This window comes from Trematomus bernacchii, unplaced genomic scaffold, assembly GCF_902827165.1.
Source record: "Trematomus bernacchii unplaced genomic scaffold, fTreBer1.1, whole genome shotgun sequence".
In the NCBI taxonomy this organism is placed as follows: Eukaryota; Metazoa; Chordata; class Actinopteri; order Perciformes; family Nototheniidae; genus Trematomus; species Trematomus bernacchii.
This window is the reverse complement of record NW_022987691.1, coordinates 236681-525038: the sequence shown is the minus strand read 5'-3', so window position 1 is coordinate 525038 and position 288358 is coordinate 236681. Positions and strand designations below refer to the sequence as shown.

Genomic DNA, 288358 nt, shown 5'->3' with positions numbered 1-288358 from the left:
AACAACACATGTTTCAGTACCTCATCATTCAGTCAGTGGTGGAACAACAACATGTTTCAGTACCTCATCATTCAGTCAGTGGAACAACAACATGTTTCAGTACCTTATCATTCAGTCATTGGAACAACAACATGTTTCCGTACCTCATCATTCAGTCAGTGGAACAACAACATGTTTCAGTCTCTTATCATTCAGTCAGTGGTGGAACAACAACATGTTTCAGTACCTCATCATTCATCAGTGGAAACAACAACATGTTTCAGTCTCTTATCATTCAGTCAGTGGTGGAACAACAACATGTTTCAGTCCCTCATCATTCAGTCAGTGGAACAACAACATGTTTCAGTACCTCATCATTCAGTCAGTGGAACAACAACATGTTTCAGTCCCTCATCATTCAGTCAGTGGAACAACAACATGTTTCAGTCTCTTATCATTCAGTCAGTGGAACAACAACATGTTTCAGTACCTTATCATTCAGTCAGTGGTGGAACAACAACATGTTTCAGTACCTTATCATTCAGTCAGTGGTGGAACAACAACATGTTTCAGTAACTCATCATTCAGTCAGTGGTGGAACAACAACATGTTTCAGTACCTTATCATTCAGTCAGTGGTGGAACAACAACATGTCTCAGTCACTCATCATTCAGTCAGTGGAACAACAACATGTTTCAGTACCTTATCATTCAGTCAGTGGTGGAACAACAACATGTTTCAGTCTCTTATCATTCAGTCAGTGGAACAACAACATGTTTCAGTACCTTATCATTCAGTCAGTGGATCAACAACATGTTTCAGTACCTTATCATTCAGTCAGTGGATCAACAACATGTTTCAGTACCTCATCATTCAATCAGTGGAACAACAACATGTTTCAGTACCTCATCATTCAGTCAGTGGTGGAACAACAACATGTTTCAGTACCTCATCATTCAGTCAGTGGTGGAACAACAACATGTTTCAGTACCTTATCATTCAGTCAGTGGAACAACAACATGTTTCAGTACCTCATCATTCAGTCAGTGGAACAACAACATGTTTCAGTACCTCATCATTCAGTCAGTGGTGGAACAACAACATGTTTCCGTACCTTATCATTCAGTCAGTGGAACAACATGTTTCAGTACCTCATCATTCAGTCAGTGGAACAACAACATGTTTCAGTACCTCATCATTCAGTCAGTGGAACAACAACATGTTTCAGTACCTCATCATTCAGTCAGTGGTGGAACAACAACATGTTTCCGTACCTTATCATTCAGTCAGTGGAACAACAACATGTTTCAGTACCTTATCATGTCAGTGGAACAACAACAACATGTTTGCGTACCTTACAGTAGAAGTAAAGGCCGATGGTCACCAGCAGCTGAGTCAGCGGCAGGACGATGGCTCGGATGATATAAGGTTCTGGATCTGATCGAACACATGGACAGAATCACATCCAGAGTCAGCAAACACACAGAGACCTCTGAACCCACTTCAGCATGGAGACTCCTCTCTACAGTTATATTACAATAAACTACATCTTCTTAAGATCTTCATTCAACCCCAACCCTTTTTCCTGTTCATACCAGACAGTAGGACTGTAGGGAGAAGCTGCTAGCTGTATCTGTTAAACACTCAGTACTCATGGCAATACTCCAATGTAAACTACAGCTGACTGGAGAATGTGTGTTCTGGATTCATGTGTTCACGGTTCATTGCACTTATTGTACGTTGCTCTGGAAAGCTACATGTGATGTAAGGGTGTGACTGCTTCAGGGCTCACAGTAAAACACTCAGTCCTCACCAGCGTTCTCCTGGGGAGCATCACGCTCTGTCCTACAGTAAACTCTAACAGCTCACCTGTGACGGTGACGGAGAGCAGACGGCTCTCAGAGGAGAAGTCCTGAGAAAAAGCAGAGACGTGATAAACACAGCTGTAGTTTCCCTGGTGGGCGGGCGCTGCAGCCGGGAACAGGAAGTGGGAAGAGTGATTGACAGCTGGCTGGGTGTAGTTGTTTGCTGAGTTGATGGAGGTGAAGCTGAGCAGGAAGGAGCCTCCTGGGTACTGAGGCTGGATGGAGCAACTGATGCTGAAGGTGGAGCTTCTGAACACCTGGAACCCCTGCTGCTGGGGCCCGGAGACCCCGTACATGGAGGAGGACACAGAAGAGGTTTCTCAATTCTTAAATTTCCCCTCCTCGACTCCTATCCTCGAGACTTAGTCCCGCCCACAGCAGATGCGAGCGGAGGACTGAGGAGGGGAACCTGTTATAGCCTGTTATACTGAGTGATATATATTATACACACTGCTCTGCTTTCTGCACGGACCTCACAGCTGTTCTCACTGGAAACATCGCGTCACGATGAAAGCAGTTACTAAAATAATATCCAGGGGATGCATGCAGAGCTGTCATTGGCTGAGATCAGTTCGGCCGTGCGTAACGCCTCCACCGTTCCCGAAAATGCATCCGCGGAGGAGCTGTGGAGGACCCATCAGTGTATCCTCGGTTATAGCTCCTCCAGAGAGCCTCCTCGACGCTCGATGCTCGGTCCTCGATGTGCATTTAGAGAAATGAGATGTCCTTCAACATGGCGCGCTGAAATTCATTTCCGGGTCACTACCGGAGGACCGAGGAGTCGAGGAGTCGAGGAGGGGAAATTTAAGAATTGAGAAGCCTCTAGAGATGTTGGGCAGAAACAGCTTATCTAAATCTATATCTAAAAACACTCATTTAAAAGCAATGATATAAAATGGCATTTAAAAACAGTCATTTAAAAGCAAAGATACATGAATTACTGTTACAGTGCAGTGTGAGATATACACATCTGAACGAACCCCCCTTTGGAAAATTATAATCTGACCCCATGGTACCTTTTAGTTTTTGCCGAAACTATTCCTCTTTTTTATTTTTAAATGCACATAGTTAAGTTTAAGTAGTCTTTTCTAGGACTTTTTGGGTGTCCTCCGCGAACCAAGGTCTTGAAACCAAAACGCCAAATGTAGGGGACTTTAACCACCTACTGTACTTAAACCCCAATAATGACTTTAACTACCTTTTGGGGGACAAGGCAATTCAAAGTGCTTTACAAAAAGGAAAGACATTAAGAAAATGGCATTAAAAAGCAAAGATAATAAAAGTTACAGTGCAGTTTAAGATATGAATATATCAATTAAAAGCAGCGGCAAAAAGAAAAGTGTTCAGCCTGGATTTAAAAGTAGTAAGAGTTGCAGCGGACCTGCAGGTTTCTGGTAGTTTGTTCCAGATATTTGGAGCATAACAACTGAACGCTGCTTCTCCATGTTTAGTTCTGACTCTGGGGACAGAAAGCTGACCAGTCCCTGAAGACCTGAGAGTTCTGGATGGTTCATAATTTAGCAGTAGGTCAGACATGTATTTTGGGCCTAAACTATTCAAAGCTTTATAAACCAGCAACAATATTTTGAAATCTATTCTTTGACACACAGGAAGCCAGTGTAAGGACTTCAGAACAGGAGTGATGTGATCCACTTTCTTAGTGTTAGTGAGGACTCGAGCAGCGGCGTTCTGAATTAGCTGCAGCTTTCTAATAGATTTTTTAGTGAGACCTGTGAAGACACCATTACAGTAGTCGAGTCTACTGAAGATAAAAGCATGGACAAGTTTTTCCAAGTCCTGCTGTGACATTAGTCTTTTAATCCTAGATATGTTCTTTAGGTGATAGTAGGCTGATTTAGTAACTGTTTTAATGTGACTGTTGAAACTCAGGTCCATGACTACACCTAGATTTCTGGCTTTATCTGTTGTTTTGAACATTGCAGACTGAAGCTCAGCGCTAACTTTTATTCGTTCTGCCTTGGCTCCAAAAACCATTACCTCAGTTTTATCTTTGTTTAGTTGGAGAAAGTTCTGACACATCCAGTCATTGATTTGTTCAATGCACTTACTCAGTGTTTGAATTGGAGCATAATCTCCTGGTGAAATTGTTAACGGAAATGTGTGTGTCATCCGCATAGCTATGGTAACTTCTTTTGTTGTTTTTCATTATCTGAGCCAGTGGTAGCATGTAGATGTTAAAGAGAAGAGGCCCCAAGATGGAGCCTTGAGGTACCCCACATGTCATATTTGTCAACTCAGATGTGTATTTACCTATAGAAACAAAGTTGTGTCTGTCCTTTAATTCAAACCAATTTAGAACTGTTTCCGAAAGTCCCACCCAGTGTTCCAGTCGGTCTAGTAATATGTTGTGGTCAACAGTGTCAAACGCAGCACTGAGATCTAATAATACTAACACTGAAGTTCTGCCAATGTCTGTGTTTAAGTGGATGTCATTGAAGACCTTAACAAGAGCAGTCTCAGTGCTGTGGTTTGGACGAAAGCCTGACTGGAACACATCCAAACAGTTGAGTCAAATCAAATGTTCCCATTGATGTCTAACTCTTCTAAAATGTGTCATTGAAACTGTGGTAAAGGTTTGTGTGCATGTAGTCTTTATGAGATCAGATATTGTTGTAACCTTTAAGATGTGATGTCTTTCAAATGAAATGCATGAATATCTGTGCAGAGAGAGGACTCAGTTTACTGTTGACGGGGGTGAGTGTGTAGTTGAAGAACTGACCCTGGGTCAGCAGAGTTCCTGCAGTGGACATGCTTTAGATGTCCTGCTGATGTGGAGACGCCTCGTACAGGAAAGAGTTTTCATGTTCTCCTTTATAACGCTAATGTAACTCACTGCAGGCTGCTCGCTCTTTAGGAAATGTGTTCTTGTGGAAATGACTTCACTGTTTAACAGCTGTGTTCTCTCGTTAAAAAACAAAAATATGCATTTCCTTACATTTGGTAAATATGGAAATGGAAGAAAAGGTAATTGGCTATGATACAGAAGTGCTGCCACATCACTTTAGAACAAATAAATAGGAGCGGATAAAGGACTTACTAGTTTGTTTTTATAGATCTGTTTTGCCAGATAATGTCTTTATTGGAGACACATCGTTGAAGGGGGGAGATAGAGGGTATAGGAGCCAAAACATTGATTTACTATTTTGATTATTTAATCGTTTAATTATGCATAAAATATTGAATGTTGGTTATGGAATGGAAAAGGTTGTTAATTAATGTAAATTAATTGTGATCCTCACATGCGGTTAAAGGAAACAGCTGATTAACGCTGTGATTGCCTCAGCTGGTACAAAAGATACTCTGGGTTCATTTTGGTTGTGAAGCCATACGGTTTTTAGACCGCTGCACTTCAGAGAAATTATAAGTTGAAGTTGTTTTATTTGATGTGACGTAACTGTCTCCATCATCGTCTGGTAAGACACTTTTATTTGTGTTAAAAGAAGAGAACAGTGAAGAACAGACATGTAAAGGATAATGTGGAAATAAATGTACTGAAACAAACAATATCTCTCTGTGTGATGTGTGAGCGCGTCGGCCAGGCGCAAAACCAAAGGACATGAAGGAGCAAAAGCTAAGTGGGAGAGATTGCTCTTTTAGAGGGGATGGCATCGCCTGAAATGTTCCTCTTGGGAATTGAACAAGCGTCTTTGGCAGCAATTCAGCGTATGGGCAGCCAGCTCTAAACACTGAGCTATCCAGCAGTGAGTCTGTCCTAGTGTCCTACTCTGTCAGTGGAGTACATCAAGAACTTGGGATCTAGTTCAACTGAAATGCATTGAGTCTCAAGAGATATTACAGTTCTGAGGTTTAAGTGCTGCTGGGATTTGAACCCAGGAACTTCTGTTTAATAGAGAGGTGCTTTGACCAGCTAAGCCACAGCGCCTTTTACAAGTTCTGCTCACATCAGGTTAGGTGTAAGTAAAACTGTTTCAGAGACAATCACACTATTAGAAGCCGTTCATGATTCAGGTCTGTGCTTTTTACTAAGAATACAGCTACTGTCAAAAGGTAAAGGCTATTGAATTTCCTTCACTAAAAAGCATCCCTTTGAATGGTCACTTTGTTGCAGTGATGTACAGGAGTACCTGAAGTAGGTACTTCAACTGAAATGCATTGAGTCTCTCCTGTTTACTAGACAGCCGCTTTGACCAGCTAAGCCACAGTGCCTCCTGTGTTCTTGCTGTCATGAATTCACACTTAAATATAACAGCAAGATGCCAAAATATGCTTAATACAGGTCTTTTAAAGAGTCCTATAAGAGAGAGCTGTTTGGTGCTCTGGGATTTGAAGTCAGGATCTCCTGTTTACGAGACAGGCTCTTTAACCACTAAGCAACAGCGCCCGCTTCTTCCACTTTTTAGATTTTCCAATCACCTGTAAAGTGCTCTTTCAAAAAAAACTTTTGCAAACAGTTTTCAACGACGGCTTCTTAGTTTGATGAATAGATTAAGGTAATTTTCCTGTGAAAATGTACTTATTATTATATATGTAGTATTATTATTTTAGATTAGGTATTACTACTTTTACTAAACTGAAATATCTTCTTCCACCACTGAGTAATTATTTCTAGTTACCATTCCACCTCTGGCCAGGATAAGTAAAACATTAGAATCACAATGTGAACGCACACACACAGACGTCACCTCTCAGCAGGGAGTCGATGGGGGGGGTCGGTCGTACGCCAGCCCACAGAGATGGAGAGCGGCCATGTTTGTCTTGGCATCCTGGCGTGGAACGAATGGAGAGTAAGAACCTCCTGTGCTGCCAGGCGGAGGGTTGAATATCAGTGTAAATGTGCAACAGCATATCACCTGATCCTCTGCTGTCTCCAGAGAGCAGACCTGAGGTCAGGCAGTGTGTGAGGATCAACTCATCGTTTGGTTTAAGCTGCTCCAAACCCTGGATCAGTGTAATTCACCTCACTGAGGATCAGCTGTCTGAAAGAAAAACCCTCAAATTTAAATATTTTCAACTTTATATCACTTCTATAACGCCCTCTGTCAAAAATATGAATCTGCTAAATACAAATTATTTAGGTAATAATCCATTTGAGTCCTATCAACAATCCAAAAACTGATTTATATTACCTAACAGAGAAATCAAACCTACATGTCGTCCCTCCTCTTCCTCAGATATGTGTTAAAACGTGCTTTTTTTACCCCTTCAATAATCATATCCATATCATTGGGTTGATAACAAACCTTTTTCATGTTGAGGAGATTCATCAGATGTGTTTCAGACCGCAATATCATGAAATTATTTTTTAGTTTTAGATCTGTATTGAGGACCTATTAGCAAATGACATGAGAAATGACATACTAAGGCATGTGCATTCACTTTTGAGCTTGAAAACAGTAATATAATAATAACAATAATAATCCTAACTCTCTATTCTCTACTATATAATTGACTGCCTCCATCCAGATTAACTAATCCTGAAATCTATAGCCAGACAGACATTAAGTCACATAAAGTAGGTTATGTGCTTTTGAGGGAGAGCTATGGTTGTGCTGTACATGATATGCTGTTATGATGAATGCACCTTCGGTTTAGAAACCCCTGTTTCCATTAATGAGCCAAAACCATTAAGAAAAGCTGTGAACTGGATGACCCCTGCTGCTTTACTGGTGCACTGAACCTCATGCAGCACTAGAGGGCGCCACATGGCAACAGCTCACTGTTCAGGCTTCCTTTGTAATCCCAACAGAGAAATGGAAACACTGCCATAGTCTGATTCTAATATACATTTATATTGGTTTATGAGAACACAAAAGGCATTGAAACATGTATAAAAACAATAAATAGAGGTGATTTAATCATTTATGGATGTTAACGAATGGTTGTTGGCATTTATTTAGACCCAAAAAAGTGTAACTCCAGGTAAGTGTACTTAATGGAATAGTTTGCCTAAAAAAACATAATTTGAACACAATAAGAAAGGCAATTCTAACACCTACAAGAGGATGATTTGTATAATCCTTTTTCATTCTGTTTTACCTTCAATTATCCTGCATGACTCCACTGTGGAAGAACAATATAAAATACGAGACAAGTCGTAATTAATTAAAATAAATGGGGGCCGGGTTAAAAACAGCAAAACTATAACAAAAAATACAAAAACAATCAAGTTACAAACTTTCATACAACTCATAACGTATAATCCAAGTCTCATTAGCCAATTTTTCACAAAAAATCTTAGTATTTTAAACACTTCTAGGATTTTCTTTACCTTTATTCAGAGCTAGGCTAACTGTTTGCAGTCTTTTTGCTAAGCTAGCTAACTGGCTGCTAGCTATAGCTTCATATTCAGCACACAAACATCTAGTGCTATTAATCTTCTCATTTTACACCTCGGCAAGAAAGTGAATCCATTTTGGTTTCTCAGAATGTCAAACTTTTCCTTTAACTACCTTTCATGTAGTCGGACAGTTTTACTATTGCTAACTGTCAAATAAATGCATTAGTAGCATTACACATAGAATTATAAAACATGAGTTGTGTATTTTCCACATAAAACCCTGTCCTTATTTAGGCTGCATCCCTTCGACTGCACTCACTGTGATGTGTGCCTTCCCATAATAAGATTTATGCCGTTAGCCAAAGCTATGCTAACTGTTTCAGTGCTAAGCTAGCTAACCTGCTGCTAGCTGTAACTTCATATTTAGCTCACAAACATTTATCCAGTCATTTGCTCACAACTTTACAAATACATGACTTTTCACAAAAACCTTACTATTAAAAAAAACGTTCAAATAAACGTCTTTGATTTTGTTACCGTTAGCACGAGCAAAGCTAAATGTTTGTAGTCTTTTTCTTAGCACAAACTAAGCTAGCTAACCGGCTGCTAGCTGTAGCTTCTTATTTAGCGCATACACATTTAGTGCCATTCATCTTCTTATTTTATTCGTACAGTATAATCCAAGTCTAATTTATCCAGTGGTATGATCATTACTTCCCAAACATATGACTTTTATCGTACTATATTAAACACTTTCCCATAAACCTTTATTATTTTTGTTAGTTAGCCAAAGCTATTCAAACTGTTTCAGTGCTAAACTAGCTACCCGGCTGCTAGCTGTAACTTCATATTTAACTCACAAACATTTATCCAGTCTTTTGCTCACAGCTTTACAAATAGGCTACATGAATCTTCACTAACACCTTAGTATTATAAAAAACGTTCAAATAAACGTCTTTGATTTTTTTACCGTTAGCACGAGCAAAGCTCTGTTTGTAGTCTGTTTCTTAGCACAAACTAAGCTAGCTAACTGGCTGCTAGCTGTAGCTTCTTATTTAGCGCATAAACATTTAGTGCCCTTAATCTTCTTATCTTATTCCTGGTAAGAAAATTGTTCCAAACTTTTCATTTAACTACTTGTCATGTGGTCGGACAGTTTTACTACTGCTAGCTGTCAAATAAATGCAGTCGTTTATAAAATAGCATTCCCATAAAGAATTATAAAGAATTATGAAACATGAGTTGTGTATTTTCCACATAAAACCCTGTCCTTATTTAGCCTGCATCCCTTTGACTGCACTCACTGTGATGTGTGCCTTCCCCTAATTAAGATTTATGTCAGCCTTTAAGGTAAGAACACAGATTTTTATGCGGGGTTTCCCTTTTCCTCAACAGGCTACATCAGTGGAAAATGTCGGTGAGATTAACTTTGAGAAAGAAAGAAAAACACTTTTAATGGGAGATAGATGGAAGACGTGATGGGAACAAAACAGGGAGGCATATGATTATTCAGCCACATTGGATTCCCCTCCCATTATCTGCTGCTGGCACAAAATCCATCCTGATATTTTCTGTCTATTCAATTTCAGACAGTTAGCACCATCAACTATCAATCTGATGGATGTTTCCGTTAGCGTAGCAGCTTCTGAGGTATTTCCCTGTCTTCATTGGTTTCAGCTTCAACAAGTAACGTTTACTGCTGACACTGCCGATCTATGAGCTGATACTGGTAATGTATAACAGAAACACCATGTCCTTCATTATAAGTCTGCAGGCTTGGACAAATAACGGTTCAATCTCCCATTCAAGGCCAGTGAAATACGAGACAGGCTTTCCTCCAGACTTCAGACTGTCCTGCTGTCCAGAGTCACAGGCATTCCTCTATTTCTACTGTAAAGGCCATCGCAGCACAAGGTATGCATTATATCACCAAGCAGGGAACCGACTCTAGTTTTTACAGCCGTTATTCTTTCTGAGGCGAGGATGTATGGTGGGCCGACGGTTGCAAACACGTTACAACGGCCAAAAACACTAGGAGAAAACACACTGCAGTCTCAAAAACGGTACAAATCTAAAAACACCAATGTTCCACATAACAAGCAACTTGACAACACATTTAGAGAACATTCACTACAATCTCTTCCATCAGGAGAAACACGCCGTAGCTTCAGAAACGATGCGGATATAAAAACCCAAATGTTCCACATGAAGAAACATCTTCAGCAACTTGACAGCACATGCAGCGTTTAGAGAACATTCAGCAACTTGAGGAAACATGCGCAGTGTTTACTAAAAGCTGCAGAAACCAAACGCTGCAAGAAGCTCAGAACACAACGGAGACCAGGGGACACTAAAGAGTGACGCACACAGCTGGGAGACCAGGGGACACTAAAGAGTGACGCACACAGCTGGGATACCAGGGGACACTAAAGAGTGATGCACACAGCTGGAGACCAGGGGACACTAAAGAGTGACGCACACAGCTGGGAGACCAGGGGACACTAAAGAGTGACGCACACAGCTGGGAGACCAGGGGACACTAAAGAGTGACGCACACATCTCGGAGACCAGGGGACACTAAAGAGTGACGCACACAGCTGGGATACCAGGGGACACTAAAGAGTGATGCACACAGCTGGAGACCAGGGGACACTAAAGAGTGACGCACACAGCTGGGAGACCAGGGGACACTAAAGAGTGACGCACACAGCTGGGAGACCAGGGGACACTAAAGAGTGACGCACACATCTCGGAGACCAGGGGACACTAAAAAATGACGCACACAGCTGAGAGACCAGGGGACACTAAAGAGTGACGCACACAGCTGGGATACCAGGGGACACTAAAGAGTGACGCACACAGCTGAGAGACCAGGGGACTCTAAAAAGTGACACACACAGCTGGGACACTTGGTGACGTTCAGGATCATAAAGCTGAATAACTGTCTCTGTCTCAGAGTTAGTCGTCTCATAACTGTCAGTGTGAGTCAGTATATCTGAAATGACTAGGTTAGCTACGTTAGCTAGCTATCTTATGGCGCATTTCCACTACACGGCCTCGCTCGGCCTCGCTCGGTATGGCTAGGCCTCGTTAGGACTGGCTCACTTTATGGCGCATTTCCATTACAGTTTAGGAACTGGGGTAGTATCTATAGTAACGCAGTGTAGGCGGAGCCGTGACGTCATCTTCAATGAGAACCCCAGAAAAACAACACAGCCGTTAGCTGTTAGCACTCAGAGCTCACAGCTCCTCATATCTGTTCAGAAACTAGACAAAAGTGAAACAAGTACAAACCACAGACTGCCTGTGTCATGGCGAATACAGTCGCTGGTTTATTTATGTCTGTATAGGCCGTTGTTGTGAGTGTGGACGGTCGGAGCATATACTGCGTTAGCTTAGCCGATCTCCATTTAGAAAACACGCATTTTAAAAGGTTTTTCGCCTGCCGTCTGTCTGCAGACTTGTCAAAGCATTAATTCATGGTTTTTACTAACCGGTATCAGTATGTTGTTACTTCGGCATCATTTTGAAACGTGTATTACAATTAAATCACGGTAAAATATGTTCATCTTGTTGTAGTTGTAGCCCCCTTGCCAGTGATTCTCTCTCTAGTTTAGCATACTCAGCCCGACTCAGCCTCGTTGTCTCTGGCCCTAGAACCACGATTTTATGAGGCCAGAAAAACTGTGAATTAGGACCCGCCGGCCGGTACTAGGCCAAGTGGAAACACAACCAAAAACGGGCCGCTGACGTCACAGCCCTCTTAAACCGTGCTCCGCGCTGTAGTGGAAACGCGCCATTACAGCAGATCTGCAGTAACATCAGAAGGAGTCATGTGATCACATTGTTAAAATAAGACCATTCAACATTTTAGGTGAGTTTCCAACAACAGAGACAGTTGTCCAGCTTTATAATCCTGAACGTCACCAAGTGCTCCGTCCAGTTACTCAGAGGTCTATATTTATATGTATTAAACATGCCCCGGGGACAGTTGCATGTTGACACTTGTATGTTGAAAAAGCGATGTTTTTTTAGGTTATATATCCTTTAAATTACCACCAAAATAACTGAGCATCTACAGTATGAGTGTCATCACTCTAGCATGCTTCTGATTGGAGGGAGAGTTGTTGCAACCGTCCCCAGTCTCACTTCATGGCGTCACCTTTTTAATCTCTTGGAAATCACCCAATCCTTTTTAAAGTCTGTGATGCTAGAAACCAGCGAGGCCTCACACCTTGCTGCACAGGATTGATTTATTTCCAATCAAGACAATATCCTTGGAAATAAATAGAAAGTGTGGGGCTCTGTAAAGCATTACGTCTTTGCATTAAGTCCCGTACTCCTCGAGGCGAAGTCTAATAAGATTTGCAAAATGAATTAACTCTAAAATGCTGCTTGGAGACAAATTAGGTGTTTGAGTCACTATGTAATTCTCTCGATACAATATTTTTCACGACAGACGTTTAGTCATAGCAGGAAAAAGCACAGGTGAAACACATTACATAAAAAATGGCTCTGCTCCAAAGTGAGAGAGCCTGAAACACACTCCGCTGAATTGAACGCCTGTCGTTATTGATGTAATTGATGTAATTGATTTCACCTGTGCTCTGAGGAGAGAGCAGTGTTACCTGATTGGTGACAGTTTCCACCACATTTTTTTTTAAATGTAGGCCTTGTCCACAACCTCTTTGTCAAATGATATATGTCATTATTTATGAAAATATTTTATGCATGTTAGGTCACTGGGAACAGATCTTCTGTTAAAGACCGAAAAGGTTAAGAACTTTCAGAAACTCCATTTTCAGTGTATACAGTTTTTTCTTCCACAACGTCAGAGTCTGCCCGGTAACGGCACTATTAATAAGTCCATAAAAGATGGACATGTTTATTCAACAAGCCGTGTGTGTGTGTGTGTGTGTGTGTGTGTGTGTGTGTGTGTGTGTGTGTGTGTGTGTGTGTGTGTGTGTGTGTGTGTGTGTTGTGTGTGTGGTGTGTGTGTGTGTGTGTGTGTGTGTGTGTGTGTGTGTGTGTTGTGTGTGTGTTGTGTGTGTGTGTGTGTGTGTGTGGTGTGTGTGTGTGTGTGTGTGTGTGTGTGTGTGTGTGTGTGTGTGTGTGTGTGTGTGTTTGGTTGTAATTAAAATGTTGACCAGCTGATGGAAGTCAAAGTCAACTGTTAATAATTGATTTCAGTCTGGACCCACCGACTGACAGAAACTAAGGTAAACCATCTTTATTGTAACTACATTAAGGATTGGGTTTTTCATTATGGTTTATATTTTGACAGATACAATTTATTCAAAGTTAGCTGTAGGAGCTTCTGGTCATGGTTTAATGAGACGAAAAACCGTATTATCTGGGTTTATAGCGATTTCATCCAATCCATCCATCTAGCCTCCTCAACTCTGCTTTCATTTCAGCGCCAAACTGCTCATTTCTCAACAAAACGTCCAATTATTCCTTCGGTGGTAAGAAAATGGGATTTTAAGTCACATGGAACACAATCTGAATTCTTTAAGGATTTGCGGCTCTATCTCACATTAAGGACCTGTCATCACGCCATAGCGGACGATATTCAAGAGTTTTGCTCAATTTCACTTTTGGGCTATTTCTAAGGCAATAAAATTACCTTTAAATGCTGAAACTGAGACCCTGGATTCCCGTGCATCTTAAAGAACTGGATCAGATTTTTCAAACATCATATGGGAAAGACGTTTACCATAATCCGGTTTGGGAATAAGAGAAATCGGATTTCCACAGACAGATTTCTCCTGGAGGAAACCCATACATTTTGGAGGTCATTGAGTTTCTGATCTTTATACTACCTTGAAACTGATTTTATAAGATCATATTTTTAAATTGAGTAGGCAATGCAGGAAAATCAAGGGAACAATGTTGCTGGAGATTGATATAAACCTTCTTCTTAAAAAGTATTGAAAGAATTGCATTTTCTTTTGCATTACCAGTTAACCCCAAACAATATTCTGTCACTGACTTTAAGTGTTTTCTAGTTGTACTGAGGGTTAGGGTTCTATTTGAACAAAGTGTTTTTTAGATAAAGATGAGAGTACTTTCCCTCTACCTTGTGACCCCGCCCCTTTTTTGGGTGAAAACACTTGCTGTCATTTGACTGCCGGTAAATACAGATATGGAGGTTTTCACTGATCACATCAAAAAATTAAGAATACCGAGCCTTTTTCATATACAAAGTAGCCCAATTGCAATGGTCAGTCGAGCAGAAAATGACACAATGTCATTGATAAGATAAGAGGTATACTGTATTGATCCAAAATTGGGTCATTTTTGAAAGTTTTTAAATTGGAGATCGATGATCGCTGTCGATATATAGTTTAATTAAAAGCTTTAGGGTCGATATCCAGTCAATCAGCCGGTGAACGAGTGACAGACAGCAACTTACACTGAAACTATTATTTCCTTGGCTTGTCAGTGTTTTACATTATAATGCAGCATCTACAGTCACTACTTTGACTTTGAACATTACAAATGCCTCATTAGCATCATAATGTAGCTGTGATGAAGTGTTTTTGAATGTATTGATTGAACGGATCACATTGATTACAATCTCCGTATTTATTTTATTTTACTGCAACATTTACCACAAACAGAATCCCTTTCACCAACCTTGAGTAGAGGAAACACATCTCACACTTAGAAATCTGAGAAAACTGAAAGCAAAAAAGTTGACATGGCTGTTTACCACTTTACATAAGTGAGAAAATATGGGGTTGTTTTATGATTACAAAGAACTGACCCCTTTAAAAATGCAACTTGAAATCTTGAAGCTATTAGAAAATTCCAACTTCCCCCTCAAAAGCCTTGAATACCACATCAGTGGGTCATTCAATCGGACTTCTTTCAACTTGAAGGCAACATACTTTGGCCCAAGAACTCATTCCCACTTTGAGTTCCAGGAAACTAACGCGTTCTTGACGAGAAAATATCCACAGCCAGTCCTCACATCTTTGATAGGAGCTACTTCCATCAGCAGGCTAGAACCACTACTCTTCAAAAGAGCTGCAGAAAAAGTGTTAGAAACATCAAACTGGACAAACAAATCAATCCTGAGGAAAGGATATATGTCATATTAAGCTTAGGAGTATTTTCATTAGCTTCATAGTTCTTGAAATATAGTACAGATTAAATATGAACAACAATCACCTTCACAGAATTTGCTAAAAAATACAAAAACTTCCAGGTTGGCCAATTGTAAGTGAGAAGGGCTTCTGGCAGGAATCATTTCACTACGTTTCATTTAGCTATTTAATAAAAAGCTACTTACAATAACTTCACTGTACAATGATGATACAAATTCATGATAGATGTCAGCCAGACAAGCCGAGTTTCATGAGAACACTTGGGTTTCAGACCAGGGAAAAGAAGGAATCAGATGAGTGTTAATCTACATATCTGTGATAGGAGAAGCAAATGAAAGAACAAAGTTAATTGGCGTAAGGAGAAAAGAGGAAGGGGGCCCAGGTTGGAGCCCTGAGGGACCCCAGGAATGAATTGCAATGAGAGCCCAGTGTTATCAACCTTGCTCAGAGCCGGCTGGGAGATGTTGTAGGACTTACCTTAATGCCACAAACACAATCAGTGATCATGCTATAGAAAAATACAGAAAGGCTTAACAAAGACAGAAGGAACGAGACCAAAATGTTCAAATAAAACTTGAGTGAGACCGATCCTTTTCAAACCCCTTTCAAACAGTTCTTATGATAACCTATGGAAAACTATACCTTGTTTTTTGTGAATTTCCATCAACACATGTCAATTTCCATTGGTTACACAAGCAACATACAATCTTTTCAAAATAAATGCCCGTCCTCACACAAACTACTTGGTTAGGATTAGGGAAAGTTCATGGTATGAGTTAAAGTAACTTCAGGAGTGGCGTTGCTTATATACGGAGGTTACGTGACAAATAAATCTACGTTGACTTCTTGTTTATCATGGGACAAGAACAGCTGTCTCATGGTGAGTCCGTGTTTTGGACCGTCTTATTACATGGACTTTGCTGTTCTATGGACTTCTAAATTTACAATAACCTGGATTAAATACGAATGGATTTCTGGGGATATTAGTTTAGTTTAGTTTATTTGTTTATATTGTCGTGGACAGTCCATTAATCAACTGTCACAAAAAACAGTAAATGGGCAGCTTTAGCCAACATTGCTAAGTTCTAGCTGTTGTCCCCGGTCAGATGATATATATATATATATATATATTAAATAACATTGCATTACTTTTTTTAGGTAAATCTGTACATTGTAAGAAAGCAACCTGTGTTATATGGGAAACTAAAGTTGCTCAAGCTTTGTGGTAAAACATGTTTTAGGCCTATGTGGTTTTGCTTAATTGCGTCAAAATATGCACGATGATTTTAATTGCTAGAATGAAAAACATTTGTGAAAGAAGGGTCAGAAAAGGTTACAGGGAATCTTTTTTTCCATCTTAAGTGTCCTATATAAACAGAGAGAGCTGGAAAAATCCTCCCACTGGAATATCATTCTGACATCAGATTTACGAGCGTTTTCTCAGCAGCTTGTGATTGCAAGTTTATTTAATCAGAGCAAACACACAAAGACTCAAATCATCAGACATGTTGTGAACAAACCGCTGAGAAAAGCCGTGCCCGGACTTGATTTATCATCACAGGGTGCCGAGACGCCTCGGGGTCTTTTTCATGAGCTTTGATTTGGCAGCAACTCGCAGCGTTAACAGTGGTGATGAATAAACGCTGAGAAAATAAAGAATACATTATTTGTGATGCAAAGTGTAACGATAACCCCTAACCTGTTTCAATGTTTGTTTTCATGACAATAATTAAAAAAGAAAGTAATTGGAGGTTGGTGATTTCCAAAGAGGATTACCTTGATGACTGCCTGAAAAACTGCCAAAATAAACTTTACACTTTTACTTCAAATTGGACTAAATGTTAGATTGGCTCCTTATGAATACTTAATAATGTGTACATCTGTGTGTTGTTGCTGGGGTATGAGAGCCTCATTCATAATCAGTTTGACATTTGTAATAACTAAAATCACAAAAACCAATCAAGCCTTGTGAATGTCGCCAATGCAGTTTTTTTTAATTAAACAATATATCATTTTAGGTCAATTTGAATTATGTTTTGTATATTAATACAAATAATTAATACGTTTGAGGTATTATTGATAGTAAGTCAATCATTTATAAAACATATTTATATACCTATACAGCTTTTAAAGAGGCCCTCTTCTGCTTTTTGTGTTTTACCTCTCCTCTAGTGTGTTCTATAGGTTTTAGTGCATGTAAAGGGTCTGCAAAGGCTAAAATCCCTGTGTTCCCTCCAGAGTATCTCTCCCCCTGCCTGAAACGCATTCATTTGACTCCTTTGTTTACTTCAGGAACATAGTGACATCACTATGGAACACTTGCGCTTCTATTGGCTAACCAATCAGAGCACACAGGGCTCTGGTTTCAGACGGAGGGTAAAAAGAGGGGCTGAAAGTTAAATTACATAGCGTTCCTGATGTTAGAGAAACAATGGGATGCATGTTGGCTGTAACGTCAGGACACACTTGATGAAAAAGAGATGCAGAGTGTTTGGGGTTGAATCGCTCATACAGCCGGCTAAATCAACCATTACATCATGCCTGTTAAACAACCATTTTCATTTCCCGTCACACACAGTAAACACTCCATTAGTTACATTTATGGCTGTAATCGTAGGCCTCCTGCTTCCAGCTGGTTGTGTAGGATGAAGTTGTTTTGAGTAAAAGTCACTGTATGCCTTTCGAAACAAGTTATGGTAGCTCGTTGAGAGACAGAAGAAAACTGATGAAAGTTATGATTATGAAAATAGAAAAAGGTTAATGGTATAAGGCAAACCTAGGAGATACTTCACATACTTCACTAACTACATTATTATCATGAGGTATTAAGGCAAGATTTCGACTGAACACTATATGTTTTAATCAAAGTTTTAATAGTAATTATGAGAACATTCCTAAAAAAACGCTTCTAGGTAAGTTTGATATACGAAGTTGGATGGTTGGTTGTTTAGTTAGTTAGTTAGTTAGTTAGTTAGTTAGTTAGTTGGATGGATGAATGATCTTTTGGATGGTTGGTTGGTTGTTTAGTTAGTTAGTTAGTTAGTTAGTTAGTTAGTTAGTTAGTTAGTTGGATGGATGAATGATTTTCTGGATGGTTGGTTGGTTGGTTGGTTGGTTAGTTAGTTAGTTAGTTAGTTAGTTAGTTAGTTAGTTAGTTAGTTAGTTAGTTAGTTAGTTAGGTAGCTGGTTATTTAGTTGGATGGATGAATGATTTGTTGGTTGGTTGGTTGGTTGGTTGGTTAGTTAGTTAGTTAGTTAGGTAGCTGATTATTTAGTTGGATGGATGAATGATTTTCTGGATGGATGGTTGGTTGGTTGGTTGGTTGGTTGGTTAGTTAGTTAGTTAGGTAGCTGGTTAGTTAGTTGGATGGATGAATGCTTTTTTGGATGGTTGGTTGGTTGGTTGTTTAGTTAGTTAGTTAGTTAGTTAGTTAGTTGGATGGATGAATGATCTTTTGGATGGTTGGTTGGTTGTTTAGTTAGTTAGTTAGTTAGTTAGTTGGATGGATGAATGATTTTCTGGATGGTTGGTTGGTTGGTTGGTTGGTTAGTTAGTTAGTTAGTTAGGTAGCTGATTATTTAGTTGGATGGATGAATGATTTTCTGGATGGATGGTTAGTTGGTTGGTTGGTTGGTTAGTTAGTTAGTTAGGTAGCTGGTTATTTAGTTAGTTAGTTAGTTAGTTAGTTGGATGGATGAATGATTTTCTGGATGATTTGTTGGTTGGTTGGTTGGTTGGTTAGTTAGTTAGTTAGTTAGGTAGCTGGTTAGTTAGTTAGTTAGGTAGCTGGTTATTTAGTTGGATGGATGAATGATCTTTTGGATGGTTGGTTGGTTGGTTGGTTAGTTAGTTAGTTAGTTAGGTAGCTGGTTAGTTAGTTAGTTAGGTAGCTGGTTATTTAGTTGGATGGATGAATGATTTGTTGGTTGGTATTTGGTTGTTGTGTTGGATGGATGAATGTTTTGTTGGAACAATTTGACTTACTATTTCCTAATTTCGACTAGGTTTGTCGACTAGATTTCAAATATAATATACAATATCTTTAATATATATAATAATTATAACTTGTAAAGTCACATTTTTGTAACAAAGAAAGGTTAAAAGAGTGATAGTTTGAATGTATCTACTGTGTTTCTTGGGCTTTACATGGAGTTACGTGCGTTGAAGTAAAATCCACATCATGACTCGTGGAACTGATCCAACATACGTAGAGCATCCGAATATTCAATTTAGTTTGAATCATATAATTATTATTGTTGAAGCAAATTAAAGCCCCTCAAAATCTAAATTGTAGGTCTTTATGCAAACAGACACTAGACTAGTCTTTCCTACGTTCACCTGCGGCCATTATCAACCATCATTTACTCAATTATCTGAGCGTCAGCAATCTAACGATCATGATGTCCTTGTCCATTCACATTTTGCAGTAATTGAGGTTTTTACAGGAACGTGCTTGTTGTTGCACAGTTGAACATAAAGGACATACTGTATCTCAATGCTATCATTTAGATATACTAGATGTTGCAATAACACAGGTTTCAAATCATCTGACCTTTTCTGAGTGTAAATTGTTTCACTACCTGGAAGAGTAGATTGGTAATAACAGCTCCTGAATGTGTGCATTCTTTTTAAATACCACCTGTAGCTTCAACATTTTCCATAGGGAAGCATGCCAGGAAAATTAAATATGCAATGTGCGTTCATTTCAGGCGGAAAAACCCCATAAAGCTGTCTTTTTTGCATAAATATACCATGATAACATAATAAGTACAGGCGGCCACGGTTCAAAGCCGCCCACAGGAGAGAGGTAGAACGTTGAGAATAATCACTAATGTGCTGGAGTTACAAAGGACATGATGGAACAAACCTGGGAGAAAGACAGTAGTCAGTGAAAGCTGCTATTATAAATGAGTAACTCCCCTCACATTACCGCTGGCTTCATGGATCTACTGTTCACTTTCCAGCAGGCTGTCTGAAATAATCAAAGATGCTCAGTCAAGGGGAGGCTTGGCTTTTTAATTTTCTCATTGTTGTCAATTTTCGAACAGAAGACACTTGTCTTTCATCCTTTGATTAAAACGCAATCATGTCCTTTTTCCTAGTTTCCCACATTGATTTTATTTTGAGTCGTGCAGACAGCATGACTCGAGGGTTGGCGAGGTCTGACTATCGGTACATCGACGCAACACTTTGCTCCAGACGGAAATATCTCAACAAGTACCAGAAGTTTCACTAATTATCCTGGCTGGACATTAATACATGATGTTGTCTCTACTTTAAAGAGTCCTCTCCTGCTGATGTTCAGGTGTACATCAGTATGTAGTGTCTCTACTTTAAAGAGTCCTCTCCTGCTGATGTTCAGGTGTATATCAGTATGTAGTGTCTCTACTTTAAAGAGTCCTCTCCTGCTGATGTTCAGGTGTATATCAGTATGTAGTGTCTCTACTTTAAAGAGTCCTCTCCTGCTGATGTTCAGGTGTATATCAGTATGTAGTGTCTCTACTTTAAAGAGTCCTCTCCTGCTGATGTTCAGGTGTATATCAGTATGTAGTGTCTCTACTTTAAAGAGTCCTCTCCTGCTGATGTTCAGGTGCATATCAGTATGTAGTGTCTCTACTTTAAAGAGTCCTCTCCTGCTGATGTTCAGGTGTATATCAGTATGTAGTGTCTCTACTTTAAAGAGTCCTCTCCTGCTGATGTTCAGGTGTATATCAGTATGTAGTGTCTCTACTTTAAAGAGTGCTCTCCTGCTGATGTTCAGGTGTATATCAGTATGTAGTGTCTCTACTTTAAAGAGTCCTCTCCTGCTGATGTTCAGGTGTATATCAGTATGTAGTGTCTCTACTTTAAAGAGTGCTCTCCTGCTGATGTTCAGGTGTATATCAGTATGTAGTGTCTCTACTTTAAAGAGTCCTCTCCTGCTGATGTTCAGGTGTATATCAGTATGTAGTGTCTCTACTTTAAAGAGTCCTCTCCTGCTGATGTTCAGGTGTATATCAGTATGTAGTGTCTCTACTAGGACATGTCTCCATGCTTTAATGTTCAAAAAGCTCTTTATTTTTCTCATACTGCCTGTGCTGCAGCACCTCTTTTCACCCTCTGTCTGAAACCAGAGCCCAGTCTGCTCTGATTGGTTAGCTGGCCGGCTCTTTTGTGATTGATCAACCATTTAGAGATGTCCCGCCCCTTAGCCTATCACGTAAAATGTATTTGAGCGCTAGCCAATAGGAGGTGTCTTCCCTCTCCCTATCTAATCAGTTTTACAGACCCTATAGTTTCTGTAAAGTGATCGTACTCCTGTGGTATTTTTGCTGGATTTGAGACTAAACTGTTCATTTTCTTTGTGAGATGATTAAAATCACATGAGGGGTTAAAGCATGACATCAGTTTGTATTACTGTAAACATCATAAGGTAATGAGGATTTCTGATGAATGAGTAAACCCCCGTGTGCAGTAAACTCTGGTGAAAGTGAGTTTAGGTGCGTTTACACTCCCCGACATCCTGGTCTTAACTTCGCTAAGTAACAGATGCTTGTGGTTTTTATTGGGGGAACAATTTATGAATTTCACTTATAGTTTTTGGCTCTGGAAGCAGGAGACACATTATTGAGCAACAACTGAACTTTTAACAGCCTGTCGGGATGGATTTGGCTGATCCTCAAACATCGAATGAAGTCCTGCAAAGCTGACGCAGAGAAACATTTACCGTAAATGTGTTTTATCTGGTTAGAAAATAGCAAACTGATTAAGGACAGAGGTGGGAGAAGTACTCAGATCTTGTACTTGAGTAAACGTAGAAGTACTCAGATCTTGTACTTGAGTAAAAGTAGAAGTACTCAGATCTTGTACTTGAGTAAAAGTAGAAGTACTCAGATCTTGTACTTGAGTAAAAGTAGAAGTACTCAGATCTTGTTCTTGAGTAAAAGTAGAAGTACTCAGATCTTGCACTTGAGTAAAGTAGAAGTACTCAGATCTTGTACTTGAGTAAAAGTAGAAGTACTCAGATCTTGTACTTGAGTAAAAGTAGAAGTACTCAGATCTTGTACTTGAGTAAAAGTAGAAGTACTCAGATCTTGTACTTGAGTAAAAGTAGAAGTACTCAGACCTTGTACTTAAGTAAAAGTAGAAGTACTCAGATCTTGTACTTGAGTAAAAGTAGAAGTACTCAATCTTGTACTTGAGTAAAAGTAGAAGTACTCAGATCTTGTATCTTGAGTAAAAGTAGAAGTACTCAGATCTTGTACTTGAGTAAAAGTAGAAGTACTCAGATCTTGTACTTGAGTAAAAGTAGAAGTACTCAGATCTTGTACTTGAGTAAAAGTAGAAGTACTCAGATCTGTACTTGAGTAAAAGTAGAAGTACTCAGATATTGTACTTGAGTAAAAGTAGAAGTACTCAGATCTTGTACCTTGATCAGATTACTTGAGTAAAAGTAGAAGTACTCAGATCTTGTACTTGAGTAAAGTAGAAGTACTCAGATCTTGTACTTGAGTGAAAGTAGAAGTACTCAGAGCTTGTACTTGAGTAAAAGTAGAAGTACTCAGATCTTGTACTTGAGTAAAAGTAGAAGTACTCAGATCTTGTACTTGAGTAAAAGTAGAAGTACTCAGATCTTGTACTTGAGTAAAAGTACTCAGATCTTGTACTTGAGTAAAAGTAGAAGTACTCAGATCTTGTACTTGAGTAAGAGTAGAAGTACTCAGATCTTGTTCTTGAGTAAAAGTAGAAGTACTCAGGTCTTGTACTTAGTAAAAGTAGAAGTACTCAGGTCTTGTACTTGAGTAAAAGTAGAAGTACTCAGATCTTGTACTTGAATAAAAGTAGAAGTACTCAGATATTGTACTCTAGTAAAAGTAGAAGTACTCAGATCTTGTATTAAAGGTAGAAGTACTCAGATCTTGTACTTGAGTAAAAGTAGAAGTACTCAGGTCTTGTACTTGAGTAAAAGTAGAAGTACTCAGATCTTGTACTTGAGTAAAAGTAGAAGTACTCAGATCATGTACTTGAGTAAAAGTAGAAGTACCAGAGTGTAGGAATACTCTGTTACAGTAAAAGTCCTGCATTCAAAATGTTCCTCAAGTGAAAGTAGAAAAGTATTCTCATCAAAATATAGTGAAAGTACAGTAAAAGTAGTCATTGTGCAGATTGGTCCATTTCAGAATAATATATATGATATGTTTTATAATGATTGATCATGAAAGTGTTCTCAAAGCTGGTAAAGGTGCAGCTAGTTTGAATGACTTTGTATACTGCAGGGTAGCTTGTGGATTTACTCCAGGTGGAACTAAAGTCTGATTTAACACTTGATTATATTTCACATCATTCATCCACATCTGTGAAGTAACTAAAGGTATTAAATACATGTAGTGGAGGAAAAGTACACCATTTACCTCTGAATTGAAGTGGAGTAAAAGTACAAAGTAGCATGAAATGGAAATACTAGTAACAAAAAAAGTAACTTAAGTACAGTACTCGAGTAAATGTACTTAGTTACTTCACGCGTCTCTCTTGTTTTCTGACCGATGGCTAATTCTCCGTAATCTCCCCAGAGTTGACTCAGCTGCCTCCATTACAGAATGACTCTGCGCCCCCCCGCCCCCCCCTCGTGGTTATTCCTGACAGGCCTTCATGGTTGTTTAATGGCCGCTCGTTATTCTCACTTTTTCACCAAATGTTTTTCCAACGTGTGGCTGCTCGCTGCTGATAGCCGGCGAAGGCCATGTTGACTCTGGCATCACACTTCATCCTCAGAAATGTGTTCAAATCCCTCCAAGTCCTTATGCACAGAGGATTTCAAGATGTCAAGGCTTTATCATCATGTGCTCAGCAGCTACAGTGTAGATATGGCAATGCAAAACTTAACCAACAGTACAACATGAATATATATAGGACATAAAACAAATAAAACAGATAAAATAGTGCAGGAGAATGTTTTGAGATGTGCAAGTAAATACAAATGAAAGAGAAATAGTGCAAGAAGAGTCTATATACACTTAATTGGAATATGATATATTAGATAAGTCATTAGCAAGATGCAAATAGATGCATGTTTATGGGTGTTCAGGTGTTTAACAGTCTTACGGCCTGTGGGATGAAACCTCTTAAGAGTCCCTGCAAATGAAATTAGAAGGCTGTTAAAAACAAATAAAACAGATCAAATAGTGCAAGAGATCCGTCTCAACGAAGTAGAAGAAGCTGAAAGCTGTGAGAGATTCAGAAGAGCTTGAACTTTATATTATCAGCAATCCATACTCACTTTCCTGCGTGAGCCAAACGCTTGGTGCACTGCAGGAGTCAGGGATCTGATCCAGGATCTGATCCAGGACAGCAGGAGTATAGTTACTGGAACAGCAACCCTACAATGACATCACCCTATTAAAACTAATGGCTATTATTCAAAAACATATGCCCACGGGCCACATGTGTAGTCCTTCCCCTCCTTCCCCTCCTTCCCCTCCTTCCCCTCCTTCCCCTCCTTCCCCTCCTTCCCCTCCTCCGTCTGCTACTTGTGCAGCGCTAAAGAAAACAATTGTTTCTCTGTTTCCATTTTCCTCTCAGGTTATCCCCTTTCTCCCCCTGGATTTCAGCGGTGTATGTAGTCGTAATCTCACGCTGCGAGAGGCAAACCGCCCGAGGGTTCTGGGCGGCTCACAGCCAGAAGATTGATATGACTAATCCACCAATTTGACTGCGATCCCAGAATTCCTGAGGAACCTGGTTTGAAACGCTGCGACGCTTCGCTCCCCCTGAATCCTGCAGACAAACCAGAGACGTTAAAGGTCCCCTATTGTGCAAAATCCACTTCTATCATGTCTCTTCTTCTTCATCAACATGTGTCCCCTCTTCTTCATGTCTCTTCTACATCAACATGTGTCCCCTCTTCTTCATGTCTCTTCTTCATCAACATGTGTCCCCATCTTCTTCATGTCTCTTCTACATCAACATGTGTCCCCTCTTCTTCATGTCTCTTCTACATCAACATGTGTCCCCTCTTCTTCATGTCTCTTCTTCATCAACATGTGTCCCCTCTTCTTCATGTCTCTTCTACATCAACATGTGTCCCCTCTTCTTCATGTCTCTTCTTCATCAACATGTGTCCCCTCTTCTTCATGTCTCTTCTACATCAACATGTGTCCCCTCTTCTTCATGTCTCTTCTACATCAACATGTGTCCCCTCTTCTTCATGTCTCTTCTACATCAACATGTGTCCCCTCTTCTTCATGTCTCTTCTACATCAACATGTGTCCCCTCTTCTTCATGTCTCTTCTACATCACCATGTGTCCCCTCTTCTTCATGTCTCTTCTACATCAACATGTGTCCCCTCTTCTTCATGTCTCTTCTACATCAACATGTCTCCCCTCTTCTTCATGTCTCTTCTTCATCAACATGTGTCCCCTCTTCTTCATGTCTCTTCTTCATCAACATGTGTCCCCTCTTCTTCATGTCTCTCCTACATCAACATGTGTCCCCTCTTCTTCATGTCTCTTCTACATCAACATGTGTCCCCTCTTCTTCATGTCTCTTCTTCATCAACATGTGTCCCGCTCTTCTTCATGTCTCTTCTACATCAACATGTGTCCCCTCTTCTTCATGTCTCTTCTTCATCAACATGTGTCCCCTCTTCTTCATGTCTCTTCTACATCAACATGTGTCCCCCTCTTCTTCATGTCTCTTCTACATCAACATGTGTCCCCTCTTCTTCATGTCTCTTCTACATCAACATGTGTCCCCTCTTCTTCATGTCTCTTCTACATCAACATGTGTCCCCTCTTCTTCATGTCTCTTCTACATCAACATGTGTCCCCTCTTCTTCATGTCTCTTCTACATCAACATGTGTCCCCCTCTTCTTCATGTCTCTTCTACATCAACATGTGTCCCCTCTTCTTCATGTCTCTTCTACATCAACATGTGTCCCCTCTTCTTCATGTCTCTTCTACATCAACATGTGTCCCCTCTTCTTCATGTCTCTTCTTCATCAACATGTGTCCCCTCTTCTTCATGTCTCTTCTTCATCAACATGTGTCCCCTCTTCTTCATGTCTCTTCTACATCAACATGTGTCCCCTCTTCTTCATGTCTCTTCTTCATCAACATGTGTCCCCTCTGTGGAAAGAGACTCTGAAAGTTTCAGGAACAAAGATTCTCTCTCTTTTTGATCCATTTCTATAAAAACCTGTCTGAAAATGAGCTGATCAGATTTTGGCCACTTGATGATGTCATAATGATGTTTTGTCTTGTGTAACTATTAGCCAATCAGCAACTAAGGTAACCCCCCCCCCACCCCCACCTTATCACCTGAATCTCCTCCTAGAGCACCATTGAGTTCTTTGTAACCAAATCTCTCTCAGAGGGGCGTGGGGAGGGGCTCCTTATTTTCATCTAAAGTAACAGACAGAGAATCAGCACTTTGGAAACAGGGCTGAAACAGAGGGGATTATGGGTAATGCTGCAATGATCTGTTTGGTGTTTCAGCCAATCAGAGACAGGCTCTGAATATATCTGAGACCTGTGATATATTGATGAGAGACAGTATTATAGGGGACCTTTAATGTTTTGCTTTAAAACGGCCAAACATGAATATGGATTATAAAGCTGGACAACTGTCTCTGTTGTTGGAAACTTACCTGAAATGTTTTATGGGCTTATTTTAACCATGTGATCATATGTATTGGAGCTAGTTTACCTCTGGTTATTGGTTATAAGTTGAAGAAAAAATGTGGTGATAAAAGGCGAAAAAAGTTGATGACAAAAAAAAATGTTGGCAACAGAACAGGTAAATGTTGATGACAAAAAAGGGAAATGATGAAAACGACTTTGTTGGCGGAAAAAAGAGACAATGGACAACAAAATGTTGACCCAAAAAATGTTGACCAAAAAAAAAGTTGACCCAAAAAATGTTGACCAAAAAAAAAGTTGACCAAAGAAATTTGTTAAAAATAAATTTGACCAAAGAAGAAATGTAACCCAAAAAAATGTTTACCAAAAGAAAGTTGACCAAATAAAAAAGTTGACAAAATGTGGCTGTCTCAGAGTTATTCTGTCTCATAACTGTAAGTGTTTGTCAGAATATCTGAAATGACTGTTAGCTACGTTAGCTATCTAGCTTACAGCAGAAGGAGTCATGTGATCACGTTGTTAAAATAACACCATAAAAGAACAGAGACAGTCAAATAACAGTTAGGATTATTTTAACATAATATAAAATAATCCTGTTTCGATCCCTGTTGGAAAAATCTGGTTTTATATGAACAACAGGAATATATGATATTTCCCACTCTAAATATTTTTCCGAAATACTTTTTTCTACTATAAGGATCACAGTAACTGTAGTCTGTGATCTACTCGCCTCCGTCTGCGTTTCAAAGACACATCTGGAGGACTTCTCGACACCACTGTCTATTTAAGATGCTGCGCCACTGCCTCACATCACCAGGAGGAAACTATAAAGTGTTCTTAAGACTTAAACAGCCATATTGGCAGCCGGTAATCCATCGTAACACGACTCTGTTTCTTACGTCTCCTCACCAGCTTTAGTTTGATGGATCTCTGAACCACGGCTGAGTCTTGAGGTTTTAAAAAGTGAGTTACTCCTCTGTTCCTAATCCATGTTTGAGCTTTCAAAGCACCACCACTGCTATAAATCTGTCCTTTGTGTTTAACGGTATAGCTGTATTCTCTGTTTTATGGTGCACCACCACCACAAGTAGCCAGGAACTTAAAAGGTTGGGAGGATTTTGTGCTGCCATCAAAAAGCACGACATACAAATCACATTTATGATGTAACGTAAAAGTGATTTCCTGTAGTTAAAATCTGACATGAATCCTCTTTAACACTTGGTTTTGAAACCCTAAAATGCAGCGTTAGCTAGAGTTTCTCTTGAGTGTGAGACTGCATTAAGAAAGTCTTTATAAGGAAACAGAACGGTGCCAACGAGTTTCAGCGTCCAAAAACATGGATTATAAAACTGTCTCTGTTGTTGGAAACTTAAAAAAAAATGTTTCCATTAGCAGAAACAATAGAAATATAGAAACACAAATCTTTCAAAACACATGAAGAAACGTTGCGTCACTCTTTGGTGTCCCCTGGTCTCCCAGCTGTGTGTGTCACTCTTTAGTGTCCCCTGGTCTCCCAGCTGTGTGCGTCACTCTTTAGTGTCCCCTGGTCTACCAGCTGTGTGCGTCACTCTTTAGTGTCCCGTGGTCTCCCAGCTGTGTGTGTCACTCTTTAGTGCCCCCTGGTCTCCCAGCTGTGTGCGTCACTCTTTAGTGTCCCCTGTTCTCTCAGCTGTGTGCGTCACTCTTTAGTGTCCCCTGGTCTCCAGCTGTGTGCGTCACTCTTTAGTGTCGCCTGGTCTCCCAGCTGTGTGCGTCACTCTTTAGTGTCCCCTGGTCTCCCAGCTGTGTGCGTCACTCTTTAGTGTCCCGTGGTCTCCCAGCTGTGTGCGTCACTCTTTAGTGTCCCGTGGTCTCCCAGCTGTGTGTGTCACTCTTTAGTGTCCCCTGGTCTCCAGCTGTGTGCGTCACTCTTTAGTGTCCCCTGGTCTCCAGCTGTGTGTGTCACTCTTTAGTGTCCCCTGGTCTCCAGCTGTGTGCGTCACTCTTTAGTGTCCCCTGTTCTCTCAGCTGTGTGCGTCACTCTTTAGTGTCCCCTGGTCTCCAGCTGTGTGTGTCACTCTTTAGTGTCCCCTGGTCTCCCAGCTGTGTGTGTCACTCTTTAGTGTCCCCTGGTCTCCCAGCTGTGTGCGTCACTCTTTAGTGTCCCCTGGTCTACCAGCTGTGTGCGTCACTCTTTAGTGTCCCGTGGTCTCCCAGCTGTGTGTGTCACTCTTTAGTGCCCCCTGGTCTCCCAGCTGTGTGCGTCACTCTTTAGTGTCCCCTGTTCTCTCAGCTGTGTGCGTCACTCTTTAGTGTCCCCTGGTCTCCAGCTGTGTGCGTCACTCTTTAGTGTCGCCTGGTCTCCCAGCTGTGTGCGTCACTCTTTAGTGTCCCCCTGGTCTCCCAGCTGTGTGCGTCACTCTTTAGTGTCCCGTGGTCTCCCAGCTGTGTGCGTCACTCTTTAGTGTCCCGTGGTCTCCCAGCTGTGCGTGTCACTCTTTAGTGTCCCCTGGTCTCCAGCTGTGTGCGTCACTCTTTAGTGTCCCCTGGTCTCCAGCTGTGTGTGTCACTCTTTAGTGCCCCCTGGTCTCCCAGCTGTGTGCGTCACTCTTTAGTGTCCCCTGTTCTCTCAGCTGTGTGCGTCACTCTTTAGTGTCCCCTGGTCTCCAGCTGTGTGCGTCACTCTTTAGTGTCGCCTGGTCTCCCAGCTGTGTGCGTCACTCTTTAGTGTCCCCTGGTCTCCCAGCTGTGTGCGTCACTCTTTAGTGTCCCGTGGTCTCCCAGCTGTGTGTGTCACTCTTTAGTGCCCCCTGGTCTCCCAGCTGTGTGCGTCACTCTTTAGTGTCCCCTGGTCTCCCAGCTGTGTGCGTCACTCTTTAGTGTCCCCTGGTCTCTGTTGTCTTTTGAGCTTCTTCAGCGTTTGGTTTCTGCAGCTTTTAGTGAACTCTGCTCATGTCTCCTTAAGTTGCTGAATGTTTTCTAAATGCTGAATGTGTTGTCAAGTTGCTGAAGATGTTTCTTGATCCAATCAGACCTGTCAACGTAGCAGCATCTTATGACAAAGACTTGAAGTGTGTTGTAATCATATTGGAGTGATGATCGAATTTGTTCCTGACGTGGAAACAATCAAAAAAGCACTTCATCATCTTTGAGGTTTTCTGTAAACGAAGGAATGCAACAGGATGTTTCTTCATATTTTCTCGTAATAGGACAAATTTGGATCCGGGCCCGGGGTCTTCTGACTCTTCTGAAGGCAGCTGAAGTAACGATTAGAAAGCAAAGTCCACATCTGAGAAATATTTTCCAATTCCAGAGCCGTTACTGGAACCAGATGGGCCGAGACGTTGGTCCGTTTGATACTTCCTGTTTTTTTTAACAAGCCTTTTTATTGACACAATGGTTTCATGTTTTGTTGTTTACGCTTGTTGCACGGACATGATGGATTTCAGCTCGTAAAAATGTTTACATTCAAACATTTATCATCCAGTGACTCGGATCTATGTTTCTGTTGTGTGCGAGGGAAACAAAAAGCTGCTGTTTGTGTTCTGTGCACATTTGCATCTTACCGTTCATGAATCAAATGAAATGCAATGGGAAAGTGACGCCTGCTCAGCATGGAAACCACATCCATCAGCAGACTCTGTGAAAACAAATCTTTCAGGGTCTGACAGTTGATTAGACGACGCTGCCTTTTGGTTAAGAAAGCATTGGAGTTCTCTATCAGCATGAGATCTTAATGAGCTATGTCTCAGGATTAGCATTTAAACACCGCATACCGAGGCACCAACAGCCTGTGAAACCACAGAAACCCTCGCAGACATGAGGGGAATGAAAACAAGAGGGTTCTTCGGTGTGTAGATCTTGCTTTATCTCTCCCAAAAATCGTTAAAATGTAGGTTTGGCAAAGCTACAAAAAGTCCTCTGTTTGACATAACCGTCAAAACACAAGATGGCTGTTTTGGCAGGGATGGTTTAACAAAAATCACACAGCACATACAAAGGCCCACATTATGGTTTAAAGAGGACAAAGAAGAGGATGGAAGGTCTTTGAAATAAAGGCTTGGGAAGCCACAAGTGTATAAGAAACAAACTTAGTTTGAAACAGCTTTTAGGCACAGATTCAATAAGCAAATTATGGCATTTTTTAAATCACGTGTTGTTATTTCCTATAATCTCACATGATTTATCATCAGCTCCATTAGGATTACCAGCAAAAAGCTACGTGACAATTCGAATAAATATACATTTGTTTCAAAACACATCATGTGCTCTGTAAACCTGTCACTCTGGTGTTTGAAAGTCCATTTTGCTAATTAGCACAATAGGTATAGCACACAGATGTTGTCGACTGGAATTCACTCGTTTTTCTAGTATTTTGGCCCAATTACAAACCGACCCCTACCCACTTCCACTCCGTTTGTGCTTTCGATGATAACAACTTCATGGTTACCTTTTTAATTAGGATTATATACCTGTGTGTAGTCTAGAAAACTGTAGACTTGTTCATTTGATTGTAAAGTTTTGTATACTCACAGATATTTTACAGTTGCAAAAACTAAGCAGCTTATAAACATTGATTTTAAATATTAAAAAAACTTCACTTCTAAAAGGGTTACATTAATAATCTTATTTCTCAAAGTAATGATAAACCTGTGAGTTGGATGTAGAAAAGTCAGAATCAATATAGATTTTTTTGTTTTAAAGTAAATTCAGATTGAACAAAACATGTAAATGATAGTGTCCGTCCAAAAAAATACATAACTTATAGTGAAAACCACCCTTGAATGATGGGATGTTAGAATAAAAGCAAAAACAAGTGAAGTTTGACCTTTTTAGAGAGGTTTAGCAAACAAACCCATGCTGGGGTTATTTGGGTGGATTTTCCATATCTCTGGCCCCCCTCAATCGATTTTGATGATTGACACCTCTTTTTAACCGTTAGAGCCAATAGAATCGAGGGGAAGTTCCTAAAATCCATCTAAACATTACCCATTGGTGAATGCATGCCAGCACGCCCAAAACCGGAAGCTGGATTGTATTCCTCACACATTATATGAAATCTCAGTTTTTTAGGGTTTTTGACAAAAATGTTATGATGGATTATCGGTAATCATTTCAAAGTGATACAAACACATTGGGCTATGGGGTTTAACAGGTTAATGGTTATTCAGACTGTGTTGAATAACTTCATGGTTAGGTTTTACTTATGATTGTATACCCGTGTCTAGTCTAGAAAACTGTAGACTTGTTAATTTGACTGTAAAGTTTTGTATATTCACAGATATTTTACAGTTGCAAACGCTAAGCAGCTTATAAACATCAGATTTGAATAAAACTGTGTTATGTTGTTGCCATAACAGTGATAAAAAGTTAATTTAAATAATGCTACGTTTCTTTTAGCAAATGGCAAATAAAAGTCTGGAAATATTGTTTCCTCGCTGCTACAGGTGAAGTCACGTGATCACCTCCATATTGAGGATACACTGTTATTAAGCCACAAATGTCTGTACCACATGTAATTTCAATCCATCCTGTAGTTGGTGAGATATGTTACGGGACAAACCAATCAACCAAAATGGACATAAACACACCCTTTAAAAACAGTTTTAAAACTATAAAAATAAAAAAAGAGACACTTTTTCAGTTTTCCATATTTATGTAAAATTTGTATGTACAAGTAATAGGCAGCAATGCACCGCTGACATTCAAACTGAAACAGAATAGTGCTAAAACAGATTGTGACAATTGAGGAAAAACAAAAAAAACAGAATACAGAAATTGCAATTTTTGCACTTGTTGTACTGATTACTGAAGACTGGATGTAGAGAATAAGAAAAGTGGTACAAAAACAACAAATATCAGGTAACAACGCATAACAGGTATAAAGAAATCTACCATAAAGGCCTCTATGTTATCTCATGACGCAGATTGGTGGTTAGTCAATAATGAAACGAAAAGGAAATGATCAAAATGATTGGTAGTGCATTCTTCAATCAGCTGATGGCAGAACTCTGTCCATAAGTTATTCAACAGTAATCTGGAGTCTAATAACTGGTTTTATGATTTGTTATTAAATGATAAGACTATGTGAAAGAAAAGTTAAACATTTGTCTTGCTGAGAGTTAAGAGGAGAAGATCAACACCACTCTTGAGTCTGTACGCTAAATGTGAAGCTAGCACCACATGGTTAGCTTAGCATAAAGATTTGAGGCAGCTAGCATGGCTTTGTCAAAGACATGTCAACAATAAACTCACTAGTGTACACATATTTCATAGTTTAGTCTGTACCAATAACAAAAAAATGTGTTTTAGCTATTGGACAAACCCAGCTAACTTGTTATCTCTGTTACCTATGCTAGGCTAAGCTAAGCTAGCCACCTTCTGATCCTAGCTTCATATTTAAAGTAGAGATACAAGAGTGGTATCTTCTTATTGAGCTCTCAGAAATAAAATCCACTCTACTTGCAAGCTAAATATGAAGCTAGCACCACATGGTTAGCTTAGCATAAATACTTGAGGCAGCTAGCATTGGTTGGTCCAAAACATGTCTATCAGCACTTTTTAAACTCACTAATTGACACACATTTCATTAGTTTAATCTGTACCAATAACAACAAACGGTATGTGTTTTAGCTATTGGACAAACCCAGCTAACTGTTTACCTCTGCTACTTATGCTAGGCTAGGCTAAATTAGCCACCTTCTGATTCTAGCTTCATATTTAAAGTAGAGATACAAGAGTGGTATCAATCTTCTTATTGAGCGCTTAGTGATAAAATCCACTCAACTTTTAAGCAAGAGTAAGAAAGATACTGTATCTACAAACATAGTGGAAATGATTTCAGTGAGGAAGGGCTTTTACTACAAAGTCCTTTTTCTTAAGACAGATTTTAAAAAAGGAAACCCAGCTTACTGTGGTGTCATCACTCACCACAATCATCTTAAAACTTAACAAAAGGACGTTTCCAAAGTATATCTGTAAATATACAAAGATATATAGATATATAAACAGGACAATAGAAAGCAAAGTTTGGGATTTTGTGCAAGTTCATATGTAGGATGAGATGCGAACGAAGGACGAAGGACGACGGGGGGGCGTATTATTTGAAGACGTTCTCGAAGGCGGGACATTTGTAGGTCTTGAGTTTCTTGATGGCCTTTTTGAACTCTTTGCTGGACTTGTCCCACTTGTGGATCCCAGTGAGGAGGAACTGCTTGTCCACCTTGCGGCCCATAATCAGGTACTGGTTCCCCAGGTTGTCCAGTTGCTGGCAGGGACAATCGGCGCCATTCTTCAAGTACAACACCAGCGACTTCATGTCCTTCTTCTTCAGGTTCCCCGTCTTCAGCATCTTCTTCCTCTTCTGCAGAACCACCTTGCGGTCCATGTTTTCCCGCGTCACCTCCTTGATCTTGGTCTTGAAAGCTGTTGGTGGAAGAAACAAAGGGAACAATCAGTTAATCAGTTTAAAGGTGGATTGCACAAAAGGTCCAGTCTAGTTCATATTTTGTTGGTACAAACATACCAGACATGCACGGTGTCTCAACCTCTGCATTAGCTAATTAAAACACCATACAAAATGTAAGCTAATGTCATCCTGTAAGGGTAAAATGTTGGAGTAAAGGAATCCACTTCCACTGGAATATTGAATGTACCATTTTGTCTTTCCCTACTGTCTTTAAACCGTATGAATGGGTTGTTTTTCGAACTAAAGAAGCCCTTTATTATGGGGTTTTCCCTTTCCTCTAGTGTGTTCTATAGGTTTTAGTGCATGTAAATGGTCTGCAAAGGCTAAAATTCCTGTGTTCCCACCAGAGGGAGTTTCTCTCCCCTGAAAACACCTTTAAACACCATGTTCTCATCAGTTCATTCTAGAAACCGAGTGGATTTTTATGCAAAATTCTAAGAAATTCGCTCAAGGGCTTTTAGAGATTTTTCCAGTCAGGAGGATGGGATGTACATCAGTTCGTTCAACCAGAAAACGTCAACAACGTCTTTCAGAATCAGAATCAGGTTTATTTCCAGGTAGGTTAACACATACGAGGAATTTGACTCGGTGTTGTGGTGCATACATACAAATAAAACATAAATAAAAAACACAGATAGAGAACTATTTGAAGAAAACTATAATAACATTTAAAAAAAAAGTAAAATATAGCAGTATTTACATTGAATATGGTTGAAATCGTACAAATATTATAATCCTACGAATGCAAAACAAACCTAGTAGGATCTATCAGTGTCAAATCAATCCGTAAATCAAGAGAACACGTCATCAGTCTGATAAAAAGTACAGAAGGTCTGTGGAACTGACTCCCATGCTTCTTTTCCAGATTTACCACAATGCTCCTGATCTCTAACTAAACTCTATTTAACCTTTTCTAATCTCTCTGTTTCCTCCCGTTCCCTGAATCAGAGCACGAGTCAGACTCCGGTGGTCCAAATCTCTCCCGGCATTACGTCCTCTCGTTCACCTCTGACACATCGTGACCTTGTGACACGTCAACGTGAGAGGAAAAATCTCCGCGTGCTACTTCCAATCTGCGAGATTGGAGATAAAGTCTTGTGACCTGCAGTGCCTGATTGAACATGAGTTTTTTTCACACTCCAGCAAAGATCTGGATAAAACTTTAGACACCAAATCCCCCTTGAGTCATTCTTTGCACAATCATGCTTGACGTAAAATCCTGATCTGGCACTTCTAAGCGTTTTCATCTCCTCCTTTTCGCCGGTATCTCCCAATCGCTGATTAAAGTGTTCAAGCAGCGCTGTTTTTCCCCAGTCTTAAGAGTGCACATGGTAGGGATTAAGACTCTTATCGTCTGTCTCTGTTCTCTGTGAGCAGGCTTAGTGTTCGCTGAAATCAAAACGGGCAGCATTCATAATTAGCGAGTGGTAAAAAGGGAACCCCTGAAAGGACTTCATCTCGATAAATCCTCCGTAATCCGTTGACGCTATGAACTTTCTTTGCACCTTCTTAGAGTTGAATCTCCTCATACAGTAAGAAGTTCACATTAAATCATTGTTTGGACTTTTATTTCAAAATAGAATTCCGACTTTAGTGGGAATTGTTCAGGCTTTCTCTGAATTCTGACTTTCCTCAGATTTCTGACTCTTTCTCAAGACATATAGAAATAAGAATTCTGTCTATAGACTTTATTGGGAATTTTTCAGACTTAAAATAAAACAACTTTTCTCAGAATTCAGACTTTTTCGGGCTTTTCTCAGAATCCTGTCTTTAATTTATGAGAAAATCCATGTGACCCTAATCCTCTTCAGTACTTTAGGCATTGTCATATTGTCATGTCAGAACGTAGAGTAAAAATAATTATGCCTGAAGACTTTATTGGGACTTTTTCTGAAAAAGATTTTAGAATTCCAACTTTTTCTGACTTTTCTCAGAATCCTGACTTTTAAATGATTTATTATGAATTATGTAGCATTCATAATTAGCGAGTGGTAAAAGGGAAGGACCACCCCTGAAAGGACTTCATCTCGATAAATCCTCCGTAATCCTTTGACGCTATGAACTTTCTTTGCACCTTCTTAGAGTTGAATCTCCTCATACAGTAAGAAGTTCATATTAAATCATAGAAAATAGAATTACAACTTTAGTGGACATTTTTCAGGCTTTCTCTGAATTCTCGTGACTTTTCTCAGATTCCTGTCTTTTTTTCAAAACGTATAGAAAGAAGAATTCTGATTATAGACTTTATTGGGACTTTTTCAGTCTTTAAAAAAAAAAAACCTTCTCAGAATTTCGACTTTTTCTGACTTTTCTCAGAATTCCGACTTTTTCTAACTTTTCTCTGAATCCTGATTTTAATTTCTGAGAAAATCCACAAGTGACCTAATCCTCTTCAGTACTTTAGGCATTGTCATATTGTCATCTCAGAACATATAGTAAGAAGAATTCTGACTAAAGACTTTATTGGGACTTTCTCTGAAAAGAATCGTAATTAGCGAGTGGTAAAAGGGAAGGACCCCCCCTGAAAGGACTTACATCCTCCGTAATCCTTTGACGCTATGAACTTTCTTTGCCCCTTCTTAGAGTTTAATCTCCTCATACAGTAAGAAGTTCACATTAAATCATTTTAAAGAATGCCTTCCTACGCTTATGGCTGCAGAACTAAACATAAATCAGGCTAGTTATCAACTAAAACAGCCTTACATTCACAAACTGCCATTAAAGAAACCCAATTCCTTACAAACTACCTCAAAGTCTATACCAGTTGTACAGTTGTTCATACATACAAGTGTATCTGAATGTTTTTAGTAGAAGAAACAAGCAAAAATCATTGATGACAAAACGGCTTTGTTTCACTGAAACAGCGTTTAAGAGTCTATTTTTAAAGAAAATCTATTCGACCAGAACTTCATTTCCTAGTTTTAAGGTGTCGTACATAAAAGTGTATCTTACAGTATATTTGTGAGAGAACTAAGCACAAATCAGGCTAGTTATCAACATTTCATTGTCTCACTAAAAAAGCCTTAAAATCACAAACTGCCATTAAAGAAACCCAATTCCTTACAAACTACTTCAAATTCTACCGTTTTACAGTTAATGAGAATTACGTTTAAATTAAGTTTAAACGTTGAGAATAGTAGAAATGCCATTTGGAGAGAAGTTGATGTGTTAAGAATAGAGTAGAAATGTAAACGACAAACTCTGTACAAGTGTATCTGAAAGTATTTAGTAGAAGAAAGAAGCAAAACATCATAATTATAAAGATATTTCCACTTTAACATGATTTCAGTAGGTGGTCTTCACCGCTGTTACATCTGCGGGGCGCCTGGTTATGTTTTACAATGGGGGAGCAAACTTTGGATATATAATTGGCGAATGTATGGGGGGGTTTCTGTGATTTAAAAGTCATTTCCTGCATTTATACACCATCAAACCTCCTGCACTAGTCTACATTAGTTATGAAAAAAACAATAAACTCGTAAAAAAGTAAACCATGTGTTGCATTTGAAAAAGTGGGTAAAATACATAACGTTCGCCCCCTCAATGAACAATAGAGATTCATTATATTCATTGCTCACACGCCTTTGCTGCTTTTATTGCTTATGGAGGACAATTCAAACATATAAAGCTCAATAAGAGGCCATTTTTCCAACACAGAGCGATTGTACGGAGAGAATAAAGGTTTTTTATTGAACCAGAAAAAGCTAAAAGTGTGGATAACAAAACACTCAATTCTCTAGTGTCAATAAAACCCATTAAGAAATCAGAATTTTGTAAATAAGATTAAAAGAAAATATATCATGGTATCATTATAAAATTGTAATACTAAATGCCTAGTTGAACCTATTATAAGACTTGATTTGGGCAACTTTAACTCGACATATTATACAAAATAGAATAGTTATATGCAAAAGTCTAACGGTACGTCCACACGGCAGCGTCGCGTTGAAGCTAGCCGGTGGGCATGTCTGGCGTGCGACCAATAACCAATCTCCCGCCCCGGACACACAAGCACGCGGTTTGATTGGCTAGAGCTTGTACTGGCATATGATTTGATTGGCGGGCGCTTCCATCGACGCTTGAGAAGTTGAACTTTTCACAACTTTCGAATCGAGCAACGGAGGCAAGGCGACGGAACGTGACGGAACCACAATGCAGTTCGGCAAAGCGTGACGTCACCCCATTCAAAGTGAATGGGAAGCGTCTCCGTTGAAGCATGCGACGCTGCCATGTACTATGAGAACTAATTTAGTTTTCAAGAATAAAGAATGTAGAGATTGAAGTCCCACTGACAGGAATAACGTTCAATATAACAGAAGAGAAAAGCATTATGTTGAGAATTAAGTTTAAATGTTGAGAAAAGTAGAAATCCCATTTGGTGAGAAGTTGGTGTGTTTGGAATAAAGTAGAAACGACAAACTCTGTTCTCGCGAAAACTGAACAATACTTATTCTGCCTGGCTTTGACGTTACTGCAGTATGGAAGAGGATTAGAGCCACATGTGAACATTTTAATGAAATCTGACCAAAAGTTTTTATTTCTGAGATTCTGTGAGACGGATTCTGACTTTTTTCTCAGAATTCTTAGTAAAAAAATGTGGAATTCTTCTGACTTAAATCTCAAAATTCTTAGAAAATAGAATTCCCACTTTAGACTTTAGTGGGAATGTTCCAGACTTTTCTCTGATTTCTGACTCCATTTCAAAACTTCTAGAAAGACGAATTCTGACTATAGACTTTTATGGGACCTTTTATAAAAAGAATCTTAGAATTCTGACTTTTTCTGACTTTTCTCAGAATTTCGACTTTTTCTGACTTTTCGCAGAATTCTGACTGTAATCTCTGAAAATCCACATGTGAACCCAATCCTCTTCATTATTTGAGACACTGTCCTATGTGTAAAATGTGTAACTTTACTTTGGATAATCCCCAGCGTTGAAGAATCAACTGTTGTTTAGTTTGGGGGGGTTTCCTGACCCTTGACCTGATTTCCTCAGACAGGGGGTGTGGGGGGGGGGGGTCATAAACCCAGCAGGGGGGTGTGTTTGCCCCTATTCACAGTAATGGAAACACAACTGATGAGCTGAGGAGATCTGCCCTGTTGTTGCAAAGGAAAGGAGCAATTTGGCAACGACAACAAAGTGCCGTGTCCGAGGCCGAGAGCTTTAATTGAAGGCTGCGAGAGGTTCAGGGACAACGAGGAACCGTAAAACCTTAAGCATGGAGATAAAGAGCGGCGGGAACAAAGTGTGGAGTGCGACGAGCCGTAAATCTGTTACCAGCTGCAAACAGAACCGGTGTGTGAGGACCGAGAAGTACTCAGATGATTCAGGAGAGGAGCAGAACTACAGTGGAGAATATACTGGAAAAGTCCTGCAGCCAACATTTACTAAAGTCTCTTTACAATGCATCGATACTCAGAAAATACCAGCATTGACATTTTAATTAGGTAAAAGTAGCAATACTACAGTGTGAAAATACTTTTCTAAAAGTAAAAGTCCTGCATGCAAACTATTACTAACTATCTTACTTTTAAAAGCATCAGTATACATTTAAAAAGTAGAAGTACTCAGATCTTGTACTTGAGTCAAAGCAGAAGTACTCATATCTTGTTCTTGAGTAAAAGTAGAAGTACTCAGGTCTTGTTCTTGAGTAAAAGTAGAAGTACTCAGGTCTTGTACTTGAGTAAAAGTAGAAGTACTCAGGTCTTGTACTTGAGTAAAAGTAGAAGTACTCAGGTCTTGTACTTGAGTCAAAGCAGAAGTACTCAGGTCTTGTACTTGAGTAAAAGTAGAAGTACTCAGATCTTGTACTCTAGTAAAAGTAGAAGTACTCAGACCTTGTACTTGAGTAAAAGTAGAAGTACCAGAGTGTAGGAATACTCTGTTTCAGTAAAAGTACTGCATTCAAAATGTTCCTTAAGTAAAAGTATAAAAGTATTCTCATCCAAATATAGTGAAAGTAGAGACAGTAAAAGTAGTGATTGTGCAGATTGGTCCATTTCAGAATAATATATATGATATGTTTTATAATGATTGATCATGAAAGTGTTCTCAAAGCTGGTAAAGGTGCAGCTAGTTTGAATGACTTTGTATACTGCAGGGGAGCTTGTGGATTTACTCCAGGTGGAACTAAAGTCTGATTTAACACTTGATTATATTTCACATCATTCATCCACATCTGTGAAGTAACTAAAGGTAATAAATACATGTAGTGGAGGAAAAGTACACCATGTACCTCTGAACTGTAGTGGAGTAGAAGTACACAGTAGCAGAATATGTACCTCAAAATTGTACTTGAGTTTTTGTTCTCTAGAGAAATGGGCGTTCTGGATTATGAAGCTGCTCCTTGTTACTTGATGTTGAAACACAAGAATCTTTCTCCTCCTGCCAGAACAACCTTGAGTCAGACGCCTTTATCAAGCTGCAGGAAAAAGCTTATCCGCTTGTGCAATTGTTGGGAAGTAATTATGCAACAACAGAAAGTATTATCACGAAAACGACATCACACCTCGACCGAGAACATTTCACAACTTCCAGTAAGAGAGGATTCAGTGGAAGAAACTCTACTTCACTGCCAGAGAGAGGACTCTTTAAAGTAGAGACACTACATACTGATACACACCTGAACATCAGCAGGAGAGGACTCTTTAAAGTAGAGACACTACATACTGATATACACCTGCACATCAGCAGGAGAGGACTCTTTAAAGTAGAGACACTACATACTGATATACACCTGAACATCAGCAGGAGAGGACTCTTTAAAGTAGAGACACTACATACTGATATACACCTGAACATCAGCAGGAGAGGACTCTTTAAAGTAGAGACACTACATACTGATATACACCTGAACATCAGCAGGAGAGGACTCTTTAAAGTAGAGACACTGCATACTGATATACACCTGAACATCAGCAGGAGAGGACTCTTTAAAGTAGAGACACTACATACTGATATACACCTGAACATCAGCAGGAGAGGACTCTTTAAAGTAGAGACACTACATACTGATATACACCTGAACATCAGCAGGAGAGGACTCTTTAAAGTAGAGACACTACATACTGATATACACCTGAACATCAGCAGGAGAGGACTCTTTAAAGTAGAGACACTACATACTGATATACACCTGAACATCAGCAGGAGAGGACTCTTTAAAGTAGAGACACTACATACTGATATACACCTGAACATCAGCAGGAGAGGACTCTTTAAAGTAGAGACACTACATACTGATATACACCTGAACATCAGCAGGAGAGGACTCTTTAAAGTAGAGACACTACATACTGATATACACCTGAACATCAGCTGGAGAGGACTCTTTAAAGTAGAGACACTACATACTGATATACACCTGAACATCAGCAGGAGAGGACTCTTTAAAGTAGAGACGCTACATACTGATATACACCTGAACATCAGCAGGAGAGCACTCTTTAAAGTAGAGACACTACATACTGATATATACCTGAACATCAGCAGGAGAGGACTCTTTAAAGTAGAGACACTACATACTGATATATACCTGAACATCAGCAGGAGAGGACTCTTTAATATTTGTCCTTGTTGATGGAGCTACAGAGCTGCTCTGACTTGAACTGACTGTAAAGTATTATCGTGTATCGTCAGCGTATCGTTTACCCAAATAAAAGCAGCATGACCAAACTAAAAGTCCTGTTGTCAAAATCTTACTTAAGTACAAAAGCATTTGGATGAAGATATACTTAAGAAAGTAAACGTACTTGTTATGCACAATGTAGTAAAAGTGGAATATTGACCAGTGAATGCTGTTGAGTAGAAGTTTAAAGTAGCATATCATTAAAATATTCTTAGGTACAAGTACAAGTATCTCAGAGTAAATGTACTTCTTTACATTCCTCCACTGGATGAAACACATCCTGATTAAAGCGTGGGATATTTTCAGTTTCCTCTCGACAAGACGTTAAATCATAATCTGTCTTCAGCAGCTGTACATTTATAGTTTCTCCTCAGACCAAAGCCAAATTCTTACTGGAAGAAGCAATTAAACACATCCTTCTTTTCGATGCTATCTCTTCATTGAGCATTAGTTGTTTACCGGCTGCGATAAACTCCCGCTGAAATCTCATGTGTGTTGCATACCAAAGAAAGCATTTTCCTCGGCTTGGTTCTGTCTGTGTTTCCTCACATGTCGGCTGGTTAAGGCGCTTATGACATGAAACCAAAACAACATCTGTCTTGCTCTGAGATGAAACAAACCCACAATGTGCCACTCCGGTTTCAGACTGAGTCCCGTCACCGCAGCGTAAACAACGAGGCAGTTCGTTAAACAAATATAACTCTAAACCCTTCCTGAGAAATACATCAGGCTATCTCCAATGTGCATCTAGCATCATGGCTCCTGGAAATGCAGCTCGGTTCATGTTTTTAAATTGTACTCCAGACCTTCGTTTGTACTGGGTTCCTCAAGTTAAAGTCCCACTTAATCAGCTGCCGTCATCAGATAAAGATCGTCCTCATTTCCTGGTTTAGTCATGTTGCTTTCAGAAGCAATCCCTAAATAATGTGTTGTTTATCTGTATGGCGGACAGGTGCTAACGCGATACAACGATCATAATCTCTTCCATTAGTAGAAACATGCTGCCGCTTCAGAAACGATGCAGATATAAAAACCCAAATGTTCCACATGAAGAAACCTCTTCAGCAACTTGACAACACATGCAGCTTTTAGAGAACATTCAGCAACTTGAGGAGAAAGAGTGACGCACACAGCGGGGAGACCAGGGGACACTAAAGAGTGACGCACACAGCGGGGAGACCAGGGGACACTAAAGAGTGACGCACACAGCTGGGAGAACAGGGGACACTAAAGAGTGACGCACACAGCGGGGAGACTAGGGGACACTAAAGAGTGACGCACACAGCTGGGAGACCAGGGGACACTAAAGAGTGACGCACACAGCTGGGAGACCAGGGGACACTAAAGAGTGAGGCACACAGCGGGGAGACCAGGGGACACTAAAGAGTGACGCACACAGCTGGGAGACCAGGGGACACTAAAGAGTGAGGCACACAGCGGGGAGACCAGGGGACACTAAAGAGTGACGCACACAGCTGGGAGACCAGGGGACACTAAAGAGTGACGCACACAGCTGGGAGACCAGGGGACACTAAAGAGTGACGCACACAGCTGGGAGACCAGGGGACACTAAAGAGTGATGCACACAGCGGGGAGACCAGGGGACACTAAAGAGTGACGCACACAGCGGGGAGACCAGGGGACACTAAAGAGTGACGCACACAGCGGGGAGACCAGGGGACACTAAAGAGTGACGCACACAGCTGGGAGAACAGGGGACACTAAAGAGTGACGCACACAGCGGGGAGACTAGGGGACACTAAAGAGTGACGCACACAGCTGGGAGACCAGGGGACACTAAAGAGTGACGCACACAGCTGGGAGACCAGGGGACACTAAAGAGTGAGGCACACAGCGGGGAGACCAGGGGACACTAAAGAGTGACGCACACAGCTGGGAGACCAGGGGACACTAAAGAGTGACGCACACAGCGGGGAGACCAGGGGACACTAAAGAGTGACGCACACAGCTGGGAGACCAGGGGACACTAAAGAGTGACGCACACAGCTGGGAGACCAGGGGACACTAAAGAGTGACGCACACAGCTGGGAGACCAGGGGACACTAAAGAGTGATGCACACAGCTGGGAGACTAGGGGACACTAAAGAGTGACGCACACAGCTGGGAGACCAGGGGACACTAAAGAGTGACGCACACAGCTGGGAGACCAGGGGACACTAAAGAGTGAGGCACACAGCGGGGAGACCAGGGGACACTAAAGAGTGACGCACACAGCTGGGAGACCAGGGGACACTAAAGAGTGAGGCACACAGCGGGGAGACCAGGGGACACTAAAGAGTGACGCACACAGCTGGGAGACCAGGGGACACTAAAGAGTGACGCACACAGCTGGGAGACCAGGGGACACTAAAGAGTGACGCACACAGCTGGGAGACCAGGGGACACTAAAGAGTGATGCACACAGCTGGGAGACCAGGGGACACTAAAGAGTGACGCACACAGCTGGGAGACCAGGGGACACTAAAGAGTGACGCACACAGCTGGAGACCAGGGGACACTAAAGAGTGACACACACAGCTGGGAGACCAGGGGACACTAAAGAGTGACGCACACAGCTGGAGACCAGGGGACACTAAAGAGTGACGCACACAGCTGGGAGACCAGGGGACACCAAAGAGTGACGCACACAGCTGGGAGACCAGGGGACACTAAAGAGTGACGCACACAGCTGGGACAGTGGGGTTGCGTTCGAATACTCCAAAAAAACAGCTCCTAAGTTCTAACCCTATCGTCTATTCCTTGACCTCGGAGTGAAACGTCACGGGGTTAAGGGATAGTGGATAGGAGAATTCAAAAGGATTTAGGAGAAGAGACTGCGGTACTTTAGAGAATCCGACTGCACTTTCACTATCCGACGTGTTTATGATGCGCCAGCAGAGGTCATAAATGTGCGCCTGCTGCTGTGGGGAAACTATGGAAACTACAGTTTTCTATACAGCGGACTACAACATGGATGTTTAATAAGAACGAGGGACTACTGTAAACTCATCTAGAGACTCTGCACCGTGCTCTGATGCTGTTGTTTTATGCTTTATGAACAGGGACAACAGAGAAACATATTCTTCATGACCAAAGTTGGAATTGAAATAAAAAAGGAAAGTGAAACTTATGCTCGTCACCCTCTCCCTCCGGTCCACATTAATACAAATGATCCCAATACGTATGATTGTATGAAAAGATCTTAAAATCAATACAAATGTATTTATTATAAACGTTAGTCCTTAACATCTATCACTGTGTATATCACCATTCAAACATCTTTTAAAAGTTGAACAAACCCCACACAGCTCAGTAAAGACTGTGAAATGTTGACTTTATTTGATCATTTCAGTAAAAACTAACGTTCATATTTCTCTTTTTGATTATAATACTGATGAACGTTCAAAACAAAGCACTTTGGCAACTTACCACATACGTTTTAAAATGCTTAATAAGCACCGTAACTTTCATGATATAATTTCTCGTTCATAATCGGTTGTTTCCGTGAACGGCCGACTGTTGTGTGACGGCAAATGCTGCGGCCGCAAGGCATTGTGGGGCAGCATTTTCTCCTCTCCTTTCGGTTAGGGAGGTCCAGTGGTTCCTAGGCTAAAGGAGGTTATAAAGGAAGTTTGAAACCTCCTTTCCTTTTAATTTAGAGAATTCGAACGGCACTTATCATGGCTGCCACTGAGGGACTTCCGGGTCATTTCACTCCGTTAGGAAGGTTCCTAAGCTAAATGGACTATTCGAATGCAACCTGGGTGTTTCTCAATGTAGAGTACGCTTGCTTGGTAGCACATGTCTGCCGAGCATCTTGCTTCAGAAGCGAGTCAAGAATACTTCCTGTCATTCGGAAAACAAAGAGTGGAACACGCTAGCAAGTGTGCAGGTGTGCGTCATATGAGAGGCCCCGCCTCTTACATCTTCCGCCACAGATTTGGGGAAATTGGTCCGTGCGCAAAGCATTGTGGGGATTTTAAGACCGCGGAGTCTACTCATGTGCAGCCTCGATATTTCTCCAAACGGAGTACGCCGGGCTCGGTAGATTTCCAAGTATGCTGGAGATTGGAACAGTACTTCGGCGGCACTCGATGACGTAGTATGCTCGAAATAGTGGCTCTGAAGCAGCTTTACTCGCGATTGAGAAACACCCAGTATATCTGAAATGACTAGGTTAGCTACGTTAGCTAGCTAGCTTACAGCAGATCTGCAGTATCATCAGAAGGAGTCATGTGATCACATTGTTAAAATAACGCCATGAAGCATTTCAGGTAAGTTTCCAACAACAGAGACAGTTGGCAGAGTTTCGTAACTGTAAGCATATCCTGGTTTCTGGAAAGATACTATTAGTTAAATAGTCCCCCATTATTATTATTATTATTATTAAAAACCGTATTTCATTTTGTCTTAATGTACATATTTAATTTCACATTCTGTTCTTGTACATATCATATTCTATTGGCATGTATATGTATTTTTGTATTTTATTATATATGCTGTATTGTTGGAGGAGCTCGGGTCAGAAGAATACTCTACTCTGAAGCTGCTGAGCATCTGATGATAAAACCTTTGAATCTTGAATCTTTGAATTATTCCCAGAACCTCACCGTTAACCTTTGAGCTTTGGAAATCTGAGCAGAAACAGTAAGAAGTCCAGTGTGTTGGAAACAATGTGGATTCATGTATACTTAGTTCAGGATTTATGGGCTGTTTGAAAGCATGGCGATGAAAGATAGAGACAGATTCATCTCATGCTGTTCCTCTGATTTCACGCTGGGATGCACGTCAGCGCGGAGCACAGTGTGTGTTTTGCACAGTTTTGCACAGTGTGTGTTTTGTACAGTGTGTGTTTTGTACAGTGTGTGTTTTGCACAGTGTGTGTTTTGCACAGTGTGTGTTTTGCACAGTGTGTGTTTTGCACAGTGTGTGTTTTGTACAGTGTGTGTTTTGCACAGTGTGTGTTTTGCACAGTGTGTGTTTTGCACAGTGTGTGTTTTGCACAGTGTGTGTTTTGAGCAGTGTGTGTTTTGCACAGTGTGTGTTTTGCACAGTGTGTGTTTTGTACAGTGTGTGTTTGGCACAGTGTGTGTTGGACTCTTACCAAACTCGCTGGCGCACATATGTTCCAACATGGCGTCCGACTTCATCTCGTTGTCACATGGAGGGCAGATCGAAGAGAAACCTGAGAGGAGACATGAAGGGTGACGGTTACAGTCAGTGGGGAGAAGGCGAGAATAAATCAGTCCTATCGAATGACGCTGGAGTTATTCACATGGACATTTGGATCAGAATCAGAACACTCGATTTATTCTGGATGGGAAATTAGTTGGTTTGACAGTTGCTCTATTTTAGAATTAAATAAATAACAAGATAAAATAAAAGGCAAAGTAAAAATGTGCATGAAAGAAATAATAGAGAATAGAAAATAAATCTATATTAACATAAGAAAGAAAAGTATGAATTTGTAAAATAATATATAATATAAAATACAAATATTAATACAAACACAAGAAGTGAAATAAAAATTGTGAAATAAAGGACGAATACAGCAATTGGTGTAACATATTTATAAATAAAAGAAGTAAGAAATTGCAATAAAAACACTTAAAGTGGACCTATCATGCTATATTATAATAATATAGTGTAGGACCATACCTATATAAGGCATATTTATACTTTTTTTTTTTCAAAATACCAAACAGATCATGCATTTTAGCCATGCCTCATTTCGCTCAATTTGACATTTTTTAGATCTGTTTTAGCAAGGGCAGATTCTGTGAGAACAGCACCATCTACAGGCCTGGCATATGTACTACAGCGTCTCCAGCGCTTTCGAACGGCAATGGCCGTGGCTGTCTCCTCCTGATTGGTGGAGTTGGCCCAATAGCCGTAGTGCCACCGTCCTGACGTCAGGACAGTGTTCAAATCTGGATCAGTTTTTATCAGATCCGTTGCAGCCCCTTTTTTAGAGATTTGGGTATGGAGGAAAATAGAGAGGGTTGTGTTTTCTGACACTTGGTGAGTTCCCTGGAACACCGGGGACACATATTCATGTAGAAAAGACGTACAAAAGTGCATTTTGCATGATAGGTCCCCTTTAAATATATTTCAAGTAAACAGAAAACAGACAATGTGAAATAAAATATTTATATATTTCATTTTCAAGTATTTTCTGGACACCCATGTTTGATTTATTTTGTATTTTGTTATTCGTCCATTCAAGAATATTTAGGGTTTGGGGATTTTATAAGAACGCCAGCTGATACAGATATAGTGGCAGTGGCTCAGTCAGTGGGGGCTTGGACTGTAGCCGTAGGGTCGCCGGTTCAAGTCCCCGAACAGACCTAAATATGGAGTGTGGACTGCTATTTGGAGAGGTCCCAGTTCACCTCCTGGGCCCTGCCGTGGTGCCCTTGAGCAAGGCACTGGACATCCCCCTTCCCCCCCCTCACTCCCATTGCTCCCCAGGCGCTGTACAATAGCTGCCTTAATGTGTGCATGTGTGACCATTAAAGAGGGTTTCATCCCTCCCATTCGATTCGATGTGATTTGAGTATTGCACAAATGTGGACGTTAAATTAAGTGGATTTAAACTCATTTTTTTATGAAAGTGTGTTTCCTGCAGATGTGCAGAGTGACGGTGTCTCGCTCTGATGACATCACTCAGGAATGTCTGAAGTTTTTTATTAACCAGCTGTAACAGAGAGATCCTTTAACACAGCGCTCAGAAAGGACATTTCAATAAAACTTGTATACACCTCACAAAAAGCACTGAACAACGTGCATGGAAATCACATTTAAAGGAATGCTCTGACATTCCCAAATATAACACAAATACATCGTAATATTATTATAACAGACCTCCTGAAGAAAAAGTGTGTTTTTGCCAAAGAGTAATTCACTAGATTATCTGCAGATATTTAACTGACAACATTTTTCAATTTTTAGTAGAAGTAGAAGTCGAAGTAGAAGTAGAAGTAGAAGTAGTAGAAGGGGAGTCTCTCTCTCCGTCACCAGTTGTCCGTTACATGTGTTCAGCGAGAACTCGTGAAAGTCGCGGCTAGGTGTGAAGAGCTAATGAAAACAGAGACTGTTTAAAGTGTTCCTCCGCCTGCTGCTCCTTTAAATCAATTATCACTGTTAGCTGACCTCTATTAACATTCATCATAATCACTGTTAGCTGACCTCTATTAACATTCATCATAATCACTGTTAGCTCTATTAACTATCATTAATGGAGGAAGTACGGATACATAAACGTCAAAGTAATCCATTACAAATAAAAATCCTGCATTCAAATTCTCCCTTAAGTTAAGAATTATCAGCAAAATGTCCGGTAAAAATCTTTATTCTGCCTCCACATTTTTTTAAATTGTTAACGAGGTTGAATCAAGTTCTGATCCACAAATGATTCAAGTTTACGCCTTTTTAAAAAAATATATATATTGGATAATTTTACAATTGTAGACCCTTTTACTGGTTTAATCTTAAGAGACGATGACGTGACTCACACGTTTTTTAATGAGAAATGTTCATCTGAAGTGTAAATATGTGTTATTTCCCGTTTAAATTGGAGTAAATGGACTTAGTTTCACCAACTTTAGTTACCTAAATGGTGCATTTAAAGCTTAAGATTGGGAGTTTCTGGTTTACCACGGCGTTAATCACTTAATGTATGTAGTTTGTGTTATTTGGTGTCTTTGTTTTGTATAGTATAGCGTAGATAACAGCTTCAATACCTGTCCAAAACACGGACTCTTTCGCTGTCTGACAGCCAGGAAAATCTATGAAAATAACCTAAATATAGCGTGCTACGTAGCTGCTAACGTAGGATGCTAATATATGCTTTGCTGCTTTAGCATAGCTTAGCTTCCGCCTGTCAGTTTCTACTGTCATCTACAGGTTTAAAACATTTACTATGGAGAATTACCACATACAAACTAACTTAAAACAGTCAAAACTATCCCTTTTAAGTGATGTTGGAGCTGTCAGACATCCCTTTTTGTCAATTTCTATGCTCTCTTAATAGCCACCAGACTCAATTGACAAAAACCCAACATTTAGACTAGAGTTGCTTGTCTAACGCTGCCTCGATTTGGTTAATTAGTTTGTGTAATTGTCTCATGTTGGTGAATCTAAACTAACCAAAGTCACATAATTACACAAATAAATGTATCATGGAACTTTTTGACTGTTTTTGTAAATGACGTCTGGTGTTCATAATAAAAAACGTAAAAAACACAGACTGTTTAACTGACAGCGAGTTGAATCAGTGATAATATCCTAAATATAGTATACACATTAATTCAGATTCTGTATATTTGTAGGTGCCTGAAATACGTTAATCTGCTGCTAGCTTCTTGCTATTAGTACTGGATCAAAATCGGCGGTTGACACAGATAAGGAATTTTCTTTGGTGTAAAAAGGTGCAAACATAAACACAACAATAGGAATTAATTTACAAAAATGGAACAAGTACAAATACATCATAACATCTATTATAAAAACCTAAGAAATATTTACAAGAAATATAGAAATATTCAGAAAAAAGTGAAGTATGTCACAATTTGAAGGGGTAGGATTATGAAGAAATGTACATTGTAATGTCAAGTTTACAGTATGTTGTATGAACAATGTCTCTCATTTCCTGTACTGTAGGTAAAGCACCCTTACTGTCCCTTTTAAATTGAGATGTTGGAGCTTTATCTCCTCAGATTTGCTCTGTTATTTATCGGCCTGGTGCATCTTGTTTATTCTGTAAGAGCATTTTTCCTTTAGAGGTGTCTGGCTTTGTTTAGAGCCGCTGGCCTCCAGACGGAGATGTTAACGCACGTTATTTGGACGCTGCATGTTTTTCACATTATGTCTTCCCCTCTGTTTCCATCTCTTGATGCATTTGTCAGTGATTGCGCAGTAGAACATGGGAATTAATAGATATTCAGGTATTCACTTTTCACTGCTGGACTTCCTCCCAGCATTGTTCTCAACAAACACCTCGGAAAAAATCACTTCCATCTGCTGAAGCTTTTCCAATATGTTACGGCCAGTCGATAGCAAGCAACTGGAGTTTATACTGAGAACATTTTAACTTTCTTCAGGGACAAAAACAACTGAACATCAGCAGGAGAGGACTCTTTAAAGTAGAGACACTACATACTGATATACACCTGAACATCAGCAGGAGAGGACTCTTTAAAGTAGAGACACTACATACTGATATACACCTGAACATCAGCAGGAGAGGACTCTTTAAAGTAGAGACACTACATACTGATATACACCTGAACATCAGCAGGAGAGGACTCTTTAAAGTAGAGACACTACATACTGATATACACCTGAACATCAGCAGGAGAGGACTCTTTAAAGTAGAGACACTACATACTGATATACACCTGAACAACAGCAGGAGAGGACTCTTTAAAGTAGAGACACTACATACTGATATACACCTGAACATCAGCAGGAGAGGACTCTTTAAAGTAGAGACACTACATACTGATATACACCTGAACATCAGCAGGAGAGGACTCTTTAAAGTAGAGACACTACATACTGATATACACCTGAACATCAGCAGGAGAGGACTCTTTAAAGTAGAGACACTACATACTGATATACACCTGAACATCAGCAGGAGAGGACTCTTTAAAGTAGAGACACTACATACTGATATACACCTGAACATCAGCAGGAGAGGACTCTTTAAAGTAGAGACACTATACTGATATACACCTGAACATCAGCAGGAGAGGACTCTTTAAAGTAGAGACACTACATACTGATATACACCTGAACATCAGCAGGAGAGGACTCTTTAAAGTAGAGACACTACATACTGATATACACCTGAACATCAGCAGGAGAGGACTCTTTAAAGTAGAGACACTACATACTGATATACACCTGAACATCAGCAGGAGAGGACTCTTTAAAGTAGAGGCACTACATACTGATATAGACCTGAACATCAGCAGGAGAGGACTCTTTAAAGTAGAGACACTACATACTGATATACACCTGAACATCAACAGGAGAGGACTCTTTAAAGTAGAGACACTACATACTGATATACACCTGAACATCAGCAGGAGAGGACTCTTTAAAGTAGAGACACTACATACTGATATACACCTGAACATCAGCAGGAGAGGACTCTTTAAAGTAGAGACACTACATACTGATATACAGCTGAACATCAGCAGGAGAGGACTCTTTAAAGTAGAGACACTACATACTGATATACACCTGAACATCAGCAGGAGATGACTCTTTAAAGTAGAGACACTACATACTGATATACACCTGAACATCAGCAGGAGAGGACTCTTTAAGTAGAGACTCCACATACTGATATACACCTGAACATCAGCAGGAGAGGACTCTTTAAAGTAGAGACACTACATACTGATATACACCTGAACATCAGCAGGAGAGGACTCTTTAAAGTAGAGACACTACATACTGATATACACCTGAACATCAGCAGGAGAGGACTCTTTAAAGTAGAGACACTACATACTGATATACACCTGAACATCAGCAGGAGAGGACTCTTTAAAGTAGAGACACTACATACTGATATACACCTGAACATCAGCAGGAGAGGACTCTTTAAAGTAGAGACACTAGAGGGGGGTTTAAATCCTCCGTTTCACAGCTGATTTCCCCCAAAAGGTTGTGTTTGCTTTGCTTGTGTGGGGATCTGCATCTGCAAACACCTTCCTCCCTGAAACAACATTCTCAGGATCATTTGCTGCACAGGTGTCGACTCTAACGCTCCAGAGCTGTTTGTCTTCCCTCTTTCTCTGCTTAATGCCAGGTTTATAAAGAAGTCCCAAATGGCTGCAATCTTTTTTTTTTAAATACGTTTTCAAGCAACAAATGCTCAATGTTCTTTGTTTCCAGATTCTACATGAATAGATCAAGCGTGTCTCAGTTTGAGACGTATGAAAGCATATATTATATTTAAATAAGACCACTTTTACACTCATGGTAAAGTGCCGTCTGCATTTAGACGGACAGGAAAATAACATTTACAGGAAATATTCAGAAGGGTAAGAAAATATATATACTCTTTAGTTTTAATGCATATTCTCAGAAACACTACAGACTTTGAATCAATAGTTTAGCTGTTTGGAAAGGGGTCCGTTTTGCAAAAAAGACAAGCATATGATGTTGGATTTTAAAAAGGACTGTGATGTAAAATGCACATACTGTTCTGATTGCAAAACAAACGTTTAAGAATCAACAAAAGGTGAATATTTGCTGTTTCCATGTGAATTAAATGTGATAATCTGGCGCATTCCTCTGTTTTAGACTTAGAATATACCATTATATATTTACATTTGACTACTTTCGGGCCAGAGCAGATGTTTTAATGTGTTTCTGCAGCTCCACTCTTTGTTTACGGACAAAAACGAAGTGGCTCGCCTTCATCGAAAAACAGATAATGTGCTTTTGAGCCAGGCATCACGCCTCCAGACGTCCACAACAGTGGGTAAAAGTGCATCTTAATCAAATATAAATACATAAAAAGATGGCTTCTCTTGGCAGTAATCAGGTGTTATCAATAGTATATGGATGTATATGTGATATGAGACTGTATTCAAGCCATCAAATCCACATAACACAGAAATGTGGTGAAATGCACCAAATGTACTCAAGTATTGCAGTAAAGACATACTAGTACTTGGATATACTTCTATCCAGTACATTTTGTAGGCAAATATCTCACTTTTATACATTTATTTAACACTTAAAGTGACTTTATACTTTACTACTCGGGGAAAAGCCATTCTGCATAATGAGTACTTTTACTTTTGAGGTATTTGATCAGAAATATTTGATCATTTCTTCCATATAGCCGAGTCCTTTGCACACATTCATCTAACCAGGAAGATTTGACATATCACAACACCGAGATGCTCCTTGAGTAGTATTTTAAGACCATAGTATTTCTACTTTTACTTAAGTATCCGAGTACTTCTTCCACGTCTGTCAACAGTTAACAATATCGAGGTATTTAAAAATATATATATATTCAACTTCATCCAAAGCCCTTTGCACCCTCATGTCTCTTCTCAGTAAAGTACTCGTAAAAAACACAAAACTACACAGAAAGTACATGAAATCGGCACAAATTTGATATTACAACACTGAAATACTCCTTAGGACTTGTACTTGCAAAATAGAGTATTTAAATACTACTATGTCTCTACTTCTACTGTAGTACCTTATAGATATGTCCTGTTCCTCTGCACACGCCGCTCTCTTCTCTTATGGAGTAAACACTGAAAAACTGATCATAAATAACTGTATTTCACATCAAATATCAGGTTCAACTTAACATTATTGCTTCCAACTATAACCTAATACAGTTATGTTAAACGTGCGGATTTAATACATTAAATTAAAGTCAACATTTCAGTGTTTGTCAAATGTAATGAGACGAGTATTTCTACTTTAATATCTGAATATTCCTCGTAACAGTTACAATAACGATATGGAGGTATCAGTGTTCCTCCGTGACAAAGGGTAGTTTGTGTGAGACATGATACTGCGATAAGAGTTAGTTTATCCATATAATGTTTAACAAGTAAGGGACTTCAATATATTTGGTTCGAATGGATTTTTTCTCCAACAAACAACTGATATATTTTAGAGTTGAATCAATGTGTATTCACCTGTAATGCTATATATAGTTTTAAAAAGTCACTTTTATGCACCAGCAATAACATGGTCTTGCCTGTTTGAGGTGAATATATCAGCTCTTAGTTTGAATCATTTTGGTTTGTGGCACTTATTGTAAGTCACTTTGGATGAAAGCGTCAGCTAATGGAGATAACCCTGTTTCTAAACAGCCATTGGATAAAAGACACATTTTAAACGAGTGACTGTCAATCAAATACAGGACATCTTCTCAATGTGTGGGACAAATGAGGACAAAGCAGGACACTTTTACGTTTTAATACCATCACTCTGCTGCTAATTTACAACTATTACTAATACTTTTAAATACTGTTACTGGTATTGGATGTGTATTTTGCAAATGGTGTAATTTGTACTTATACTTATACTTATATATTTAATATCTCATGTGTGCTTTTTAAGTTATATTAGGCTATTTGGTACTTGTGTACTTTTTTCAGACTCTCTTAATAATCCTAACCCAGGATAAATGTTTATTTTGACAACATCGAAATGCTCTTTGCTATTTGAAAGTATTTCAAGACTGTAGTATTTCTACTTTTACTTAAGTCAAGTATCCGAGTACTTCTTGCACACCTGTCAACACAGTTACGCAAATGTTACCTGTGGGGTTAGTGTTACCTGTGGGGTTCATAAAGTTAAAGTTACCTGTGGGGTTGGGGCTCTCGGTCGCGTTGGGCTGCGTCATCGCGATGCACACGTCGTCCTGCGGGAACTTGTCGCACGCGAGCATCTCGGGCCACGGGAACCCAAAAGACTCCATGATGGGGGTGCAGCCATCGCGCACCGCCTCGCACAGCCAGCGGCACGGGAAGATGGGGCGCTCGAGGCACACGGGCGCGAACAGCGAGCACAGGAACACCTGCGTGCCCGGGTGGCAGCTCTTGTGCACGAGCGGCACCCAGCTGCCCGCCTGCTGCTTCACCTCTGCCATGGTCTCGTGCTCCAGCAGGTTGGGCAGAAGCATCTGCTCGTAGCCCACCGCGTGGCACAGCCGCAGGTCCTGCGGGATGTCCACGCACTGCGGGGCCTTCCCGTAGCCGCGCGAGTACGCGTCAGACTTCCAGGAGAGGTACTCGTACTCTGACGCGCTGCACAAGACCGACAGGAGAACCAGGGTGAGCGCGAGCCGCACCGCGAGCCGCTCCATCCTGCAGCGCGACGTCATGGCTTCAGAGAGGACACTGAAGGGAGGAATCAGCGCAGAAAGAAGAAAAAGGAGAAACAAATGCTGGGTTTCCTGCTGTGCGGAAAGTCAGTCTGAAGCAGGAGGGAGTAAATCAACTCAGAGACAAAAGAGTCACAACTTCATGGAGGTGTTTTTCTGCTCTGCGTAAAGTCCACCGGCTCCTTCCCCTGCTCCTGCGCGTCTGACTGCTCCTGCTCTGAGAGGAGGGTGAAGTAGATCCTCTGAGAGTGTGTGTGTGTGTGTGTGTGTGTGTGTGTGTGTGTGTGTGTGTGTGTGTGTGTGTGTGTGTGTGTGTGTGTGTGTGTGTGTGTGTGTGTGTGTGTGTGTGTGTGTGTGTGTGTGTGTGTGTGTGTGTGTGTGTGTGTGTGTGTGTGTGTGTGTGTGTGTGTGTGTGTGTGTGTGTGTGTGTGTGTGCTTGGAAACAAGAGCAGATTGTAAAGCGCGCTCCGGCCAATGGGAACGCGTCTTGCGCCTTTTGGCACCGCGTGCTGTCAGTCAGAGAGAGCTTAATTACACAGTGTGTTAAACTCTGCAAGAGACCGCCCCCCCCCCCCCCCCCCCCCCCACACACACGCACACACACACACACACACACACACACACACACACACCCTTTCACTCCCCAGCGTGCACTTCCTTTGTCAAAACAAAACACAGAATAAAACATGAACACTCATAAACACACACACTGGCGCTGGGAGCAGTTTTTTGGAAGTTAAACAGAGTTAAAATGTATTTTGCATATTTTCTTTTAAAATGAAAGTTCCCAAAGTGTGGCACAGGACACACCATGAGTCCTCCAGGAAGTTCCATTCAGGAAATTGATGCAAATGTAATTAATGTACGATGAGGTATTCCTAAAATACAATAAACACAGAGAGAGGCTGCAGCGCTAAGAGCAAATGATCTTCCAAACATGCAGAGAAAAGCAAAATAAATGACTTTCAGACTTCTGTTCCTGTTCCATGTGAGAGGTTATAATCTCAGGAATATTCTACTTTCTTTTCTTGAGAATCAGTTTAAATCTTTTTAGTAATTTTCTCACTTTTTCCCAAATGTTTTCTTGTAAATGTACGATTTTCCTTAAAAGAAAACGTGTGTTTCCGTCTCTGTGACCCTGGCTTTAATAAACCTTTGGATGATGTTGTGATTTCATTTGGGTTAACCAGCTGCTGTTATTTATGCAAGCACGAGAAATAAACATCAAATACAACTGTTTTTTATGTATTAATTGTCTCCAGAGGAACAGTTCAGCTGAAGAGGGCAGAGGGCCATCGCTATGAGGGTCCGTACAGGCCGTACTTCATACTGGTCCTCTCACACACACATTCTCCTTTTACACACACACATTCTCCTTTTACACACACACACACATTCTCCTCACACACACACATTTTCACTCTCACACACACACATTCTCCTCACACACACACATTCTCCTCACACACACACATTCTCCTTTTACACACACACATTTCACTCTCACACACACACATTCTCCTCACACACACACATTCTCCTCACACACACACATTCTCTTCACACACACACATTCTCCTCACACACACACATTCTCCTCACACACACACATTCTCCTCACACACACACACATTCTCCTCACACACACACATTCTCCTCACACACACACATTCTCCTCACACACACACATTCTCCTTTTACACACACACACACACATTCTCTTCACACACACACATTCTCCTCACACACACACATTCTCCTCACACACACACATTCTCCTCACACACACACATTCTCCTTTTACACACACACACACACATTCTCCTCACACACACACATTCTCTTCACACACACACATTCTCCTCACACACACACATTCTCTTCACACACACACATTCTCCTCACACACACACATTCTCCTCACACACACACATTCTCCTTTTACACACACACACACACATTCTCTTCACACACACACACACACACATTCTCCTTTTACACACACACATTTTCACTCTCACACACACACACATTCTCCTTTTACACACACACATTCTCCTTTTACACACACACATTACACACATACATTTTCACTCTCACACACACACACATTCTCCTCACACACACACATTCTCCTTTTACACACACACATTCTCCTCACACACACACATTCTCCTCACACACACACATTCTCCTTTTACACACACACATTCTCCTCACACACACACATTCTCCTCACACACACACATTCTCCTTTTACACACACACATTCTCCTTTTACATACATACATTTTCACTCTCACACACACACACATTCTCCTTTTACACACACACATTCTCCTTTTACACACACACATTCTCCTTTTACACACACACATTACACACATACATTTTCACTCTCACACACACACATTCTCCTCACACACACACACATTCTCCTCACACACACATTCTCCTCACACACACACATTCTCCTTTTACACACACACATTCTCCTTTTACACACACACATTACACACATACATTTTCACTCTCACACACACACACATTCTCCTCACACACACACACATTCTCCTCACACACACATTCTCCTCACACACACACATTCTCCTCACACACACACACATTCTCCTCACACACACATTCTCCTCACACACACACATTCTCCTCACACACACACATTCTCCTCACACACACACATTCTCCTTTTACACACACACATTACACACATACATTTTCACTCTCACACATATATTTACACTCACACATTCATACATGTTGCTCTCATATTAGCATACTGTATTGCAATGCACACATTCATATATTGTCACTCACATATTTATACATGTTTCACTCACACATGTATATTTTGCTCTCATATTCATATTTGAACGCTCATATTTATACATTTTGCTCTCATGCACATTCATTCAATGTTTGCATTTAATATGATAAATAATATATGCATGTCTGAAGACAATATATGTATGTAGGAGAATGTATGTGTGTGAGAGGACCAGTATGAATGATGGCCTGTGCGGCCCCTCATAGTCGCTCGAGCTAATTGAACTCATATTTCTATATGTTTAACAAAATCTGTAAAGCCACTCATTTCAATTACAAGCTACATATTCATGAGATAAAACATGCCTTTGCAAGTTGTGATTGATGCGTGCTCTCTCGTGCAACACAAGCATGCTTTTGTTTCACATGCATATATCTTGAATAACTTTGAAGTATAGACTAATGTACATTATATTTCTCTACTGTCTGTTAGATCAGGAATAAAGAAGCAGCGAGAGAAAGGTCTTCTTCTTCTGCAGGATCCTGGAAACACTTTGCATAGCCTCTGTTTTTTAAAGGTTGCATGATATTTATTTTTCAGAGAGTCTAATGAGATGCACATACTTGCTTTTATTCCAGTGGTTTATAAGTCTCGCTGCAGGAGAAACAGAGGGGGTATTGAAAGATCCCCTGCAAACAAACACTGTCTTTTTTTTTACTAATGTCAAATTCACTGCAGAGAACTACTGACACCAAGAAGTGAAGACACGTTAGACGAAGGAGAGAAACGAGAGAAAGGTCTTCTTCTTGAAGAGAAGGAGACAAAAGGATTTTTACTAACATCAAATGAACTGCAGTTCACATTTGTCAGAGGTGTTTCTAGAAAGATGTAGATAGTATGAGTGCTGTGTCTCTGATCTTGTTTATCCTCCAGAGACCCACACATTCATTGTTGTCCTCTGTGGAGCACATTGGGTTTTGGTCCATTACTTTGAGGTTATGCATGCCACAGCATTAAGTCCAATTGTACTCCACAGAGGACATCCTGGGCTGTTCAGGCATGTGACATATGTGGGGGTGTGGCTTTGAGAAAGATTCGCTAACTTTTGATTTCCCCCATTGTACAGAACACAAATGGAGTCCACTCTGGGCCACATCTAACACGTAGGCTTCTGTAGGGTTCATGGCCGGTTCAGTGGGAACATCAAGTGTCAGATGTATCTCTGAGTACTACAAATGAGAGCTCAGTATGTGTTGCATTGAGTTGTTGTGCTCTAATGTTGTCTAAATGTACTTGTATGTTCATGTTTTTTGTATACTATGCTTCACATAACTAACACCCGATGTCCCAAAGGTCTTACTGGAAAAAAGCTGCTCCAAAAACAAGTCAATATATAATAAAAACAAGGTGTTTTCTCTTTTCAAAGTCAGCTTTATTGTCAATAATTCTACATGTGTTATACATCCAGAAATATCCAAATATCGTTTCCCACAGTCCTACAGGGTGGCATGTATACATACAACAAAACAAAAAGGGCCTAGATAACCGGGGTATACATTTAAAATGTATATATATATATATATATACATTTAAGTTTTCAAAGTACAGTTTCAGTGCAGTAGCAGCGGAGATGGGCAGAAAGTGACTGGTGCCGGATGAGGGAAGGTTGTGTGTGTGTGTGTGTGTGTGTGTGTGTGTGTGTGTGTGTGTGTGTGTGTGTGTGTGTGGGGGGGGGGGGGGGGGGGGGGTTAGAGTCCAGGACCATTTTGGGGCAGGGGAGAAGGGTGGGAGGCAGGGTGGAGAGTTCAGGGGAGAGATGTCAGAGAGAGGGAGGGAGGGGAGAGAGTTCAGCATCCTGACCGCCTGGTGGAGGAAGCTGTTGCCCAGCCTGGAGGTGCGCGAGCTGAGGCTGAGGAACCTTCTTCCTGAAGGCAGGAGGCTGAAGAGGCTGTTGGAGGGGTGGGTGGAGTCACCCACAATGCTGAGTGCTTTGCGGGTGAGGCGGGTGTTGTATATGTCCTGTAGTGAGGGGAGTGAGGCACCGATGATCCTCTGGGCAGAGTTCACTATGCGCTGCAGGCTCTTGCGGTCGGCGGCGGTGCAGCTTCCGAACCACAGCGTGATGCAGCTGCTGAGGATGCTCTCGGTGGCGCCTCGGTAAAAAGACAGCATGATGGGGGGTGATGCTCCGGCTCGCTTGAGCTTCCGGATGAAGTACAGGCGCTGCTGGGTGAGGTCATCAGTGATGGTCACACCAAGGAATTTGGTGCTGGTCACCTGCGTCACAGCAGCGCCGTTGATGGTCAGGGGGAGAGGGGGTCGACGGTGGGTTCTCCTGAAGTCAACAACTATCTCATTTGTTTTCTCCAGGTTTTCTCGCAGGCTTTTAATAAGTGAACAAACCTGCCAATAGAACAAGAACAAAATGGCTTGGTGAGATTTCTTGAAGTAAAGATGGGATGATTAGATAAATGACATCTTGTGTTTAGCTGGGGAAACTTATTTTGAACTATATGTGACCAGAATCAGGGAATCTGTAACAAAGAAAGCCAGAAATGCTTAGATTCTGTTTCCTGATGTTAGCTGGAGATGTTCCTCTAAAATAAGATGTTTTTAAGAGACTTTGACTTAAAAAGATGCTTAAGATGCCTTGTCTAAAAACAAGACTGAAGTTATTAAGTCTTATATCAAGTGTAACGACATATTCTGATAGAAATTAGACAACTATACTTGGCAAGATTTTACATTTTTGCAGTGTATCAACAACAACATGACGTATGTTGACGTATACAAGGAAGGTTTCTCATTTCTCTCATTTCCCCTCCTCTCTCCTCGGTTCCCCTCCTCGACTCCTCCGCTCGCATCTCCTGTGGGCGGAGGAGGGGAATTAGAGAAATGAGAAGCCTTCAAGATGTCTCCTGACGTAAACAACAACGTGCCGTCTGACGCTCTGTCTGATACTCAGATTTCTGGAGGAATTATACAGTTTTTGAGGAACAGAGATATTGTTTTCTGATCACTTTAACATTTTGAAGGGGAACATCTGCATTTAGTTACCCGGTGCAGACTAAACACTGTCCGCGATATCTAAAGTAACTTCAATATAGACAAAAGTAAAAGTAAACAACATGATATTTCTCACTTCTGTCTGTCATTAGAAAAGACAGAAGCAAAAAGTGAAAAGTGTGTTTTTCTGGAGGTTTTTGGGAATCCATTTTTAAAGATTGCATGACACTTACATTTTAGAGATCTTGGTCTAATGAGAAGCACAAAACTCTTCCTAATTTGAGTTGCAAGCAAAAACAGAAAGGACATTCATTCAATATGCAAAGCTTTATTGTCATGTGCTCAGCAGCTACAGTGGAGATATGTCAATGAAAAACTGAAGTCCTCCTCCAACAGAGCAACATGGATATATATAGGACATAGAACAGATAGAACAGATACAATAGTGCAAGAAGAGTTTATATACAAGTAAATAGAATATGATATATCAGATGAATAATTAGCAAACAGATGAAAGTTCCTGTGTTTAATAGTCTCATGGCCTGTGGGATGAAACCTCTTAAGAGTCCCTGTAAATCAAATTAAAGGGACTATTTGTTCTGACATTAACGGCGAGCTAATAAAGTTTTATCTGACAGTAAACAGATAGCTCAGAACTAAAGTGTTTCTTTATCAGACCTCCTTACTCTGAAGTCAATTAGAGGGTCCATCTCCCCCTGACTGCCCTCAGGTGTGAAACTCCACTATTTAAATTTGGGACAATTTGCATCCCATTGTGTCGCTCAGAGTTCCTGCAGAGCGGCAGAAACAACACCTCATTTACTTTAAAAAGTGTGGATGCAGTCGGGGGGGGGGGGGGGGGGGGATTGATCTGATGCAAGGCAAGTTTACACAGCACCTTTCAACAAGAGGCAATTCAACGTGCTTTACAAACCTGAAAGACATACATTTATATATTCAGTCTAATTTATCTGTCACATACTTATGTAAATATAATACCTTGCTTTACATCTTCTTAAGGCCCCTACACACCAGGCCGATATCGGCCGTCTTGCGTTGTTGGGCGAAAACGGGTTCCTTGTCGCCCAAAGTCAATTGGTGTGTCCCGAACCCTCGGCCGTGACACGCCTTATTTGGCCTTTCACGATCGACACGGCCGGGTGTTGGACACAAGCTATCGGGCCAAGAAACCACTCTGATCAGCTGTTCAGCTAGCAAATGAGAAGCGAAACGGAAGTGAGGGACGTAAACAAACGATTTAAATGTCCTCTCTTACCTCCCACACATAGCAGGGACATCTCTGATATCGGCGGGAGCTGAGAGCTCCGTGATTTGTTTGGTCAAGTCCGGTTTTTCATCTCATCGTAAATTTAGCAAGAAGTGGCCATTACTACATTGCTGACTCTATAAACTACACACCCGCCAGAACACTGCGATCATCAGATGCAGGTCTATTAACTGTGATTTGATAGTATGTCTGCACTTTATGTGCTCATTTCATCATTCATGTATTTTTATATTCTAAAACATGTTTTCGATGGACGAGAGTGAAAATGGAACGCACACGCTATTTGTTTGTTTATATCAGTCTGTTCTTCTTCTCTGTCTTCCGGTTGTTGCCTATTTTGAATGACGAATACACACTACCGCCGCCTGCTGGTAAGGAGAGTTATTGCCAGTCACGCATGCGCAGTCCGTACGTGCTCGGCTGAAGTCTTTGCGGTGATTTCCAGTGCGACACACGGCCAAGACGCAGGAGAACTCGTCGATGGATCTGTCGGTGTCGGATGTCGGCGAGTTCTCTGGTGACTGCCTGGTGTGTCAGGGCCTTAACACTACATACTGATATACACCTGAACATCAGCAGGAGAGGACTCTTTAAAGTAGAGACACTACATACTGATATACACCTGAACATCAGCAGGAGAGGACTCTTTAAAGTAGAGACACTACATACTGATATACACCTGAACATCAGCAGGAGAGGACTCTTTAAAGTAGAGACACTACATACTGATATACACCTGAACATCAGCAGGAGAGGACTCTTTAAAGTAGAGACACTACATACTGATATACACCTGAACATCAGCAGGAGAGGACTCTTTAAAGTAGAGACACTACATACTGATATACACCTGAACATCAGCAGGAGAGGACTCTTTAAAGTAGAGACACTACATACTGATATACACCTGAACATCAGCAGGAGAGGACTCTTTAAAGTAGATACACTACATACTGATATACACCTGAACACCAGCAGGAGAGGACTCTTTAAAGTAGAGACACTACATACTGATATACACCTGAACATCAGCAGGAGAGGACTCTTTAAAGTAGAGACACTACACACTGATATACACCTGAACATCAGCAGGAGAGGACTCTTTAAAGTAGAGACACTACATACTGATATACACCTGAACATCAGCAGGAGAGGACTCTTTAAAGTAGAGACACTACACACTGATATACACCTGAACATCAGCAGGAGAGGACTCTTTAAAGTAGAGACACTACATACTGATATACACCTGAACATCAGCAGGAGAGGACTCTTTAAAGTAGAGACACTACATACTGATATACACCTGAACATCAGCAGGAGAGGACTCTTTAAAGTAGAGACACTACATACTGATATACACCTGAACATCAGCAGGAGAGGACTCTTTAAAGTAGAGACACTACACACTGATATACACCTGAACATCAGCAGGAGAGGACTCTTTAAAGTAGAGACACTACACACTGATATACACCTGAACATCAGCAGGAGAGGACTCTTTAAAGTAGAGACACTACATACTGATATACACCTGAACATCAGCAGGAGAGGACTCTTTAAAGTAGAGACACTACACACTGATATACACCTGAACATCAGCAGGAGAGGACTCTTTAAAGTAGAGACACTACACACTGATATACACCTGAACATCAGCAGGAGAGGACTCTTTAAAGTAGACACACTACATACTGATATACACCTGAACATCAGCAGGAGAGGACTCTTTAAAGTAGAGACACTACATACTGATATACACCTGAACATCAGCAGGAGAGGACTCTTTAAAGTAGAGACACTACATACTGATATACACCTGAACATCAGCAGGAGAGGACTCTTTAAAGTAGAGACACTACATACTGATATACACCTGAACATCAGCAGGAGAGGACTCTTTAAAGTAGAGACACTACATCCTGATATACACCTGAACATCAGCTGGAGAGGACTCTTTAAAGTAGAGACACTACATACTGATATACACCTGAACATCAGCAGGAGAGGACTCTTTAAAGTAGAGACACTACATCCTGATATACACCTGAACATCAGCAGGAGAGGACTCTTTAAAGTAGAGACACTACATACTGATATACACCTGAACATCAGCAGGAGAGGACTCTTTAAAGTAGAGACACTACACACTGATATACACCTGAACATCAGCAGGAGAGGACTCTTTAAAGTAGAGACACTACATACTGATATACACCTGAACATCAGCAGGAGAGGACTCTTTAAAGTAGAGACACTACATACTGATATACACCTGAACATCAGCAGAAGAGGACTCTTTAAAGTAGAGACACTACATACTGATATACACCTGAACATCAGCAGGAGAGGACTCTTTAAAGTAGATACACTACATACTGATATACACCTGAACATCAGCAGGAGAGGACTCTTTAAAGTAGAGACACTACATACTGATATACACCTGAACATCAGCAGGAGAGGACTCTTTAAAGTAGAGACACTACACACTGATATACACCTGAACATCAGCAGGAGAGGACTCTTTAAAGTAGAGACACTACATACTGATATACACCTGAACTTCAGCAGGAGAGGACTCTTTAAAGTAGAGACACTACATACTGATATACACCTGAACATCAGCAGGAGAGGACTCTTTAAAGTAGATGCACTACATACTAATATACACCTGAACATCAGCAGGAGAGGACTCTTTAAAGTAGAGACACTACATACTGATATACACCTGAACATCAGCAGGAGAGGACTCTTTAAAGTAGAGACACTACACACTGATATACACCTGAACATCAGCAGGAGAGGACTCTTTAAAGTAGAGACACTACACACTGATATACACCTGAACATCAGCAGGAGAGGACTCTTTAAAGTAGAGACACTACATACTGATATACACCTGAACATCAGCAGGAGAGGACTCTTTAAAGTAGAGACACTACACACTGATATACACCTGAACATCAGCAGGAGAGGACTCTTTAAAGTAGAGACACTACACACTGATATACACCTGAACATCAGCAGGAGAGGACTCTTTAAAGTAGACACACTACACACTGATATACACCTGAACATCAGCAGGAGAGGACTCTTTAAAGTAGAGACACTACATACTGATATACACCTGAACATCAGCAGGAGAGGACTCTTTAAAGTAGAGACACTACATACTGATATACACCTGAACATCAGCAGGAGAGGACTCTTTAAAGTAGAGACACTACATACTGATATACACCTGAACATCAGCAGGAGAGGACTCTTTAAAGTAGAGACACTACATCCTGATATACACCTGAACATCAGCTGGAGAGGACTCTTTAAAGTAGAGACACTACATACTGATATACACCTGAACATCAGCAGGAGAGGACTCTTTAAAGTAGAGACACTACATACTGATATACACCTGAACATCAGCAGGAGAGGACTCTTTAAAGTAGAGACACTACATACTGATATACACCTGAACATCAGCAGGAGAGGACTCTTTAAAGTAGAGACACTACATACTGATATACACCTGAACATCAGCAGGAGAGGACTCTTTAAAGTAGAGACACTACATCCTGATATACACCTGAACATCAGCTGGAGAGGACTCTTTAAAGTAGAGACACTACATACTGATATACACCTGAACATCAGCAGGAGAGGACTCTTTAAAGTAGAGACACTACATACTGATATACACCTGAACATCAGCAGGAGAGGACTCTTTAAAGTAGAGACACTACATACTGATATACACCTGAACATCAGCAGGAGAGGACTCTTTAAAGTAGATACACTACATACTGATATACACCTGAACATCAGCAGGAGAGGACTCTTTAAAGTAGAGACACTACATACTGATATACACCTGAACATCAGCAGGAGAGGACTCTTTAAAGTAGAGACACTACACACTGATATACACCTGAACATCAGCAGGAGAGGACTCTTTAAAGTAGAGACACTACATACTGATATACACCTGAACATCAGCAGGAGAGGACTCTTTAAAGTAGAGACACTACACACTGATATACACCTGAACATCAGCAGGAGAGGACTCTTTAAAGTAGAGACACTACATACTGATATACACCTGAACATCAGCAGGAGAGGACTCTTTAAAGTAGAGACACTACATACTGATATACACCTGAACATCAGCAGGAGAGGACTCTTTAAAGTAGAGACACTACATACTGATATACACCTGAACATCAGCAGGAGAGGACTCTTTAAAGTAGAGACACTACACACTGATATACACCTGAACATCAGCAGGAGAGGACTCTTTAAAGTAGAGACACTACCAGAGTTCCCGTTAGCCGGTAATTACCGGACAATGACCGGTAAAATATGCTGAAGTCCGGCAAATCTAAATCTCTCCGGTCAAAATGTCCGGTCAAAATAATTTTCCCTTAGCGCAATACCGCATCAGTTGCGCCACTTATGTGACAGACAAGAATAGTATGTGACAGACAAAAGAGTATGTGACAGACAAAAATTGTCAATTCTAATGTCTAACACTTAATGTGGAGAAAGAGATGTCCTGTATGGGTTGATTGTGCGTTGATCTGTTGGTAATGCCTCGGGGTTCCGGTGGGCATGTAAACAAATGCATAATGCTGCGCTATACTTTGTGGCCTCATCCGGTTGCATAGCGACGCTTATTGTTTAGGTGTCTTTTAACAAGCAGGTAGTCATATCATTAGCTAGAACTAGCTAGATCTGATCGATATGGACATAAATGCGAGTAAAGTCTAATCTGACAGGAGAGAGAGATCGGCTGCTGCTGACGAGTCGACACGCAGCTCTGCATGATCCCCTGCAGCGGCGAGCAGAGCAAAACACACTTCAGGTTAGAAAATCACACGTAGCTATTTTAATTACCTCTCAAACTACCTAAACTAGTTATAGATATGTTTAGTTTTACTGTCGGGTCACTCATTACTGGATCCGCGAGCTGCATGATACTGACGGGCTGTCAGGAGAAGGAGAGAGCGCTCCGTTTATTATTCCCGCGTTTTTGTAAATTACTGTACACTTTTGAATAATGTAGTTAATCTACTATAATTAGTTTGTTTAATGTCGAATCATATCAATTTGTTTTAAAGCTCAATAAATAACAAAGAAGACCTTTAACCGGCACTTATCTAATTTTGTCCGGAAGATTTCAACTTTAACGGACATGTTGACCGGCAAAAAAATATTCTAACGGGAACTCTGGACACTACACACTGATATACACCTGAACATCAGCAGGAGAGGACTCTTTAAAGTAGAGACACTACATACTGATATACACCTGAACATCAGCAGGAGAGGACTCTTTAAAGTAGAGACACTACACACTGATATACACCTGAACATCAGCAGGAGAGGACTCTTTAAAGTAGAGACACTACACACTGATATACACCTGAACATCAGCAGGAGAGGACTCTTTAAAGTAGACACACTACATACTGATATACACCTGAACATCAGCAGGAGAGGACTCTTTAAAGTAGAGACACTACATACTGATATACACCTGAACATCAGCAGGAGAGGACTCTTTAAAGTAGAGACACTACATACTGATATACACCTGAACATCAGCAGGAGAGGACTCTTTAAAGTAGAGACACTACATACTGATATACACCTGAACATCAGCAGGAGAGGACTCTTTAAAGTAGAGACACTACATCCTGATATACACCTGAACATCAGCTGGAGAGGACTCTTTAAAGTAGAGACACTACATACTGATATACACCTGAACATCAGCAGGAGAGGACTCTTTAAAGTAGAGACACTACATACTGATATACACCTGAACATCAGCAGGAGAGGACTCTTTAAAGTAGAGACACTACATACTGATATACACCTGAACATCAGCAGGAGAGGACTCTTTAAAGTAGAGACACTACACACTGATATACACCTGAACATCAGCAGGAGAGGACTCTTTAAAGTAGAGACACTACATACTGATATACACCTGAACATCAGCAGGAGAGGACTCTTTAAAGTAGAGACACTACATACTGATATACACCTGAACATCAGCAGAAGAGGACTCTTTAAAGTAGAGACACTACATACTGATATACACCTGAACATCAGCAGGAGAGGACTCTTTAAAGTAGATACACTACATACTGATATACACCTGAACATCAGCAGGAGAGGACTCTTTAAAGTAGAGACACTACATACTGATATACACCTGAACATCAGCAGGAGAGGACTCTTTAAAGTAGAGACACTACACACTGATATACACCTGAACATCAGCAGGAGAGGACTCTTTAAAGTAGAGACACTACATACTGATATACACCTGAACATCAGCAGGAGAGGACTCTTTAAAGTAGAGACACTACATACTGATATACACCTGAACATCAGCAGGAGAGGACTCTTTAAAGTAGATGCACTACATACTAATATACACCTGAACATCAGCAGGAGAGGACTCTTTAAAGTAGAGACACTACATACTGATATACACCTGAACATCAGCAGGAGAGGACTCTTTAAAGTAGAGACACTACACACTGATATACACCTGAACATCAGCAGGAGAGGACTCTTTAAAGTAGAGACACTACACACTGATATACACCTGAACATCAGCAGGAGAGGACTCTTTAAAGTAGAGACACTACATACTGATATACACCTGAACATCAGCAGGAGAGGACTCTTTAAAGTAGAGACACTACACACTGATATACACCTGAACATCAGCAGGAGAGGACTCTTTAAAGTAGAGACACTACACACTGATATACACCTGAACATCAGCAGGAGAGGACTCTTTAAAGTAGACACACTACACACTGATATACACCTGAACATCAGCAGGAGAGGACTCTTTAAAGTAGAGACACTACATACTGATATACACCTGAACATCAGCAGGAGAGGACTCTTTAAAGTAGAGACACTACATACTGATATACACCTGAACATCAGCAGGAGAGGACTCTTTAAAGTAGAGACACTACATACTGATATACACCTGAACATCAGCAGGAGAGGACTCTTTAAAGTAGAGACACTACATCCTGATATACACCTGAACATCAGCTGGAGAGGACTCTTTAAAGTAGAGACACTACATACTGATATACACCTGAACATCAGCAGGAGAGGACTCTTTAAAGTAGAGACACTACATACTGATATACACCTGAACATCAGCAGGAGAGGACTCTTTAAAGTAGAGACACTACATACTGATATACACCTGAACATCAGCAGGAGAGGACTCTTTAAAGTAGAGACACTACATACTGATATACACCTGAACATCAGCAGGAGAGGACTCTTTAAAGTAGAGACACTACATCCTGATATACACCTGAACATCAGCTGCAGAGGACTCTTTAAAGTAGAGACACTACATACTGATATACACCTGAACATCAGCAGGAGAGGACTCTTTAAAGTAGAGACACTACATACTGATATACACCTGAACATCAGCAGGAGAGGACTCTTTAAAGTAGAGACACTACATACTGATATACACCTGAACATCAGCAGGAGAGGACTCTTTAAAGTAGATACACTACATACTGATATACACCTGAACATCAGCAGGAGAGGACTCTTTAAAGTAGAGACACTACATACTGATATACACCTGAACATCAGCAGGAGAGGACTCTTTAAAGTAGAGACACTACACACTGATATACACCTGAACATCAGCAGGAGAGGACTCTTTAAAGTAGAGACACTACATACTGATATACACCTGAACATCAGCAGGAGAGGACTCTTTAAAGTAGAGACACTAACATACTGATATACACCTGAACATCAGCAGGAGAGGACTCTTTAAAGTAGATACACTACATACTGATATACACCTGAACATCAGCAGGAGAGGACTCTTTAAAGTAGAGACACTACATACTGATATACACCTGAACATCAGCAGGAGAGGACTCTTTAAAGTAGATACACTACATACTGATATACACCTGAACATCAGCAGGAGAGGACTCTTTAAAGTAGATGCACTACATACTGATATACACCTGAACATCAGCAGGAGAGGACTCTTTAAAGTAGAGACACTACATACTGATATACACCTGAACATCAGCAGGAGAGGACTCTTTAAAGTAGATACACTACATACTGATATACACCTGAACATCAGCAGGAGAGGACTCTTTAAAGTAGAGACACTACATACTGATATACACCTGAACATCAGCAGGAGAGGACTCTTTAAAGTAGAGACACTACACACTGATATACACCTGAACATCAGCAGGAGAGGACTCTTTAAAGTAGAGACACTACACACTGATATACACCTGAACATCAGCAGGAGAGGACTCTTTAAAGTAGAGACACTACATACTGATATACACCTGAACATCAGCAGGAGAGGACTCTTTAAAGTAGAGACACTACACACTGATATACACCTGAACATCAGCAGGAGAGGACTCTTTAAAGTAGAGACACTACACACTGATATACACCTGAACATCAGCAGGAGAGGACTCTTTAAAGTAGACACACTACATACTGATATACACCTGAACATCAGCAGGAGAGGACTCTTTAAAGTAGAGACACTACATACTGATATACACCTGAACATCAGCAGGAGAGGACTCTTTAAAGTAGAGACACTACATACTGATATACACCTGAACATCAGCAGGAGAGGACTCTTTAAAGTAGAGACACTACATACTGATATACACCTGAACATCAGCAGGAGAGGACTCTTTAAAGTAGAGACACTACATACTGATATACACCTGAACATCAGCAGGAGAGGACTCTTTAAAGTAGAGACACTACATACTGATATACATCTGAACATCAGCAGGAGAGGACTCTTTAAAGTAGAGACACTAAATACTGATATACACCTGAACATCAGCAGGAGAGGACTCTTTAAAGTAGAGACACTACATACTGATATACATCTGAACATCAGCAGGAGAGGACTCTTTAAAGTAGAGACACTACATACTGATATACACCTGAACATCAGCAGGAGAGGACTCTTTAAAGTAGAGACACTACATACTGATATACACCTGAACATCACCAGGAGAGGACTCTTTAAAGTAGAGACACTACATACTGATATACACCTGAACATCAGCAGGAGAGGACTCTTTAAAGTAGATACACTACATACTGATATACACCTGAACATCAGCAGGAGAGGACTCTTTAAAGTAGAGACACTACACACTGATATACACCTGAACATCAGCAGGAGAGGACTCTTTAAAGTAGAGACACTACATACTGATATACACCTGAACATCAGCAGGAGAGGACTCTTTAAAGTAGAGACACTACATACTGATATACACCTGAACATCAGCAGGAGAGGACTCTTTAAAGTAGAGACACCACATACTGATATACACCTGAACATCAGCAGGAGAGGACTCTTTAAAGTAGAGACACCACATACTGATATACACCTGAACATCAGCAGGAGAGGACTCTTTAAAGTAGATACACTACATACTGATATACACCTGAACATCAGCAGGAGAGGACTCTTTAAAGTAGAGACACTACATACTGATATACACCTGAACATCAGCAGGAGAGGACTCTTTAAAGTAGAGACACTACATACTGATATACACCTATACATTTTACACGTATATAATCTGTTCAATATTTAATATTAATATTAATATTCCATATGTCATATATTTATGTATATATATATTTGTATATATAATATCTTGTCAAATCCAACATGTATATTTTCTATTTTATTTTCTTGTTTATTTCTACAACACACACAAATCCCAAATTGGGATCAATAATGTACCATCTTATCTCTTATCTTTTATCTCTTATCTCTTATCTCTTATCTCTTATCTCTTATCTCTTATCTCTTATATTACATGATTGCCTCTGCATTGGATTATTATCGGATTGGGTAATAACTTCATAAATAACTACGTCTGAAAGCAGAAGTCTGGGGCAAATAATTGCAAGTCTCTTCAATGCGCATGTCACAAAATGATTTAAAAAGAAAATTTGAGATGCATTGTGGGACATGTAGTTTATGGTGCTTCTGTAAATCGTCATGTAACCGTGTAATAAACTATTCTTTGCAAGTTCTTGTGGGGCCGTATTAAATGAAGTCACAGGCCGGATTTGGTCCACGGGCCTTGAGTTTGAACCCTCTGCTCTAAACGGACGCTGACAGGCACCATGTGTGCAGAGTGCAATAAAATATACACGTTTATACACGTCTGTGTTTTGTTTTTATGTTAACCTTCATTTCTGCCTGGTGATAACTGCTGGAGCCGGGGACTTCACACACACACACACACACACACACACACACACACACACACACACACACACACACACACACACACATCGATGTGTGTGTGTGTGTGTGTGTGTGTGTGTGTGTGTGTGTGTGTGTGTGTGTGTGTTGATTATCAGCTAATTGATCTGTATATAGGATATTTATCCTCAGTAGGCCTCTGTGTATTTGCATGTGCTAAAGTGGTGATATGTGCTTAGAATAGCTATGCTAATGCTAATCCTGAAGTACTTTAAATACTCTGTTTACATTTCTAATGAACAGAAAGAGTCCTGAGGGGTCTCTGTTTGTGATGTTAGATAAACTGGAGTCAGTTAATGAAGAGAAGTCTGATTCACAGCAGAAATCAGAGGTGGGAAGTAACTAAGTACATTTACTCAAGTACACTTTAGAGTTACTTTTACTTTACTTGAGTATTTCCATGTTATGCTACTATGTACGTCTTCTACTCCTCTACAGTTCAGAGGTACATGGTGTACTTTTCCTCCACTACATGTATTTAATACCTTTAGTTACTTCACAGATGTGGATGAATGATGTGAAATATAATCAAGTGTTAAATCAGACTTTAGTTCCACCTGGAGTAAATCCACAAGCTACCCTGCAGTATACAAAGTCATTCAAACTAGCTGCACCTTTACCAGCTTTGAGAACACTTTCATGATCAATCATTATAAAACATATCATATATATTATTCTGAAATGGACCAATCTGCACAATGACTACTTTTACTGTCGCTACTTTCACTATATTTTGATGAGAATACTTTTATACTTTCACTTGAGGAACATTTTGAATGCAGGACTTTTACTGTAACAGAGTATTCCTACACTCTGGTACTTCTACTTTTACTGAAGTACAAGATCTGAGTACTTCTACTTTTACTGAAATACAAGACCTGAGTACTTCTACTTTTACTGAAGTACAAGACCTGAGTACTTCTACTTTACTCAAGTACAATACCTGAGTACTTCTACTTTAACTCAAGTACAAGATCTGAGTACTTCTACTTTTACTCAAGTACAAGATCTGAGTACTTCTACTTTTACTGAAGTACAAGATCTGAGTACTTCTACTTTTACTCAAGTACAAGATCTGAGTACTTCTACTTTTACTCAAGCACAAGATCTGAGTACTTCTACTTTTACTCAAGAACAAGATCTGAGTACTTCTACTTTTACTCAAGTACAAGATCTGAGTACTTCTACTTTTACTCAAGTACAAGATCTGAGTACTTCTACTTTTACTCAAGTACAAGATCTGAGTACTTCAACTTTTACTCAGGTACAAGATCTGAGTACTTCTACTTTTACTCAAGTACAAGATCTGAGTACTTCTACTTTTACTCAAGTACAAGATCTGAGTACTTCTACTTTGATGACGGATGTTTAATCCCGTTCATGGTGATACATGTTCTCGAGACTTTAAATCAGCGTTTTGGGGAAACTCCGCTCTCTCAGTCCAAATATTTAGTCTCTCGTTGTTCGTCAGCTGGAGTTTGGAAGTGAGCGTGGCGCTGGCAGTCAGCTCTGAAACATCCTCTCTCTACTTTAGTTTGCAGGAGAGTTTTCTCTCTGTGTCTCTGAGGTTCTGACAGGACTCTTCTTCATGAGTTTGAGCAAAGCCAGATCTGCTCCGGAGGAACCAAACTGTCTCCTAAATCTTTCCTTAACAACCGTTTGTGTTCAGGAAGTCTGTGGATCTGCAGCCTCTTATTGAAGCATCAGGTTAGCCTCTGTTGCATTTCACCACTTCAATCAGGAGAGACTACATTTTTAGTTTAAAGAACAATTATTGGCACATGCACCATATGATATAAATGTTCATTTAGATTAGACCCAGATCCTGGTATCGTATATCTTAAAGGTCTCCTATCATACTGTTCTTCATCAATATATCACAGGTCTCAGATATATCCAGAACCTGTCTCTGATTGGCTGAAACACCAAACAGATCATTGCAGCATTACCCATAATCCCCTCTGTTTCAGCCCTGTTTCCAAAGTGCAGTGAAGAAGAGGGGACACATGTTGATGAAGAAGAGACATGAAGAAGAGGAGACACATGTTGATGTAGAAGAGACATGAAGAAGAGGGGACACATGTTGATGTAGAAGAGACATGAAGAAGAGGGGACACATGTTGATGAAGAAGAGACATGAAGAAGAGGGGACACATGTTGATGTAGAAGAGACATGAAGAAGAGGGGACACATGTTGATGAAGAAGAGACATGAAGAAGAGGGGACACATGTTGATGTAGAAGAGACATGAAGAAGAGGGGACACATGTTGATGTAGAAGAGACATGAAGAAGAGGGGACACATGTGATGAAGAAGAGACATGAAGAAGAGGGGACACATGTTGATGTAGAAGAGACATGAAGAAGAGGGGACACATGTTGATGAAGAAGAGACATGAAGAAGAGGGGACACATGTTGATGAAGAAGAGACATGAAGAAGAGGGGACACATGTTGATGTAGAAGAGACATGAAGAAGAGGGGACACATGTTGATGTAGAAGAGACATGAAGAAGAGGGGACACATGTTTTTTACCAATTGGTGTGTCTGTCTCTTCCGGCACCGGCTCAGTCTGTAGGGACTACCAGATACCAGTTACCGGTTCAAGTCCCCAAACAGACCTTTAAATATGGAGTGTGTACTGCTACTTGGAGAGGTCCCAGTTCACCTCCTGAACACTGCCTTAGTGCCATTGAGCAAGGCACCAGACATCTTTATTGTATTTATCCTCTTGCTTATTTTCCCTTCTGTGAATGTCTGCTGATCTATTTGAACTCTAACTTTAATTGAATGTCATATTTGTATGTTACGTTAAAGGCCCTTTAAGCTGCAACCTGTGTATGAAAAGTCCAATAAAAACAAAGCTTTATTATGATAATCCTTATTATTATTCTGCTCAGCTGTGGACTGACGTGGTGTGTTTACATGACGGAGGCTCTGAGGGAAAAAGCTCCATTATATTCCACGCTAACTTGTAGAAATAACAAGCGCCCTGCGTATCGTCAGGTAACACCAGTTTGGCACCAGTTGGGTTTTACTGCCGTCCAGCATGGCATCGTTTTTATTATTATACTCGTTCTGTTTTCTCTGAGGTCTCCGGAGACTCTTCATGATGAAGAGATGTTTTCTTCACTTTCCATGAGCAGCTGTTATGGAAAAATAACATAATTGCTCCATTGTGCGTGACTGGCACCGGACTCGGCTGAAATCGAATGATTCTTCATATTTAAAGAGTCCAGACGCCAACACAGAACTCTGCTTTCACTTTCAGACATTCCTGATGAAGTCATTATGATCTCCTGCCACTCTGCCTTCTCTTTGACCTTTGACCTGATCCACTTCTCCTTAAGGTGCTTTAAAGAGTCCTCTCGTGCTGATGTTCAGGTGTATATCAGTATGTAGTGTCTCTACTTTAAAGAGTCCTCTCCTGCTGATGTTCAGGTGTATATCAGTATGTAGTTTCTCTACTTTAAAGAGTCCTCTCCTGCTGATGTTCAGGTGTATATCAGTATGTAGTGTCTCTACTTTAAAGAGTCTCTCCCTTAAAGGTTCAGTTAAGCTCTCCTGCTGATGTTCAGGTGTATATCAGTATGTAGTGTCTCTACTTTAAAGAGTCCTCTCCTGCTGATGTTCAGGTGTATATCAGTATGTAGTGTCTCTACTTTAAAGAGTCCTCTCCTGCTGAGGTTCAGGTGTATATCAGTATGTAGTGTCTCTACTTTAAAGAGTCCTCTCCTGCTGATGTTCAGGTGTATATCAGTATGTAGTGTCTCTACTTTAAAGAGTCCTCTCCTGCTGATGTTCAGGTGTATATCAGTATGTAGTGTCTCTACTTTAAAGAGTCCTCTCCTGCTGATGTTCAGGTGTATATCAGTATGTAGTGTCTCTACTTTAAAGAGTCCTCTCCTGCTGATGTTCAGGTGTATATCAGTATGTAGTGTCTCTACTTTAAAGAGTCCTCTCCTGCTGATGTTCAGGTGTATATCAGTATGTAGTGTCTCTACTTTAAAGAGTCCTCTCCTGCTGATGTTCAGGTGTATATCAGTATGTAGTGTCTCTACTTTAACTGGAATAATAAACCAGTATTTGTAGCTACGTTAGAGTTAGAGCGATGACCTCAGTGCAGACTGCTTCTTCTCCGTCGACAGTTTATGCTTCAGAAGGTTTGCTGCCCCTCGTTTTTCTGGTGAGTTTTGGGAGGGGGTTTCGCAACACGCTGATCCTGTGATCAACTGCACTCGTCGTGACTAATGCTGGCAATATGTGACATTGGTTTGCAAGAAAAGCGAGAAGAAAACAGGCTGCAGTTACTTTAATGATGCTTCTGTGTGAGGCTGAAATACCTCACACATAACTCATACCGTGGGGAGGGGGGTTAATGATATCTGACCCACAGCGAGCAGAAAGACCTTCTACGAGTCAGCTTATTGTGTTTCAAATGTCCCGATGCTGCACTGATACATCCAGATTCCTTTGATTTGCCTTTAATGGAAACATTACATTATTTGATATTTGTATTTTTGTATTTAATGATATATGTTGCATTGTTGGAGGAGCTCAGGTCAGAATCATTTCATTGCCATTTCTACACTGTAGCTTATGTGAATATGACAATTAAACCTTATATAGCTGAAGAGCCTTTGAAGGAGGTGTGGACTCAGTTACTGACTTCAGATTGGACTTCTCAAACAAAAAAGACTTGCAACTTGACCTAAACGCCAGTAGATCGTACTTTGAAAATACTTCATACCGTCCCCCAAAACGAAGATTAGAATCTAGGAAGGTTAAAAGTGGGCCATCAATCAAATCATTTCCTGGAACAACAAGGTTTTCTTCTCCAGAAAGTCTGTCTACTTTGACAGCATTCAATCAAGTTGAAGTGAACCAGGTAGAACCAGCTGGAACATCCACAAGCTACCCTGCAGTCTACAAAGTCATTCAAACTAGCTGCACCTTTACCAGCTTTGAGAACACTTTCATGATCAATCATTATAAAACATATCATATATATTATTCTGAAATGGACCAATCTGCACAATGACTACTTTTACTGTCACTACTTTCACTATATTTTGATGAGAATACTTTTATACTTTCACTTGAGGAACATTTTGAATGCAGGACTTTTACTGTAACAGAGTATTCCTACACTCTGGTACTTCTACTTTTACTCAAGTACAAGATCTGAGTACTTCTACTTTTACTCAAGTACAAGATCTGAGTACTTCTACTTTTACTCAAGTACAAGATCTGAGTACTTCTACTTTTACTGAAGTACAAGATCTGAATACTTCTACCTTTAATACAAGATCTGAGTACTTCTACTTTTACTAGAGTACAAGATCTGAGTACTTCTACTCTTACTCAAGTACAAGATCTGAGTACTTCTACTTTTACTGAAGTACAAGATCTGAGTACTTCTACTTTACTGAAGTACAAGATCTGAGTACTTCTACTTTTACTCAAGTACAAGATCTGAGTACTTCTACTTTTACTGAAGTACAAGATCTGAGTACTTCTACTTTTACTGAAGTACAATATCTGAGTACTTCTACTTTTACTGAAGTACAAGATCTGAGTACTTCTACTTTTACTGAAGTACAAGATCTGAGTACTTCTACTTTTACTTAAGTACAAGATCTGAGTACTTCTACTTTTACTCAAGTACAAAGATCTGAGTACTTCTACTTTTACTGAAGTACAAGATCTGAGTACTTCTACTTTTACTGAAGTACAATATCTGAGTACTTCTACTTTTACTGAAGTACAAGATCTGAGTACTTCTACTTTTACTGAAGTACAATATCTGAGTACTTCTACTTGTAGTCAAGTACAACCTCTGCAGCTCATCCAGAATGCAGCGGCTCGCCTGGTCTTCAACCTTCCTAAATGTTCCCACACCACCCCGCTCCTCCGCTCCCTTCACTGGCTTCCAGTAACTGCTAGAATCCACTTCAAGACACTGGTGCTAGCGTACCATGCTGTGAATGGATCTGGCCCTTCCTCCATCCAGGACATGGTTAAACCATACACCCCAGCACGTGCACTCCGCTCTGCATCGGCCAAACGGCTCGCTGCACCCTCACTGCGAGGGGGACCCAAGTTCCCATCAGCAGAAACACGTCTGTTTGCTATCCTGGCTCCAAAATGGTGGAATGAGCTCCCCATAGACATCAGGACAGCAGAAAGCTCACACATCTTCCAGAGCAGGCTGAAGACTCATCTCTTTCGACTCCACTTCGAGCGATGGCATTACTAACAAAGCACTTAATAAAGGACTGGCTTATCTAAAGCCAGTTGAGTAGCACTTGAAATGTTTTGTCTCTATGAAACCTGATGTACTTATAGGATTCTGTTTTCTTCAAGTTTGTATCTTCCTGGTCGAATGCACTTATTGTAAGTCTCTTTGGATAAAAGTGTCAGCTAGATGCAATGTAATGTAAAAGATCTAAGTACTCTAACGGGCCGTCTCCACAGCAGCGTTAAAAAAATCTTGGAGGTGGGCGTATCTGAAGCTTGAGGATATTTTGCGAGCAACCAATCACATGAATCTCCCGCCCGCGACATACGAAGCCAAAAAGCCCGAAGTAAACTGGATATAAACTCCCCAAACAGGCGAAAACATACCACTGTCTCTGCCACCTCCCTCCATGCCTGGCTCCTCCGGTTTGTATCCCGGTAGGTAAATAGGGACTGGTCATAAAGCACCGGGTGATTCCCTACCGCTCATTTCTCCTCCATGTTTTGGAATATGAGGAAATGACCTGCGGTATGTCTCTCCCAGCATACACGCCGTTTGATTGGCTAGCGCTTGAACTGTCAGATTTGCGTACACGGGATTTGATTGGCTGACGCTTCCACCTCAGCCTCAAAAGTTGAACATTGTTCAACTTTGAATCCTCAAAATCCTGAGAATCTCCGCTCGCCTGCCCACAATGCATTTCGGCGAAAAGTGAGGGAAAGTGACGTCACCCCATTCAAAGTGAATGGGCAGAAGCGTTTCAAGATTTTTTAACGCTGCTGTGGAGACGGCCCGTAATAGCGTCTGAAAGAGGTTTGGACTCGACTTACTGGACTAATCACCAATGACTCAAGGATTGAAAATACTTGATACCGTCCCCCAGGCCCAAAGATTAAAACATTGGTTATTTAAAAAGTGTGAATCATCCTGAATCATCTAGGGTTAGGTACTCGCTCTTTAATAGATTACATCCAATCAGGTTGAAGGAGAGAACCATGGGGAAACTCCCCTCATGTCACTGAGCGTCTGTAGGGAAATGCTCAGTCACGTACATTTTAAACCACCGATGACCTGTCTCTAATTAGGACCCCAAAGTTACCCCAAAGAAGGCCAGCAGTCTAAAACTAATGCTTTGTTACTGAGCACCAGATGGACACAATAAGAGCATTTATACTTTTGTTTTTAACCCAAAAGGAATGCAAACGAGCGTGTTATTGATGTATGTGTGTCTGTTTAAAGCAAGTAGCAACACTCTTGATTTGGAGGGTATCTGAAAGTAATCGCTGCAAATTTGAAACGGAAAATAGGAGCTTTTCTCCCTCATAGTTGATCAGCAGGATTGTAGACTTCGTGCAGCACTACGAGGAAGATGGTCTAACATGTGCTGCTTCTTTAGAGCTCACCACATACTCACCAGCGTGTCTTCTGTCCGCACGCCAGAGATGAAAGATGGATTTGTGTCAGGGGAGGAAGAAACATGCAGAGAATCACGTCTTTGCATTTAATATGGCGCCCATGTCCACAGCAGTCATGTGCAAATGGCTTCATCATGATTCAATTTGTGCTCTCAAACCTGCCAGCGCAGAACACCAGAAAACCATCTTGAATAATCATTTTGAAAGACGTTGAGTATTAAAAACGGAGACATCACAGTGAAGGAAGGGCTTTGAGACGGAGAGCACGAGGAGGAATCTAGCAACGAAATTATCCATCTGCATAAAATTACTTGGACCTTTATTTCAGATCCAACAATGTTCCATTTATCATCATCATCATCATTATCATCATCATCATCATCATCATTATAATTTGTGGATTTAATCTCCAATTGGGTAATCATCTTCCTCTCCCTCGGTGTGAGCCCTGATCAGAAGGATTCTTTATTCAGACGTTTGAAGTTCGTTGGATCCAAACAGAGAGGAAGCTGCTTCAGGAAGGGATCTCAAATCACATCAGATGTCTCCTCTCATCAACGTCGGCATATTCTTTCTACCAAGGAGGACAAAAGTCTACTGTTGTGTGTCCAACGTCCTCTGGACACACAGCTGGTTTAATGCTATTATGTACGGTGGCCAACAGGTGCTAACGTGCTACAACGGCTCAAACTCTTCCATCAGGAGAAACCCGCTGCAGCTTCAGAAAGGATGCAGATATAGAAACCCAAATGTTCCACATGAAGAAACATCTTCAGCAACTTGACAGCACATGCAGCATTTAGAGAACATTCAGCAACTTGAGGAGACATGGCAGCGTTTACTAAAAGCTGCAGAAACCAAACGCTGCAAAAAGCTCAAAACACAACGGAGACCAGAGGACACTAAAGAGTGACGCACACAGCTGGGAGACCAGGGGACACTAAAGAGTGACGCACACAGCTGGGAGACCAGGGGACACTAAAGAGTGACGCACACAGCTGGGAGACCAGGGGACACTAAAGAGTGACGCACACAGCTGAGAGACCAGGGGACACTAAAGAGTGACGCACACAGCTGGGAGACCAGGGGACACTAAAGAGTGACGCACACAGCTGGGAGACCAGGGGACACTAAAGAGTGACGCACACAGCTGAGAGACCAGGGGACACTAAAGAGTGACGCACACAGCTGGGAGACCAGGGGACACTAAAGAGTGACGCACACAGCTGGGAGACCAGGGGACACTAAAGAGTGACGCACACAGCTGAGAGACCAGGGGACACTAAAGAGTGACGCACACAGCTGGGAGACCAGGGGACACTAAAGAGTGACGCACACAGCTGGGAGACCAGGGGACACTAAAGAGTGACGCACACAGCTGGGAGACCAGGGGACACTAAAGAGTGACGCACACAGCTGAGAGACCAGGGGACACTAAAGAGTGACGCACACAGCTGGGAGACCAGGGGACACTAAAGAGTGACGCACACAGCTGGGAGACCAGGGGACACTAAAGAGTGACGCACACAGCTGGGAGACCAGGGGACACTAAAGAGTGACGAACACAGCTGGGAGACCACGGGACAATAAAAAGTGACGCACACAGCTGGGAGACCAGGGGACACTAAAGAGTGACGCACACAGCTGGGAGACCAGGGGACACTAAAGAGTGACGAACACAGCTGGGAGACCACGGGACAATAAAAAGTGACGCACACAGCTGGGAGACCAGGGGACACTAAAGAGTGACGCACACAGCTGGGAGACCAGGGGACACTAAAGAGTGACGCACACAGCTGGGAGACCAGGGGACACTAAAGGGTGACGCACACAGCTGGGAGACCAGGGGACACTAAAGAGTGACGCACAAGCTGGGAGACCAGGGGACACTAAAGAGTGACGCACACAGCTGGAGACCAGGGGACACTAAAGAGTGACGCACAAAGCTGGGAGAACAGGGGACACTAAAGAGTGACGCACAAGCTGGGAGACCAGGGGACACTAAAGAGTGACGCACACAGCTGGGAGACCAGGGGACACTAAAGGGTGACGCACAAGCTGGGAGACCAGGGGACACTAAAGAGTGACGCACACAGCTGCAGACCAGGGGACACTAAAGAGTGACGCACACAGCTGGGAGACCAGGGGACACCAAAGAGTGATGCACACAGCTGGAGACCAGGGGACGCTAAAGAGTGACGCACACAGCTGGGAGACCAGGGGACACTAAAGAGTGACGCACGCAGCTGGGAGACCAGGGGACACTAAAGAGTGACGCACACAGCTGGGAGACCAGGGGACACTAAAGGGTGACGCACACAGCTGGGAGACCAGGGGACACTAAAGAGTGACGCACACAGCTGGGTTTTGGGGGGATTGTAGAGGTCCACATGAAGGTAGTTGAGTAAAGAGAGCCTGGTTAATATCTGAGTGGAGTTGGAGGAGTTTGGAAAGTCACAGAAATGGTTGAAAACACGCTCCCTAACTCCAACATGATGAAGGTGTTGGGGGAGGGGGTTTCAGAGGCACTAAATGCAGAAAAGAGCAGCAAACTAAAGAAGTAAAAACACTATTTAAAACACACTCTGTTACGCAGCACTGATGGACTCCTCACAGTCACTCAGTGTTTGTGATGAAGGCTTGCAGCGTCATGTTCACATGTTAAATAAAGCTTTAACACTCTGTTTCCATTTCATGGCGTAACAGCGTGTTCCTCGCCGACCTGCCATCTAAACATCGTGACTGAAACTCCAAATCTTGCCCAGTATATTTGTCTAATTTCTAGTCAGAATATGTCGTTACACTTGATAAGACTTAATAACTTAAAGGGGACCTATCATGCAAAATGCACTTTTGTATGTCTTTTCTACATGAATATGTGTCCCCGGTGTTCCAGGGAACTCACCAAGTGTCACGAAACACAACCCTCTCTATTTTCCTCCATACCCAAATCTCTAAAAAAGGGGCTGCAACGGATCTGATCAAAACTGATCCAGATTTGAACACTGTCCTGACGTCAGGACGGTGGTGCTACGGCTATTGGGCCAACTCCACCAATCAGGAGGAGACAGCCACGGCCATTGCCGCTCGAAAGCGTTGGAGACGCTGTAGTACATATGCCAGGCCTGTAAGTGGCGCTGTAGTCTGCCACAAAAGCAGCGAAGAAGACTTCCCGCCCATAGTTACCATGGTTACCCTTCTGTTTATTCTCCGCTGTGGCTTTCTTTCTCCCTCCCCGAGGCAAGCGTTTGCTCCCGCTGCTTTTAATTCAATGCAATCCCTCCCCGTCGAGGCAAGCACTGTAATTCTCTCCGGTTAGTCCACCAGCAGATGACAAACACCCACCTCTCCGCCTCTTCCAAGGAACGAGGGGACCGTGCGGCAGAGTTTCAGTTTCAGTTTCTTTCGCCGGTCAAGATGTCCGTTAAAGTTTAAATCTTCCGGACAAAATTAGAAAAGTGCCGGTCAAAGGTCTTCTTTGTTATTTATTGAGCTTTAAAACAAATGAATAACGACTCTATATAATAAAACACGGAGGACGGAGATCTCTTTTTCTCCCCCTCTTCTGACAGCCCAGCAGCTGATCAGAGCACGTCTCCCCTCTCCTGCAGGGGGGCGTGGTCAGCAGAATCAGACCCGTAGACAGCAAACAGCACATAGAGCGAAATGAGGCATGGCTAAAATGCATGATCTGTTTGGTATTTTGAAAACAGAAACGTATAAATATGCCTTATATAGGTATGGCCCTACAATATATCATTTAAATATAGCATGATAGGTCCACTTTAAGTCTTGTTTTTAGACAAGGCATCTTAAGCATCTTTTTAAGTCAAAGTCTCTTAAAAACATCTTATTTTAGAGGAACATCTCTAACATCAGGAAACAGAAAACGTCTAAGCAATAAGGAAGCTAGCAGGTGAGTAGGGAGGAAATAAGGAAGCTAGCAGGTGAGTAGTGAGCCTAATTCTGGTCAAATATAGTTCAAAATAAGTTTTCCAGCTAAATACAAGATGTGATTTATCTAAATATCCCTTCTTATTTCAAGAAATGTTACCAAGCAAACTTCCACGTGTTCTCTTGGCAGATTGTTGTCCTTATTTCAAGTGAAAACACCTCGGTTTCATTATCGTTGAACTTGTTTCCAGTGCCGGAGAGCATCTGAGATGGAGCTGCTTCACGGAGACTCTCAGAAACGTTCAGAAATGTTCCATCTCTGCAGCGTAGGTGAAGGTTGGAGTGAAAGCAGTGGAGGCGCTCTCCCATGATGCACTCTGTCACCCTGACACAAAGCAGGGCTCACAAGGTGCTCTGGCAAGGAACGTTTATTTACACAGCACTTTTCAACACAAGGCAATTCAGAGTGCTTTACAAAAATGAAAGACATTAAGAGCATTAAGAAACGTAAAAAAGCAAAGTGTGAGATGTGAATAGTTCAATTAAAAGCCAAAAGAAAAGTCTTCAGTCTGGATTTGAAAGTAGTCAGAGTTGCAGCGGACCGGCAGGTTTCTGGGAGTTTGTTCCAGATATTTGACAATATCCCAAACCAAATTCTCACATTCCTCTACCCCAAGTCTTCCCGTGACATTATAGTTCCTTTGCCACTTTTCCAACCTTTTTACATTCCTTTCATCCTTCTCTTTCACCCATCTTTGACCTTTAAACCACTTTAACAGGCGAACATTAGCGTAAACATTACAATTAATGTGACAGCACAAGTGAAATGTTCCTCCCTCCCGATTTACAGCCTTTTCTTTCACGTGATCGATTTACGCCCCGTCCCTCACCTTGAGAGTAACCAGAGAAGTACACACATCCTTTACTCAAGTATAAGTACAGATACTCGTGTTTAAAAATACTCTGATAAAAGAAGTAGAAGTACTGACTAAACTTCTTTACTCAAGTCAAAGTAAAGAGGCTTTGAAATGTACTTCAGTAAAAAGTACCCATAACTAGCAGCTGTTTTAAAGAGTACCTGACCTCCCTTTATATTAATAGAACAATAATGTCATTGTTAGCTAATGAATGTTTCCATGCTGAACAACGGCAACATGACAACGTTTTCATTGGTCCCTCTTCTTTAGAGAAGACCAGGAAATGATGGATACACGGATCGTGTTCAAATCAATAGGCACGCAATGACTCTAAATAATAATGATCACGCCACCAAACACACATTCAAACTAAAGGAACCAGCCTGTTTGGGAAATGTGAGAAGTAGAAAGTACAAGTATTTGTGTTCAACATGTAAGAAGTAGAAAGTACAGGTATTTGAGTTCAAAATGTAAGAAGTAGAAAGTACAGGTATTTGGGTTCAACATGTAAGAAGTAGAAAGTACAGGTATTTGGGTTCAACATGTAAGAAGTAGAAAGTACAGGTATTTGGGTTCAACATGTAAGAAGTAGAAAGTACAGGTATTTGGGTTCAACATGTAAGAAGTAGAAAGTACAGGTATTTGGGTTCAACATGTGAGAAGTAGAAAGTACAGGTATTTGTGTTCAACATGTGAGAAGTAGAAAGTACAGGTATTTGGGTTCAACATGTAAGAAGTAGAAAGTTCAGGTATTTGTGTTCAACATGTAAGAAGTAGAAAGTACAGGTATTTGTGTTCAACATGTAAGAAGGAGAAAGTACAGGTATTTGGGTTCAACATGTAAGAAGTAGAAAGTACAGGTATTTGTGTTCAAAATGTAAGAAGTAGAAAGTACAGGTATTTGTGTTCAACATGTAAGAAGTAGAAAGTACAGGTATTTGTGTTCAACATGTAAGAAGTAGAAAGTACAGGTATTTGTGTTCAAAATGTAAGAAGTAGAAAGTACAGGTATTTGTGTTCAACATGTAAGAAGTAGAAAGTACAGGTATTTGTGTTCAAAATGTGAGAAGTAGAAAGTACAGGTATTTGTGTTCAACATGTGAGAAGTAGAAAGTACAGGTATTTGTGTTCAAAATGTGAGAAGTAGAAAGTAAAAAGTGGTCAGAAAAATAAGTAGTGGAGTAAAGTACTGATAACAGAAAAATGTACTTAAGAAGTATTTGTACTCCACTACTTCCCACCTCTGGAGAACGGTGCAAACTGCAGAGAGAAGACGATAAACAAACCCAGCTGCACGCCCCCTCCTCCCTCACTCACACACACACACACACACACACACACACACACACACACACACACACACACACACACACACACACACACACACACACACCACACACACACACACACACACACACACACACACACACACACACACACACACACACCAAATAGAGCCTGTGTGGGGCCTTTTCTTCTCCTCACTGTGGTCACTAATACCCCTTTCACACCGGCGCTTTTCCAGCTCCTGCTGGGAGCTAGAGCCTGAAAAGCGCCGGTTTTTCCTGTTCACACCGCAGCGGCGGCGCGTCATAGCTCCAGAAAGCGGTTCACTTCCAGCTCCAAAAAATTGTCGGTCCAGAGGCAAGAGCTTCGGAGCTATGACGCGGCGTCGCTTACGTCGAGGCGTGCAGGAAACCTTACTTTGACCATCCGTTCGCTGTTATTGATCATTGTGGAGATACATGGGCTATACAGGTTGTCATGTCCGACTATCAGAAGTAGAATCATAATGAAAAATACGCCGGTAAAATGTGCCTATAGAAAACGGCTTAGCAAGTAGTCAGTTTAGCTTCGGTTGCTATGCTAACATCACCCATGTTATACCAGAGAAACTTTCATAACAGCGTTGTGATGCCAAACAGCGTCAATTCAGACTGACACACATTCACTTAAGGGGAACTGGGGATATGTATCAGCTGCTTGTGTGACAGTCAGACAGTGAATACTTTAGAGCCGTGTGAGCTAACCCGGAGCTAACGGGAGAATAAACTCCCGTGGAAGTGCAGCCACTGCAGCGGTCGGTAAATGCCGCTGAAACACATTAATAAACAATGAACCACGGCACTCTGGAGAAAAGTATAAGGTTGGAGAAGTCGTTATTTAATTTAATCTGGCTTCGTATGATTAAAAGCAACACGACCCGATGCAGTCCCCGGCCCGTTGTTGTTGTGGGAGAAAATCAGCGACGTAAACTTTGACGTCATGACGCAGCAGCGGCAGCTCTGGGCAGTGTGAACAGAGCGGGAGCTGAAAAGGGAAACGGGAGCTGAACCAGAAAAGCTCTCGCGAGGAGCTAGAAAGTGAAAAGCGCCGGTGTGAAAGCCGCATGAGAATAGCTTTTCAAATGCAAAGCTCTGCATCTCTGCAGCTCCAGCAGATGATGCATGTAAAGCAAGAAAAGCCACAAATTGCCATTACAAGCTGCAGATTAAATTAGATAAGAAGTGAAATGATTGGATGGTTTCTGCAGGATTAGAACCAGGAGGAACAGAGAGATAGCTTCTACACTGGAACAAATGCTGCTCTAAAACTAGTTAAACAAAATAATGAAACCAAGTTGTTTTCACCTGGAAAAAGGACAACAATCTGCCAATAGAACAAGTGAACATTAGCTTGGTGAGATTTCTTGAAATAAGAAGGGATATTTAGATAAATCACATCTTGTAATTAGCAGGAGAACTCATTTTGAACTATATTTGACCAGAATCAGGAGATGTTGTTACAAAATAAGCCACAAATGCTCAAAAGTTTTCTGTGTTCTGATGTTAGTTGGTGATTTTCTAATAAATATGTAAAAAAAAGTTTCATCTGAGATACAACTCAAAATAAGATTTTGTGACTTAACAAGATGAGGCATTGTCTAAAAACAAGACCTGATATCTCACTGCAGTGTTACTCCTGAAGTGATTGAGTCTGATATCAGGAGTAGAGACATATTCTGACTAGATAGTAGACTAAGATACTGGGCAAGATTTAGAGTTTCAGTAGTGCAACTGCATTTAATCAGGAGCTGCTGCCCAGAGGTGGGACGTCGTGGAATACAAATACTTTGTTACTGTACTTAAGTACATGTTTCTGGTATCAGTACTTTACTCCACTACTTATTTTTCTGACCACTTTTTACTTTGACTTCTTACATTTTGAACACAAATACCTGTACTTTCTACTTCTTACATGCTGAACACAAATACCTGTACTTTCTACTTCTTACATGTTGAACCCAAATACCTGTACTTTCTACTTCTTACATGTTGAACACAAATACCTGTACTTTCTACTTCTCACATGTTGAACACAAATACCTGTACTTTCTACTTCTTACATGCTGAACACAAATACCTGTACTTTCTACTTCTTACATGTTGAACACAAATACCTGTACTTTCTACTTCTTACATGTTGAACACAAATACCTGTACTTTCTACTTCTTACATGTTGAACCCAAATACCTGTACTTTCTACTTCTTACATGTTGAACACTAATACCTGTACTTTCTACTTCTTACATTTTGAACACAAATACCTGTACTTTCTACTTCTTACATGTTGAACCCAAATACCTGTACTTTCTACTTCTCACATGTTGAACACAAATACCTGTACTTTCTACTTCTTACATGTTGAACACAAATACCTGTACTTTCTACTGTCAGGGAGTCATTTGCCCTGCATGTCCTCCTTCGCCCTCTGACGCAGATGCCCAGCCTTGGACAGCCGCTATCTCCCTTAAGGAGGGGCTGCCCTAGCATTTTGTTGTTGTTACCAGTTTGTGACCGGGCAACTTTCGGTCAGAGATAGTTATTGTTGTGGGACAACCTGGAACACATCCTTCTCGTGGTGTGACCCCGAGCCATAAGCGATAACAAATGTGATTCAGTGTCCTCAGCTGTTTAGTCTATCTCTTGAAGAATGTTGATGATTACACTCTGAACTAGTTAAAACCTCGAGCTACAGGAGGGGTCTTCAGAATTGATTGTGGCATCTCATCCGTGTGGTCAGACTGCGGCCCCGTGACATGTCTTGTGAATTCTCCGGCCGAAGCTCCAAATAAACCGTCAGTGTTTGCCATCAAAGCTCCAGCTCTCCATCGTGTCTCTCTGAGTCCTGACTCCAATTGCTTCAGAAGTTTCCCCCACAACTACTTCTCTCATTTCCCAAACACGCTGGTTCCTTTAGTTTGAATGTGTGTTTGGTGGCGTGATCATTATTATTTAGAGTCATTGCGTGCCTATTGATTTGAACACGATCCGTGTATCCATCATTTCCTGGTCTTCTCTAAAGAAGAGGGACCAATGAAAACGTTGTCATGTTGCCGTTGTTCAGCATGGAAACATTCATTAGCTAACAACGACATTATTGTTCTATTAATATAAAGGGAGGTCAGGTACTCTTTAAAACAGCTGCTAGTTATGGGTACTTTTTACTGAAGTACATTTCAAAGCCTCTTTACTTTTACTTGAGTAAAGAAGTTTAGTCAGTACTTCTACTTTCACCAGAGTATTGCTGCTGGCCAAATGCATCATTCTTGTCTTGGAACAACCGAATGGGAATGCTTCCAGTTATTTCTCCTTCTTTTTTTCTTTCCCAAACCGACCCCAGTGTGGGTTCAACAGAAACCCGCTGCCGTTAATCAGGAAAACATGTTGCCCTGAGTTCAGACATCTCCGCTCCACCCTCTCCCTCATTGCACTGCTGTTGGGAATGTCAAAATTCATAACTCATTTAAATCTTCCTCTCCCTCCATATCCCAAAACTCAATGTTTCATACAGCAACAATGTGTACTGGAGGGCATATGTTGTCTCATATCCAGCGTTTTGATAGCAGTGTGCAATAAAATGCTGTTATACCCTCATCCATGTATACTCAAAGAAAGAAAAACAGAACAAAAGAAACATTGCATTTGTGCAACAAGCTGAAACACTAGTGACTTCTCTGGGCGGAAAATATGACCAGCATCTTAAAGGGGCCCTATATCAGTATGTAGTGTCTCTACTTTAAAGAGTCCTCTCCTGCTGATGTTCAGGTGTATATCAGTATGTAGTGTCTCTACTTTAAAGAGTCCTCTCCTGCTGATGTTCAGGTGTATATCAGTATGTAGTGTCTCTACTTTAAAGAGTCCTCTCCTGCTGATGTTCAGGTGTATATCAGTATGTAGTGTCTCTACTTTAAAGAGTCCTCTCCTGCTGATGTTCAGGTGTATATCAGTATGTAGTGTCTCTACTTTAAAGAGTCCTCTCCTGCTGATGTTCAGGTGTATATCAGTATGTAGTGTCTCTACTTTAAAGAGTCCTCTCCTGCTGATGTTCAGGGTGTATATCAGTATGTAGTGTCTCTACTTTAAAGAGTCCTCTCCTGCTGATGTTCAGGTGTATATCAGTATGTAGTGTCTCTACTTTAAAGAGTCCTCTCCTGCTGATGTTCAGGTGTATATCAGTATGTAGTGTCTCTACTTTAAAGAGTCCTCTCCTGCTGATGTTCAGGTGTATATCAGTATGTAGTGTCTCTACTTTAAAGAGTCCTCTCCTGCTGATGTTCAGGTGTATATCAGTATGTAGTGTCTCTACTTTAAAGAGTCCTCTCCTGCTGATGTTCAGGTGTATATCAGTATGTAGTGTCTCTACTTTAAAGAGTCCTCTCCTGCTGATGTTCAGGTGTATATCAGTATGTAGTGTCTCTACTTTAAAGAGTCCTCTCCTGCTGATGTTCAGGTGTCTATCAGTATGTAGTGTCTCTACTTTAAAGAGTCCTCTCCTGCTGATGTTCAGGTGTATATCAGTATGTAGTGTCTCTACTTTAAAGAGTCCTCTCCTGCTGATGTTCAGGTGTATATCAGTATGTAGTGTCTCTACTTTAAAGAGTCCTCTCCTGCTGATGTTCAGGTGTATATCAGTATGTAGTGTCTCTACTTTAAAGAGTCCTCTCCTGCTGATGTTCAGGTGTATATCAGTATGTAGTGTCTCTACTTTAAAGAGTCCTCTCCTGCTGATGTTCAGGTGTATATCAGTATGTAGTATCTCTACTTTAAAGAGTCCTCTCCTGCTGATGTTCAGGTGTATATCAGTATGTAGTGTCTCTACTTTAAAGAGTCCTCTCCTGCTGATGTTCAGGTGTCTATCAGTATGTAGTGTCTCTACTTTAAAGAGTCCTCTCCTGCTGATGTTCAGGTGTATATCAGTATGTAGTGTCTCTACTTTAAAGAGTCCTCTCCTGCTGATGTTCAGGTGTATATCAGTATGTAGTGTCTCTACTTTAAAGAGTCCTCTCCTGCTGATGTTCAGGTGTATATCAGTATGTAGTGTCTCTACTTTAAAGAGTCCTCTCCTGCTGATGTTCAGGTGTATATCAGTATGTAGTGTCTCTACTTTAAAGAGTCCTCTCCTGCTGATGTTCAGGTGTATATCAGTATGTAGTATCTCTACTTTAAAGAGTCCTCTCCTGCTGATGTTCAGGTGTATATCAGTATGTAGTGTCTCTACTTTAAAGAGTCCTCTCCTGCTGATGTTCAGGTGTATATCAGTATGTAGTGTCTCTACTTTAAAGAGTCCTCTCCTGCTGATGTTCAGGTGTATGTCTACAGCGCTGATCTCCATTCAACATGACGCTGTTATTTTAAGGTAAAGCAGTTACATAATGTTGCTTTAACTCAAACCTCCCTTTGACCTAAGGAGGCCCTTTAAATCCCAGCAGCTCTTCCCAGTATCTTCCAGTTCTCCAGCCCCTCGGCACCCTGGGAAATCCAGCCGAATAAACGTGGGTCAGGTCAACCTTGTCTCCTCGCCTGACTGTCAAAATATCGGTACCTTCCAGAAACTGTCCGTCAGAACGCTGCAGCACAGAGGGGTGGAAAAGCAATTAAATCAAACATGGGTGAGTAGCTGCTGGACAAACGCCTCGTCAGCTAAAAAGCTTTTTCCCCGAGAAAAGAAAGAGTGTTGAGTGTGAGAAAGAAAACCCTAAGAGTCTCGGGGTGAACGAGAGTTGGTGAAAGGGTAAAGAGAGACATTCAGAGCCTCTTTCTTGAGATTAGGGAACAGAAACTAACAAGATTCTCTGTTGAAGATGTCCTGTGCTTTAAAGACATTTGTTGGGACATTTCAGAGAAGCTTTTTCCCCGAGAAAAGAACGAGTATTGAGCAGAGGTTGCGTTAGAGTTTTTCGCTGCCCGTCATTTTGACGGCTAGGATCATAACATTTCCGTCACAATCCATTATTACCCGTCGGTCTGTACCTGGTCTGGCAACACAGTCTCACGGCATTTCGTGTTATAGTCTCGAAATTAATCTATTGATTCGTGTTCACCAACACGATTTCGCCATTTTTTTCGTGTCACACAGAACGATTTTAAAAGCAATGTAAATAATAACAAATTAGAAGGAAAAAGACATTTAAAAAAATACAGATTTCAGTATTCTGACACAGAACGATTTTAGAAGCAATGTATTTATATTGGTAGTATGTTTCGTGCCTGCACCAAATAATAACAAATTAGAAGGAAAAAAAGATGACATAAAATACAGATGTCAGTATTCTGAGGCTCTGAGACATTTCTTTTCCTCACTGACGGCAAACAAACTCAGACATTATACAATTTAAAATAAAAGGGATAGGGTTAGGCTTAGGGTAAGATATTGAGTAAGAACATGTTTTTATGAACCACACAGCTTCTGGTCTTCCAAGACCCGACCGGACAAAAAGACGTGTTGCAGGCACGAAACATACTACCAATAGAAATACATTGCATTTAAAATCGTTCTGTGTGACACGAAAAAAATGTGAAAATCGTGTTGGTGAACACGAATCAATAGATTACATTAATTTCATGACTAATAACACGAAATGCCGTGAGACTGGGTTGGGTCTGTACACAACTTGGGGGGGGAAGAGCACGCTCGTGAACTGTCAACGGGGGGGGGGGAAGGGGGGTGACGCTCGTGAACTGTTAGCACCGGTGTTATGCATGCTCACTGCACCTCGTGGGAGCGCGCCACAGCGTAAAGCAATGATTTGTACGGCAAAGTTCGGTTTGGAAACGATATCATCTCCTTTTTTGCAGGGAAGCTTTGGCGCTGTTCTGAGTTTGTTCTAATCTGTCAAAATAACGGACTGCTTTCAGATTTTTCCGTCATTGTTCAAAATAAATCGGTCATAGACGGAAAATATTCGGTTAACGCGACCTCTGGTATTGAGAGTGAGAAAGAAAACTAAGAGGTAAAGAGAGACATCCAGAGCCTCTTTTTGAGATTGGGGAACAGAAACTAACATTATTTAACTACAAGATTCTCTCTTCATGATGTCCTGTGCTTTAAAGACATTTGTTGGGACATGTATTCGAAAATGGGGATGTGGGTTATTAAGCGGTCAGTTATAACGTTGATGAGATGGACCTTTATTTATCCTCATGGGGAAATTCAAGAGTCTCTGCTTTTTCCCGAGAAAATAAAGAGTAGAGAATGAGAAAGGAAACCCTTAGAGTCTCGGGGTGACGGAGAGTTGGTTAAAGGGTAAAGAGAGACATTCAGAGCCCCTTTCTTCCCCAGAGATGGCCTAAAACTGGGGGTCAGACACACACTCCGACCTCTGACCCCCTGCTCCACGTCTCCTCGTAATTACCTTTGCACATCAACCCCCCAAAGACAATGCAACAATTTGTCTTTTCAATTGTCTGTCAGTCACTCTCTCAGAGGCCCTTTCAGTGGGCGTATATGGTTTCTTTTTCCATTTGTATTTATTTATTTATCTAGCTTGGAGAGGTGGGGGTAGTCTGGCCCCTAAGAAACAGGGAGTCTTTGTTTGGGTTGGTTTCACATGGATATACCCCTCCTCCTCCTCCTCCTCCTCTCAGTCAGACCCCATGGATTTGTTTGGGGGCTGGAGAGTGGCTGATCTCAGGGTCATTGTACATGGCATTTCCATAACCATTCACCAATCAATGAGACTTTTCTCCTGCCCCAGGACCACTGAGGGGCTTTTTAACAGCTGCCTGGAGGTACAAACTGTCTCAGAGTTTCCCTCCTGCAGCTTCACTTCTCTACGCTTTACCTGCACTAAAATCACACTACACTTCACTCACAAGAAGCTTTTCCAAACGTCGTTGATTGATTTCAGCAGAAAAGTCATTATTGTGCCATCTGATTTGTGTTTTATATCCTAGTCAGTTTGTTTTTTTGACTTTCCTAATGCGATCTGCTGATTATATGCTTCTCAATTTGTGTGTTCATGTGTGCTAAAATGTTAATATCTCCATGAAACAGAGCTTATCCTTTGTATACTAACATTCATTATTCACCTGCACTGCAAACACCAAGCTGCCCACAGGACTCAAAGTTCTGTCATCTTGCAATCTATTTATTTATATAAGTAGTTAATATATTATGTATTTATTTCAACAAGGACCATGGCATGCATACAAATACATTAATCTGAAGTGCATTGATCCTTGCTGTATATATTGTATTCAGTGTATTTATTCTTATTTATACATTTTACATCTATTCACCTTTATTTGTATCATTTATTTTGTACAGACTGCTGATAGATGTGTTTATAACTGACTGTTTGCAGTCTGGTTAGACACTCTGCTTGCATTATCTAATGACAATAAAGTAATCTAATCTCAGAAAAGGGAAGAGATGAATGATGCCAGATTTGAGCTGATAGCTCATTTCCATCTGCAGTCCTTAGGCAGGTACACAACAATCAACAAACACTACAAACATGATATCATCTCTATCACACACACAATTATAAAACATGATTTAAAGGGGACCTATCATGCAAAATGCACTTGTGTACGTCTTTTCTACATGAATATGTGTCCCCGGTGTTCCAGGGAACTCACCAAGTGTCAGAAAACACAACCCTCTCTATTTTCCTCCATACCCAAATCTCTAAAAAAGGGGCTGCAACGGATCTGATAAAAACTGATCCAGATTTGAACACTGTCCTGACGTCAGGACGGTGGCGCTACGGCTATTGGGCCAACTCCACCAATCAGGAGGAGACAGCCACGGCCATTGCCGTTCGAAAGCGCTGGAGACGCTGTAGTACATATGCCAGGCCTGTAGGTGGTGCTGTTCTCACTGAATCTGCCCTTGCAAAAACAGAGCTAAAAAATGTCAAATTGAGCGAAATGAGGCATGGCTAAAATGCATGATCTGTTTGGTATTTTGAAAAAAAAAAAGTATAAATATGCCTTATATAGGTATGGTCCTACACTATATTATTATAATATAGCATGATAGGTCCCCTTTAAGTACAGGTCAATAAAATAATACATAGTACAGTTAAAATATAATTAAAAGTTATTGTACATGTCATATTCTATTTACATGTATATAGACTTCTTGCACTATTTATTATATATGTTGCATTGTAGGAGGAGCTCAGGTCAGAAGAATGTCATTGCCATTTCTACACTGAAGCTAATGTGCATATGATGATAACACCTTTGAATTGAATTTGAATTGATTCTGTTACATAACAACTTCAACAAACCAATAGAAAAATGCCTACTCTGCAGAAACTTCAGGCGACAGAAAGGCATAGTTGTTACTCTGACTGAACAGTGGCGTTTTCTCCCGGAGGCCAAGGGAAGCCAGGCTTCCCCTGTTTTTTCGGATTGTAGTTATAATTTAAATAAATAAATAAAAACACTTTGTTTTGTTTCGATAATTCTCCTTTGCTGTGTGTTGCTGCGGGCCCGTCTCTCCCCCACTCTCATTGAGTATTTTACAAAGAGTGAAACAAACAGCGCCCCTCTAGATGTTATGGTGAAACAGTAGATTGCATTCACTGTTGCGAGAGGAGGCCAGCCGGATCGGGCTTCCCTTGGTGAAAACAAATTGAGGGATTGACCAATCAGATGAGGCCCACGTGATGCCCCTGCCAACCTGTGATTGGTCAGGGCCATGCCAAGGGAAGTAGAAAGTACAGGTATTTGTGTTCAACATGTAAGAAGTAGAAAGTACAGGTATTTGTGTTCAACATGTAAGAAGTAGAAAGTACAGGTATTTGTGTTCAACATGTAAGAAGTAGAAAGTACAGGTATTTGGGTTCAACATGTAAGAAGTAGAAAGTACAGGTATTTGTGTTCAACATGTGAGAAGTAGAAAGTACAGGTATTTGTGTTCAACATGTAAGAAGTAGAAAGTACAGGTATTTGTGTTCAACATGAGAGAAGTAGAAAGTACAGGTATTTGTGTTCAACATGTAAGAAGTAGAAAGTACAGGTATTTGTGTTCAACATGTAAGAAGTAGAAAGTACAGGTATTTGGGTTCAACATGTAAGAAGTAGAAAGTACAGGTATTTGTGTTCAACATGTGAGAAGTAGAAAGTACAGGTATTTGTGTTCAACATGTAAGAAGTAGAAAGTACAGGTATTTGTGTTCAACATGTAAGAAGTAGAAAGTACAGGTATTTGTGTTCAACATGTGAGAAGTAGAAAGTACAGGTATTTGTGTTCAACATGAGAGAAGTAGAAAGTACAGGTATTTGTGTTCAACATGTAAGAAGTAGAAAGTACAGGTATTTGTGTTCAACATGTAAGAAGTAGAAAGTACAGGTATTTGTGTTCAACATGTAAGAAGTAGAAAGTACAGGTATTTGTGTTCAACATGTAAGAAGTAGAAAGTTCAGGTATTTGTGTTCAAAATGTAAGAAGTCAAAGTAAAAAGTCTTCAGAAAAATAAGTAGTGGAGTAAAATACTGATACCAGAAACATGTTTAAGTACAGTAACAAAGTATTTGTACTCCACTACTTCCCACCTCTGGAAATAACACATGTAAGTACAGATGTATGTACATTCAGACACATCAGGGTCTTTGTCAGCACCTTATTGTTTGGCAATCACAGCATTAAATGATATAAAACGTACCCCTCCCTCTCACGGGGCATTTCCAAGACGATATAATGAAAGCCAGAGGAGCGGGAAGATGATTTAATCTCGGACCGTATGATGTCAGGCGGTTTCTGAGGGATAAACACGATTGGTCTTCTGGACAGCTTAGTTTGCACAACTCGCTCATTGTGATTGTCTATCATGTTTCTTATGAAGCTCATAATTACGACAGTGTTGGGAGGGAGAGCTGCGGTTAGCTTTGATCAGTTTAATTTGCGGTGCGAGTGGTTGACGTTGGTATGAGTAGAAACAGAGCAGCGAGACGTCCAAACAACACAATGCAATTAATCTCCCGTGGTATTTAAGATTGGGCAACAGGTATTGTTTACTGTTCTCAGTCCGTCACGTTGAAGGGACAGGAATAACAAATGAGTGGTTACAGTTTAGGGGAATTGAGAGTAAACAATGGCCAATAGAAGTCTTACTTCCACAAACAGAGCTACTCTGGCGGCCAAATAATCCCATTAGTTGATTTAGACCCAAACAGCAGACCATGACGACTGGAGACAAAAATTAAGATGTATTTTGGGAGATTTGGGAACAGAAACTTTAATTATTTAACACCAAGAGTCTCTGTTAATGATGTTCTGTGCTTTAAAGACATTTGTTGGGACATTTATCAGAACAAATAGATTAGAAATGGGGATCTGGGTTATTTAGCAGTCAGAAATAACCAGAGGTGGCAAAAGTACACACATCTTTTACTCAAGTAGAAGTACAGGTACTCATGTTTAAAAAGTCGTCAGAAAAATAAGTAGTGGAGTAAAGTACTGATACCAGAAAAATGTACTTAAGTACAGTAACAAAGTATTTGTACTCCACTACTTCACACCTCTGGAAATGACGTTGATAGCTAAACAGCTAGCTAACAACAGCGATCGTCACTTCCTGTGAGGTCACGGCAACCGTAAACAATTCCATACAACGCTACACACTCGAAACTCACTCACTGAAGAAGTGTTAACAGTGTACGACGTGGTGGTGTTTTAAGGGAAGTGTCTGATTTTATACCTAGCATTTCCTGTTAGCCTAGCGCCCTTAAACTGATGACAAGGCATAAAGGTATCCAAAATTAGACTGATCACTTCTCTACAGACGGAAACATCTTAACAACTATTAGATAATGGTCTGACTTCTTTACAAATTCATGTATGACTTTCTCTTCAGACTCAGCTGTTCTTTGTCTTTGGGGCTAACTAGCAAATGTTAGCATGCAAACCTAAGATAGCGAAGATGCAATACCCAGATTCCCTGCCTTTTCTAAACCAAACATGGAAAAGGTAGTGTCGGACATGGACTATCTTCTGTTGTGTGCTACATGCAAGAAAGAGAAACCCCCGAATATGTTCGTATAGACATTACATTAAAGGTGGGGTAGGTAAGTTTGAGAAACCAGCTCAAGTGCGCTAGAATTTGAAAATACACAGCCGGAAAAAATCTGCCACTTCCTTACAAAGCCCCTCCTCCAACACACACGATCGCGCACATGACCAATGAGGGCACGAGATAAGTTTGTGCACAGATGGAAGGCTGACAGGCAGGTAGGCCATCCAGTTATTTTAGCCGGGCCGGCTAAAATGATTGGTCGTGCTTTTTACAGTATTACGGCTTCCACAGATGACATTTTCGAATGGATTTTTTGTCAAAGCACTTAAAGGGGACCTATCATGCAAAATGCACTTTTGTACGTCTTTTATACATGCATATGTGTCCCCGGTGTTCCAGGGAACTCACCAAGTGTCAGAAAACACAACCCTCTCTATTTTCCTCCATACCCAAATCTCTAAAAAAGGGGCTGCAACGGATCTGATAAAAACTGATCCAGATTTGAACACTGTCCTGACGTCAGGACGGTGGCGCTACGGCTATTGGGCCAACTCCACCAATCAGGAGGAGACAGCCACGGCCATTGCCGTTCGAAAGCGCTGGAGACGCTGTAGTACATATGTCAGGCCTGTAGGTGGTGCTGTTCTCACTGAATCTGCCCTTGCTAAAACAGATCTAAAAAATGTCAAATTGAGCAAAATGAGGCATGGCTAAAATGATCTGTTTGGTATTTTGAAAAAAAAAAAGTATAAATATGCCTTATATAGGTATGGCCCTACACTATATTATTATAATATAGCATGATAGGTCCACTTTAAGATATTGATTGCTATCGGGATGTTAAGAGCATTCCATGGAATATAACAACAAGTGTATCTCGAGCCGGTTTCTCAAACTTACCTACCCTACCTTTATACCACTTACTGCACTTTTATCCAAATGCAACTAACCATGAAGATACAAACTCAGAACAGCAAGTGCATTAGCTTTCAGCTGGAGCGTTAGCATCACAAAGGTCAAACTATTAAAAGTACTTGTTAATGGCAAGCGAAAGTGGAATCAGAGGTCTTTCGGGTCTGCTATGGTAGATGTGTAGCCTTTCTGCTGCCCTGATATCAATGGAGAACTTGTTTCACCATTTTGGAGCAAGGATAGCAAAAAATACCCAGAAGAGTAAACAGTGAGAGAACATTCAGTACACACTGGAGCTCAGGACAGTAATGCTGGACTAAAACCAGAAAAGATGTGGGAGGTTTTGTATTTCCAGACTTATTTTTAGTGCCAAATAAAAGCTATTGCCTTTCCTCCAGTTTACTAAACATGCAAAGAAACTCCCACACTTCTGTAAATGAGAATCTGGAAGTCTTGTGACCTGCTGCAGAGAGCGCCAGGACATTTTAACTGAAAGTGGAAGAGACAGAGCAAACACGACATTTGTGCTGCTGATCAAACATTTAGAGAGGGAATTAAGCTTTTCATTAGGGATAGTGGAGTCTGCTTTCAACCAGCAACACATGATTGTTGGTCTCTTCTTTAAAGGACTCTGCCAAGCTTCTCATTTCTGACTTCTCTTAAGTTTCACTACATCTGCTTTAAGAGGATTCCTGCAGCATGTTTGTGTACTCTGTAAACTTCCAATGCAATATTTATATCGTTAGCATGTGATCAAAACAAGTACTCTCTTTCCACATGAATTTAAAGAGTTTGAAGTCGTATAAAGAGTCCTCTCCTGCTGATGTTCAGGTGTATATCAGTATGTAGTGTCTCTACTTTAAAGAGTCCTCTCCTGCTGATGTTCAGGTGTATATCAGTATGTAGTGTCTCTACTTTAAAGAGTCCTCTCCTGCTGATGTTCAGGTGTATATCAGTATGTAGTGTCTCTACTTTAAAGAGTCCTCTCCTGCTGATGTTCAGGTGTATATCAGTATGTAGTGTCTCTACTTTAAAGAGTCCTCTCCTGCTGATGTTCATGTGTATATCAGTATGTAGTGTCTCTACTTTAAAGAGTCCTCTCCTGCTGATGTTCAGGTGTATATCAGTATGTAGTGTCTCTACTTTAAAGAGTCCTCTCCTGCTGATGTTCAGGTGTATATCAGTATGTAGTGTCTCTACTTTAAAGAGTCCTCTCCTGCTGAAGTTCAGGTGTATATCAGTATGTAGTGTCTCTACTTTAAAGAGTCCTCTCCTGCTGATGTTCAGGTGTATATCAGTATGTAGTGTCTCTACTTTAAAGAGTCCTCTCCTGCTGATGTTCAGGTGTATATCAGTATGTAGTGTCTCTACTTTAAATCTGGTTTCCACCACTTTAAAACCAACAACACCATGCAGAGTTGAAATAAAACACCAAAAACGTTATTATTGAAACGTTTTTCGCCTCAGTTTTTGCCTCCTTTAAATGTCAAATATTTCTGCTTGTTAAAGTCGGACATTTGGGTACATAAGTCTCAAACACAACACCATAAAAGTGTCTGTGTTTAAAGCTGTGATTATTGCCTCTCAAGTTGCTGCATGAAATATGAGGTCATGTGACCCCCCGCCCGTCAAAACATGGCCCACTTTAAGGGGAACCCACTTCCTGTCTTGATGAATAGGCAGCTTATTCAAGTCTGCAACGTATTTTCACCACAACATAGGATTAGAATAACTTTGGACTCCAGAAACAAAGTGTATAATATTAATGTTAATTATATATACATTTTTTGTACTTCCTTTATGGCACTTTCTAACTCATCTTCATTCTGTATTTGTGGCTTTCTTTCTCAGTTTCATGCCAACATGTGCCAGATCATTTAAAATCGCTGTGGTTCCTGCAGGCGTCCAATAGAGGTCACTGAAGGGCACAGACACCTCTTTAACATGTAATGCAGTAAAATAAACAGAAACAGCTTCTCGGTCTGATGCTTCTTGTTCTTCTTGGCTGTCGCTGTGTGTTCACAGGAAGCAGCTCAGAGGCCGCAGAGTTCATTAAAGGGGACCTATCATGCAAAATGCACTTGTGTACGTCTTTTCTACATGAATATGTGTCCCCGGTGTTCCAGGGAACTCACCAAGTGTCAGAAAACACAACCCTCTCTATTTTCCTCCATACCCAAATCTCTAAAAAAGGGGCTGCAACGGATCTGATAAAAACTGATCCAGACTTGAACACTGTCCTGACGTCAGGACGGTGGCGCTACGGCTATTGGGCCAACTCCACCAATCAGGAGGAGACAGCCACGGCCATTGCCGCTCGAAAGCGCTGGAGACGCTGTAGTACATATGCCAGGCCTGTAGATGGTGCTGTTCTCACTGAATCTGCCCTTGCACAAACAGAGCTATAAATTGTCAAATTGAGCGAAATGAGGCATGGCTAAAATGCATGATCTGTTTGGTATTTTGAAAAAAAAAAAGTATAAATATGCCTTATATAGGTATGGTCCTACACTATATTATTATAATATAGCATGATAGGTCCACTTTAAAGGATAAAAACTGTTGGGAAAATAGTGAATGTCCTCTTCCAACATGAGAGTAACATGATAACAAAGGTATCCCAACTGTAGCTGTGAACATGACAGGATGTATGATTACCTAGAAGAGCATCAGGACTGTTTGAGGCATATGATAGCTATGTGATTAACATGATGATTCAGCCTCTATGGAGATAGACATATGACAAGCATGATCATTTCTGACGTGAAGCTAATCTGAAGTAAACATTGAATACTGCTTTCTATTCCTCCATCTTGTGACTGTGTAACTCCCTCTCTTGGATATCAGCATGTGAAGGACACTGTTCAGGAACTAGTTGATGCTCTGTATGTGATGACTACTTCCATTCTGGAGAGGATCACACATACATGGATCCTGAGATTGAAGCTCAAGCCGGTGACGAATGATATTTTTCGAACAAAAACATTTCAAATCGTAGATATAACTCTCTGTCAAGGACACGGACATGGCAACGCATCCTGTTCTCAGACCCTGCGTCTTCAGTCTGTTGGCTCTGAATCTCAGTTTGAGAAGAACCAGCCTGTGTCTGGATGAACTGAGTCAACCTCGGCCAAGGAAACAGGGAGTGGATCTCTTCAAAATGAGCATAGGGAAATATTATTTTTCCTTCAGGAATGTTCAGGGGGGTCTTCATCCAACGGTTTCTGTAATAAAGGAAGGAGTGCAGAATACAAATCGATTCTTAGAATGTGTTTATTCGTACATAAATTAGAGTACAATTCCATTACAACATTTAGAGAAATAAGTAACCTTTCTTTCGCAAAATGAAATTTACTCAAGACCCCTGACATCAGCACTTCTGCCTTTAGCTTAGCGGTGGTGACGTGAAGTCATGTGACCGTGCTGTAGTTCCTTTATAGCCCAACATTAGCCGCCTTTAGCTTAGCGGTGGTGACGTGAAGTCATGTGACCGTGCTGTAGTTCCTTTATAGCCCATCATTAGCCACCTTTAGCTTAGCGGTGGTGACGTGAAGTCATGTGACCGTGCTGTAGTTCCTTTATAGCCCAACATTAGCCACCTTTAGCTTAGCGGTGGTGAACGTGAAGTCATGTGACCGTGCTGTAGTTCCTTTATAGCCCAACATTAGCCTCCTTTAGCTTAGCGGTGGTGAACGTGAAGTCATGTGACCGTGCTGTAGTTCCTTTATAGCCCATCATTAGCCACCTTTAGCTTAGCGGTGGTGATGTGAAGTCATGTGACCGTGCTGTAGTTCCTTTATAGCCCAACATTAGCCGCCTTTAGCTTAGCGGTGGTGAACGTGAAGTCATGTGACCGTGCTGTAGTTCCTTTATAGCCCAACATTAGCCACCTTTAGCTTAGCGGTGGTGATGTGAAGTCATGTGACCGTGCTGTAGTTCCTTTATAGCCCAACATTAGCCGCCTTTAGCTTAGCGGTGGTGACGTGAAGTCATGTGACCGTGCTGTAGTTCCTTTATAGCCCATCATTAGCCACCTTTAGCTTAGCGGTGGTGACGTGAAGTCATGTGACCGTGCTGTAGTTCCTTTATAGCCCAACATTAGCCGCCTTTAGCTTAGCGGTGGTGACGTGAAGTCATGTGACCGTGCTGTAGTTCCTTTATAGCCCAACATTAGCCGCCTTTAGCTTAGCGGTGGTGACGTGAAGTCATGTGACCGTGCTGTAGTTCCTTTATAGCCCATCATTAGCCACCTTTAGCTTAGCGGTGGTGACGTGAAGTCATGTGACCGTGCTGTAGTTCCTTTATAGCCCAACATTAGCCACCTTTAGCTTAGCGGTGGTGAACGTGAAGTCATGTGACCGTGCTGTAGTTCCTTTATAGCCCAACATTAGCCTCCTTTAGCTTAGCGGTGGTGAACGTGAAGTCATGTGACCGTGCTGTAGTTCCTTTATAGCCCATCATTAGCCACCTTTAGCTTAGCGGTGGTGATGTGAAGTCATGTGACCGTGCTGTAGTTCCTTTATAGCCCAACATTAGCCGCCTTTAGCTTAGCGGTGGTGAACGTGAAGTCATGTGACCGTGCTGTAGTTCCTTTATAGCCCAACATTAGCCACCTTTAGCTTAGCGGTGGTGATGTGAAGTCATGTGACCGTGCTGTAGTTCCTTTATAGCCCAACATTAGCCGCCTTTAGCTTAGCGGTGGTGAACGTGAAGTCATGTGACCGTGCTGTAGTTCCTTTATAGCCCAACATTAGCCACCTTTAGCTTAGCGGTGGTGACGTGAAGTCATGTGACCGTGCTGTAGTTCCTTCATAGAACAACGTTAGCTTTTTACTTCAGAAATCATAAAGTGGTGTTAATATGTGGAGATTATTCTGATGAACTAAACGTGTAAGAATCATAAACATTTGTTTGACACAGAGATTATTTTCTGCAATAATCCAGAATCACATGGAGACATCCCATTGGACCAGGGAGATGCTGCCTTCAGGGTCCAACACAGAAATAAATCATCCCTTCACCATCATATTGATATGACTATAGCTTCTTAGAGCAACAGTATAACAAAGTGCTCAGAGATTTTCACAGCGCTGAGCGTGAGTAATGCTCTCAGCCAGCATCCCAAGGCTTTCAGGGAGTCATTAGTGAATGTGTTTAAATGCAGAAATCCAAATATCACTGGGTTTCCTTGAGTCCTGGCTTTAAATCCTCTCTCCTCTGAAGGCTGCTGTGGGAGAGACCACTAATGAGCACCATTCGTTTACAACATGCTGCTTTACAGCCCCGGACAATAGTTTAACTAAAGGGCTCTCTAATGGAAACACTAAACGTCCCCCTGAGATCACCATCAGTCTGCTGTCATTACAGAGGTAACTCACTAAATGCCACTCTGACAGGGTCATTATGGGTGGAGGAAGTACTCAGAACCTCTACTGAAGTTAGATAACTTAAAACACACTCTAAAAATACTGTGTTACGAGAAGAAGTCCCACATTAACAGTTTTTTCCCCTGTAGTTCGTTCTATAGGTTTTTGTGCATGTAAATGGTCTGCAAAGGATAACATCCCTGTTTCTATAGTGATATACTGAATTTAAGCAGGGAGAGGACTCTTTAAAGTAGAGACACTACATACTGATATACACTGAACATCAGCAGGAGAGGACTCTTTAAAGTAGAGACACTACATACTGATATACACTGAACATCAGCAGGAGAGGACTCTTTAAAGTAGAGACACTACATACTGATATACACCTGAACATGTGTAGAATATGTCCTCTTAAAGACTGTGTATGTTTTATCTTGGCCCCTTTTCTCAAGCGTCAGAGGGATTATCTTCATTATGTCTCATGATCGTATTGCACTTTTAACCTGTTTGTGAATAAGTGAATTGACATATTTTCTAACTATTTGCACTGTTTTAAGAGCGCTTTAAAGGCTGGCTGACTGTCTTTAAAAACCTCTCATGGAGCTATTAAAGAAACATCATATTTTGTTGTGTGTTCTGTCTTTTCTCAAACTGTTTGTTTCCAGGCCGGGAGTGTTTTTTAAAGATGGATATTTTACTGGAATTGGCAAAAAAAAAAAAAAAATCCTCTTGCACAACCAAGACCAGAAACCTCTCCTGAGAATCAGACATCATTCTGTGGTGGAAACAGAAACAAAAACTGATGTTTTCGCATGCATTTAAAATTAAAATACAACATCTGAGTCTGATAGAGAGGTCGGGTCTTATTAAGAAAGACAGTTGCATGTCATACTGCGAATACTTTGGACCACCACTGCTGTTTTATTTAGTTCCACTTCAACTTAAGTGCACAACAATATTGTTCATAGATCCTCCTTAATGTTTGCTCTCAGAATAAAGAAATAGACAAACTCCAACTGAATCTGTCATCATCTAACAGGTAAATATCTTCATCGAAAATAACAAAAAAGACCATGAAACCCTTACGGCCCGTCCACACGGCAGCGTCACGTGCTTCAACGGAGACGTTTCCCATTCACTTTTCAAGCGTCGACGGAAGCGCCAGCCAATCAAATCATATGCCAGTACAAGCTCTAGCCAATCAAACCGCGTGCTTGTGTGTCCGGGGCGGGAGATTAATGTGATTGGTTGTTGGTCGCACGCCCGACACGCCCACCGGCAAGCTTCAACGCGACGCTGCCGTGTGGACGTACCGTTAATGTTTGCTCTCAGAATAAAGAAATAGACAAACTCCAACTGAATCTGTCATCATCTAACAGGTAAATATCTTCATCTAAGATAACAAAAAAGTCCATGAAACCCTTACATAGAAAGATAACTTTACTATCAGAGTTTTTTCTTAAGTTATGCTCTTTTAGTGTTTAAAAAAAACATATATTATAGATAGATAGATAGATATAATGGGAGGGATGAAACCCTCTCACATGCAGAGCACACAGCACACAGCGACATTTGGGCTCTGCATTTAACCATCCTAGAACCAGGAGTCTAGCACTAGGAGCAGTGGGCAGCTATTGCACAGCGTCCAGGGAGCAATGGGAGTAAGGGGGGAAGGGGGATGTCCGGTGCCTTGCTCAAGGGCACCACAGCAGGGCAGGAGGTGAACTGGGACCTCTCCACGTAGCAGTCCACACTCCATATGTAGGTCTGGTCGGGGACTTGAACCGGCGACCCTACGGCTCACAGACCAAGCCCCTACTGACTGAGACCCTGCCGGCTTTTTATATGGATTTATATTATTTTGTTGCTTTTTATGATTCTGGAGCATTATGCTTAATGTGTTTTGGGACATTCAAAGAGTAAAACAACCTTTCTTCTGTTATGATATTCATAATGAATACCAACAATGATTAGAAAATCTATTTTAAACTTCATGACTCTGTGGGGGCATATCAAATATAAATATTAAAATAAAAATCATTTAAAAAACATAACAATAAAAAAAAAGAAATACAAATAATACTAATAAAGAATATAATGATAATAAAAACATACTATACCATGATAATGATAATACAAATATTTAAAAAATACTGTAAGTAAATAAAATACATTAAAACATTTTTTAAATAAAATAAAAATCATGATATTAATATTAATTAAATAATAATAATTTGTATTTTTACTTTCTTATTGTTCCCGTGTATATTCCATGTGCTATCTGTGTTCATCTCTTATTCTGTTGCTGCTATGACAGCTGAGTTCCCCTACGGGCATCAATAAAGTTCCATCTTATCTTTAATGAATTTGTTATTGTTTGGTTATCTCTACAACCGGAACCTTGGTTATCAAACAAAGGTTCCCCTCCGGAGTGCTTATTTCGCAGCACATGCTAAAAGAGGCTAGCGGAAAACAAACACAACATCAATCGTGTTCATCATGGCAGAGGTAAGATAACGATCATTAATATTATATATTTTAGTTACAACATATGTGTGGGAACTGTTTCTTCCTAACGTGATGTTTCATGAGTGTTTCTGAGTGGTATTACTGGATGAAAAGAGACGGAAAGTGGACTAGTTTGATCAAGCTAACAGGCTAAAGTAGGCCTGTTTATACAAATATGCTGGAAACTAGTTATATATTTTTTATTAAATAGCGACATTGTGTTGTTTCATAAGCTAGGGGTGTAAAGTACCTAGGTACAGTTACTCAAGTACTTAAAATACTATTACTCCACTACAATTCAGAGGTACATGGTGTACTTGTACTCCACTACATGTATTTAATACCTTTAGTTACTTCACAGATGTGGATGAATGATGTGAAATATAATCAAGTGTTAAATCAGACTTTAGTTCCACCTGGAGTAAATCCACAAGCTACCCTGCAGTATACAAAGTCATTCAAACTAGCTGCACCTTTACCAGCTTTGAGAACACTTTCATGATCAATCATTATAAAACATATCATATATATTATTCTGAAATGGACCAATCTGCACAATGACTACTTTTACTGTCGCTACTTTCACTATATTTTGATGATAATACTTTTATACTTTCACTTGAGGAACATTTTGAATGCAGGGCTTCTACTGTAACAGAGTATTCCTACGCTCTGGTTCTTCTATAATGCTTTAATAGACAGATCAAGTCTGCAATTTGACGTCACAGTGGCTCTATTTGTGACAGATATTAAGACACGATACATGGACAACAAACATTTAACATCACAACACGATCACTGAGAGAAACCTGCTAAAATACCCTTTAGTGTGCGTTAGACCTGGGGTTTAAATCTGTATTCACTGTGAGGATTGACTGGTGAAGGAGAGCTTCAGTCTGACTTTATGACATCGTGTGACCCTGTGTCTCCGATTGGATGGACACAGTTCATATTCACTGTTCAGTACGTGGTTTGGGTCAGAGATGGGGGTGTTGGTGGGGGGGCTGTGGCTCAGTGGACTACTGTGTTGATCTTTGGATCAGGGGAGCACTGGTTCAATCCCCACTGCTCTCAGCATGTCACTGTGTCCCCAAAGACACTTCACCCCAAATTTCTCCCCCCATAAACATTGCACACAGGTCAGTGAAAAATGTCAGTTTTTACAACACCAGGGTTTTATCCAAACTGGGTAACAGGAGCGCTGCGCCCTCAAACCAAAATGCAGATTTCCCCCCGCAAAATGTTAAAGTGATGCCAGAAAAACAATATTTCTGTTTCTCAAAAACGGTATAATTACTCCAAAAATATGAGTATGGGGCAATATGTAAGTCGCTTTGGATAAAACCGTCTAACGAGTGACATTGGACATTGTTGGACAGCCTCACTAGGTTATTATGGTATGCTGACTCATAAAGTGTCTCAAAGGGTTTGACTTAACTACTTTTGCTTTAAAAGGCTTATGATTGTGCGTAGTGTGTTATATCAGCATGTGATGGTTTCTAAATGCTGAGTCCTGGTGTGTCCTCAGACTCACAGCCTGCAGGACATGAGGCAGCAGGCGGCCGTCGCTGCCAAAGTCTTCCTCCAGAGAGATTACTCCAACGGCACCGTGTGCCAGTTCCAGAGCAAGTTCCCCTCCGAGCTGGAGACCCGGGTAGGAAACACTTCACTGTCACTCTGAGAGATCTGTTAAACCACAGTGAGGCATTTGCATACAGTATACGGGTATCAAAGTCAACTTTACTGTCAAGAATTCCACGTGTTATAATATTCGCAGTCCCACAGTGTGACATAAAACAAGATACAAAAAGGGCCTAGATAAAAGGGGTATAAAAATGAAGTAATGAGTAGTAATAAGTTCGTATAAGTACTAGGTAATAAATATATTTACAACAAAAAACACAATCAACAGAAGTGTGTGTGTGTGTGTGTGTGTGTGTGTGTGTGTGTGTGTGTGTGTGTGTGTGTGTGGTGTGTGTGTGTGTGTGTGTGTGTGTGTGTGTGTGTGTGTGTGTGTGTGTGTGTGTGTGTGTGTGTGTGTGTGTGTGTGTGTGTGTGTGTGTGTGTGTGTGTGTGTGTGTGTGTGTGTGTGTGTGTGTGTGTGTGTGTGTGTGTGTGTGTGTGTGTGTGTGTGTGTGTGTGTGTGTGTGTGTGTGTGTGTGTGTGTGTGTGTGTGTGTGTGTGTGTGTGTGTGTGTGTGTGTGTGTGTGTGTGTGTGTGTGTGGTGGTGACTCTGAACTTCAAGAAACTGGAGCACGGTTCAGCAAAAGACCTTTCCTCTGTTTCCATCACACCTGCAGAACAGGTGCAGAACATTAGTCATGGTCTCCAGGCAGTGAATACATGCAGCTTGTGCTGATTTCTCCGAATTTCTTTGCCTTTTCACAACCATGCAATTCACGGTTAACATCCGCGAACGAATTACAGGAGGACGTTTGGGTCTAACTGGGTCTTCATTTGCGTAAATTGTTTAAAAACACGTTAATGTTTCCAGATGACTCTCGTGCGAGTTGAAAACCCTAGATAGAATGTACTATAATAGTTAGCTATGCAAGTTATTCATTATACAAGCATGAAAAGTAGTTCCAGCTTTTTTAATTAAAAAGTAGATGCAATGAAGTACAGTGTGAGTACAATATTAAATAAATGAATTAAGGTTATTTAAAGAGACACAGATTGAAGTCAGGTTTAAAAAGTAAAAGAGAAAATATGAAGCTCTCTTATTGGCCTGTAAAACATTCAGTCCACCATCAAAGTTCCTTGATGTTAAGGCCCGGACACACCAAGCCGATTTCGGCCGTCCATAGATGTCTGGCCGTCGATGAGCGTCCTGTCGCCCTACTCAGATTGGTGTGTCCCGCACCGTTGTGTCTTTTCGGCCGTAAAATAAATCACTCTGATTGGCTGTTCAGCTTAGCGAATCAGTGGTTGAGAAGCGAAACGGAAGTGAGGTACCTAAACAAACGATTAGGCACACACAAACGGCTATTATTTTTTTCCTTATCATCTCACCTGGACGCAAGAATTATACGATTATAAGTTAAACAGTCTGTGATGGACGAGAGTGAAAATGGAACGCACACTATTTGTTGTTTTGTATATATCACGCAGTCTGTCTTTCGGTTGCCTCTTTTGAATGACGAATACACACTACCGCCGCCTGCTGGTAAGGAGAGTTATTGCCACTCACGCATGCGCAGTGCGTACGTGCTACTTGGCCGTCGGCTGTAGTCTTTGCGGTGTGTTCCAGTGCGACACATGGCCAAGACGCAGGAGACGTGAGGCGACACAACAGTCGGGTCCGTCGGGACGTGTTCTTCGGTGTCAGCTTGGTGTGTCAGGGCCTTTAAACTATAACCCTAACCTTTTATTTATCTCAGAGGATGTTTGCATAACCTAAAGTTTAAAAAGCCTCATGTGTCTTACGGCGAACATTTTCCCCTGTTTGATTTGCAGAGGTCTGTCACTTCACATTCCTGCAGATAACTATCTTAGGCTGTGGGCCTGTATTATTTTTGGTAGCTTCTTACTGTTTGAATGCTTTTGGAGAATCTCACCAAGGAACTGGAAAAGCGCTCCGTGTTTTAAATGTATTTGGCAGCTAGATTGCCAAACCATGTAAGAGAGTTACAGGGGTTTCTATAAATATATAGTATGAGTTCTGTGTCTCTGATCTTGTTTATAAGATTTATAAATTATCTGGAGAACATTTCGCCCGTATACAAGATGTCTCCTGACGTAAACAACAACGTGACGTCGGAGCTCTGTAAAAACAAAGCTGTCTCTGCCGGCTGACGCTCTGTTTGATACTCAGATTTCTGGAGGAACTATACAGTTTGAGGAACAGAAATATTGTTTTCTGGCATCACTTTAACATTTAGTTATATAAATTGGGAACTGACATTGTTCACTGACCTGTGTGTAATGTGTATTTAATCAGTTCAGTTCAATTACATTTTAATATTTACAATTTTCCTGTATTTACCTTGAGCGTTAAAGGGAAGTACTAACTTGCCGAAACGCTTTGAAACATGTTTTTTATTCCAAAGGTTCAAGTTTTATTTTCAGACAAACTGTTACCCACCATTCGTTGCAATCTACACATATTTCCCCCTTGGATCAATAGAGAGGCGAAGTCCCTCCCTTTCCGGGGGACCTCCATAGGACCTTATTTTGGAAAAAGTATGTATTGATGTCAATGGAGAGAGAAAGATTATCTTCCGATCCCGTTTGAATTGTGCCATGAATTACACATATGATGTTTGTCAATTTAAAAGATAATTTTGCAAGTCAAATTTTAGTAACACTTTTTGTTGTGTGAAACGCTCAATGAACTACATCTCCCGTCTCGCACCACACACCAAGACGGCCGTCACGTTGGCACATTTCACTCCTTTCTTTCAGAATGAGGCGGAAAGTATTAAAAGAGGTGAAAATCACTCCAAGTCTGGGCATGTTGAGAGCTGTGCATACACACAAGGGGAGTTAGTCGGTTCCTAAGAGCCAGCATGCGGGACCGGGACTCTGGGATTTGTAGTCTTTCTAGTTGCATATTTTTCATAGTCTTATATTTCAACAGTTTTACGACAAACTGTGACTTTTTTGACATGGAAATGATTTTTTAAGATTGACAAACATCATATGTGTAATTCATGGCACAATTCAAACGGGATCGAAAGATACGTTTTCTCTCCCCATTGACTTCAATACATCATTCTTCCGAAATAAAGTCCCATGGTGGTCCCCGGAAAGGGAGGGACTTCACCACTCTATATCACATTTATAACGTCTGTTATAGAGAACCGCCAAAACATTATTAGGTCATCATGCTATTACATGGAGACAAACCACCCACTGAAATTAAAACTATATATAAAACAATATACATATTTTTAAATGTTGTTGTAAAACCAATCTATAATTGAACATTTTGCATTAAATGAGAAAATGTTTTCACATAATTTGATTAAATTAATTTATTCACAAATGGTCTCGAATCCTACCAAGGACCGAATGGAGACACACTCAGTTTCTTAAGCTTGAGAATAGAAACACTAAAAAGAAAGTATTACTTCCACACACCTCACACTTACCAAATACCCTAAAACTGATCTAACCCTGAATACTAAATAATACCAAGACTATAATGAACTCTAAATATTGGTTTAAAATAGGTTAGATATAAAACCAATGGTACAATACATTACATGTTACTTGTTAGAGGCTTGTATCCAAAGCGACTAACATACTCAATACTGTGGACAATCCCCACAGGAGCACTTTGGGGTGAAGTGTCTCAGGGACACAACGACATGCTGACTGCAGTGGGGTTTGAACCTGTGTACATCTGATCCCCAGACCAAGGGTCTATCCACTGCGCCACAAGCCGCCTCAATAAAAGTACAAATGAAATGCATTTCAGCGTAGCTTGTTTAGAAGTCCCCAGACATTTAACGTGTTAAGCTTTGATATATTTGGTTAATATCAGGCCATTTTAAAGAGAGATGCAGCCAAATACATTTTTTAAGTTATTGTCATATTAAGTGATTTTAAGACAACTAGCTTTTCCTCACCTGAATTCAGTCTTGTACACTAATCTATAATTCATAATGCTAATAAATCTGCGTCAATGGAAAGACTCTCAGAAGTAGAGCTGTGGTTTGAATCGCAGCCTCTGAATGGGAGATTTAGACGGAGATCAAAGGCTCTCGATGACGGTAATCAAACACGCCTAAAAACCACTGATGTGTTGGAGCTCGCTGCTGCATTCCTCGGGCAAAAGAGAGCAGAACATTGGAGGGTGGAGGACTCTTTAAAGGTCTCCTATCATGCACAATGCACTTTCTGATGTCTTCTCTACATCACCATGTGTCCCCGGTGTGTCCCCGGTGTGTCCCCGGTGTGTCAGGAGACTCACAAAGTGATGTCTTCTCTACATCACCATGTGTCCCCGGTGTGTCCCCCGTGTGTCCCCCGTGTGTCCCCCGTGTGTCCCCCGTGTGTCCCCGGTGTGTCAGGAGACTCACAAAGTGATGTCTTCTCTACATCACCATGTGTCCCCGGTGTGTCCCCGGTGTGTCCCCGGTGTGTCAGGAGACTCACAAAGTGTCAGGAAATAAACCCCTCTCTCTTTTCCTCCGTACCCACATCTCTAAAAACGGGGGAACAACGGAGCTGATCCAGATTTGCTGCGTCATGACCACATTACTAAAATGTGGGCGGGCTTTACACCCACGGGCCAATCAGAAACGTTGCTGTCAGAAACAATGAGACGTGTTCTGGAAGTAATATGGTCTGTGTTTACATTAGCATGCTAACACTCAGAGCTAACCTGTACTGGAGAGAGCATGTGTGAAGAAGCAGGAAATCAAAAGGAAGTCACCTTGTGGTAAACCTGAGAGAGAGAAAGAGTTTGAGCTCCATACTGTTTCAGAGAGAATCCTTCATGTGGTTTGGAACATGATATGGAGTTTCATCACGGCAGCATTTAGCTGAGTTTCTGCTGGGAGAGTTCTCCTGATGAGCTCTCTCTCGGCTCTCGATAGTATAATAGGAGACCTTTAATTCACCCTCAGTGTCAGAGAAATCACAGGTGCTGGTCCAGGATGGATTTAAAGATATATATTTTAAATGGTGTGTTGTCCTATTCACACAAGCTAATGGGTAGTTGTTATATTTGAAGTCCCAGGTCCTCTTATCGGTCATCTAGATGTTTACCTTGAGCTGTCAGATGCTAACGGTAGCCTCCAACTCTATTATCCGCCTGCTATGATCTGTAGCTGCTAGCTCGACCTTGAGCATAGTTTTACCTGTGTTCCTAGACCAACTCTTGCAATGGTCCGATCTACTGTTTTAGTCATTTTTGGATAAAGCGGAGACTGGATACAAAGAGTCAATTCTCCCAAAACATTTCAGCTTTCAGGGAGTGTATCATAGTTGGCAAAATGTCAACATCAGGTGTGTTAGCTTCTACCAGCTGTTGAATAGCATTAGCCGGTTCAGGCAAAGGTGAGGATTTGATGCGTCAGGAAGACATTTTGGGGTGTTTGGTTTTTGTAAAAAACCATGTAAAAAATTCTAAGTATGTGTCCTTTGTTCACTAACAAAAAAATTACAGTACGGTCACATGACTTCACGTCACCACCGCTAAGCTAAAGGCGGCTAATGTTGGGCTATAAAGGAACTACAGCACGGTCACATGACTTCACGTCACCACCGCTAAGCTAAAGGAGGCTAATGTTGGGCTATAAAGGAACTACAGCACGGTCACATGACTTCACGTCACCACCGCTAAGCTAAAGGAGGCTAATGTTGGGCTATAAAGGAACTACAGCACGGTCACATGACTTCACGTCACCACCGCTAAGCTAACGGCGGCTAATGTTGGGCTATAAAGGAACTACAGCACGGTCACATGACTTCACGTCACCACCGCTAAGCTAACGGCGGCTAATGTTGGGCTATAAAGGAACTACAGCACGGTCACATGACTTCACGTCACCACCACTAAGCTAAAGGCGGCTAATGTTGGGCTATAAAGGAACTACAGCACGGTCACATGACTTCACGTCACCACCGCTAAGCTAAAGGTGGCTAATGTTGGGCTATAAAGGAACTACAGCACGGTCACATGACTTCACGTCACCACCGCTAAGCTAAAGGCGGCTAATGTTGGGCTATAAAGGAACTACAGCACGGTCACATGACTTCACGTCACCACCGCTAAGCTAAAGGTGGCTAATGTTGGGCTATAAAGAATCGTCCTTGTTCAGGGTGTTCTTCTGGAAAACATCCAGTCATTGGATAATAAACCGGATGAACTCAGAAGCAGGATCAGGACATTAAGAACTGTAATGGTATGGCCTTCATGGATCTCGCCGACGCCATAACCTCCCAAGGATTCTCCGTTTTTTTGCCAATACCGAAATGTTACCTTGCGTCTGTTTCTATCAGACTACTGTCGACAGCCCCAGTCCAACAGCCTCAGAGTCCAGCAGCTCTCCACCCTCCATCATTCTTCAAACCCCCTTCATTTGAAGAAATTCTTGAGAAAAACACGGTTTTGATTTCCAGCCAGTCTTGGTTACAGTTTGTATCCCAGAAGCTGTCTTCAGGTCAGAGATACGTCTTTATTTTATTCAAGGTGCGCCATTGGAGAAGGAGAATCCATCTAGATTCCTTCCAGGATTTTCACCGTACGTCAGTTATTAAGTGAAAACATTTATTTGGCAAGGCCATCCTAATAATTTCCAATGTGGGAAGGTGGCCCAGAAATCCCTTGATGAATGTAGACTCCAAGAAAATAGAGCCGCTTATTTATCTGGAGATGGAAAGAGAAAACTATCTGGTGCTAGCAGGATGAATTACCAGTCGAATATCCCAACAAAGCTCTCGCACTTATAGCCAAATATGCACTTGGCAATACCTTTTGTATTATCATTTTTAACCTTTTTGATGTTTCTTGATGTATTTCAGATTGACAAACAGCAGTTCGAGGAGACGATGCAGACGCTGAATAACTTGTACGCCGAAGCGGAGAAGTTGGGAAGCCAGTCGTATATTGAAGGCTGTCTGGCCTGCCTCACTGCGTACACCGTCTTCCTGTGTATGGAGACGCACTACGAGAAGGTGAGACACATTTCAACTACAAATATGCATACATTAAGGATTAATAGAGCCAAAGAAAAGTTTATGATACTTACACTTTTAGTTCAGCAAGATAATCTCCACATATTAACACCACTTTATGATTTCTGAAGTAAAAAGCTAATGTTGGGCTATAAAGGAACTACAGCACGGTCACATGACTTCACGTCACCACCGCTAAGCTAAAGGAGGCTAATGTTGGGCTATAAAGGAACTACAGCACGGTCACATGACTTCACGTCACCACCGCTAAGCTAAAGGTGGCTAATGTTGGGCTATAAAGAAACTACAGCATGGTCACATGACTTCACGTCACCACCGCTAAGCTAAAGGAGGCTAATGTTGGGCTATAAAGGAACTACAGCACGGTCACATGACTTCACGTCACCACCGCTAAGCTAAAGGAGGCTAATGTTGGGCTATAAAGAAACTACAGCACGGTCACATGACTTCACGTCACCACCGCTAAGCTAAAGGTGGCTAATGTTGGGCTATAAAGGAACTACAGCACGGTCACATGACTTCACGTCACCACCGCTAAGCTAAAGGAGGCTAATGTTGGGCTATAAAGGAACTACAGCACGGTCACATGACTTCACGTCACCACCGCTAAGCTAAAGGTGGCTAATGTTGGGCTATAAAGGAACTACAGCACGGTCACATGACTTCACGTCACCACCGCTAAGCTAAAGGAGGCTAATGTTGGGCTATAAAGGAACTACAGCACGGTCACATGACTTCACGTCACCACTGCTAAGCTAAAGGCGGCTAATGTTGGGCTATAAAGGAACTACAGCACGGTCACATTACTTCACCTCACCACCGCTAAGCTAAAGGTGGCTAATGTTGGGCTATAAAGGAACTACAGCACGGTCACATTACTTCACCTCACCACCGCTAAGCTAAAGGTGGCTAATGTTGGGCTATAAAGGAACTACAGCACGGTCACATGACTTCACGTCACCACCGCTAAGCTAAAGGTGGCTAATGTTGGGCATGAGGTTTAGTTATCTCACTTTTACAGTTTTAGCATAGACTGTTCCATTTATGCTAAAAGTTTGCATTGGATGTCTAAAATGTATTCATAGTGTTTGTTGATGTTGAGACAATACTTAACAATTGAGAAGTTTAAAGAACTTCTTGGCTTCCTGGCTTTTGTTAAAGTTTTTGTAGATATTTGTAAATGGTACCAAACTTGTATCATATGGGCATTACTACCATTTAAAAATTATATTTAGTCCTAATAATGTGTAGAAATGTACCTTTTTTACAAACCCTGAGTCCTGCTTTGACCGCTGCATGTAGACGTATAAGTGACACATTGACATGTAGATGTTTAAAGCAGGTTAACACTTCAGGAAGTTGTGCTCCTGCTGTGAAACGCTTTAGCCTGGCTGTAAATCCATATTTACGACCTCTGAAAGCCAGCAAATAAATATGATTTGTGTACATCTCAAATCTCTTTTGGCCCAGTTTAAGTACAATGTTGGATTTACTATGCCAATGGTCTTTTCCTCTTACATTTAAATATTTTCTTTTTTAAATGAACTGGGATAAAAAGCATTTGGCTGGGTTTGGGTTTTATGAGCACTCATAAAGTCGTGGATTTTAAATTGACTGGTCGTTACCAAAGAAAAAAGGGGGTCTGTTGCTCAGCTCAAGAATGTGGTGGGTTGGATCCTATGGTTACTCATTGAGCCAGACAGTTTGGGAGTTTGCTAGTTTTATTCTAGGTCTCAACATAACCTTCGACAGAATAAACAGGTCATTACTAAATACTGTAAATGGTCTTTGTGGAGTTGAAATGATCTGTTTATGACTAAGATAGTTATGATGTGAATGTCCTCACTATTTGGTCTTCAAATCCAGATATTTGACACACTAACGTCTGAACTGATGCTCGATCAAATGTGGAGATATCTCTGAAGATAATACAATTAATCCAGAGGGGGAAATGGATGTGTGTAGTACATTTTATGGCAATCCATTTAAGGCATTTCACTCGAAATCACGAATGTCATCATAGTGCACAACCAAAGACTGGAGGCGTTTATAAGCAGTCGATGTAGTCACCGTGATTTCTCCATTGGGTTGTAAAAACGCGGTTTCGAAGCCTCGATTTCGGCATTTTAGTCGTCGCCAGTTTAATCTTTTTGGAAGAGATATGTGAGGATGCAGCTTAGTACAACCGGGGGCTTCAAGAGGCCAAATGTGTACAATCAATTCAAAAAGGCTAACTGTGAAACTGTGTTAAAGTTGTAACACACCGTTGTAGCTTTTTCATCTATTTTATACTCATAGACTTCTAAGCAATCAGACTGCTGAACATTAGAGAAACTTAAATCTTGATTTCACTTTCAGACCCAGAGGTTGGCCCCAAGTTGCTATATAGGAATGTTTGTGAAGAAAATGTCAATAATCCATCTTGAGATTTCTAGTCTTCGAGTCTATATCAAAGTGACTAAGATGGATGATTTAAAATCTAGAGAGATGGTTACAAGGAAATAAAGTAAGTTAACCAAGATAAAGCAATTCTCAAACACTACCAACATTATCTTTTACTGCTTCTGTGCTGCTAGGATTTACCTCATGAAATGCTACATTGCATCCATAAACATATCAATAACTTGGATGCACTGTGTGTCTTATTCACCCTAAACTCTCTGGGATGTATTAAATCAAATCAAATCAAGGTTTATTTATAAAGCACATTTTAAAAGCGATTTTTGGTCGGGCCAAAGTGCTGTACATGTAATAACTACAATCACATAAAATCACATTTCTATAATCACAATAAAAGACAATAAATAAAACACAGGGTTAAAGTCAGGAGTCGTGCTCCGCTCTGACTAGAAGGCCAGAGAGAAGAAGTGTGTTTTAAGAGTAGATTTAAAAACCCCTAGGGTCTGGGCCGACCTCACATGGAGGGGCAGAGTGTTCCAGAGCCTAGGGCCAGCTGCTGCGAAGGCTCGGTGCCCTCTGGTTTTGAGCCTGGTCTTGGGCACTACCAGCAGCAGCTGGTCAGCAGACCTTAAAGCTCTGGCTGGGGTGTAGCGCTGGAGGAGTTCAGCTATATAGGCCGGAGCCGGCCATGTATGGCCAATCTAGAGCAGAACATTTCATGTAAATCATTGATAGGTCTTGCGTCTTGTGCGAACAGTTAGAGATTGAGATTCTTCTTTTAGAAGACAGCTGAGAACATTTCAACAGTTACAATGAAATATACTTGCAGTTACAGGGACTAGTAAACATTTGCAATGAGGGAACAGTACACATTGAAACCCTCCCCTTCTCATTGTCCATGTTTCTTCTGATGTGCATCTTATACAACGTTCATGAACTTTATACAAAAACAGAAGGGATGTTTCAGAGTAGTGTTCATTTCGTTGACTAAGACGAGACGATGACGAGACGGCGCCGACGTCAGTAAACAATAACTGTAACGATATCAACATGCAATATCGTTGACGAAGAAAGACGAAAATGTAGTTTACTAAATAAAAACGTTGCCAAAATCTCTCGTTGACGAAAAAGGAGGAGACGAAATATTATCAAAGATAACGTTACATCTTGCATTGCTTTATCAGAAGGGAAGCAATGTGGCCGTAACACAGCTGGTAAGAACACCACACACCAGGTACTCTCTGCAAAGCTGCTTTCTTAATCATTCAACCTGTGTTCTTCATCAAATAAAGACAAGATATAATCTTATTGTGAAATAAGTTTGACTAAAAGGACAAATTATTGGTTTTCTAGACTAGTTTGACTGAAATGTTCAATATAATCTGATGACTAAAAAAGACTCAAATGTCAACAGTTTTCAAAATAGTTAGTTTTCTTTGAGACTAAAATGCTCAGACTTTTAGTCGACTAAAACTTGACTAAATAAAAACAGGATGAAGGTGACTACATATGACTAAAACTAACAAGGACATTTGACACAGGACTAAGACTAACGGTATGTCCACACGGTTCCGTCGCGTGCTTCAACGGAGACGCTTCCCATTCACTTTAAATGGGATGACGTCAAGCTTTACCGAACTGCATTGTGGTTCCGTCACGTCGCTTTGCCTCCGTTGTGCTCGCTTCGAAAAGTTCAACTTCTCAAGTGTCGACGGAAGCGCCAGCCAATCAAATCGTATGCCAGTACAAGCGCTAGCCAATCGAACCATGTGCTTGTGTGTCCAGAGCGGGAGATTAATGTGATTGGTTGTTGGTCGCGCGCCAGACACGCCCACCGGAAAGCTTCAACGCGACGGAACCGTGTGGACGTACCGTAAGACTAAATTGAAAAATAGCTGCCAAAACTAACACTATTTCAGAGGCATACTGACATCGTGAGGGACAATCCTGCAGGTGTAATAACAGTTAAACAAACACGAAATTACAATATTTTGGTAATTAGACCAAGCAACCTTTTTCTTTAGGTGATAGAACTGGTTATCAGCTCAACAGTAGTTTGTTAATTCTATGAAATGTGGCCGTGAGATTGAGATTCTTGATACATTGACACCAGTTTTTCGATTTATGAGAAATGTTCCTGAAACTGTGATTTTTCGTTCCTTTTTTTTTTTAAGGTTTTGAAGAAGATTGCAAAGTACATTCAGGAGCAGAACGACAAGGTCTACGCCCCGCGAGGCCTCCTGCTCACCGACCCCATCGAGAGAGGCCTGAGAGTCGTATCCTAAACTTTAACCAGGAAACTCTGTTGGTCGTCTTCCATCAAATGCATAAGAAATGTCCCCTTTAAACACACGTTCAAAAGCATTGACTTCCAGACGTTTTCTGAGTCTATAGGACACAGGTTATTAACATTAATTAGTTAAATGTTATGAATGAAGCCTTTTTTCTTGTTAGGGATATTTGGAGGTGGTCCATGACTTTGTTTTATCGGGTTAATTGGTCTTTTGTCTAAAAAAAAGCTTAAGAAAACAATGCCCTAAATAAATTATTTCCAGCTACTTACAGTATCTGACTCTCAGATGGATTAAAAAACACAGCCACAATGCTTTTAAATGGTCTGCATTTAAACAGCCCTAACATAAAAAAAACCTTCTCATTATGCAAGAATGAGTGTGTGCGGGAAAGAGGGATGATGCATCGAGCGTTTTGGGCGACTTTCACTTGTTAAACACAGGCTTTAAGTAGCTTTACCAATGACCTAATACATGTAGTGATTTATAGTTTACAGGAAGTGTGTGTGTGTGTGTGTGTGTGTGTGTGTGTGTGTGTGTGTGTGTGTGTGTGTGTGTGTGTGTGTGTGTGTGTGTGTGTGTGTGTGTGTGTTGTGTGTGTGTGTGTGTGTGTGTGTGTGTGTGTGTGTGTGTGTGTGTGTGTGTGTGTGTGTGTGTGTGTGTGTGTGTGTGTGTGTGTGTGTGTGTGTGTGTGTGTGTGTGTGTGTGTGTGTGTGTGTGTGTGTGTGTGTGTGTGTGTGTGTGTGTGTGTGTGTGTGTGTGTGTGTGTGTGTGTGTGTGTGTGTGTGTGTGTGTGTGTGTGTGTGTGTGTGTGTGTGTGTGTGTGTGTGTGTGTGTGTGTGTGTGTGTGTGTGTGTGTGTGTGTGTGTGTGTGTGTTCCATGGACCTTATTGCTTTAAATGGTTGGAAAATGAAGCCGAACTTTCTTCAAAAAGCTTTTCTTTGACTGCATCCGGTAAAGATTGAGGTGACCATCTTTGAAGACAGAAGCCTGACCAGATAAAAGCTTCCACGGTGAGTCTTAAAGCTCATATTTATCTGTATATACCATGACTTTCTTCTTTCCTAATGGGACATATTTGACACAAGGCCAAATACAAATACATGTTTCTGTTAGGGAGTAATTGGTCCTCCTTCACCCTCTGACACAGCTGCCCTAACCCTTGAGCAGCCGCTATCTCCCTTAAGGAGGGTCTGCCCTAGCAAGTCGTTGTTGTTACCAGTTTGTGACCGGGCTACTCTCGGTCAGAGATAGTTATTGTTGTGGGACACCTGGAACATTTCATGGAATGTTGATTTATTACACTCTGAACTACAGAAGGGTTCTTCAGAATTGATTGTGGCATCTCAACCGTGTGGTCAGACCCCCGGGACATGTCTTGTGAATTCTCCGGGGCCGAAGCTCCAGATAAACCGTCAGTGTTTGCCATCAAAGCTCCAGCTCTCCATCGTGTCTCTCTTTGAGTCCTGACGCTTCAGAAGTTTCCCCCACATTTTCCAATTATGAAGCAGGCATATTTCCCTTGGGTTTTGAGAAGGAGTGCAGAGAAAAGGGGGTCTTTTTTAGAAAGAGCTTTAATGAGAGGGCTCACTGCATACTTAATGTGTGTGTGTACAGAAGATTTAACGCCTCCTCCGCATTCAAAGAGAACCCCCACATCAAAGTGTGAAGCCTCTTCCTCTGTGAGTCATGCTAGTGACTGTTTCATGGAGCATTTAAAGGATTACTCTGCTTGCTTTATGACGTTGAACTGCGGTGTTTGGTCACAGTCTGCTCATGAAGACCTCATGAGAAAGTGATGAAGACTCCTGTCAGCAACATGTCTTTAAGTCATCAAACAATTACCACATGTTTCTTTAAAATGGCACATTTTCTCGTTTGCTTCGCCAAGCTTTACCACAATTATTTCAAATTGCGCTTTTTAATTTTCATTAATTTTTCATTTGTCAGACCGTTTATAGATTTTCACCGTAATCTGTATTTTTGTTCTTACTCTCTAATGCTGGTTTATTTCTATTTTGAGATGTTTCTGTTTTAGAATTGTTTATTTCTACTCTTTTAATTTGCTATTATGTGTATTAATAAAGTACTTCTTATTAGGGCTGTGCAATTAATCGTATTTTAATCTCGATTACGATTTTGGCTTGCAGCGATTACGAAAGCAACGTAATCGAAATAAAACGATTATTATTTTTATTAAAAAAAAAAAATAATTACATTTTTTTTTTTTTTGGTTTTTCAGTTGAATTATACTTAAAGTTCAGGGTAATCAACTGTTAAAAACATACTGTTCACATTTTTGTTTCAATAAATGGATGTTTTCAAAGTAAATGGATAATTGTTTTGTAATAATCGTGATATCAATTATTGACCAAAATAATCGTGATTAGGATTTTTGCCATAATCGCACAGCCCTACTTCTTATCTTATCTTATCCTACAGTGAGATGCTCGTAGTTTCTCCATCAAGATAACACAAACAGCAGCAGATATTTTATAATGCGACTGCGAGATATGAAAGCAGCAGAGAACTGGTATTTAAAATGCCTTCTTCCACAATTATCAATAGATGAAGCTGAAGAACCCTCAACAATACAACTCCAGATCCCATGAGATCAGTTTGCCTACGACTGAGATTTGAACTTACATTTGGGTGGAGGTTTTCATCCGTTACCGCCCTGATAGACCTCAGGAGTTTAATTCAATGTTCATTTTTGTTCTGGTCTTTGGACCGAGTTGGTCCATCATCACGTTTCTTTCAAATGGCCCATTTCCTCGTTTACTTCGCCAAGCTTTACCACAATTATTTCATTTTTCTCATGAGATGCTAGTCGTTTCTCCATAGAGATTAAGATGATATAGGCCCAATCCCAAACCACGCCCTACACCCTAACCCCTACACACTACCCCTCCGTAACGGAGTGAACTCCGTGGAGTGACACTCGCAGCTCAACGAGGCTCCCTCCTGTCAGATGGAGGGAGTAAATACAGCAGCAAGCTTTGGGACAAACTCCCCTCTCTCCGGCAGAAACAGGAAATGCCGTAACTGTATGTAACAACGGTTTCAAATCAGCATCTCTTTGACAAAACATTAAATTAATAACTAAAATAAAACTCCAAACATCTTTCATTGTGTTACTTTTCTGTAAAGCTCTGTTAGTTGTAAACCTGATGTTTATAAGCTTCTTAGTTTTTGCAACAGTCTGTAAATATACACAACTTTATAATAAAATGCACACATTGACCTTTTTCTAGACTAAACACAGGTAGATCCTCAGTTAAAACATATGAGGTTATCATGAGGTTGTTAACATGGCAGTTTATCAGTGGATGTTTGCTGGGACTGTTTGTAAACAGTCTCACATCTGCACAAACAAGTCTGTTCGATTTAACTGTATACAGTTTGACAAGACAAGAGCGACAAGAAAACAGCGGAGAAGTAACGGGGCAGAAACCCTCCTTTTTACGCAGCGGTCCAGACATAGACATCAAACGGCGACACATATTCAGTGTGCAGTTCCTTTGGCATTAGGGCAGGGATATCTAGATCCTTCCCAAGGTTTGACATAATGAGTTGTGCTACTTTTAAAGCAAGCAACGATGTTTTCAAATCTGTAATCAAAAGGCTCCTCAAAAACGCTATCGAAGCAGTTCCTGCCGTTGCTACGTAGTTCAAACAGTAACAACGGACTATTTTTCTTAGCGGATGCATGTCAATTTAAATCAATACATACAACTATTTTTTAAATCAATAAAATCATTTTCTAAATCCGTAAAAGCAATTCAATTAATATTGGGAGTCATCGTTACTTTGTTGAGAATGTGGCCATGTAATACAATTTTTTTGGACCTTTTAAGATTTGTATTTGAGTACCCCTGGTGTAGGGTGTAGGGCGTGGTCCCCTGGTGTAGGGTGTAGGGCGTGGTCCCCTGGTGTAGGGTGTAGGGCGTGGTCCCCTGGTGCAGGGTGTAGGGCGTGGTCCCCTGGTGTAGGGTGTAGGGCGTGGTCCCCTGGTGTAGGGTGTAGGGCGTGGTCCCCTGGTGTAGGGTGTAGGGCAGGGGTGGGCAATTATTTTTTACAAGGGGCCACTTCAGAAACTTGAGCTGTGTTGGGGGGCCGAATCAAAAATAAGTTGAACTTAATTCTGCTCAATATACCAATACTGAAAAGGTGTTTTACAGTATGTTAAAGATAAGAAATGAATCAGCTTTATACAAAAAGAAATGAGTGCTTTTGATTTTTGTTTTTCAGTTCATTTGACTTGTTCAGTGAGAAAAATCCAGTCTGTCTTGGGCTTGAACAAGTGCACGGAAATCTGGTTCAATGTCTGAGGTGGATATGCGAAGGACAGCTGAGAGGTGATCATCAGTGATAGAGGATCTGTATCTGGATTTGTTGAACTTCATCACTGAGAATGTCTGTTCACATATGTAGGTAGATCCAAAGAGGACCATCATCTTCTGAGCACGTCTCCTGATGTGTGGAAAGTTCTCCTCTTTCAGGGAAGAGTAAAACTCAGGCAGTGAGACTGACCTAAAGTGCTCTGACAGAAGTGTGTCAGACTGCAGGTCAATGAGTTCAAGCTGAACATTACTGGGTGCACCATCCACATGGCATGTAAATGGGGAAAAGATCATGTTCATTTCATTCTCAACTGTTTTGAAGTCTTTAAATCGCCTTGAAAACTCACCATGCAGTGCTTCTAACATGGATGAGTACCTCTGGAGGTGATCAGCTGATGGTGTGGCTTCCTTCAGTGTTGGCAAGTGCGTGAGAATGTTGTCCTCCATTTGGCTTGAGAGAAGCTGCAGCTTTCTCATGAAAGCCTTCACTGCACTGTACATGTCATGCACAAAAAGGCCCTTGCCTTGCAGTTTGACATTTAGTTCACTCATTAGTGCAGTCACATCTACAGCAAAACCAAGGTCTGCCATCCAGTCTGCATCTGAAAGCTGTGGGATGTCGTTTCCTTTCTTCACACAGAAGTCTTGAATCTCTTCTCTCACGTCCCATACTCTTTTCAGCACTTTGCCCAGGCTGAGCCACCTGACAGCTGCATGGTAGGGTATGTCACGATGTTCAGTCTCACTTTCCTCCAAAAGTGCAACAAACTGTCTGTGATTCAATGCTCTTGCCCTGATGAAGTTAACTATTTTAGTTACAACATCAACAACATGGTTAATTTTTAACACTGACTTACACAACACTTCCTGATGTATAATACAATGCAAAAATACCTATTTCTGCTCAGGGTTAATTTCTGTCACTTTATCCTGCATTCTCTTCAATAGTCCAACATTTTTCCCTGTCAGATTTGGACAACCATCCGTTGTCACGCCTGCCAGCTTGTCCCATTTCAGTCCCAACTTTTCCACACATGCATTTACCTCCGTGAACAAATCACTCCCTGTTGTTGTCCCTTTCATTGACTGCATGGCTGCCAGCTCCTCCGTGATTTTGAAGTCTGTAGTTATCCCACGTAGGAAGATGAGTAGCTGGGCAGTGTCACGTACATCGCAGCTCTCATCCAAAGCCAAGGAAAAAAAGTCAAAGTTGACCGCTCTGTTCTGCAGCTGAAGCTCCAGATTTCCCGCGATGTCCTCAATTCTCCTCGTAACAGTGCGTCGGGAGAGCGGCACTTTCTCAAATGCCTCCTTTTTCTCCGGGCATATTAGTGTCCAACAAACACTCCTTAATGAACTCTCCGTCCGAAAACGGTTTACTTTTAAGACATAACTCGTCTTGACAGCTGCATCTCTGGATGTGGAATGTTTTGTGAAAATGTGTTGTTGGCTTTGCAGCTTAGCTAGCAAAGCATCCGACCCCTTTGCCCACTCTTCCTCAGACAGGTTCTTGTATTTATCTGCGTGTTTGGTAGCATAGTGGCGACTCAAATTGTACTCCTTGAACACAGCGACCTGCGCACCACAAACTAAACACACAGCTTTACCTTTCACTTCTGTAAATAAATACTTAGCGGTCCATGTCTTGTTGAAAACGCGGCATTCAGTATCGATCTTTCTTTTTTTGCCCTTAGCGGACATTTCGAGGACTAGCCGGCCAGCATCACTCGTAGCTGTTACGGCATGCGCGTTTACGTAAATAAATAAAAAAAACAGCAGCTTCCTTTTCAAAATAAAAGCAACACAGTTAGAAAAGTATTTACGCCATGCAAGCAATACAGCTGTGTTGCTTTTATTTTGAAAAGGTTGCTGTTTTTTTTCATTATGTTATAATTTACCTCACACGGGCCGGCCAAGGCCGGCCAACGGGCCGGATGTGGCCCGCGGGCCGTAAAATGCCCACCCCTGGTGTAGGGCGTGGTCCCCTGGTGTAGGGTGTAGGGCGTGGTCCCCTGGTGCAGGGTGTAGGGCGTGGTCCCCTGGTGCAGGGTGTAGGGCGTGGTCCCCTGGTGTAGGGTGTAGGGCGTGGTCCCCTGGTGTAGGGTGTAGGGCGTGGTCCCCTGGTGTAGGGTGTAGGGCGTGGTCCCCTGGTGCAGGGTGTAGGGCGTGGTCCCCTGGTGCAGGGTGTAGGGCGTGGTCCCCTGGTGTAGGGTGTAGGGCGTGGTCCCCTGGTGTAGGGTGTGGTCCCCTGGTGTAGGGTGTAGGGCGTGGTCCGCTGGTGTAGGGTGTAGGGCGTAGGTTGTAGGGCGTGGTCCCCTGGTGTAGGGTGTAGGGCGTGGTCCCCTGGTGTAGGGTGTAGGATGTAGGGCGTGGTCCCCTGGTGTAGGGCGTAGGGCGTGGTCCCCTGGTGTAGGGTGTAGGTTGTAGGGCGTGGTCCCCTGGTGTAGGGTGTAGGGCGTGGTCCCCTGGTGTAGGGTGTAGGATGTAGGGCGTGGTCCCCTGGTGTAGGGTGTAGGGCGTGGTCCACTGGTGTAGGGCGTAGGGCGTGGTCCCCTGGTGTAGGGTGTAGGGCGTGGTCCCCTGGTGTAGGGTGTAGGGCGTGGTTTGGGATTGGGCCTAAGAGAGGTATCTTGCATACAAATGTGCAAAGATATTCGGAGGGTTGTGCAGAACTGGCAATTTTGAGGGGGTTTAACTTCTGGGTTAATTGTAGTCTTTTGAGGAAAATCTTATAGGCATTCTGAGGTTACATCTGTGGACGTCACTGTTTGTTGCCACGAGATAGAAACTGTACGTTGTCTCTGCTCTGTTTGAACAGAAACTTGTTCTCCTCATCGTTCCAGTTCGTCAACCGTTAGCCGAGTTAGCTTTCCTCTTTACTGAAGAGCGTTAATCAGAGGCTTATTCACTCACTTGTTCGCTAAAATAATGTCTGGGTTTAGCTTTAGAGGAGAATCTGTAACGCTGATAGTGGACCGTGAACATGAATTATGCTACTTACTTAGTCTTTCCAACAGCGACACGAAAGATAGACTCAAAGCTAATGTAAAACTGTTAAACTTAAAGTGGACCTATCATGCTATATGTGAATAATATAGTGTAGGACCATACCTATATAAGGCATATTTATACTTTTTTCTTTTCAAAATACCAAACAGATCATGCATTTTAGCCATGCCTCATTTTGCTCAATTTGACAATTTCTAACTCTGTTTTAGCAAGGGCAGATTCAGTGAGAACAGCACCACCTACTGGCCTGGCATATGTACTACAGCGTCTCCAGCGCTTTCGAACGGCAATGGCCGTGGCTGTCTCCTCCTGATTGGTGGAGTTGGCCCAATAGCCGTAGCGCCACCGTCCTGACGTCAGGACAGTGTTCAAATCTGGATCAGTTTTTATCAGATCCGTTGCAGCCCCTTTTTTAGAGATTTGGGTATGGAGGAAAATAGAGAGGGTTGTGTTTTCTGACACTTGGTGAGTTCCCTGGAACACTGGGGACACATATTCATGTATAAAAGACGTACAAAAGTGCATTTTGCATGATAGGTCCCCTTTAAGATACATGTTTTCTGAGCTTTGGGTACAGGTTTGTACGTTGTCTCTGCTCTGTTTAATAATAATAATAATAATGATAATAATGAACAGAAACTTGTTCTCTTCATCGTCCCAGTTCGTCAAGCGTTAGCACAGTTAGCTTTCCTGCTTAATCAGAGGCTTATTCACACTGAAATAATGTATTGACTCTCTGGGTTTAGCTCTGGAGAAATAGCTCAAACGCTGATAGTGGACTGTCCACATTAATTATGCTACTCACATAGTCTTTCCAATACCAACACGAAAGATAAAGCTAATGTTAAATCAACTTTAAACTCATGTTTTCTGAGCTGCCTGCATGTTCTCCCAGTTCTGCTTCTTGTCTATCTCTCTGTGGATTATGCAAGAATTCAGCCAATAAATCAGTTTCCTCCAAGAATGTTAGATAACATCACGGACCGGCACAACATGTAAGGTATCCCTCGTTTACGTCAAAGGAGTGCAGAAGGTCAAACGGCTAAATCACCATCTGAAAAGGAAATATTTTGGACGATAGAGGAAACAGTTTTACTAGTTAGGAGCTAAGCTACACATGCAGGGCGTTGAATACATTAAAACAGTAGGATAATACGTCCAAGAATAGTCATTGTTGAGTTGTTATTGTGAAGAAAAGGCTGCCAATGAAGTACTTTTACTACACTGGAAATAACGTTTTTTAAGCCTTAGTTGAAGAGAAAACCTCCCAAATTGTTGATATTTTCAGGGAAAGGTTTTTCCAGCTATGAAAATGCTCTCTTCCTGATTCCCCCTGTTGTACATTTAGTTTCTTGGTCAACAGTTATCATTCCTCAGCAGTAATGTACCATCCCAGAGAGACAGTATGACCACAGATGGCTTTTATATCCCTCAGGTTATTGCCTCGAGATCTCATCCCATAAATGATATCAATCTCTGTCACAGTAAATCCCTTTCTTTCCTCGTGTGAACTGAAAAATGCATTTCCTCTGTGTCTTCCTGGGCCCCGATCATACTGGAAACTACTTGAGTACAGACTCTGCAGACTGCACTGTAGCGTGGAAGACAGCCTGTAAATATTTTACCTATAGGGACTGTTGTGTTTGGCAACATTTTGGATTGATGGATAAACCACGGCTGCCATTATCGTACAGAAGCAGACGGGGATTAATCTTCCCGTTTGAAATGCCTGCAGAGAGCCTCCATACACAAACATGTCCCGTTGAGGAATGTAAACCCAAGACGTTTATAAGGAGCTGTTGAGAGAAAAGTGCGTTGGAGCGCTGCCATGCTGGAAGACGGGATGAACCACAGAAAGCAGACCCTGCACACACAGTAAAACATCCATTCCTCCAGAGTTCGAGCCTCTTCATCCTCCAGTCTCCTGCACACTCAATATCTAACCTTCATTAACACGTGGCCATTCATGTCCAATATCGTCTTACAATGCAAGAGTCTTTGCCTTTTTCGTTTACACACAAACGGCATCTTAGGTCACTTAGAAATTGAGCTTTTGCTAAATGAGTGTTGACCCCTCTGATTCGAACATATTAAAACACATGCTATGCTGATATGAGGCACTACTTAACTACTAATCCACCAGCTTGTTGACTACACATCTAGAATTGGCTGCACATTGACAAAATACAACATAAAAAAGCACCTACATCTATTTGTTACTGACAAAACCAGCATAATATAATACTATATAATATAATGTTACTGTGAAAAGAGCTAAATAGTTTATATTGTGACACTTGAAGTAGATGTAGCTGATAATACTTCTGTACTTCTTAATTGGTTTCTCAAATGTAGGACTTTTATTCTTTTAAGACCATCGTTTTTCTACTTTTTCTTAAAGTGGACCTATCATGCTATATTATAATAATATAGTGTAGGACCATACCTATATAAGGCATATTTATACTTTTTTTTTTTCAAAATACCAAACAGATCATGCATTTTAGCCATGCCTCATTTTGCTCAATTTGACCATTTCTAGCTCTGTTTTAGCAAGGGCAGATTCAGTGAGAACAGCACCACCTACTGGCCTGGCATATGTACTACAGCGTCTCCAGCACTTTAGAACGGCAATGTCCGTGGCTGTCTCCTCCTGATTGGTGGAGTTGGCCCAATAGCCGTAGCGCCACCGTCCTGACGTCAGGACAGTGTTCAAATCTGGATCAGTTTTTATCAGATCTGTTGCAGCCCCTTTTTTAGAGATTTGGGTATGGAGGAAAATAGAGAGGGTTGTGTTTTCTGACACTTGGTGAGTTCCCTGGAACACCGGGGACACATATTCATGTAGAAAAGACGTACACAAGTGCATTTTGCATGATAGGTCCCCTTTAAGTATAGGATCTAAGTACTTCTTCCACCTTCTCTGTTGGTCAACATATGTTCACACCTTCTTCATAAATACCTGACTGAACAATACCGGCTTTTGGTTTCAACACCATAAACAAACGCTTGATGCCTCTTCCAACAAGCCGAGCTGAAGACGCAGTGTTTTGCAATGTGTGTGTGTGAGATAGAGATGGCTTAGTTTGAACTGTTGTGTAAGAGTGGTCTGCATGTGGAGAGCCAGCAGACAGATTATCTGATTTAGACCAAATCCTGAATATCTATCAGTGTCAGTCAAGGGCGGAGCAGTTTGTGTTCAGCACAAAGAAAAAATACGCCAAATAAAAAAGGTCCAAAAGCCTCGGCTAACATTTTCGCAATTATTTGAATACAGAATCTAATCCACATTTGTTTTTCTGCTTCTATAACTGAAACCCTGACTAATTCAGATGTACATTTAGGAACACAAGAGTTTGATTTGTCAGTCAAGGTGTTAGCATTCAAAGGATTTAGCGAGTAATTCATTCAGTATTGGCAATATAAATTAAGGTAAAAGTATTGCAGGGGGTTTTCTAGAAAGATATAGCCTAGTATGAGTTCTGTGTCTCTGATCTTATTTATAAGATATCTCAATTATCTGGAGAACATGACGCCCGTATACAAGATGTCTCGTGACGTAAACAACAACGTGACGTAAACAACAACGTGACGTCGGAGCTCCGTAAAAACCAAGCTGTCTCTGCCGTCTGACGCTCTGTTTGATACTCACATTTCTGGAGGAATTATACAGGAACAGAAATATTGTTTTCTGGCATCCCTTTAACATTTTTCAGGGAAATTCTGCATTTTGGTTTGAGGGCGCAGCGCTCCTGTTACCCGGTGCAGACTAAACCCTGATATAAGATACTTTTAAATGTAGGTTGAAGCACTGAATGGGGCTCAAGGTTCTGCTAAAGTGTTGAATTGAGAGAAATGAAGGTATATGTTGAAATGCTGTTTGATAAAAGCAGTTCATGTGGCAGTTGGAGGTTAAAGCTTTTGGTCTAGTTGGGACAGAAAACACTATGAAAATCAGTGTATATCAGTATGTAGTGTCTCTACTTTAAAGAGTCCTCTCCTGCTGATGTTCAGGTGTATATCAGTATGTAGTGTCTCTACTTTAAAGAGTCCTCTCCTGCTGATGTTCAGGTGTATATCAGTATATAGTGTCTCTACTTTAAAGAGTCCTCTCCTGCTCATGTTCAGGTGTATATCAGTATGTAGTGTCTCTACTTTAAAGAGTCCTCTCCTGCTGATGTTCAGGTGTATATCAGTATGTAGTGTCTCTACTTTAAAGAGTCCTCTCCTGCTGATGTTCAGGTGTATATCAGTATATAGTGTCTCTACTTTAAAGAGTCCTCTCCTGCTCATGTTCAGGTGTATATCAGTATGTAGTGTCTCTACTTTAAAGAGTCCTCTCCTGCTGATGTTCAGGTGTATATCAGTATGTAGTGTCTCTACTTTAAAGAGTCCTCTCCTGCTGATGTTCAGGTGTATATCAGTGTGTAGTGTCTCTACTTTAAAGAGTCCTCTCCTGCTGATGTTCAGGTGTATATCAGTATGTAGTGTCTCTACTTTAAAGAGTCCTCTCCTGCTGATGTTCAGGTGTATATCAGTATGTAGTGTCTCTACTTTAAAGAGTCCTCTCCTGCTGATGTTCAGGTGTATATCAGTATGTAGTGTCTCTACTTTAAAGAGTCCTCTCCTGCTGATGTTCAGGTGTATATCAGTATGTAGTGTCTCTACTTTAAAGAGTCCTCTCCTGCTGATGTTCAGGTGTATATCAGTATGTAGTGTCTCTACTTTAAAGAGTCCTCTCCTGCTGATGTTCAGGTGTATATCAGTATGTAGTGTCTCTACTTTAAAGAGTCCTCTCCTGCTGATGTTCAGGTGTATATCAGTATGTAGTGTCTCTACTTTAAAGAGTCCTCTCCTGCTGATGTTCAGGTGTATATCAGTATGTAGTGTCTCTACTTTAAAGAGTCCTCTCCTGCTGATGTTCAGGTGTACATCAGTATGTAGTGTCTCTACTTTAAAGAGTCCTCTCCTGCTGATGTTCAGGTGTATATCAGTATGTAGTGTCTCTACTTTAAAGAGTCCTCTCCTGCTGATGTTCAGGTGTACATCAGTATGTAGTGCCTCAGTGGAATCAGAAGACTGTCACTTTTTAGTTTTCGTGACAAAAGGTAGTTTGGGGACAGCCCTACTCTTTGAAAATACCTCATGACTCCATTACATGACAGGACGGCAGGTTGTGAACTGTGTGTGAATAAAGTTATTGTTATTGATTACACATTTTCTGTCTTATTTAAAGCTCACTCTTGTGTTCATCTTTGTGTTTCTGTAGATATCAAACAGTTCTTCAAGGTCCACATCAGTGCCCCCCCCCCCCAATGAGGACCCCCCCCCCCAAACGACCTAAAAAGCTGCGTCTCTACAATCGACCCGTTCCCATGTAATGTGCGTGAGAATCCTTTATGACCAAGATATCTATATTCCTGACTTCCTTTTACCTTTAAGGGTTACAGTCTGCAATCTGTTTGTAATTTAATGAGACAACTAGCACAATGTAATGAGTAATAATCCTTTAGTTTGGATTCAAAAGCAACATTTAGTATATTTATTTGTGGGACACTCCAAGCCAAAACGTCAGGGTAATTCATGTCTAACGAAGGAACTCATCCAAACCAATGCTGCACTTTATTATCTTATGAAAGCATTTAATCAAGAGGTTTGTTTGCTTTATTCCTTATTTCTTTCAAGGGTGTCTGGTTATTTATCTTTCTGCATGTTTACTTTATAATGTTTGACCTTATAGTTAAAACTGACAACCCTTAAGATCGTCAGCATAAACACATTCCAGTCAAACGTCCAACAAAAATGTGCATCTTGTAAATGTAAGAAAGCCAAAACATGTGGCCGCTCTGTGTTCAGTGTGTTATATATTATCAATGCTTCTTTGTTCTTTCTGTAAACTGTGCTATGCATAGTGTTTGGTGACTACTGTCTGATATATCCATATTTTATTGTGAGATTTGCCTTTGACCGAAGTATTAAAAGTGCTCTTGTTAGTTGACAGTGCCTGTAATGGTTTTGAATGTGTTGAAGTGAACAGGGATGGTCACACCAGGGTTCAAAATGTTTAAAATGTTGCATTTATTTTTGAATTATTCCAATGAAAATGCTGCTAATAGGTATTTGCTCAATGGGGGGGAAAGGTGAATCAGCTCAGATGTTTCACATTAAGTCCAACTTTGGTGAATTTGACTCTTAAATTAGCTTTTTTGAACCAAAAGGAAGCCATCTTGACAAGGCTTTAAAGAAATCAGGAGTTGGAGGGGTGGCTAAAAAGCTGTCGTAGCTAAATAGCTTCCGTAGATAATTAGCTGCTGTTTTGTACCTCAAAGTTTCATCTAAGCTGCTGTCTTTATTCAGACATTTAATGAGTTGAGCTAAACACAGAAGTTGTTGAAAAGCATATTCTAATCTTCACTTCAATCAACAATGTTAAGTCACCCAAAAACATTAAATAAGAAAATAAAATGTCTAAGAACGAATGCACTAAGCGAGCAATTCCCATTGGACCAGGGCCTTCTTTACATCAGTCGTCCAGTTTAAATAATGTTTGTAATGGACAGCAGTCAATCCTACAAGTATGTTCTTTGAATTAACCATGAATTTATTCTCCCGTTAGCTACTGAGCTAAGCTAACAACAGCCCGTTAGCAAGCGTGCTATTACTGAGCGCTTCATTCCCCCTCTTTAATAACTATTTATTTATTTTAAATGGTCTACACTGAGGATTAAAGCACAAGTGGGAGTAAACAGAACTTTAAAGGTAAAATCTGGGTTAGCACCAGAGTTAGCGGTTTGCTAGCGAGAGTTAGCGGTTTGCTAGCCAGAGTTAGCGGTTTGCTAGCCAGAGTTAGCGGTTTGCTAGCCAGAGTTAGAGGTTTGCTAGCCAGAGTTAGCAGCTAGCCAGAGTTAGCAGCTAGCCAGAGTTGAAGGTTTGCTAGCCAGATTTAGCAGCTAGCCAGAGTTAGAGGTTTGCTAGCCAGAGTTAGCAGCTAGCCAGAGTTGGAGGTTTGCTAGCCAGAGTTAGTTGTTTGCTAGCCAGAGTTAGAGGTTTGCTAGCCAGAGTTAGCAGCTAGCCAGAGTTAGAGGTTTGCTAGCCAGAGTTAGCAGCTAGCCAGAGTTAGAGGTTTGCTAGCCTGAGTTAGCAGCTAGCCAGAGTTAGAGGTTTGCTAGCCAGAGTTAGTTGTTTGCTAGCCAGAGTTAGCGGTTTGCTAGCCAGAGTTAGCAGTTTGCTAGCCAGAGTTAGTTGTTTGCTAGCCAGAGTTGGAGGTTTGCTAGCCAGAGTTAGCAGCTAGCCAGAGTTAGAGGTTTGCTAGCCAGATTTAGCAGTTTGCTAGCCAGCGTTAGCAGCTAGCCAGAGTTGGAGGTTTGCTAGCCAGAGTTGGAGGTTTGCCAGGCAGCATTAGCAGCTAGCCAGAGTTGGAGGTTTGCTAGCCAGAGTTGGAGGTTTGCTAGCCAGAGTTAGCAGTTTGCTAGCCAGAGTTGGAGGTTTGCTAGCCAGCATTAGCAGCTAGCCAGAGTTAGAGGTTTGCTAGCCAGAGTTGGAGGTTTGCTAGCCAGCATTAGCAGCTAGCCAGAGTTGGAGGTTTGCTAGCCATAAATAGCGGTTTGCTAGCCAGAGTTAGAGGTTTGCTAGCCCGAGTTAGCGGTTTGCTAGCCAGAGTTAGAGGTTTGCTAGCCAGAGTTAGCAGCTAGCTAGCTACAGCAGTTCCCTGGCTAGCCCTGTGAGACTGTATCCGAGCTTCTAGCACAAAATACTTTGCAGAAAAGCACAAATTAAATTCCCTGCACAACTTCCGGGTGTGACCAGACCTTACCTGTGAAGCTGAAATAATGATGTAATGTTAATAAAATCTTTACAAATGTTGGATAAACTGCTGTATGTAATGTTAGAGTATAAAATGACTACATGTACACGTACAGATTTCTGAATGCCATAGCACAAAAGATCAACCTTTTATCGTGATTTCTAAAGATGTAAATAAAATGTATGATTGTTGGTTTAGTTTATTTATCAGGAGTTCTGTTGACTGGACTTTTCTATGTTTCTTTTTTCAGTTGAAATCCATTGTTTTTGTTGATCTAAAAGGTGTTTGCTGACAAATAAAAAGTGTACAGATTTTAACACGGTGCTGGATCCTGGTTTTATGTGTTGCTTTTTTCACATCTTATGAATCAATCTTGCAAAAAGACTAGTGTTTTTTTTTTTTATTTACAGTCGAGAAGTTAGGATCCAAGAGCTGAACGGACTCCAGGGCTTCGGTTCAACTTGGTCTGCTTTCAAGGGCGATATTTAATAGTCGTAGGGATTTTCAAACATTGGTTTTATTCTCACAGGAGCGGAGAGACGTAGGATCTGAGAACACCACGACGCCTCAGTGGCTCGTCTGTTTTTCCCTGACCGCTGACTTTTGTAGAAAGGAAACCCTCACCAGGATCAGTAAATCATGCATTCTTCTGTGTGGGTTTTTAATAAACACAGAGATATGAAATACATTTTAACTTTAACCCAGAGATGGAAACCACATGCGTGTTTGTAGAAGGAACGAACATGTTAGCCTTTGTAGACCATTTACATGCACTATAACCTACATAAAGCACAATAGGACCCATTTAATAGTGTGACCTGGTGACTACATTACCCACAATGCAAAGCCACTGCTCACAGCATTATACAACTTTTTCCTATCAATAATAATGCCTAATTTACAACCAAGTAAAGCTGCAAATCTTCACATTAAATAAGTACTTATTATTCTTTTTTTTTTAAACGTATTTGTTATTTTATTTATCTTTTTCTGTACCGTACACAGCAATGCATGCTGGGATAGCGAATGAAAGGATCCCAAACATCCGTTAGTGAAACCACTTTCTTCTTCTGCAGAGATAAAAGTGTAGTGTTTGTTTTGAGCCACAAGGGGGCAGTGCTGCTGCGTTAAACTGTTAATACAACTAATCCACCTGTGTATATCTTGTAATATACATGGTATAAATTGTAGTATAATGTGTAAACATTTTTATTCTAGTTATTATTGGAATTATTTTTCATTTTTTTTACTTCTTATCTATGTATACATATTTTATTTTAATTGTATCTTCTATTCGACATTTTTCTTAAACTTCAGATTATTATAGAATAGAATAGGGAGGGATGAAACCCTCTTTAATGGTCACACATGCAGAGCACACAGCACACACAGTGAAATTTGGCCTCTGCTTTTAACCCATCCTAGTACAAGGAGTCTAGTACTAGGAGCAGTGGGCAGCTATTGTACAGCGCCCGGGGAGCAATGGGAGTGGGGGGGAAGGGGGGTGTCCGGTGCCTTGCTCAAGGGCACCACGGCAGGGCAGGAGGTGAACTGGGACCTCTCCAAGTAGAAGTCCACACTCCATATTTAGGTCTGGTCGGGGACTTGAACCAGCGACCCTACGGCTCCCAGTCCAAGCCCCTACTGACTGAGCCACTGACTGACTGAGCCACTGCCGGATTACTATTTTTACCACATTTTATTTTACTGGGAGGCGTGTGGCGCAGTGGAGTAGTGCGTTGGTGTTGGGATCAGGGGAGCACAGGTTCAAACCCCACTGCAGTCAGCATGTCGTTGTGTCCCTGAGACACTTCACCCCAAATTGCTCCTGTGGGGATTGTCCACAGTATTGAGTATGGATAAAAGCATCTAACAAGTAACATGTAATGTATTCACATTTTTCATATTTCTTGGGGGGAAAAAAGAAACTAATGTCCGTTCTGAAAAATAAAATCTCACTGCTGTACGTTGCAGTTAAATTGTTTAACTTATTTAAAGCTAATGTTCCCTACGGTACGTCTTTATCTTCATGGTTGTTGGACATTATTGTAAGTTGCTTTGGATAAAGTGTCTGCAAAAATGTATTGTAATGTAATTCTGATGTTAATCTTCAGTGGAATTTTGTCAAAAAAAGTCACAGAATGGTTTGTCGAGAAAAAGGCATAGTATAGGATGTCTAAATGTATCCACAATAAGTCGTAGTTTGTCTAAATGTATCCACAATAAGTCGTAGTTTGTTGAAATGTATCCCAAATAAGTCACATTTATAGTAAGTCGGAAAAACAAACATAGTAAAGTATGTCAAATGTTTTACTAAAAGAACATAGCACATTATGTCCTTCATCATTTATTTAAAGTCATAGTATAATATGTTAAATATAAGGTCATGAACATGCTTATGTTATACTATTTCAGAAAGAAAATCCTCCCACAGAAGAAGAATGAGTGATGGTGAAGAATAAATGAACGCTGAACATGTGATATTTGGTTGCTCCATAACTCAGACCTTTATTACACTTTTACACACAAAGCAAATGTTTGATACGCTCACTTCAAGTATACTGTTAGTAAACATAATGCAGCTGTTCAACGTGTACCGCACCCTCAGAAAACAGAGGACCGGTTAGATCATAGCACCATTATAAAAAGGACAATAAAATAGCATTAACACACACAGTATTGTACGTACGTTTTTAAGGAGTAAAACAGTAAAAACAACTTCAATTACAGTAAGTCATATCTGCAACTCTGACTGTCTAAAGGGGGGGGGGGGGGGGGGGGGGGGGGGGGACCATTAGTTTCTCAGAGTAGAGTGGCGCAGGGATGTGGTATTTCTCTGTTGGACCCTGAAGGCAGCATCTCCCTCGTCCAATGGGATCTCTCCATGTGATTTTGGATTATTGCCGAGATGTATTTACTGACATATTTGATGTCGTAGAATTTAAATCTCTCCAGCTTGTGTTAACCACAGAGCTTATTTCAGACCAAAAACACCTTCAGAAAACCATTGACCTCCAGACCCGGGGACAAGAAGTGCTAAAATGCAGCTAACAACTAGCGGCTAACAACTAGCTGCTAGTGGTTAGCAACCTGTGGCAGCACCCACCTTCCACTCAAATATACAACCCCATTTATTTAGTGAAACTTAAAGCCTCAATTACATTTAAAAGGGTGAGTTATATAAAAAGTGAAAGGCACTTTAAACAGACTCCTGCTGTTGTTTTTCAATCATTTATTTAAATCCTCTTTGAACAGGAAGGGCTGCAGCGTTTGTAAAGTACCTGGCACTTTCTGACAAGTTCATTTCATCAAAGTCTTCAGAGTGGTTTGTCAAGAAAAAGTCATAGTATAGGATGTTGGAAAGAAATGATAATACAGTATGTCTAAAAAGAATATTAGTATAGTATGTCGGAAAAAGTCATAGTATATAGGGTGTTAAAATGTCTCCATAAAAAGTCATATTTTGTCTTAATGTATCCAAAGAAAGTCATAGTTTGTCGAAATGTATCCAAAATAAGTCATAGTTGTCAGGACTCAGAAATAGCTGTAATCGCTCTGTTTGAACACATTTTGAACACATTTTGGCTTCATGGGAGGAAGAATAGAAGATGCTGCCTCGTGGATGAAGGAGAATATTTAAAGATGCTTTGAAGAGGAGTTTTCGGATGTTGGATGGGGTCCAGGAGTCTTCAGAGTGTCTACCTGTGGGTCACCTTGTTGTTCAGGGGTCTTCAGAGTGTCTACATGTGGGTCACGTGGTTGTTCAGGGGTCTTCAGAGTGTTTACCTGTGGGTCACCTGGTTGTTCAGGGGTCTTCAGAGTGTCTACATGTGGGTCACGTGGTTGTTCAGGTGTTTCTGGTTGTTCAGGGGTCTTCTGAGTGTCTACCTGTGGGTCACCTGGTTGTTCAGGGGTCTTCAGAGTGTCTACCTGTGGGTCACCTGGTTGTTCAGGAGGCCGGGGAACGTCTCCTCCGTCTCAGTGCTTAAAGAACCGCCTGCAGGAACACACACATTATATATATATATCTGTAAATATATAACTCTACACGTCACCTAAAATGAGTAATATGAGGTGGTCTATCTGCATACTTTATACCTGGGGGTGTCCAAACCTTCATAGTATAGTATGTCCTAAAACAAATCATAAAAAATGCACTAGTGTCTCTATAGGCAACTACACATCAGCGTTGACAAATATGACATGTGGGGTTCCTCAAGGCTCTATCTTAGGACCTCTGCTTTTTAATATCTATATGCTACCACTTGCTCAAATTATGAAAAACAACGACCTAAGTTATCATAGCTATGCAGATGACACCCAAATGTATTTAACAATTTCACCAGGAGAATACTCTCCAATTACAACACTGAGTAAGTGCATTGAGCACGTCAATGACTGGATGAGTCAGAACTTTCTCCGATTAAACAAAAACAAAACTTGCCTTGCCTTGCCTAGTATAACATGTAAAAACACATTTTTTAAAGTCATTGGGGTGTCCAAACTACGGCCCGTGGTCCCTTTTTTAATTGGCCCTCAACTAATTCTTCAACTATAATGGAGTATGGCTTACTTCTTAATTATTATATGTTAACAGATATTACACGGGAGTATTCATGTGTTAAATGAGCCCACTCTTCAGATAAATACAGTGAATTCAAGTTGATAAAAAAGCAGTCTAACTGAAGGGAAGGTAGGTCAAGAATAGTTTACCTACATTTGCGAGATAAGTGATTGCCGTCTCTTATTATTCATTTAGACTTTTTCATAAATTCATGTTTTTTCTCAGAATTTCTCTTTTTTTTTACTATACATTTTTACTTTTTTCAAACAGAATTTCAATTTTTAGTCCGAATTTGACTTTTTAGTCCGAATTTGACTTGTTGCAACAATTCAAGTTTTTTTTCAGATTCTTTTCAGATTTTAGATTTGTTTCCAAGAATTTTGACTTTTTTTCATAAATTCATGTTTTCTTCTCAGAATTTCACTGTATTTTCCTTTTTGATTAATTTTGACTTTTTTCAAATATAATTTGATTTTAGTCATAATTAGACTTTTTCCAAAAATGAAAGTTTTTTTTCAGATTTTTGACATTTCTTTCCGAATTTTGATTTTGTTCTCAGAATTTAACTATTTTTTTTCCGAATACATTATTCAACTATTATTAATTTTTACTTTTTTCAAACATAATTTGATTTTTCAAGTTTTTTTCAGATTTTTTACATTTTCCCAGAATTGGACTTTTTCCTCACCGTTATGGCAGCTGTACATCCAGACCCGGTGTCCGTCATACCGACATCTGCACTTCATGATGTTGTTGCTGTAGTCCGACTCCGACACCTCGTAGTTTGGGTTAATCACGATCTGTGAGGGGGAATATCAACATGTCAACATATAGATCATATCACTCTTTACATGGAGGCAAGAAAATATAATACAAATGGAAAATAGGAAGAACTTTGTTGTCTGCCTCATTTATATATAGTGTTATTAATTGGTATTTTTTTAAATGTATTTCTCTTAGGACTTTTATTTCCCCCAATATTACAATATGAATTATTTCCTTTATTTCTCTTTAAATGTTCCTTTAAATACTGTATTTATTTTCTCAGTTGTATGGCTCTTTATGGATTCCTCACCTGGAAGATGTAGTCTCCAGGTTTGATGTCTGTGATGTCGATCCACTGGCAGTCGATGTCGTGTCGGTACGTATCCCAGCAGCCGACTGTGATGCCCTGCTCCCCAAAGTTAGCACATTCATATCTCTTCTCAATACCTGCAGGGAAACGGGACGAAATTAATGAAATATTTGCTGAAAAGTTTTCAAAAAATGTCAAATATACCAAAAATCCAATTTTCTTTCTCCAGACTTTTTTCCTAAATTCGTGTTTTTTTTTCGAATGTTATATTTTCTCCGAATTTTGACTTTTTTCTCAGAAATTCACTTTTTTTCAAGAATACCAATTTTAACTATTATTAATTTTGACTTCTTCACATAATTTCACTTTTTAGTCGTAATTTGACTTTTTAGTCATAATTTCACTTGTTCTAGTAATTCAAGTTTTTTTCAGATTTTTGACTTTTTTTTTAGAATTTAGATAATTTTTTTAAATTTAATTTTTTCTACGAATACATTTTTCAACTACTATTAATTGTGACTTTTTTCAGACATAATTTGACTTCTTGTGTTGTTCCTCACCTTCATCGCACTCCGAGTCCTCCAGACAGAAACTGGCTTTGTGTCCTTCTGCCACTTTAGTCCCATTGAGAGTGAACAGGTCGTAGAGGGTGAACACCTCCATGCTGTGGTAATGCCTGCACACACACACACACACACACTTTTTTTGTGGCCGCTCCACGTATCATACGGTGCATTCATGGTTTAAAATAACGTGGTGTTTCTGACCTGTGACAGTCGTGCCACACCCAGGAGTTTCGCCCCGCTTTGGGCCTGAAGTCGGACTGGCCGTTGTTGTGGATCTGCGAGCTGAAGCGCAGCAGGCGGCGGTACGAGGTGGCCGGCGTGAGGCTGGAGGAGGAGGAGAGGCAGCCCTCCTCCTGGGCGCACTGCATCATGAACATGGGCCGGTCCTCCATGTAGGTGGTCTGCTCCACAGCCTGAGGGTTCAGGACCAGGTCCGGGGCCGCTGGGGGGGGAGGGGAGGTTAGAGAGGATTCAAGGATTCAAGGATTCAAGGCATTTATTGTCATTTGTACAGAGCTACAGTGGAGATATGACAATGAACATCTCAGGTCACAGGCTCCTCCAACAGAGCAACACAATAAAACTGATAAAATAGTTAAAATAGTATAATAAGTAAATACAAATAAAATACAATAGAAATAGTGCAAGGAGAGTCTATATAACTGGAATATGATATATTAGATAAAAAAAGGTGGAGAACATGTAGTTAGAAAGGTGGGGAAATGGTTCTGGAATTTTAGTGGAAGTGTGTGTACTTATATACAGTCTGTGTACTTATATACACTGTTTTTACTTATATACACTGTGTACAGTGTGTGTATTTATATACAGTGTGTGTACAGTGTGTGTACTTATATACAGTGTGCGTACTTATATACAGTCTGTGTACTTATATACAGTCTGTGTACTTATATATAGTGTGTGTACGTATATACCAGTGACGTGCGGTGAGGTTCATGGCTGGTGAGGCACTGACTCACTGAGTCAGATTTACAAATATTATATTTTGACCTTAATCGAAATATTCTGTTATTTTCAAAAGCTTTTTTAGTCTGATGCTTCGATTCATTTCAAACAGACCGATCAACAAAAGGATACCCAAAATCTAAATATTGGATTGTTCTTTCTTAGTAAGATCCCATTTTCATTAGAAATGTGGTCTTACCTTGACTTGAAGATGAAGTCCATGCTATCCTTCTGGACAACAATCTCTATTACTGTTTTGTAAAAGTCCTCCTTATCTTCCTGTAGTTTCAAAAGTCTAGTTTGTTGTTTGCGTCTACCGTCTCTGCGTAGAATAACAGTAGCAACAAGAACCTGTGGGCTCACGTGCGCCCCCTGCAGTGCGGCAGAGGTTATGGCTGCCTCTCCTGGTGCTTTTTCATTGCCGTTGAGACCAGCGAGCTTAAATATCATATATACGTGAAATAAGTTATTTAGAGACTATGGATGGCGAGGATAAATGTAATAAAGGGATCTACAAACATTACATTGGTGACCTACAGTGAGAGGGTAACAGGCATGCGCTTAGGGCCCGCTTTCCAGCCAGTTTCTGTGGGGTGACGCATTCTGAAGTGAGGCAGATCTCATCTGTGCCTCACCTCACCCCACAGTAAATGGCTTGAGCGCGCTCACAAAATAAGTGCCCGCGCTAAATGAGTGCCCGCGCTCCAGCAAGTTACTGTGGGCTTACGTGAGGCAGAGCTCGTCCCTGCCTCACTTCTCATCGCTCCCGTAGCGGAGCTCGGCAAATTTGCTGATTTTGACTATAAAAAGCGATTAGAATCATACAGAAATCACACTTACACAAGATCAGTGGAGACATTTTATTATTATTACTATTTCGTTTTTCTTTAGTTGTTTTTCCGTTACATTGGAGTATGACAGGTGAGGCTCTGCCTCCCCTGCCTCCACTGACTGCACGTCGCTGATATATACAGTGTATAGTGCAGGACACTGAGGGGGAAATGGTTCTACTCACAATACACCTGGCATTAATCATCGGTTTAGTTCTTAGTATTATATTATTATGTTGACTACTAAATAAAATAAAGTGTAGTGATCTTACTCTCTGAGCAGGAGACCCCGGCGGCGTTGCGGCCCCCCCCCCTTGGAGCAGCTGAGGTGGGCCCCGTGGTGCAGGCAGTGGTTCAGAGACATCTCAGTGCCGGAGCATCGGACCCCGCTCATCACCACAGAGTCAGCACTCACATCGCCCGGCCAGTACCACGTCTCCTGAAGGGGGGGGGGGGGAAATACAAATTAAAAAAGAATGTATTGATCTCAATCTGGGACTAATACATTAAATTAAAGAAAATAAACATCAGGGAAAACCAAATGGGGGGGGGGGGAGAACCGGGTCAAACCAACACGTCTGATATCATGAACACAAGTGGAAGCATTTCAAGGCTGTATTGTCATGTGCACAGCAGCTACAGATATGGCAATGTTTAGTGATTTTAAAAAGGTGTCTGTTATCATCTGGCTGAGGACAACAGCTGGAAGTGAGCCATGTTGGCTAAAGCTAATGCCCCATTTACTGTTTGTTGTGATATTGATCAATGGGTCTGTCCACGACACTATAAACAAATCAACTAAATCAATTACATTTTTAATGCTCCATGAATAATTGTGAAGAAAGGTGATTCTGTGCTTTGACCACTAGAGGGCGGACTTTACCTTTTTATACCAGGGTCACCTGAGGCCGGGGCACATGTGTGCAAAACAAGTCATTTCCTAAAGTCAAAGTAATTAGTCAGAAGCTGATCATGGTCGAGATTTGGGAGATTTAGAAATACTACAGAACCGGGTCAAACCGACACGTCTGATATCATGAAGCAAAAACGTTCTCAACCTCAACGAGAGCAAGACTGAGGTCATCTTTTTTGGACCCCAACCTCCAGCCTCTCCGGTTGATATTCTGGGCTCTCTCAAAAAAAACATCCTCCCCTCGGTCATGAACCTTGGAGTGACCTTCACTAGCACTTTTAAATTCGATAAGCAGGTCAGCACTGTAGTCAAATCCTGCTTTTTTTAAAATAAGACTATTGGCCAAAACCAAGTCGTATTTATCTTTTAAAGACTTAGAAAGGGTTATTAACGCCTTTGTAACCTCGAGACTGGACTATTGCAACGCTCTGTATGTGGGTATGGACCAGGCCTCAATTAAACGCCTGCAGCTAGTCCAAAACGCGGCTGCACGTTTGCTGACTGGCCACAAAAAGCGTGACCACATCACCCCTATTCTGGCCTCACTGCACTGGCTTCCAGTTCGGTTCAGAATTGATTTTAAAATCCTTTTATTTGTTTTTAAAGCACTAAATGGGCTGGCTCCGGCCTATATAGCTGAACTCCTCCAGCGCTACACCCCAGCCAGACCTTTAAGGTCTGCTAACCAGCTGCTGCTGGTAGTGCCCAAGACCAGGCTTAAAACCCGAGGGCACCGAGCCTTCTCAGCAGCTGGCCCTAGGCTCTGGAACACTCTGCCCTCCATGTGAGGTCGGCCCAGACCCTAGGGGTTTTTAAATCTACACTAAAAACACACTTCTTCTCTCTGGCCTTCTAGTCAGAGCGGAGCACGACTCCTGACTTTTCCTTGTGTTTTTTTTAATTTGTTTTTTTATATATATCTGTTGTAATTTATTGTCTTTTATTGTGATTGTAGTAATGTGTTTTTATTACATGTACAGCACTTTGGCTCGACCAAAAATCGCTTTTAAATGTGCTTTATAAATAAAACTTGATTTGATTTGATTTGATGAAGACCTGTGGAAGCTTCAAGGAGTCAAAGAGAAACACTGAGGCGACACAAACAGTATTTCTAACACTTCTGTGTGCGTATTTAATTACGGATTTATCTTTTTTTCTTTATCCTGCAACTGGATGGGCTACCTCCGTATAAACTCTGCTTTCTGCCCTCCCGCTTCTACTCATTTCTTTTGTTTCTCAGATGTATAAACTGTCTAATTGTTGAAATAGTAGAATAAATAATAACATTTTAAAAAATGAAACAGAAAGATGCTGCATTCATGTGCTGAAGGGATAATAGGAAATATGAGTTCCGGACTGTGATATTTTAAAGGGGACCTATCATGCAAAATGCACTTGTGTACGTCTTTTCTACATGAATATGTGTCCCCGGTGTTCCAGGGAACTCACCAAGTGTCAGAAAACACAACCCTCTCTATTTTCCTCCATACCCAAATCTCTAAAAAAGGGGCTGCAACGGATCTGATAAAAAACTGATCCAGATTTGAACACTGTCCTGACGTCAGGACGGTGGCGCTACGGCTATTGGGCCAACTCCACCAATCAGGAGGAGACAGCCACGGCCATTGCCGTTCCAAAGCGCTGGAGACGCTGTAGTACATATGCCAGGCCTGTAGGTGGTGCTGTTCTCACTGAATCTGCCCTTGCAGAGCAGAGCTAAAAAAATGTCAAATTGAGCGAAATGAGGCATGGCTAAAATGCATGATCTGTTTGGTATTTTGAAAAGAAAAAAGTATAAATATGCCTTATATAGGTATGGTCCTACACTATATTATTCAAATATAGCATGATAGGTCCACTTTAAGTGATCACCCCCTAAAGTTAGTCTGAAATTGATATTTATTTTACATTTGAAACACTACATGGGGGGGACAGAACCAACACAACACGTCTGATATCATGTTTCTAGTTATTGTACTTTTTTCTCTTATTGTTAATTATTGTTTTATTATTTTACTCCTGTTGTGTTGTTCTATATTGTATGTGTTCCCTGTACAGAACTTTGGTCACCTGAGGTTATTTTAAATGTGATATATAAATAGATAAAGATTCAGATTGATATATCATGAACAGGAAGCATCACGGAGTCAAAGAGAAACCAGCTGAGGCGACTCAAAAAGTATTCTAACTTTGGGGAACAGAAAGATGCTGCATTCGCGTGCTGAAGGAATAATGGGAAATATGAGTTCCTCGAAATTGATATTTATTTTAAATGTTTAAACTGTATATATAGAAGAGCTCTGAGCTTTCCAACACCTAGTCAAGTTTATTTAGTTATCAGATGTGTTACAACAAATATTTTAGGAATTGTATATGAAAGTAAAAGTAAAAATAGAACTCCAATGACTTTGAATTGAAGTAGGGTCATTCAGTGCTTTGACCACTAGAGGGCGCACTTTTCCTTTTTATATCAGGGTCACATGAGGCCGGGGCGACTTGTGTCCAAAACAAATAATGAAGTTATTTCCAATTAACTTCCTAAAGTCAAAGTAATTGTTCAGAAACTGTTGATGGTCGAGATTTGGGAGATTTAGAAATACTACAGAACCGGGTCAAACCAACACGTCTGAAGTCATGAAGACTTCAAGCTTCAAGGAGTCAAAGAGAAACACAATATTTCTTAACTTTGGGAAACAGAAAGATGCTGCATTCGTGTGCTGACGGAATAATGGGAAATATGAGCTCCCGACTGTGAAATGTATATTTATTTTTACATTTTAAACTTCATATAGTAGGGCTCTGAGCTTTCCAACACCTATTCTAGTTTATTTTGTTATCAGATGTGTTACAAAAAAATATTTTAGGAATAGTATTTTATTAACAAATTCACCAATCGAAAAAAATTCATTCATACGTAAAAGTCCTGCAAATATTACAATGTAACTCAAGCTAAATATAGGAGGTAACATGTACTTCCTTGTTATGCAAATCAATCCATTTGAAGCTCGTTTTTTATTACAGAAATTACATTTTTGAAGTGCCATGAATAATTGTGAAGAAAGGCGATTCTCCACTTTGACCACTAGGTGGCGGACTTTACCTTTTGATATCAGGGTCACGTGAGGACTTGTGTGCAAAACAAATTATGAAGTTATTTCCAATTAACTTCCTAAAGTAAATGTAATTAGACAGAAACTGATCATGGTCCAGATTTGGGAGATTTAGAAATACTCATTTGACCTGAAGTGAAATCAAAATGTCTCGAACTGGGACTTCTGTGTTCAAATAGTTCTCTGTCTGTGTTTTTAATTTTACTTTTACTTTTACTGTATGTATGCACCACGACATCAAGTCAAATTCCTCATACGGGTCAACCTACCTTCTGATTTCTTCTGATTGAGATGTGTTATTGATCTTGAGAGAACATGAATCCCCTCCCCTGATTGGTTGTAGTACAAATACATTGTTACTGTACTTAAGTACATGTTTCTGGTATCAGTACTTTACTACACTTCTTATGTTTCTGACCACTTTTTACTTTGACTTCTTACATGTTGAACACAAATACCTGTACTTTCTACTTCTTACATGTTGAACACAAATACCTGTACTTTCTACTTCTTACATGTTGAACACAAATACCTGTACTTTCTACTTCTTACATGTTGAACACAAATACCTGTACTTTCTACTTCTTACATGTTGAACACAAATACCTGAACTTTCTACTTCTTACATGTTGAACACAAATACCTGTACTTTCTACTTCTCACATGTTGAACCCAAATACCTGTACTTTCTACTTCTTACATGTTGAACACAAATACCTGTACTTTCTACTTCTTACATGTTGAACACAAATACCTGTACTTTCTACTTCTTACATGTTGAACACAAATACCTGTACTTTCTACTTCTTACATGTTGAACCCAAATACCTGTACTTTCTACTTCTTACATGTTGAACACAAATACCTGTACTTTCTACTTCTTACATGTTGAACCCAAATACCTGTACTTTCTACTTCTTACATGTTGAACCCAAATACCTGTACTTTCTACTTCTTACATGTTGAACCCAAATACCTGTACTTTCTACTTCTTACATGTTGAACACAAATACCTGTACTTTCTACTTCTTACATGTTGAACACAAATACCTGTACTTTCTACTTCTTACATGTTGAACCCAAATACCTGTACTTTCTACTTCTTACATGTTGAACACTAATACCTGTACTTTCTACTTCTTACATGTTGAACCCAAATACCTGTACTTTCTACTTCTTACATGTTGAACCCAAATACCTGTACTTTCTACTTCTTACATGTTGAACCCAAATACCTGTACTTTCTACTTCTTACATGTTGAACACAAATACCTGTACTTTCTACTTCTTACATTTTGAACACAAATACCTGTACTTTCTACTTCTTACATGTTGAACACAAATACCTGTACTTTCTACTTCTTACATGTTGAACCCAAATACCTGTACTTTCTACTTCTCACATGTTGAACACAAATACCTGTACTTTCTACTTCTTACATGTTGAACACAAATACCTGTACTTTCTACTTCTTACATGTTGAACACAAATACCTGTACTTTCTACTTCTTACATGTTGAACACAAATACCTGTACTTTCTACTTCTTACATTTTGAACACAAATACCTGTACTTTCTACTTCTTACATTTTGAACACAAATACCTATACTTTCTACTTCTTACATGTTGAACTCAAATACCTGTACTTTCTACTTCTTACATGTTGAACCCAAATACCTTTACTTTCTACTTCTTACATGTTGAACACAAATACCTGTACTTTCTACTTCTTACATGTTGAACCCAAATACCTGTACTTTCTACTTCTTACATGTTGAACCCAAATACCTGTACTTTCTACTTCTCACATTTCCCAAACAGGCTGGTTCCTTTAGTTTGAATGTGTGTCTGGTGGCGTGATCATTATTATTTAGAGTCATTGCGTGCCTATTGATTTGAACACGATCCGTGTATCCATCATTTCCTGGTCTTCTCTAAAGAAGAGGGACCAATGAAAACGTTGTCATGTTGCCGTTGTTCAGCATGGAAACATTCATTAGCTAACAATGACATTATTGTTCTATTAATATAAAGGGAGGTCAGGTACTCTTTAAAACAGCTGCTAGTTATGGGTACTTTTTACTGAAGTACATTTCAAAGCCCTCTTTACTTTGACTTGAGTAAAGAAGTTTAGTCAGTACTTCTACTTTCACCAGAGTATTTTTAAACACGAGTATGTGTACTTCTCCTTGAGTAAAGGATGTGTGTACTTGTACTTGAGTAAAGGATGTGTGTACTTGTACTTGAGTAAAGGATGTGTGTACTTGTACTTGAGTAAAGGATGTGTGTACTTGTACTTGAGTAAAGGATGTGTGTACTTGTACTTGAGTAAAGGATGTGTGTACTTGTACTTGAGTAAAGGATGTGTGAGGGTACCTGGAAGGCGTTGCTGGCGAACCCGAGTCCCAGCGTCCTGCAGACCACCATGGCCTCCATGGTGCCCCAGCCCTCGCTGCACACCGTGCCCCAGACCAGGGACCCGTTCCTCTCCATCAGGACCTCCACCCGGCCCTCGAAGGGGTTCCTGCCCCCGCTGAGGCGCAGCTGGGAGAAAACAACACAAAGGTCTCCTATTACACTGTTTTTAGGCAAATATTATAGGTCTCAGATATATAAATATATATAAAAAACATGTCTATGAAGTGCTCAAAATACCTAACAGATCACCCATTCTAGCCTCAAAGCCCTCTATTTTGTTGCATGTGTAAACGTTTGTTATTTTATTTCGAGCAACTCATCAAACTGTGAGTAACACGAATATAAAGGAAAGAAAACAAGTTAAAAATGTCCGTCTAGTGGCTTGATAGAAAACAAGGAACGTTGTACTCAGGCTGACTCTCTATAAGCACTCACTCCTGCCTACAGTCTGTCCATCAAGAGTCTCAACACTCACATGTGATACACTTTTAAATGTTGGCCATGAGGGTTGTGCAACAGGTCGCCTGCATCAGTCTGTGTTCAAACGGTACATATGTGTATGTATTTTAATGTTTATTATGTTTGTATATGTACATGTATGCTGTGGCGTACCGCGGGGCTTTAGACGGGGCCTTCAGTCAACACATTGAAAAGCACATCCAGTACACACACTTTACACGTCTCTGTTCCAGCCAACGCAGCCATGATCAGATAATGCTCACAGTATGCCAAACAGTCTCTGAACAATACAACAGCTGATCAACAATAACAACAGCTGATCAACAATAACAACAGCTGATCAACAATCACAACAGCTGATCAACAATCACAACAGTCTCTCAACAATCACAACAGCTGATCAACAATACAACAGCTGATCAACAATCACAACAGCTGATCAACAATCACAACAGCTGATCAACAATCACAACAGCTGATCAACAATCACAACAGTCTCTCAACAATCACAACAGCTGATCAACAATACAACAGCTGATCAACAATCACAACAGCTGATCAACAATCACAACAGCTGATCAACAATCACAACAGCTGATCAACAATCACAACAGCTGATCAACAATCACAACAGTCTCTCAACAATCACAACAGCTGATCAACAATACAACAGCTGATCAACAATCACAACAGCTGATCAACAATCACAACAGCTGATCAACAATCACAACAGCTGATCAACAATACAACAGCTGGTCAACAATACAACAGCTGATCAACAATCACAACAGCTGATCAACAATACAACAGCTGATCAACAATCACAACAGCTGATCAACAATCACAACAGCTGATCAACAATCACAACAGCTGATCAACAATACAACAGCTGATCAACAATCACAACAGCTGATCAACAATCACAACAGCTGATCAACAACACAACAGCTGATCAACAATCACAACAGCTGATCAACAATTACAACAGCTGGTCAACAATCACAACAGCTGATCAACAATCACAACAGCTGATCAACAATCACAACAGCTGATCAACAATCACAACAGCTGATCAACAATCACAACAGCTGATCAACAACACAACAGCTGATCAACAATCACAACAGCTGATCAACAATTACAACAGCTGGTCAACAATCACAACAGCTGATCAACAATCACAACAGCTGATCAACAATCACAACAGCTGATCAACAATCACAACAGCTGATCAACAATACAACAGCTGATCAACAATCACAACAGCTTATCAACAATCACAACAGCTGATCAACAATCACAACAGCTGATCAACAATACAACAGCTGATCAACAATCACAACAGTCAGCCAGATAAGGGTTAAAAGCAGACGACATGTCCCAACATTGATCAGTGAAGTCATCTATTATTAAACGTGTGTCATCGTGCACTCTCACGTCGCTCTAAAATGACGTGAATAGTAACGTGCTCACTTGTAAATAAAGTCGATGCTACGAAGGAAGTTCATGACAGAAGTTTAGCTCAGGACGCTGTCATTGAACATGAACATCTGATTGGCTGATGAATCTGTCACTGACGGCCCCTACACACGGCGGCGTGCGTTGACGCTTCAACGCTTCTGCCCATTCACTTTGAATAGGGTGACGTCACGATTCGCCGAACTGCATTCTGGGAGCAAAGCGTAGCTTTCCTCGCGGTGCTCGCTGCAAAAGTAGAGCAATGTTCTACTTTTGAAGCTGAGGCGGAGGCGGCAGCCAATCAAATCCCGCGTATGCAAATCTGCCAGTTCAAGCGCTAGCCAATCAAACCGCGTGTATGTTGGGAGAGCCAGGCCGCAGTTCATTTCCTCATATGCCAAAAAATGGAGGAGAAAATAATCGTAGCGGTAGGGAATCACCCGGTGCTTTCAGTCCCTGTTCACCTACTGGGATACAAACCGGAGGAGCCAGGCATGGAGGGAGGTGGCAGAGACAGTGGGTGAAACTGGTAGGTTTTCGCCTGTTTGGGGAGTTTATATCCAGTTTACTTCGTTTGAATGGACAGCAGGCATAGACAGTATATTTAGCCACCATGCAATGTTGCATAAAATAGCACCATAGACATTAATTAAAAATCTCTTTTTAGACATTAATGTCTATGGTGAGATTCATACACGGGAGCCTTTTTAAAGCCTTTTTACCCCGCTGCAAACAGAACCCCCCCCCCCTTCCCATCACAAACTTTACACAGACCCCCCCCTTCCAATTATCAACTCCTGTCTTGTTTCCGCAAACTCTTGTGTCCTGTGCAGCTAAAAGTTTTGCAAGCCCCCGTTCGTTTAGTACCTAAAATAATAGACATCGCTTTTTCCAGCTGACAAACGCGACTTTCTGGTCACTTCTTCAATTTTCCAGCCCTTGGGGAGAGACACGGGAGATTCATGTGATTGGTCGCGTTGCTCGCGTAAACTCCCCAAGCTCAAGACACGCCCACCGCCAAGCAGCAACGCACGCCGCCGTGTGTAGGCTGCGTAATGCTTATTACCAATCAGATGTGTCGTCTTTCAACAAAAGGCTAGCAGCATCTGTTGTTCCCCCCCCCGCCAACTAAAATAACTGTCAGGCGTTCAAGTGACTTTTTTGATGTAGGAGATTCCAGTTCAGCCTCAACAAAACCTTACTTCATTTTGTAATTTTGAGGATAAATATTAATGAAAAACATTTTACACACACTTTATTTGATTGGTTGCAGGGCCAGCAGAGAAGGCCCTGCTGACGGCCCACCACTGCATGTATGCGTAACTGCAGGAAGGAGTCCTTACGGGGACAATAAAGTGTATCGTATTGTATCGTATGGTGTGGTATGGTATGGTGTGGTATCGTATCGTATGCTATTGTATGGTATGGCATGGTGTGGTATGGTGTGGTATGGTGTGGTATGGTATGGAATGGTATGGTATGGTATGGCATGGTGTGGTATGGTGTGGTATGGTGTGGTATGGTATGGAATGGTGTGGTGTGGTATGGTATGGTGTGGTATGGTATGGTATGGTGTGGTATGGTATGGAATGGTATGGTATGGTATGGTATCGTGTCGTACTCACTGACTGCTGGAAGCCCATGGCAGGAACGTTGCAGCGCACGGCGGAGTCTTCTTCGTGGCTGCAGCCCGCAGACTCTTTGTTGAAGAGACACTCTGTGATGGACTTCTCAAAGCCGGAGCACTCCACCTCGTTCATGTGAACCGGACCCATCCCTGAGGAGCACACAGGAAACTGTCTCTGAACAACACTTACCATGGAGACCACTAAGAAACGTCCATGAAGGTCTTGCAGCTGTAGTTTACATTTGGAACAATTGATGCAAGAGTTCATGGTTTTTTATGTTAGCATAAATTACTGCTCGACAAAATCTCAAACCCTTGCCAAGTATATTTGTCTACTTTCCAGGTAGAATATGTCTTTACACTTGGTATAAGACATAATAACTTAAGAAGTAACAATGCAGTGAGACATAGGGTCTTGTTTTTAGACGATGCACCTTAAGTATCTTTTAAGACATCTTATTTTGAGTTGGATTTCAGATGAAAACAATTTGAATAAAACAGAAATCTTTTGAGCATTTCTGGCACAGTTCAAAATAAGTTTTCCTAGCAAATTACAAGATCTCCGTTATCTAAATATCCATCTTATCTCAAGAAATCTTACCAAGCAAATGTTCTCTTGGTCTATAGAGTGGTGCAGGAATGAGTCCTAAAACCAGGAAGTGAGTCAGCATTTCCCCACTTCCTGTTCCCTGGTCTCAGAGTCAACGGGACTTTTGAACTAGTTTCTGGAAAGTATCTGAACTAAGGTCTGTGGTTGAGACACATTGAAGAGACGGATCACGTTTTGTTCTAGGACATTAAATCCATCAGCAGTGACCCCACTGGTGATTTCTGAAGAGTTGACGTGTCTGAAAAACGATGTGGCTGAATAGGACTACAGAAGTCGTGGACGTTGTACGTCATTACGCCGAACACGTAAACACTCCTCTAAGTTAGTTAGCCCTGTTCTGCTTGAAAGCAAGTACCTGCCTCCTGCTAACTGTTCAAACAAACGCTTCAACTCGTTCCATTTAGAATCTGTGTGTTTGAATATGGATCTGAAGTTGGCGTGACGTTGAAGTCGTGCTGCTGGACTCGGCTGGAGTTCCTTTATAGCATCACGTTAGCATTTAGCTTCTGGACATTAGATTTATGATTAGAACATTATAAAAGTAGGGTAGACATGTGGAGATTATCCAGCTGAACAAAACGTGCATTTATCAAACAGGTTCGTTTTCCACAGACCTTATTTTTTACAATATTCCAAAATAAAGAACTGCTTTTTTGTCGAGGGAACCCATGAGCAGTTTATTTCCGGGTCGGCCTACAAAAATACGTCATCCCTGCACCGCTCTGCAGGTGTGTACAGGTGTTTCCAGTGTGGAGACAGAAGTAAGCAACTAGCCTGGCTTTCCCAAAGTGTAAAGAGGTACTTCTACTTCTTGTGGTTTTCCCTCTCCTGTAGTTCTATAGGATTGAGTGCATGTCAACGGTCTGCAGAGGCTGAAATCCCTGTGTGAACGTCTCTCTCCCCTCATGCTTCTCTCTTATCACTATTGACAAGTGAGTTCACTTTTTCCAACTGAGTTTGGTTTTTCGGTTTCAGCTGATGAGAAATCCTGATGGGAAACATTTCCCACATGTTCCTCGTCTCATGTTACAGGAACGTGCAGAACGTGCAGAACGTGCAGAACGTGCAGAACGTGCCTCCTAACCTGAGTTAAAACTGCTGGTGCATTCTGGGAAGAGACTATATTAAGTTGTTTTCACATGTATTGTAATGTACACAGTTTTAAATAATAATACATGTTAGTCAGTGGTGGAAGAAGTACTCAGATCTTGTACTTGAGTAAAAGTAGAAGTACTCAGATCTTGTACTTGAGTAAAAGTAGAAGTACTCAGATCTTGTACTTGAGTAAAAGTAGAAGTACTCAGATCTTGTACTTGAGTAAAAGTAGAAGTACTCAGATCTTGTACTTGAGTAAAAGTAGAAGTACTCAGATCTTGTACTTGAGTAAAAGTAGAAGTACTCAGATCTTGTACTTGAGTAAAAGTAGAAGTACTCAGATCTTGTACTTGAGTAAAAGTAGAAGTACTCAGATCTTGTACTTGAGTAAAAGTATAAGTACTCAGATATTGTACTTGAGTAAAAGTATAAGTACTCAGATCTTGTACTTGAGTAAAAGTAGAAGTACTCAGATCTTGTAGTTGAGTAAAAGTAGAAGTACTCAGATCTTGTTCTTGAGTAAAAGTAGAAGTACTCAGATCTTGTACTTGAGTAAAAGTAGAAGTACTCAGATCTTGTACTAGAGTAAAAGTAGAAGTACTCAGGTCTTGTACTTGAGTAAAAGTACTCAGATCTTGTACTTGAGTAAAAGTAGAAGTACTCAGGTCTTGTACTTGAGTAAAAGTACTCAGATCTTGTACTTAGTAAAAGTAGAAGTACTCAGATCTTGTACTTGAGTAAAAGTAGAAGTACTCAGATCTTGTACTTGAGTAAAAGTAGAAGTACTCAGATCTTGTAGTTGAGTAAAAGTAGAAGTACTCAGATCTTGTTCTTGAGTAAAAGTAGAAGTACTCAGATCTTGTACTTGAGTAAAAGTAGAAGTACTCAGATCTTGTACTAGAGTAAAAGTAGAAGTACTCAGGTCTTGTACTTGAGTAAAAGTACTCAGATCTTGTACTTGAGTAAAAGTAGAAGTACTCAGGTCTTGTACTTGAGTAAAAGTACTCAGATCTTGTACTTAGTAAAAGTAGAAGTACTCAGATCTTGTACTTGAGTAAAAGTAGAAGTACTCAGATCTTGTACTTGAGTAAAAGTAGAAGTACTCAGATCTTGTAGTTGAGTAAAAGTAGAAGTACTCAGATCTTGTTCTTGAGTAAAAGTAGAAGTACTCAGATCTTGTACTTGAGTAAAAGTAGAAGTACTCAGATCTTGTACTAGAGTAAAAGTAGAAGTACTCAGGTCTTGTACTTGAGTAAAAGTACTCAGATCTTGTACTTGAGTAAAAGTAGAAGTACTCAGGTCTTGTACTTGAGTAAAAGTACTCAGATCTTGTACTTAGTAAAGTAGAAGTACTCAGATCTTGTACTTGAGTAAAAGTAGAAGTACTCAGATCTTGTACTTGAGTAAAAGTAGAAGTACTCAGATCTTGTACTTGAGTAAAAGTAGAAGTACTCAGATCTTGTACTTGAGTAAAAGTAGAAGTACTCAGATCTTGTACTTGAGTAAAAGTAGAAGTACTCAGATCTTGTACTTGAGTAAAAGTAGAAGTACCAGAGTGTAGGAATACTCTGTTTCAGTAAAAGTCCTGCATTCAAAATGTTCCTCAAGTAAAAGTATAAAAGTATTCTCATCAAAATATAGTGAAAGTAGAGACAGTAAAAGTAGTGATTGTGCAGATTGGTCCATTTCAGAATAATATATATGATATATTTTATAATGATTGATCATGAAAGTGTTCTCAAAGCTGGTAAAGGTGCAGCTAGTTTGAATGACTTTGTATACTTAGCTAAAAGTATTCTGATTTATTAAAAAAATGTAAAACAATAAAAAAAATGATATAATACATTTTAGCTTAGCGCAATATTATTTATTACCTTTAAATCAAAAATAAATAAACGTTCAATTATAAAATGCTGTGTACCTTGTCCCAGGCGTCACTCATTAGCTAACAATGACATTATTGTTCTATTCATATAAAGGGAGGTCAGGTACTCTTTAAAACATAGTTATGGGTACTTTTTACTGAAGTACATTTCAAAGCCTCTTTACTTTGACTTGAGTAAAGAAGTTTAGTCAGTACTTCTACTTTTACCAGAGTATTTTTAAACACGAGTATCTGTACTTCTGCTTGAGTAAAGGATGTGTGTACTTTTACTTGAGTAAAGGATGTGTGTACTTCTGCCCTCTCTGATTGTATAAAGTAATGCAACTCGTCCTCCTCACAGTATGTGTACCTTGTCCCAGGCGTCCTCCAGACAGCGCCTCTTTGGCCGTGCCCAGGCCCAGCTCCCTGCAGACCACCGTGGCCGCCATCAGGCTCCAATGGTCGTCACAGATGGTTCCCCACTCCCCGTTCTTCAGCACCTCCACCCGGCCCTCGCCCACGATGGCCCCCCCGCGGAGACGCACCAACGGCTGCTGCAGACACACAACACACACCCTGAAACACCCTCGAGTGATGTGGGAGCCAATGGGAGCCGAGTGCCCCCACTGGACTTTAACACCCCACACACACACACTCAAATCCAGCACCTGACACTTTTGTTTACGTAGAGACATATTCTGACTAGATATTAGACACATATACTTGGCAAGATTTTGAGTTATTGTAGTGTAGGATATACATATTTGCATACATATTTTCATATATATTTGTATTTGTATTCGGGATCATGGGATGTTGTACACGCAAACTGGAAGATTGACATTAAAGTTGACTTTGACTTTGACATAAGGAGGGTCTGAGCTCCTATAAAAGCAGTGAAATCATACATCTGTGGGGGTCGCTAATACATTGCCAACAACCATTATTTTACACACAAATAACAAATGTTCAATGTGATGAGTATTATTTACATTAACGAGGTAAATAGGCTAAAAGAAAAACATGTTTTCAAAAGAACTACGCATCGTATTCTCTCTTGAATGACAATATGCCTGCACTTCACCTCCAAGGTGCAATCAAATATTGGACCACGTAATGAGCAGTGAAGTCAGTCTCTCTCTCTCTCTCCTCTCTCTCTCTCCTCTCCTCGCTCTCTCTCTCTCTCTCTCTGTCCTCTCTTCTCTCTCTCTCTCTCTCTCTCTCTCTCTCTCTCTCTCTCTCTCTCTCTCTCTCTCTCTCTCTCTCTCTCTCAAATATCACCCTGCTGTTATTGATATATTTATCTCCGCCCCTAACGTTAGTCTTAAAGACCCCCATGAAGCTCAGATTATAACTCCAACCTTGCTGAAAACACACACTTTTACTTTATCCTGAAGTTCTCCTGAGAGGAAACCCTGAAGGCTTGAAGTGGTTCCTGTTTACAGATCATGCTGCGAACATTAACAAACATTTAGAGATGTATTTTGAAACACAGAAGACGCTGTTTACTGTTGACGTACTGCTGCTGGTATTTAAAGTAGAGACTGGATGTGTAATACACTTGTCCATGCTTTTATCTTCAGTAGACTGGATAATGGTGTCTTTACAGGTCTCACTAAAACAAAAGAGAGTGGATCACATCAGTCCAGTTGTGAGGTCTTTACACCGGCCTCCTGTCTGTCAGAGACTTCATACTGCTGCTGGTTTATAAAGCATTGAATGGTTTATTCTGATCTGCTGCTGCATGATGACCCATCCAGATCTCTCAGGTCCTCTGGTCTGCTTCCTGTCCCCAGAGTCAGAACTAAACATGGACAAGTTCAGTTGTTATGCTCCAAACATCTGGAACTAACTCCCAGAAACCTGCAGGTCCGCTGCAACTCTGACTACTTTTAAATCCAGCCTGAAGACTTTTCTTTTGGCCGCTGCTTTTAACTGAACTATTCACATCTCACACTGCCCTGTAACTTTTATTCATGACTTTTATACCTGTGTTATTCTATATTAGCTTGTTTTATGTATCTTTTATTATCTTTGCGATAACATCTTAAACGTAAAAAGTGACACTTAATCCAGTGGAGAGTAGAAACCACTGTAACATCACACTGGGGTTCAAACCTGTCTGAAAATGAGCTGATCAGATTTTGTCCACTTTATGATGTCATAACGATGTTTTGGCTTGTGTCACCATTAGCCAATCAGCAACCAAGGTAACCCCACCCCCCTCCCCACCATTGTGTTCTTTTTAACCAAATATCTCTCAGAGGGGCAGGAGGGGGGGGTGGCATTGGGATATATACTTTTTTAAATCCTCTGGAGCAAAGAGAGGAGCTGTGGATTATTGTTATTGATTAAGGCATCAGTGTTTCTTAGGGTCAACAACACTAAACTCACAACTTAAAATGAAAGTGTTTAGTTTATTTAATAAAAGAGCACATGTTCAATGTGAAAAGTGACAGTAGATATAGATTAGTTGCAATTTGGTGCTATATATGTATATATATATATTAAAAAGAATTATTAAAAAAAAAAAAAAATTGAATTTATTTATTTTTTAAACACCTTGAATTTCAGGGGGGGTGCGGGGCTCCGTTGGCGCAGCGCCCCTCCAAGACAATGGTAGGGGAAACACTGGGGCTGAAACAGAGGGGATTATGGGATGCTGCAATGATCTGTTTGGTATTTCAGCCAATCAGAGACAGGCTCTGTATATATCTGAGACCTGGGATATATTGATGAAGAACAGTATAATAGGGGACCTTTAATAAAAAGTGCATTTTGCTTGATAGGAGACCTTTAAAATAAGCACCACTGGTTGAGTGTGTGTTTTAGATGAACCTACCTCCTGTCTGAAGGCCTTCCTGAACCCCGTCATGGGGGTGGGGGCGAAGTCTCTTCCCGGTACGCAGCTCACCACCACCGGCAGCCCCCCCCCCACAGGTCACATTGGACTTCAGCGGTGAAACCTGGCCCAGTTTACAGCTGGAGAGGTGCGCCTCGTTCCCAGTGCAGTTCACAGCGTAGTCCCAGTACGAGGGCTTCCTGCGGCGCGCAAACATCCTGCAGACACACAGAAGCAGAATTACTTATCTACCCGGGTTTAAATATCCTAATGCTGGGAATTGAAAAGGAAAGTGGTTTAAAGGTCAAAGAGGGGTTTGGTAACAGTAAAACAGGAACATGTGTTGTCTGGGGATGCAAAATGGATGAAAGGAATATAAAAAGGTTAGAAAACTGTCAAAGGAACTATAATTTCACGGGAAGACTTGGGGTAGAGGAATGTGAGAATGTGGTTAGGGATATTTCCAAATATCTGGAACAAACTCCCAGAAACCTGCCGGTCCGCTGCAACTCTGACTACTTTTAAATCCAGGCTGAGTACTTTTATTTTAGCTTTTAATTGAACTATTCACATCTCACACTGCTCTGTAACTTTTATTCATGTACCTTTGTTATTCATGTGTTATTATCTTTGCTTTTTAATGTTTCTAATGTGTTTTATGCTCTTAATTTCTTTCACTTTAAATTGGCTTGTGTTGAAAAGTGCTATATAAATAAACTTTTAGTGGCAGTAGTTCCATTTGAAAATTAAGTAAAAAATAAATGCAATATATCAAGGGGCTCCATTGATTAGCTTAGCGTGATTTTAGCTTAGCGTGTTGTCACATTAGCTCAATATGACAGACTACAAAATCTTCAATTCCGTATTTAGACATTTTAATTAGAATCCAGTATTCTTAAAGGACTCTGGATGAGCTACAAAGGCTTGATTTCAATTTAATATCGTTAGCTTAGCGTCACGTTAGCGTCACGTGAGCTTAGCGCCACGTTAGCTTACCTTATGAATAGACTTTACATTTTCTTGTCTTCTGTGGAGAGACATTTACATTTAAATTCAGCCTTCCCTAAAGGACTCTGGATGAGCTACACAGGATTGATTTCAATTTCATATCGTTAGCTTAGCGTCACGTGAGCTTAGCGTCACGTTAGCTTACCTTATGAATAGACTTTAAATTGTTCTTGTTTCTGTGGTGAGACATTTAAATTAAAATCCAGCCTTCCTTAAGGGATTCAGGATAAACTACACGGTATTGATTTAAATTACATATCGTTAGCTTAGCGTTACGTTACCTTAGTGTCACGTTAGCTTAGCGTAATGTTTGCTTAGCGCTACATGACAGAGATCAACAACATCTACAATTCCATATTTGGACGTTTTTATTAGAATCCAGTATTCTTAAAGGATTCTGGAAAAACTACATGGGATTGATTTTAGATTTTTTGTTTAGCTAAACGTGATGTTAGCTTAGCGTGACGTTAGCTTAGAGTCACGTTAGCTTAGTGCCACGTTAGCTTACCTTATGTAAAGGCTTTAAATTGTTCCTGTCTTCTGTGGTGAGACATTTCAATTTAAACCCAGCCTTCCCTAAGGGACTCTGGATTAGCTTCACAGGAGCATCAAAAAAAGGAGCAAACAACATTATGAAACTGTGAAGCGACAGCAGAGCGTGGCTCCGTGTCAGCGCTGTTATAAAACACATGTTTCATGGAAGTGTGCTGACAGACACGTAGATGGAAAGTGAGGCAGCTGTGGATAGCTAACGTAAATTGAATGAAGTTAAAAATAATATATCAAGGGGCTCGATTTAGATCTGAGGCTTGATTTCAATGTCTTCTTGTTAGCTTAGCTTAGTTTCACATTAGCTTAGCGCCACGTTACCTTAGCATCATGTTAGCTTAGCACAATAGGACAGGGATCCACATATTCTTCTCTTCCGTAGTAAGACATATTCATTTAAATCCAACTGGGATTCTGGAAAAGCTAAATGGAATTTATTTAATTTTTGTATTGTTAGCTTAGTGTCACGTTAGCTTAGTGTCACGGTAGCTTAGTGTCACGTTAGCTTAGCGCTACATGACAGAGATCAACAACATCTACAATTCAATATTTAGACGTTTTTATTAGAATCCAGTATTCTTAAAGGACTCTGGATAAACTACACAGGATTGATTTAAATGTCATATTGTTAGCTTCGCGTCACGTTAGCTTACCTTATGTAAAGGCTTTACATTTTTCCTTGTTTCTGTGGTGAGACATTTCAATTTAAACCCAGCCTTCCCTAAGGGACTCTGGATTAGCTTCACAGGAGCATCAAAAAAAGGAGCAAACAACATTATGAAACTGTGAAGCTACAGCAGAGCGTGGCTCCGTGTCAGCGCTGTTACAAAACACATGTTTCATGTGCTGACAGACACGTAGATGGAAAGTGAGGCAGCTGTGGTTAGCTAACGCAGAGGAAACTTCCCACCCAGACGCACGCAGTAAACTGAAGGTTAACTCCAGTGTTGGATGTTTTATTGAAGCAGTGATTAACCTGTGGCTCCCCCATGTAAACTCCCCGGGAGTCACTCATACATTACGACATCGCTGAGGAACGCACTGATGTGGAACATGAAGGATTCAGGTTGGGTTTTTAATTTTATTACAGCCTCTGAATCGAAGCATTTGGTCCACACATTGGAAACATGCACGATTCAGGGTAATCCAGGTCATTTTAAGACATTAAAAAACAACTTATTTATCGCGGGTTTAAATTAAAACAAGACTATGTTTGATGTTGTTTAACACTTTTCTCTTGGACACTCCATATGGTCAGGGTACATTTGTATACCTTGCTGTGAATTAAACCAAGATTATTATAATATAAATGTCTTCTTTGTCCAAGATGACCAAAAACTTGGACGATGTAGTTGGCGAGCAGATGGCGGTAAAACGTTAAAGCAATACATTACATACCGTAATAATCTACGCTGACAGAGAAGTTTTATGTTTCGAGTGTCAGCATGAGGTCGGCAAAGTAACTCACCGCACAGTCGAATAATTTCCACACTGTAACTTGACATCTCTCATTACATAACCAACATAAGACCCAAAAGCCCTGGGTTTGTGTAATGGGACCATAAATTAAAACCTAGTCTCAGAGTGTTTTGTTTTAATTGATATCCTGGTGTTGTTTAAACATGGAACATATTCTTGCTTGTAGTGAAACCCCAGAGAATAATCATCCAATGCTTTAGTTCATCTCAGTTCTTTGAAGCCTTTATGTGTCTTTCAGCTCGTTGTTTTGGTTTAATTATGGCCCGATACTTTACTGATTTGATTTACTGTCTCATCCACTTGTATTCCAGGCAAATCAGGCTGTTTTATATAAAAAGGCAGATCCTAAAAACCCACTTTTCAATATTTTCTCAGCTGCAAACAGCAGACGGTAACATAGTGGAGCATTTAGAAACTATAGAGACGTAGGAGGAGACCAAAACAGAGGTAATAGGGTACATATAATTAAATTGAGTGAAGATGGTTAATATTTTTGAAGCAGTATTTTGTGGATAATGTATAAGGAGCTACTTGTAGTGATTAAAGCCCAAAGAATAATCATCCAACGCTTAACCTCTTAAGCCCTGAGCCTGTTTTTCAGGTCTCAAGCTCGAAAATGACATGCCCAGAACAAATGACCATATCTTCCCTTCTAAAAGTGGTAAATTAATAATCTTTTTTCTCAAAGCAATGATAAACCTGTGAGTTGGATGTAGAAAAGTCAGAATCAATATAGATGTTTTTATTTTAAAGTAAATTCAGATTGAACATAGTAAAAAAATGTAAATGATAGTGTCCGTCCAAAGAAAAACATAACTTATAGTGAAAACTACCCTTGGATGATGGGTTAGTAGACTAAAAGCTTTAGGAATCCAAAGTACAACATATAATAAGTACCCTGTATCAAGATTGATGCAAAACAAGTGACATTTGACCTTTTTAGAGAGATTTAGAAAAAATAACCCACTTCTGGGGTCATTTGGGTGGATTTTCCATATGTCTGGCTTCCCTTGGTCGATTTTGATGATTGACACCTCTTTTTAACCGTTAGAGCCAATAGAATCGAGGGGAGGTTCCTAAAATCCACCTAGACGTTCCATTCAGGAGTGAGAGTGATGCGCACGCAGACGAAAGCTATGTTACACTCTGAAAACTGAAAACTAGGTTTATTGCGGATGGATTATCAGAAATCATTTCAAAGTGACGCAGACACGTTGGATTAACCTTCAGCAGCGTTTTTATCGTTTTAATGCAATTGAAGACCACTTTTTATCAGAACAACAGCTAAGGTAAGACATATTGCCGTTTTTGCTCCCAAAAGCTACGTCGTGCGATGTCTGAGTTTGCTTCCCGTGTCGCGAGTTTTGATTGCTCAGTGATGATACTTATGTGGAATCTCACCTTGCTAGCTCATATCTTGTTTGTGCAGATCCGATAAGTAATAAAGTATTTATACCGTGAGTTAGTATGTTAGTATTTTTTTCGCTCAGGGCTCACTCATTTCTTGTGAGACTTGTGTTTTGTTTCGGTAAAAATGGTTCGTATCGTCAGTTAGCTGAGTTTCTTCCCGTTAAGTGGGTATTACACATTAATAGGTTGTTAAATGTTAAAGGGGACCTATCATGCTAAATGCACTTTTGTACGTCTTTTATACATGAATATGTGTCCCCGGTGTTCCAGGGAACTCACCAAGTGTCAGAAAACACAACCCTCTCTATTTTCCTCCATACCCAAATCTAAAAAAAAGGGGCTGCAACGGATCTGATAAAAACTGATCCAGATTTGAACGTTTTCTCTGATGTCAGGACGGAGGAGCTGACCTATCAGGGGAATGAGAGGTTGCCGTGGCATGGTAACAGCATGGTAACAGCATGGTAACAGCATGGTAACACGACGCTCGTAACTCGGCCCCCTCCTTTGCAGGGGGGCGTGGTCAGCTGCAGCGCATGCAAAGACAGGGTGGAGGAGAGCAAAATAGAGCGAAATGAGGCATGGCTAAAATGCATGATCTGTTTGGTATTTTTGAAAATGAAAACGTATAAATATGCCTTATATAGGTATGGCCCTACAATATATCATTCAAATATAGCATGATAGGTCCACTTTAAGAAGCCCTGAGACACAGTTTCGTGAAAAAACCACAAGACATAGATACACTAAACCCACTATACACTACCTGATTACAAAACAGCAGAGAGAAACATAGTGGAGCATTTTGAAGCTAAAGACACTGTGGAGGAGACCAAAACAGAGCTAAAACTCGGGTAAATATACTTCCCGCTGGGGTAGCAAATACATTGACAGGGTTAAACCAATTATAGTTCCACAAATTATGTTTTAAACCCGTACAATAGTGAGAAATGAAAGGGAATCCTGACTAACTTGTGTTGTTTTTTCTAGGGTTTAGCGTGGGAAAGGCAGAAGTTTGATATAGATATTTCTCATAACCATTAAGTAAAGCAAAGTGTTTTGAGGAAAATTACCAATCAGCATTAAGTATATCTCTATAAATAAACTTAAACAACCATATCTTGCTCCTCAGAGTTGACTGGTAAACATGTAAGAGATAAAAACAGATCAGTATTGACCTTCTTTTACCTCCCCAGAGTTATGCAACAAAACAGCCCCTGACTCACAGTATTTAATTGTTGGACCACATCATTGCGAAATACTAAGGCTGTGAAAATGATTCATCGCATTCAATGCCAAAATAGTTTTTTATAGCAGTAAAAAAGTTGTTTTTGAGGCAAAGCGCCAACAAATATGGACTGAAGCAGATTATTTGGTTGGATGAAAACATGTTGTAAACATTAGACATGATTACATCCTTCTTTTATCAAACAAAATTTACTTTTAGACATAACAACAGTTTATTTATTGGGTTGTTACATCTATTGGGAATGTTTGGATCTGTCTGAAAACAATAATGTAGGAGCCATTTTGTTTAATTCAGCTTTTTTGAAACCATGTTTTCTTTGCATATTAACACTCATAAATTGATTTTTGAAGTAAAAAGCTAACGTTATGCTAAAGGTTGGGCTATAAAGGAACTACAGCACGGTCACATGACTTCACGTCACCACCGCTAAGCTAAAGGTGGCTAATGTTGGGCTATAAAGGAACTACAGCACGGTCACATGACTTCACGTCGCCACCGCTAAGCTAAAGGAGGCTAATGTTGGGCTATAAAGGAACTACAGCACGGTCACATGACTTCACGTCACCACCGCTAAGCTAAAGGCGGCTAATGTTGGGCTATAAAGGAACTACAGCACGGTCACATGACTTCACGTCACCACCGCTAAGCTAAAGGAGGCTAATGTTGGGCTATAAAGGAACTACAGCACGGTCACATGACTTCACGTCACCACCGCTAAGCTAAAGGAGGCTAATGTTGGGCTATAAAGGAACTACAGCACGGTCACATGACTTCACGTTCACCACCGCTAAGCTAAAGGTGGCTAATGCTGGGCGTGATGACGTTTAGTCGTCTCATTTAGACACTTGTTAGCGACCACCGTTTTTAAATTCACCAGTGGGGTATTTACTGATGTATTATATGTCGTAGAACAAAAATCTCTTCAGCTTGTGTTAACCACAGACCTCATTTCAGGATAACAACCAAAAACACATTCAGAAACCATTGACTTTCAGACCAGGGAACACAAAGTGCTCAAATGCTACATTTTAGGACTCATTCCTGCAGCTGTCTTACATTAAAGCTTCAATGGTTTGAACTTTTTGGTACAGCTCTACCAAATACGTTACAGTTGTACTCACTTGTAGACCCTGGCATTGTACTTCCTCTCCCCGGGGAAGCCGAACATGCCGCAGATGACTCGGGCGTTCTGCGGAGACCACTCCGTGTTACAGATCTGTTTCCATTTCCCGCCGTCCTTCACCTCCACGTAGCCCTCCGTCATCGGGATCCGCTTCCTATACGAGGACAGGATGGCTCGGATGCGCACATCCTCCACCTGGATATCCATGTTCTGTGGACAGAAACATTGAGAGAGGTGCAAATAAGTCAATCAAATATGTATATATGACAATAAGATGTACTGTATGTACCTACGTTGGACTCGCAAATAGGCATGTATATACTGTATATTGGCATATTTTCATCTATTTATTCAATTTTATTTCATGCAAATCTTTACTTTTAATTATAATATTTACATTTACAATATTTTTTGGATAGTTTTATCGCACATTTTTACATCATCTTCTAATGTCTATACAATTGTGTTACTCTAAAATGGAGCAACGGTCAGAAAACCTAAGTTCCCCCGGGATAAATAAAGTATCCTGATGCTAATTATTTATATATATTGATAACAAATCCTCATTTATTTCTGTATATATCTCTATTATGTATATATTTAGAGTTTTCCAGCATTATTCCTATTTGTTCCTATTCCTTATCTAACCTTCTTTGATCACAGAGAAATACCTGTTTATGCTATCGGCGTATATCATTTATAATACAGTTTATGTGTAATGAATTCCCACTTCAGTTCATTCATAGTGAACAAACTGGATTTCATTTGAGGAATGTATTAGTTGTGTAAGAAAGACTTTCCATGTTCTGCCTCGATGCACTCTGATGTGATGTTAACAGGCCATACGTGCGTCTAGAAACAGTATTTCCTGTGTTACGTAACATGCAAAGACCCCCAGCTTTTGCGTCTGCTTGTAAATCTTTTCCAGATTGCCCAAACATTTCGCCGGCGATTCCTTTTATTAATGCTTAACACCGTGACCCCCTGCTGAAGGTAACACGTGCACAACGTTATAGTGTGTCGCTGGAAAGCATCAGTCAGAAAAAGCACTAAAACAGCATTTTGAGTGCACATGCAGTAGGAGGTAATTAGGAGACTGACATTTATTTCCACCACTACTTCATCTTTAACCACAGACACTGGGACACTAACATACTACTTATACTGAAGTTATTTTGCCCTTAAATGTGTCACTGTTGCACAACATCAATCAACCAAACCCAGATTTACCTGCTGAGTAATTAAAGCTGCACTCGTCAACAGTTTTCTGCATCAGTTAGATGTGTTTAATGTAAGTGGGAGGAGAAGTAAGGACGAATGTACAATTAAGTTTACACAAAACTATAGTTCCCCTTAGTTTATTGGGCGTTTTAGCACCTTTTAGCCCATTATTTTTGCTTTATGGTGTAAACATCTGTTCAATAAATAGACAACAGGATAGGGAATTGGCAGCACCTTGGCCATTACAATCTACATTTGAAAAAACAATAAACTTCTGTATGTACCACTTATAAAGCTGTGCCTTATTAAAAGCTAACATACTATATACCCCATTTCACGGAAAAATGTCATGGTGCTATAAATGAGTCCATATTGCCTTTTTGGCATCTCAAAATGGTAACAAATGGCTCTGTTCAAATTGGCCAAATCATTAAAATACTGTATTTTAAGCAGGCAATATTGTTGCATCCATATATATGTGCTTTTAGTAACTGCCTCGGGCCCCAAAAACACCTATTTTGTACATTTTTTAGAATTTCAAGGGCCAGTGCTGAAATATATGACATCTGCGTGTGCCTTTGAATCATTTCTATCAGTCGTACACCATTATGTCTGTTAACCTACAAAACGTCATGGCTGTAGGAGTGAAGCATCTGAAGATATTTAAACCTGGAAGTGTCTTTTCTGGGGTTTAATATCAAACCTAACCCTTCAACACAAACTAATGTCCACAAATATCAGATGTACATTGGCCAATTCAACAGTTTTCCGTCTTGGTTTGTAACTTTGATGGACCGATAAAGAGTGATAGGTTTATCAATGTAGGAAAAGAAGAGTGAGTGTCTAAGAAAGCTCAGCCAGAGTTTGTTAGTTCACAGTCAGTGTGAGGCCGTCAAAAACCAGCTCGGAGCTTTTCCTCTCAGACTATTTGCAGCGATTAAATAAACATTTTCCTCTCCAGTAGACCAACCCACATTCTTTTAGCTACGTGACTGAGTGGAGGCAGTTCAGTCTGGCTGGTTTAGGGGGGGTTGGATGTTGCTTTGCTCCACAAATGGGACGATACTTCTCTCTCATATACAGCCAAAAACGAACCAACACATCAAATAATGACAAAGCAGTGGTTTCCTAAATTGGCGTTTGCCTCCAAGGAAGGGCAGCGGAGTGAAAGGTACAAACCGTCCGTCTCCTTGCCCTCTGCTATTTCCTCCCAGAGATAAACCACATTACTCAATCCGGTTTGAGGTATCGAGGTCTGGACTGCAGGGGATAAAACTGTAAAAAGGCTGAAATCATGGAACACGATAATGACTGGAAATGTGGTGACGGTGACCTCATCTGGAGTTACTGTATATATATATACAGTACATGACTCGTTGGTAGACGTGAAAAAACACAGGTTTTAGCCGAGCGTTGGCTAGGAAATCCAGACTCAACATTCAACCCAACAGGACAATGGGGTCAAAGATTGCTATGGGCATGCTGGTGTGAAAATGGTTTAAATGTCTGATAATGACAGATAAACAACTACCCTCTCCCTCGAACTGTACAGCATCCATGCCAACCCTTTATCTCTGCATATTTAGTAAGAAAACTTAAAGTGGACCTATCATGCTATATTTGAATAATATAGTGTAGGACCATACCTATATAAGGCATATTTATACTTTATTTTTTTCAAAATACCAAACAGATCATGCATTTTAGCCATGCCTCATTTCGCTCAATTTGAAAAATGTTAGCTCTGTTTTTGCAAGGGCAGATTCAGTGAGAACAGCACCATCTAGAGGCCTGGCATATGTACTACAGCGTCTCCAGCGCTTTCGAACGGCAATGGCTGTGGCTGTCTCCTCCTGATTGGTGGAGTTGGCCCAATAGCCGTAGCGCCACCGTCCTGACGTCAGGACAGTGTTCAAATCTGGATCAGTTTTTATCAGATCCGTTGCAGCCCCTTTTTTAGAGATTTGGGTATGGAGGAAAATAGAGAGGGTTGTGTTTTCTGACACTTGGTGAGTTCCCTGGAACACCGGGGACACATATTCATGTAGAAAAGACGTACAAAAGTGCATTTTGCATGATAGGTCCCCTTTAAGTAAGAGTCTAAAAACAGCACTGTTTCTAAGGTTTTTCAATTTGTCCAATCCTTCCCCCTCCTGTTTAGGGTTCAGATGGTCCTCACATGGACCAGAAATGACCATTTGTCTGCAGAAATTAAGAGATGTATGTGTGTCTTGTTCCGAGTTGCTAGATATACAGTACATGACTCATTGGCAGACATAAAAACAAACACGTTTTAGCCGAACATTGTGGGTTAGCAAGGAAATCCAGACTAAACATTAAGCTGGGGTGATTGAATGTCTGATAAAAACAGAAGCAAAACACTTTTTTTCTGATTTTCCAACCCTTCCCCCTCCTGTTTAGGGTTCAGAGGATGGACTGAAATTGCCATTTGCCTGCAAAAAGACATGTTTTCTAACATGTGTGTCTTGTTTTGGGTTTCTAGGGTCAGATATTTCTGGGTATTCATTCATCATAGCAAAACTTCGCAAAGAAATGGGGGCAAAACCCTATGGGCTATTGGTTCAGAAACCAACAGCCATCTGTGACCACTAGGAGAAGAGTGAACCCAGAATATACCAAAGCACACAGTTCAGTAGTTGGCAGAAAGCAAGTACAATACAGCCAAGACCTCATGGTTCCATGGTGTAATGGTTAGCACTCTGGACTTTGAATCCAGCGATCTGTGTTCAAATCTCGGTGGAACCTGATCATCTGCTGACAGAAACCCCTCATATATACACACACAGCTCCTAATACTAGGATGAGTGCTATTCTAAGTTGGTTCAGTTACCAACTGTGCAAACTCATAGTACAGCTCCTCTTTAAATCGAAGTTGGACAATTTTGTCCTACTTTTCCAATCCCTCCCCTTCATGTTTAGGGTTCAGATGGTCCTCACATGGACAACAAATTGCCATTTGCGTGCAAAAACAAGAGTTTTCTAACATGTGTGTCCTTTGGGTTTCTAGGATCAGATATTTCTGGGTATTCATTCATCATAGCAAAACTTCCCTGAAGAAATGGGGGCAAAACCCTATGGACTATTGGTCCAGAAACCAACAGCCATCTGTGACCACTAGGAGAAGAGTGAACCCAGAATATACCAAAGCACACAGTTCAGTAGTTGGCAGAAAGCAAGTGCAATACAGCCAAGACCTCATGGTTCCATGCTGTAATGGTTAGCACTCTGGACTTTGAATCCAGCGATCGGAGTTCAAATCTCGGTGGAACCTGATCATCTCCTGACAGAAACCCCTCATATATATACACACAGCTCCTAATACTAGGATGAGTACTATTCAGAGTCTAAGTTGGTTCAGTTACAGACTTCCAAAAGCACAAACCCAATACCACACTTCAGATGTATATAAACACAGCTCCTTTTTAGTGGGACATTTTCTCCTACGTTTCTCCTTCCTGTTCAGGTCCTAATATGGACAGAAAATTGCCATTTGCCTGCAGAAAAGAAGAGATTTCTAACATCTTGTTTTGGTTTTCTAGATATACAGTCTCTGACTTGGTGGTAGACATGACCAACATTTAACCAAACAGGACAATGGAGGCAAAGATGGCTGTGGGCATGATGCTGGTGTGAAAGAATCCAGATTGAATGATAAACATAAATCCTTCCTCTTGATATAAACAGCAACCATCCAAAACCTTTTTTCTAATGCTGCGTTCACACCGGACGCGATGCGATGTTTGGGGGCGGCGCGATTACATGTAAAGTCAATGCAGAGACGCGGACAGACGCGAATTCGCTCCGACGGTGCGCATGAAGCGGCGCGAATCACACGATTGAGGCGATTGAACGGTGCCGCGTTAAACGCGAGAGTTCAATTTTTTCAACTCGAGCGTCAAATTCACGTGACGCGTTCTCGCGGAAGCCAATCAGCGTTGAGGATCTCAGCCTGCCGTCACTGACGTTCAACCACACAACATCAACCGTTAGCTGTTAGCAGTTAGCACACAGAGCTCACAGCTCCTCATATCTGTTCAGAAACTGGACAAAAGTGAAACAAGTACAAACCACAGACTGTCTGTGTCATGGCGAATACAGTCGCTGCTTTATTTATGTCTGTATAGGCCGTTGTTATGAGTGTGAATGATATACAACGTTAGCTTAGCCTGGTCGACCCGATCTTCATTCAGAAAACAAGCATTTTAAAAGGTGTTTTGCCTGCCGTCTTGTCTGCAGACTTGTCAAAGCATTAATTCATGGTTGTTACTAACCGGTATCAGTATGTTGTTACTTCGGCATCATTTAGAAACGTGTATTACAATTTAATCACGGTAAAATATGTTCATTTGTTGTAGTTGTAGCTCCCGAGCCAGCGCGTCTTGTTTGAATGATGCGAGTAAACACAGCTGGCAGCCGCGGTGAAACTCCAGCGTTTGAGAGCGATGCGATAGGAGCGATTAGAGGGAAGCGAATAGTCGCATCGCGTCCGGTGTGAACGCAGCATGAGTCTAACTTCCACTTTTCCAATCCTTCCCCCTCCTGTTTAGGGTTCAGAGGATGGACTGAAATTGCCATTTGCCTGCAAAAATACATGTTTTCTAACATGTGTGTCCTTTGGGTTTCTAGGGTCAGATATTTCTGGGTATTCATTCATCATAGCAAAACTTCACAAAGAAATGGGGGCAAAACCCTATGGACTATTGGTTCAGAAACCAACAGCCATCTGTGACCACTAGGAGAAGAGTGAACCCAGAATATACCAAAGCACACCGTTCAATAGTTGGCAGAAAGCAAGTGCAATACAGCCAAGACCTCATGGTTCCGTGGTGTAATGGTTAGCACTCTGGACTTTGAATCCAGCGATCGGAGTTCAAATCTCAGTGGAACCTGATCATCTCCTGACAGAAGCCTCTCATATATATACACACACAGCTCCTAATACTAGGATGAGTACTATTCAGAGTCTAAGTTGGTTCAGTTACCGACTTCCAAAAGCACAAAACCAATACCACACTTCAGATGTATATAAACACAGCTCCTTTTTAGTGGGACATTTTCTCCTACGTTTCTCCTTCCTGTTCAGGTCCTAATATGGACAGAAAATTGCCATTTGCCTGCAGAAAAGAAGAGATTTCTAACATCTTGTTTTGGTTGTATAGATATACAGTCTCTGACTTGGTGGTAGACATGACCAACATTTAACCAAACAGGACAATGGAGGCAAAGATGGTTGTGGGCATGCTGGTGTGAAAGAATCCAGATTGAATGATAAACATAAATCCTTCCTCTTGATATAAACAGCAACCATCCAAAACCTTTTTTCTAAGTCTAACTTCCACTTTTTCAATCCCTCCCCTTCCTGTTTAGGGTTCAGATGGACAAACATTGCCATTTGTCTGCAGAAAATAAGAGATTTCTAACATGTGTGTCTTGTTTCGACACACTCCGGAGAAGGGGGGCCTTTCCTGAATATTTTTCTTGTCCAGGAGGAAAAGTGGCACATGTGGAAAAGCGATTAGCGGCATGAGTTGTAAGGTAGAGGTGAAAGGGGGCCTCAATCTGTCGCAACTCAGCTGTGAGTCCCAGAGGCTGTAATACATGTTTTTATTTGTAGTAACACTTACTGTATGTTCTGCTTCATATGGCTGGACATGACGCCAATGAGAGCGAAAGGTTGAACCTAAACAGCAATTCTCCAGGCTGTAAACCCAACATATATGAGATGAAAGTGTGAAAACACTCCAGAGTTTTATGATAACCCTCCATGTGTGCAGCTTTAACATACCATGTAGTAATTGGATAAACATTTCAAGGAGCTGAAGGCAGTGTGGTAGCATTCACATTAAACCAAGCTATTTGGAAGATAGAGAGAATGACATCATCTGTATTCATTCATACGTTTAACTACTCAGCATTGATCAGGAAATGGAGCTGGAGCCCAATGTCACATTGATGTCATCTACTGAAATAAGTCTGAGCATCAAGAGAGTAATTTAAGACTAAAACAGGATGAAGCAGAACTGATTTATAGCAATGGGTCACCAAAAACAACATCAATTATATAAAGTACACCTCCTTATGCTCCAAGACTAAGAGATTTCTATTGAAAGGAAAGCACAAGCACATCAGACCAAACAGACTTCACTGGTGGTGGAAAGGATTAGGAAAGAAAAGGTGATCAAATGTTATAAACATGATAGTGATGGACTGTTGGTTCAGTTACCAAGCCCTCTGTGACTACTACAAGAAGGGTGAACCCAAAATATGCTGTAGTTATTAGTTGTAGTGGAGGAAAGACTGCATTTGCCACAAAAGAAGTGCAATATATGCCAGATCACATGGTTCCATGGTGTAATGGTTAGCACTCTGGACTTTGAATCCAGTGATCTGAGTTCAAATCTCGGTGGAACCTGATGGTTTGCAGAGTTTCACCACACATGTACAATATATAATCCCCCATTTCCAACGTATTCAAAAGGAAACCATTATGTCAGAACTTCACTGTAAGAGATGGGGACAATACCCAAACAGTTGTCTCGTCCTCTATTGGTTCAGTTACAAACTACTAGAAGTGAGAAACCAAAGTTTAACGTAAATATAGTTGCATCTGCTCGAAAAACAGTGCGCTAAAACTGAGGAAACTCATGGTTCCATGGTGTAATGGTTAGCACTCTGGACTTTGAATCCAGTGATCTGAGTTCAAATCTCAGTGGAACCTGATGATTTACAGAGTTACCCCACACATATTCAATATATAATCCCCCATTTCCAATGTGTTTAAAGGGAACCCATCAGGTCAGAACTTCACTGTAAGAAATGGCAGAAACCTATTCTTCCTCCAGCATTTAGAGTTATCAAATTCAAAGGTAGTCTTTCTAGTACAACATTTTAAAAAGAAAGTAGAAAGAGTCATATTGCCCCGTATTCACTGTCAAAAGGAACTGTTTAGTTGCAAGAACATTCAGCGGGGAAAGTCCCAAAAAACAGAAAACATAGTAAAAAAACTACTCGAAGCGAGAAACCAAAGTTTAACGTAGATTTATTTGCTTGAAAAAAAGTGCCATAAAGTTTAAACCTCAGAACTTTACTGTTAGAGATGGTGACAGAACCCAAACAGATCTTTCCTGATCATTAACGGTAAACCAATTCGTCCTGGTTTCTTTATATATCATTTCTACCAACTGCTCCTAATACTAGTATCTGTAAAACACACTCTAAATATCTCTATGTGTGCTTTGTACATTAGCGACAAGTGGAACTCAAATCCTCTTCTTCCATAATGTTTAAAGGACAGGGTCAGATATATCAGAGCATCCCAGCAGAACTTGATGGCTGCAACACCCAAGATGTTCATTTCTTCATAGCACACATATCGTCCGTTCAATATAGTCTGACAACATGGCTCCATGGTGTAATGGTTAGCACTCTGGACTTTGAATCCAGTGATCCCAGTTCAAATCTCAGTGGAACCTGAAGTTTAACTGAGTTACCCCCAACATATACAGAATATAATCCCCCATTTCCAATGTGTTTGAAGGGAAACCATCAGGTCAGAACTTCACTGTAAGAGATGGGGACCAAACACTTCTCTCTCTCTCTCTCTATTGGTTCAGTTACCAACAACTAGAAGAGAGAAACCAAAGTTTAACCTAGATAGAGTTGCATTTGGACTTTCCTCCATCTCTTACAGAGAAGTTCTGACCTGATGGTTTAAACATATTGGAAATGGGGGATTAAATATCAATTATGTTAGAGATAACTCAGCAACTGATCAGGTTCCACTGAGATTTGAACTCAGATCACTGGATTCAAAGTCCAGAGTGCTAACCATTACACCATGGAACCACGTTTTTTAAACTTTATGGCACTTTTATTTCGAGCAAATGCATGTGTAATAAATGTCTTTATTCCAGAGGAGCTGTGTTTCATAAAACTAAATCCACGGTACATTTTGTAGAATGTTCTTATGACTAAACCTGATAGTTTAGTACCCAGACCCCATAGTTCTGTTATCGAATAACCGCCAAGTCTTGAAGAGTTAAATGCAGAGTCTAAATCTCACTGTGAGAGCTGTGTACATGAGGGACAATTGTCAACACTTCTATAATATAAGGGTAACCCTGTTCGCCTCCTGAGTCTAGTATGGGTTAAATGCTGAGTCTTAATCTCATTGTCTCATTGAAATTAAAATCCTTCATATCCATAATCTTTATAAAACAGGGTCCGATTTTTGAGGTACTTGTTCAAATGTAACATCTTAGCAGAACTTCACTGTAAGAGAAGGGGGCAAAACTCAAACTGTTCTTCCTCAAGCATCCAACTAAATATAAAGACTGCAATTGCCCAGAAAAATAGTGCAATAAAGTAAAAACATATGGTTCCATTGTGTAAAGGTTAGCAAAGCAAATTCACTCCTAAGCTATGGACTATTGGTTCAGTTACCAACACCACTAGAAGAAGGGTGAACCCAGAATAAATCAAAGCTTTTAGTTTCATGGCACACAGTTCAATAGTTGGCAGAAAGAAAGTGCAATACAGCCCAGATCACATGGTTCCATGGTGTAATGGTTAGCACTCTGGACTCTGAAGCCACTGATCCCAGTTCTAATCTCAGTGGAACCTGATCAGTTGGCTAAGACTGAGACACCGCTGTTCTGTAATTACACCAACGTGCAATAATATAAAAAACAAAACCACGACTCCACTGTTATGCAATAACACTTATGTGTGATTTGTAAAGTAGTAGAATCTACTTCGCCTGTAACTTGTACATTTGAATAACTTTTACATTTTTCTTCAGTGACCAGTAGGAGATGGTTGAACCAAGAATATGCCTAAGTATTTAGTTTCATGGCACACAGTTCAATTGATGGCAGAAACAAAATGCAATACACAGCTGATCACATGGTTCCATGGTGTAATGGGTTAGCACTCTGGACTTTGAGTCCAGTGATCAGAGTTCAAATCTCCATGGAACCTGATGAATTACTGACAGAAACACCACACATATACAATATATAATCCCCCATTTCCAATGTGTTTAAAAGGAAACCATCAGGTCAGAACTTCACTGTTAGACATGGTGACAAAACACAAACATCTCCCCTTCCTGTTATTGGTTCATTTACAAACTACTAGAAGTGAGAAACCAAAGTTTAACGTGAATAAAATTGCATCTGCTAGAAAAAAAAGTGCACCAGAACTGAGGAAGTATGTGGTTCCATGGTGTAATGGTTAGCACTCTGGACTTTGAATCCAGTGATCTGAGTTCAAATCTCGGTGGAACCTGAAGATTAACGGTAAACCCACTTTCCATCCTGGTTTCTTTATAAATAATTTCTACCAACTGCTCCTAATACCACAATCTGTAAAACACACTATAAGGCCCAATCCCAAACCGCTCCCTACACCCTACCCCTACACACTACCCCTCCGTTTGCGCGTTCGCGCGGAGGGTCCACCACATTAAGTGCTGTTCTAAACCAACGAGTGTGGAGAGGTGTGGAAGGGGAGTGGGCTATCAAGCCCTCGAACAGCGAGTCTGCAGCGGTGCTGACTGGAGACCGGTCTCTACCTGACCGGAGTCACGCTGTGTGTGTCCGTCAGGAAACACGCTGTTTACAAACAGTTCCAGCAAACATCCACTGATAAACTGCATTGTTAACAACCTCATGATAACCTCATATGTTTTAACTTAGGATCATACCTGTGTTTAGTCTAGAAAAAGGTAAATGTGTGCATTTTATTATAAAGTTGTGTATATTTACAGACTGTTGCAAAAACTAAGAAGCTTATAAACATCAGGTTTCAAACTAAAAGAGCTTTACAGAAAAGTAACACAATGAAAGATGTTTGGAGTTTTATTTTAGTTATTAATTTAATGTTTTGTCTAAGAGATGCTGATTTGAAACCGTTGTTACATACAGTTACGGCATTTCCTGTTTCTGCCGGAGAGAGGGGAGTTTGTCCCAAAGCTTGCTGCTGTCTCCCTCCATCTGACAGGAGGGAGCCTCGTTGAGCTGCGAGTGTCACTCCACGGAGTTCACTCCGTCACGGAGGGGTAGTGTGTAGGGGTAGTGTGTAGGGGTAGGGTGTAGGGCATGGTTTGGGATTGGGCCTCAATATCTCTATGTGTGCTTTGTACATTAGCGACAAGTGGAACTCAAATCCTCTTCTTCCATAATGTTTAAAGGACAGGGTCAGATATATCAGAGCATCCCAGCAGAACTTGATGGCTGCAACACCCAAGATGTTCATTTCTTCATAGCACACATATCGTCCGTTCAATATAGTCTGACAACATGGCTCCATGTTGTAATGGTTAGCACTCTGGACTTTGAATCCAGTGATTCCAGTTCAAATCTCGGTGGAACCTGAAGTTTAACTGAGTTACCCCCAACATATACAGAATATAATCCCCCATTTCCAATGTGTTTGAAGGGAAACCATCAGGTCAGAACTTCACTGTAAGAGATGGGGACCAAACACTTCTCTCTCTCTCTCTATTGGTTCAGTTACCAACAACTAGAAGAGAGAAACCAAAGTTTAACCTAGATAGAGTTGCATTTGGACTTTCCTCCATCTCTTACAGCGAAGTTCAGACCTGATGGTTTAAACATATTGGAAATGGGGGATTAAATATCAATTATGTTAGAGATAACTCAGCAACTGATCAGGTTCCACTGAGATTTGAACTCAGATCACTGGATTCAAAGTCCAGAGTGCTAACCATTACACCATGGAACCACATTATTTAAACTTTATGGCACTTTTATTTCGAGCAAATGCATGTGTAATAAATGTCTTTATTCCAGAGGAGCTGTGTTTCATAAAACTAAATCCACGGTACATTTTGTAGAATGTTCTTATGACTAAACCTGATAGTTTAGTACCCAGACCCCATAGTTCTGTTATCGAATAACCGCCAAGTCTTGAAGAGTTAAATGCAGAGTCTAAATCTCACTGTTAGAGCTGTGTACATGAGGGACAATTGTCAACACTTCTATAATATAAGGGTTACCCTGTTCGCCTCCTGAGTCTAGTATGGGTTAAATGCTGAGTCTTAATCTCATTGTCTCATTGAAATTAAAATCCTTCATATCCATAATCTTTATAAAACAGGGTCCGATTTTTGAGGTACTTGTTCAAATGTAACATCTTAGCAGAACTTCACTGTAAGAGAAGGGGGCAAAACTCAAACTGTTCTTCCTCAAGCATCCAACTAAATATAAAGACTGCAATTGCCCAGAAAAAGAGTGCAATAAAGTAAAAACATATGGTTCCATTGTGTAAAGGTTAGCAAAGCAAATTCTCTCCTAAACTATGGACTATTGGTTCAGTTACCAACACCACTAGAAGAAGGGTGAACCCAGAATAAATCAAAGCTTTTAGTTTCATGGCACACCGTTCAATAGTTGGCAGAAAGAAAGTGCAATACAGCCCAGATCACATGGTTCCATGGTGTAATGGTTAGCACTCTGGACTCTGAAGCCACTGATCCCAGTTCAAATCTCGGTGGAACCTGATCAGTTGGCTAAGACTGAGACACCGCTGTTCTGTAATTACACCAACGTGCAATAATATAAAAAACAAAACCGAGACTCCACTGTTGTGCAATAACACTTATGTGTGATTTGTAAATTCGTAGAATCTACTTCGCCTGTAACTTGTACATTTGAATAACTTTTACATTTTTCTTCAGTGACCAGTAGGAGATGGTTGAACCAAGAATATGCCTAAGTATTTAGTTTCATGGCACACAGTTCAATTGATGGCAGAAACCAAATGCAATACACTTCTGATCTCATGGTTCAATGGTGTAATGGTTAGCACTCTGGACTCTGAAGCCACTGATCCCAGTTCAAATCTCTGTGGAACCTGATGGTTAGGTGATAGAAACCCCACATATATACACAAACAGCTCCTAATACTACATGACTGATCTAGTAAAGTCTAAGTTGGTTCAGTTACAAACTACTTTACACTTGATATATAGTTCAAGTTTCATATAACACAGCTCCTGTTGAGTCTAAAGTCGAATAAATACTACATTAGCTTGAAAAAAAAGTGCAGGAGAGCCCCTAAAGTGTAAACATGGTCAAGTACTCTCAACAGAAACTGTTTTCTGTTGTCCTGCAAAATATCTCAACAATCAAAAGTCCTGCTCATCTCTTTTATACTCCTAACAAGTAAAGTGGGATAAAACTACAGCTCACACCTCAAATAGAGGAAGCAAATGACCCTCCATAGTAATGGACTATTGGTTCTACTACTAGAAGAAAAGGGTGAAGTCACAACGTCTCAGTTTCAAATCACATGCTTTATTTTCCAGAAAAAGCACTCTGGACTTAGAGTCCAGTGATCAGAGTTCAAATCTCGATGGAACCTGATGAATTACTGACAGAAACACCACACATATACAATATATAATCCCCCATTTCCAATGTGTTTAAAAGGAAACCATCAGGTCAGAACTTCACTGTTAGACATGGTGACAAAACACAAACATCTCCCCTTCCTGTTATTGGTTCATTTACAAACTACTAGAAGTGAGAAACCAAAGTTTAACGTGAATAAAATTGCATCTGCTAGAAAAAAAAGTGCACCAGAACTGAGGAAGTATGTGGTTCCATGGTGTAATGGTTAGCACTCTGGACTTTGAATCCAGTGATCTGAGTTCAAATCTCGGTGGAACCTGAAGATTAACGGTAAACCCACATTTCATCCTGGTTTCTTTATAAATAATTTCTACCAACTGCTCCTAATACCACAATCTGTAAAACACACTATAAGGCCCAATCCCAAACCGCTCCCTACACCCTACCCCTACACACTACCCCTCCGTTTGCGCGTTCGCGCGGAGGGTCCACCACATTAAGTGCTGTTCCAAACCAACGAGTGTGGAGAGGTGTGGAAGGGGAGTGGGCTATCAAGCCCTCGAACAGCGAGTCTGCAGCGGTGCTGACTGGAGACCGGTCTCTACCTGACCGGAGTCACGCTGTGTGTGTCCGTCAGGAAACACGCTGTTTACAAACAGTCCCAGCAAACGTCCACTGATAAACTGCGATGTTAACAACCTCATGATAACCTCATATGTTTTAACTTAGGATCGTACCTGTGTTTAGTCTAGAAAAAGGTAAATGTGTGCATTTTATTATAAAGTTGTGTATATTTACAGACTGTTGCAAAAACTAAGAAGCTTATAAACATCAGGTTTCAAACTAAAAGAGCTTTACAGAAAAGTAACACAATGAAAGATGTTTGGAGTTTTATTTTAGTTATTAATTTAATGTTTTGTCAAAGAGATGCTGATTTGAAACCGTTGTTACATACAGTTACGGCATTTCCTGTTTCTGAGGAGAGAGGGGAGTTTGCCCCAAAGCTTGCTGCTGTCTCCCTCCATCTGACAGGAGGGAGCCTCGTTGAGCTGCGAGTGTCACTCCACAGAGTTCACTCTGTCACGGAGGGGTAGTGTGTAGGGGTAGTGTGTAGGGGTAGGGTGTAGGGCGTGGTTTGGGATTGGGCCTCAATATCTTTATGTGTGCTTTGTACATTAGCGACAAGTGGAACTCAAATCCTCTTCTTCCATAATGTTTAAAGGACAGGGTCAGATATATCAGACCATCCCAGCAGAACTTGATGGCTGCAACACCCAAGATGTTCATTTCTTCATAGCACACATATCTTTCGTTCAATATAGTCTAACAATGTGGTTCCATGGTGTAATGGTTAGCACTCTGGACTTTGAATCCAGTGATCCGAGTTCAAATCTCGGTGGAACCTGAAGATTTGCTGAGTGACCCCCAACATATACAGAATATAATCCCCCATTTCCAATGTGTTTGAAGGGAAACCATCAGGTCAGAACTTCACTGTAAGAGATGGTGACCAAACACCTCTCTCTCTCTATTGGTTCAGTTACCAACAACTAGAAGAGAGAAACCAAAGTTTAACCTAGATAGAGTTGCATTTGGACTTTCCTCCATCTCTTACAGCGAAGTTCTGACGAGAGGCCTGTACTACGAAGCTGGTTCAACCTAACCTGGATATGTTTGAGTTAGCCGGTTGGCCCAATCCAAAACATACGCCCTCTCGCTAAACTGTACTACGACGCTGGTTATCAAGTGGATCGCTCAAGCCAGCCGTGTCCTATCTAGTTAGGTGCGCGTTCACATGAAAGGGGTGGTATTTGGAGCATTCGACCAATCACAAACATGGACAAGCGTACTGACAGCGCAGCGTCATACTTCCTGAATGAAAAGTGAACTTTAATATTAGTCAAATATGAAGAAGTTAAACTTTAAACATCCATGACTTAAACACTTTACCCAGGATCAAAGCCACATAGCTGCACCTGCAAGGTGAATACAGCTGGTAACAGAGAAAGTGTTTGAATGCGTTCATTAACAGGTTTATGATATCACTGCCCCGTCCAAGACACGATCTGACTTTAATTACATTTGACTCGAGTGTTTCGTCAACTTAATGTGTTGCTTAAAATAATACTTCTGCATACAGTATGTGACACTGTGAGTGTTGCACGGCCAGATACGGCTCAGCTGACTCAGATAAGGAAATATATGATACATTATGATGTGATATGATATGAATGATAATGGCACACATCGACGTCTGCACTCACAGTGCCGCGGACTGTACGTAATGTTACTCTGATCCGGTTACTTATGTTGTGGCAGATATTTAAGTAAGCTTTCTTAACGCTAATATTATAATAGTCAGATTGCTCTGAAGATGGGAGGGGATATTCTATTAATTTTCACGTTCACACAGTCAGTTGATTTTTGCCGGCCGTCTTTCCTGCAACGGCAGTTTTTCTGTATTTCCTCTATCCTGTAATATGACTTGATCGCTTTAAACTCCGCACACGGAGCTCTGATTGGTCAGCAGGCGGTGCTTTCACTGAGTTGATCTCTTAGCCTGCAACCTAACCTCCTCCCGAGGAGGTTAGCCGCTCAGCATAAGTTACCATGGAGATCTAGCCCGCTAAAAAGAGAACCAGCGTCGTAGGACCGGAAAGCCAGAGTTTTCCCTGAAGTCAGCCGGCTAAGCGAAAATCCGGCTTCGTAGTACAGGCTTCTGATGGTTTAAACATATTGGAAATGGGGGATTAAATATCAATTATGTTAGAGATAACTCAGCAAATGATCAGGTTCCACCGAGATTTGAACTCAGATCACTGGATTCAAAGTCCAGAGTGCTAACCATTACACCATGGAACCACGTTATTTAAACTTTATGGCACTTTTATTTCGAACAAATGCATGTGTAATAAATGTCTTTATTCCAGAGGAGCTGTGTTTCATAAAACTAAATCCACGGTACATTTTGTTGAATGTTCTTGTGACTAAACCTGATAGTTTAGTACCCAGACCCCATAGTTCTGTTATCGAATAACCGCCAAGTCTTGAAGAGTTAAATGCAGAGTCTAAATCTCACTGTTAGAGCTGTGTACATGAGGGACAATTGTCAACACTTCTATAATATAAGGGTTACCCTGTTCGCCTCCTGAGTCTAGTATGGGTTAAATGCTGAGTCTTAATCTCATTGTCTCATTGAAATTAAAATCCTTCATATCCATAATCTTTATAAAACAGGGTCCGATTTTTGAGGTACTTGTTCAAATGTAACATCTTAGCAGAACTTCACTGTAAGAGAAGGGGGCAAAACTCAAACTGTTCTTCCTCAAGCATCCAACTAAATATAAAGACTGCAATTGCCCAGAAAAGGACTGCAATTAAGTAAAAACATATGGTTCCATTGTGTAAAGGTTAGCAAAGCAAATTCACTCCTAAACTATGGACTATTGGTTCAGTTACCAACACCACTAGAAGAAGGGTGAACCCAGAATAAATCAAAGCTTTTAGTTTCATGGCACACAGTTCAATAGTTGGCAGAAAGAAAGTGCAATACAGCCAAGATCACATGGTTCCATGGTGTAATGGTTAGCACTCTGGACTTTGAATCCACTGATCCCAGTTCTAATCTCGGTGGAACCTGATCATTTACGGAGTTAACCCAAACATAACCCGTAACTAATCCCCCATTTCCAATATGTTTAAAAGGAAACCATCACGTCAGAACTTCACTGTAACATATGGAGACAAACTGGAATAGATATTTCTTCCTCAACTTTGTGGGGATTTTTGGATGGGGGGTGCATTTTTGTTCATTTTTTAATGAGTGGGGTTGGGGGGGATGAGTAATATTTAACTCAACATTCCTGTTTTCGGTCTTCAATGAAACAAATAATTGTTCAATCAAATAATTAAAACTTGTTCTGTTCTACTTAAAAAAAATAAAAAAATCTGTTGAAATGTCATGTTTTTTGTTTAATTTTGCATCGAATATTTCCAAAATTCCCCAGCTTAACTTCCCATGGAAACTTTCCGGAAACTTCCGGAAATTTACCGGAAAGTTTCCGCCCCTTTGCAACCCTACTCATAACACAGCTCAATTTATGCCAAAGTAACGATGCAAACACAATAAAACTACGAGTTCAAATCTCGGTGGAACCTGATCAGTTACTGACAGAGACCCCACAGTACTCACTAGTAGCTTAATGTATACTTTCTGCCAATAGGTAAAACACAACATCTCACTGTGTGTGCTTTGTACGTTTGTGGCAATTCACACAAAAACCTCCAATTCCATTAAAGTGTAAAGGACAGAGATAGAAACATTTCAATCGGTTCATTCCTTTGGCATTCATAGTTAGCTAAATCTAATTCAAGGGAAGTCTTTCTGGTACAAAATGAAAAAAGAAAGTAGAAAGAGTCACATTGCCCCGTATTGAATGTCTAAAGGAACGGTTTAGTTGCAAGAATATTCAACGGGGAAAGTCCCAAAAGACCAAAAACCATAAACAATACAAAATAAATAAATACCCTCCATAGGGTCTATCGGTTCAGTTACAAACTACTAGAAGCGAGAAGAAACCATAGGTGGAGTTAGTTGTATTTGCTCGAAAACAAGTGCATTAACGCTCAGGACCTCATGGTTCCATGGTGTAATGGTTAGCACTCTGGACTCTGAATCCAGTGATCCCAGTTCAAATCTCAGTGGAACCTGATGACTTGGTGACCAGACCCCACATATATACACAAACTAGGACTAGTGGGATGAGTAGTGTCGAAGTGGGTTCTGTACCTAACTACCAAAGCACTAACCCAAAATATTACACAGCTCCTCTTTAGTCTAAGGTTGAACTTATTTCCCACTTTTCCAATCCTTCCTGTTTCCCTAGCAGAACTTCACTGTAAGAGAAGGGGGCAAAACTCAAACTGTTCTTCCTCAAGCATCCAACACAATATAAAGACTGCAATTGCCCAGAAAAGGACTGCAATTAAGTAAAAACATATGGTTCCATGATGGTTAGCAAAGCAAATTCACTCCTAAGCTATGGACTATTGGTTCAGTTACCAACGCCACTAGAAGAAGGGTGAACCCAGAATAAATCAAAGCTTTTAGTTTCATGGCACACCGTTCAATAGTTGGCAGAAAGAAAGTGCAATACAGCCAAGATAACATGGTTCCATGGTGTAATGGTTAGCACTCTGGACTCTGAAGCCACTGATCCCAGTTCAAATCTCGGTAGAACCTGATCAGTTGGCTAAGACTAAGACACTGCTGTTCTGTAATTACACCAACGTGCAATAATATAAAAAACAAAACCACGACTCCACTGTTGTGCAATAACACTTATGTGTGATTTGTAAATTCGTAGAATCTACTTCGTCTGTAACTTGTACATTTGAATAACTTTTTCTTCAGTGACCACAAGGAGATGGTTGAACCAAGAATATGCCTAAGTATTTAGTGTCATGGCACAGTTCAATTGATGGCAGAAATACAATGCAATACACAGCTGATCACATGGTTCCATGGTGTAATGGTTAGCACTGTCAGCAAGATATGATCAGGTTCCACCGAGATTTGAACTCTGATCACTGGATTCAAAGTCCAGAGTGCTAACCATTACACCATGGAACCTTGTGTTTAGGGATTTATTGCAGGTTTTTTCTGCACTCTTTACTCTACTTTGGACTACAGAGGAGTTGTGTTCTATGCAAGTAAAAACTAAGGTTTACTTTGGCGTTTCTAGACCAGAGTCTTTTGATTATTTACAGAGTTATCCCAAACATATACAATATATAACAATATATAATCCCCCATTTACAGTGTGTTTAACAGGAAACCATCATGTCAGAACTTCACTCTAAGAGATTGGACAACACCCAAACAGTTAACCTTTCATCTATTGGTTCAGTTACAAACTACTAGAAGCAAGAAACCAAAGCTTAACGTAGATTTAGTTGCATTAGCTGAAAAAAAAGTGCCATGATCTCAGAATCACAAGGTTCCATGGTGTAATGGTTAGCACTCTGGACTTTGAATCCAGTGATCTGAGTTCAAATCTCGGTGGAACCTGATGGTTAGGTGATAGAAACCCCACATATATACACAAACAACTCCTAATACTACATGACTAATCTAATAAAGTCTAAGCTGGTTCAGTTACAAACTACTTTACACTTGATATATAGTTCAAGTTTCATATAACACAGCTCCTGTTGAGTCTAAAGTGGAATAAATACTACATTAGCTTGAAAGAAAAAGTGCAGGAGAGCCCCTAAAGTGTAAACATGGTCAAGTACTCTCAACAGAAACTGTTTTCTGTTGTCCTGCAAAATATCTCAACAATCAAAAGTACACTGGACTCTGAATCCAGTGATCCCAGTTCAAATCTTGGTGGAACCTGATCATTTACAGAGTTAACCCAAACATAACCAGTAACTAATTCCCCATTTCCAATATGTTTAAAAGGAACCCATCACGTCAGAACTTCACTGTAAGATATGAGGACAAACCCAAACAGATATTTCCTCCTCAAGCATTAAGAGTTAGCAAAATCAAAAGATTAGAAGAAGAGTGAACCCAGAATATGCCAATGTTTTTAGTCTCATAACATAGCTTAATTTATGGCAAAGTAACGATGCAAACAAGACACAATCCATGGTTCCATGGTGTAATGGTTAGCACTCTGGACTTTGAATCCAGTGATCCGAGTTCAAATCTCGGTGGAACCTGATGATTTACTAACTTATCCCCCACACATATATATAACATCAACTCACTATTTCCATCATGTTTCAAAGGAAACCATCAAGGCAGAACTTCACATTAACATATGGGGGCAAAACCCAAACTGTTAGGAGAGTTAGCGAAATCAAGTTCCACAGCTAGTCTTACTTTTTTCTGATTAAATGTTTATTTGCAAGAACGTCCGATTTAAACCAGTATTTACCCTTTCTCTCAGTTGGAAGAAGTGGGCAAGTCTCTGAAAAAGTGGAAAGGTAAAAGACCTACGCCCGACTAACAATCAAAAGCCCTTTTCATTTTGTTCAACAAGTTACTTGGGATACAAACCACAGCTCATCGTCTACAATAGAACAAGCAAATGACCCTCCATAGTTATGGACTATCGGTTCAGTTGCTAAGAGTCACTAGAAAGAGGGTGAACACAGAATATCTCATCGTTTTTATTACTCATAACTAGAGATGTCCCGATCCGATCACGTGATCGGGGATCGGAGCCGATCACGTGATTTTCAAAAGATCGGAATCGGGAGAAAAAAATCGGGGATCGGGATTTTTTTTAATTTTTTTTTTTTTTTTATAAAATATTTGTATTATTTTATTTAATGTTACAAATCAAAAATGACCATGTTCACGTCTTAAAGTCATCCTGAGGCCTTAGTTTTGGTTTAAAATTACACAACATCATGTATGTGTTGCTTCTTTTGGGCTTGTTTTCATAGACCTGGTTGCTTATTTCTCTCAAATCTGGCAACAGAGTGGGCGCAGTGTCTAATAGTAGCAGTAAGCTAACGAGAGGCTACGTTCAGCTGGTGCCTCGGGAGTCGGGACAGAGAAAATGTCAGGAGTTTGGAAGTATTATAAAATTGAAAGCGAAGGCAGTGTAACAGCCAGATGCAATGTTTGCAAGGCGGAGGTTCCGCGTGGTGGAAAGAACAGAGCTACGTTCAACACGACCAATCTAATACGCCACCTGAGAAACAAACACCAACAACAACACGACGAGTACACAGCGGCCACTCAGGTATCGGCACTGAAACAACCAACACTTTCAGAGACTTTTAAAAGGAAAGAGAAACTGCCCCAGAACAGTGAAAAGGCCAAAAAAATAACAGCCAAGATAGCTGAATTCATCGCGTTGGATGACCAGCCGTTATCTGTGGTGGAGAACGTGGGGTTTAAGGGACAACTTGAATGCTTTTTTCCTTTTTTTTCTCTTAATGCATTGCATAAAGATCGGATCGGGAAAAATCGGTATCGGCAGATTGTCAAAATCAAATGATCGGAATCGGATCGGGAGCAAAAAAAGGTGATCGGGACATCCCTACTCATAACACAGCTCCATTTCTCACAAAAAGGGTGCAAATACACTCAAAGCTCCTGGTTCCATGGTGTGATGGTTAGCACTCTGGACTCTGAATCCAGTGAGTTCAAATCTCAGTGGAACCTGAAGATTAACTGTAAACCCACAGTTCATCCTAGTTTCTTTATATATACAGTATAATATACCTCAAGGTGATCCATGTCTTCATCATATGGGCAATGAGTTGATGACAGCCTCAACCTTACAGTATGAGATGGAGGAAAGCTCCTATACCTCATTGCTTCAGGATCAAGTCAGGTAATGAAGCAAGGAAAAGGGAAACAATTGCCTTGCCCTTGAATAACTCTTTAACAGGCATGATTGAATCACACCAGCATTCAACAAAGCCCTGTTAATCCACTATTCAGGGTTTCTTTCATGGTTTACAACTTAAAAGACACATTGTCCATTGTTCTCAAAATTGTTAAACCCTTCAGGACAGAAAGGACAGAGATCCATGGTCGATAAACAATCAACCAATCAAAGCATAGCTCAAAGTCCAATAAAGCCGATCCATATGGCTTCATTTTCTCTATTTTTGCCTACAAACCTCTGAACGTTGAACTCAGAATATACCATAGTTTTGGGTTACATAGCACACAGCTTGTCTGCAACCCACAGTGAAGTAAAGACTGCAATTGCCAGACCATATGTTTCCAATAGAGGTCTCATCAAGTCTCTCCGCCAGCAGAAATCACCTTCAAACCAGCGAAATACCAAGAAACTCTTCACATGCCTCCTTCTAGCAATTTGAGTGAGCCGCAGCCACCTCCATTTCCAAGTATTTCTCTCCTTATCAAGTCAAAGGAATACAAAACATGTTAACAAACTCAAAGCAGATGTTCCAGAAAGTTATGAAAAACCACTAAATGGAGCGTAAATTAAAAGGACAATGATTGAATGGAAATAAACTGCTTTTATACGGCATTAAAGCTGAAGTGACATTACATCACAGTGGTTTGATGCTGGCATTGTTGTCTGTTTGCAAAGTAAGAACTTATTGGAGCAGACAAAGTTTACACAGTGACTAAACCACTAAATACACAACAGCTGTTTAGACTTTCAGGAATTCATTTAAACTGCTGTAGTGTTTGTCAGGTTAGATAAACCATATGTGAATGTTATTCTGTTTCTGCATTTCACTCGTCCTATAGCACTAGGGTTTTCATTTGTTAACATTGATGAGAACAATGGAAAATGTGTCTTTTAAGGTGTAAACCAAACAGTTTCGTTGATACTTCATTTACATGAGAAAGAAGTTACCTGATTGATTCTGCTTATTTTAGATCCTGAAGGAATTAAGTATATGGGTTTTCCTTCATATCACACAGTAAGGTTGAGGCTGTCATCAACTCATTGCCAATATGATGAAGACATGGATCGCCTTGAGGTATATTATATATATATATATATAAAAGGTATAAGGGGTTTCTGTCAACAAAAAAATCAGGTTCCACCGAGATTTGAACTCGGATCACTGGATTCAAAGTCCAGAGTGCTAACCATTAGACCATGGAACCACGTTATTTAAACTTTATGGCACTTTTATTTCGAGCAAATGCATGTGTAATAAATGTCTTTATTCCAGAGGAGCTGTGTTTCATAAAACTAAATCCACGGTACATTTTGTTGAATGTTTTTGAAACTAAACAGTTCATCAGGGGCAGCGGGACTATTCACACTTTCTGTTTTCATGTTGTACTAAAGAAAGAATAACTTTGGTTGTTATCCAAGGGGTTTTGCTAACTCTAAATGCTGAATGAAAGAACAGTTTGGGTTTCATCCCCTCGCTTTCAGTGAAGTTCTGCAATATGAATGTTCACTTGTTTCACTTGGCACTGGTGCCCACAGTGAGAGTAACACTCAGCATTTAATTTAGTGGACTAGCAGACATCATATACAGAGTTACCAGGGTTTCTGTCAGCAGATCATCAGGTTCCACCGAGATTTGAACTGGGATCACTGGATTCAAAGTCCAGAGTGCTAACCATTACACCATGGAACCGTGTGTTCAGCCCAGACTCTGGTCTAGAAACGCCAAAGTTAACCTTAGTTTTTACTTGCATAAACACAACTCCTCTGTAGTCCAAAGTAGAGTAAAGAGTGCAGAAACAACGTGCAATAAATCCTTAACTACACGGTTCCATGGTGTAATGGTTAGCACTCTGGACTTTGAATCCAGTGATCCCAGTTCAAATCTCGGTGGAACCTGATCATATCTTGCTGACAGAAACCCCTCAGTGCTGCCTTATTTATGCCAACTCCACCTAAAAGTAAGATAGATGGCATGGAAAAGGCCCAAAGACCACAAACAATACAAAATAAACCTTGAGAAAACATACATACGCTCCATCTATTGGGTCAGTTAACATCATCTAAAAGTGTGAACCATAAATGTACTGTGAATTTAGTATTATAGAACACAGCTCCTCTGTTTGTAGACATTTAATCCACTTGATACATGCATTTGCTCCAAAGAAAGTGCACTAACACTCAGTAACAAATGGCTCCATGGTGTAATGGTTAGCACTCTGGACTTTGAATCCAGTGATCCCAGTTCAAATCTCGGTGGAACCTGAAGATCTGCTGAGTGACCCCCAACATATACAGAATATAATCCCCCATTTCCAATGTGTTTGAACCATCATGCAAGTGGAATACATGTCTATAAACAGAGGAGTTGTGTTCTATAATGTTAATTATAGTTTTTCTAGCAGTTCTTTATTCCTCTATCGGTTCAGTTACAAACTACTAAAAGCGAGAAACCAAAGTTTAACGTATATACTGTAAAGTGCACTAAACTTCTCAACTTCATGGTTCCATGGTGTAATGGTTATCACTCTGGACTTTGAATCCAGTGATCCGAGTTCAAATCTCGGTGGAACCTGATGGTTTAGTGATAGAAACGCCTCAGTGCTGCCTGCTGACTTTATGTCTGCCATAAGGTAGTCTTTCTAGTACAAAAAGAAAGTAGAAAGAGTCCCATTGCCCCGTATTCACTGTCAAAAGAAACACTTTAGTTGCAAGAAAATTCAACCAACCTCTAAAAGTCAGAAACCAAAGTTTAACGTAGATTTGTGTTGCATTTGCTCGAAAACCAGTGCACTAAAACTCACAAACACATGGCTCCATGGTGTAATGGTTAGCACTCTGGACTTTGAATCCAGTGATCCCAGTTCAAATCTCGGTGGAACCTGATGAATTACCGTCAACCCAAACATATACAATATATAATCTCCCATTTCCAATGTATTTGAACGGAAACCATCACGTCGGAACTTCACCGTAAGAGATGGTGACAAACCCGAAACAGTTTTCTCGTCCTCTATTGGTTCAGTAACCAACTACTAAAAGCAAGAAACCAAAGTTTACTGTAGATTAAGTTGCATTTGCTCGAAAAACAGTGCGCTGAATCTCACAAACACATGGTTCCATGGTGTAATGGTTAGCACTCTGGACTTTGAATCCAGTGATCTGAGTTCAAATCTCGGTGGAACCTGATCAGTTGCTGAGTTATCTCTAACATAATTGATATTTAATCCCCCATTTCCAATATGTTTAAACCATCAGGTCAGGACTTCGCTGTAAGAGATGGAGGAAAGTCCAAATGCAACTCTATCTAGGTTAAACTTTGGTTTCTGGCTTCCAGTTGTTGGTAACTGAACCAATAGAGAGAGAGAGAGAAGTGTTTGGTACCCATCTCTCACAGTGAAGTTCTGACCTGATGGTTTCCCTTCAAACACATTGGAAATGGGGGATTATATTCTGTATATGTTGGGGGTCACTCAGTAAATCTTCAGGTTCCACCGAGATTTGAACTGGAATCACTGGATTCAAAGTCCAGCTTGCAACTAAACAGTTCCTTTTGACAGTGAATACGGGGCAATATGACTCTTTCTACTTTCTTTTTTAAATGTTGTACTAGAAAGACTACCTTTGAATCTGATAACAGTAAATGCTGGAGGAAGAATAGGTATCCCCCATCTCTTTGAGTGAAGTTCTGACCTGATGGTTTCCCTTTAAACACATCGGAAATGGGGGATTATATATTTGTGGTGAAACTCTGTAAATATTCAGGTTCCACCGAGAACTGGGATCACTGGATTCAAAGTGCAGAGTGCTAACCATTACACCATGGAACCGTGTATTTAGGGTTTTATTGCACGTTTTTTCTGCACTCTTTACTGTACTTTGGACTACAGAGGAGTTGTGTTCTATGCAAGTAAAAACTAAGGTTTACTTTGGCGTTTATAGACCAGAGTCTTTTGATGATTTGCAGAGTAATCCCAAACATATACAATATATAACAATATATAATCCCCCATTTCCAGTGTGTTTAACAGGAAACCATCATGTCAGAACTTCACTGTAAGAGATGGTGACAAACCCCAAACAGTTGTCTCGTCGTCTATTGGTTCAGTTACGAATGACTAAAAGCAAGAAACCAAAGCTTAACGTAGGTTTAGTTGCATTTGCTTGAAAAAAGGTGCCACAAAATGTAAGCCTCATGGTTCCATGGTGTAATGGTTAGCACTCTGGACTTTGAATCCAGTGATCCGAGTTCAAATCTCGGTGGAACCTGAAGATTTACTGACAGAAACACCACAGTGCTGCCTGGTGACTTTATGTCTGCCATAAGGTAGTCTTTCTAGTAGAAAAAGAAAGTAGAAAGAGTCCCATTGCCCCGTAGTCACTGTCAAAAGAAACTGTTTAGTTGCAAAACTGATCTGCAGGGAAAGTCCAAAAGACCAAAGCAATCAAAACAAATCACAGAAATAAGAAATACCCTCATGATGCCTTATGGTCTATTGGTTGAGTTACAAACTAGAACCGAGAAACCAAAGTTTAACGTAGATTTAGTTCTGGTTAGTGCACTGATAGTAAAGAATACATGGCTCCATGGTGTAATGGTTAGCACTCTGGACTTTGAATCCAGTGATCCGAGTTCAAATCTCGGTGGAACCTGATGAATTAGAGTTACCCCACATATGTTTAGATTTAGGTTTAGGGTTTAAGGGGAAACATTCATGTCAGAACTTCACTGTAAGAGATGGGGACAAAACCCAAACAGTTCTTTCTTCTTCCAGCATTTAGAGTTATCAAATTCAGAGGTAGTTTATCTAGCAGTTCTCTCTTCCTCTATCGGTTCAGTTACAAACTACTAAAAGCGCGAAAACAAAGTTTAACGTAGATTTAGTTCTGGTTAGTGCACTGATCGTAAAGAATATATGGTTCCATGGTGTAATGGTTAGCACTCTGGACTTTGAATCCAGTGATCTGAGTTCAAATCTCAGTGGAACCTGAAGATCTACAGAGATACCTCACACATATTCAATATATAATCTCCCATTTCAAATGTGTTTGAAGGGAAACCATCATGTCAGAACTTTACTGTAAGAGATTGGACAAAACCCGAACAGCTAACATTTCATCTATTGGTTCAGTTACAAACTACTAGAAGCAAGAAACCAAAGTTTAACGTAGGTTTATTTGCATTAGCTGAAAAATAAAGTGCACTAACTCCCTGAACACATGGTTCCATGGTGTAATGGTTAGCACTCTGGACTTTGAATCCAGTGATCAGAGTTCAAATCTCGGTGGAACCTGATGACTTAGAGAGTTACCCCCAACATATACAATATATAATCTCCCATTGTGTTTAAAGGTAAACCATCCTATCAGAACTTGACTTTAAGAGATGGTGACAGAACCCAAACAGATCTTCCTTCTTCTATTGGTTCAGTTACAAACTACTAAAAGCGAGAAACCAATTTACTGACAGTAACTTCTCCTTTGTTTGACAATGTATAATAAACCCTTAACTTTTTGTAGTAGTAGGATGGGTTAAATGCTACATTTCAATGACACAGTGCGCCAGTGCTTTGTACATGTGAACGATTGAAAGTTGACTAGATTTGAGTCCTTCTTTTTAAAATCATTAACCTGTTAACTTTCAGCCCCGAGCCTGTTTTTCATGTTTCAGGCTCGAAAATGACATGCCCAAAACAAATGACTACAACTTAACTTCTAAAAGGGTTATATGAATAATTTCTTTTATCAAAGCAAGGTTACATCTGTGAGTTGGATGTAGAAGTGTCAGAATCAATATAGATGTTTTTTATTTTAAAGAAAATTCAGATTTTACATAGTAAAAAACTGTAAATTATAGTGTCCGTCCAAATATTATTTTTTACAGATAGTGAAAACTACCCTTGTATGATGGGTTAGTAGACTAAAAGCTTTAGGAATCCAAAGTACAACATATAATAAGTACCCTGTATCAAGATTGATGCAAAACAAGTGGCATTTGACCTTTTTAGAGAGGTTTAGCCAAAACCACCCCACCTCTGAGGTGATTTGGGTGAAAATGTTTTTTTTTCTATATCTCTGGCCCCCCTTGCTCGATTTTGATGGTTGACACCTCTTTCTGACCGTTAGAGCCAATAGAATCGAAGGGGGAGGCTCACACACACACACATTGTGAAGAGAAAAGGTGGGGGCTGCACGCATGCAGTTTTGCATCAGAGGGAGCCTGTACTCTAGCTCTGACATCTGGAAACGGAAAAGCAGTTTTATTGCTTATGGATTATCAGAAATAATTTCAAAGAGGACACAGACACATTGGATTAACCTATGGATTAACTGCAGCATCGTTTTTTATCGTTTTAATGCCATTGAAGACCAGTTTTGACCAAGGTAAGCCATGTTAGCGTTTCTAGCTACTTAGCTCCACATGTTATGATGTACGCTTTCGTTTATAGCGTCGCAAATGTTTATCACTGAGTGTTGAGGAGGGCACCACTAGATTCAGTGTCTCCAGGACACCAAAAACGAGTGGTTGGCTGTGCATCTAGGATAAGTAATAAGGGAGTTATTGTGAGTTTAAGTGCCGTTTTAGGTTACATTTTTTCGCTCGTGGTTAATTCAGAGGCTGAGTGTTAGCATTGTGGGGTTTTTTTGGAGAAAAGAAATTAAAAATATCAGTTAGCTGAGTTTCTTCCCGTTACATGGATATAAAACATTCATAGTTTTATTAAATATTAAGATTCCGTAGACGTTGTTTCCTGCAAATGACGCGTTTATCCGCCCGGTACCGGGGGGGCCGTGCGTAACAGGTTAAAGGGAAAGGTTTCGATTTTAGGAGGAATCATTCAAATTCTCTTTATCGACCGTCCTAGCAGAACTTCACTGTAAGAGATGGGGACAAAACCAAAACGGTTCATTCCTTCAGCATTCATAGTTAGCCAAGTCTTATTCCAGGTAGTCTTTCCAGTACAAAATGAAGAAAAGAAAGTAGAAAGAGTCCCATTGTCCCGTAGTCACCGTCAAAGGGAACAGTTTAGTTGCAAAACAAATATGCAGGGAAAGTCCAAAAGACCATAGACCATAAGCAATCAAAACAAATCACAGGAAAAAGAAATACCATCATGATGCCTTATGGTCTTTTGGTTCAGTTACAAACTACTAGAAGCGAGAAACCAAAGCTTAACGTAGATTTAGTCGCATTTGCTCGAAAGAAAAGTGCACTTTTTAGTTTCATAGAACACAGCTCCTCTGTCGTCCAAAGTAGAGTAAAGAGTGCAGAAAGAACGTGCACTGAAACTCACTATCACACGGTTCCATGGTGTAATGGTTAGCACTCTGGACTTTGAATCCAGTGATCCGAGTTCAAATCTCGGTGGAACCTGATGATTTACAGAGTTTCACCACAAATATATAATCCCCCATTTCCAATGTGTTTAAAGGGAACCCATCAGGTCAGAACTTTACTGTAAGAGATGGGGGAAACCTATTCTTCCTCCAGCATTTACAGTTATCAAATTCAAAGGTAGTATTTCTAGTACAACATTTTAAAAATAAAGTAGAAAGAGTCATATTGCCCCGTATTCACTGTCAAAAGGAACTGTTTAGTTGCAAGAACATTCAGCGGGGAAAGTCCCAAAAAACAGAAAACATCATAGAAAAACACTGAATAAATAAATACCCTCATAACCCCTTATGGACTATCGGTTCAGTTACAAACTACTAGAAGCGAGAATCCAAAGTTTAACGTAGATTTAGTTCTGGTTAGTGCACTGATAGTAAAGAATACATGGCTCCATGGTGTAATGGTTAGCACTCTGGACTTTGAATCCAGTGATCCGAGTTCAAATCTCGGTGGAACCTGATGTATTAGAGTTACCCCACACATGTTTAGATTTAGGTGTAGGGTTTAAGGGGAAACATTCATGTCAGAACTTCACTGTAAGAGATGGGGACAAAACCCAAACAGTTCTTTCTTCTTCCAGCATTTAGAGTTATCAAATTCAGAGGTAGTTTATCTAGCAGTTCTCTCTTCCTCTATCGGTTCAGTTACAAACTACTAAAAGCGAGAAACCAAAGTTTAACGTAGATTTAGTTCTGGTTAGTGCACTGATAGTAAAGAATACATGGTTCCATGGTGTAATGGTTAGCACTCTGGACTTTGAATCCAGTGATCTGAGTTCAAATCTCGGTGGAACCTGATGATCTGCTGACTGAAACCCTGGTAACTCTGTATATGATGTTTGCTAGTATATTTGATAATTGCATAAGAACTGGTAAGATAGCAGGGTTTCCCACACATAGACTTTACTCCGGCATAGACGGTTTGTGATCTTTGGGCCTTTTCCATGCCATCTATCTTACTTTTAGGTAGAGTTGGCATAAATAAGGCAGCACTGTGGGGTTTCTGTCACCAAGATATGATCAGGTTCCACCGAGATTTGAACTCGGATCACTGGATTCAAAGTCCAGAGTGCTAACCATTACACCATGGAACCATGTCTTTAGGGATTTATTGCACGTTTTTTCTGCACTCTTTACTCTACTTTGGACCACAGAGGAGTTGTGGACTACAGATGGAGCATCTTATTTCAGACTCCAGCTTACTGCTTCCTGCCTACTACCAGCCAGTTACCTGCCTAAGACCTGCCAAAGACCAGTATCTGGAAACGATCCGATTGTTTTAAACAAAGAGTAGACTCAACATAGGGGGGTGGGGGCTGGTGAACGGTATGGTCAATGTTTGTAAACACTGTGACATTTTGACTTTATTTGATCATTTCAGTTAAAAACTAACATTCATATTTCTCTTTTTGAGAAGAGAAATATGAATATGTTAGTGGCTGACCCAGCCCCATGGTCTGTCACAGTAGTGCGGGAAAGAGAAGTGCACTGTTTTGCCTGGCTGGACCTGTAATTTACAGGAAAGGAGTGCACGCTACTAAAGAGACACGCTACCATGGAAACCAACAATGGTGTTGCTGTATTGAAGTCCGAGTGGAAAACAGTCATATTTGGAGCGTTATGTTAGAATGAAACAGCCAGGTCGTGACTCACAAAAAAAAAGTGTTACTTCACTAACTGTAAGCTTGTCACTCAGAGTAACCTACAGTCAGTGGGCGGCTCCAGAGTATTTGTGTTGGGTAATCTATGGTAGGGATAACCCATACAGTGGTGGGGCTCAAGTCAGTATTTGCAATGTAATTACATACACGCTATATCGCCCCCCTTGACAGTGAAACGCCACGCATGATGTTTAGATTATTTCCCTGTCTCAATCCAAATTGAACTGTTTGAAATTATAAAAAGGCATATTTTGTCTTGTAGTAAATAAAAAGGGTGACCTGGAGCCAATCCTGCAATTTCCCCCACAGGTGAAAGAGTTGACATGCTGAAAACCCAACCCCTGCAGGGGGGGTCTGGGGGGATTCTCCCACAGGAGATTTTTTTAAATACTAACATAAAATACATATTCTGGTACTTTCTTGAGAAGAAAAATAAATAAATCTATTACTACACATTTAAAAAAATGAATGCCATTTTGTTTTGTGTTACTTTGTTCTGAAAGCTGAACCTGCTGCTCCTCACAGAGAGAAGAGGGAAGAGGCTGTGTGAATTACTTTACATTGTGGATAAGGGTGGATAGCCCCCATTGTTCTGTGTGTCAAAATGAAAGACAGCCCACACACCTATCAATCATCAAACCGTGGGGTCTTATTTCATTACGTGTTGATTTCTATCAACACATAATGTTGTATCGATGTAGCCAGATGTACTACAGCAAAAGTATTCTCCGTCGGGGACTTCCTGCAACAACACCACGCCGTTATCGTGATTCTGATTGGCCAGAAGACATTATCAAAGATGTTTATTGAGAAGACGATCACTACGTGACAAAAGTTTTCAAAACCGTTTCTAGTCTTCGGTATTTCCAGACAGTGGCTACTGAAATCAATCTTACTAACTGCTGTCTGTGCAATTTACTCCGCGGCGAGTTGGCGGACTTTATTTCTGACTGTTTAAAAAACGGTAACAACGGACTATTTTTCTTAGCGGATGCATGTCAATTTAAATCAATACATACAACTATTTTTAAATCAATAAAAACATTTCTAAATCCATAAAAGCATTTCAATTAATATTGGGAGTCATGTCGTTACTTTGTTGAGAATGTGGCCATGTAATAAGCGGGATAATTTGCAGCGACTTGGTCATTATGGGGAAAAATAACACCCAGGGATTAAGATCCCTCCGCCAAGCGTCGGGATCTTGATCTGCCTGACAAGGCTCCATTAAAATATAAATATCTTTAGTGAATTACTGAGTTTAGGCACGTTAATAACATTTTAATGAAGTTGAATACAGTATATTCATATTTGTCAGTGATTTCATGTCAATTCGGCGAACATAAACATAAATGATCGTGGTGAAGATGATGATTAAATTAGGATTAAAAATCGAGAGCCGGCTGCATTTCCTCTCGTTCGTTTTTTTCGACTAAACAACATTATTTTGTTAAATAACAAACATGGTGATGTTTTGTAAATGATTACATGTCTTATTTAGCACAGACTATGATCCTATCCGTGACATATGGATCTTAACAAAGATCCGCTATACATTAGTACCAGACATACTGTACATCCAGTTTACTGTATCGAAGTTGATTCACATGAGCTCCAGTGTGGAACCCCACTGCACCCCCCTGGTGGATCAATGATCCATTGCAGCTGGCTTCACAATAATTAAATGTATTTATCACGGGGGCGGTATCAAGTCAGACTGGGGGCCGGCTCTTCATCACGAACCAATCACGGGCCGATCACGGACCAATCACGGACCAATCACGACCCTCGCGTTTCAAACTGTCTGAAATAAGATGCTCCATCTGTATGCAAGTAAAAACTAAGGTTTACTTTGGCGTTTCTAGACCAGAGTCTTTTGATTATTTACAGAGTTATCCCAAACATATACAATATATAACAATATATAATCCCCCATTTCCAGTGTGTTTAACAGGAAACATCATGTCCGAACATCACTGTAAGAGATGGTGACTAACCCCAAACAGTTGTCTCGTCATCTATTGGGTTCAGTTACGAAGCTATAACGTAGATTTAGTTGCATTTGCTTGAAAAAGGTGCCACAAAATGTATGCCTCATGGTTCCATGGTGTAATGGTTAGCACTCTGGACTTTGAAATCCAGTGATCCGAGTTCAAGTCTCGGTGGAACCTGAAGATTTACTGACAGAAACACCACAGTGCTGCCTGGTGACTTTATGTCTGCCATAAGGTAGTCTTTCTAGTAGAAAAAGAAAGTAGAAAGAGTCCCATTGCCCCGTAGTCACTGTCAAAAGAAACTGTTTAGTTGCAAAAACAAATCTGCAGGGAAGTCCAAAAGACCAAAGCAATCAAAACAAATCACAGAATAAAGAAATACCCTCATGATGCCTTATGGTCTATTGGTTCAGTTACAAACTAGAAGCGAGAAACCAAAGTTTAACGTAGATTTAGTCGCATTTGCTCAAAAAACAGTGCACTAAACTCACAATCACATGGTTCCATGGTGTAATGGTTAGCACTCTGGACTTTGAATCCAGTGATCCGAGTTCAAATCTCGGTGGAAACCTGATGATTTACAGAGTTTCACCACAAATATATAATCCCCCATTTCCAATGTGTTTAAAGGGAACCCATCAGGTCAGAACTTTACTGTAAGAGATGGGGGAAACCTATTCTTCCTCCAGCATTTACAGTTATCAAATTCAAAGGTAGTATTTCTAGTACAACATTTTAAAAAGAAGAAAGTAGAAAGAGTCATATTTCCCCGTATTCACTGTCAAAAGGAACTGTTTAGTTGCAAGAACATTCAGCGGGGAAAGTCCCAAAAAACAGAAAAACATCATAGAAAAACACTGAATAAATAAATACCCTCATAACCCCTTATGGACTATTGGTTCAGTTACAAACTACTAGAAGCGAGAAACCAAAGTTTAACGTAGATTTAGTTCTGGTTAGTGCACTGATAGTAAAGAATACATGGCTCCATGGTGTAATGTTAGAACTCTGGACTTTGAATCCAGTGATCCGAGTTCAAATCTCGGTGGAACCTGATGTATTAGAGTTACCCCCACACATGTTTAGATTTAGGTGTAGGGTTTAAGGGAAACATTCATGTCAGAACTTCACTGTAAGAGATTGGGGACAAAACCCAAACAGTTCTTTCTTCTTCCAGCATTTAGAGTTATCAAATTCAGAGGTAGTTTATCCAGCAGTTCTCTCTTCCTCTATCGGTTCAGTTACAAACTACTAAAAGCGAGAAACCAAAGTTTAACGTAGATTTAGTTCTGGTTAGTGCACTGATAGTAAAGAATACATGGTTCCATGGTGTAATGGTTAGCACTCTGGACTTTGAATCCAGTGATCTGAGTTCAAATCTCGGTGGAACCTGATGATCTGCTGACTGAAACCCTGGTAACTCTGTATATGATGTTTGCTAGTATATTTGATAGTTGCATAAGAACTGGTAAGATAGCAGGGTTTCCCACACATAGACTTTACTCCGGCATAGACGGTTTGTGATCTTTGGGTCTTTTCCATGCCATCTATCTTACTTTTAGGTAGAGTTGGCATAAATAAGGCAGCACTGTGGGGTTTCTGTCACCAAGATATGATCAGGTTCCACCGAGATTTGAACTCGGATCACTGGATTCAAAGTCCAGAGTGCTAACCATTACACCATGGAACCATGTCTTTAGGGATTTATTGCACGTTTTTTCTGCACTCTTTACTCTACTTTGGACCACAGAGGAGTTGTGGACTACAGATGGAGCATCTTATTCAGACTCCAGCTTACTGCTTCCTGCCTACTACCACCAGTTACCTGCCTAAGACCTGCCAAAGACCAGTATCTGGAAACATTCCGATGGCCAATTAGTTTTAAACAAAGAGTAGACTCAACATAGGGGGGTGGGGGCTGGTGAACGGTATGGTCAATGTTTGTAAACACTGTGACATTTTGACTTTATTTGATCATTTCAGTTAAAAACTAACATTCATATTTCCTCTTTTTGAGAAGAGAATATGAATATGTTAGTGGCTGACCCAGCCCCATGGTCTGTCACAGTAGTGCGGGAAAGAGAAGTGCACTGTTTTGCCTGGCTGGACCTGTAATTTACAGGAAAGGAGTGCACGCTACTAAAGAGACACGCTACCATGGAAACCAAACAATGGTGTTGCTGTATTGAAGTCCGAGTGGAAACAGTCATATTTGGAGCGTTATGTTAGAATGAAACAGCCAGGTCGTGACTCACAAAAAAAAAGTGTTACTTCACTAACTGTAAGCTTGTCACTCAGAGTAACCTACAGTCAGTGGCGGCTCCAGAGTATTTGTGTTGGGTAATCTATGGTAGGGATAACCCATACAGTGGTGGGGCTCAAGTCAGTATTTGCAATGTAATTACATACACGCTATATCGCCCCCCTTGACAGTGAAACGCCACGCATGAGGTTTAGATTATTTCCCTGTCTCAATCCAAATTGAACTGTTTGAAATTATAAAAAGGCATATTTTGTCTTGTAGTAAATAAAAAGGGTGACCTGGAGCCAATCCTGCAATTTCCCCACAGGTGAAAGAGTTGACATGCTGAAACCCAACCCCTGCAGGGGGGTCTGGGGGGATTCTCCCACAGGAGATTTTTTAAAATACTAACATAAAATACATATTCTGGTACTTTCTTGAGAAGAAAAATAAATAAATCTATTACTACACATTTAAAAAGATGAATGCCATTTTTGTTTTGTGTTACTTTGTTCTGAAAGCTGAACCTGCTGCTCCTCACAGAGAGAAGAGGGAAGAGGCTGTGTGAATTACTTTACATTGTGGATAAGGGTGGATAGCCCCCATTGTTCTGTGTGTCAAAATGAAAGACAGCCCACACACCTATCAATCATCAAACCCTGGGGTCTTATTTCATTACGTGTTGATTTCTATCAACGGCGGACTTTATTTCTGACTGTTTAAAAAACGGTAACAACGGACTATTTTTCTTAGCGGATGCATGTCAATTTAAATCAATACATACAACTATTTTTTAAATCAATAAAAACATTTTCTAAATCCATAAAAGCATTTCAATTATATTGGAGTCATGTCGTTACTTTTGTTGAGAATGTGGCCATGTAATAAGCGGGATAATTTGCAGCGACTTGGTCATTATGGGGAAAAATAACACCCAGGGATTAAGATCCCTCCGCCAAGCGTCGGGATCTTGATCTGCCTGACAAGGCTCCATTAAAATATAAATATCTTTAGTGAATTACTGAGTTTAGGCACGTTAATAACATTTTAATGAAGTTGAATACAGTATATTCATATTTGTCAGTGATTTCATGTCAATTCGGCGAACATAAACATAAATGATCGTGGTGAAGATGATGATTAAATTAGGATTAAAAATCGAGAGCCGGCTGCATTTCCTCTCGTTTGTTTTTTTCGACTAAACAACATTATTTTGTTAAATAACAAACATGGTGATGTTTTGTAAATGATTACATGTCTTATTTAACACAGACTATGATCCTATCCGTGACATATGGATCTTAACAAAGATCCGCTATACATTAGTACCAGACATACTGTACATCCAGTTTACTGTATCGAAGTTGATTTCACATGAGCTCCAGTGTGGAACCCCACTGCACCCCTGGTGGATCAATGATCCATTGCAGCTGGCTTCACAATAATTAAATGTATTTATCACGGGGGCGGTATCAAAGTCAGACTGGGGGGCCGGCTCTTCATCACGAAACCGATCACGGGCCGATCACGGACCAATCACGGTGACCAATCACGACCCTCGCGTTTCAAACTGTCTGAAATAAGATGCTCCATCTGTATGCAAGTAAAACTAAGGTTTACTTTGGCGTTTCTAGACCAGAGTCTTTTGATTATTTACAGAGTTATCCCAAACATATACAATATATAACAATATATAATCCCCCATTTCCAGTGTGTTTAACAGGAAACCATCATGTCCGAACATCACTGTAAGAGATGGTGACTAACCCCAAACAGTTGTCTCGTCATCTATTGGTTCAGTTACGAAGCTTAACGTAGATTTAGTTGCATTTGCTTGAAAAAAGGTGCCACAAAATGTATGCCTCATGGTTCCATGGTGTAATGGTTAGCACTCTGGACTTTGAATCCAGTGATCCGAGTTCAAGTCTCGGTGGAACCTGAAGATTTACTGACAGAAACACCACAGTGCTGCCTGGTGACTTTATGTCTGCCATAAGGTAGTCTTTCTAGTAGAAAAAGAAAGTAGAAGAGTCCCAATTGCCCCGTAGTCACTGTCAAAAGAAACTGTTTAGTTGCAAAAACAAATCTGGCAGGGAAAGTCCAAAAGACCAAAGCAATCAAAACAAATCACAGAATAAAGAAATACCCTCATGATGCCTTATGGTCTATTGGTTCATGTTACAAACTAGAACCGAGAAACCAAAGTTTAACGTAGATTTAGTCGCATTTGCTCAAAAAAACAGTGCACTAAAACTCACAATCACATGGTTCCATGGTGTAATGGTTAGCACTCTGGACTTTGAATCCAGTGATTCCGAGTTCAAATCTCGGTGGAACCTGATGAGTTACAGAGTTTCACCACAAATATATAATCCCCCCATTTCCATGTGTTTAAAGGGAACCCATCAGGGTCAGAACTTTACTGTAAGAGATGGGGGAAACCTATTCTTCCTCCAGCATTTACAGTTATCAAATTCAAAGGTAGTATTTCTAGTACAACATTTTTAAAAGAAAGTAGAAAGAGTCATATTTCCCCATATTCACTGTCAAAAGGAACTGTTTAGTTGCAAGAACATTCAGCGGGGAAAGTCCCAAAAAAACAGAAAACATCATAGAAAAACACTGAATAAATAAATACCCTCATAACCCCTTATGGACTATTTGGTTCAGTTACAAACTACTAGAAGCGAGAAACCAAAGTTTAACGTAGATTTAGTTCTGGTTAGTGCACTGATAGTAAAGAATACATGGCTCCAATGGTGTAATGGTTAGAACTCTGGACTTTTGAATCCAGTGATCCGAGTTCAAATCTCGGTGGAACCTGATGTATTAGAGTTACCCCACACATGTTTAGATTTAGGTGTAGGGTTTAAGGGGGAAACATTCATGTCAGAACTTCACTGTAAGAGATGGGGACAAAACCCAAACAGTTCTTTCTTCTTCCAGCATTTAGAGTTATCAAATTCAGAGGTAGTTTATCTAGCAGTTCTCTCTTCCTCTATCGGTTCAGTTACAAACTACTAAAAGCGAGAGAAACCAAAGTTTAACGTAGATTTAGTTCTGGTAGTGCACTGATAGTAAGAATACATGGTTCCATGGTGTAATGGTTAGCACTCTGGACTTTGAATCCAGTGATCTGAGTTCAAATCTCGGTGGAACCTGATGATCTGCTGACTGAAACCCTGGTAACTCTGTATATGATGTTTGCTAGTATATTTGATAGTTGCATAAGAACTGGTAAGATAGCAGGGTTTCCCACACATAGACTTTACTCCGGCATAGACGGTTTGTGATCTTTGGGCCTTTTCCATGCCATCTATCTTACTTTTAGGTAGAGTTGGCATAAATAAGGCAGCACTGTGGGGTTTCTGTCACCAAGATATGATCAGGTTCCACCGAGATTTGAACTCGGATCACTGGATTCAAAGTCCAGAGTGCTAACCATTACACCATGGAACCATGTCTTTAGGGATTTATTGCACGTTTTTTCTGCACTCTTTACTCTACTTTGGACCACAGAGGAGTTGTGGACTACAGATGGAGCATCTTATTTCAGACTCCAGCTTACTGCTTCCTGCCTACTACCAGCCAGTTACCTGCCTAAGACCTGCCAAAGACCAGTATCTGGAAACATTCCGATGGCCAATTAGTTTTAAACAAAGAGTAGACTCAACATAGGGGGGGTGGGGGCTGGTGAACGGTATGGTCAATGTTTGTAAACACTGTGACATTTTGACTTTATTTGATCATTTCAGTTAAAAACTAACATTCATATTTCTCTTTTTGAGAAGAGAAATATGAATATGTTAGTGGCTGACCCAGCCCCATGGTCTGTCACAGTAGTGCGGGAAAGAGAAGTGCACTGTTTTGCCTGGCTGGACCTGTAATTTACAGGAAAGGAGTGCACGCTACTAAAGAGACACGCTACCATGGAAACCAAACAATGGTGTTGCTGTATTGAAGTCCGAGTGGAAACAGTCATATTTGGAGCGTTATGTTAGAATGAAACAGCCAGGTCGTGACTCACAAAAAAAAAGTGTTACTTCACTAACTGTAAGCTTGTCACTCAGAGTAACCTACAGTCAGTGGCGGCTCCAGAGTATTTGTGTTGGGTAATCTATGGTAGGGATAACCCATACAGTGGTGGGCTCAAGTCAGTATTTGCAATGTAATTACATACACGCTATATCGCCCCCCTTGACAGTGAAACGCCACGCATGAGGTTTAGATTATTTCCCTGTCTCAATCCAAATTGAACTGTTGAAATTATAAAAAGGCATATTTTGTCTTGTAGTAAATAAAAAGGGTGACCTGGAGCCAATCCTGCAATTTCCCCACAGGTGAAGAGTTGACATGCTGAAAACCCAACCCCTGCAGGGGGGTCTGGGGGGATTCTCCCACAGGAGATTTTTTAAAATACTAACATAAAATACATATTCTGGTACTTTCTTGAGAAGAAAAATAAATAAATCTATTACTACACATTTAAAAAGATGAATGCCATTTTTGTTTTGTGTTACTTTGTTCTGAAAGCTGAACCTGCTGCTCCTCACAGAGAGAAGAGGGAAGAGGCTGTGTGAATTACTTTACATTGTGGATAAGGGTGGATAGCCCCCATTGTTCTGTGTGTCAAAATGAAAGACAGCCCACACACCTATCAATCATCAAACCCTGGGGTCTTATTTCATTACGTGTTGATTTCTATCAACGGCGGACTTTATTTCTGACTGTTTAAAAAACGGTAACAACGGACTATTTTTCTTTAGCGGATGCATGTCAATTTAAATCAATACATACAACTATTTTTTAAATCAATAAAAACATTTTCTAAATCCATAAAAGCATTTCAATTAATATTGGGGAGTCATGTCGTTACTTTGTTGAGAATGTGGCCCATGTAATAAGCGGGGATAATTTGCAGCGACTTGGTCATTATGGGGAAAAATAACACCCAGGGATTAAGATCCCTCTCGCCAAGCGTCGGGATCTTGATCTGCCTGACAAGGCTCCATTAAAATATAAATATCTTTAGTGAATTACTGAGTTTAGGCACGTTAATAACATTTTTAATGAAGTTGAATACAGTATATTCATATTTGTCAGGTGATTTCATGTCATTCGGCGAACATAAACCTAATGATCGTGGTGAAGATGATGATTAAATTAGGATTAAAAATCGAGAGCCGGCTGCATTTCCTCTCGTTTGTTTTTTTTCGACTAAACAACATTATTTTGTTAAATAACAAACATGGTGATGTTTTGTAAATGATTACATGTCTTATTTAGCACAGACTATGATCCTATCCGTGACATATGGATCTTAACAAAGATCCGCTATACATTAGTACCAGACATACTGTACATCCAGTTTACTGTATCGAAGTTGATTTCACATGAGCTCCAGTGTGGAACCCCACTGCACCCCCTGGTGGATCAATGATCCATTGCAGCTGGCTTCACAATAATTAAATGTATTTATCACGGGGGCGGTATCAAGTCAGACTGGGGGCCGGCTCTTCATCACGAACCGATCACGGGCCGATCACGGACCAATCACGGACCAATCACGACCCTCGCGTTTCAAACTGTCTGAAATAAGATGCTCCATCTGTATGCAAGTAAAAACTAAGGTTTACTTTGGCGTTTCTAGACCAGAGTCTTTTGATTATTTACAGAGTTATCCCAAACATATACAATATATAACAATATATAATCCCCCATTTCCAGTGTGTTTAACAGGAAACCATCATGTCGGAACATCACTGTAAGAGATGGTGACTAACCCCAAACAGTTGTCTCGTCATCTATTGGTTCAGTTACGAAGCTTAACGTAGATTTAGTTGCATTTGCTTGAAAAAAGGTGCCACAAAATGTATGCCTCATGGTTCCATGGTGTAATGGTTAGCACTCTGGACTTTGAATCCAGTGATCCGAGTTCAAGTCTCGGTGGAACCTGAAGATTTACTGACAGAAACACCACAGTGCTGCCTGGTGACTTTATGTCTGCCATAAGGTAGTCTTTCTAGTAGAAAAAGAAAGTAGAAAGAGTCCCATTGCCCCGTAGTCACTGTCAAAAGAAACTGTTTAGTTGCAAAAACAAATCTGCAGGGAAAGTCCAAAAGACCAAAGCAATCAAAACAAATCACAGAATAAAGAAATACCCTCATGATGCCTTATGGTCTATTGGTTCAGTTACAAACTAGAAGCGAGAAACCAAAGTTTAACGTAGATTTAGTCGCATTTGCTCAAAAAACAGTGCACTAAAACTCACAATCACATGGTTCCATGGTGTAATGGTTAGCACTCTGGACTTTGAATCCAGTGATCCGAGTTCAAATCTCGGTGGAACCTGATGATTTACAGAGTTTCACCACAAATATATAATCCCCCATTTCCAATGTGTTTAAAGGGAACCCATCAGGTCAGAACTTACTGTAAGAGATGGGGGAAACCTATTCTTCCTCCAGCATTTACAGTTATCAAATTCAAAGGTAGTATTTCTAGTACAACATTTTAAAAAGAAAGTAGAAAGAGTCATATTTCCCCATATTCACTGTCAAAAGGAACTGTTTAGTTGCAAGAACATTCAGCGGGGAAAGTCCCAAAAAACAGAAAACATCATAGAAAAACACTGAATAAATAAATACCCTCATAACCCCTTATGGACTATTGGTTCAGTTACAAACTACTAGAAGCGAGAAACCAAAGTTTAACGTAGATTTAGTTCTGGTTAGTGCACTGATAGTAAAGAATACATGGCTCCATGGTGTAATGGTTAGAACTCTGGACTTTGAATCCAGTGATCCGAGTTCAAATCTCGGTGGAACCTGATGTATTAGAGTTACCCCACACATGTTTAGATTTAGGTGTAGGGTTTAAGGGGAAACATTCATGTCAGAACTTCACTGTAAGAGATGGGGACAAAACCCAAACAGTTCTTTCTTCTTCCAGCATTTAGAGTTATCAAATTCAGAGGTAGTTTATCTAGCAGTTCTCTCTTCCTCTATCGGTTCAGTTACAAACTACTAAAAGCGAGAAACCAAAGTTTAACGTAGATTTAGTTCTGGTTAGTGCACTGATAGTAAAGAATACATGGTTCCATGGTGTAATGGTTAGCACTCTGGACTTTGAATCCAGTGATCTGAGTTCAAATCTCGGTGGAACCTGATGATCTGCTGACTGAAACCCTGGTAACTCTGTATATGATGTTTGCTAGTATATTTGATAGTTGCATAAGAACTGGTAAGATAGCAGGGTTTCCCACACATAGACTTTACTCCGGCATAGACGGTTTGTGATCTTTGGGTCTTTTCCATGCCATCTATCTTACTTTTAGGTAGAGTTGGCATAAATAAGGCAAGCACTGTGGGGGTTTCTGTCACCAAGATATGATCAGGTTCCACCGAGATTTGAACTCGGATCACTGGATTCAAAGTCCAGAGTGCTAACCATTACACCATGGAACCATGTCTTTAGGGATTTATTGCACGTTTTTTCTGCACTCTTTACTCTACTTTGGACCACAGAGGAGTTGTGGACTACAGATGGAGCATCTTATTTCAGACTCCAGCTTACTGCTTCCTGCCTACTACCAGCCAGTTACCTGCCTAAGACCTGCCAAAGACCAGTATCTGGAAACATTCGATGGCCAATTAGTTTTAAACAAAGAGTAGACTCAACATAGGGGGGTGGGGGCTGGTGAACGGTATGGTCAATGTTTGTAAACACTGTGACATTTTGACTTTATTTGATCATTTCAGTTAAAAACTAACATTCATATTTCTCTTCTCAAAAAGAGAAATATGAATATGTTAGTGGCTGACCCAGCCCCATGGTCTGTCACAGTAGTGCGGGAAAGAGAAGTGCACTGTTTTGCCTGGCTGGACCTGTAATTTACAGGAAAGGAGTGCACGCTACTAAAGAGACACGCTACCATGGAAACCAAACAATGGTGTTGCTGTATTGAAGTCCGAGTGGAAACAGTCATATTTGGAGCGTTATGTTAGAATGAAACAGCCAGGTCGTGACTCACAAAAAAAAAAGTGTTACTTCACTAACTGTAAGCTTGTCACTCAGAGTAACCTACAGTCAGTGGCGGCTCCAGAGTATTTGTGTTGGGTAATCTATGGTAGGGATAACCCATACAGTGGTGGGGCTCAAGTCAGTATTTGCAATGTAATTACATACACGCTATATCGCCCCCCCTTGACAGTGAAACGCCACGCATGAGGTTTAGATTATTTCCCTGTCTCAATCCAAATTGAACTGTTTGAAATTATAAAAAGGCATATTTTGTCTTGTAGTAAATAAAAAGGGTGACCTGGAGCCAATCCTGCAATTTCCCCACAGGTGAAAGAGTTGACATGCTGAAAACCCAACCCCTGCAGGGGGGTCTGGGGGGATTCTCCCACAGGAGATTTTTTTAAATACTAACATAAAATACATATTCTGGTACTTTCTTGAGAAGAAAAATAAATAAATCTATTACTACACATTTAAAAAAATGAATGCCATTTTTGTTTTGTGTTACTTTGTTCTGAAAGCTGAACCTGCTGCTCCTCACAGAGAGAAGAGGGAAGAGGCTGTGTGAATTACTTTACATTGTGGATAAGGGTGGATAGCCCCCATTGTTCTGTGTGTCAAAATGAAAGACAGCCCACACACCTATCAATCATCAAACCGTGGGGTCTTATTTCATTACGTGTTGATTTCTATCAACACATAATGTTGTATCGATGTAGCCAGATGTACTACAGCAAAAGTATTCTCCGTCGGGACTTCCTGCAACAACACCACGCCGTTATCGTGATTCTGATTGGCCAGAAGGACATTATCAAAGATGTTTATTGAGAAGACGATCACTACGTGACAAAAGTTTTCAAAACCGTTTCTAGTCTTCGGTATTTCCAGACAAGTGGCTACTGAAATCAATCTTACTAACTGCTGTCTGTGCAATTTACTCCGCGCGAGTTGGCGGACTTTATTTCTGACTGTTTAAAAAACGGTAACAAAGGACTATTTTTCTTAGCGGATGCATGTCAATTTAAATCAATACATACAACTATTTTTTAAATCAATAAAAACATTTTCTAAATCCATAAAAGCATTTCAATTAATATTGGGAGTCATGTCGTTACTTTGTTGAGAATGTGGCCATGTAATAAGCGGGATAATTTGCAGCGACTTGGTCATTATGGGGAAAAATAACACCCAGGGATTAAGATCCCTCCGCCATGCGTCGGGATCTTGATCTGCCTGACAAGGCTCCATTAAAATATAAATATTTTTAGTGAATTACTGAGTTTAGGCACGTTAATAACATTTTAATGAAGTTGAATACAGTATATTCATATTTGTCAGTGATTTCATGTCAATTCGGCGAACATAAACATAAATGATCGTGGTGAAGATGATGATTAAATTAGGATTAAAAATCGAGAGCCGGCTGCATTTCCTCTCGTTCGTTTTTTTCGACTAAACAACATTATTTTGTTAAATAACAACATGGTGATGTTTTGTAAATGATTACATGTCTTATTTAGCACAGACTATGATCCTATCCGTGACATATGGATCTTAACAAAGATCCGCTATACATTAGTACCAGACATACTGTACATCCAGTTTACTGTATCGAAGTTGATTTCACATGAGCTCCAGTGTGGAACCCCACTGCACCCCCTGGTGGATCAATGATCCATTGCAGCTGGCTTCACAATAATTAAATGTATTTATCACGGGGGCGGTATCAAGTCAGACTGGGGGGCCGGCTCTTCATCACGAACCGATCACGGGCCGATCACGGACCAATCACGGACCAATCACGACCCTCGCGTTTCAAACTGTCTGAAATAAGATGCTCCATCTGTATGCAAGTAAAAACTAAGGTTTTACTTTGGCGTTTCTAGACCAGAGTCTTTTGATTATTTACAGAGTTATCCCAAACATATACAATATATAACAATATATAATCCCCCATTTCCAGTGTGTTTAACAGGAAACCATCATGTCCGAACATCACTGTAAGAGATGGTGACTAACCCCAAACAGTTGTCTCGTCATCTATTGGTTCAGTTACGAAGCTTAACGTAGATTTAGTTGCATTTGCTTGAAAAAAGGTGCCACAAAATGTAAGCCTCATGGTTCCATGGTGTAATGGTTAGCACTCTGGACTTTGAATCCAGTGATCCGAGTTCAAGTCTCGGTGGAACCTGAAGATTTACTGACAGAAACACCACAGTGCTGCCTGGTGTCTTTATGTCTGCCATAAGGTAGTCTTTCTAGTAGAAAAAGAAAGTAGAAAGAGTCCCATTGCCCCGTAGTCACTGTCAAAAGAAACTGTTTAGTTGCAAAAACAAATCTGCAGGGAAAGTCCAAAAGACCATAAGCAATCAAAACAAATCACAGAATAAAGAAATACCCTCATGATGCCTTATGGTCTATTGGTTCAGTTACAAACTAGAAGCGAGAAACCAAAGTTTAACGTAGAATTAGTCGCATTTGCTCAAAAAACAGTGCACTAAAACTGACAATCACATGGTTCCATGGTGTAATGGTTAGCACTCTGGACTTTGAATCCAGTGATCCGAGTTCAAATCTCGGTGGAACCTGATGATTTACAGAGTTTCACCACAAATATATAATCCCCCATTTCCAATGTGTTTAAAGGGAACCCATCAGGTCAGAACTTTACTGTAAGAGATGGGGGAAACCTATTCTTCCTCCAGCATTTACAGTTATCAAATTCAAAGGTAGTATTTCTAGTACAACATTTTAAAAAGAAAGTAGAAAGAGTCATATTGCCCCGTATTCACTGTCAAAAGGAACTGTTTAGTTGCAAGAACATTCAGCGGGGAAAGTTCCAAAAAACAGAAAACATCATAGAAAAACACTGAATAAATAAATACCCTCATAACCCCTTATGGACTATCGGTTCAGTTACAAACTACTAGAAGCGAGAATCCAAAGTTTAACGTAGATTTAGTTCTAGTTAGTGCACTGATAGTGAAGAATACATGGCTCCATGGTGTAATGGTTAGCACTCTGGACTTTGAATCCAGTGATCTGAGTTCAAATCTCGGTGGAACTTGATGTATTAGAGTTACCCCACACATGTTTAGATTTAGGTGTAGGGTTTAAGGGGAAACATTCATGTCAGAACTTCACTGTAAGAGATGGGGACATAACCCAAACAGTTCTTTCTTCTTCCAGCATTTAGAGTTATCAAATTCAGAGGTAGTTTATCTAGCAGTTCTCTCTTCCTCTATCGGTTCAGTTACAAACTACTAAAAGCGAGAAACCAAAGTTTAACGTAGATTTAGTTCTGGTTAGTGCACTGATAGTAAAGAATACATGGCTCCATGGTGTAATGGTTAGCACTCTGGACTTTGAATCCAGTGATCTGAGTTCAAATCTCGGTGGAACCTGATGATCTGCTGACTGAAACCCTGTTAACTCTGTATATGATGTTTGCTAGTATATTTGATAGTTGCATAAGAACTGGTAAGATAGCAGGGTTTCCCACACATAGACTTTACTCCGGCATAGACGGTTTGTGATCTTTGGGCCTTTTCCATGCCATCTATCTTACTTTTAGGTGGAGTTGGCATAAATAAGGCAGCACTGTGGGGTTTCTGTCATCAAGATATGATCAGGTTCCACCGAGACTTGAACTGGGATCACTGGATTCAAAGTCCAGAGTGCTAACCATTACACCATGGAATAGTGTTTTTAGGGTTTTATTGCACATTTTTTCTGCACTCTTTACTCTACTTTGGACTACAGAGGAGTTGTGTTCTATGCAAGTAAAAACTAAGGTTTACTTTGGCGTTTCTAGACCAGAGTCTTTTGATTATTTACAGAGTAAACCCAAACATATACAATATATAACAATATATAATCCCCCATTTCCAGTGTGTTTAACAGGAAACCATCATGTCAGAACATCACTGTAAGAGATGGTGACAAACCCCAAACAGTTGTCTCGTCATCTATTGGTTCAGTTACGAATGACTAAAAGCAAGAAACCAAAGCTTAACGTAGATTTAGTTGCATTTGCTTGAAAAAAGGTGCCACAAAATGTAAGCCTCATGGTTCCATGGTGTAATGGTTAGCACTCTGGACTTTGAATCCAGTGATCCGAGTTCAAATCTCGGTGGAACCTGAAGATTTACTGACAGAAACACCACAGTGCTGCCTGGTGACTTTATGTCTGCCATAAGGTAGTCTTTCTAGTAGAAAAAGAAAGTAGAAAGAGTCATATTGCCCCGTAATCACTGTCAAAAGAAACTGTTTAGTTGCAAAACTAATCTGCATGGAAAGTCCAAAAGACCAAAGCAATCAAAACAAATCACAGAAATAAGAAATACCCTCATGATGCCTTATGGTCTATTGGTTCAGTTACAAACTAGAAGCGAGAAACCAAAGTTTAACGTAGATTTAGTCGCATTTGCTTGAAAATGGTAATCAATTCAATACACATGGCTCCATGGTGTAATGGTTAGCACTCTGGACTTTGAATCCAGTGATCAGAGTTCAAATCTCGGTGGAACCTGAAGATCTACAGAGATACCTCACACATATTCAATATATAATCTCCCATTTCCAATGTGTTTGAAGGGAGACCATCATGTCAGAACATTACTGTAAGAGATTGGACAAAACCCAAACAGTTAACATTTCATCTATTGGTTCAGTTACAAACTACTAGAAGTGAGAAACCAAAGTTTAACATAGATTTAGTTCTGGTTAGTGCACTGATCGTAAAGAATACATGGCTCCATGGTGTAATGGTTAGCACTCTGGACTTTGAATCCAGTGATCCGAGTTCAAATCTCGGTGGAACCTGAAGAATTAGAGTTACCCCACACATGTTTAGATTTAGGTTTAGGGTTTAAGGGGAAACATTCATGTCAGAACTTCACTGTAAGAGATGGGGACAAAACCCAAATAGTTCTTTCTTCTTCCAGCATTTAGAGTTATCAAATTCAGAGGTAGTTTATCTAGCAGTTCTCTCTTCCTCTATCGGTTCAGTTACAAACTACTAAAAGCGCGAAAACAAAGTTTAACGTAGATTTAGTTCTGGTTAGTGCACTGATAGTAAAGAATACACGGTTCCATGGTGTAATGGTTAGCACTCTGGACTTTGAATCCAGTGATCCCAGTTCAAATCTCAGTGGAACCTGAAGAATTACAGTCAACCCAAACATATTCAATATATAATCTCCCATTTCCAATGTGTTTGAAGGGAAACCATCATGTCAGAACTTTACTGTAAGAGATTGGACAAAACCCGAACAGCTAACATTTCATCTATTGGTTCAGTTACAAACTACTAGAAGCAAGAAACCAAAGTTTAACGTAGGTTTATTTGCATTAGCTGAAAAATAAAGTGCACTAACTCCCTGAACACATGGTTCCATGGTGTAATGGTTAGCACTCTGGACTTTGAATCCAGTGATCAGAGTTCAAATCTCGGTGGAACCTGATGACTTAGAGAGTTACCCCCAACATATACAATATATAATCTCCCATTGTGTTTAAAGGTAAACCATCCTATCAGAACTTGACTTTAAGAGATGGTGACAGAACCCAAACAGATCTTCCTTCTTCTATTGGTTCAGTTACAAACTACTAAAAGCGAGAAACCAATTTACTGACAGTAACTTCTCCTTTGTTTGACAATGTATAATAAACCCTTAACTTTTTGTAGTAGTAGGATGGGTTAAATGCTACATTTCAATGACACAGTGCGCCAGTGCTTTGTACATGTGAACGATTGAAAGTTGACTAGATTTGAGTCCTTCTTTTTAAAATCATTAACCTGTTAACTTTCAGCCCCGAGCCTGTTTTTCATGTTTCAGGCTCGAAAATGACATGCCCAAAACAAATGACTACAACTTAACTTCTAAAAGGGTTATATGAATAATTTCTTTTATCAAAGCAAGGTTACATCTGTGAGTTGGATTTAGAAGTGTCAGAATCAATATAGATGTTTTTTATTTTAAAGAAAATTCAGAATTTACATAGTAAAAAACTGTAAATTATAGTGTCCGTCCAAATATTATTTTTTACAGATAGTGAAAACTACCCTTGTATGATGGGTTAGTAGACTAAAAGCTTTAGGAATCCAAAGTACAACATATAATAAGTACCCTGTATCAAGATTGATGCAAAACAAGTGACATTTGACCTTTTTAGAGAGGTTTAGCCAAAACCACCCCACCTCTGAGGTGATTTGGGTGAAAATGTTTTCTTTTCTATATCTCTGGCCCCCCTTGCTCGATTTTGATGGTTGACACCTCTTTCTGACCGTTAGAGCCAATAGAATCGAAGGGGGAGGCTCACACACACACACATTGTGAAGAGAAAAGGTGGGGGCTGCACGCATGCAGTTTTGCATCAGAGGGAGCCTGTACTCTAGCTCTGACATCTGGAAACGGAAAAGCAGTTTTATTGCTTATGGATTATCAGAAATAATTTCAAAGAGGACACAGACACATTGGATTAACCTATGGATTAACTGCAGCATCGTTTTTTATCGTTTTAATGCCATTGAAGACCAGTTTTGACCAAGGTAAGCCATGTTAGCGTTTCTAGCTACTTAGCTCCACATGTTATGATGTACGCTTTCGTTTATAGCGTCGCAAATGTTTATCACTGAGTGTTGAGGAGGGCACCACTAGATTCAGTGTCTCCAGGACACCAAAAAAGAGTGGTTGGCTGTGCATCTAGGATAAGTAATAAGGGAGTTATTGTGAGTTTAAGTGCCGTTTTAGGTTACATTTTTTCGCTCGTGGTTAATTCAGAGGCTGAGTGCTAGCAATGTGGGTTTTTTTGGAGAAAAAAAATTAAAAAGATCAGTTAGCTGAGTTTCTTCCCGTTACATGGATATAAAACATTCATAGTTTTATTAAATATTAAGATTCCTTAGACGTTGTTTCCTGCAAATGACGCGTTTATCCGCCCGGTACCGGGGGGGCCGTGCGTAACAGGTTAAAGGGAAAGGTTTCGATTTTAGGAGGAATCATTTAAATTCTCTTTATCGACCGTCCTAGCAGAACTTCACTGTAAGAGATGGGGACAAAACCAAAACGGTTCATTCCTTCAGCATTCATAGTTAGCCAAGTCTTATTCCAGGTAGTCTTTCCAGTACAAAATGAAGAAAAGAAAGTAGAAAGAGTCCCATTGTCCCGTAGTCACCGTCAAAGGGAACAGTTTAGTTGCAAAACAAATATGCAGGGAAAGTCCAAAAGACCATAGACCATAAGCAATCAAAACAAATCACAGGAAAAAGAAATACCATCATGATGCCTTATGGTCTTTTGGTTCAGTTACAAACTACTAGAAGCGAGAAACCAAAGCTTAACGTAGATTTAGTCGCATTTGCTCGAAAGAAAAGTGCACTTTTTAGTTTCATAGAACACAGCTCCTCTGTCGTCCAAAGTAGAGTAAAGAGTGCAGAAAGAACGTGCACTGAAACTCACAATCACACGGTTCCATGGTGTAATGGTTAGCACTCTGGACTTTGAATCCAGTGATCCGAGTTCAAATCTCGGTGGAACGTGATGGTTTAGTGACAGAAACACCACAGTGCTGCCTGGTGACTTTATGTCTGCCATAAGGTAGTCTTTCTAGTACAAAAAGAAAGTAGAAAGAGTCCCATTGCCCCGTAATCACTGTCAAAAGAAACTGTTTAGTTGCAAGAACATTCAACCAACCTCTAAAAGTCACAAACCAAAGTTTAACGTAGATATAGTTGCATCTGCTCGAAAAACAGTGCACTAAAACTCACAAACTCATGGTTCCATGGTGTAATGGTTAGCACTCTGGACTCTGAATCCAGTGATCCGAGTTCAAATCTCGGTGGAACCTGATGATCTGCTGACAGAAACCCTGGTAACTCTGTATATGATGTCTGCTAATCCACTAAATTAAATGCTGAGTGTTACTCTCACTGTGGGCACCAGTGCCAATTGAAACAAGTGAACATTCATATTGCAGAACTTCACTGAAAGAGAGTGGATGAAACCCAAACTGTTCTTTCATTCAGCATTTAGAGTTAGCAAAACCCATTGGATAACAACCAAAGTTATTCTTTCTTTAGTACAACATGAAAACAGAAAGTGTGAATAGTCACGCTGCCCCTGATGAACTGTTTAGTTTCAAAAACATTCAACAAAATGTACCCTGGATTTAGTTTTATGAAACACAGCTCCTCTGGAATAAAGACATTGATTACACATGCATTTGCTCGAAATAAAAGTGCCATAAAGTTTAAATAACGTGGTTCCATGGTGTAATGGTTAGCACTCTGGACTTTGAATCCAGTGATCCCAGTTCAAATCTCAGTGGAACCTGATCAGTTGCTGAGTTATCTCTAACATAATTGATATTTAATCCCCCATTTCCAATATGTTTAAACCATCAGGTCAGAACTTCACTGTAAGAGATGGAGGAAAGTCCAAATGCAACTCTATCTCGGTTAAACTTTGGTTTCTCTCTTCTAGTTGTTGGTAACTGAACCAATAGAGAGAGAGAGAGAAGTGTTTGGTCCCCATCTCTCACAGTGAAGTTCTGACCTGATGGTTTCCCTTCAAACACATTGGAAATGGGAGATTATATTTTGTATGTGTTGGGGGTCACTCAGTAAATCTTCAGGTTCCACCGAGATTTGAACTCTGATCACTGGATTCAAAGTCCAGAGTGCTAACCATTACACCATGGAGCCATGTGTTACTGAGTGTTAGTGCACTTTCTTTGGAGCAAATGCATGTATCAAGTGGATTAAATGTCTACAAACAGAGGAGCTGTGTTCTATAATACTAAATTCACAGTACATTTATGGTTCACACTTTTAGACGATGTTAACTGACCCAACAGATGGAGCGTATGTATGTTTTCTAAAGGTTTATTTTGTATTGTTTGTGGTCTTTGGCCTTTTCCATGCCATCTATCTTACTTTTAGGTGGAGTTGGCATAAATCAAGCAGCACTGAGGGGTTTCTGTCACCAAGATATGATCAGGTTCCACCGAGATTTGAACTCGGAACACTGGATTCAAAGTCCAGAGTGCTAACCATTACACCATGGAACCAGGTCTTTAGGGTTTTATTGCACGTTTTTTCTGCACTCTTTACTCTACTTTGGACTACAGAGGAGTTGTGTTCGATGCAAGTAAAAACTAAGGTTTACTTTGGCGTTTCTAGACCAGAGTATTTTGATTATTTACAGAGTTATCCCAAACATATACAATATATAACAATTTATAATCCCCCATTTCCAGTGTGTTTAACAGGAAACCATCATGTCAGAACTTCACTGTAAGAGATGGTGACAAACCCCAAACAGTTGTCTCGTCATCTATTGGTTCAGTTACGAATTACTAGTACCAGACATACTGTACATCCAGTTTACTGTATCGAAGTTGATTTCACATGAGCTCCAGTGTGGAACCCCACTGCACCCCCTGGTGGATCAATGATCCATTGCAGCTGGCTTCACAATAATTAAATGTATTTATCACGGGGGCGGTATCAAGTCAGACTGGGGGCCGGCTCTTCATCACGAACCGATCACGGGCCGATCACGGACCAATCACGGACCAATCACGACCCTCGCGTTTCAAACTGTCTGAAATAAGATGCTCCATCTGTATGCGAGTAAAAAATAAGGTTTACTTTGGCGTTTCTAGACCAGAGTCTTTTGATTATTTACAGAGTTATCCCAAACATATACAATATATAACAATATATAATCCCCCATTTCCAGTGTGTTTAACAGGAAACCATCATGTCCGAACATCACTGTAAGAGATGGTGACTAACCCCAAACAGTTGTCTCGTCATCTATTGGTTCAGTTACGAAGCTTAACGTAGATTTAGTTGCATTTGCTTGAAAAAAGGTGCCACAAAATGTAAGCCTCATGGTTCCATGGTGTAATGGTTAGCACTCTGGACTTTGAATCCAGTGATCCGAGTTCAAGTCTCGGTGGAACCTGATGATTTACAGAGTTTCACCACAAATATATAATCCCCCATTTCCAATGTGTTTAAAGGGAACCCATCAGGTCAGAACTTTACTGTAAGAGATGGGGGAAACCTATTCTTCCTCCAGCATTTACAGTTATCAAATTCAAAGGTAGTATTTCTAGTACAACATTTTAAAAAGAAAGTAGAAAGAGTCATATTTCCCCGTATTCACTGTCAAAAGGAACTGTTTAGTTGCAAGAACATTCAGCGGGGAAAGTCCCAAAAAACAGAAAACATCATAGAAAAACACTGAATAAATAAATACCCTCATAACCCCTTATGGACTATCGGTTCAGTTACAAACTACTAGAAGCGAGAATCCAAAGTTTAACGTAGATTTAGTTCTGGTTAGTGCACTGATAGTGAAGAATACATGGCTCCATGGTGTAATGGTTAGCACTCTGGACTTTGAATCCAGTGATCCGAGTTCAAATCTCGGTGGAACCTGATGTATTAGAGTTACCCCGCACATGTTTAGATTTAGGTGTAGGGTTTAAGGGGAAACATTCATGTCAGAACTTCACTGTAAGAGATGGGGACAAAACCCAAACAGTTCTTTCTTCTTCCAGCATTTAGAGTTATCAAATTCAGAGGTAGTTTATCTAGCAGTTCTCTCTTCCTCTATCGGTTCAGTGACAAACTACTAAAAGCGAGAAACCAAAGTTTAACGTAGATTTAGTTCTGGTTTGTGTACTGATAGTAAAGAATACATGGTTCCATGGTGTAATGGTTAGCACTCTGGACTTTGAATCCAGTGATCTGAGTTCAAATCTCGGTGGAACCTGATGATCTGCTGACTGAAACCCTGGTAACTCTGTATATGATGTTTGCTAGTATATTTGATAGTTGCATAAGAACTGGTAAGATAGCAGGGTTTCCAACACATAGACTTTACTCCGGCATAGACGGTTTGTGATCTTTGGGCCTTTTCCATGCCATCTATCTTACTTTTAGGTAGAGTTGGCATAAATAAGGCAGCACTGTGGGGTTTCTGTCACCAAGATATGATCAGGTTCCACCGAGATTTGAACTCGGATCACTGGATTCAAAGTCCAGAGTGCTAACCATTACACCATGGAACCATGTCTTTAGGGATTTATTGCACGTTTTTTCTGCACTCTTTACTCTACTTTGGACCACAGAGGAGTTGTGGACTACAGATGGAGCATCTTATTTCAGACTCCAGCTTACTGCTTCCTGCCTACTACCAGCCAGTTACCTGCCTAAGACCTGCCAAAGACCAGTATCTGGAAACATTCCGATGGCCAATTAGTTTTAAACAAAGAGTAGACTCAACATAGGGGGGTGGGGGCTGGTGAACGGTATGGTCAATGTTTGTAAACACTGTGACATTTTGACTTTATTTGATCATTTCAGTTAAAAAGTAACATTCATATTTCTCTTTTTGAGAAGAGAAATATGAATATGTTAGTGGCTGACCCAGCCCCATGGTCTGTCACAGTAGTGCGGGAAAGAGAAGTGCACTGTTTTGCCTGGCTGGACATGTAATTTACAGGAAAGGAGTGCACGCTACCAAAGAGACACGCTACCATGGAAACCAAACAATGGTGTTGCTGTATTGAAGTCCGAGTGGAAACAGTCATATTTGGAGCGTTATGTTAGAATGAAACAGCCAGGTCGTGACTCACAAAAAAAAAGTGTTACTTCACTAACTGTAAGCTTGTCACTCAGAGTAACCTACAGTCAGTGGCGGCTCCAGAGTATTTGTGTTGGGTAATCTATGGTAGGGATAACCCATACAGTGGTGGGGCTCAAGTCAGTATTTGCAATGTAATTACATACACGCTATATCGCCCCCCTTGACAGTGAAACGCCACGCATGAGGTTTAGATTATTTCCCTGTCTCAATCCAAATTGAACTGTTTGAAATTATAAAAAGGCATATTTTGTCTTGTAGTAAATAAAAAGGGTGACCTGGAGCCAATCCTGCAATTTCCCCACAGGTGAAAGACTTGACATGCTGAAAACCCAACCCCTGCAGGGGGGTCTGGGGGATTCTCCCCCAGGAGATTTTTTTAAATACTAACATAAAATACATATTCTGGTACTCTCTTGAGAAGAAAAATAAATAAATCTATTACTACACATTTAAAAAAATGAATGCCATTTTTGTTTTGTGTTACTTTGTTCTGAAAGCTGAACCTGCTGCTCCTCACAGAGAGAAGAGGGAAGAGGCTGTGTGAATTACTTTACATTGTGGATAAGGGTGGATAGCCCCCATTGTTCTGTGTGTCAAAATGAAAGACAGCCCACACACCTATCAATCATCAAACCGTGGGGTCTTATTTCATTACGTGTTGATTTCTATCAACACATAATGTTGTATCGATGTAGCCAGATGTACTACAGCAAAAGTATTCTCCGTCGGGACTTCCTGCAACAACACCACGCCGTTATCGTGATTCTGATTGGCCAGAAGACATTATCAAAGATGTTTTATTGAGAAGACGATCACTACGTGACAAAAGTTTTCAAAACCGTTTCTAGTCTTCGGTATTTCCAGACAAGTGGCTACTGAAATCAATCTTACTAACTGCTGTCTGTGCAATTTACTCCGCGCGAGTTGGCGGACTTTATTTCTGACTGTTTAAAAAACGGTAACAACGGACTATTTTTCTTAGCGGATGCATGTCAATTTAAATCAATACATACAACTATTTTTTAAATCAATAAAAACATTTTCTAAATCCATAAAAGCATTTCAATTAATATTGGGAGTCATGTCGTTACTTTGTTGAGAATGTGGCCATGTAATAAGCGGGATAATTTGCAGCGACTTGGTCCTTATGGGGAAAAATAACACCCAGGAATCAAGATCCCTCCGCCATGCGTCGGGATCTTGATCTGCCTGACAAGGCTCCATTAAAATATAAATATTGTTAGTGAATTACTGAGTTTAGGCACGTTAATAACATTTTAATGAAGTTGAATACAGTATATTCATATTTGTCAGTGATTTCATGTCAATTCGGCGAACATAAACATAAATGATCGTGGTGAAGATGATGATTAAATTAGGATTAAAAATCGAGAGCCGGCTGCATTTCCTCTCGTTCGTTTTTTTCGACTAAACAACATTATTTTGTTAAATAACAACATGGTGATGTTTTGTAAATGATTACATGTCTTATTTAGCACAGACTATGATCTTATCCGTGACATATGGATCTTAACAAAGACCCGCTATACATTAGTACCAGACATACTGTCCATCCAGTTTACTGTATCGAAGTTGATTTCACATGAGCTCCAGTGTGGAACCCCACTGCACCCCCTGGTGGATCAATGATCCATTGCAGCTGGCTTCACAATAATTAAATGTATTTATCACGGGGGCGGTATCAAGTCAGACTGGGGGCCGGCTCTTCATCACGAACCGATCACGGGCCGATCACGGACCAATCACGACCCTCGCGTTTCAAACTGTCTGAAATAAGATGCTCCATCTGTATGCAAGTAAAAACTAAGGTTTACTTTGGCGTTTCTAGACCAGAGTCTTTTGATTATTTACAGAGTTATCCCAAACATATACAATATATAACAATATATAATCCCCCATTTCCAGTGTGTTTAACAGGAAACCATCATGTCAGAACATCACTGTAAGAGATGGTGACTAACCCCAAACAGTTGTCTCGTCATCTATTGGTTCAGTTACGAAGCTTAACGTAGATTTAGTTGCATTTGCTTGAAAAAAGGTGCCACAAAATGTAAGCCTCATGGTTCCATGGTGTAATGGTTAGCACTCTGGACTTTGAATCCAGTGATCCGAGTTCAAGTCTCGGTGGAACCTGAAGATTTACTGACAGAAACACCACAGTGCTGCCTGGTGACTTTATGTCTGCCATAAGGTAGTCTTTCTAGTAGAAAAAGAAAGTAGAAAGAGTCCCATTGCCCCGTAGTCACTGTCAAAAGAAACTGTTTAGTTGCAAAATCAAATCTGCAGGGAAAGTCCAAAAGACCAAAGCAATCAAAACAAATCACAGAATAAAGAAATACCCTCATGATGCCTTATGGTCTATTGGTTCAGTTACAAACTAGAAGCGAGAAACCAAAGTTTAACGTAGATTTAGTCGCATTTGCTCAAAAAACAGTGCACTAAAACTCACAATCACATGGTTCCATGGTGTAATGGTTAGCACTCTGGACTTTGAATCCAGTGATCCGAGTTCAAATCTCGGTGGAACCTGATGATTTACAGAGTTTCACCACAAATATATAATCCCCCATTTCCAATGTGTTTAAAGGGAACACATCAGGTCAGAACTTTACTGTAAGAGATGGGGGAAACCTATTCTTCCTCCAGCATTTACAGTTATCAAATTCAAAGGTAGTAATTCTAGTACAACATTTTAAAAAGAAAGTAGAAAGAGTCATATTTCCCCGTATTCACTGTCAAAAGGAACTGTTTAGTTGCAAGAACATTCAGCGGGGAAAGTCCTAAAAAACAGAAAACATCATAGAAAAACACTGAATAAATAAATACCCTCATAACCCCTTATGGACTATCGGTTCAGTTACAAACTACTAGAAGCGAGAAACCAAACTTTAACGTAGATTTAGTTCTGGTTAGTGCACTGATAGTGAAGAATACATGGCTCCATGGTGTAATGCACTCTGGACTTTGAATCCAGTGATCCGAGTTCAAATCTCGGTGGAACCTGATGTATTAGAGTTACCCCACACATGTTTAGATTTAGGTGTAGGGTTTAAGGGGAAACATTCATGTCAGAACTTCACTGTAAGAGATGGGGACAAAACCCAAACAGTTCTTTCTTCTTCCAGCATTTAGAGTTATCAAATTCAGAGGTAGTTTATCTAGCAGTTCTCTCTTCCTCTATCGGTTCAGTTACAAACTACTAAAAGCGAGAAACCAAAGTTTAACGTAGATTTAGTTCTGGTTAGTGCACTGATAGTAAAGAATACATGGTTCCATGGTGTAATGGTTAGCACTCTGGACTTTGAATCCAGTGATCTGAGTTCAAATCTCGGTGGAACCTGATGATCTGCTGACTGAAACCCTGGTAACTCTGTATATGATGTTTGCTAGTATATTTGATAGTTGCATAAGAACTGGTAAGATAGCAGGGTTTCCCACACATAGACTTTACTCCGGCATAGACGGTTTGTGATCTTTGGGCCTTTTCCATGCCATCTATCTTACTTTTAGGTAGAGTTGGCATAAATAAGGCAGCACTGTGGGGTTTCTGTCACCAAGATATGATCAGGTTCCACTGAGATTTGAACTCAGATCACTGGATTCAAAGTCCAGAGTGCTAACCATTACACCATGGAACCATGTCTTTAGGGATTTATTGCACGTTTTTTCTGCACTCTTTACTCTACTTTGGACCACAGAGGAGTTGTGGACTACAGATGGAGCATCTTATTTCAGACTCCAGCTTACTGCTTCCTGCCTACTACCAGCCAGTTACCTGCCTAAGACCTGCCAAAGACCAGTATCTGGAAACATTCCGATGGCCAATTAGTTTTAAACAAAGAGTAGACTCAACATAGGGGGGTGGGGGCTGGTGAACGGTATGGTCAATGTTTGTAAACACTGTGACATTTTGACTTTATTTGATCATTTCAGTTAAAAACTAACATTCATATTTCTCTTTTTGAGAAGAGAAATATGAATATGTTAGTGGCTGACCCAGCCCCATGGTCTGTCACAGTAGTGCGGGAAAGAGAAGTGCACTGTTTTGCCTGGCTGGACCTGTAATTTACAGGAAAGGAGTGCACGCTACTAAAGAGACACGCTACCATGGAAACCAAACAATGGTGTTGCTGTATTGAAGTCCAAGTGGAAACAGTCATATTTGGAGCGTTATGTTAGAATGAAACAGCCAGGTCGTGACTCACAAAAAAAAAGTGTTACTTCACTAACTGTAAGCTTGTCACTCAGAGTAACCTACAGTCAGTGGCGGCTCCAGAGTATTTGTGTTGGGTAATCTATGGTAGGGATAACCCATACAGTGGTGGGGCTCAAGTCAGTATTTGCAATGTAATTACATACACGCTATATCGCCCCCCTTGACAGTGAAACGCCACGCATGAGGTTTAGATTATTTCCCTGTCTCAATCCAAATTGAACTGTTTGAAATTATAAAAAGGCATATTTTGTCTTGTAGTAAATAAAAAGGGTGACCTGGAGCCAATCCTGCAATTTCCCCACAGGTGAAAGAGTTGACATGCTGAAAACCCAACCCCTGCAGGGGGGTCTGGGGGGATTCTCCCACAGGAGATTTTTTTAAATACTAACATAAAATACATATTCTGGTACTTTCTTGAGAAGAAAAATAAATAAATCTATTACTACACATTTAAAAAAATGAATGCCATTTTTGTTTTGTGTTACTTTGTTCTGAAAGCTGAACCTGCTGCTCCTCACAGAGAGAAGAGGGAAGAGGCTGTGTGAATTACTTTACATTGTGGATAAGGGTGGATAGCCCCCATTGTTCTGTGTGTCAAAATGAAAGACAGCCCACACACCTATCAATCATCAAACCGTGGGGTCTTATTTCATTACGTGTTGATTTCTATCAACGGCGGACTTTATTTCTGACTGTTTAAAAAACGGTAACAACGGACTATTTTTCTTAGCGGATGCATGTCAATTTAAATCAATACATACAACTATTTTTTAAATCAATAAAAACATTTTCTAAATCCATAAAAGCATTTCAATTAATATTGGGAGTCATGTTGTTACTTTGTTGAGAATGTGGCCATGTAATAAGCGGGATAATTTGCAGCGACTTGGTCATTATGGGGAAAAATAACACCCAGGGATTAAGATCCCTCCGCCATGCGTCGGGATCTTGATCTGCCTGACAAGGCTCCATTAAAATATAAATATTTTTAGTGAATTACTGAGTTTAGGCACGTTAATAACATTTTAATGAAGTTGAATACAGTATATTCATATTTGTCAGTGATTTCATGTCAATTCGGCGAACATAAACATAAATGATCGTGGTGAAGATGATGATTAAATTAGGATTAAAAATCGAGAGCCGGCTGCATTTCCTCTCGTTCGTTTTTTTTCGACTAAACAACATTATTTTGTTAAATAACAACATGGTGATGTTTTGTAAATGATTACATGTCTTATTTAGCACAGACTATGATCCTATCCGTGACATATGGATCTTAACAAAGATCCGCTATACATTAGTACCAGACATACTGTACATCCAGTTTACTGTATCGAAGTTGATTTCACATGAGCTCCAGTGTGGAACCCCACTGCACCCCCTGGTGGATCAATGATCCATTGCAGCTGGCTTCACAATAATTAAATGTATTTATCACGGGGGCGGTATCAAGTCAGACTGGGGGCCGGCTCTTCATCACGAACCGATCACGGGCCGATCACGGACCAATCACGACCCTCGCGTTTCAAACTGTCTGAAATAAGATGCTCCATCTGTATGAAAGTAAAAACTAAGGTTTACTTTGGCGTTTCTAGACCAGAGTCTTTTGATTATTTACAGAGTTATCCCAAACATATACAATATATAACAATATATAATCCCCCATTTCCAGTGTGTTTAACAGGAAACCATCATGTCCGAACATCACTGTAAGAGATGGTGACTAACCCCAAACAATTGTCTCGTCATCTATTGGTTCAGTTACGAAGCTTAACGTAGATTTAGTTGCATTTGCTTGAAAAAAGGTGCCACAAAATGTAAGCCTCATGGTTCCATGGTGTAATGGTTAGCACTCTGGACTTCGAATCCAGTGATCGGAGTTCAAGTCTCGGTGGAACCTGAAGATTTACTGACAGAAACACCACAGTGCTGCCTGGTGACTTTATGTCTGCCATAAGGTAGTCTTTCTAGTAGAAAAAGAAAGTAGAAAGAGTCCCATTGCCCCGTAATCACTGTCAAAAGAAACTGTTTAGTTGCAAAAACAAATCTGCAGGGAAAGTCCAAAAGTCCAAAAGACCATAAGCAATCAAAACAAATCACAGAATAAAGAAATACCCTCATGATGCCTTATGGTCTATTGGTTCAGTTACAAACTAGAAGCGAGAAACCAAAGTTTAACGTAGATTTAGTCGCATTTGCTCAAAAAACAGTGCACTAAAACTCACAATCACATGGTTCCATGGTGTAATGGTTAGCACTCTGGACTTTGAATCCAGTGATCCGAGTTCAAATCTCGGTGGAACCTGATGATTTACAGAGTTTCACCACAAATATATAATCCCCCATTTCCAATGTGTTTAAAGAGAACCCATCAGGTCAGAACTTCACTGTAAGAGATGGGGGAAACCTATTCTTCCTCCAGCATTTACAGTTATCAAATTCAAAGGTAGTATTTCTAGTACAACATTTTAAAAAGAAAGTAGAAAGAGTCATATTTCCCCGTATTCACTGTCAAAAGGAACTGTTTAGTTGCAAGAACATTCAGCGGGGAAAGTCCCAAAAAACAGAAAACATCATAGAAAAACACTGAATAAATAAATACCCTCATAACCCCTTATGGACTATCGGTTCAGTTACAAACTACTAGAAGCGAGAAACCAAAGTTTAACGTAGATTTAGTTCTGGTTAGTGCACTGATAGTAAAGAATACATGGCTCCATGGTGTAATGGTTAGCACTCTGGACTTTGAATCCAGTGATCCGAGTTCAAATCTCGGTGGAACCTGATGAATTAGAGTTACCCCACACATGTTTAGGGTTTAAGGGGAAACATTCATGTCAGAACTTCACTGTAAGAGATGGGCACAAAACCCAAACAGTTCTTTCTTCTTCCAGCATTTAGAGTTATCAAATTCAGAGGTAGTTTATCTAGCAGTTCTCTCTTCCTCTATCGGTTCAGTTACAAACTACTAAAAGCGAGTAACCAAAGTTTAACGTATATAAAGTGCACTAACACTCACATAAACACGGTTCCATGGTGTAATGGTTAGCACTCTGGACTTTGAATCCAGTGATCTGAGTTCAAATCTCGGTGGAACCTGATGACTTAGTGAAAGAAACTGCTCCCATGTAGTCCACTAACAAAGAGTAGAACTGAGATGGGTTAAATGCAACATTTCTATTTCACAGTGCGCCGGTCTTGTACATGCGAGACTTTTGAAAATTGAGTCCTTGATTATATAATCTTTAGAAGGAAAGGTTTAGATTTTCAAATAAATCAATTGACCATTCTAGCACTCCACGGTAGTGACGGGAGCAAAACCTAAACCGTCCATTCCTTCAGCATCTTCAATTTCCAAAGTAAGTCTTTCTTTATTACAAAATGAGAAAAGGAAATGTAAACAAGTCATATTGACCAAGATTCCCAGAACAGGAATGCTGTATTCTACTCTTTTTGTTTTGCTCAGGACTCTGGCAGCAGCGTTCTGGATCCTGAATGTCCTCTTCCAATCTGAGAGTAACATGCTAACAAAGGTATCCCAACTGTAGCTGAGTACATGACAGGATGTATGATTACCTAGAAGAGCATCAGGACTGTTTGAGGCATATGATAGCTATGTGATTAACATGATGATTCAGCCTCTATGGAGATAGACATATGACAAGCATGCTCATTTCTGACGTGGAGCTAATCTGAAGTAAACATTGAATACTGCTTTCTATTCCTCCATCTTGTGACTGTGTAACTCCCTCTCTTGGATATCAGCATGTGAAGGACACTGTTCAGGAACTAGTTGATGCTCTGTATGTGATGACTACTTCCATTCTGGAGAGGATCAGAAGTACATGGATCCTGAGATTGAAGCTCAAGCCGGGGACCAGGGAGAGTTTCTTAACAATGTTCCAGTGAGCACATGAGTTCCACATCGTGAAGAGGAACAGAAATGAGGAACAGCTGTGGAGAAAAAGGAATAACAAACCAATGACAACATCGCATTCCTCCCCGGCGACACGGACAATAAAACATGTCAAATCTGTTTTGCACACTCTCAACATCAAAACACACTCAACAATCAAAGGCATACTTCCTCTGACAGTGATGCATGCTGGTCTTTAACGTGCAGAAACTCATCAATGTGAGTCTCTGGAGGCCAAACATCCACTCTGTGGGAATGTCTCGGGGTGAACGCCTCTATCATGGGAATTTATAACAAGTCATTTATATTAAGGTACACTTAATCACTATCAACTAGTTGTTCATTAACATAATCATAATGGTAACAATACATGTTATTTATATAGCTATTTTCCTGGTGCTCAAAGTGCTTTACAAACAAGTAAAGAAGATGTCATGAACATGACATACTTCCCCTTCTTTCTTAGACTGTAATGTCAATGATAGCTGAATGAATCCTCTTCCTGTGTCTCTTCCCTGTAGGAAGTCATTGCTTTTCTGTGTAACTTGGGCAGATCTTGGTACTCTCTACTAGTGCAGGACCTTCCAGCTGGAAATAAGATTCTGTTAAATGCTATAACTCTTTTTGAAATAACACAACTTTGGTTTCAGCTTGTATATTTGTTCTTTTCTTACCAGAAGGTGATTAAGTGTGGAATTACACAACCACAACAGCCTCTACAGAAACATCTCACAGCCGAGTGGAAAACACTTAAAGGTCACCTATCATGGTTTTTTTAGGCAATAGCATAGGTCTTAGATTACATTACATGTTACTTGTTAGACGCTTTTATCCAAAGAGACTTGCATACTCAATACTGTGGACAATCCCCACAGGAGCAATTTGGGGTGAAGCTTCTCAGGGACACAACGACATGCTGACTACAGTGGGGTTTGAACCTGTGACCCCCTGATCCGAACACTTACACACAACCCACTGCGCCACACGCCTCCGTAGATACATACAAATATATAAAAAACATGTCTATGAAGTGTTTTGCCCAAAATACCAAACAGATCACCCATTCTAGCCATGCCTCATATCCCTCTATTTCACTTCCTGTTTCAAAAGTGTTGATTTTGGGTAAAAAGCTTTAAAAAAAAAAGAATTGATAAAAAAGAGGGGCGGAGCTTATGCCTGCTCATGCGGGAGATTCTACCGGCAGATACTGCCGTGATGAAACGCCATATCATGGATTATCAAGGATTCTCTCTGAAACAGTATGGAGCTCAAAGGCTTTCTCTCTTGCCGGTTATACCACAAGGTGAGTTCCTTTTTATTTCCTGCTTCTTCACACACATGCTCTCCAGTACAGGTTAGCTCTGAGTGTTAGCGATGCTAATGTAAACACTGACCATATTACGTCCAAAACAGTCGGGCATTGTTTCTGATAGCAACTTTCTGATAGGGCCGTGGGTCCACATTTCAGATATTACGTCATATCGGACGCAAATCTGGATCAGCTCCGTTGTTCCCCCGTTTTTAGAGATTTGGGTACGGAGGAAAAGAGAGAGGGTTTTATTTTCTGACGCTGCGTGAGTTCCCTGACACACCGGGGACACATGTTGATGTATAAAAGACATTAAAAAGTACATTTTGCATGATAGGTCCCCTTTAAAGCTTTTTGAGATTGTGCCACAAAGAGGAAGACATGTTTTAATCCATAGGGAAAAGAGTCGTCAATGTGAGTTATGAAGGGAGGTTTACAGCGAGGGAAGAGAAGGATTTGACCTCCGAGGGGAATATGACTAAAGAGAGGAAAACATGCGGCTTGTAATCTACTTACAAGAAGGAATGACGGAAAGGAAATCTGCCCTAAAAGAAGTAAAGACATGTAACTAGAGAGGAATGATTAAGGGTAGATATACATTGATATACAACCACACTCTGCTCTCTGCCGTCCGTCAGTTTGAGAAGTTTGGACTTATTTCCCTTTACATTCATGACCCTCAACAACTGAGAGTGACATAGCACTGTTTGCACAACTTTGACCACTAATTCAAATGTGAAAAATAATACAATAAGGAACTCTAGCTCGTCATATGCTTTCTCTTCTCTTACTGTTATATCATTTCAGAGGTTGGACGCAACTATTCATTTCATTATCAAATATTCTGCAAATATACATGACTTTGAATCGATTTGTTTTAATGATATGTCAGAAAAATGATATTAGAGCAGCAAAAGTTGATCACGGACACCAACTCTTGATAATCGACTAATTGTAAAACACATTTCTCATGCAAAAATGTCAGTAAATATGGAGATTTGCTGCTCTGTTTCCCTGTTTTATATCACATTTACATTAATATCTTTGGGTTGAGGAATGACAATTTAAAGACATCCTCTTTAGAAACGTTTTCCCTATCTTCTGACATTTTTTAGACCAAAGAATCCGTTGTTCTATTAAATTAGCAGATTGATCCAAAATGGCGGATTAAGTTTGCGCTAATTACTTTAGTGTAAGAGCACAAGTCGTTCCATCCATCCATCTTCTCCCGCTTCTCCGTGGTCGGGTCGTGGAGGTATCAGTTCCAGCAGAGAGCCCCAAACGTTCCTTTCCCCTCATCAACCAGCTCTGACTGGGGGATCCCAAGGCGCTCCCAGGCCAGAGAAGAGATATAATCCCTCCACCTGGTCCTAGGTCTACCCCTCGGTCTCTTCCCAGCTGGACGTGCCTGGAACACCTTCCTAGGGAGGCGCCCAGGTGGCATCCTTACTAGGTGCCCGAACACAAGTCCATCAAAATCTTTCTTTACAGGCCGTTGCTGCACATTCAGTTATTCAGACAGACCTGCACATTCGTGTAACCCTAACCCTAACCCCATGGAACTACAACAACATACATGTCCACTCAGCCTAAAGAAACATGAATACACACTCCATCAGGACATGACTCATAAGTGAACAGATGAATCAAGGGGAATGAATGAAACTACGATTCATTATATGAGCTAGACAAAAGGTGGAAAGTGTGTTCAGATGTTGAGAACTGGGACACGTCTTCCAGTGACATGTATTTTCCAAATGCAGACGTCTTAGAGAAGTGACCGGCCCTTTTTCTGAGAGGAGTCCAACGTTACAACCCATTTTCAAAAGCTTTTGATGACTTATAATTGAGGACCAAAAATGGCTTCACCGATTGCCTTAATTACAGCTCCTCCCTGACGGACTCTCTGATGTGCAGCCAGGTCACAGTGTGTGTGTGTGTGTGTGTGTGTGTGTGTGTGTGTGTGTGTGTGTGTGTGTGTGTGTGTGTGTGTGTGTGTGTGTGTGTGTGTGTGTTGACTTAAATAACTCTGACTGCATCACTGTTCGTGTCGTTGGGATAAATGAGGCCGTGTGTTGCTCTGCCAAAATATCGCATTTCATAAACCCTGGTGTTGCAGGAGAGGACTCTTTAAAGTAGAGACACTACATGCTGATATACACCTGAACATCAGCAGGAGAGGACTCTTTAAAGTAGAGACACTACATGCTGATATACACCTGAACATCAGCAGGAGAGGACTCTTTAAAGTAGAGACACTACATACTGATATACACCTGAACATCAGCAGGAGAGGACTCTTTAAAGTAGAGACACTACATACTGATATACACCTGAACATCAGCAGGAGAGGACTCTTTAAAGTAGAGACACTACATACTGATATACACCTGAACATCAGCAGGAGAGGACTCTTTAAAGTAGAGACACTACATACTGATATACACCTGAACATCAGCAGGAGAGGACTCTTTAAAGTAGAGACACTACATACTGATATACACCTGAACATCAGCAGGAGAGGACTCTTTAAAGTAGAGACACTACATACTGATATACACCTGAACATCAGCAGGAGAGGACTCTTTAAAGTAGAGACACGACATACTGATATACACCTGAACATCAGCAGGAGAGGACTCTTTAAAGTAGAGACACTACATACTGATATACACCTGAACATCAGCAGGAGAGGACTCTTTAAAGTAGAGACACTACATACTGATATACACCTGAACATCAGCAGGAGAGGACTCTTTAAAGTAGAGACACTACATACTGATATACACCTGAACATCAGCAGGAGAGGACTCTTTAAAGTAGAGACACTACATACTGATATACACTTGAACATCAGCAGGAGAGGACTCTTTAAAGTAGAGACACTACATACTGATATACACCTGAACATCAGCAGGAGAGGACTCTTTAAAGTAGAGACACTACATACTGATATACACCTGAACATCAGCAGGAGAGGACTCTTTAAAGTAGAGACACTACATACTGATATACACCTGAACATCAGCAGGAGAGGACTCTTTAAAGTAGAGACACTACATACTGATATACACCTGAACATTAGCAGGAGAGGACTCTTTAAAGTAGAGACACTACATACTGATATACACCTGAACATCAGCAGGAGAGGACTCTTTAAAGTGTCCTTAGGCAAGATACTGAGCCCCAAAATCTCCGGTATTGATATATAGTGTATTTCAAACGCTTTGGAGCATCAGCTGAAGGACCTGCAATGTGATCTAAACACTGGGTGTGGATCTGTGTTTACTGTACAACCAAAAGAGACACAATGCTAAATATACAGCCCCATGCTGACCGCAGGAGAACAAACCCATGGAACGAGATGTTTTTTTTTTTAACAAGTCTGCGAATACACCGGCAAAATCTCAACAATGCGAGCACACAAAGAGTTCACAGAGAGGAATCTGAGAGCAGGGGTCAAAGGTCAGCGACACGTGCATGACAGGGTTCACGTTTCACCTCGATGTGAGCTCACCCCCCGGGGTATTACCTCTCTAATTCTGAGGTTACCCAGATGGCAAAAGTACACTTATCCTTCACTCAAGTATAAGTACAGATACTCGTGTTTAAAAGTACTCTGGTAAAAGTAGAAGTACTGACTAAACTTCTTTACTCAAGTCAAAGTAAAGAGGGCTTTGAAATGTACTTCAGTAAAAAGTACCCATAACTAGCAGCTGTTTTAAAGAGTACCTGACCTCCCTTTATATTAATAGAACAATAATGTCATTGTTAGCTAATGAATGTTTCCATGCTGAACAACGGCAACATGACAACGTTTTCATTGGTCCCTCTTCTTTAGAGAAGACCAGGAAATGATGGATACACGGATCGTGTTCAAATCAATAGGCACGCAATGACTCTAAATAATAATGATCACGCCACCAAACACACATTCAAACTAAAGGAACCAGCCTGTTTGGGAAATGTGAGAAGTAGAGAGTACAGGTATTTGTGTTCAACATGTAAGAAGTAGAAAGTACAGGTATTTGGGTTCAACATGTAAGAAGTAGAAAGTACAGGTATTTGGGTTCAACATGTAAGAAGTAGAAAGTACAGGTATTTGGTTCAACATGTAAGAAGTAGAAAGTACAGGTATTTGGGTTCAAACATGTAAGAAGTAGAAAGTACAGGTATTTGTGTTCAACATGTAAGAAGTAGAAAGTACAGGTATTTGTGTTCAACATGTAAGAAGTAGAAAGTACAGGTATTTGTGTTCAACATGTAAGAAGTAGAAAGTACAGGTATTTGTGTTCAACATGTAAGAAGTAGAAAGTACAGGTATTAGTGTTCAACATGTAAGAAGTAGAAAGTACAGGTATTTGTGTTCAAAATGTAAGAAGTAGAAAGTACAGGTATTTGTGTTCAACATGTAAGAAGTAGAAAGTACAGGTATTTGTGTTCAACATGTAAGAAGTAGAAAGTACAGGTATTAGTGTTCAACATGTAAGAAGTAGAAAGTACAGGTATTTGTGTTCAAAATGTAAGAAGTAGAAAGTACAGGTATTTGTGTTCAACATGTAAGAAGTAGAAAGTACAGGTATTTGTGTTCAACATGTAAGAAGTAGAAAGTACAGGTATTTGTGTTCAACATGTAAGAAGTAGAAAGTACAGGTATTAGTGTTCAAAATGTAAGAAGTAGAAAGTACAGGTATTTGTGTTCAACATGTAAGAAGTAGAAAGTACAGGTATTAGTGTTCAACATGTAAGAAGTAGAAAGTACAGGTATTTGTGTAAGAAGTGTAAGAAGTAGAAAGTACAGGTATTTGGGTTCAAAATGTAAGAAGTAGAAAGTACAGGTATTTGTGTTCAAAGTGTAAGAAGTAGAAAGTACAGGTATTTGTGTTCAAAATGTAAGAAGTAGAAAGTACAGGTATTTGTGTTCAACATGTAAGAAGTAGAAAGTACAGGTATTTGTGTTCAACATGTAAGAAGTAGAAAGTACAGGTATTAGTGTTCAACATGTAAGAAGTAGAAAGTACAGGTATTTGTGTTCAAAATGTAAGAAGTAGAAAGTACAGGTATTTGTGTTCAACATGTAAGAAGTAGAAAGTACAGGTATTTGTGTTCAACATGTAAGAAGTAGAAAGTACAGGTATTTGTGTTCAACATGTAAGAAGTAGAAAGTACAGGTATTTGTGTTCAACATGTAAGAAGTAGAAAGTACAGGTATTTGAGTTCAACATGTAAGAAGTAGAAAGTACAGGTATTTGTGTTCAACATGTAAGAAGTAGAAAGTACAGGTATTTGTGTTCAACATGTAAGAAGTAGAAAGTACAGGTATTTGTGTTCAACATGTAAGAAGTAGAAAGTTCAGGTATTTGTAAAAAGTCATCAGAAAAATAAGTAGTGGAGTAAAGTACTGATACCAGAAAAATGTACTTAGTACAGTAACAAAGTATTTGTACTCCACTACTTCCCACCTCTGCCCTCGCCTGAAAGGCAGCTTTAAACTCTCTCTGAAAGCTATGATCTGTCCACACCGCAACATGTCGTCATGCCTACCATTACACACCAGAAACTGTGTGTGTGTGTATGTATATGTGTATGTGTATGTGTTTGTGTATGTGTATGTGTATGTGTATGTGTGTATGTGTGTGTGTGTGTGTGTGTGTGTGTGTGTGTGTGTGTGTGTGTGTGTGTGTGTGTGTGTGTGTGTGTGTGTGTGTGAGGCACCAGATTACCACTTCCAGATGATAAATCCAGGCTGTTTTACATGCTCTGTGCCCATTTTTCTTTTTAGTGAATGGAAAAGCTGAGTCGGGTATTTGCTCTGTTTTCTCTGCGTGACGCCAGACGTCTAGACCTCCCCAGCCGAGCGCTGAGAAGCATAATCTGTACCATTTGTCTGCAGGAGGGCAGTGTGGTGTATCTGCTCTCAGTATGCAGCTCTAAAGAGGAAAGCGAGGGCTAACAATGTACAAAATAAGTTGTAAAGCGTCTTGGGTCGCCGTCGGTTGTGTGTAAAGACTACAAGCCCCATTTAAAGGATGTATAGATGGAGTAAAGTGCATTGGGGTGTCATTATCCTGAGTGTGTGTTGGGTGTAACTTCTTCAAACCAATCAGAGCTTCATCTCCCACTCCCTTATAAAAGCCACGTGCACCTGCAATGAGAAAACTGCTATTTAAGTACTGAGAAAATGCTTATGTGCACAAACGCAGCGCCTACCCAGCGTCCACATCCTCTGTCGCAACTCCATTCGTCTGCATCTATGCAAACCTGTTTGTGCCCCCTGTGTGTGACAAACTGAGTGTAGGCGTTGTCCAATCTGAATAAAGACAGTGGCTGTTGACCCTGTCTCGATGTATCCCTGGACGAGATACTTAACCCCGAGTCGCTCCTGATGGCAAACAGTGTGTGTGAATGTTAGCTGGTCCTTGATCTCGTGGTTCCCCCACTTTGGGAACCCCTGATCTGGTGGACGGTTGCTCTGTATTAATGAGGTGTGAGTGGATAACTTGTAAATGAGAAGCGCTTTGAAAGGTCCTAAAGAACTGGATAAACCGCTATTTAAGTACAGTCCATTTCCCATTTCAAAAGCAGAAGAACACTGCGCCATAATGCATTATACCTGATAACAACTAACCCTAAACCAACACACCCTTCAACTCCCACTGCTATATTATTATTACCCAAAGGTTTACATAATCCTGCAAGTAGGCTAGATTACTGCAATTACTACTCCTTGCACAATGTTGTAAAAATGCAAATGCTTTAGTGTGAAATGAGCAATGACCGTAACGGCCCGTCCACACAGCAGCGTTAAAAAAATCTTGGAACGCTTCTGCCCATTCACTTTGAATGGGGTGACGTCACTTTGCCTCACTTTTCGCCGAAATGCATTGTGGGAAGCAGAGCGGAGATTTTCAGGATTTTCAGGATTCAAAGTTGAACAATGTTCAACTTTTGAAGCTGAGGTGGAAGCGTCAGCCAATCAAATCCCGTGTATGCAAATCTGACAGTTCAAGCGCTAGCCAATCAAACGGCGTGTATGCTGGGAGAGACATACCGCAGGTCATTTCCTCATATTCCAAAACATGGAGAAATTAGCGGTAGGGAATCACCCGGTGCTTTATGACCAGTCCCTATTTACCTACCGGGATATAAACCGGAGGAGCCAGGCATGGAGGGAGGTGGCAGAGACAGTGGTAGGTTTTCGCCTGTTTGGGGAGTTTATATCCAGTTTACTTCGGGCTTTTTTGCTTCGTATGTCGGGGGCGGGAGATTCATGTGATTGGTTGTTGGTGCCTTGCTCGCAAAAAATCCCCAAGCTTCAGATACGCCCACCTCCAAGATTTTTTTAACGCTGCTGTGTGGACGGGCCGTCACACTGTGCTGCTTTCCCACGGATGTAAGAAAGTGTCTTTTAGGTCTGAAAAATAAAGAGGTGAGTTAGAAAACGAGCCTGCTGATCATTTCTACTCGACCCTATTAGCTCTCTGCAACATTAGCCGCTAAAGTTGTTTTTTCAAGCCTTTTATTTTCGCTTCGAAACAGCACTTTATTTGTTATGTGGATATCTTCCAACTCATTGTGTTTTGGCTCCTTTGGAAACACATGTTCTCTCGTATTGCGAAATGTGTTAAATAAGCTGTGCAGTTCCTGAATCTGTGGTCATTTCAGAACGGCTAGTTTCTGACACTTTATTGCAGAGAACATCAAGTCTCTTGTCGTGGAAATAACATATTTGTATGCCTACTGCTATCATGATCGCCCACTGGCAAACGCAGACAGATATATAATAATGTACACACACACTGGGTTGCAACAAGCCACATTACGTTTTATGCAACATATCAGCCATATCTAAGGACATGCTCATGACCGGCTATGAGAAGCAATCCAAGTAGTTGTTGTTGTGTAAAGAAAAGGCTGAGATCTCAGTAAAGTAGAGAAGCTGCTGATTGATGAGATACCTCTCTGTTGGTTTATCAACTCTCACATCCTTGTTATCATGAACATATCATCCATAGCCCCTTTAACAGACTCTGCAGCCAGAGAGAGTACATTTGACACATTTAGGAGCTCAATATGTTTCCAATTCATCAAACAATAACAACTCCTAAACCCTGACAGGGCCTCGTGTGAGAGAAACGCTCTGCTGAGATGTCCTCAAATGTTTTGCAGGCATTATGAAAAACTCAGTATGAGTGTCTCAGCTCTCCAGGGGATGGGAGGAGGGGTCAGAGCGACGCAGAGCTAGCGCTGTTAGCTCATAACACAGGAATGTGGACCAGGAGGCCTGCAGGCAGATAGCTTCTGAGGGAGATTAGCCCTCAGGTTACTGGACGGCCCAGAAAGTGACGCTCAGCAGAGGCTCCGAGTCCAGACAGACAACTGGGAAAGTTACGAGAGGAACGGCTAACAACCCCGTTAACTTCACTCTCTCTGACACACTAACTTCACTCTCTCTGACACACTAACTTCACACTAACTTCACTCTCTCTCACACACTAACTTCACACTAACTTCACTCTCTCTGACACACTAACTTCACACTAACTTCACTCTCTCTGACACACTAACTTCACACTAACTTCACTCTCTCTGACACACTAACTTCACACTAACTTCACTCTCTCTTTCACACTAACTTCACTCTCTCTCACACACTAACTTCACTCTCTCTCTGACACACTAACTTCACTCTCTCTCACACACTAACTTCACTCTCTCTGACACACTAACTTCACTCTCTCTCTGACACACTAACTTCACTCTCTCTGACACACTAACTTCACTCTCTCTGACACACTAACTTCACACTAACTTCACTCTCTCTCACACACTAACTTCACACTAACTTCACTCTCTCTGACACACTAACTTCACTCTCTCTGACACACTAACTTCACTCTCTCTCTGACACACTAACTTCACTCTCTCTGACACACTAACTTCACTCTCTCTGACACACTAACTTCACTCTCTCTGACACACTAACTTCACTCTCTCTCACACACTAACTTCACTCTCTCTGACACACTAACTTCACTCTCTCTGACACACTAACTTCACTCTCTCTCTGACACACTAACTTCACTCTCTCTGACACACTAACTTCACTCTCTCTGACACACTAACTTCACTCTCTCTGACACACTAACTTCACTCTCTCTGACACACTAACTTCACTCTCTCTCACACACTAACTTCACTCTCTCTGACACACTAACTTCACACTAACTTCACTCTCTCTGACACACTAACTTCACTCTCTCTGACACACTAACTTCACTCTCTCTGACACACTAACTTCACTCTCTCTCACACTAACTTCACTCTCTCTGACACACTAACTTCACTCTCTCTGACACACTAACTTCACTCTCTCTGACACACTAACTTCACTCTCTCTGACACACTAACTTCACTCTCTCTGACACACTAACTTCACTCTCTCTCACACTAACTTCACTCTCTCTGACACACTAACTTCACTCTCTCTCACACACTAACTTCACTCTCTCTCACACACTAACTTCACTCTCTCTGACACACTAACTTCACTCTCTCTCACACACTAACTTCACACTAACTTCACTCTCTCTCACACACTAACTTCACACTAACTTCACTCTCTCTCACACACTAACTTCACTCTCTCTCACACACTAACTTCACTCTCTCTGACACACTAACTTCACTCTCTCTCACACACTAACTTCACTCTCTCTCACACACTAACTTCACTCTCTCTGACACACTAACTTCACTCTCTCTGACACACTAACTTCACTCTCTCTGACACACTAACTTCACTCTCTCTCACACACTAACTTCACTCTCTCTGACACACTAACTTCACTCTCTCTGACACACTAACTTCACTCTCTCTGACACACTAACTTCACTCTCTCTGACACACTAACTTCACTCTCTCTCACACACTAACTTCACTCTCTCTGACACACTAACTTCACTCTCTCTCACACACTAACTTCACACTAACTTCACTCTCTCTCACACACTAACTTCACACTAACTTCACTCTCTCTCTCACACTAACTTCACTCTCTCTGACACACTAACTTCACTCTCTCTGACACACTAACTTCACTCTCTCTCACACACTAACTTCACACTAACTTCACTCTCTCTCACACTAACTTCACTCTCTCTGACACACTAACTTCACTCTCTCTGACACACTAACTTCACTCTCTCTGACACACTAACTTCACTCTCTCTGACACACTAACTTCACTCTCTCTGACACACTAACTTCACTCTCTCTCACACACTAACTTCACTCTCTCTGACACACTAACTTCACTCTCTCTGACACACTAACTTCACTCTCTCTCACACACTAACTTCACTCTCTCTCACACACTAACTTCACACTAACTTCACTCTCTCACACACTAACTTCACTCTCTCTCACACACTAACTTCACTCTCTCTCACACACTAACTTCACTCTCTCTGACACACTAACTTCACTCTCTCTCACACACTAACTTCACTCTCTCTCACACACTAACTTCACTCTCTCTGACACACTAACTTCACTCTCTCTCACACACTAACTTCACTCTCTCTCACACACTAACTTCACTCTCTCTCACACACTAACTTCACACTCTCTCACACACTAACTTCACTCTCTCTCACACACTAACTTCACTCTCTCTGACACACTAACTTCACTCTCTCTCACACACTAACTTCACTCTCTCTGACACACTAACTTCACTCTCTCTCACACACTAACTTCACATCTCACACACTAACTTCCTCTCTCTCACACACTAACTTCACACTAACTTCACTCTCTCTCACACACTAACTTCACACTAACTTCACTCTCTCTGACACACTAAGTTCACTCTCTCTGACACGCTAAAGGCACCTTATCCCAACATCCTTCCCTTCCCTCATCCCTTCATCCCTCATCCCTTCATCCAGACATCCCTTCATACCTCCCTTTCCTCATCCCTTCATACCTCCCTTTCCTCATCCCTTCATACCTACATCCCCAAATCCCTCATCCCTTCATTCGTCATCCATCCCTAAATCCCTACATCCCTTCATCCCTCAATCCTTACATCTCTCCCTTCCTTCATCCCTTCATCCCCTCATCCCTTCATCCCCTCATCCTCTGCCTGTCTCCATTCATATTTAACTCCTGAATATTTCAAAATGTCTAACCCTAGGAATTGTCTGGGGTCCCGTAATCAGACCAGACCAACAGACCATCATAAACATCTCATCACCGCCTCCATATCAACTCATTGTTACTTCTTCCTTGGTCCCTGCTAGTGAAGTGCTTAATAAAGAAGTCCCTTTACCTCCACGTGGTTGGGCAGGGTGTTGATGAATCTAAATCCGGGGATCCTCTTGTCGCTGCAGACCACCCCGACGTCCTCGGTGTGTTTGCAGTCGGATACTCCGATCCCATTGGACGGACACAGCGCTAACGTCTTCTCTTTGCCGGTGCAGTGGAGATTATCGAACCAGATGGGACCTGACGGGACAAAATATGTGTTCATCAGCGCTTCTATAAGGGAGGGATTGGTCTATTATATCCAATAATATATATATATATCCAACTATTCTGCACTATTTCTATTATATTCTAATTTATTTTATTTACTTCTGTATCTGTTGTATTGTGTTGCACTGTTGGAGGAGCCTGTGACCTAAGATTGTCATTGTCATATCTACACTGCAGCTATGTACACATGACAATAAAAGCCTTGAATCTTGAATCTTGAATATACAAGGCATTTGAGTTAAAAATACAATCAAATAGAAATGTACCAGAATAAAGATTTCTGGTTATTTTTAAAGAATATCTGTGTATGCCGATGATGTGCCGATACCATTATGTCATTCTTATTAGACCAACGTGTTTCCCCACCTGTTCCTTTCCCATATTTGGATGCCGGGGCCCATGAGACGGCCTCCAGGTATCCCAGCTCTCTGCACACCACCTGAGCCGAGTGGCTGTTGAAGTCGTCGTCACACACCGTGCCCCACTCGTTGTTGTAGTAGACCTCCACGCGGCCCTCGTTGTGTTTCCTCTTGTCTCCCGACAGTCGGAGCTGGATCCTGGGGGTGTCGGGCCTCAGCTGGGGGGCGCTGTACTGCTCCTGCTCCGGGTCGGGGTAACCTGGAGGGTAGCCCAGGTGCTCGTACTGAGCGAGGGTCAGATCCAACAGCAGCACCAACACAACACACCAGGGGGGCAGCATTTTGGTTGGAACTAATGAGGAGGAAGAGACACAAACAGTCAATAAATCATGGGTTTATTACGTTGGTTATTGTCATCCCTTCATCCTGACATCCCTTCATCCCTCATCCCTTCATCCCTTCATCCCTCATCCCTCATCCCTTCATCCCTTCATCCCTCATCCCCTTCATCCTGACATCCCTTCATCCCTTCATCCCTCATCCCTTCATCCTGACATCCCTTCATCCTGACACCCCTTCATCCCTTATCCCTTCATCCTGACATCCCTTCATCCCTCATCCCTTCATCCTGACATCCCTTCATCCCACATCCCTTCATCCTGACATCCCTTCATCCCACATCCCTTCATCCTGACATCCCTTCATCCCTCATCCCTTCATCCTGACATCCCTTCATCCTGACACCCCTTCATCCCTCATCCCTTCATCCTGACACCCCTTCATCCCACATCCCTTCATCCTGACACCCCTTCATCCCTCATCCCCTTCATCCTGACATCCCTTCATCCCTTCATCCTGACACCCCTTCATCCCACATCCCGACACCCCTTCTCCCACATCCCTTCATCCTGACATCCCTTCATCCCTCATCCCTTCATCCTGACATCCCTTCATCCCTCATCCCTTCATCCCTCATCCCTTCATCCCTCATCCCTTCATCCTGACATCCCTCACCCCTTCATCCTGACATCCCTTCATCCTTCATCCCTCATCCCTTCATCCCTCATCCCTTCATCCTGACTTCCCTCATCCCCTCGTAGGTATAAGTGAAGGGGGGGATGAAGGGGGACCAAGCAGTGAGACAACAAGGAATCAGGAGTTCTTTGAAGGCAAATGGGCTTTTTTTTACCCAAAAATATCGAGGCCTGTGTTTTGGTACTTCTGGTTAGAGCGTAAGTGCGATTACTGCCAGCTTTATCAGTCTTTACTTCACAAAGAAACAGTTTCTAACCCTTCCAAGGAACTGTATTTAAGTAATAACACTTGTAAATCATTACATTAAAATGTTTTTCTTCACGTTGGTTATTGTCAGGGACAAAGCAGTGAGGAAACAAGGAATCAGGAAACTGGGCTTTTATTGACCCAAAAGAACGAAGTAGTTCTTGTTAACAAAGAGCTTAATATCTAGGCCTATTCAACGTATGCTTTGTTGGTTCTACCGCACTTCCACATGACCTTAGTGTGTGTTGGTAGTGCATAGCGTCAAATCACCCTTTACTTCACAAAGAAACAGCTTCCAACCCTTCGGAGGAACTGTCTAAATAATAACACTTAAAGACACACTCTGATCTTGTTTATAAGATAAATAAATTCTCTGGAGAACATGACGCCCGTATACAAGATGTCTCCTGACGTAAACAACAACTTGACGTAAACAACAATGTGATGTCGGAGCTCCGTAAAAACAAAGCTGTCTCTGCCGTCTGACTCTGTTTTGATAGGAATTATACCGTTTTTGACGAACATAAATATTGTTTTCTGGCATCACTTTAACATTTTACATTTTGCATTTTGGTTTGAGGGCGCAGCGCTCCTGTTACCCGGTGCAGACTAAACCCTGGTTTAAATTACCAATATTTGATTAATATAAGATATATATATATGTGGTGTATTCTGAGATACTATATAGATGTATATCTTTCAGTATAGATATGTATATATTTACTGTTTTTATTTATTTTACATGATTTTCTATTCATGAAGTGCGGTGACGAAACCATTTCCCAGGTCAATAAAGTACATTTAGTCTCGTCTGCACTAAAGGTTTAGCAAATGGAAAAACCTCATAACCAACCAATGCTTGGACTTATATTATAGTATTTAATAGGGATGCTCCGATCAGGGTTTTTGGGGCCGATCGCCGGAATCAGTATCGGCCGATACCGATCGCCGATCCGATCATAGGGTGGGTCTATGGGGGTCTATGGGGATCTTCCATTTAAAGTGATGTTTGAAACTCAGTTAAAGGGGCTCATTTTTAGATCGCTTCAGTTTATAATCGTAATGGATCGAAAAGTTTACATTCATTTTTCAATACATGATGCGCTTCCACAAACAACCAACATCATTATTCAAGTTTACATTAACGTTGGATAATAACACGGGAGAAATTAGTGCTCGTACTGGCATATGATTGGATTGGCTGACGCTTCTGCCGAGGCTTCAAAAGTTGAACATTGCTCAACTTTTGCAGCGAGCCACGCCAGCAAAGCTCCGCTTCGCTTCCCACAATGCAGTTTGGCGAAAAGTGACGTCACCCCATTCAAAGTGAATGGTGAAGCTTTCAACGCACGCTGCTGTGTGGACGGGCCGTTAGTGTGTGTTTCGCTCCGCTCACCGGTCCGTCACAGCGGGTGGAGCTGCAGGATTTCTGCTTCACACACGTTGCATACCGCTATTTCATTGTCTTTTTCGGACACCTTAAAATACTGCCAGACCGATGAAGCCATTTTGGCGAGCTTGTTTTGCCGCACAGAGAAAAGTGTCATGTATTTTACGTCATGTGATCGGCTCTCCTGATCGGCCTTTATAGAGATAAAAGCAAGCGTTTTCTGTGAGATAAGTTCAGAAACCCTCCTGGAAACAGACCTGGAAAGATGACGTAATGCCAGACTCCCACACATGCTTCCTCCTTCCTCTACAGACCAACAATAACCCACACTGATACAATCCAAGTGTGGGAAGAGAGGATATGAAGTAACTGGAATCACTCTCAGATTCATTGAAACAGCTGTGGTTCAATGACCCATCAAATGTTAGGATGTCTAGATGTTGTGTTCATGTTGTGTTTCATCCCACAGGCCATAAGACTGTTAAACACCTGAACTTATCACATTCCAAGTGCACTATTTTATCTGTTTTATTGTGTTGCACTGTTGGAGGAGCCTAAGATGTTCATTGACATATATCTACACTGTAGCTGTGTACAAATGACAATAAAAGCCTTGAAATCTTGAGATCTTTCCGGGTAAAGACATCTGGCAGATGATCCTCCAGCGTCTCCTCTCCTCTGTATAAACGTGGCAGTGGTTGCACAACAGAGCTGGAAACAGAGTTACAGAACCAGCAGATTTCATGAAGCCTGCTCACAATGTGTCCGTCCAATCAGAGAGCGGCTGTCACTGCAGAAACACCGTCAGCAACGCTGGAGGAACTTTAGTTTCCAGACGAGCTCAGAGACACAGCTCGGGCTCCAAACACAAAATATCCTTTCATGATTTGTGGGGTAAGAAAGGACTGGATGAACGCAACTCAACAGCAAGTGGACAAACTGGACTCCATACAAGACTCAAAACAAAGACATTTGACTGGAACAATAGCTAATAGTTACATGTTTCATCAAGACTATAATAACATGAAGACTTATCCCCAGCCTTTTCTGTTGCATGATTGTTATGTTGTTATAACCAACGTGTTAATGTGACAATAAAGATTGAAATGACAAAAAAAGGACTGGACGAAGCTGAAGCAACATGTAATCACACGGAGGAATATACGGTTGTTCTTTGCATTGAAAATTAAACATAATGTCGAGAACGTTCCCTAAATACTGAAGCCTTTTTCTTAAGAAATCCTGCCAATTCGGATGTTTTTGAATAAATCCTAAGGATGAAACTCTATTTCATTTATATCAAACTCCTTATATCAGTACCATCAAGGCTTCTGTGTTTATAAACGCAGCTTTCACACTAATAGAAGACGTCAAATGAAAGACTTCCCTGAACCACAGACCCTAAAATCTGCCATTTGCTTAAGAAACACTGAGACGTTTCTGGACAGGAGACATAACGCTCATACGGGTATTTAAGTACAAATTAGATCATTAAGACCCTATGTAATCTATATAAACTATTATCACCAGTGTCATCATGCTCTAAGAAAGGTCAAACATGGCTTTGATGGAGATCTGGCTTCATGGAAGACTTAAGGACAAAAACGTCCCTGAAAGTGAGACGCTAAAATCTGCCTTTTGCTTTTGAAGCACTTCGATGGGTTAAATCCATGTTGATCTTAATAAATCTCTTGTGTCACCAGGCGCTAAAGAAGGTCAACGATGCCGTATTTTTGTCTAAAAGAACATTTTTTGCAAAAAGTTGATTCTACTTTAATCTACAAAACCATATTCTGAATCAGGACTAGGGCTGCACGATTTGGGGAAATAATCTAATTATGATTTTTTTTGGACAGATATTGCGATTCGATTTGCGATATTTGTTTTTAAGCGACCCAAAGGAAGTTTATTGTAAAAAGCGGCCATATCTCCGGCTAGGAAGGTCGTATCAACGTGCTCCCGTCTCTAGCACCCCCCCGCAGCCAGAGCTACGAGTGAAAGAACTAAACTTACATGAAACTTCCGTTGGGTTGCTTTAAAGTCAAGCTTCAGTTGTAATAGAACATGTGATGGAGCATTACTAACCTGACTCAGAAACCATCAGGAAAGCTCCATTGGAAGCCATTTGGAAAAGTATTTCAAAAATACTTGGCAGGTGATTGGATCAATCTGTCTATCACCTTCTATCATGGGCCACTTCTGATTGGTTAACAATGACTGGTACATGTGGAGCACAGCACTTCTGATTGGTGTGGATGACTGACACACAAGAAGAACAACATTTTTTAAAATACATTTAAAAAAAGCCTGCGATTTAATAATTGCATAATTTCAAATCGCGATTTCTATTTCAAATTGATTAATCGTTCAGCCCTAATCAGGACATTTGTTTGTCTTACACTGGTCGAGGTGAGGTTATTGGATGTAGGAAAAAAATCCTTTTTGGGTCCATTTCAATCTGAGTACTTCTACTTTCTTATAAAACTCTTTTCCACCACAGCTTTCGCCCTCGAGCGGGAGGAGGGACTGTCTGGTTTCCATGATGAGTTTGTTGACAGACAAAAGCCCTTTTGACCTTCCTTACATCATACACTGACATTTAGAGGTTTGAAAGAGGGCTAAATCTATTGCATATGGGGGGAAATGTCCTGATATCCTGGATCGCTTCTCAAGCAGAAGGCAGATTTTAGGGTCTCTGCTTCAGGGAAGGCTTTGACTTTATTTTTTAATGTTTTTTTAGATGCAAAAGCTATTTTTTCCCTACCTTGAAACCTGATGATACAGACATTAAGAGTTTTATATGGATTAACATTGATTTTATCCATAGAACTTGTCAGTGTTTCTTGATCTAAGGATTGTTTAGTCCATTAATTGCAATGGAATACAAAAAAAGCTCTTGACCAGTTACAGGGCCAAGGATCATTCTTTAAATTTAGTCAGAAAAAAAATAAATGTATTTATTATATGATCAAAAACAGACAAGAAACAGCAACATCTCACGTTGGAGATAGATGACATGTTTTCCATTTCTGCTTAACACATTTCTGATGATTAAAACCAGGACTGTTGATGACCAATAATCTTCTGACAATTGACAATTGGTTAATAACGCCTGAAAACATGTGGTACACACATGAGATGCACGTTGTTTTAATATAATAAAAAGCCTGTTTCAATCATTCCAGCTCATATTTGATCATGTACGACTTATTATAGGAGCATTAGAGCATGATGAAGCCTCTCAAACACCATGAAGGAACATCGCACGACTTTTCAAACTTCCTACCTGTCCATCAGACACACAGTGTCTCAACAAATCCGTTCAAACAGTTGATTTTTCGCTTGTTTTCTACTCAACCGTGGTGAATCTTACCTCCCTTGTCGCTCCTGAGGCTCATGCAGTCCGCTGCTCCTCTCCTCTCCTCCTAACTTTCCCTCCTCCGGAGCTCCAGTGGATCAGCGGAGGGTCCCGCCCCCTCACCCCGCCTCCAGGGTGCCTTCAGCTGGGAGGACCCGGGCAGAGACCCGCTGTGAAGTCAGCTTCAGGTTGGGATAATAACAATAATACATTTCATTTATCAGAGGTGGGAAGTAGTGGAGTACAAATACTTCGTTACTGTAAGTACATTTTTCTGGTATCAGTACTTTACTCCACTACTTATTTTTCTGAAGACTTTTTACTTTGACTTCTTACATTTTGAACACAAATACCTGTATTTTCTACTTCTTACATTTTGAACACAAATACCTGTACTTTCTACTTCTCACATTTTGAACACAAATACCTGTACTTTCTACTTCTTACATGTTGAACACAAATACCTGTACTTTCTACTTCTCACATTTTGAACACAAATACCTGTACTTTCTACTTCTTACATTTTGAACACAAATACCTGTATTTTCTACTTCTTACATGTTGAACCCAAATACCTGTACTTTCTACTTCTCACATTTTGAACACAAATACCTGTATTTTCTACTTCTTACATGTTGAACCCAAATACCTGTACTTTCTACTTCTTACATGTTGAACCCAAATACCTGTACTTTCTACTTCTTACATGTTGAACCCAAATACCTGTACTTTCTACTTCTTACATGTTGAACACAAATACCTGTACTTTCTACTTCTTACATGTTGAACCCAAATACCTGTACTTTCTACTTCTTACATGTTGAACCCAAATACCTGTACTTTCTACTTCTTACATGTTGAACCCAAATACCTGTACTTTCTACTTCTTACATGTTGAACACAAATACCTGTACTTTCTACTTCTTACATTTTGAACACAAATACCTGTACTTTCTACTTCTTACATTTTGAACCCTAATACCTGTACTTTCTACTTCTCACATTTTCCAAACAGGCTGGTTCCTTTAGTTTGAATGTGTGTTTGGTGGCGTGATCATTATTATTTAGAGTCATTGCGTGCCTATTGATTTGAACACGATCCGTGTATCCATCATTTCCTGGTCTTCTCTAAAGAAGAGGGACCAATGAAAACGTTGTCATGTTGCCGTTGTTCAGCATGGAAACATTCATTAGCTAACAATGACATTATTGTTCTATTAATATAAAGGGAGGTCAGGTACTCTTTAAAACAGCTGCTAGTTATGGGTACTTTTTACTGAAGTACATTTCAAAGCCTCTTTACTTTGACTTGAGTAAAGGATGTGTGTACTTTTGCCACCTCTGTCATTTATATAGCACCAGTGGCGACTCGTCAATAGGGGCACAGCCCCACCTAGTGTCAGCAGAAAGTAATGCAAATAATAATTCAAAAGAAAATATGCAAAGGAAATATATGTTAAAATATATTTTAAGATCATGTGTAATCATCTGATTCGTCTGTACATTGCTGTTTTAGTCTGTGTTATTCTAATTCGTGTCTACAGTGTGCCTATTGAGCCGTGTTGAGCGATGTGGGTCTACTCTAGCCCCTCTCTCTGCTGTAGAAATGAATGGTTGCTGTAAAAACTACACTGCGCATGCTCAGAGTATTTTTCTATTCAATGTGTGCGGCAACAAAATAATCACCAGTGGGGCACTGTGCTGGCATACCCACCAAACGTCATCTCATAATTCAGAGATTTGATTGGCTGTAAGTACGTGTGCCGCGAAAAGTGTAGTTTTCACCCTGTAGTGAAGAGGAGACGAGAGAGAGCAGCGTATAGCGATTACAATCAGTAAAAAGGAAAGAAAATGAATGAAGTTGACCATCTTCAGCTTTGGTAAGTTCATGTTATGTCATATATTTAGTTGATCTTCTGTGTTTCGCCTATAGGCTATTGCTCTGCTGGATCCATTGATATTGTGACCTCGGTGATGAGTGTCTGTGTTTTCCTTATACCCCCCCCCCCCTCTCTCTATCGGAACCATGGATAGCCTACAGCTATTTGTTTACGTGTTTAAAAAAGCACCAGAAGCTTATATATACACATCTAAGTTGTTCGTGCCCCACCACTTTTGTACATATAAAAACACCACTGTTTAGCACACTTTAAAAACAACGTAATCTCAAGGTGCTTCACGATGCTATGAGGAGAAAATAAAAAATTGAAAAAGTTATCTAAGGAGCATATTGAATAAAATATCGTAATATGAAAAAGGTTAAAAGCATAAAAGGTTAGAATGTTTGACAGACGTTGGACTTGGACCCAAACCGACTCTAATCGGCCCTCTGTCGGGTAGCAACAGGAACTGTCGTCACCTTTCATAATCATGGTGGAGAGTAGAATCAGCATCCCTTAGTGGAAAATGATTTTTTTTCTTTTTTTACAACAGCTTCTATGTCATGTGACTAAGGCTGCCTTTACACGGGAACGTTTGCGTTTATGCACAGTATGCGTTTTCAAAAAAGCCTTCCGTTCACACGCATTCGTTTCATTTAACGTGTCTGTTCACACAAGGCCGTTGGAGACGCTAGACACGCTGTAGTACATATGCCAGGCCTGTAACTGGCGCTGTAACTTCCACCACAAAATACACCAAAAGCAGCGAAGAAGACCCCGGAGCATGGTTGCCATGGTTGCTCTTCTGTTTATGCCCCAGCAACAGGAACTGTCGTCACCTTTCATAATCATGGTGTAGAATCAGCATCTCTCCGTGGAAAATTATATTTAATTACTATTTTCAAGACACGAAAAGTCTTGTTTTTTTTCCTTCTACTTTATAAGAATGTTTTATTGAAAATTCAGCTTTTATTTTTTTTACCTAAAGACCCATTCCAATCCGACTCCAACCTTCAGTTTACGATGGAAGATATGTAGACTCTCCGTTATTCTGGGTTAGCGTTGAAGAGTCCAAAAATCAGCTCCTATCGTCTTTTCCTATCCACTATTCACTGACCTCTGTGTGAAACGTCACAGGGTTAAGGAATAGTGGATAGGAGAATTCAAAAGGATTTAGGAGAAGAGACTGCAGTGCTTTGAGAGTCTGCACTTACACTATCGACGTATTTATGATGTTATTAATGTGCGTCTGCTGCTGTGGGGAAACTACAGATCTCTATACAGCGGACTACATGGATGTTTAATAAGAACGACGGACTGCTGTAAACTCATCTAGAGACTCTGCACCGTGCTCTGATGGTGTTGCTTTATGCTTTATGAACGTGGACAACAGAGAAACATATTCTTCATGACCAAGGTTGGAATTTAAATAAAAAAGGAAAGTGAAACTTATGCTCCTCTCCCTCCGGTCCACATTAAAGGTAGGGTAGGTAAGGATGGAGAAACCAGCTCGAGTGCGCGAGAATTTGAAAATACACAACCGGAAAAAATCTGCCCCTTCCTTCAGACTTCCTCACAGAGCCCCTCCTCCAACACACACGAACGCACACATGACCAATGAGGGCACGAGATAAGTTTGTGCACAGATGGAAGGCTGACAGGCAGGTAGGCCATCCAGTTATTTTAGCCGGGCCGGCTCAGATGATTGGTCGTGCTTTTTACAGTACTACGGCTTCCACAGATTACATTTTTTATGTATTTATTGTCAAAGCAGTTAATCATTGCTATCGGGATGTCAAGATCATTCCATGGAATATAACAAAAAGTGTATCTGAAATAAATTACATACCCCACCTTTAATACAAATGATCCCAATGCGTATGATTGTATGAAAAGATCTTAAAATAAATACTGTATTTATTATAAACGTTAGTCCTTAACATCTATCACTGTGTATATCACCATTCAAACATCTTTTAAAAGTTGAACAAACCCCACACAGCTCAGTAAAGACTGTGAAATGTTGACTTTATTTGATCATTTCAGTAAAAACTAACGTTCATATTTCTCTTTTTGATTATAATACTGATGAACGTTCAAAACAAAGCACTTTGGCAACTTACCACATACGTTTTAAAATGCTTAATAAGCACCGTAACTTTCATGATATCATTTCCCGTTCATAATCGGTTGTTTCCGTGAACGGCCGACTGTTGTGTGACGGCAAATGCTGCGGCCGCAAGGCATTGTGGGGCAGCATTTTCTCCTCTCCTCTCGGTTAGGGAGGTCCAGTGGTTCCTAAGCTAAAGGAGGTTATAAAGGAAGTTTGAAACCTCCCTTCCTTTCATCTAGAGAATTGGAACAGCACTTATCATGGCTGCCACTGAGGGACCTCCGGGTCATTTCACTCCGTTAGGAAGGTTCCTAAGCTAAATGGACTATTCGACTGCAGCCTAGGAAAAGAGACTGCAGTGCTCGACTTTACTTACACTATCCGACGTGTTTATGATGTCATTAATGTGCGTCTGCTGTGGGGAAACTAGTTTTTTACTAAATGGATGTATAATAAGAAGGACGGACTCATCTAGAGACTCTGCACCGTGCTCTGATGCTGTTGTTTTGTGCTTTATGAACAACAGAGAAATATTCTTCATGACTAAGGTTGGAATTGAAGTCACTCACACGTATTAATCCAGGAGAGGTGTAGCGTGTCCTATATTAGCCAGGCATAAACTCTATACATTAGAATAAAATATAAATAAAAATGTCTTTCTTGTACGAGAATCCACCCGGAGAACTATATCATCAAATTCTCAGATGATACAGCCATCCTTGGCTTGATGCACAAAGGCAGCAGTTCATCGGCTTATCACTCTGAAATAGAGAGATTTGTGCAGTGGTGTGATTTTAACCATCTGGTGCTGAATGTGAAGAAGACTGAGGAGATGGTGTGGGACCCAAAGGCAGTGGGTGACCTTAGGCCGGTGGTTATCCACAATGAAGCCATAACTCAGGTCAGCTCCTTTAAGTACCTTGGTGTCCATCTAGATAATACACTCAGCTGGAAGGCGCATGTTCAAGGTCTGTGCTCTAGACTTCAACAGCGGTTGTACTTTCTGCGTCGACTCCGGGCTTTCGGAGTCGACCAGAAGTTCATGTTACTGTTCTATCATGCAGTGTTGGAGAGCATCATGAGGTATGGTATCACTGCCTGGTATGGTAACTTGACAGTGCAGTCAAAGTCACAGATCGCTCGCCTGGTACAGACTGCTATGAAAATGATGGGGGTTAAAAAACACCCATCTCTCCAAAACATATACGAGCAGTCGATTATCAGACAGGCACAACAAATTGTGTCTGATCCCACCCACATACTCCACCCAGAATTCCAGCTCCTACCTTCTGGTAGAAGATTCAGGGTTCCCAGGAGCAGGCTGAACCGCTATAAGCACTCATTCCTACCCATGTCCATTAAGCTTCTTAACATTCACATGAAATGAAATGTAGTCAAATGTAATGAAATGTACTTTTTAAATGTTGGCCATGAGGGTTGTGCAATAGGTCGCCATTGTCAGTATGTGCGTCTGTGTATTGTGTTTGTTCAAACGGTGTATGACTGATGATATGTCTCTTAATGTCCACTATGTTTGTATATGTACATGGATGCACTGCAGGACGGAGTCCAGAACAAATGTCCTTACGGGGACAATAAAGTATATCGTATCGTATCGTATCGGAAACATATCTGTGGGAAAATATGATACAAGTCTTTGTTGGTTACAGTAAATAACGAGAGAACGTACACAGTGTTAGAGGAAAACTCTTTTATTCTTAAATATTATCTCAATAAATATTTACACCACAACAGACGGATAGTTCTCACACTGTTTGTACATTCAGATTAAATGAATGAGTGGAAATGAGATGTGTGATGGTGGGACTGGTTTTGGTTTGAGACATTTTGTATTTCCTTCATTCGTTTTCTTCTTGAAGCAACGGCTGTGGAAGAGAAAAGATAATGATTATGAGATACATGATACAAATAATATCTCTTTATAGGAAATGGGAATTGCAGGTGCGTACTGGGGCAGAGCGGCCATCTTTGAAGGATAAAGTCTGAATATCAGCTTTCGTTATCTGTCAGCTGTTTTGCATCAGAAATTAAAATAAAGTATGCATATAAAAATAATGTCCTTACAGAGAGAAGCTCTTTGCAGAAACAGGTGTTTTATGTTTCTAAATAGGTGACATTTCTTCTCATGAATTAAGATAAGAATGAACAGATTACTGTAAATGATGATGGCGCCCTCTGCTGTTTGGATTTAGCGCTTACACATGTTGGTAATTTAAAAATATTAAATAGTTGGATGCTCATTTCTAAATTAGAACGGACCTTCAGATCTACAGGTTTAATGACAAATATACAGTCATCTAAACAGAGGTAAGATAGCTAATATTATGCTAACTAAATGCTCTCAAAACGTTGGCATATCATGCATAATTAATGAATGTATTCATATTGCGCTATTTAATGATTAACTATGACTTAAAATACGTCAGTAAATACCTCACTGTTGACTTTAAAAACGGCGGTTGCTAACAAGTGTCTAAAAGAGACGAATAAACATCATCACACCCAACATTAGCCACCTTTAGCTTAGCGGTGGTGACGTGAAGTCATGTGACCGTGCTGTAGTTCCTTTATAGCCCAACATTAGTCTCCTTTAGCTTAGCGGTGGTGACATGAAGTCATGTGACCGTGCTGTAGTTCCTTTATAGCCCAACATTAGCCACCTTTAGCTTAGCGGTGGTGACTTGAAGTCATGTGACCGTGCTGTAGTTCCTTTATAGCTCAACATTAGCCACCTTTAGCTTAGCGGTGGTGACGTGAAGTCATGTGACCGTGCTGTAGTTCCTTTATAGCCCAGCATTAGCCACCTTTAGCTTAGCGGTGGTGACGTGAAGTCATGTGACCGTGCTGTAGTTCCTTTATAGCCCAACATTAGCCACCTTTAGCTTAGCGGTGGTGACGTGAAGTCATGTGACCGTGCTGTAGTTCCTTTATAGCTCAACATTAGCCGCCTTTAGCTTAGCGGTGGTGACGTGAAGTCATGTGACCGTGCTGTAGTTCCTTTATAGCCCAACATTAGCCACCTTTAGCTTAGCGGTGGTGACGTGAAGTCATGTGACCGTGCTGTAGTTCCTTTATAGCCCAACATTAGCCACGAAGTCATGTCAACGTTAGCGTTTTACTTCAGAAATCATAAAGTGGTGTTAACATGTGGAGCTGCTGAACTAAACGTGTAAGTATTATGTAATGTATTATTTTCTGCAATAATCCAAAATCACATGTTAATTGGCTTTTTGTGGAGGGAGGCCTTGCAAATCTAATTCCGTGTCTACAAAAACATCCTTCAAAGACGGCCGACTTGCTGTTGAATGCATCACATCCCCAGTATTCCCTTTAGCATGTTCTCACCGTGTACACCAGATCCTCAGGCCTGGAGTCCGGTCTCTGCCAGTTCTGATTGGACAGAATCCTCATGACCACGAGTCCGAAGGCAACGATCAAAACTCCCAACGAGTTCCCCAACACGGCCTCGGAGGGAAGTTCCGAATACGAGGGACCTGCTTTACTGTGGAGAGACACGATAAAGAGGGTCATTTCAGGGTCTTATCTTCAAATAGATAGAAGGTATTTAAAGGTCTCCTATCACACTGTTCTTCATCAATATATCACAGGTCTCAGATATATCCAGAGCCTGTCTCTGATTGGCTGAAACACCAAACAGATCATTGCAGCATTACCCATAATCCCCTCTGTTTCAGCCCTGTTTCCAAAGTGCTGATTCTCTGTCTGTTACTTCAGATGAAAATAAGGAGCCCCTCCCCACACCCCTCTGAGAGAGATTTGGTTACAAAGAACTCAATGGTGCTCTAGGAGGAGATTCAGGTGATAAGGGGGGGGGGGGGTTACCTTGGTTGCTGATTGGCTAATGGTTACACAAGACAAACATCGTTGTGACATCACAAAGTGGCCAAAATCTGATCAGCTCATCTTCAGACAGGTTTTTAGAGAAATGGATCAAAAAGAGAGAGAATCTTTGTTCCTGAAACTTTCAGAGTCTCTTTCCACAGAGGGGACACATGTTGATGAAGAAGAGACATGAAGAAGAGGGGACACATGTTGATGTAGAAGAGACATGAAGAAGAGGGGACACATGTTGATGAAGAAGAGACATGAAGAAGAGGGGACACATGGTGATGTAGAAGAGACATGAAGAAGAGGGGACACATGTTGATGAAGAAGAGACATGAAGAAGAGGGGACACATGTTGATGAAGAAGAGACATGAAGAAGAGGGGACACATGTTGATGAAGAAGAGACATGAAGAAGAGGGGACACATGCTGATGTAGAAGAGACATGAAGAAGAGGGGACACATGTTGATGTAGAAGAGACATGAAGAAGAGGGGACACATGCTGATGAAGAAGAGACATGAAGAAGAGGGGACACATTTTGATGTAGAAGAGACATGAAGAAGAGGGGACACATGTTGATGTAGAAGAGACATGAAGAAGAGGGGACACATGTTGATGTAGAAGAGACATGAAGAAGAGGGGACACATGTTGATGTAGAAGAGACATGAAGAAGAGGGGACACATGTTGATGTAGAAGAGACATGAAGAAGAGGGGACACATGTTGATGTAGAAGAGACATGAAGAAGAGGGGACACATGTTGATGTAGAAGAGACATGAAGAAGAGGGGACACATGTTGATGTAGAAGAGACATGAAGAAGAGGGGACACATGTTGATGTAGAAGAGACATGAAGAAGAGGGGACACATGTTGATGTAGAAGAGACATGAAGAAGAGGGGACACATGTTGATGTAGAAGAGACATGAAGAAGAGGGGACACATGTTGATGAAGAAGAGACATGGAGAAGAGGGGACACATGTTGATGTAGAAGAGACATGGAGAAGAGGGGACACATGTTGATGAAGAAGAGACATGAAGAAGAGGGGACACATGTTGATGAAGAAGAGACATGAAGAAGAGGGGACACATGTTGATGTAGAAGAGACATGGAGAAGAGGGGACACATGTTGATGTAGAAGAGACATGAAGAAGAGGGGACACATGTTGATGAAGAAGAGACATGAAGAAGAGGGGACACATGTTGATGAAGAAGAGACATGAAGAAGAGGTGACACATGTTGATGTAGAAGAGACATGAAGAAGAGGGGACACGTGTTGATGTAGAAGAGACATGAAGAAGAGGGGACACATGTTGATGAAGAAGAGACATGAAGAAGTGGATTTTGCACAATAGGTCCCCTTTAACTCACAGAACAAAGAAGAGTTTCTCGTTGATGCCGGAGATGCAGGCGGCGACGCTGAGCCCCAGGATGCCCCCCCCCATCCACACATGGAGGGGCTTCAGGAAGCCTCTCAGCGAGGGGGGGGAGCAGGGGAGGAGGAACACCCCCGCACCAAACACCCACTGAACAGGGGACATTGTGGAGATTTTAACAATTATTGTGACATATTAAATTGATTTAGAATTATTTTTAAATTGTAAGTTGACATACAAGAAATAAATGGTAATAATAAATAAATAATAATAAAATCCTACTTTCCAAAAAATAAAGATTGATTTAAGTCATTTCTACTAATTAAGGCCTTTTTTAAAGTCTTTGAGGCTGATAGAGTATATTGAGTCCCTGCAGGTAGAGTTTACCTGCAGGGCGAACAGAGCCGTGGCAGCGATCCCGATCCAGCTGTGCAGAGAGTACAGGTTGGGCGTCTTGTTCTTGTTGTGGAAGTCGAACACGGCACACAGACCGACAATGGAGAAGATGAGAGCGAGCAGCATGAGGCCGGCGTGAAGAAGCTTCCAGGGCAACTTGTTCTGACCCCAGGTCAGCGGGACGCGGTACAACACCGCTCCTGAAACAGGAAGTAAAGAGAGGTTAGAGGACCATAGATAGACTTCACGTCACCACCGCTAAGCTAAAGGCGGCTAATGTTGGGCTATAAAGGAACTACAGCACGGTCACATGACTTCACATCACTACCGCTAAGCTAAAGGTGGCTAATGTTGGGCTATAAAGGAATTACAGCACGGTCACATGACTTCACGTCACCACCGCTAAGCTAAAGGAGGCTAATGTTGGGCTATAAAGGAACTACAGCACGGTCACATAACTTCACGTCACCACCGCTAAGCTAAAGGTGGCTAATGTTGGGCTATAAAGGAATTACAGCACGGTCACATGACTTCACGTCACCACCGCTAAGCTAAAGGTGGCTAATGTTGGGCTATAAAGGAACTACAGCACGGTCAAATGACTTCACATCACCACCGCTAAGCTAAAGGCGGCTAATGTTGGGCTCTAAAGGAACTACAGCACGGTCACATGACTTCACGTCACCACCGCTAAGCTAAAGGAGGCTAATGTTGGGCTATAAAGGAACTACAGCACGGTCACATGACTTCACGTCACCACCGCTAAGCTAAAGGTGGCTAATGTTAGGCTATAAAGGAACTACAGCACGGTCAAATGACTTCACATCACCACCGCTAAGCTAAAGGCGGCTAATGTTGGGCTCTAAAGGAACTACAGCACGGTCACATGACTTCACGTCACCACCGCTAAGCTAAAGGAGGCTAATGTTGGGCTATAAAGGAACTACAGCACGGTCACATGACTTCACGTCACCACCGCTAAGCTAAAGGCGGCTAATGTTGGGCTCTAAAGGAACTACAGCACGGTCACATGACTTCACGTCACCACCGCTAAGCTAAAGGAGGCTAATGTTGGGCTATAAAGGAACTACAGCACGGTCACATGACTTCACATCACCACCGCTAAGCTAAAGGAGGCTAATGTTGGGCGTGATGACGTTTAGTCGTCTCATTTAGACTCTTGTTAGCTATCCGATTACGTGCTATGTTGTGCTAACTGAATCTATCTTACATGAAGTTAGCATAACATTAGCCTATCTTTGATTCAGTTAGCATAACATTAGTCTTTCTTTGATTCAGTGCGAAAATGCAACCCAGTCTCACGGCATTTCGTGTTATAGTCACGAAATTAATCTATTGATTCGTGTTCACCAACACGATTTCGCCATTTTTTTCGTGTCACACAGAACGATTTTAAAAGCAATGTAAATAATAACAAATTAGAAGGAAAAACACATTTAAAAAAATACAGATTTAAGTATTCTGACACAGAACGATTTTAGAAGCAATGTATTTATATTGGTAGTATGTTTCGTGCCTGCACCAAATAATAACAAATTAGAAGGAAAAAAAGATGACATAAAATACAGATGTCAGTATTCTGAGGCTCTGAGACATTTCTTTTCCTCACTGACGGCAACAAAACTCAGACATTATACAATTTAAAATAAAAGGGATAGGGTTAGGCTTAGGGTAAGATATTGAGTAAGAACATGTTTTTATGAACCACACAGCTTCTGGTCTTCCAAGACCCGACCGGACAAAAAGACGTGTTGCAGGCACGAAACATACTACCAATAGAAATACATTGCATTTAAAATCGTTCTGTGTGACACGAAAAAAAGGGGAAAATCGTGTTGGTGAACACGAATCAATAGATTACATTAATTTCGTGACTAATAACACGAAATGCCGTGAGACTGGGTTGGAAAATGCACATTTCCGGTTTCAGGACTCATTCCTGCACCACTCCATTGTTATGGGTGTTATTGTTGTTGTATCTAATAAAAGACAACACTTTCACTACTGAACTACTCCCTCCCTCCCTCTACTGTCTTATTAAAGGCTGTGAAGCAGAAGTGAGAAGCAGAAGTGCGAGTGAGAGTGAGAGTCTATATATTTTTCCTTTATCTCACCGTTCCCATAGAGCAGCAGCAGGCCGCTCACCATCAGGACTGGATGCCAGTTAAACTGCAGCGCTGACCCGTCCCACGCAAAGCCCCCCCGCCAGACGCTGCTCCACACACACACACACACCAACACACACACACTCAGGCTCAGCAGCAGCAGGTAGCTCAGGTAGAAGCTCAGGACGGACGCCATGACGGACGGGTCTGAGGCCTGGGACAGAAGAGGTGAGGGGGTGCAGTATCATTTTGTAATCAATATATATTTCTGTATGACGCAAAACATGAAAGGCAACAGTTCAGGTAAGGTCAAATGAATCTGTTCACCTCTTCAGAACTGATTAAATTACTTTTGGCTTAATTATATAAACACTAGAAACAGTACACATATATAAGTGAGTGACATTTATCTTAAATTATTTAAAACCATCTTAACTTGTCTATCAACAAATGTGAATAAAAGCGGTTGAATAATTGTCGATCATTTCGTCTCACCTTTACCTGCCCCTCTTTATCAATCAGCATCATTTTAAACTCTTTATAACACTGACAATAAGCTGGTTATGATAAATACATTTAATGCATTTTAAGAGTGTGTAATCTTCCAAGTTAAACTTATCAACAAAATCTAGCTCGGTTTAAAACGTATATGCACCTTCCCCTTTCCTAAATCACTCAATAAAAAACCCTTACAGTGATCGCACAACTCTCCATAATGTATTCTAAAGTCCACTTGCTGCCTTTATTAATCAGCACCACTTCAAACCCGTTAAAACTCATTATAATGATGATATATTGGATTATTCTGAGAGGTGTCGTGCATGTCTTACCTGCAGCTGCAGCTCGTCTGGACTAAAGGAAACCCAGAAACAAGTGATGGTTTTATCTTGTGATTTCCCCGGTTATTCTAGACTGATACTCACTGTGTTGGTGTTTCTCACTTCCTGTTTCTCCTCTGCAGATAAACTCTCACTTCCTCTTCCAGCCGAGCAGAGGGGGGAGAGGGGGAGGCTGAGGGAACAGCTGGGAGAACTATGCATCTAATGCTGCATCCACTGCCTGTAAATACACATCATATCACAGAGAGAGAAGTCAGAAGTCAAACTTTAAAGGTCTCCTATCATACTGTTCTTCATCCATATATCACAGGTCTCAGATATATCCAGAGCCTGTCTCTGATTGGCTGAAACACCAAACAGATCATTGCAGCATTACCCATAATCCCCTCTGTTTCAGCCCTGTTTCCAAAGTGCTGATTCTCTGTCTGTTACTTTAGATGAAAATAAGGAGCCCCTCCCCACGCCCCTCTGAGAGAGATTTGGTTACAAAGAACACAATGGTGCTCTAGGAGGACATTCAGGTGATAAGGGGGGGGGGGGGTTACCTTGGTTGCTGATTGGCTAATGGTTACACAAGACAAAACATCGTTATGACATCATAAAGTGGCCAAAATCTGATCAGCTCATTTTCAGACAGGTTTTTATAGAAATGGATCAAAAAGAGAGAGAATCTTTGTTCCTGAAACTTTCAGAGTCTCTTTCCACAGAGGGGACACATGTTGATGAAGAAGAGACATGAAGAAGAGGGGACACATGTTGATGAAGAAGAGACATGAAGAAGAGGGGACACATGTTGATGAAGAAGAGACATGAAGAAGAGGGGACACATGGTGATGTAGAAGAGACATGAAGAAGAGGGGACACATGTTGATGAAGAAGAGACATGAAGAAGAGGGGACACATGTTGATGAAGAAGAGACATGAAGAAGAGGGGACACATGTTGATGAAGAAGAGACATGAAGAAGAGGGGACACATGTTGATGAAGAAGAGACATGAAGAAGAGGGGACACATGTTGATGTAGAAGAGACATGAAGAAGAGGGGACACATGTTGATGAAGAAGAGACATGAAGAAGAGGGGACACATGTTGATGAAGAAGAGACATGAAGAAGAGGGGACACATGTTGATGTAGAAGAGACATGAAGAAGAGGGGACACATGTTGATGAAGAAGAGACATGAAGAAGAGGGGACACATGTTGATGTAGAAGAGACATGAAGAAGAGGGGACACATGTTGATGTAGAAGAGACATGAAGAAGAGGGGACACATGTTGATGAAGAAGAGACATGAAGAAGAGGGGACACATGTTGATGTAGAAGAGACATGAAGAAGAGGGGACACATGTTGATGTAGAAGAGACATGAAGAAGAGGGGACACATGTTGATGAAGAAGAGACATGAAGAAGAGGGGACACATGTTGATGAAGAAGAGACATGAAGAAGAGGGGACACATGTTGATGAAGAAGAGACATGAAGAAGAAGGACACATGTTGATGAAGAAGAGACATGAAGAAGAGGGACACATGTTGATGAAGAAGAGACATGAAGAAGAGGGGACACATGTTGATGAAGAAGAGACATGAAGAAGAGAGGAGACATTGTTGATGAAGAAGAGACATGAAGAAGAGGGGACACATGTTGATGTAGAAGAGACATGAAGAAGAGGGACACATGTTGATGTAGAAGAGACATGAAGAAGAGGGGACACATGTTGATGAAGAAGAGACATGAAGAAGAGGGGACACATGTTGATGTAGAAGAGACATGAAGAAGAGGGGACACATGTTGATGTAGAAGAGACATGAAGAAGAGGGGACACTTTGATGAAGAAGAGACATGAAGAGAGGGGACACATGTTGATGAAGAAGAGACATGAAGAGATGGGACACATGTTGATGTAGAAGAGACATGAAGAAGAGGGTACACATGTGAAGTAGAAGAGACATGAAGAAGAGGGGACACATATTGATGTAGAAGAGACATGAAGAAGAGGGGACACATGTTGATGAAGAAGAGACATGAAGAAGAGGGGACACATGTTGATGTAGAAGAGACATGAAGAAGAGGGGACACATATTGATGTAGAAGAGACATGAAGAAGAGGGGACACATGTTGATGAAGAAGAGACATGAAGAAGAGGGGACACATGTTGATGTAGAAGAGAGACATGAAGAAGAGGGGACACATGTTGATGTAGAAGAGACATGAAGAAGAGGGGACACATGTTGATGAAGAAGAGACATGAAGAAGAGGGGACACATGTTGATGAAGAAGAGACATGAAGAAGAGGGGACACATGTTGATGAAGAAGAGACATGAAGAAGAAGGACACATGTTGATGAAGAAGAGACATGAAGAAGAGGGGACACATGTTGATGAAGAAGAGACATGAAGAAGAGGGGACACATGTTGATGAAGAAGAGACATGAAGAAGAGGGGACACATGTTGATGAAGAAGAGACATGAAGAAGAGGGGACACATGTTGATGTAGAAGAGACATGAAGAAGAGGGACACATGTTGATGTAGAAGAGACATGAAGAAGAGGGGACACATGTTGATGAAGAAGAGACATGAAGAAGAGGGGACACATGTTGATGTAGAAGAGACATGAAGAAGAGGGGACACATGTTGATGTAGAAGAGACATGAAGAAGAGGGGACACATGTTGATGTAGAAGAGACATGAAGAAGAGGGGACACATGTTGATGAAGAAGAGACATGAAGAAGAGGGGACACATGTTGATGAAGAAGAGACATGAAGAAGATGGGACACATGTTGATGTAGAAGAGACATGAAGAAGAGGGGACACATGTTGATGAAGAAGAGACATGAAGAAGAGGGGACACATGTTGATGTAGAAGTGATTATTTTATTTTAAAGTAAATTCAGATTGAACATAGTAAAAAACTGTAAATTATAGTGTCCGTCCAAAATAAACATTACTTATAGTGAAAACCACCCTTGAATGATGGGATAGTAGACTAAAAGCTTTAGGAATCCAAACTATAACATATAATAAGTACCCTGTATCAAGATTGATGCAAAACAAGTGACATTTGACCTTTTAGAGAGGTTTAGAAAAAATATCCCACTTCTGGGGTCATTTGGGTGCATTTTCCATATGTCTGGAACCCATCGGTCGATTTTGATGATTGACACCTCTTTTTTACCGTTAGAGCCAATAGAATCGAGGGGGAAGTTCCTAAATCCACCTATACGTTACATTGAGGAGTGAGAGTGATGCGCACGCAGCTAATCAATATCTTATTTGTGCAAATCCGATAAGTAATAAGGTATTTCTACCGTGAGTTCTGTGCTAAGTGCGTTAGCATTTTTTCGCTCAGGGCTCATTTAGACGCTACTTGTGAGACTTGTGTTTTGTTTCGGTAAAAATGGTTCGTATCGTCAGATAGCTGAGTTTCTTCCCGTTAAGTGAGTATGACACATTCATAGTTTATTAAATGTTAAGAAGCCCGCCGGCGGGGGCTGCAGGCTTTTTTTTCACGAAACTGTGTCTCAGGGCTTCTTAAAGGTAGGGTAGGTAAGTTTGAGAAACCGGCTCGAGATACACTTGTTGTTATATTCCATGGAATGCTCTTAACATCCCGATAGCAATGAATATCTGAAGTGCTTTGACAAAGAATCCATAAAAAATGTCACCTGTGGAAGCCGTAGTACTGTAAAAAGCACGACCAATCATCTGAGCCGGCCTGGCTGAAATGACTGGATGGCCTACCTGCCTGTCAGCCTTCCATCTGTGCACAAACTTATCTCGTGCCCTCATTGGTCATGTGCGCGTTCGTGTGTGTTGGAGGAGGGGCTCTGTGAGGAAGTGGCAGATTTCTTCCGGCTAAGTATTTTCAAATTCTAGCGATCTCGAGCTGGTTTCTCCAAAATTACCTACCCCACCTTTAACATTTAACAACCTATTCATGTGTCATACCCACTTAACGGGAAGAAACTCAGCTAACTGACGATATGAACCATTGTTAGCTAAACAAAACACATGGGTAATCCCAAGCCTCTGAATTAGCCCTGAGCGAAACAATTCTAACGCACTTAGCACAGAACTCACTGTAGAAATACCTTATTACTTATCGGATTTGCACAAACAAGATATCAGATTAAAGCTGAGATTCCACAGATTCCAGAGGTATAAGTATCATCACTGTGCGATCAAACCCAGACAACACAACGTAGCTTTACGGAGCCAAAACGGCAAAAACGTCTTACCTTTGCTGTTTTTCTGATCAAAAGTTGTGTTCAATGGCATTAAAACAATATAAACGCCGCTGAAAGTTAATCCAATGTGTCTGTGTCACTTTGAAATGATTACTGATAATCCATCCTTTCATTTTTGTGAAAAACCCTAAAAAACTGAGATTTCATATGCATGCTTGTGAGAGCTACAACCCAGCTTCCGGTTTTGGGCATTCTGGCTGCGCATCACTCTCATTCACCAATGGGTAATGTTTAGATGGATTTGAGGAACCTCCCCTCGATTCTATTGGCTCTAACGGTTAAAGAAAAGGTGTCAACCATCAAAATCGACCGAGGGGGGCCAGAGATATGGAAAATCCACCCAAATGACCCCAGAAGTGGGTTTTTCTTCTAAACCTCTCTAAAAAGGTCAAATGTCACTTGTTTTGCATCAATCTTGATACAGGGTACTTGTTATATGTTATAGTTTGGATTCCTAAAGCTTTTAGTCTACTATCCCATCATTCAAGGGTAGTTTTCACTATAAGTAATGTTTTATTTTTGGACGGACACAATAATTTACTTTTTTTTTACTATGTTCAATCTGAATTTACTTTAAAATAAAAAACATCTATATTGATTCTGACTCTTCTACATCCAACTCACAGGTTTATCATTACTTTGAGAAAACAGATTATGAATTTACCCCTTTCAGAAGGGAAGATATGGTCATTTGTTCTGGGAATGTCATTTTCGAGCCTGAGACCTGAAAAACAGGCTCTGGGGTTAACAGGTTAAAGGTCAAAGGTCAAAGATGGGTTTGAGTAACAGGAAAACAGGAACATGTGTTGTCTGGGGATGCAACATGGATGAGAGGAATATGAAACAGTTAGAAAAGTGGCAAAAGAACTATCATTTCACAGGAAGACTAGCGGTAGAGGAATGTGAGATTTGGTGAGTGATATTATCAAATATCTGGAACAAACTCCCAGAAACCTGATCGAACAAACAGAAGATCAGAAGTTTATAAAGATGGAGAGAACACCTCCAGATGAGATGAAGTTTGAATACAAGATATTATAAAAGCTGTCAGTGGAAACAGGAAACAGCTCATTCAAGTAATGATAAAATAATATATATATAAAAACACTGAAGTAGACTTAACAGTACAAAGAGGTAGAATAATCCCAGATAAAAGGTTATAAGTTATTCAACCAAGGTTTTTTAACTTACCCGAGGTCAAAAACACACATATACATATATATATATATATATATAAATTAAGGTATTTATACAAATACAAGGAAGTAGAAAAATGTTACTCAAGTAAAAGTAGAAGTACTCAGATCTTGTACTTGAGTAAAAGTAGAAGTACTCAGGTCTTGTACTTGAGTAAAAGTAGAAGTACCAGAGTGTAGGAATACTCTGTTTCAGTAAAAGTCCTGCATTCAAAATGTTCCTCAAGTAAAAGTAGAAAAGTATTCTCATCAAAATATAGTTAAAGTAGAGACAGTAAAAGTAGTCATTGTGCAGATTGGTCCATTTCAGAATAATATATATGATATGTTATAATATATATAATATATAATTATTGATCATTAAAGTGTTATCAAAGCTGGTAAAGCTACAAAAATAACCGATAATATTTTCCTGAATAAAAGTACACACCCTGCCAGAGTTTGGTATCAATATATTATCAGAGCAAATACTTAGTGTAGGAATCTCATTATGCTGTTTTTAACCCTTCAGGACCTTAAAGGACCTTAAAGGACCTTTCTTTAGCCCTATTGTCCAATCACAGTAGCTTAAAAACTTGTTACCAATTGAATCCTAATTTAAATACTACGGGAGCCTGCGATGTTCAGTTTGAATCCATATGTTATGAACACAGAAGGACCTTAAATGACCTTTCTGTAACCTAACCAGAGTTTGAACTTGTTACCAACATAAATACTGTTTATAATATTAACGTCCAAAGTTACGTATCATACAAATACAAAAACTAACAAAAACTTCACGTTTTAGAATATGACATGAATGTACCTGGTTCAGAAACACCTCGCGCTGATGAACAGGTGAGAACACTGGAGAAAAGTGGAGGATAAAAGCTGCGTTTCAGGTGAAAGACATCCAAACAACAATGAGAAATCTACCTGAGACGCTTCCTTATTGACAGCGCAAGGCATTCTGGGAAATGCAGTTCTACAGCAGCAGCAGCGTACCCGGAAGCAGTACATTGTTTCTGATCATGATTATTAAATAGTTCAATGTCCTGTGATGTTATTTTTTGATGTTTTGTCCTCGTGATGTTTTATTCAGCCTCCTTAAGGAAATAACTTTACTAACAGATATAATATATTTATAATAATAATTTTAAAAAGCTTTATTGATCGACCAGGAGGAACACTTTCACTTTAACCAATAAGTCTTGCAATCAGCTTTAATATTTAAACATGTTAGTCTTTCTTTGTATTATTACAATCCTCCTTAAAACATGTATTTATAAATACATCTCCACATTTAAATATAATGTTAATCAAATATCTTTGATTATTTTATTGATATAAGAGGAGGAATCATTTCAGTTCAGTGTGTGGTTGTGCGTTCATGGACTTCTTCAGTGTGTGGTGGTGCGTTCAGGGACTGGTTCAGTGTGTGGTGGTGCGTTCAGGGACTGGTTCAGTGTGTGGTGGGATGGTGCATTCAGGGACTGGTTCAGTGACTGGTGGTGCGTTCATGGACTGGTTCAGTGTGTGGTGGTCCGTTCATGGACTTCCTCAGTGTGTGGTGGTGCGTTCAGGGACTGGTTCAGTGTGTGGTGGTGCATTCAGGGACTGGTTCAGTGTGTGGTGGTGCGTTCATGGACTTCTTCAGTGTGTGGTGGTGCGTTCAGGGACTGGTTCAGTGTGTGGTGGTGCGTTCAGGGACCAGTTCAGTGTGTGGTGGTGCGTTCAGGGACTGGTTCAGTGTGTTGTGGTGCGTTCAGGGACTGGTTCAGTGTGTGGTGGTGCGTTCATGGACTTCTTCAGTGTGTGGTGGTGCGTTCATGGACTTCTTCAGTGTGTGGTGGTGCGTTCAGACACTGGTTCAGTGTGTGGTGCTGCGTTCAGGGACTGGTTCAGTGTCACTTTAAACAAAACAAATCTTAATATCACTGTCTTGCAATTAGATTTAATCTACCTCTAAATATGTAAGTATATTTTTTTGTTATATGATTTATTTATATGATTTTTAATCTATTTTATTAATAATAATAAATTGTATTTGTAAAGCACCTTTCATTCCCAAAGTAGGCGTAAGAAACAAATAAAAGAAACAAAAGTTTAATCAAAGGCTTTTTTTTAAAGAAAGGTTGATAGGCCTTTCTTAAAGGCTTCAGTGGTCTGTGGAGTCCTCAGGTGGTCTGTGGAGTCCTCAGGTGGTCTGGGAGTCCTCAGGTGGTCTCGGAGTCTTCAGGTGGTCTGGGAGTCCTCAGGTGGTCTGTGGAGTCCTCAGGTGGTCTGGGAGTCCTCAGGTGGTCTGTGGAGTCCTCAGGTGGTCTGGGAGTCCTCAGGTGGTCTCGGAGTCTTCAGGTGATCTGGGAGTCCTCAGGTGGTCTGGGAGTCCTCAGGTGGTCTGGGAGTCCTCAGGTGGTCTGTGGAGTCCTCAGGTGGTCTGTGGAGTCCTCAGGTGGTCTGGGAGTCCTCAGGTGGTCTGGGAGTCCTCAGGTGGTCTGTGGAGTCCTCAGGTGGTCTGTGGAGTCCTCAGGTGGTCTGGGAGTCCTCAGGTGGTCTCGGAGTCTTCAGGTGATCTGGGAGTCCTCAGGTGGTCTGGGAGTCCTCAGGTGGTCTGGGAGTCCTCAGGTGGTCTGTGGAGTCCTCAGGTGGTCTGTGGAGTCCTCAGGTGGTCTGGGAGTCCTCAGGTGGTCTGGGAGTCCTCAGGTGGTCTGTGGAGTCCTCAGGTGGTCTGTGGAGTCCTCAGGTGGTCTGGGAGTCCTCAGGTGGTCTGGGAGTCCTCAGGTGGTCTGTGGAGTCCTCAGGTGGTCTGTGGAGTCCTCAGGTGGTCTGTGGAGTCCTCAGGTGGTCGCGGAGTCCTCAGGTGGACTGGGAGTCCTCAGGTGGTCTGGGAGTCCTCAGGTGGTCTGTGGAGTCCTCAGGTGGTCTGGGAGTCCTCAGGTGGTCTGGGAGTCCTCAGGTGGTCTGTGGAGTCCTCAGGTGGTCTGTGGAGTCCTCAGGTGGTCTGTGGAGTCCTCAGGTGGTCTGGGAGTCCTCAGGTGGACTGGGAGTCCTCAGGTGGTCTGGGAGTCCTCAGGTGGTCTGGGAGTCCTCAGGTGGTCTGTGGAGTCCTCAGGTGGTCTGGGAGTCCTCAGGTGGTCTGGGAGTCCTCAGGTGGTCTGTGGAGTCCTCAGGTGGTCTGTGGAGTCCTCAGGTGGTCTGTGGAGTCCTCAGGTGGTCTGGGAGTCCTCAGGTGGACTGGGAGTCCTCAGGTGGTCTGGGAGTCCTCAGGTGGTCTGTGGAGTCCTCAGGTGGTCTGTGGAGTCCTCAGGTGGTCTGGGAGTCCTCAGGTGGTCTGTGGAGTCCTCAGGTGGTCTGGGAGTCCTCAGGTGGTCTGTGGAGTCCTCAGGTGGTCTGTGGAGTCCTCAGGTGGTCTGGGAGTCCTCAGGTGGTCTGTGGAGTCCTCAGGTGGTCTGGGAGTCCTCAGGTGGTCTGTGGAGCAGAGGTTGCGTGTGAAGGTTTGTGATGTGAGTAGTTCTTTGAGGTATGATGGAGCGTTCCCGTGGATGCACTGATGGGTGAGCAGTGCGATCTTGTATTCAATCCTGAATGAGACAGGAAGCCAGTGGAGGGAATGAAGGACGGGTGTGGTTGTATTTTCTCACCCTCATCAGGATCCTAGCGGCACTGTTCTGTACGTATTGGAGCTTCTGAAGGCTCCCGCTAGGAGTCCCGATGAGGAGAGCGTTGCAGTAGTCGAGCCTTGAGGAGACGAAGGCACGGACCAGCTGTTCAGCATCTGACAGGGAGAGTGTGGGACGGAGCTTAGCAATGTTCCTGAGGTGGTAGAAGGAGGCTTTGCACAGGTGTTTGATGTAGGTGTCAAAGGTCAGATGTCGGTCAAATCTTACTAATTAAATCTATTAATATTTTTTCTTTCATTCTCATAAGAAAATACGTTTGGAATAATAACACAAGAGAAGACATGTTTATGTGTCTTTTTTCATTTTTACATTTTTTTTATATGTAAGAAAAAAGTGTATTTGGAACAAAGTACATGTAAAACAACAACAACAAGACTGTAGGGTACAAAAATATCAATAATCAAGTTTGGGGTTGTATAAACATTACTGATACTGATTAAATGACTGAGATAAGTGTTTCTCCCGTTACTGTTTGATTACTGTGACTGTGTGTGCAACTAAAGTATACTTTACTGCATGATGGACCTAAAGGGCTCAAATAAATGCAATGATACTCTGTCCTGCAGCGCCCCCTGATACATGCAATCATCATCACTGTAACTCTTTAAAGCAGGGGTGTCAAACTCAAGGCCCGGGGGCCAAATCCGGCCCGCGACTTCACTTTATGTGGCCCCACAAGAGCTTGCAAAGAATATAATATGTTTATTATACGGTTACATGCTACTTTACAGAAGCACGTTGCCCATAAACGACATGTCCCACAATGCATCTCAAATTTGACTTTTTCTTAGAATTAGCCTTTTTCTCATAAATCGATTTTTTTTTCAAAATGTCACTTCTCTTTTTCAAAATGTCACAATCAATGTTTTTCCAGAATGTGGCTTTTCTTTTAAAATCATATTGTGACATTCTTACTGAAGAGACTTGCAATTATTTGCTCTAGACTTCTGCTTTCAGACGTAGTTAATTATGAAGTTATATTAATTAATGATATAGTCTTAAAGTTACAACCGGCCCTTTGAGTGCAACCATAATGCTGATGTGGCCCATGATGAAATTGAGTTTGACACCCCTGCTTTAAAGACTCATTTGTTGCTTTGAACAAAGCCACACAGGTCAGACTGACATCCAGCGAGAGCAAGGATGCAGGTACATATTTACATGTGCTTCCTTATATGTTGATGTACAATAATGTTTGTGACAGAGCTCCACAGTGACATCTACAATAATACTAATAACCCTTTTTAAACGTGTTCAGCTCTAGAGAACAGGAGGAGCTCCAGAAGGAGAACGCAGGTCAGCTATCTGAGTTCAAGTGAACTCTTTAAGTGTGGTAGAAAACAGGTGTCAAACTTTCTAATATGTGATGATGGAAACTGAAATAAACTGAGGATGATAAATATATTTTCCTATAAGGATTTTAAAGGCAGGAATTAAAGGGACCTGGAATGAGACATGGTGAGTACAAAATAAAACAGGACGTGGACATAAACTAAACTAACATGAACATGACAATCACAAACATGACTAAACTAACATATTTGACGGGACACAACAAAACTCTGCTGGCTATCAGAATCCTAACGACTGCTGTGACACCATGCTGTGTGGTTAAGTATACGTTCTCTGCCGGTCTCACTGATGCAGGATCAGTCGGACCCTTCACCACTGACATCACACTGAAGGTAACACACACACACACACACACACACACACACACACACACACACACACACACACACACACACACACACACACACACACACACACACAGACACACACACACACACACACACACACACACACACACACACACACACACACACACACACACACACACACACACACACACACACACACACACATACACACACACCACACACACACACACACATACACACACACACACACACACACACATACACACACACACACACACACACACACACACACACACACACACACACACACACACACACACACACACACACACACACACACACACACACACACACTAACATTCATTTACAGTGGATGTGTGATAGTAAGCTTTCTTAAGAGTTTTCTTAATGAAACCATTAACTAGGGCTGTGCGATTATGGCAAAAATCCTAATCACGATTAATTTGGTCAATAATTGATATCACGATTATTAAAAACGATTATCCATTTACTTTGAAAACATCCATTTATTGAAACAAAAATGTGAACAGTATGTTTTTAACAGTTGATTACCCTGAACTTTAAGTATAATTCAACTGAAAAACCAAAAATAAAAAAAAATAAAAAATGTAATTATTATTTTTTTTTAATAAAAATAATAATCGTTTTATTTCGATTACGTTGTTTTCGTAATCGTTGCAAGCCAAAATCGTAATCGAGATTAAAATACGATTAATTGCACAGCCCTACCATTAACACATCTCTTAGTGTTCCTACAGTTGATCATGGTAGAAAGTAGAACCAAGTCTGGAGCTCCTACGCGTTCCTTATTTAAAAAACCCGTCCTTAAGTCCTGCTGAAGCTCCAGAAACAATCTCCCCTCACTGACCTTCTCCTCTGATGCAGGTATCTTCACAGCCCCCGTCAGAGGAGTCTACTACTTCAGAGTCAACACGTGGGACACCCACACTTCAGTTTACACTTTTGTTGACTTCTATCACAACGACCAGAGAAAGATGAGGCTTCAAGATTACAATGATGGCTCTGCCTCTGCGTCTGACTCAATGGCTCTTCAGCTGGAGCGGGGAGATGACGTCTACATCGTTCTGCTCGACAACTCCGACGTTTATGATGATTTGTATAATCGCATCATTTTCAGTGGATTTCTACTCTTTCCTCAGTGAAGCCCACTGTAAAACACCCACTGCATTACGTTTCAACATTACATATTAATAAAGAAGTGTGTTGACTCAATTCATATAATGTTTGTGTTTGCTTGGTTACATGAACAAGACACATAGTTACGTTATTGCCCTCTAATTTTGACAAAATCTACCCAACAAAAGATGACACATTTTGACTTAGTTTGGGTAACTTGCTAACAAACAGCTAAGTATATAATCTCTCAAGCACGGTTCTAATTCAACAGTTGCATCACTTTCAACTAAATCACCAACAAAAGATGAGTCCGTTCACTATAACCTTGGAAATAGCTGTATTTATGTGATACATGGTTATTGTGCGGTTTGTTGACTTTTTACGTGGTAGACTAAGGGGCGGGACATCTCTGAGCGGTCGACCAATCACAACAGAGCAGGCCAGCTAACCAATCAGAGCGGACTGGGCTCTGGTTTCAGACAGAGGGTGAAAAGAGGTGCATGCACAGGTAGTATGAGAGAAATAAAGAGCTTTCTGAACATTAGAGCATGGAGACATGTCCTCTCCTCTTTAACACAAGTCTAGGAAAACAACCCTGACACACTGAGAACAACAAATGAAAGAATGCAGTTTAGCCATTAAAGATGTTACTTTTTAAAGCATAAATAATAAGCTATATTCAAAGACAAAATTCAAATCTGGTAAATGTCCAAGGACGTTTGGATTATTTGTATATGTGTTATCAAATACATCTGCTGGATTCTCACGTGCCTCGCCAGTGACCTGTTTAACGTGGATATAAAGACGGGGACAGAGCGAGACGTGTCTCACTTCTCTGTCTGAACAGCGATATTTCAGAATGAGGAGAGCTGCAGTTTGTCTGGCGTTGCTGCTCTGTCTGCTCTGGACGGGGGCTCAGGGTGAGGATGGAGGGGGGACAGGGAAGAAAGAGGGGGAGCTTGATATCCAAGGAGCCCACGATCAGAGCAGCAGTCAGACCCAGATGAGCACTGACGTCTGGGCTGAGCTGAAGGAGCTCAGAGACATGGCCATCGAACACAGGATCAAGATCCAGAGGCTGGAGCAAGACAACACAGGTGACCCAGCTGCAGGCCGTTATATATCTGAGGGTTACATCTCAACAGAGAGAAGTACTCAGATCTGGTACTCGAGTAAGTAGAAGTATTCAGATCTTGTACTCTAGTAAAAGTAGAAGTACTCAGATCTTGTACTTGAGTAAGTAGAAGTACTCAGGTCTTGTACTCTAGTAAAAGTAGAAGTACTCAGATCTTGTACTTGAGTAAAAGTAGAAGTACTCAGATCTTGTACTTCAGTAAAAGTAGAAGTACTCAGATCTTGTACCTGAGTAAAAGTAGAAGTACTCAGATCTTGTACTTGAGTAAAAGTAGAAGTACTCAGATCTTGTACTTGAGTAAAAGTAGAAGTACTCAGATCTTGTACCTGAGTAAAAGTAGAAGTACTCAGATCTTGTACTTGAGTAAAAGTAGAAGTACTCAGATGTACCTGAGTAAAAGTAGAAGTACTCAGATCTTGTACCTGAGTAAAAGTAGAAGTACTCAGATCTTGTACTTGAGTAAAAGTAGAAGTACTCAGATGTACCTGAGTAAAAGTAGAAGTACTCAGATGTACCTGAGTAAAAGTAGAAGTGCCAGAGTGTAGGAATACTCTGTTTCAGTAAAAGTCCTGCATTCAAAATGTTCCTCAAGTAAAAGTAGAAAAGTATTCTCATCAAAATATAGTGAAAGTAGCGACAGTAAAAGTAGTCATTGTGCAGATTGGTCCATTTCAGAATAATATATATGATATGTTTTATAATGATTGATCATGAAAGTGTTCTCAAAGCTGGTAAAGGTGCAGCTAGTTTGAATGACTTTGTATACTGCAGGGTAGCTTGTGGATTTACTCCAGGTGGAACTAAAGTCTGATTTAACACTTGATTATATTTCACATCCTTCATCCACATCTGTGAAGTAACTAGAGGTATTAAATAACATCTGATTGTGCAGACGTGCTGTGGAATGAAGTCGACCTTAAAGCCTGTGAAGTGTCTCTGATCTACAGCGTGAATATAAGGCTGGATTTATGAATAAAAATGACTCATCCTGAATCCTGTCCCTGTGACCTTTCTACCTCCTCTAATGTATTCTCCACAGAGTTGTACATCAGTATAACTAACTCAGATTAAGAGACGAGTTTCCAGGGAAGGATATTTGACTTTACACTTCATATTTCAGAGCTGAATTTCTCTTTTATTGTCCGTTATATGGAGGCCAGAGGAGAGTAAGATTGAAAGCGTTTTTCATCCCCTGATTAACGGAGCTCTTGCAGTTTGATCTCCTTCTGACTGAATGGAGCCATCATCAAAATCAGACCCCATTCACTACAAAATTGCACAGAACAAGTTCCCAGAATCCTCTGCCAGGCGTTATTATTCTCCACGGTCATGATTTGAAATTGAAAAGTGTTGTTACAATGGGGAAATGAGTGCTTTGGTGTCCTGTTGGATCCCCATCACACACGCTCCCTGGCTCCGTGGATCATTGGCTGGGTTTAACAGAGAGAGGATGAAGTCTCTGGAGCGGCAGCTGGGCTTTTTGGGGATTTACCAAGAATGATCTCATGAAACTGCAGCCAAATTAGGACAGAAAGAGACGAAAGGAATCAAAATGAGTCGGCTGCTGTGGACAGTGCTGTTATATTCATCATCATCATCAGCTTTATTTAAAGAGACTCTTGGTCCATTATTAAAAGACATACAACACTCAAATATAAATTAAAAAAGGCAGTGATACCAATGTTTCCACAGAGGTGACTGGTGTCGTCCAGCACTGAGACACGGATTTGACAGCAGCATAATGACAGTTATGAGAAACATTCAATCCACAGATGAATTTGTACATCAGATTTCTCAAGAGAGCATGGAACGTGTTGACTCGTGCTTTACAAAACATTTCACTTGCACTGCACCACCTTGGTTTTCTAAGCAGTATGCGCAAACAATCATTATAAGCAACCTGGAGCTTCTGGAGGCTCGCCTTCTTAACCTTGAGCCACCAGGGGGCAGTATAGAGAGGAGTACAATAAGCTCTAAAGAGGTTCACCTTAACCTGATCTGAACACCAAGAGCATTTTCTAGCCAACATGTTAGCTTGTGTAGAAGACACGCCGCTGTCTATACATGTCCAACCCAGTCTCACGGCATTTCGTGTTATTAGTCACGAAATTAATGTAATCTATTGATTCGTGTTCACCAACACGATTTTCACCTTTTTTTCGTGTCACACAGAACGATTTTAAATGCAATGTATTTCTATTGGTAGTATGTTTCGTGCCTGCAACACGTGTTTTTGTCCGGTCGGGTCTTGGAAGACCAGAAGCTGTGTGGTTCATAAAAACATGTTCTTACTCAATATCTTACCCTAAGCCTAACCCTATCCCTTTTATTTTAAATTGTATAATGTCTGAGTTTTGTTGCCGTCAGTGAGGAAAAGAAATGTCTCAGAGCCTCAGAATACTGACATCTGTATTTGATGTCATCTTTTTTTCCTTCTAATTTGTTATTATTTGGTGCAGGCACGAAACATACTACCAATATAAATACATTGCTTCTAAAATCGTTCTGTGTCAGAATACTTAAATCTGTATTTTTTTAAATGTCTTTTTCCTTCTAATTTGTTATTATTTACATTGCTTTTAAAATCGTTCTGTGTGACACGAAAAAAATGGCGAAATCGTGTTGGTGAACACGAATCAATAGATTAATTTCGTGACTATAACACGAAATGCCGTGAGACTGTGTTGCCATGTCATCATCATCAGCCATTTCCTCTGTGATGATGTGTCCCAGATACTTACGGCCCGTCCACACAGCAGCGTTAAAAAATCTTGAAACGCTTCTGCCCATTCACTTTGAATGGGGTGACGTCACTTTGCCTCACTTTTCGCCGAACTGCATTGTGGGAAGCAGAGCGGAGATTTTCAGGATTTTCAGGATTCAAAGTTGAGCAATGTTCAACTTTTGAAGCTGAGGTGGAAGCGTCAGCCAATCAAATCCCGTGTATGCAAATCTGACAGTTCAAGCTCTAGCCAATCAAACGGCGTGTATGCTGGGAGAGACATACCGCAGGTCATTTCCTCATATTCCAAAACATGGAGGAGAAATGAGCGGTAGGGAATCACCCGGTGCTTTATGACCAGTCCCTATTTACCTACCGGGATACAAACCGGAGGAGCCAGGCATGGAGGGAGGTGGCAGAGACAGTGGTATGTTTTCGCCTGTTTGGGGAGTTTATATCCAGTTTACTTCAAACTGTTTTGCTTCGTATGTCGGGGGCGGGAGATTCATGTGATTGGTTGTTGGTGCCTTGCTCGCAAAAAATCCCCAAGCTTCAGATACGCCCACCTCCAAGATTTTTTTAACGCTGCTGTGTGGACGGTCCGTTAGTGTTACAGCAAACAGACAGCACCTGCCCTGACAGATAGAATGGTGGAAAACCAAGGGTCTTATCCCCTTTTGCTCTGCAGATCATTACAGCGCTCTTCGTAGCTTTGTGTTTAACATCACATTTGACTCCATAATCAGAACACACATTTAGCAACTGTTGAAATCAGTGGCGAGCCGTGAGCTTTATACCTAGGCCCTCTGACCCCCACCCCTTCCCTCGAAAAAAGAAAAAAAAATAGTTATTACGTCACAGCGTATACTTCAGCGGAATATCAAAACAACGGCCCAGGGTGCAAAACGCATCAATGACAGCGACCCTCTATCACACAAAACAACACCTGTGAACCCAATTTGTGTTCTTTGACATTGAAAATGATATTGCATTGTGTTTGTTACTTTCATTGCCGTTGTATGTCTTAAGTGTAATTTGGCATGCTTTTATTTTGAAGGCGAGTTCACGCTGTTGACAGGAAGTTGTTGTTGCTATGGAAACAAGAAAAGTTTCACAGCGGGCGGAACTTGTCATAATGTCCGCGATAATAAACCCACCCATTTAGAGGGAAGATATGATTGGTCAATTGTACTGTCATTTGACATTACTCTCTCGTTCAGTTACTATAGCGGGCCCTCTGTGAATCGCAGAGAGGGCCAGACAGCTTCTTTCATGTAACCCCTACATTCAAACAGAGAATGAACAGGCAGATTCGAAGGATTTATTTCTTTGGAAATGTTATTTTAAATACAATTAAATCAAGTTTTTCGAAAGTTTTTCGGTAAAACTAATGAAAAATATAACAAAAATAATATTAAAAAAATATATATTTAAAAAGAATATATTTTTTTTTAATGTTTTTAAATATTATTTTTTGGAATATCTTAGGCCCTCACAGAGGGCCTAGAGGGCCCTGACGGCTCGCCACTGGTTGAAATCCAGCACTGCTAGGAGAAACAATAACCAAATCATCGGCATACATAAGATGGTTTACAATCACATGACCAATCACACATCCTGTTTTACAGACACTTAAATCATCTGATAGATCATTCATATAGATATTAAAAAGGCAAGGTGAGAGGAGCCTGGACTGATAAACAGTTCTGTATTTTTCCACAATACTTTGTTTTAAAATCGAATTACTGCAAAAATAATGCCATTATTAATAGCCTTAGCTGTAAAGAGTGGTGCAGGGATGTGGTATTTCTGTGTTGGTCCCTGAAGGCAGCATCTCCCTGGTCCAATGGGATGTCTCCATGTGATTTCGGATTATTGCAGAAAATTAATTAAACGTTTATGATATTTACACGTTTAGTTCAGCAGGATAATCTCCACATATTTACACCACTTCATGATTTCTGAAGTAAAAAGCTAACGTTAGGCTATAAAGGAACTACAGCACGGTCACATGACTTCACGTCACCACCGCTAAGCTAAAGGCGGCTAATGTTGGGTTATAAAGGAACTACAGCACGGTCACATGACTTCACGTCACCACCGCTAAGCTAAAGGAGGCTAATGTTGGGCTATAAAGGAACTACAGCACGGTCACATGACTTCACGTCACCACCGCTAAGCTAAAGGCGGCTAATGTTGGGCTATAAAGGAACTACAGCACGGTCACATGACTTCACGTCACCACCGCTAAGCTAAAGGCGGCTAATGTTGGGCTATAGAGTGGCGAAGTCCCTCCCCTTCCGGTGGACCTCCATGGGACCTTATTTCGGAAAAATTATGTATTGAAGTCAATGGAGAGAGAAAGATTATCTTTCGATCCCGTTTGAATTGTGCCACGAATTACACATATGATGTTTGTCAATTTAAAAGATCATTTTGCAAGTCAAAAAAAAAAAATGTGTCGTAAAACTGTGAAGTAACACATTTGTTTGTGTGAAACGCTCAATGAACTACATCTCTGGTCAACAACACACGTCACCAAGATGGCCATCACTACTGTCTTGTCAACAAAACGATTGACTACCCTCACTATCACCAGGGTTGCCAACTCTCACGCATCTGGCGTGTGACACACGCTTTCACTCTCAATCTCACGCTCTCACGCTGCCCAAACTATTCTCACGCCAAAAACAAGAATACGAAGACTAGAAACGGTTTTGAAAACTTTTGTCACGTAGTGATCGTCTTCTCAATAGAACATCTTTGATAATGTCTTCTGGCCAATCAGAATCACGATAACGGCGTGGTGTTGTTGCAGGAAGTCCCGACGGAGAATACTTTTGCGGTAGTACATCTCTATACATCGATACAACATTACGTGTTGATAGAAATCAACACGTAATGAAATAAGACCCCACGGTTTGATGATTGATAGGTGTGTGGGCTGTCTTTCATTTTGACACACAGAAGTCAACTCTTTCACTTGTGGGGAAATTGCAGGAATGGCTCCAGGTCGCCCTTTTTATTTACTACAAGACAAAATGCCTTTTTATTTCAAACAGTTCAATTTGGATTGAGACAGGGAAATAATCTAAACCTCACGCGTGGCGTTTCACTGTCGGGGGAGCGTGTATGTAATTACATTGCAAATACTGACTTGAGCCCCACCACTGTATGGGTTAGCCCTACCATAGATTACGCAACAAAAATACTCTGGAGCCGCAACTGCGGACCTGTATCGCAGATCTAAGATCCAGTAGAAATGATAAAAAGTAAAAGTCTGCTGCTTATTGTTCTACTAGGCCAAAATAGAGTCAAAGAGTATATGAGAGTGAGAGTGTGTTAATTAATATATTTGGCAGTTTGGAGTAAGTCTGTAGATTTGTTTGTGTGTGTGTGTTTCATGGATAGGCCTCTCACGATAATTAATTTTGTTGGATACATTTTCCCGGAAATGATTGCGATAAACGATAATATTGTCGGCACCGTTGTATGACCATTTTAGACCACTGACATAATGATAATATATAATAATAATTCAAGTACATCCTTTCAAACTGCTAGTCACATCCTCATGTAAATGGCAATTTATCGAGGTCAGAAAAGTTATCGAGTTCATTTTTATTTATCGTACGATAAGTCAATTAATTGCTTATCGCGACAGGCACACAATAAAACAGTGGAAACAAACATGTTTGACTTTCATTAGTGAATGAAACTGTGTGCCCTTTATAGTCTGTGTCCATTATTGTGTATTTGTATATATTGTATATCCTATATGCTAAGGTCCCGCTGCTGACACGATAGCAGTCATTTAGTGCGCATATGTGTAATTAAACCCATGATATCAAAATCTCACTCCAGCCAGGTACCCAAAGTTGGCAACCCTGTGTTAAGGCTAATAAAAATGACATGGCTGTAATGCTAACTAACGTGCTAGCTACTAGCTAGCTTGATCCAGACACTCCTGGTCCTTTCATCAGACGGGAAGCGAAAGAACGAGCAAGACCCATTGCTGGTATGAACAACCTGGTACTAAGCACACAGGCATCTTGTTAAAGTTATCTTATCTCAGCCAGCGCCATATAGATAGATTATATCTATATGGCGCTGATCTTAGGTATCTGAATGGTGGAGGTAAACAATTGTGACATCACTTACGCGACTCTGGGATTTGTAGTCTTTCTAGTTACGTATTTTTCATAGTCTTATATTTCAACAGTTTTACGACAAACTGTGACTTTTTTGACATGGAAATGATTTTTTAAGATTGACAAACATCATATGTGTAATTCATGGCACAATTCAAACGGGATCCAAAGATACGTTTTCTCTCTCCATTGACTTCAATGCATTATTTTTCCTAAATAAGGTCCCATGGGGCGGAAGTAGATGGGCGTGACTTCGCCACTCTATATGGCGCTGGCTTGAGCTAGCTCTGTTACTTCCAGCTCGGTGGCAGCAGGTCCCGCCTCGGCTCCGTCGCTTTGCCCTTATTTGGAGCAGGCGGGAGTTAGACTCTGACGCCACTGTCGAGCCGTTAGTGGCCGACTCCGCCTACTAAGGGCTTCTCGGCAACTCTGCAGAATCCTATGGGTGACGTCACGGACCCTACGTCCATTTATATATACAGTCTATGGTTACAATACGTAACCCAACGTTTTATTGTGTTGCAGTGTTGGAGGAGCCTGTGATCTAAGATGTTCATTGTCATAACTACACTCTAGCTATGCACACATGACAATAAAAGCCTTGAACCTTGAGATGAGCAGTGTGTCCACAGCAGAGGACTCCACTGAGCAACACACACACACACTGGTGCTAGATACACTGTCCCTACTCCACAGCAGAGGACAGATGAGGGAGCCATCCTCCTGACAGCCTCTCATTCTCCAGAGGCTGGAGAGCAGCCAATGAGCCGTCTGAAAGCTCCGGCCAATGGCTGCTCTCTGTCGCCACCATGATCTATACACATATGCAAGTCTAAGTGTTTTAAAAGCACATTTACAGAGGGAGTGGGCTACTCCATTTCCCTCTGCTTCATTTAAATGCACTTCCACTTTGCTCTCATTGGTGGGAAGTTACAAAGTACTTTACTTCAGTATTTTTTCAGAATCCTTTATTTGTCCCGCAACAGGGAAATGTAAAAATATTACAACAGCAGAAACCCCATAAAAAAAAAAGAACATATACAATGTACTAACATTTTATAATTTGTATTTATGTATCAATGCATATTTATTCAATTTGTTTTGCCCAAGCCGTTTAGTCCTTCCTATAAAAAAGAAAAACACACCATGCGATTAAATGTTTTACTGTGATTCACATTAACTTCAACCTTAAAGCACTCCTATACAGTATAAGAAAATAAGGTAGACAACCCACTATCCCATGTATCGTATTTGTAATTCACAGCTTTGGATAATTTCTCTGGGATGCTTCATTCAAAGTTAAAATAATTTAGCATTGTTAATGTAGCATCATAAAAACTATGTGGATCTGTTCGTTAAAACATATATCCATGTCTTACTAATGAAGTATTCACCAGTTCAATACATATCCTATGAGCTCATAATCATGTGACATTTAGCCCAAAACGTTTAAATGGATGTGAAGTCGTCCCAATATTAAAAGTATTTTGTATTACTATAACTTTTTTTTAAATTTGTTTTTATTATTTTCTCATTATAGCATTGTGAAGCACCTTGAGATGACGTTGTTTTTAAAGTGTGCTATATAAATGAAATGTATTATTATTACTGAGGTTTCATGTGTTTAACCCACTGAGTGAATTAGAATAGTCTGACGAATCATTGAATCATTGTGTTCCTAATTTGTATAAATGAACAGAAATCTATCAACCCTTTATGGGGCATACGTGGGTCAACAGAACGTCCACCATATTCTTAATAATGGGAGGTAGCGGGTGGATGTTGTGATGCAAGTCATTGGCAAGAACCATCTCCCAGGCATCGACCCAGTGAACATTCACTCCTTTGAACAAGGATCTGAGCACACGATCAATCTGCATGGAGTACCAGTCGCTGTATGATTGCGACATATAAAGGGTCATATCTCTGGGGCCTGGACTCCGCATGATGACCACGGTGTTCGGAGCGCGGTCCAGCAGCTGCTGCACCGCGCTGCGGATGCTCAGCATCCTCCGGATGTACATCTCTATTGGGAATGGGCCGAAGTGTGCCCAGACGCCAATAACCACAACAGTGTCTGCGCCTCCAATCAAGCTATCGACTTCGTTGGCGATGTAGCGCAGCTGTCTGACCAGCGCCGTGCGGGTATCGAGAGGGGGGGCGTGGCAGCGCCACGTCATCAGGATGTTGTCCGCATGGTCCACGAGCATCTGGGGGCCAGCATTCACATCCCTGTGAAGGTTGAACTGACCTTAAAGTACACAGACAGAAAATATATGTGAATAATTCAAGACACATCTTTTTAGATTAGCTTTTTATGAGCAACCCCCCACTTTAAATGTTCTTTTAGTCTTTATTATTTACCCACCTTTATATTGTTTTATTTATTTTATAATTTATTTTTATTTTTATTTCTGTTGTTCACTTTGTTTTATGAGGTTTTATATTTTATATTGTTGCATCGACTCAGTTGTCTTGTGTATCAGTCAGAGAGAAACCATTATTTATTTGTATTATCATACATGTAACCTCCTTGTGTCTCTTAACCTGATCAAATGTTGTTTTTTGCTGCATGTACAGGTCTGTAAAGTTCTTAACAAATAATCTGATGGGAATTTCTTGTTGGTTGTTTTTAACTTGTGATGTGTCATTTTGTAAAGCACTTTGAGCTGCATGTGTTGTATGAAAAGTGCTATATAAATAAAGCTTTATTATTATGAACTGTTGCCAGGACTTCATGTGGATCACTAACTACCTGGTATTTTCTGGCTTAAGAATTTAAACCACTGCCTGATGGTGGAGTCTCCGTAAAGGTGGAGTTTCTTGGCCTTCAGACACCCTCTGATGGCAGGGTTGTCAAACTGGCGAACTGTGGGGCTCCCTCGTGCCTTCCACACTCCCTTGTAGTAATGGCCGCTGGGTCCGGGTGTCACGATGAGGCTCTTCGCCTCCGGTTGATCTGAGAGGAAGTTAAAGGAAAACGGTTTCATTAGAGGAACATATTCTGCTCATTTTCAGGTTCATATCAGTATGTAGTGCCTCTGGTCTACTGGGACATGTCTCTATGTAGTGCCTCTAGTCTACTGGGACATGTCTCTATGTAGTGCCTCTAGTCTACTGGGACATGTCTCTATGTAGTGTCTCTACTGGGACATGTCTCCATGTAGTGTCTCTACATGTCTCCATGCTTTAATGTTCAAAAAGCTCTTTATTTGTCTCATACTGTCTGTGCTGCAGCACCTCTTTTCACCCTCTGTCTGAAACCAGAGCCCAGTCTGCTCTGATTGGTTAGCTGGCCGGCTCTGTTGTGATTGGTCAACCACTAAGAGATATCTAAAACATGTCCCGCCCCTTAGCCTATCACATACAATGTGTTGCTTACATAATACACTTAAGTAAAAAAATGATCTTATTGATATTTGTTTTCTCTTTTAGCTATTTGCATTACATTTGATATTGAGTTAAAGGTCCCATGTCATGCTTTTCCGGTTATTACCCGTTGTGTGTTATGAAGGTTTGTATGCATGTAAACGGTCTGCAGAGTCACAAACCCTCAAAGTACACCCTGTAGCGAGTAAAACTCTAACACAGAAAAGACCTGTCTATGCTGCCCCATTTTGAACACTGTCATTAAATAACTTATTTAATGACAGTGTTCAAAATGGCAACACTTTCAGTTCAGCGTACAGTCATAGCACACACAAACAACATCAAATACCTTTATGTGTGAATGACAATTTTGGTGTAGTTTGTAGAAGTGTAGTTCATTGTATGAACCTAAATGCAGTTTGAGGTATTACAAAAAGTTTGAATGGAGCCAAACTTTGTTTCTGAATATTTGTTGGTAATTGTTTTAGTTACAGAATTTGTTTCGGTAACTTTGTTGCACTTTTATCAAATTAAATCATTGAAAAAAAACATTTCTGGTAACTTTGGCCCAAACCTGTTAGACCCCAAGCCTGTTTTTCAGGTTTCAGGCTCGAAAATGACATGCCCAGAACAAATGACTATAACTTCACTTCTAAAAGGGTTAAATTAATAATCTTTTTTCTCAAAGCAAGGTTACATCTGTGAGATGGATGTTGAAGTCTCAGAATCAATATAGATGTTTCTGTGTCAGAGTGAATTCAGATGGAACATAGTAAAAAAGTGTAAATTCTTACCTCCGCCTAAATAAAAACCATTACTTATAGTGAAAACCACCCTTGAATGATGGGTTAGTAGCCTAAAAGCTTTAGGAATCCAAAGTATAACATATAATAAGTACCCTGTATCAAGATTGAGGGGCGGGATGCGATCTCAGTGCGACCTATTGCAGAGGTGAAAATCAAACTTTACCTTCTTTCTTTGGAACCACGCTGACAAAGGCAGGTCCTGAAGCCTTAATGTAGACTTTCATGTTGACAGACCTGAAGGAAAGCACACATAATAAAATACTTATTACAAACAGAACAACACTATCAAAACAAGCACATACATTTAAAATGATTGAATGAATTTAGAACTAGAAAAACAATGCAATGAAATTAGAAACTGCTATATCACACAACTCTTAAAAACAAATGACTAACATTAAAGCTGCACCGTTTAATACTTCCATACACCCATGTGACAATTACCGGAAACAACACATTACAAGTGTGTGTGGTGTTAACAAATAATGAAGATAATATAACTATAAACACAGGCTACCACAGCATTGTGGCTCCTACAAAGTGGTTCAAATGACTGTGATGTGAATAGTATTGTTCACACAATGAAACCACAGCAAATAGTTACTAGAGTTTGCAGTTCCCCTCAGCTCTACAGAACATCTTTCCCAGTCATTGTTTTGGTTTTACTTAAAGTGGACCTATCATGCTATATTTGAATAATATAGTGTAGGACCATACCTATATAAGGCATATTTATACTTTTTTTTTTTCAAAATACCAAACAGATCATGCATTTTAGCCATGCCTCATTTTGCTCAATTTGACCATTTCTAGCTCTGTTTTAGCAAGGGCAGATTCAGTGAGAACAGCACCACCTACAGGCCTGGCATATGTACTACAGCGTCTCCAGCGCTTTCGAACGGCAATGGCCGTGGCTGTCTCCTCCTGATTGGTGGAGTTGGCCCAATAGCTGTAGCGCCACCGTCCTGACGTCAGGACAGTGTTCAAATCTGGATCAGTTTTTATCAGATCCGTTGCAGCCCCTTTTTTAGAGATTTGGGTATGGAGGAAAATAGAGAGGGTTGTGTTTTCTGACACTTGGTGAGTTCCCTGGAACACCGGGGACACATATTCATGTATAAAAGACGTACAAAAGTGCATTTTGCATGATAGGTCCCCTTTAACCTTTTGAGTCTCACTTCTCTTATCAACGTATTTTATCAGACGCAGCAGAAAGCTCTAATCAACCAAATGTGCATTAACTTCATTGTGTAGCCAAATGAGCAGCTTACATTTAGCATTATTACAACTCTGACCATCCCCACTGGGTGCAAATATTCCACTAATTGCTAACATAAACCTACAGTGGCCGACTGATTCAAACACGCTGCAGCCGCCCAGAAACAGTTTCGATGCAAATATAAAAACGCAAATAAAGAACACATCTTCACCAACTTGACAAAACATGGACAGCGTTTAGTAAAAGCACTGCATAAAAAAACCGCTGCAAGAAGCTCAAACTCAACAGAAACCAGGGGACACTAAAAAGTGGCGCACACAGCTGGGACCGGAGCACTTGTTGACGTTCGAGGATTATAAAATTGGCCAACTGTTGTCAAAAAGTGACACGAAATGTACGTTTTATCTGCTTATTTAACCAATGTGATTGCATTATGTTAGGAAAAATATCTCTCGTCACCGGCTTGGTCTTCAATATCAGGATACATGTATTTATTACATGGCTTAGTTGAATACTCGATTCTGATTGGTCA

At 40.7% G+C, this 288358-nt stretch overlaps 5 protein-coding genes, 73 non-coding genes and 1 pseudogene across 84 annotated transcripts in view; 60 read left to right on the top strand and 19 right to left on the bottom strand.

Moving 5' to 3' along the window:
* LOC117489105 (immunoglobulin superfamily member 1-like) overlaps window positions 1–2140 on the bottom strand; it is an 18783-nt gene extending 16643 nt beyond the window's left edge. Inside the window, exon 1 of the mRNA XM_034138346.1 lies at window positions 1849–2140. Within this exon, the coding sequence (XP_033994237.1) occupies window positions 1849–2140 (292 nt within the window). The remainder of the gene's footprint in view (window positions 1–1848) is intronic.
* Window positions 2141–32448: 30308 nt separating this feature from the next.
* Window positions 32449–56018, bottom strand: LOC117489098 (secreted frizzled-related protein 1-like). The gene is made up of 3 exons (XM_034138338.1): window positions 55271–56018; window positions 47013–47093; window positions 32449–34237 (listed from the first exon to the last, which is right to left on the bottom strand). Exons 1-3 carry the CDS (start codon window positions 55788–55790, stop codon window positions 33912–33914), a joined length of 927 nt encoding a protein of 308 aa, XP_033994229.1. The 5' UTR covers window positions 55791–56018; the 3' UTR covers window positions 32449–33911.
* Window positions 56019–107702: 51684 nt separating this feature from the next.
* Window positions 107703–136602, top strand: LOC117489107 (golgin subfamily A member 7-like). Of its 4 annotated transcripts, XR_004556580.1 has the most exons (7): window positions 107703–107776; window positions 109305–109430; window positions 116252–116404; window positions 121000–121101; window positions 122078–122130; window positions 133739–135321; window positions 135436–136602. XR_004556580.1 is itself a non-coding variant. In XM_034138349.1 (6 exons), exons 1-5 carry the CDS (start codon window positions 107768–107770, stop codon window positions 122117–122119), a joined length of 432 nt encoding a protein of 143 aa, XP_033994240.1. In that variant the 5' UTR covers window positions 107703–107767; the 3' UTR covers window positions 122120–122130; window positions 133739–136602. The 4 variants fall into 4 exon arrangements, 3 of the variants coding, with proteins under 3 accessions (XP_033994240.1, XP_033994241.1, XP_033994242.1); XM_034138349.1 differs by having other exon boundaries at window positions 133739–136602; XM_034138350.1 differs by lacking the exons at window positions 133739–135321; window positions 135436–136602 and adding an exon at window positions 123686–123714.
* A 2439-nt stretch (window positions 136603–139041) lies between these two features.
* Window positions 139042–249995, bottom strand: LOC117489093 (lysyl oxidase homolog 2B-like). The gene is given in 16 exon segments (XM_034138329.1): window positions 139042–140270; window positions 141526–141637; window positions 141913–142049; window positions 142473–142588; window positions 142680–142920; window positions 144547–144586; window positions 144588–144713; window positions 150676–150843; window positions 154260–154411; window positions 158201–158384; window positions 160673–160765; window positions 160767–160890; window positions 167489–167700; window positions 243305–243480; window positions 243877–244221; window positions 249914–249995. Coding segments are annotated over 16 exon segments (2322 nt in total). The 5' UTR covers window positions 249939–249995; the 3' UTR covers window positions 139042–140199.
* trnaq-uug lies at window positions 171406–171477 on the top strand. Its single transcript has one exon. It is a non-coding gene; the product is annotated as a tRNA-Gln (tRNA).
* Window positions 171932–172003, top strand: trnaq-uug. The gene has a single exon. It is a non-coding gene; the product is annotated as a tRNA-Gln (tRNA).
* trnaq-uug lies at window positions 173550–173621 on the top strand. The gene has a single exon. It is a non-coding gene; the product is annotated as a tRNA-Gln (tRNA).
* On the top strand, window positions 175073–175144 carry trnaq-uug. The gene has a single exon. It is a non-coding gene; the product is annotated as a tRNA-Gln (tRNA).
* On the top strand, window positions 175379–175450 carry trnaq-uug. The gene has a single exon. It is a non-coding gene; the product is annotated as a tRNA-Gln (tRNA).
* Window positions 176133–176204, top strand: trnaq-uug. The gene has a single exon. It is a non-coding gene; the product is annotated as a tRNA-Gln (tRNA).
* trnaq-uug lies at window positions 176506–176577 on the bottom strand. The gene has a single exon. It is a non-coding gene; the product is annotated as a tRNA-Gln (tRNA).
* trnaq-uug lies at window positions 177949–178020 on the top strand. The gene has a single exon. It is a non-coding gene; the product is annotated as a tRNA-Gln (tRNA).
* trnaq-uug lies at window positions 179407–179478 on the bottom strand. The gene has a single exon. It is a non-coding gene; the product is annotated as a tRNA-Gln (tRNA).
* trnaq-cug lies at window positions 180184–180255 on the top strand. The gene has a single exon. It is a non-coding gene; the product is annotated as a tRNA-Gln (tRNA).
* On the top strand, window positions 181357–181428 carry trnaq-uug. Its single transcript has one exon. It is a non-coding gene; the product is annotated as a tRNA-Gln (tRNA).
* Window positions 182443–182514, top strand: trnaq-uug. Its single transcript has one exon. It is a non-coding gene; the product is annotated as a tRNA-Gln (tRNA).
* Window positions 183900–183971, bottom strand: trnaq-uug. The gene has a single exon. It is a non-coding gene; the product is annotated as a tRNA-Gln (tRNA).
* Window positions 184677–184748, top strand: trnaq-uug. The gene has a single exon. It is a non-coding gene; the product is annotated as a tRNA-Gln (tRNA).
* On the top strand, window positions 185748–185819 carry trnaq-cug. Its single transcript has one exon. It is a non-coding gene; the product is annotated as a tRNA-Gln (tRNA).
* trnaq-uug lies at window positions 186670–186741 on the bottom strand. Its single transcript has one exon. It is a non-coding gene; the product is annotated as a tRNA-Gln (tRNA).
* trnaq-uug lies at window positions 187108–187179 on the top strand. The gene has a single exon. It is a non-coding gene; the product is annotated as a tRNA-Gln (tRNA).
* trnaq-uug lies at window positions 187767–187838 on the top strand. The gene has a single exon. It is a non-coding gene; the product is annotated as a tRNA-Gln (tRNA).
* On the bottom strand, window positions 190660–190731 carry trnaq-uug. Its single transcript has one exon. It is a non-coding gene; the product is annotated as a tRNA-Gln (tRNA).
* On the bottom strand, window positions 191145–191216 carry trnaq-uug. The gene has a single exon. It is a non-coding gene; the product is annotated as a tRNA-Gln (tRNA).
* trnaq-uug lies at window positions 191351–191422 on the top strand. The gene has a single exon. It is a non-coding gene; the product is annotated as a tRNA-Gln (tRNA).
* Window positions 191717–191788, top strand: trnaq-uug. The gene has a single exon. It is a non-coding gene; the product is annotated as a tRNA-Gln (tRNA).
* Window positions 192027–192098, top strand: trnaq-uug. The gene has a single exon. It is a non-coding gene; the product is annotated as a tRNA-Gln (tRNA).
* Window positions 192336–192407, top strand: trnaq-uug. Its single transcript has one exon. It is a non-coding gene; the product is annotated as a tRNA-Gln (tRNA).
* Window positions 192639–192710, top strand: trnaq-uug. Its single transcript has one exon. It is a non-coding gene; the product is annotated as a tRNA-Gln (tRNA).
* On the top strand, window positions 193721–193792 carry trnaq-uug. The gene has a single exon. It is a non-coding gene; the product is annotated as a tRNA-Gln (tRNA).
* On the top strand, window positions 194105–194176 carry trnaq-uug. The gene has a single exon. It is a non-coding gene; the product is annotated as a tRNA-Gln (tRNA).
* trnaq-uug lies at window positions 194442–194513 on the top strand. The gene has a single exon. It is a non-coding gene; the product is annotated as a tRNA-Gln (tRNA).
* On the top strand, window positions 194746–194817 carry trnaq-uug. Its single transcript has one exon. It is a non-coding gene; the product is annotated as a tRNA-Gln (tRNA).
* trnaq-uug lies at window positions 196827–196898 on the top strand. Its single transcript has one exon. It is a non-coding gene; the product is annotated as a tRNA-Gln (tRNA).
* Window positions 197306–197377, top strand: trnaq-uug. The gene has a single exon. It is a non-coding gene; the product is annotated as a tRNA-Gln (tRNA).
* On the top strand, window positions 197643–197714 carry trnaq-uug. The gene has a single exon. It is a non-coding gene; the product is annotated as a tRNA-Gln (tRNA).
* On the bottom strand, window positions 197941–198012 carry trnaq-uug. The gene has a single exon. It is a non-coding gene; the product is annotated as a tRNA-Gln (tRNA).
* trnaq-uug lies at window positions 200678–200750 on the top strand. Its single transcript has one exon. It is a non-coding gene; the product is annotated as a tRNA-Gln (tRNA).
* Window positions 201073–201144, top strand: trnaq-uug. Its single transcript has one exon. It is a non-coding gene; the product is annotated as a tRNA-Gln (tRNA).
* trnaq-uug lies at window positions 201557–201627 on the top strand. The gene has a single exon. It is a non-coding gene; the product is annotated as a tRNA-Gln (tRNA).
* trnaq-uug lies at window positions 201894–201965 on the top strand. Its single transcript has one exon. It is a non-coding gene; the product is annotated as a tRNA-Gln (tRNA).
* On the bottom strand, window positions 202192–202263 carry trnaq-uug. The gene has a single exon. It is a non-coding gene; the product is annotated as a tRNA-Gln (tRNA).
* On the top strand, window positions 204683–204754 carry trnaq-uug. Its single transcript has one exon. It is a non-coding gene; the product is annotated as a tRNA-Gln (tRNA).
* On the top strand, window positions 205082–205154 carry trnaq-uug. Its single transcript has one exon. It is a non-coding gene; the product is annotated as a tRNA-Gln (tRNA).
* On the top strand, window positions 205905–205976 carry trnaq-uug. The gene has a single exon. It is a non-coding gene; the product is annotated as a tRNA-Gln (tRNA).
* Window positions 206203–206274, bottom strand: trnaq-uug. Its single transcript has one exon. It is a non-coding gene; the product is annotated as a tRNA-Gln (tRNA).
* Window positions 208699–208770, top strand: trnaq-uug. Its single transcript has one exon. It is a non-coding gene; the product is annotated as a tRNA-Gln (tRNA).
* Window positions 209095–209166, top strand: trnaq-uug. Its single transcript has one exon. It is a non-coding gene; the product is annotated as a tRNA-Gln (tRNA).
* Window positions 209573–209644, top strand: trnaq-uug. Its single transcript has one exon. It is a non-coding gene; the product is annotated as a tRNA-Gln (tRNA).
* Window positions 209910–209981, top strand: trnaq-uug. Its single transcript has one exon. It is a non-coding gene; the product is annotated as a tRNA-Gln (tRNA).
* trnaq-uug lies at window positions 210210–210281 on the bottom strand. Its single transcript has one exon. It is a non-coding gene; the product is annotated as a tRNA-Gln (tRNA).
* On the top strand, window positions 212957–213028 carry trnaq-uug. The gene has a single exon. It is a non-coding gene; the product is annotated as a tRNA-Gln (tRNA).
* On the top strand, window positions 213354–213425 carry trnaq-uug. The gene has a single exon. It is a non-coding gene; the product is annotated as a tRNA-Gln (tRNA).
* Window positions 213833–213904, top strand: trnaq-uug. Its single transcript has one exon. It is a non-coding gene; the product is annotated as a tRNA-Gln (tRNA).
* On the top strand, window positions 214170–214241 carry trnaq-uug. The gene has a single exon. It is a non-coding gene; the product is annotated as a tRNA-Gln (tRNA).
* Window positions 214907–214978, top strand: trnaq-uug. Its single transcript has one exon. It is a non-coding gene; the product is annotated as a tRNA-Gln (tRNA).
* trnaq-uug lies at window positions 215297–215368 on the top strand. Its single transcript has one exon. It is a non-coding gene; the product is annotated as a tRNA-Gln (tRNA).
* On the top strand, window positions 215590–215661 carry trnaq-uug. Its single transcript has one exon. It is a non-coding gene; the product is annotated as a tRNA-Gln (tRNA).
* Window positions 215927–215998, top strand: trnaq-uug. Its single transcript has one exon. It is a non-coding gene; the product is annotated as a tRNA-Gln (tRNA).
* Window positions 216229–216300, top strand: trnaq-uug. Its single transcript has one exon. It is a non-coding gene; the product is annotated as a tRNA-Gln (tRNA).
* On the top strand, window positions 218309–218380 carry trnaq-uug. Its single transcript has one exon. It is a non-coding gene; the product is annotated as a tRNA-Gln (tRNA).
* Window positions 218617–218688, top strand: trnaq-cug. The gene has a single exon. It is a non-coding gene; the product is annotated as a tRNA-Gln (tRNA).
* On the top strand, window positions 219102–219173 carry trnaq-uug. Its single transcript has one exon. It is a non-coding gene; the product is annotated as a tRNA-Gln (tRNA).
* On the bottom strand, window positions 219473–219544 carry trnaq-uug. Its single transcript has one exon. It is a non-coding gene; the product is annotated as a tRNA-Gln (tRNA).
* trnaq-uug lies at window positions 219838–219909 on the bottom strand. Its single transcript has one exon. It is a non-coding gene; the product is annotated as a tRNA-Gln (tRNA).
* trnaq-uug lies at window positions 220740–220811 on the top strand. The gene has a single exon. It is a non-coding gene; the product is annotated as a tRNA-Gln (tRNA).
* Window positions 221219–221290, top strand: trnaq-uug. Its single transcript has one exon. It is a non-coding gene; the product is annotated as a tRNA-Gln (tRNA).
* On the top strand, window positions 221556–221627 carry trnaq-uug. The gene has a single exon. It is a non-coding gene; the product is annotated as a tRNA-Gln (tRNA).
* On the bottom strand, window positions 221854–221925 carry trnaq-uug. The gene has a single exon. It is a non-coding gene; the product is annotated as a tRNA-Gln (tRNA).
* On the top strand, window positions 224586–224657 carry trnaq-uug. The gene has a single exon. It is a non-coding gene; the product is annotated as a tRNA-Gln (tRNA).
* Window positions 224982–225053, top strand: trnaq-uug. The gene has a single exon. It is a non-coding gene; the product is annotated as a tRNA-Gln (tRNA).
* trnaq-uug lies at window positions 225793–225864 on the top strand. Its single transcript has one exon. It is a non-coding gene; the product is annotated as a tRNA-Gln (tRNA).
* Window positions 226091–226162, bottom strand: trnaq-uug. The gene has a single exon. It is a non-coding gene; the product is annotated as a tRNA-Gln (tRNA).
* On the top strand, window positions 228572–228643 carry trnar-ucg. Its single transcript has one exon. It is a non-coding gene; the product is annotated as a tRNA-Arg (tRNA).
* trnaq-uug lies at window positions 228977–229048 on the top strand. The gene has a single exon. It is a non-coding gene; the product is annotated as a tRNA-Gln (tRNA).
* Window positions 229456–229527, top strand: trnaq-uug. Its single transcript has one exon. It is a non-coding gene; the product is annotated as a tRNA-Gln (tRNA).
* On the top strand, window positions 229771–229842 carry trnaq-uug. The gene has a single exon. It is a non-coding gene; the product is annotated as a tRNA-Gln (tRNA).
* A 5592-nt stretch (window positions 249996–255587) lies between the features above and the next one.
* LOC117489092 (cytochrome b ascorbate-dependent protein 3) lies at window positions 255588–268877 on the bottom strand. Of its 4 annotated transcripts, none has more exons than XM_034138324.1 (8): window positions 268752–268877; window positions 267415–267474; window positions 262584–262719; window positions 261670–261874; window positions 259526–259734; window positions 259134–259288; window positions 257258–257414; window positions 255588–255777 (listed from the first exon to the last, which is right to left on the bottom strand). In XM_034138324.1, the coding sequence occupies exons 3-8, from the start codon at window positions 262698–262700 to the stop codon at window positions 255751–255753; spliced, it is 870 nt and encodes a 289-aa protein (XP_033994215.1). In that variant the 5' UTR covers window positions 262701–262719; window positions 267415–267474; window positions 268752–268877; the 3' UTR covers window positions 255588–255750. The 4 variants fall into 4 exon arrangements, with proteins under 4 accessions (XP_033994215.1, XP_033994218.1, XP_033994216.1 ...); XM_034138327.1 differs by having other exon boundaries at window positions 267415–267467; XM_034138325.1 differs by lacking the exon at window positions 267415–267474.
* Window positions 268878–283300: 14423 nt separating this feature from the next.
* The window catches only part of LOC117489086, an 8191-nt pseudogene continuing 3133 nt past the window's right edge, over window positions 283301–288358 (bottom strand).

Excerpts from the sequence above, each read along its gene's own strand:
- LOC117489098 (XM_034138338.1), bottom strand. The coding sequence starts at position 55,790 with ATGACGTCGCGCTGCAGGATGGAGCGGCTCGCGGTGCGGCTCGCGCTC. Across the intron at positions 47,094-55,270 it reads CGAGAGCCCCAACCCCACAG|GTTTCTCTTCGATCTGCCCT; the intron begins GTAACTTTAACT and ends GTCTCCTCTCAG. Across the intron at positions 34,238-47,012 it reads TATGTGCGCCAGCGAGTTTG|CTTTCAAGACCAAGATCAAG; the intron begins GTAAGAGTCCAA and ends TTCCACCAACAG.
- LOC117489107 (XM_034138349.1), top strand. Across the intron at positions 109,431-116,251 it reads CCTCCGAGCTGGAGACCCGG|ATTGACAAACAGCAGTTCGA; the intron begins GTAGGAAACACT and ends GATGTATTTCAG. Across the intron at positions 121,102-122,077 it reads TCGAGAGAGGCCTGAGAGTC|ATTGAGGTGACCATCTTTGA; the intron begins GTATCCTAAACT and ends CATCCGGTAAAG.
- LOC117489092 (XM_034138324.1), bottom strand. The coding sequence starts at position 262,700 with ATGCATAGTTCTCCCAGCTGTTCCCTCAGCCTCCCCCTCTCCCCCCTC. Across the intron at positions 259,289-259,525 it reads CGGCTCTGTTCGCCCTGCAG|TGGGTGTTTGGTGCGGGGGT; the intron begins GTAAACTCTACC and ends TCCCCTGTTCAG. Across the intron at positions 257,415-259,133 it reads GAGAAACTCTTCTTTGTTCT|TAAAGCAGGTCCCTCGTATT; the intron begins GTGAGTTAAAGG and ends GTCTCTCCACAG.